Here is a 288,358-nt window from a genome sequence, read left to right as displayed (position 1 = left end):
TTGGCATTCTTGCACGGTGTCCTGCAGAGACAGACACATCAGTGCATTGGGCGAAAAAATAAGTTTGAGGTATGATGGAAACAAACCCCTGTAGAAATAGGGTGACATGGACAGACTGAAGAGAAAAGGCCTATACACACACATCCAAAATTCATACCCCTTTCATAAACTCAATTATGCGGATAATATCCGCAATATTTGGTCATAAAATCGGAGTGGGGCAAGAATTAACCGCTTTTTTTCGACGCTTCTATTATCCACATAATAGCAGCATCGGGACCAGATTTGGAGTTTGTGAACGCAAATCCAAAGTTATGCGGATAATTGCCGGGGTGCGGTCACAGGGGGGACGTGTGCAGTCACCATGACGATTATCCGCCTTTTTCAGGACGGGCGCTCGTAAAAAAAGGTGCGGATAATTTTCAGAGTTTGTGAACGCATTTTTTATTGAAATGTCCGCATAATTCTTAGGCGGATAATTGGAGGATGAGTTTATGAAAAGGGTATAATAGTCTTTAAATATTGATTTTTGTTAAGCGATGCAAATACAGTTGATTCTCATGTGTGGATGGCAAACAAGAATTGTTAACTCTCATGATCTGTACCCCTCTTGAATTTTTTTTTTTTTTTTTTGGGGGGGGGGGGAAATCTCCACTATAGTTTGCCTCGTGCAGTTTGTGTGCTACACACAGAAATAAAGCTAGACTTTTTTTTCAATTGCTTAATGTAACACATTACAAGGTGCATTTACACTGACGGTGAAATATTGTGGTAGTTTGCAATGTGAATGTAAATATACCAGTAGGTACACCACAAAACACATCACAAAATACCATGGTATTTAGGGTGGTAATTCAAACTTCACACAAACTGTGCGTGTGAAATTTGAGTATGAATTGTACAGCAAAATACCATCCATTTTACAGTGGTGTATTTTTGCAAGTGACCTGGCACTCTTCCCATCTTCTCCCTGTTGTTGAACATTTTGGATCTTTGTATGTCATATTAAATTTTTATACCAGTGATGTGATTCCACAGAATTGAAAATCCTGCAAAATTCATCTTACCAGACCTAGGGGGCAAAAAGTAACTCATGCAAATATTTCCGCTTTTACAGCATGGGTCAACAGGGAAAGAATGGGTAACACAAGTTTAATATCACAGATATATTGTAAAACACAATATTTTCGTGGCATGAAATTTTCGCGAATTGGAGCCGACAGTCTTTTCCGCAGCATGAAATTTTTGTGCATTGCCTCTAACATTCAATGTGTATAGTATAGACAAGAACTTTCATGTGTATTTTACTTTTGTGAATCTTGGCTCTTGCAAAATTCGGGAAAAATAACATGCACGCGAACAGTTATATGCCAGACAGGATTTGAATCTAGGAGCCACTGTCTAAGAGCCCATAGTTTTAACCCACAGTATTACAAGTGCAAGAGCTGTAGTCATCACCTTAGTATCACACGTACCCATTTTCTTATATCGTAATAACATAAATGACAGACTAGCAGTTGGATCTCACATCTCACATGCCTAATGAGAGGACAGCCTTGAGTGTGTTCCAGATGTTTTTTTTTTCTCCTCCCAGTTTCAAAGTGAAAATGTGGCATTGTACTATTTCGCCAATTTATAACATCGTTGCCGACAAGACGCATTCTTCCGCATCATGGCACAGAGATTCATATATGTGTGTTTTGCACACCCATGTTAAGACCATTCCAACTAGAAAGAGAGAGAGAGAAAAAAAAAAAAACCAACAACCCTAAATACACAAAAATGTACCATCCCACTGGTGCCTTGTTGTCATGTCACCAATACCGTTCCTCATTTTTTTATTTGCATACCAGGGGGATTGGCAGGGAATAAACAAATACTGTACATTCCATGTTTAAACCACCATGTAATCAACAACCAATCTGAATCAAGCCATTTTATTCTGATGTCAGTTAAAAGATAGGCTCAGAAATGTTGCTCAAATCTTGAATGACAGAAGGGATAGTAGTCCCATTCAAACGCAGGAGTACGAGTTATCGGTTTTTGCATACTGCGAGAGTTATTATTTCCTATTTTGTCCACACACATGAATTAATGGTTTTCGCATTGCAATGTAGAAACTGATTTTCAAAAACCGTAATTTCAGGTGTGTATGGATGTGGTTACCAAAGCTGAATTGACAACAAAAAAAAACAAAAACAAAAAACAACAAAAAACCCTGAGCAAACATGGCCTAATTTGGCTGAGTGCATCGCATAAATCTTGCCAACAAAACAAACACAGGGACACACGCACACACAAAACCCCACAAATAAAACTGTACCTTCTATTCCCTCTTGTGATCTAAGGTTAGGCAGAGTAGAAGAAAAAAGCTGTGAACATTCATGGTCAAACATTGTGTCCATGTCACCTGACACAAGATACAATGCAAAATCAGAATATTACAAAGTACATCTAGCACTTCAAACAATCAACTTTTCGTTTGAAAACAGTGACAGGACATACAGTACGCCAACATAAAAAAAAAAAAAATAGAAAACTGTGTTGTCATCATACATACCAAAGCTATGTCAACCAAACACAAAATCCTATCACGCAACCAGCGCGAGATCTCTCCCCCCACGCAGGAATGCAAAGCAACACAAGTGGGTGATTTGATCGTTTCAATAAAAATCCAAAGCAGGTCCACGGGAAAGGGAGACGAGCGCAGATTTCTGACAGCTCTGGCGGCTTCGGGAACCGACAATGAAGTGAGCGACAGCAATCAGTCAATGAAACTCCACTGCAGGCCATGGTTCAATCAGCTACAGGCTAGCCTAGCCTCAAGGCTGACAGATTTTTTTTTCTCTCTCCAGTGCCCAAATTTTCAGTGGCAAATGATTGCTGTGTTGCTATTCTGTTCTGCTAGATTTTAATATGGCAAGATGACTCACAGTAAAGATTGTACAGAAACTGAGTAGATAGAAAACTCTCATATGACTGTATTCTATCTATGTACTACACTTGCTTATTTTTGTGTATTGTTAGCTATTCTCCTCTTTCTATGGGGGGGGGGGGGGGGGATGAATGGGATTTGAGCTGACAATAATACTCCAGCAAAGATTATCATATGGGTGCACTCAATCTAGTTCATTAAGCAGAGAGTGTGCATGATTACAATCATGAAAAGTGAGAATTGTGTTCTGGCTTTAAATCTAATACGGGAGGGAACAACAACAATTGCAACAACATCAACAAGAAGCTTATCAGTGGATGGACTATTACATCAAATCTTCAGTCTTGTCTTGTGAACACAAGAAGAGTTGTGATGTTTCATGAGATATAATGGTCTGGGCAAAGCTGGACAAGTTCTATGGTTTCTCATCTTGATAGTAGCTCAAAATGAAAGAAAAAGTTGCGGAGAGCGGTATGGATTTGGACAGGAAAATACACGACCATTACAGGAAAACGCAATGTGACAGAACGCACGTCAGACTGGGGTAAGAGGCAGAACTGTTTTCTTCACCTCATGAATTAATCCTGGAACATTAACCACCAGGAAATTGTTGGGATGATCAGCATCATTTCGAATTGTAATGGAAGACGGTCGAGGGGTGGAGTTGCAATAATTCTAAGCCCATGCCATGTTGGTTAGAAACCGCCCCAAAAACGAGCACAGTCACATTTTTCCTATCAATTTCCACATCAAATTACATTCAACATCACATGAAACACCAACAGTTAAAGGGCCATGTGACAACTTGATTACAGAAACTATAATATTTGAAGGTATTAAAAAAATCAAGGTACCTGGTACTGCAAAATCATTGACACTTTTATTTTTTGGTTTTATGAGCAACAATGCATCATTAATTGTGGTCTTGTTTTCATGTGGCTGATTCTGCAAACACTTAACAATAGCATTTGTCCTCAAGGAAAAAAAAATGAATGATCAAGTTTGTGTTAAAGTTGTCCTCGAGACATATCATCTTTAAATAGCATACTACAGTTTGAAATGAATTTTTAAAAAAGGATCAAGATTATTACATGTACATCTGACAGTCTGAGCCAATTTTCTCTTCTCTTAAAATCATGACATTAAAGAAAGGAAAGAGAAAAAAAAACTGTCCTGCTTGATACACAATGCAAAGCAAAGAGTATTCTAAATAATCATATTTTTTCCTTTTTGATTTTGGGAATTTTCTTAGCATAAGTTTTAAAATCTTTAAAATCTTTAAAATCTTTAAAATCTTTAAAATCTACACTATTCAATGAAACCAAAAGTAAGTAAAGACAGTCTGTCATGTTGCTTTGAAAAGAAGGAAAGGACAATCTGACACTCTCAGGTGCAATTTCTTTCACTCAATGAGGGACTGTAATAAAATGTGCTCTGATAATTATCTGAAAAGCAATAATTTCATGACAACGACTATCAAGGGTATACATGTAGTGCAGCTATGGATAACGGAGCAATATCTCAAGCACAATGTACACGCACCAATATCATCTTTTTTCCTTGGAAAAGTACTTTTAATGTCTTTTTTTTTTTCTTCTAAAAATTACACAGGTCTACAACGTCATTATTTTCTTTTACAATGGTTTGGCAGGCACACCCGTTCTAAATCCACGGGAGGAGGAAAAGTGCATGTATAGAGAAAGTTGTCCTTGATCTATTAAATGTGATTATTTCTAAATTGGAAAGTGGCAGGGATCACAACTGTCCTATATTTCATCAAAGATGCGAGCCGGCAAGAATACCTCGGGGGAAATAAAGAGGGAAATGAAGGGAAGAGATAGGATTGCAGTGGATATACAGATTTCAATACAGAGAGGGGTTCTCATTTAACTAAGGGTGGATTCAGACCACCATGATGTTTAGAAATCAATCTCTAGGGTCATATTGTGCAAATGCTACACATGCATTGTGTACACATATCTACACACACAATCATGTACATATAATATTATGTATCTAAAATGTATGACAACCTAAGTTTTGCTTCATATATGATACAAATTATGCCTATCACCTTGCATATAATTCATATGTAGAGAACAATGCTTTATATTAAGTTCAGAACACATGACACTGAAAAAGACTACCCCTCAAAAAAAAAAAAATAAAATAAACAAATGAATAGAATACATAAAAGGAAAAAAAATATACATTTTCTCATAGCTTCTTTGCATTAACAACAGAGTTTCTCTCTAGAAACAGGCAAAAGTGGCAAAAGCTGATTGGCTACTGTTGCAGCGATTACTGTAATAAACTGCGAATCACAGTTGGACCGCGAATTTAACAACACGCGAGTCCGGTGCCCCTCAAACATGCGAAAGTATTCCAGTATGAATGCAACATGCACAAATACAATGTACTGGTATCTAGTACACAGGATACAAACATTATTAACCCATTGAGGACGGTTTGATTTTGCTACAACACGCATTTCCCAAAGACACTTGCCCGAGTATACTCAGGGACTTACAGTATACTAGTATTCTAGACTCGTCCTCGACGGGGTATAACAAAGTGTGTAGTAATACCATACAAATATTCCATGATATCGAAATTATCTACTCGGGACATTGTTGGAAAGTCCCCATTCACGAAAAATTAGACTAGCTATGGCATCCACAATATGAAGGCAGTGTGCGCGTTTGTATGTTTTGTTTCTGTCTGTTTGTGTGTGTGTATGTGTGCATGCACTATCCAAGTTGCGTCTTAAATCTCTACCTAGCCTTCAGACAACACAAAACACTTCTAGCTGTCAATTCGTCATATCCCACCTGCGACAGGTAATCAACCTTACAAGGGCACTGCTGACAGATTGTTCCCATGACCAGCACAACGCCAAGGAAGGACTGACCGCTGGACATTCATAAGTGGTCAGCTTTATCATCTCTCAACATTCATCAATTTCTATGAGCTATAATTTCTATTGCTAAGCAATTGTGTTGTCTTCCTTTTTCATTCAGTGGCATCAGTATACCATATTACTTCACGTTGATTTTAACTTTTGATTGACTTAAAATCTTTGTGAACCTCATCCCCCACTTGTTTTTAATCAGGGGTGAATCTAGGAATTCCATAAAGGGGAGGCACCTTTACAAAATTAAAGGAGAGTGCACGTGTCCCCCCCCCCTCCATTTTTTCTTGTTTATTTTGTTTTAACAAAAAAATAAAGAGGGGGCGTGCGCCCAGTGTCCCCCCTCTGGATCCGCTACTGTTAATGTAGTGAAACTTTTTAATATATACTGTAATTGTTGGATTTACCTTTTCCTAATTTGATATAAAAAATGTATATATATATATTTTTTTTTTTAATTATGATGATAAAGTAGCTAGCACATTTGATATTTGGAATCTAATTTGCATTCCAAATTTATTGTTTCTTTGTTGTCCAAGCCTTTGGAAAACTCTTTAGATGGAATGCTAAACCTGCTTTTTTTGTTTAAACAAGAAATGATCAGTAAAGAAAAACCAGTCCTCGTCTGGTTTAACTACCTCCTTTAAACTGGAAGATTCCGGCAGTGTCCCAGGCTAGAGATGAGCCACCTTCGCCACTCATCCTTGTTATATGGAGTAGATTTATTCTTGGCAGTGGTTGCATGTAGGATACGCATTATCAGTAGAGCCAGACAAACAGGAAAAATGTGAAATAAATAAATGTAAACATTGAAGCTCGTGAGAGGCAGGTCCTCTAAAAACAAATTCATCCAAGTCTTCATTTGATTTATTTGTTTGCGACATCCTGATCTTCTTTCTTAAAAAGTGCAGATACACATTTTTTGTTTATTCCAAACATTTTCTCTCTCATTTTTTTTATTTTTTTTTATTTTTATTTTTTTTTTTTGCGTCATAGACAAAGCAATTACCAATGTGTATTAAAAATACAATTTTGCTGTCGGCAAGAGAAGATGCTGTGCCATATGATGACTTCAAAGAAGACTATATCCCACATACATGTATTCAGTCATTTGTAACTCTCCATATTATCTGTACACTAGTTACTAGTAATAAACGTCCATGGCCACACAGCTGCTATGCACAATATTTGGAAGTACTGAATCATCTGTACTTGCCACCGAAAACAGCAATCTGGCCACCAACACTGTAGTTTTTATTACATAAAATGAACCATACTCCTTTGTTGTTGCTGTTGTAAGTTACTTCTAGGACTTTGCATCACAACATGAGCGGTATCACATCACAAACCATTTGCAGTTGTACTACTGCACAAACCTACACGTATTGACCACTCTACCTTGCAGCTGGAAAGCCCTACAGTACAGTATGGAAAGTTGTGACCATGGACTGCTTAAACATGAATGTTTACTCTTTAAATTATGTGCCCACAGTCCCATTGCCCCAAGAGCAAACAATTTTATTCAAGGTTTCAAGATCTATGGTGAATGCTTTAGCAAGCAATCCCTAACAAGTCACCCTGTCAGCAAACAAATGCTTTTTTTTTTTCTTTAAAGTGAGGAGGAAATTAACCCGTTGAGGACTAGTCCCGAGTATACTTGGGCAGGTGTCTATGGGAAATGCGTGTTGTAGCAAAATCAGTCCATCCTTAATGGGTCAAGCCTGTCTCACACATACTCAAAATTAAATAAATGTTTCTTTTTTAATTGATATTTGTACTAAAATATTGGATTAGAACCAATTATTCTCATGTGCGAATACACACACAAAAATCATTTAACTGTCCCAATTTGCACTCCAATGAAAAAATGGGCCTATCTGATTGTTTTTAGAAACTCTTGTGAAAACTTGCCTTGCACAGTGTGTCTAATAGGCATCAATTTCTTGTTTTAAAATTCCATAATGCAACTTGCCATGCTAAGTCCAAGGTGAAGGTGTCCAGTGTCACGCTCCAGTAATAGTCATGCGCAGTTTGGAAATTTTAAGTGCTTCTCTCGCAGCCAGCCAATTAATATTTTCTGGGCATGTGTTTAAAATGTAGGAAATAAACTTGATAAATGCAATCCAAAAACTGATCTCTCTTTGGAAATTCTAAGTGCTTCTCTCACAGCCAGCCGATTGATATTTTCTGGGCATGTGTTTAAAATGTAGGAAATAAACTTGATAAATGCAATCCAAAAACTGATCTCTCTTGTCTGTGAATGAGCCTTATGACACAAATTTACTTTCATTTATACGACAGCATTAATTCTCTAGTTTAACAAGACTGCGACTAGTTTCTCTTTACTGTATCAACAGAGAGATTAAAATCTATTCTCCACAGACTTTCAGAATTGTGAATACAATGTTCTCTTTTAGTTTTCAATCACACACATAAATTGGAAATATCCAAACTTTTTATTCACGGAACAATCACTTACAATAAAAGTCCTCACTACAGTCTAACCCTCTTCAAACCCCAATCTCAAACTGCACTTTATCTCGTGAACACACAGGTTGCCAATGGCAGTCACAGAGTTAAGGTAAATATTGAGAATCCTGAGAAAAGTCTTGTCTGGAGCACACCTTTTTCTGTCAGGAAGACACTCCTGGTCTATCACGTGACCAAAGGAAATGGTACAGAAGGATGTGTTTTTTTTTTTTGGTGGGTTTTTTTTTTAAGGTAAAATCATAGTTCTCAGAAAGGCTCAAAATTCACCTTTAACAATATCAAATTTGCTTGCAAAATATTGAAAGAGTCTCCCAAGAAACTTATCTGGCTGCATGATTTGCCAGGATATAATGAGTCGTTTTGGAGTATTCTGAGATCACATGTGTAAAAAAACAAAACAAAACTAGAAATGTCGCTATGGCCACTGATGCCTCCGCCATAATGCATGATTCTCCCAATAGGCGTATAGTACAATGTCTTCACAATGTGTGATCCATGATAGTTTCACATAACTGGCAAAATATTGAAATGACAGGTTTGTCAGAAATGTGTTGAGCTGAGTTTGCTATAATTTTCTAAGAGTGCAGGTACACATATTTGGGGAATTTTGGGGAAGTTTATGCATTGAGTAATTTCCAAGGTACGAAGAAAGAGTGTGATGACGGTACAAAATAGATTTTTTTTTTTTTTTTTTTTGGGGGGGGGCATTGAAACCTGGCCTTTGACCCTTAACCTTTGACTTTCTGGCTGGAAATTTCCTGGAGAATCTCCATTAGGTAATGCATGTATTAAGTTTTGAAACTAATAATGCAAGCATTGCATATACTAGTATATGAGGGAAATAGTAAAATTTTGAGGAGTTGACCTTGACCTTTGACCCATGACTATTGACCCATGACCCCTAAATTCCCTAGATAATCCCTGCCAGACAGTACATGCATATGTACCAAGTTCCACGAAGATACATCGAACCATTTGCGAGAAAAGTAATATTGCAACATTTTCACCTAACCTTTGACCTTTTGACCTTTGACCTTATGACATGAAACTCTCTCTGGAGAATCTTTACGCAGTAGTACATGTCCAAACCAAGTTTCAAGAAAATACCTTCGGGCATTGCATAGATATGGGGGAAATTGCAACATTTGTAGCATTTGACCTTGACCTTTTGACCTTTGACCTCTTGCCAATGTCACTAAAATCTACTCAACTAATTGTCCCATCATACATCATCCTTGGACCAAGATTGGTGAAAGCTGCTTCATCCAGTTTTGAGTTTAATATCACGTAAACAGATAAATTTTAGGATTTGACCTTGATCTTTGACCTTTGACCTCTGTCCGATTTCACTGAAAAACTAATCAAGTAATTGTCCCATCATACATCATCCTCCAACAAAGTTTGGTGAAATTTGCTCCACCCAGTCTTGAGTTATCGCGTAAACGGATACAATTTCATGATTTGACCTTGACCTTTGACCTTTGACCTTTAGCCGATTTCACCCAAAATCTAATCAAATAATTGCCCCATCATACTTCATACTTGGACCAAGTTTGGTAAAATTCCAGTAAATATTACTCAAGTTATCGCGTAAACGAAAGCGGACGTACGGACGGACGGACGGACGGACAACCCAAAAACATAATGCCTCCGGCACCACTTCGTGGCGGAGACATAAAAAAGTTGACTTTAATAGTAGACAACTTTCTATTTTAGAGCCCTTCCCATTTAGTGGTAGGTACAAACAACTGTAGAATGGTAATACCGTATGTGATGATTGGTCAAGCCCAAGCAATCATAATACCCAACAAGCTGCATGCGATTCACTCCAGCATGGAAGATCATGGATATTGCTATGGCCCAATTTGTTGATTATCAATAGTCATTTATACCTTCCATAGCAACCCCGAACAGATATTGTTCCCAGGTTACAATACAATCGGCATACCTTTTTGACTAATATTTCATATTCTCAGCATTACCCAACTGAAATCATGTTATCACAGCAGTATTTCACATATTTTTAATGCATATATGTGTATATTTCGAGCAAAAATTGACAGTTTCTGCAGCCATATTGAATCTACATTATACTTTTAAGGGATCCTTGGATATAGTATGTGAGCTCTCAGCTTTGAGTTCAATCAGGAGTGGCTGCCACAGGTCAGGCGAAATTGCTGCCACGGTAGAAACAGCTAAAATACATTGCATAATGCTTGCTTTCTAGTGAACATGACTAACTTGTACGTTCTCTGCTGTAGTGGTAGCCTCCCCCCCCCCCCCCCCTCCTGATTTGTGATTCGTTCCTGGAGTCTCATATACGGGAATGGATTCGGGATAGCTATAAAGACAGTGTGTTACTGCATCACTCGGCTATTTCATTCGATGTTGGCTGCTCTGTCATCTTTCGTGGATAAAATCATACCTTGAGCACTCAGAGAAAACAAAGCAGGTATACATGGAAAAATTACTTCATGCATTGTAATTTTATTTCTCACAGTAGAAACCTAACACAAGTACCATTACTAGCCATATCAGTGGAAACACACTAAATCTTTAAAAAATGAGTTAACTACTGCTTTAGAAGGGTTCTTGCTTCATGCAAAATATGCTGATACATGAGAAAGCAAAAAAAATAAAAAAATAAAAAAAAATCACAAAACGGAAACAGTTCAAAATACGGTCTACCCAGCTTTTCTATGCATCATTCAGTACTTGGTACACGGATGTAAAAGTATCATACAAAGTAAATGTAGCAATCCGAATTTTCCCCATAATCCTCAGCATCCTGTTGTGTGAGTGCCGGGTTCGGATGCGGGCACACTGTGCATTTGGCATCTATTGAGAGGAACAAAAAAATCTCTTTGATTCTTCCACAGATAAAAGCTGTGAAACACATCACTGGAGGAACTTAACACACAGACACTGATTAATTAAATGGTAGAATGAGCACATCACTCTTGAGAATACCACAGTGAAAAACACCCTGAGGTTTTCTCATTGCAGTTTTTTTTTTTCCTTCCCACATACGTAAGCTCCGAAAGGGATTACACAGACCACTAGGATTCCTTGCAAAAAATAATCCCCTTTTTTCTTCTCTACCTTTTATTTTGGGTCATCACTCAGTTTGTAGACTAGACAGAATAAAGTACTGTGAATGAGCAATTGCCTTCAATTCCACCACAGAGGATAAAAATACCAAAACTATCACAGCAAAATGGTGTCGTATGGAAAGGTATTGGAGCGTTGCTAGCGGCTTTTGAGAAAAAAGTGACAATCATTGATTCATTCTATTCAGAAAGAAGTAGGTTTACTAGTATATGAAGAAACTTCTATAGGAAAATAGGACCCAATTATTATTACATATACAGGTACGAACAACACAAAGAATGTAATTTTGTGTACATAACATGTATAAAATGTCGGGAACCACACCAACTATGAAAACACTATGGTGCAGTAATCGTGGACTGGTTCTGAGACAATATTTTAGATCTGCCTTTGATGGACATTTTGTATCTGATAAACTCAAAGACAGCAAAGTGAAGCTAAAAGCTGTCATAATCTGAATCTGTAACAGTACAACATTTCATCCTATATATAGCTGATGTTATCAATAATTTCCTGATATTACTTTTTGTTGAAAGAGCAATCAGCGTGCAAAAGTGACTGGACCTTTAGAACAGGTGGTCTATCATTGTTTAAAGTTTGATTTATGGATTATATTTCTAGGATCCTGATGACTGGAATTCAGTTTTTGTAGGTCCATGGTTTGGTGTAGCTCCCTCTTTCGTTCCAATTGCTAAAATCTAATTTAGATTTTCTGTTTTTGGTAGCAGTGGATTTCCCTCAGTACTAGATTGAAATTTGGGCTAGGTTATCAATTTCAAGACATCTGAAATTTATCTCAACATGCCACTTCTCTTGATCTTCTGATGCCTTTCTAAAACCTCACAAAATGGCATTGACAAACAACCAGTCTTACAATTTCTCCAAGTGAAAACACTAAACCAGTGTATATCTCTAATATACAGCAATATACTGAGCTACACTGTAACAGTCTGGTCAACAATGTGAACTTTGCAAACAATGACTCACTGTATATATGCAAGTACATTTCACAAAGTTTGTGAGTTGACCAATGTTCATGAAATTAACAACTTGGAAAAACATTGCCCCCTGTAACACAAAATATGTGTTGTATATCATTTCCAAGGTCAGAAATCACTAACTTTTCATCTGAAAAGATGTTGTATAATGCATTCATTTCTCACTCCCCGACTGTGGTTCTCAATCATGAATTAAACTACGTGCAACATTGGCTTACAAGTCCTGCTGTGCGAAATATATGGCACATCATAATTGGAGACAGTTTTTCAGTACCGATGCATAAACCATATATCACACTGTGCAGGGCAGATACTGTCTTATACCCCTTTCATAAACTCAATAATGCGGATAATATCCGCAACATTTGGTCGTAAAATCGGAGAGGGGAAAGAATAATGCGCATTATTTCGACCCTTCTATTATCCGCATAATAGCAGCGTCGGGACGAGATTTTGAGTTTATGAACGCAAACCCAAATAATGCGGATAATTGCCGGGGTGCGGTCAAACGTCACCTGTCTTTCCCGCAGAAGGGGGGTGTGCAGTCACCATGACGATTATCCGCCTTTTTCAGAACGGGCGCTCGTAAAAATAATGCGGATTATTCTCAGAGTTTGTGAACGCATTTTTTATTGAATTGTCCGCATTACTCTTATGCGGATAATAGGAGGATGAGTTTATGAAAGGGGTTTAAGTTGCATAATATGACAGACACAAAGAGATACCTGTCTAGGACCTGCTCCGACACTGTCAGGTGGAAGGAAATAACTGGTTTATTAACACCTTTCTGTCACACACAACTCTTACTAGCTTGGGCTCAAGGCCGACACATTTTGTGTCCAGTACCTCTACATGTACATTCAACAGAAATTGTCAAACTATCGACAATTTTCCTTGAATGGAGCCCTATTTTCCATCAGGGAATGTAGAGCATGAAAAGATATGAGAAAAAAAGGTGTACAAGGTATGTACACACATTTACTGTTATTCAATTTCACAGAAAATGAATCCAATGTGTGTTGAGAAGACATGAAAAATACTATGTACATAAGCCTGAAACCTAGACTAGTCCAGTAAATGCTGAGAAGTTAAATCATTACAGAAAACAGGACATGAAACATTATGTCTAAAGAATTTCAGATCACGTACAGGGGGTACAAATTTGTAGCCTCATTTGAAAGGCCTACTTGCTGTTTTTGGATGGTCAAAAAAATAATAACTTAACCACATATTTTGTCATCTTTGTGAATTTTTTCTAGGAATATTTCTACTCTCCTGCATTATTAATATTTCTTCAAAAAATAAAAAATAAAAACAGGTGACACTATATTATGCTATACATGCAATGGAAATAAATTTGGTGCATGGTAGGCTCTCATTCTGGTCTTTAACAGCTCTGTAAGGAAGTCTTACAAAAGCACCCTCTCTTGCTCTCTCTCTCTTCTTTCATATTCCTAAAACTGCTAGTATCACACACACACATACACACAAAAAAAAACTTCTTCCCTAATTTACCTTTCTACTGCTTCCTTCTGCTTCCTTTAGAACTGTCTCCCCCCACCCCTCCCATGACGATACTTGAAACAGTTATCACTGCAGCATTATCCCAAACTCACCATTTATTGAAAAATAATTTATCTCTCAAGAAAGAATTAATCTCTAGAGAAGTATATCTTTGCGACAGAAGTGAAGAGACCAACGATTAGACTGTGATCAAATCTATTTTCTGAGCACGTAGAGTGCTATAGTATCAGTGAGATCATTAGTGGAAAGACACGTAGGCTAATAAACACTGCATAACATCAATAACTTTCACGGCAGTCCTTGAGATTATCTTATAGTATACATACACATCACATTGGGAAGGGTGAACTGAAGATGTGAGCAACACATACCAACACGGAAGCACCATCAAATGGATATGAGTTAAGATCAGGCATGTTCATACTGGAGATTACCTCAAGTGATCTTTATTGCAAACTTCAATATTCCTCACACACACACACACACACACACACACAAAAAAAAACTTTCAATATCACATCAGTATACTGTAAAAGTACTTTTTCGCACAAGTAATTGTTCGCGCTGGATTGGGTAAGATGAATTTTTAAATTCAAGTTCCAATCCAAGTCTGCCAATGTCATTATACATCCTGAAAACAAGTGCAAAGCTTTATTGATTCTGCACAAAATGGCAGTCTAAACACACATCCAACAGTGTGAATTGTTTGGATGATAACTCCTCATAAACACTAGAAGAATTCACACACTCATGATTCCTTTATTTGTTCTGCAATATACATCAAAACACTCTTCAATAGAGAGGACCAAGCCTCTGTTTTAACACAGATAAGGCAGAATTGGGATGGCTGTTGTTCTGTTTTTTTCCCTGGATGACACATGTGATGATGAGCTATATGTCTGGAATCTTTCATCAGCCGCTGTGAGGAAGTTACAAGTCAAAAGGTCAGTCACCTTTGCATCTTCAGATGATTAGGGGTGAACTGAGGTCGCACATCCACATTTATCCAGGAAGTATTACAGGAAATTATTTTTTGCAATTCTATGCAATTTTCTTCTTTTTTTTGTAATCCATCTTCAGATGGGATCAGTGTTTTTGAGTAGCCAACTACACTCACAGCTTACGGGCTAATCTACAGCTATGCGATCATTTACTTTGAGACTATATTTTCTCAGGTTTATCAAGTAATCAGTGTATCATAAAATCAGTATTTACTGAAAGTTCAAATAGTGGCCAAGTTTTCATTTTATATCTGGTGAAAAAAAGAAGAAAACAGCAACCAACCCAAAGCAGCATTGCCTAGACAGTATTAAAAGCAACGAATAACATCAAATGGGTGATTTAAGCCATAATACTATTAAATGTCTTTGATATGTCGTTCAATAGTGTATCCATATACACTGAATTGATGTTCAAAAGTGCAGGTAAGACCCCCAAAAGTCTTTCTGTAGCCTAATATCTCAAAACATCTCATACCACATCTACAGTACTGTAGGATGGATGGGGGATGATTGTCAGTCAGTGAGAGGTTTCCAAAAACATAGTTTGTTCATATTGTTCTACGTCTACTACCAAGTCGGTACTACTACTACTACTACTACTACTACTACTACTACTACTACTACTACTACTACTACTACTACTACTACTACTACTACTACTACTACTACTACTACTACTACTACTAACTACTACTACAACATCAGGTCCACATTTATGTTTGGGATAACTTCTCTTTAGAGACCCCTAACCAAGGAACCTAAAAAATGCCTCAAATGAGGATGGGATAGCAGCCATAATGGCTTCCACTAACTCCCCTCCCCCCCTCCCCCCCCCCCCAAAAAAAAAAAAAATGTTGGATTGTTTGTTTGTTTGTTTGTTTGTTGTTTGTTCGGGGGGGGGGGGGGCATCTTTGAAGGCATGCTGACGTAGACATCTCGATTTGCTGAGGGTTGCATATTTTGAACCATCACTGCACAAACACTCCATAGACCCAGCAGTTCATTTGGCACGAAAATAATTTGATGCCCAAACTGCCGGTACCCCTGTTGCTAGGATGAGTACATCACTACTATCTCTCTCCTCTCTTGCCTAATCTCATCTCGCTTGCTAAGTACTCCATCCTAACTTGTAACAGTAAAACAAAAACAACATGAGTTATGCTTTTCGTCTCTCTCCCAATCCTTAAAGGCATTATTTACTATTGGGAGCAGCAATTGAAAAAATGTTTGAATTATCAAATTTGATGCATCAGATGTGCAGGTCAGTTGTATCACAAAACATCCTACCATATAAAAGTTTTTGCAATAGAACCTGAAATATAAGGAGATATCACTATTTTTCTCAATAAACCATACCTGCAGACTGTTTATTCCAGAAACAATTTTATTATAACTACTGTTCACATTTTGTATATATCCAACAATACTTAACATTGATTATACTGATTATAATTTTTACATTGGTTGTTTCTATAACCATAACTAACATTTTAGAACTATTTTGAAGCACTAAAGATAGGTTTTGCTCTATCTGCAAATGGTAAATGATACCTTTAACTTATGAACCCAAGATGACTCTACAGCCAATGATCCCATTAATCTACTTTAGAAGGGGAAAAAAAAAGAAAGAATTCTCTTCCATGCGCACCCAATGCTTCGGTGGCTGCGGAGCTCTGTCTGAAAGGTCTCTGACTTTGTGTACAGTCTCATTAGACGCCACACAGACGTGAAAGGAAGAGAAAGCGACAAAGAAATCACTAGACCACCTACAACAAAAAAAGAGCCAATTTACTTTGCAGACAGTTATTGACACTTGGCAGTTTGCTGCTTTAGATTTCCTTAGTAATGGGAGTCACTAGTAGCTTTATGAGGTAATTCAAACACCAATTCAAATGCAGTGACAAACATCTATTCTAAGAGAAACTGACTCCATTTTGTATTGAGTTGTCAACTAGGCAAAGTCCCAGGTGCTTCTTACGGAGTTTGGGAGTGCAAGTGAAACAGTACCATTGTAACTCGCTCAAAACCTTTTGCACTAAAATGTGATGTGATTTTCCCTTTCACACAATCATAATACTACTCAAAGCAAAATGTGACTTCATGTTATTCTTGTAATTTCCCGTACTGTAGTCCCATTTAACTCCTGAGTGGGAAAGGCATTACTATGCACAAGGAATAACTTGCTGTTGTTATTGTTCTCTCTTCAAAAACAAACAAACAAACATATAAACAAAAACAACAACAGAATTACTTTCTTTACGTGATTAAGTATCTGAAGGAATCAAACATACCTCCTTGGATACCTTTTGGTATCAATCCACTTTTGACAAGTGACTTTTTCTTTTTAAATGAAAGAAAAGCTGAATATTTTCCTTCAGGGAAACATTTTGCAATATAGTCAGAAACTCTGAACAAAAAATATTAATATACGCAGCATGAAATGACATTATTATCATGATTATTAATGTGTGCTCAACGACAAATGAAACTTGGCTGAGGAACTTCTATTGTGTCCTCATCATATAGCATAATTCCTTTTTTCCTTTTTTTTTTCTGGTGCATCCACACAAGACTATAAATACAGCAATCAGATTGGAAAGAACTTCTAACTCGCCCTTTACTCGTGACAAGTGTGATAAGTTGTTCAGAACTACCTCTCTGTTTTCCAAGATGCGTATCAATCTCTTATTTTTAGACCGACCTTTCCAACAAACGTGCATAGAAGTGCTCAAAGAGATATGACGCTGTAGCCAAATGCAATTCCCCAGCTAACGAGTTGGGGAACAACAACACAGCAAACTTTGCTCTGTTAGAGTTACAAGCAAACACACACATGGAGCTCTGGAGAAGAGAAAAGTTTCACCGAGGGTGACTCAGGGCTTCCCATGAACTTGGCTCTGATTTATTGCCGCTCTGCTGACAAGTACCCTGACATGGCGTGACAGCCTCTCCAGGAAAGAGCCAGGGCTTCCAGACAGCTAACTGGCTGCCCTCCCGAGCCGAAATGTCACCTGCGTGAGTATGTGCACGTTCAGCGTGCAGATACGTGATCCAGTCTTGAGTGAAGACTACAACAATCATACTCCTGCGCATACAGTTGTACATCGACGTAAACTTTCCGCCACACAGCGTGGGCAGGGACAGATCGCAGCAAAGCGGATGGTCTCTTTCCGTCTGTGTGTATTGTTGGTCTACTTGTGCTTGGTCCAATTTGTTTCATTCATCATGTGTGCAACACGCTTTGTCTGTTGTTTCCCAAACTTCACCCAAATCCAAATCTGAAACTTCAACCCTATTTTATAGTTGTAGACCCACAGTAGACTCTTTTAATACCCTGACTGCACTTTTCAGAGGAATGCAATGTAGACTGGCAGCAGTGGCTGGCAGTAGACAAACTGGTTGTTTGTGTTTGTCAATAACACTAAACTAGTTAACTGGATTGGAGAAGCCGTGGGTGAAAAAAAAAAAAACAGCCAGGAGCCTGAAAGATAGGCTTCAACAGTTCACTACCTGAGAAACAGTCACTCTGAATGGAAAATGCCATAAAATTAAAATATATGTAAACAATAACAACAACTGATAAATCCTGAGGATGATAAAACCACCATCTCAACCATAACCTTTTCAAGATCCTCTTCTCTGCTGTTCATCTATTTATCAATATTTTCTGAAATCATTCATGTGGAAATATCTGTGGAAAAAAGATTTCAGTGGATTATTTCACATTACTCAAGCAAAATTTAGCAGCAGGAATCATCTTGTCATTAAACAATTTTGCATGTACATGTATAACTAATTTCACTGTGTATCTTATATTCAACAAAGATGAGGTGAAACTGGTCAATCACTGAATCTGCACAAAACTAAAAGGAAATTTCCACACACACACACACACAAAAAAAAAAATTGCAAATTTGGGAGACAAAGGAACTCTAATCTTCTAAAATGTATTGACAATTCAGGCTTTCCAAATTCTGCTACCAAAACAAAAAACTTAAGGACTGCAGTGAAAGAGAATTTTTCAATCTTCCTTATGAAAAAGTAACAATGAATCTAGTACAGGTGAATATCTGTATTAGAAAATATATAAAAACAGATCACAGAAATGTGGGAATCTGGGGCGTAATGTATCATATGATTTTAATACCGTAGGTAATGGTATATGGGCATATTAAACCTATCAATGTATTGACTGCATCCCCTTTTTTCAAGCTGTCAATGCACCTTGTTGTTGTCTACAATGCATCATGACTGTGAGGAGGGTGTGTTTGGGATAAGTCTACACATTCTACACCTGGGAAACATTCTCGTCAATTCTTGCAGAAAGTTTGAAGAGCAGCACATAGGAATTTTTTCTCCTTTTTTTACAAAGTGTACTGACAAAGAATTTATGGTCATCTTCAAATTTCTGAGGTCTGCCAAGATGACAGAATCTGTTAAGTTTTTCTTTCTTAGTATTAGTGTTTTAGATTTTTTTTTTTTGGGGGGGGGGGAGGGGGGGGGGACTGGGGTAGCAGGGGTGGGGGACAGCAGCGAGGTTGTGGGATTTTAGAAGTTAAGAAATCTGTCTCAAATGTGTGAAATGCAACATGGTTAGGAAGAGCACAAAAACAGCAATAACATCCTAAAACCTGAAAGGGTGTCTAGATGATGTATCATTTCACAAATGCTTTGATCTTTGACTGACCATTCTTTTGTTCTCATAATGTTCCATTTCCACTCATGCTACTTGCTTTCATGTTACTGCACGTAATTGATGTCAGATGATTTAGTTTCCACATAGCAAAAAGGTTTCTTTTTATATAACCTTTAGTTGCAAGGAATCTACTTATGGCCTCACAATGAACAAACGAACAAACAAACAAATTAACGATTAACTAGCAAAGGCTTATGTACAGTAGGCACCACTGACATATTCATCCCTAAATTCTTGCAGCATTGTTGATACTCCCTTCTTTAACAACAGCACTTCAGTTAATTTCAAGCCTGGTTGACGCTTTCACATAGATTCAAAGCTGTTCTCGTGAGATTTAAGCCGCAGGCAGTCTACCTTATACCTTTCATCTCTAATCCTTCTATTCATTCTTTAACAGTGAAACATGGACAAATAGCAATATTTGGGTTTTTTATATATATCTCTCTCCCACTCCACAGGATCAAGAGGAATCAACGTGTCAACAGTTTAAAAAACTGTCTTCCTTCCTTGAGCATTACATCCACAATCCACTGCACATTCTACACGTCTTCTAGTCCATGGATTTAACGCCTGACATTAAATCCATATTGATTAGAGCCAAAAGTTAACCCGATAGAGCACATAGGTATGTAAATCTGATTCTCTGTGTGAGCAGACAGACTGTAATCCTCTGACTAGACAGAGCTGCAACATCTACAAGGCATTGGAGGCGTTGTCTGCGTAAAGGTCTCTTTTGTTAGAGAAGCTCTTGATGATTGAAGAAAAAATTAACCTTCTTTACATAAAGTAGACTATAATTCTTGGTGCAGTTACAGCTTGAATTTGATGTACGACTCATAGAAAATGATCACCTTAAAGCAACACACGGTCTTTGTGAGTAAGAGACGTTACCAAAAAACAAGATAATGCTTAAATGTGATACCAACATGGCTTCTGAGATTCCATTTTTTTTTTCAAGAAGTGCATTAATACATGTTGATGAATTTTGAACTTTTTATCTCTAATCTGTATCATTCTCATCCCCTAAACCAGTAATTCTCAACCAGTGGGCTGTGGCCCACTGGAGGGCTGTGATGTTGGCAATAAGAATAAAAGTCTAACTGTGCCTTTAAAAAAATACAATATTGTTGGATCCAAAGTGGACCTTGTGTTAAAAAAAGGTTGAGAAGCATGGCCCTATCCAATCCCACACTTCAAATATCATACATTGGAATGATTTCTAATGGTTTCTTTCTTTTGTAACATCATAAAAGTACTTCTTGCCAAACGGTCATTCTTGTCAACAATTTCGAGGTCTGCTTTTGTATGATAGCAACAAGAAGTACTATTATGGGTCACAAAAACTGTCATCTTTTGAACTTTATTACAAACAACTCCACAAATATTCACCTGTTAAACCTTCTCAACATCATCTTTCCCTTTTATCTCTAACACACACACACACACACAGACACACACACACACACACACCTGGTGACCACTAATGCTACAAAGTCCTGGAGGTGGCATCACTCATAAGGCAGCATGTTATAACAGTTATGCTGCAAAGCCGACTCCATGAGAGACGAGACAGGTCAATGACCAAGAGACAAGAATCCGCAGACCTCAACAATGGTGTCCGGTGTTACCACCCTCCGGACTCAAAGGAACACATGGGAGCGCAACTAATCTCTCTTTCTGGTATTGACTTTCTGGCTGCCTGCCTGCAATATACAATGTAACATGCAGTAACACACACTAACACCACGCAGCAGAGTTAGTTCCGAGAAGGAACTGCCACAAATAAAATGTACTTTGAATAAAACAAAACAAAAACCCCCATTTCTTTCAGTGTTTGAAACAGCAGAATACACTCAATCATCTTTGGCATATCCATACTTCAAAGTACAAGTTGTGTATACTTTGCATGCATAAAAGTCATTGTAGACATAGTAGTGATCGTTGTCAATATTGAATCGGAATAGAGTGCAAACTGATTAAAACTGTGTGACACATTCAATGGCGCTCCCATGCAAACTGCTGTTGTAGGTCTACGTCAAATTCTTCCCCAGCACTCATATTGCTCCCACAATTATTTTGGGAATAATTACAAGCCCCCTTTTCTTGACCGCAGACTGAATGCCTAGAAAAGCTGGTTTACTACTGCATTCATCTGCATGGATATCTGTACATGGATTCCCCTGGGGACCTGGTAAACAAGTTTTCAGTTTCCTTGTTCCTGTCAAAAACGGGCCTGTTTCCATCAAGATAAATACATTGTAGACTACAAGACCTGAAATGGCAGTACAGTTTTCAAATCCAGTTTGAATGCATCAATTATCAAATGTTTTTATCATAGGCAAACCTCAGGCAGATTTCTGGTTTATCAGGGACCCTTTTTGTTTTTGATAAAAAAAAAGAATATGCTAAAGGTATAAGTTCTGAATGCGTTTATGAGTAAATTCAACTTTTAGGCCTAAAATGTTACCAATTGCTGTTATTCTGTCCTCAAAATACAGAGTTGTACATGGTGAACTTGACTTCTTCTGTATGTTTTGTAGAACTTCTTTAATAAAGACATAATTCCTCAATTTTAAGAAATGGAATTAGGAGAGTTTGTGCTGCAGAGTGTATTTTGATAGGAGCTAAAAATACATAAAGTGTCTTCTTGAAGTGATTTTTAATGACATTTTCAAATTCATTTTCAGTATTGAATCAATGTCTCTCATATTTCTTTTTAAAAAATACAAAAATATTTTCATCAATTTGATCAATGTACAACTATAAGATTATACTCAAAGGAAATGAAAGCTTTAATTATATAATCTTAACAATCAACATACCTAGATATCAAAATCATGTGGTAACAAATCAGGCAGAAGCAAGAGAAATAGACAAATTTTCCACCTGGGAATGAAGCTTGGATGACAGAGTACAGTATTCAACCAATAACTGATTTCTTTGCTATAGGCCTATTGATTTCTCTGTGACATTATTTGGACAAAACTTTTTTCTTCCTTCCTCCCCTTAGGGTGGGATTTCACAGAGCACGCGAACGATTTGCGAAGGACGCGATTGACAAAATCCAACATTCGGAAAAGTTTTTCTCCGAATGTTTTCCGACAATGAAGCCGAAAACTATTCTTGCGCAATTTGTGCGAAGTTTCCACGACGTATGTGCGAATGTCGTGTGTATCATTGCTAAAGTACAGCATGTTACATACACGAAGAACACGCGACGGAAATGCGAACAACGAAAAATTTTCAATAATCATGGGAGAAAATGTACCCAAGGAGAGGTGGAAGCTGTCTTGAGTTGAATTTTTTTTTCTTTCCTCTATTTCTCCTTTCTTTTTCTCTCATTTCTCTATCGTGTGCTTGCCTACATTTTTTTTTTCCTAGGACATATCTCCACTAGTAAAGCCTTTGATCTTTTTTTTTTTGCAGTTCCTCCAATACATAATCTCTATAGTTCAAATGAAATTTTACATACTTCAGATTAATTTTAAGTGTATTTTACAATTTTTTTTTTAATATCAAACATTTATCTCTCCTTGCTAGTCTTTAATTTCTTTTGTTACTATAGTTGTTAATAATTGTTTGATGTTTAGATGTATGATACGATTTTTATTTGTAGAAAACGTATAGGTCATACATCCCCCAAACGTGCGCTAAACGTTCGCAAGAATATCTCAAAAGGTACGCCAACAGTTAGCGATTACGTCGTAAAATGATCAGAAAAACTTCGCAGATTTTGCGTAACATACGCGAGACATTCTCCAAAGTTTCGGAGTCTGTTTGGAGTTTCACAAACATTTTGCGAACATCGCGCGTGTCTTGCGAAGGTCTTGCGCATATGACGAGGCTTTAAAGACACTTTCGAGAACAATTCACGAGCAAATCACGACCAAGTGTGTGGAAAAGGTTTGCAAAAAATTTCAAACTTTTTTGAAATTCTCGCTGAAGTAAAAACGACATTCGCGAATAATTGACGATGCTTCCGAACCCTCACGTTCGTTTGGCGATCTTTTGCAGACCAAAATACAAATGCTGGATTTTGCTATTCACGTCCTTCGAAAATCGTTCGCGTGCTCCGTGAAATCCCACCCTTACACTTTACAATCTCTTGGAGTCTGCCTTTTACTTCAAATACAAGCTTTTGCCACTGCAATGCACATGTGACATTGGCTCAGCAGTCTCATAAATAAAAATATCGCCCAAGTTATAAACAAAAGCCTGATCACAAAGCTGCAACTTGCATTTAATACAACAGGGTGTTATCCAAATACAAAATTTGTGCATTTGACAAAGAATGTCCATTTTTTGCATTGAGGAATTTTACTGCAAATTGTGACGGCAAACTTCAAGCAAAGTTGGAAAAACTGCACTCCACTGTGCAATTTTCCCCCGGCAATATGGATTACTTTTGGCATGGTTGCCTAGCTACCGTCACCGCAGCACTGCAAGTTTTCTAATGACACCAGTTTTTATTATCAGTGTGAATGGTGAGAGTGGCAACTGTAGAAAGGGGTCTTGGGTTTCTGCCACCTCATCATACACCCACTCTTGCCCACGACATGCCTCGGTATATTTATGCAGCAGTCTTTAACTCAAATGTCAATCGCCCTTCTCTCTACTCTCTCCGGCATTGAATTACGAGTGGAAGAGAAGCGTTGTATTTCAACGCCTTAATTTTGAATGTTCACACTAAGAATTGTGAAAAGTCATGCACTCCTTTGACCATTTGGAAATCCAGCCATGAAGTAACTGCGTTTTCTGATAAGGAATTGATAGTCTAATCTAAATGCACTGCCTGTCATGCTATGCCATGGGGCTTGTCCATAATTCCACAGGAAATGAAATAAAATGCTGATCAAGACTGATTTGTTCATAACTCAATCAAGATATCTAGGCCAAATACATAACATGACATCGGTGTAATTTGACTAGGTTGGCTTAAGGGCGCATGACATAACACACCACATCTATCATGTTGTCATGGTTTATGAGAAGAGGTAGTATTTGATAACTTTTTATCAAGACCCTGTCAGTAATCTTTTTTTTTTTTTTTATTGATTTTCAAAAACAAATCATACATAACATTAAAACAATCAAAGCAAAAAATAAAAATAAAAATAAAAATAAAACAAAACAAAACAAAACAAAACAAAAAAAGCAGCCATACCAAGTATTTCACAAATAGCAGTTGTCACCCATTTTCACAAATCATCTTAAACCAAAATAATGTAGGATTACGAGAGATGTCCCAAGCAAACCGCCGACAAGCCCGCGAACATGCCAGGCGGACCGCCGCTCAATCCACCAGCACCAATTCAGGCCCCTGGCAGACTCCATTCTTTATTCGAGTGTTACATTTTTAGTTAAACATGACAAATCATCCACCCACAGTTACGATACTCTTTACTCGACCTTTCTTTCTTCATACACTTACCCAAACATGCATACCCACACACAATAATCAATATACAAAATGGAATCTGCCCACAGAGCCGATCGGGTTAGGCCGGAATAGAGAGAGCAGCAAACCCACCCAGCAGGCACACAAGGCCACCAACGGAAAGCCGGAGTCATTCCCGAAACCTGCTGGCAGTATAAACTGTATGTGACTCGCTGGAATGGAAGACAACCTAAAACAGCATAAACCATGTAAACAAATTTTGCATAATACTAATACAAAACCAAAATAAGTACATGTATGTACTATTGTACATAACATTCTTTCAGGTTTAACAAATGATAAAATATCTCAACATCCATGTACCTACAATCCTAGTACAGTATACTAGTAGTAATCTAACTTACTAGTAAGGGAACATTAAGGCAGTCCTTCTGTCTCATGAAAATTTGTACCCCATCCACATTAAGTGTCACTAACATGACACATACAGAACATGTACAATTTGTACTAAGACTATGAAAAATTGTGTTACATTAAAAAAAATATATATAACTTATTGAAGATGAGGGGTTTCAATTTATAGATAAAGATACGAATACATGGCTACATGTATTTGACAATAACAATTAAGCTTTCCTCTTTAACTAATTAATACAATGTCCCATAAAACATCATCCACAGACCTGTATGGGCAATGTAGCCTTAAAAAACAAAAAAGCTTTTGAATCACCCAATTCCACAGAACAGATAAAATAACCAACTTCTTGAATTATACATAATACAAAATTATGGCTGATTCTGCAGAAACATGTAAAATACATACACATTGTATACCATCAAAACATGCCAAGGTTAAAACTACTCATACAGACCCGTGTGAGATGTCGTCTGCAAAACTAAAAATACTATTTACAGATCAAATCTCCATTTCCTGAAATGAATCGAAAGTTTGTTATTTCTTTTAGCAATATTATACTCAAGCTCCTTGTTGGCTGTGATATACGATTTATAACCTTTAAAGCTTGGTGGTTTATTTTGAAATTTACAAATATAAATATAATATTTAAGTAAAAGAAAAAGATATGTCAAAAATTTATCAGAATCAAAACCAAACATTTGTTCAAATAATGAAACATTTAGTGGCTTATTGATTTTCTGAGAGATAGCTTTAAGAGTATCCTCCCAAATGGGTTGAACTGAAGGACATTGAACAAAAATATGAATATAGGTTTCAGGGGCATTCTTACAAAATGAGCAATTGGGAGAATCTTTTCTTTTAATTTTATATAGAAAGTTATTCAAAGCTATAGCTCTGTGAAATAGCTTAAAATAAAAAGATCGAATACGTGTATTTATGGTACATAAAAAGTTGTTCACATGAACCTTTTCCCAATTGATTTCTTCGGACTCTTGGAGGTCACTCCAAAATACAGTCTGTCTTTCTGGATAACATGTTTCTTGTATTATACTGTAAGCGAACTTTGGATTTTTTTGAGTCTTTAAAAGTTTTGCTTTAATTTCCTCAAATATTTTGTCTGGAGTTAAATCAGAGGAAACAAACCAATCTTTTGGAATATTTTTCAATAAAAAATTGTATTTCCGCCTGTCCTTTTTGCTAATATCGTAATCCAAAATCAGTTCTTCAAATAATTTATAACCTGGATGGGGAGGGCTGAGTAGATCACTTATAAAGACAATACCTTTGTCTAGCCAATCTTCATACAAGAAGTATTGTTTGGATTTTGAACGAATACTTCTGTTAAACCAAATGCATTGACAAGAACCAATTGCAGAAAAAGCTGTATTAAATTCATCTTTAACAATTTTTTCTCTAAAAATGTACCATGTTTGAAGAGATTCGGCTAATTGACTTGAGCCTAATTTGTTCAAAATACATGCAGGGGGATGTGCTTTCCACAATATATCTTTTCTACCACTAAAATCATCTAAAATACATAATTCAATAAATTTCCATATACTTTGATAGTTATCATCAAGAAGCATTTTGACCCATGTCATTTTTTGTGCAATAGAAAACATGTATGGATCAATCATTTTTAAACCACCCAAAGAGTAATCATTACACAAGAGGTGTCTTTTGACCCTATCACTTCCACCACTCCATATAAATTTATATAGTATTGTGTTTATTTGTCTAAAAAATTTCTTTGGTATTTTTATACATAATACCGAAAAATAATACAGAAGTTGAGGCAGCAATAGGGTCTTTATAACACAGATCTTCCCGACCAGAGATAAATTTCTTACACGCCAACAATTCAAAATATTTTCAATGGATTTAAGCTTTGTCTTGTGGTTAAGATCATACAGATTACTTATGTTCAAAGAAAAATGAATACCCAGAGTTTTAAAAGTAGACTTATTCCATTTAAGACCTTTCTCCGAAAATGGAAATTTTTGAGAACCCTTTAAAGAACCAATCCAAATTGTTTCTGATTTAGAGATGTTAAGCTTACAGCCAGAACTCTCAGAAAATGAACCAATAGTATCAAAAAGTGATTTAAACGAGTTTTGTGAACCGTCAATGAAACAAGTAGAGTCATCTGCTAGCAAAGAAATTTTCAAATCATTTTCACCCACTGGGATACCTTTAATATTTAGGTTTTGTCTAATAGCAAGAGCCATAGACTCGATAACCAACAAAAACAGGTATGGGGATATAGGACACCCTTGGAAAATACCTCGTTCCATATTTATTGGTGTAGTCAAATGTCCATAATTTGAAACATAGCTTTTCCTACCTGAGTAAAATACCTTTATCCAATCAATAAATTTATCACTAAAATTAAACTTTCTCATTACCCGATACAAGTAATCATGCGAAACACTGTCAAAAGCTTTCTGAATATCAAGGAGAAGAATTGCTCCAGGAATTTGCTTTAAATCTGTATATTCTATTATATCAATAATTAAGCGAATGTTATTTCCAATATTCCTTCCTTTTAAAAAACCAGATTGATCTGGATGGATCAAATCCGAGAGACATTTTTTTAAACGATTTGCTAAAGTTTTGGCTAAAATTTTATAGTCTACTGTTAAAAGAGAAATTGGTCTGAAGTTTTTCAAAAAGGAATGATCTTTATCTTTTTTGGGAATCAAAGTAATGACTCCATTTCTTTGTGAACTAGACATTAGTCCATTCTGCAGGGAAAAATTAAACGAATCTAAAAGTAAATCAGAAATGTCTTTCCAAAACACGATATAAAATTCTATGGGTAGCCCATCCAAACCTGGTGACCTGTTATGTTTCATTGAGGTAATTGTATCATACAATTCCTTCTTTGAAAGTGGTTTATCAAGAAAATCCTTATCAACTTCATTTAATTGGGGAATTTCAATAGAATTTAAAAAAACATCTTTTTCATCACCTAAATTGTTATCACATTGTTTTGAGTATAAGAGCTGATAAAATGAATAAATTTCTTCCAATATAGTGTCCTGCTTAACAATAATCTCATCATCATCATTCTTTAATTTAAAAATACTTTTCTTCTCTCCAGACCTCTTTTCTAAATTACAAAAATATTTTGAACTTTTTTCCCCTTCTTCAATCCAACGAATGCGCGAGCGAATAATTAAACCTTTGGTTTCTTCATCCAAAATATCATTTAAGGCCTGGGTTAAAAAATCCTTTTCATTAAGAAGCTCATCATCATTTAAGTCAACACTCAATTTTTTTTCTATCTCCTCTATTTCCCGCAGAAGTTCTCTTTTTACGAAATTCTTTTCTTTCTTTTTACGTGCACAGTATTCTATACAAATACCGGTAATGGTACATTTAAGCGCATCCCATAAAATATTTGGATTGCAATTACTTTTAAAATTAATAAGTTTAAATTCTTCAATGTTGTCCCTAATGATTGTACAAAAATCTGAATCTTTGTGTAAATACTGACAGTTCAATTTCCAAAATCCTGGACCCCTTAGTGGTTGGGCACCTTTAAAATTTAATGTAACGAGGGAATGGTCAGATTGAATACCTGGACTTATTTTTGATTGCGAACAATTAGTAACAAAGTTATCAGAAACAAGAATATAATCAATCCTGGATAACACTTTAGGATTTTTTTGATGTCTGGTGTATTGTTTAAGGTTTGGATTAAAAGTACGCCAAATATCACAAAGGTTAAATTCTTCCATAAGTGTTGTTAACATTTCACTTGATTTGACATTAGAGTGGGTGTCCCTACCCCCTTGATAGTCCAGATGGCCCAAAACAGCATTAAAATCCCCAGCACATATAATAGAAGCGTGTTTAAATTGGTCTACTTTGTTAAAAACTTCAAGAAAAAAATTGGGGTCATCATTATTTGGACCGTACAAATTTACTAAAACTAAAGGAACTTCATTAATAATAGCAGATATAATCAGGTATCTTCCATTAGGGTCAATGTAAGAAGAGTCAAGGACCAATGAAACCCTATTTCGAATTAGAATGGCTACACCTCTACTGTTTGAAGAATGGCTGGAAAACCATGATTTTTCACCCCATTGTTGCATCCAAAATTGTTCATCCGATTTTGAAGAGTGGGTTTCCTGAAGAAAAATTATATCGCTCTCAATGGATCTTAAATAATGAAAAATTTTGCGTCTTTTTACATGATCTTGAATTCCCCTGCAATTAAATGTTGCAAGTTTTAAATCCATATTTGTAATGTGGGGAAAACAGTCCATTTCTTATTACCTTTATACAGGACTTTCAATAAGTTTGAGAGCAAGAGCACCTGAGACAAAATAACTGCCAACAAAATAAAATTATGAAATACAAAAACATACTGAATAATAGTACTTGCGGCTGCTGTGAGATTAGAAAAAAGTGGTATGATTAAAAAAAGAAAAACAATTGGGAAAAAAACAAACAAAAGGATGGGTGCACAAGATAGGGTGGCACCGGGCCTCAAATTGTGAAACGGCCCAGGCCAAAAGTGCAACTTTTGGAGTGGCCTCAATGGCCACCGGCGCATGGGGGCGTAAACACATATCATAATCGTGCCCTTCATATTACATATAATTGGTACAAAATAAAAATGAAATACAAAATATATCATATGAACAGTCAATACTACAACCATTCAGGTCCCCCCTCAAAAAAAAAAAAAAAAAAAATCTTTCCTTTTTTTTTCTGCTAACAATATAATGGAATCCACATAAGTTATATTAATTAAATGTAATTACTATTCCAAATAAAATAAAAATAAGTTTACCTTATTTAGTTTTCCACAGTAAAGATATCAACGGAAGAAAAAAAGGGGTATTTTACTTTAAAATACACCAATAAAATCTTTTACAACAAACTTGCATTATGAAGATCTTATTCTTAAAGATCAAAAATTTGAAAAAAAATATTAAAATGATAATAACATTTGAAAAAATAATAGGAATCTATTATGAGTGTAATGTATAATCAATTGTATTGACTTCTTCTCTTTAACCACTACTAAACTAAAATAACAACAAAACACACCCATTATACAAGTTACTGACTACTGTACCACTAATTCTACTTTGTATACAGTGAAACAAACGATATCAATTAGAACTCGATCAGAATGAAATAAAAAGCTTGCAAACAATAATACAGCCAAGTGCAGACAACATTACCAGAAAATGGAATAAAGTCTTGGAGTTGTCAAATCGGCTTCCTCCTTTTTTTCTCTCAAGAAGTAACATTGGTTCAGTATATTCTGCAACAGTATATCAGTTATCAGTAGTTAATGTTGATATTCTTCTTGTGTACCAGATCTTCCACATGTCTCTAACTGGACTTCCATCCTGAGATGCCTTTATAATCACGAAAAACAGTTTAAAAAGCATACAACAGCGAATATGAAAAAAAAAAAATCCGATCTGGTGCTCCTGAAGCATGAAACAAGACACCTTGTTTAACTTCCTCTGGGAACGTCGGTATTTGCCGTTGGTGTTACGATCCTGCCCGAAGAATCTCTCGCCTTCAGAATGGCTGGGTAGATAAAAAAAGGCTTGAAACCTTTTTCCTTGAGAGCCTTGAATTTGGTCAGCTGAGCCTTTCTTTGGTCCAACACCCGCTTAGACATATCATCGTTGACAAAAATCTTTCTGCATCTCTGGTCTGGGCCTGAAACAAACTTTATCAGCTCCTTCTTGACTCGTTCTTTTACACGATAACTGTTGAACCCGATATGAATAGGGCGAGGGCGAGAGTTCTTCTGGTTGCTACGGTATGTAGGTGTGCGATGGATTCTGGAGGTCTCATCTTCAATGTTTATGTTGATCTTGGCCTCAGCAAGTAGGAGCTTCACTGATTTCAAACTCGCGCTAGCCTCATGGGCATCATCTCCTTCCGTTTCTGGCAGGTTGAAAATAACAATGTTAGATCTCCGCGAGCGGTTTTCTAGGTCGTCGATTTTTTCTTCTGCCTTAGCTAATGCAATTTCCAGCTTGCTTACTTTGTCAGATACCTCGCCAATCTCATGCTCGAGAAGGCCGTGGCTGTTTCGGCAATCCGCAGCCAGCTGCTCAAATCTAGCGTGCATACGGGCTTCAAACGCCCGGGCCCATGCCGGGGCTTGTTCTTCATCGTCCGGCATCGCTGTAGGTACACTCAAGTTTTCGTTTGGAATCACCGAAACATCAGAAAGTGTGCCTGTTTTTACCTTTTTCTTCGCCGGGCTGGAGGTTGGGTCCATTCTTGCGTTCACAACTGTCCATACGATGTAAAATAGCAGTATTAAGACTAAAATTGAAATAAATTCAGGGCACGAAAATCCACACGTGTTCATGCAGTAGTGTGCGCCGCCATCTTTTTCCCCTGTCAGTAATCTTAACAGACTTCTATACCTTTTCATCAAAACCCTGTTGTAATCATAACAGGCTTTTAGAGCATTCGTAAGATGTAATACAATATACAATGTACATCCCTGAAATAGAACATACAGTATGTATAAAATCATGAGAGAATTATATCAGGGAGATGGCCACCTCCCTGATTATATGTTACATTACATAAGAGTGATGAATATTGGTGGTGCTCTTTGAGGCTTATTAGGACTTTCCAGTCCAAGACAATCAAATTTTAAAAGTATAACGGTGAAGTTGTGAGCCACTAAATATACTTTAGCTTTGTTTTGCTGAGCAAGGGTTACAGGTCTGTCTGCCTGCATGACAACCAAGTACAAATTGTAGCTCAAGAATTAGATCATGACCAATTTACACTGGTGGGGGCAAACGGGAGAGACTAAATATAGTCCCCCCTCCACTTACTTAGTCTGATCCACTCTTGTTGCGGTGCTGGATACAGCGTACATACTCAAGAAGGAAGTGATCAATAATGTTTGGTATTGCCTCAACCTACGATGTACACACAGGGTAGAAGGAATGTGCAACATACATTTAAACCACAAAATGTAGCCAAACCAGCCATGTATCCACTACACTGTAGACTGTAAAGACCTGTTGTAATATATTACATGTAAAACATGCACTACAGTTCATGTTGGCATTTTCAGGAATTCAATCTCTTGCCAAGCACCTTGGAAGTAAGCCTGACTTGCATCACAAATGCAGAAATCATTCAAATACACGGAAACAAAACAAACCTGCATTTACCACCATGACTGCTCAATACATAAAGAATGATTTAACAACAACCTGGTAGATCAATAAAGGGGAAATATCAATGTTTACAAAGAGTTATGTTCAACAGAAACATCTTTTATGAATAGGCCTACATTTTTGATATTGTAAGATGGATTATCAAACTTCCTATAATTCTTTCTGAACCTTGACATTTACACAGCTCACTTTCACAAAGGAAAATGTGAATCTACAAATCTCAGGGAATAATTTTACTTCTAAAATTTGATTAGCAGTTTTGATCAATGGGAAAATACTTTGAACAAAGTTCTGCACAATCCTACATGTACAAATGTATGTAAAAAAAAAAACCTGCTACGCACAAGAAATTTTGTATAGTAGTCATACAAAAAGAAAAAAAAAAATGCATAGCAAATTGTGATGTGACACCAGGAAAATTACTCCCTGTATCCAGAAAGAATGTGAGTACAGTGTAGTTCACTTTTTCCTCTCTCTCCATGAAGTAATTTCGTGACACAGCAAACATTCAGTTTGTCATCTCAAGCTATGGCCACTAAAAAAAAAAAATTGAAACAGCATAAGAGACAACTGGCATTTACAAAATACTATGAAAGAATGTCATTAGAGTTCAGACATCATTGACAAAGTCACTCAGCCTCAAATCGTCTACAACAATGTGAGCTGCCAAATGGCTTCCACTGCTAAAATCCATCAACGTCATTGTGAATAAACATCAGTTCCACTGAAACAAACACTCCGACGGCAGATCTGTGATCGCGAGAAGGAAAAAAAAATACTCAGATGGTGCCATTTCCATCAGAACAGTTACAGGTCAGACCTTAGCATGTTCCAAACCCTGAATGTTTACAGGCATATTTCACTGTACCTCAACAGAAAAACAACTGCCAATGTGTCAACACTCTACTTCTTCTTACTCCATCCCCCTCTCTCCATTCTTCAATACCTCCCACTCTCTCCCTACCCCTCTTCTCCTCTTCTTCTTCTTCTTCTTCTTCTTCTTCTTCTTCTTCTTCTTCTTCTTCTTCTTCTTCTGTCCCACTTTCCTTAGTTACCCCTCTTTAATTCAGTTTCACAAGAACTCCCAGAGACCAGCTTCATACACAGTGTACATTGTACAATACAACAGTCCCAAGGTACGAGATGTATTTCAAGAACTGACTTTCACACACACACACAAACACACACACAAAGAAAAAAGAAAAGAGGAATTACTGCAAAAGTTACTTTGGTAAATCTCGCGAGAGCTGGTGCGATTTTTGAAAACAAAATCCAAGCAAAATTTCTTGTCTACACTATATGCATTGAATGTCCATGACAATTCATGAAAATTTCATGCTGCGAAAAAGGTCATCGGCTCCAATTCCCTAAAATTTCAGGCCACATCTTGCTTTACAGTTCATTATTGGGGTGTGTGTTTTTTGTTTTTTAAACTAACAGTTGGTTGAATCATTTTGGTTCTTGCAGGGACCCTTTAAAGAATACCAAATCAGTAATCCAACTGATGCATTAACAAACTGATACATAACAGCACCAAAATGAAATTACCTCTACGCGTAGTACATGTATATCAGGGTCAGTCAAATACAAGTCAAAATATTACAGTAAATACTGCCTTCAACCATCTTGCCTGTGGAAATTTAGCTCTACAGCACATTTCAAGTTATACATTGTATCTCTCCTTCGTTTCTGTGTGAACTCATCGAGTACAGTAACATATTTGGATACAATTACAATCAGCATGAACTGAATTAGTGAAGCATCATATCTATTTGATCTAGTCAAACTTCACATCATAATGGGAACATTTCTGACCACATTACAAGCTACAAAGAACATGTAATTCAAACTCAAGCACCCTATCCACTTCACCCCACAGAGTTAACAGTGCATGACAGTGAGACAGACATCGACAAATGTTTGTTGGATGTAATTGTCACACAGGCAGGCAGGCACGGAGAGGTGAGGAGACTATTAACCCATTGAGGATGGACTGATTTTGCTACAACATGCATTTCCATAGACACCTGCCCGAGTAGTTTGGAACTCGTCCTCAACAGGTTAAGGTACCAGTCAGGCGCACCACTGAAAGGATACAGTACAAACTATGTCTTGCTTCTTTTTTTTTTTTCTTTTTTTTTAAATGTTCCTGAGTCACTGTGTATTCAAGACTCATGGTATAAGTACATACGTACAGCTGCACATGTAGAAAGATACTGTATATTGTTCATCTTGTTTCACAAGTATTATGCAATCATACATCCATCATCTCGAAAGGCAGATTTTGAAGTACAATTTAGATCATCACACTGTTTAACAGGTTTGTGCTTGACTTGCAACACAGGAAGCAACATTTTAGGTTATCAACTGGTCAGGTTTCAGAGATAATTGCCCTTAGCACACCGTATAATTCCTTCGAAAGAAAGTAAGAAATTGGCTTTCTGTCCAGTCCGACACATCATGTGAGAGCTGTGCTTCTCAATCTTTTTTAACTGGTGGCACATTTTGGTTCCTACAATGTACAATATTTTTCCAAGCCCATTTAGGTCAGATATGAATTTTATTTTATTTCATTTTTAGCCGACGTCGCGACCCATCCATTCAAGAGTACGGCCCAAGAGCCTTTATGCCATACCATGAAGTGGCCCTTTAACTTGCCCTGGAATTGAATACTGTATGCACACTTGACTGTCAGTGATTCAATGTAAAAACATTATATATGAAGCACTTTGAAAAGCCATATAAGCATTAAAGGGATGGTATAGTATCGGATGAGGTAAGGATTCAGCTTTTAACTTTTTGTGAGATACTTAAAAAACACTTTTAATATGAAATGTTAAAGAGCAAGGAAGTCACAATACACAACAGCAGCTGTCTTTATGTGGTACCAATATCCCTATAAGCATATGACAATGTTGGTGCTAGTAAAAATTTTATTCGCATGTAAAAAACATGCACCATGGTTCGACCTCCCAATCCATAATTTGACTGTGCACAAAAGCACAGGTTTCTACGTGTAGTGGGTGGTGTTAAGGTCAAATTATGGGCAGCTTGCTCTTGTCTATATCATATGCCATAGAACCCAAGTTTTAACACAATTTTCCATCAAACACAAGCAAATACCGACAAATAACCTGCACTTGTAAATAAAATGAAAACAGGTTTTTACACTATCCATTTCTACATGATCTCGTCATTCACTGACAAGCTCAAAGAGTAAACTGTTTGCCAACCATCAGGAAGAGCTCATTGATCAGAGTGCAGAGCAGAAGGCACATGGTGAGTTTAAACTTTTTGTACAATGTAAGCAGACCATAAATACAATTGTAGGCCCTAAGTTGTGTTATCAAATTATCTGACATTTGATATTTTTGCCCTTTTGTTGAAAACAATTTTGAATGGCACTAGTAGAATGTCTAGTGTACTTTCATACCTGTTTTTCAATCAATTGACCTCCAAACATGCACAAACTCACTCTAAATATCCAACGGCCTCGAAAAGGGAAAAACACATTTTAGCTTTTCAACGACACCATAGAAAAAGCCGCTGTGTCGCTACATTCAGCCCAAAATCGACCCTTAGTGCATGCTGAACGTATCACGTATTCATTCTGAATTCTGCTTGTGTACAGAGCAGCAATTCCAGCAATCAAGATTTTCCAATGATTTTCCGACACTTGTAAACACAAAAAGTGTGAAAACTTAACTTCTATTTGACTTTCAAGACTCAGATGTATTTTCGGCTACTGAATAACTAGGGTGAGTTTGTGCATGTTTGGAGATCATCAATTTACAAACAGGTGTGAAAGTACACTGTCACTAAGTAGGGTTGGGGGTACCACGTATCGTCACCCTAAGGATCTGTAGCTTGTTTATTCTAAAAATATAATACAAATCCGCCTAATTCTTACCTCAAATATGCCATAAATACTGCAGTTTTGAATGTCGTGACCGTCTCGTTGATTATGAATCTCCGTTTTAAAATAGCGCAATTTTAGTGCGTGCGTTCCGTTTTCTTCGCGCAGCTAAAAAGGGAACCTTGCGATCGGCACCCCCTCTCCTCCATAGGTATACACGTGAATTTCACAGCATAGGTAATACACGTGAATTTCACAGGCCATAGGTAATACACGTGAATTTCACAGCCATGCGTCGTTACTGATCGGATGTGTAATTTTTAGCTTGGTTTGTTTGAGTTTGATTTTCGTTTCTTCATTTTTATTGTTATTATAGCTAATGACACTTAATCCCGCGCGTACTTTTTCGTTCTATACGCAAACAGCCATGATACGCAGGGTGTCGATGGGAAGGTGCCCTGTCGATAGGTGGTGCCCCAACCATACTCGTGAATTTAAATTTACTAGTGTCTAGCGCCTTTTGAACACCATAACCATGATAACTGCAACTTGCAAGATATCTGACGATTACATTGAAAGGATAAATGCTCGAGATCTCATCAAAATGTAATGGAATGAAACAAATTAAATGAAAGATACTATGAAACGGTTGTATTTGTAGTAAACAGACTAAACTACATGTAGTCGTACAGATTCACGCACACACACAGATGGAAATGAATATGTTACTGCTGCGTCTGTAATACCGGTACATTTCAGTTCGGGAAACCCACTCACAAGGGGGGCCCCTCCTTATAAGTAACCCGTCCCCCTTATAAGTAACCCCGTCCCCCTTATAAGTAACCCCCGGGGCACCCCTCATAAGGAGTCTCCACGCTTTTTTGCAATGCAACGCGAAAATGAAAGGACTGCGGCAATTCGCTTGATTATGTCCATAAAGCTTCACAAGTTTCCTAGTTACTCACGAAATTTGAGCAAAATCGGTTTGAGGCATCATATCTAAAATCATGGATTTAAATGCGATGTCAAACCACCCATGCGAATGCTGAAATGCGAGCGATTACTGGCGTGAGTGTCGCCAGGCGCGGGGGCGCGGCAATGTTTGAGTGCAGACGTGGCGACTGACCTCCGTACTCAGTCGCCACGTCTGCACTCAAGCATTGCCGCGCCGCCGTGCCTGGCGACACTCACGCCAGTAATCGCTCGCATTTCAGCATTCGCATGGGTCGTTTGACATCGCATTTAAATCCATGATTTTAGATATCGTCGCTGAATCCACGAACCGGCACAACCGGCCAAAATCGCGTAAATTTTCGATTTTGAGATTTTTGCATATTATGATAGTTTATACCGAGTTCTACAACCTGACAAATTTTTGAACCTCAATCTCAAGTAATTACGTAATAATAACGACTATGCCACTTCGTGAAAATTCCGACCAGTCGGTCTGGATTTTCACGAAGTGGCACTATCGCGTGCGTACACGCCGGATGTCATCAAAAATCACTGATCTGTCAAACGTCCTCGTACGCGCTCGTCCAAAATGGCTGCGCCCAGAGCAGCGGAAACCAGACAGATGAAATCGGTAAAGTTACATATCACTCTGTACTGACAGTTAAATTATTCGAATTTTTCACCATATTGAATGTAGATTTGTGAATAAGGAATTAGAATATCCAAAGAGTGTAAATATGTACTCTAACAGGTCACAATGACTTAGTTTGGCTCTGTCCTAGCTTCGTGCTCTACGTTTGCAGTCCCACAGCTATTATTCGGTGTAAGTGAAGAATAGGGAAAGCGGTTCGAACTAGAGTCAAATGAACTCGTCTCACATTTGTATCGAATTTGTAACGCACTAAATGGTGATATATTGTACAATTTTATTGTTGCCTGTAATACGAGCTCAAGTATGTAATGCTACGGCCTACTTCTTCCCAGGTAAATTAGCTCTCTTACTCACTCTGAATCTTCCAGGAATTATCTATCCCGCACAGTTCTTCTAGATCTAATGTAGATAGTTAACTGTGTTACAGTGTTAAATTATTGATAGTGATCTTGAATGCCTTTACCTGTCCAGGTTACTGTGATGTTATTTCGCTGATTACCCTTGAAGTCTCAATGGAAAAAAAAAATGATTTAAATCTACTCATGCTAAAATCTAAATGAGGAAGGTCTTCCTCTAAATTGAGGGCGAGGCGTTACGAACAACAATAAGGTTTGATAATGTTGTCGTGAATATCATACCAGCAAATTTGATTTGGATAGACAACAAGCAAAAACAGATTTGTTATGCAACGTTAATGCTCAGCACCTGAATTCATAGATTGTTATATCATGCTATAGGCCTAAATGTAAACATTATAAACATGTACCTGGCAAGTAATTTTGCCTTAGTTTGTGACATATGCTTCTTTTGATCTTCTACAATCTATGGTTCTTTGAAACACAGTGTGTTTTTTTTTGGGGGGGGGGCATGAGGATTCAGAGTTGTGCAAATTGTAAAAATCGACCATAGTGATGTTCTCAAACTTCAGATTCTAATAAGCCATATAATGTAGACCTGAAAAGGAGGTGGGGAAGGGGGCAGTGTGATGTTTTGGATATTTGTGGCTCATATTGATGATCTTACAGAATTGTAAGTAGTGATGGATTTTCATGTAACTGACATCTTGCATTCATCTTCCATTCCAAACAGATATTGAGGCATTTGTGTGGACAACGCAACAACTTGCAGACTGGACTTAAATGAGTGATGTTCTTCGATGATGGGCTACTTTACAAAATTGTACTCCAAACCGCATTCCTGTAGATTTCTACCGTCATCACAAGCTTGAACAAGACCCGTAAGTTACATTACTATCTGACAAGGATTTAGACAGACCAGTGTGTAATACTAGTACACAGTGCAGGCATACGACTAATAATTTGACTTTTCACATACCGTACTGAAATGATTATGTATCTTACTCTTTTTTTTAAAATTACAACTGTATTTGTAGTTTTGATGGACGTGAAGCACTGACATAACATGGAATCCGACATTTTGACATCTAATTACCTGCAGTCATGCTGCAGTTTGGTATAAAGGCAATGCTGTCTCTCAATCTGATCTTGATATGGTAATGGTATGCATTTCTTCAGTGTCATGTATCTTTCACTACTGTTATAATTGTAGTTGTGTGTGTTTTTTATGTTTGCTGTGTTTTTGTTTTTGTTTTTGTTTTTTTTTTTTTGGGGGGGAGGAGGGACAATGGAGATGGGGAATGAGCAGCTCTCTGTACTGATATGAGATACCATCAGCTCTGCAAAAGTCAATGGCACATACAGTATGACAAATACTTGGCAAAGACAATGAAAATGAAAGGTCTCAATATGAATTTAAAGCTTCATTGATATTAATGTTGTTGGTTTTTTTTAGCTTTGTACACTCAGAAGTCAAATGTTGTAATAGTCTGAGACTTTACTTACATGGTGTTGACTATGTCACTGATTTTCACTTGTGATGTTCTGCTTTCTTTATTCTTTGTCTTATTCTTTACTTCAGTTCTGCTCCTGATTCTAGTCAACAATGTGTTCATTCACCATTTCGTCTGGCTTAGCATCCTCTTCCTACTGCACTCAAAGGTTACATTGTGCACTGAGCTAAAGGTGAGCAAGATATAAACAGCAATCAGTGCAGCACCTACTCATGTAGTATTGGGTTTTATTTTGTCATAGATATTGCTCAGAAAATCCAGTGTCAATGAACAATTAGGAGTTATCCTAGTATAGTCTTGTTATGTACATTATCACATTGATTAAAACTTATAATTCAACAGAATTGCATTAGCACTTTTGAGCAAAACATTACCAAAGTGTTGATATGAAAGGAACATTATATAATTATTTTCTCAGGCAAATCAATATAGTTTTACAGATGTGGAATATTGATTAAGTAGTATGTTATGACTGTTGTCTCAAATGTCATCATTTCCCTCTGCAATATAGAAGTAACATTGTCGTGAAAAACAATTGTTCATCTTTGCATGTAGGGAGAGAAGCTGATGACAACTGTCTACTGGATATGTCTAAGGAGAATGCAAAGAGAAACCGGGAACAGCTTCAAATGACTAGGGTGGCTGAGCTGAACATCTGCACCAAAGTCCAAGCCATGGATCATTACGGAAGGAGAGCATAGCAATATTTCACTACAATCACAGAGTTGCTCCAGACAGCACTCAGCGAACTTTTCACAAACGTGTGTGCGTGATGAATGGGCAGTCAGGTTCTGGCAGAACATTACCTCGATGTTCTGCTTAATGTCCTATTTAATGACTTTGGGTTGTGTGTGTGCAGAAATTGGGGGGGGGGGGGGGTAGTGGGATTATAAAACCATTTTGACAATAATAATTATAATGATAATAATAGCAGTAATAATGATACTACTACTACTACTGATAGTAATAATGATAATAATAATAGTGATGGTAATAATGATGATATTAATAATAATAATATAAATGATAATAAAAGTAATAATAACAATAATCAACAGTGCTTATATATAGCACGTAGAACATTCTGTATTATGTCCCTATGTGCTCAAGGATAAAAATGATTACACAAAAACATACAATTGCAATGACAATAATACCTTGTTTCATGTTAAGGCTGTAATGAAGACATTCCCAAGGCAGACTTAGATTAAGATTTGTAAATTATTGTAAATTCTGGGGTAGAATATTCCATATGGTAGAGACATGACAAGCAAATATGTATGTTGTTGCTTTTTTATTCAGCATAACAAATAAGTCCCTGCCTTTTGAACAACGGTTTCTCTCTGGTATGTCTGCTATTCAAAGTAGTTCTCTCAAATAGTGTGTATTCAAAAGTTAATATCAACATTTTGTACTGAATATGAATTTTGACTTGAAGCCAGTGCAAGCTTCTTAGACCCGTTGAAGTTTGTGTTAATGTATATATATATTTCGTTTTAAATTTGAACACTACTTTTGCAGCAGAGTTTGGGATAGCTTGTTATCTCTGTATCTGTTTGACTGACAATCCACAAACTAACTAATGATGAAATCAACATGTCAAATGAAAAAACCATGAACTGAACGTACTGCTATGTGTTTATCAATGGAGTCTCAAATTTTCCAAATGTTGTATGTGAAAGAATCAAGGGGACATTAAGGGACATTAATCCTATGTACTGTATCTTACACTGTCACTTTTTTCACTGACATTACTCGTGATAACCATCAATCCATGGGTCTCTCCATGCAGCTTTGTCACAATGATGTCATACTCAATTTCCACTGTAATATGCTTCCATTCTCTTTGGCTTAACAGTGCTTTTCACAGCAAAAACTATATAAGTATCAAAATCCATATAAAATGTGTTTTCTTTTACTTTTTTATGAAGCAGCTCACCTATCATACTATTCATTTTGTCTCCTTTAGCCAGGCCGCCATTAGGCCAACCCCGTTAACGATTCTCAGTATTTTTTAATCATGCCTACCCCCAGCACCTGGGACACCCACAGCAGACATTAACCAAAGTCAGGACCAAGCTTCAAGTCAAGTTGTGCGAGTTAGAAAGGTATTAGGAGACTGCAAGAGGGTTATAAGCAATTGGATGCTTACATTTCCTCTGCTTGCTCTGCAACTCGAGAATGAATAATAAACTCTGACAGAAAATGTTTTATTGGATGATACGTGTACTGCAGTACACATCCATATTCTTGCAGTCTGTGTCCACATGAGGACTTACAGCATGGCCGTCATTATCTATATCTTTTTATATTGAATATTGTTGTGGATTTCATTTTTCAAAGAAAAAATGAAGAATTGCAGGTCTGATATGTTAACAGTCTACTTGTAAACAGGTACAGTGCCAGAAAAAAAAAAAAAAAAAAAAACAGTCACCTTGTTTCATGGTGTCAATATTATTTACAGATATATGTGCAGAAAATTATATACAGAAATATTTGTGAAGTAAAGAACCACAGAAATATAAAAACATGAAAAATTTGATTGCGTTAACGAATCTGAATGTGGAAAGTGTGATACTCGAAGAGATATCAAAACTGATAATTTCCACGTAAATTTATAGTAAAAATTTCAGGTAGAAATTCATCTCTATGAAATCTTTTTAAAAGAACATTACTTGTGTAGATAACTCTGTAAAGTGTTTAACAATACAGTGCATATTTGTACTGTTTGGAGAAATGTTTGCTTTGAAGAGGTTGGACTTTATTTCTCCCATTAAAATAAATCATACTTAAACAACAGTAAAGTTTAAGAGGCAAAACTTGTCATTAATTCGTGTATAGGGAATATCCAGTAACTGATTTTGGAGTAAGAAACGAGATTGATATTATGACGATTTAGAATGAACATGAAATTTCTTTCTGCCAGAGAGCTGAAAGCTGCGAGAACAATACATTTTTATAATCGGTTCCGAAAAAGTAGAGATGACTAGTATTTAATTTGATGATAAGAAAAAAAAAGATTCCTTCTTTTTTGGGGGGTCAGAACTGGATATAAAAAATACTGAGCAATATCTTATTCTCTGAAGGTAAAGGAATATTGTGTAAAGGTACAATGTAATGTATTTCTATTTCATTGTGATATGGGTTCCTGGAAATTGTCTTGTTCATTGGAACATGTATGTCAATAACGTTAAGATTTCTTTCATTACGGGAAATATAGTTACTTTAAATTATGATTGAATGAACTACTGTCTCATTTCAACAGCTTCTGATTTAACAGCAGTTTTGCTTATTATATTTTTCGTTACGGAATACCTGGTGCCATAGCAATGCACTTTGAATTTGGCTGAAAATGAAATGTGGAAATCCGTTTAATGAAATGTACAACCTATGATACTTGGAAACAATACAACATAATTATAGTAATGAATATATGTTCAAACAAATATTTTTTCCTAGATTTCTTTTTTCAGTTCTGCACGAATTAAATGTTGAATATAATCTAATAAAAATAAATGTCATTTGTTAAAAAGGAATGTGTATTTCTTCCTTTAATAAATGATTGAATATAATACAGGACTTGAGAGTGTTTGAAAATGTCATTATTTCTCGAAGAAGACAAGTGTAGAGGATGATGATGATGATGATGATGATGATGATGAAAGAAACAAAAAAGAAGTAAAGATCTAAACATGAAGCTCCATGATCGAAATAAAAACTACTAATCTACAATACTTTTATCCACGGATATTCGATTTACAATGCCAAGAGCACAGTGCTCGGATTACTAGAAGAGCTAATTGTACTTTAAACTTTTCTTAGTCAAATAACCTTAACCAGAAATAAATTTGAAAGCCATGTGCCGTTTCGTGAATTTATTGGGTGCTGTTCGTTATTCCGAAGGTTCGCTATTCCCAAGGTTCGTTATTCCGAAGGTTCGTTAATCGTGAAGCACACAAATTCCCTATACCTAGACGTTTGTTAATCCGAAAATGAAATAGGGTTCGATAATCCGAAAATTTGGGGCGTTATTCCGAAGGTTCGTTAACCCGAAAATGAAATAGGGTTCGCTATTCCGAAGGCTCGTTTATCTGAAAATGAAATAGGGTTCGTTATTCCGAAGGTTTTAATCCGAAATGATAGGGTATAGGGTCCGTAACGAACCTTCGGAATAACGAGTTTTGTTTCATTTTCGAAATAACGAACCTTCGGAATAACGAACCTTATTTCATTTTCGAATTAATGAACCTTCGGACCAAAGAACCTTCGGAATAACGAACCTTCGGAATAACGAGCTGTAACCAATTTATTTTGCGGAGAATCCTTAACGCTATGTGCGGCACAAGAGCAGTGTGCCGGTTCGTGGATTTATTTTGCGGTAAATCCTGAACGCCATGTGCGACACTAAGCGCTGTGTGCCGGTTCGTGGATTTATTTTGCGGAGAATCCTGAACGCTATGTGCGACACTAAGCGCTGCGTGCCGGTTCGTGGATTTATTTTGCGGAGAATCCTGAACGCGATGTGCGACACTAAGCGCTGTGTGCCGGTTCGTGGATTTTTTCGGACCTAGTCTGGAGCTTTCACAAAACGACACACAACTTTATAGCCTTACTGTGTGCATATTTTACATCACTGGGAAGATTGTTATGTATAGCAAGAAAGAGCAAATTCTTCTCATACGTCACATTGAAATTTATTGAAAATCAATTTCATTAACATATCTTACTAATAGTTTGAAAAAACAGAAATCTTTAAATGCGATTTACTCGAAATGTACTTCGCGCACCGGCGGTGCGCGTGTGCCGGTTCGTGGATTCAGCGACGATATGATGCCTCAAACCGATTTTGCTCAAATTTCGTGAGTAACTAGGAAACTTGTGAAGCTTTATGGACATAATCAAGCGAATTGCCGCAGTCCTTTCATTTTCGCGTTGCATTGCAAAAAAGCGTGGAGACTCCTTATAAGGGGTGCCCCGGGGGTTACTTATAAGGGGGACGGGGTTACTTATAAGGGGGACGGGTTACTTATAAGGAGGGGCCCCCCTTGTGAGTGGGTTTCCCGAACTGATTTATATGAATACATGGGACTAGGCTGAAATGAACGACAATCGTAAACATCGACAGAGAGAAGATCCATCAAGTCCAAAACACTTTTTTTGGGTCACAAATTCCCAGTATTCTTGTATAAAGCATACTAATCTACAATTCTGAATTTATGATGGAGTGCTTCCTGATATGTAACTTACCGTTTAGCTCAAATATACTTCAGAGAACGTCTATCTGCTATCGTCAGTAGTCAGGGCTGAGAACGTGTGGCAATGCACTACTATGGGATCGATTGCTCGTACGGTGTTGTTACGTTGCAGCTACTAGTACTGGGGCGATGAAGATTCTAGGATGAATGGGACTACCGACCGTCATCATCAGCTGCCACAACGTGCCGTAGTCTGTGAGGGTCAAAGAGAACCTCTTTGGTGATGGTAGAGTGCCACACACACGCACACGGCGAGGCACGAGTACTTCGAGGAAGAGGAGAAAAATGGATCTTCCGGGTATCTCTGAAGAGAGCCAATGTTATAATACATGTATCCGTAATGGGGATGTTTAGTACGACTTGTAAAAACAAGCATCAAGTCATTTCATCAATCTCCGTAATCTAAAAATATAATGTAGACACTATAAACAATATTATTGGGACGGTATCAGGCTAACCACCTTTTGAGACTTTTTATTATTTCTTTTGTTTGTTTGTTTTCCCAAGGGTGATCCGTGATGAAGCCACAAATTAAACGTTTTCATAATGCAGCATGCTTATAATGGTTGACTCTTCCTGCTCTACAAACCTTCTTTAACTGTTTGTAGAGGAGGCTACGTCTTGGTCATCAATTGCCGACAAATTAACTCGGTATGTAACTGGACTGCAAGATGTATGCTTATGGTTGCCATCTATTTTCTATGAACCATTGTTTCTATGCAAGACGATCTCAGCTACTGTCAAGTCTTGTAACAGACTTGTGCGCTCAAAGTTGATGTGATGAATGTCTGTGACAATAAGTGTAAGGTGAAGCAAAGAGGTATGTGTGATACGTGTACATACTACCTCGTTGGGCGACACCATCCAGAAGCTATAGAACTCATGAAACTTTCTTTGTCAGTGTAGCGCAGAAGTCTTGTCGGATTTGGCACGAGTTTTGTTTAAAATGCAAGTGTAACCTGAGCTAGATCTCTGTGTCAGTGTTTGAAATGTGTGTAAAGGAAGAAAGGGCTGCAAATCAATTTCAGTTCAAAAGAAAATGATTCAAAATTATTCCTAAACATGTTTATTCCTTGAATCCCGTGCTACATGACCAAATGAAGTGAAAAGGGACAAAGGCAAATAATCAGCCAGTGGTAATATAAAAATGAGTCACCAAAAGTAGCTGATATCATAGGAGGAGGATGTCTAAATGGGTATGTCAGCAAATCCTCATTTAATCTTGTGTAGGAGCATTTATAACTACACGTAATAGCAATGTTTGAGTTGTATTCTTTTCTATTTTTTTTTGCCTAAAGCATCATGTGGTTTGCTAGAAGTTCATAAAAACCAACTGTTGAAAACTTCTGCATTTCCTCCATAATCAAGCGAACATGACATCAATTAATGCATACACATAAAGTTTGGACAGCATAAAGTAGACATTACAAAGGCTCTGAGATCGAATTTGAACAACAAACATGCTGCACTTTTATTTGAATAGTTCTTGGTTTTCAAATAAAGCTAATGGTGGTGTAATTTTCACTCTTACAATGTCACGGTTAACCACTCGACTGAACTACACGAGTATGAAACTACATGTACTAAGTATTCAGTGGAGTAGACTAGCAGTAGCAGACGACAGAGCAAACTCATACGCATTATGAACTGTTAAGGACAAAAGATGGCGCTGTTCATTTTGCTGCAATGTGATGTGTGTTTGGTGGCTTCGTCGGTATTAACGCAGTCGGGACTAAAAGCTAGGACGTTTGTAGATCGTCTATTGAAATCAGACAGTTCATGACGAGATCTGAGTTCTTGAAGATAGCGACAGTTTATATTTACTTTACTTAAACTAAAATGTAGTCACGGCTACATCACCGATATGCTCTCAAGTGACTTGTAATGTGCAACTGTTGTAATGTGAGCTGCATCTAAATGCAGGCTGCAGATGCTGCTCTATGAAAAGGAGCTATCCAAATAGATCTCCTAGACACACTTTGCGTGCCTTGAACTGTCATTTTTAGGAACTGCCTTTCTATCTGGTGTAAGTTTCAATAAGGTGGACACTGTTCCCTTCACTTCATGATGAGACTCCATGTTAAGACCACGAAAAAGTGCTCTTAATCGGTGAGCAATAAAATTTTTCATCCTGGCGACTGTCGACTAATCGACTATACATGTGCAGAGTTTATATCAAACTCTCTTTTCGAGTCGTTACTGTAATTGCTTTCGTTATGATATCCATGCAGCTATCTAATGGATGCCTCTTTCTCTCTTAGACATGAGTGTAAAGCAAGGAGACGTGCAAGTATGTCTCAACTGTGTTTTCCTAGCCTGAGTATGGGTAGATTTTGCAAGTGCGAAACCAAATCTCGAGCCTTCAGTTCTCCTCCCTGCCGAGGTTGCTCCAGCAGGTGGTGATCTTTCGGAGATTTCCCATTTCCGGCGGGACTGATGGACGATACAGTTATGCACTCTCGCTTCGACAACATCTTCGCTTTCTTGTTGGTGTCCAACTGGAGATCACGCCCAGTGGGGCCAGGCGAGGTGGACGACGACAACGAGAAGTCGTTGTTTGGGTTGGCAGGGTCGTTGGACACCGTCGGTAATCTCGTCGTGTGCTTGATGACGTTGCTCTTGCGCTGTCGATTTCGCTCTTCGACTGATTTACTGCGGAGTCCGTTGGCCATGGCCACGGCCGTGATCGGTAGCACGGTGTTGTCGGTCGGCGTCGTCGGCGAAGCTTCGGCACCAGTGGGGATGATGCTGTCGAACTCGATGTCATCGCAGTACTCATGACATTGTGGTGACGCAATCTTTCTCATTATTTAGAAAGAAAATGACGAAGAGACAACATAAAAAATCAACATCAACATTCTTACCTTCTGAGTACCATCAGACAAATTAAACTGTCTTTATTTTCGTATACGAGATTTACGGAGAGCTGGGAAGAATTAATTTCAAGTGGAAATTTTGCAAGCATATTTTTAGATCAGCTGATCAAAACAAATTTCCAAAATCCTGTGTAATCTCTCTTAGAGCAGGTCTATTGCAAGCGTACGGGTTTACGACACAAATCTGAGTTGCATCTCCCACATGTAGCAGAGGGAGTGAAAGGTTTTGCTAATTTTTTTTTTTTTTGAACACTGAATCCGTTCTAAATAAGATAGTTAGCTTCTGTACTTTAAATATTTTTGTAAAAATCAACTGAAGTATGTAAACTCTGATGTTGTACTATGCGCATTGTTTTTCCTCTGGCTGTAATCCAATATTAAAGAGTCTTTTCAAAGGCATTAGATCATTGTATTGACTCTTACGTTGTCGAAAGTCGTTCCAGACGGCGTTTCATCGTGACGACGCCGCCTTATCGTGACATCTTTTATAGCGTTGGCATTGGCGTTGATATTGACGTTAGCACTGACTCTCCTTCCGACGTTGGAAATGACAACACCACCACCACCACCACCACTACCACCGTCGCCGTCGACGGGTTCGAGTGCTGCTGAGCGGGACGTGATGGGTTCGTACTTCTTCGACACGAGACAGTTTCCTCGCTCCTTCTCCACGCTAAACAAGCGCTCACCCTCCGGATTGGTCGCCAGAATGCGTCGGTAGAGATTGCGCATGCGCGTGCGCACGTTGTGCGCGTAGTTTGGGGATGTTGAGACGCACTCACGTGCCGCTAGTTTCTTCTTGAAAGAGGCGAGCTTCGCGCCATAGTACTTGTTGTGGTCGGGACCGTAGTTGTATCCCTTGACCATCGAACTCTCATTTCTATTTCCATCTATACGAGTGAGGAGAGTAAGGTGAAAAATACGGTGTAAATTCGTCTCCATGAAGTTCCTTGACCTTTTTCCTATCAATGTGTGTACTTGTAGAAAATGTCTTTTTCGATCTAGGCCTACCTAACTAAATCACAGCAACAGAATGAGTATGATGAAAATGCAAAAAAAGATAAAAATAATAATAACTAGAGATTGTAATTTGTCATCACTGACAAATTAAGGTGATCCGATTACTTTTTTAATCAATGATTCGAGTCGTGATAGTGCAAAGTCTCAGCTACAACATACTAAAATCTGAGAGAAATTCACCGAAGCATAAGTAAGATAGTGCTCGATAAAGAGAGTCATGTCAATTTTCACATCTAAACAATTCCCTCCCATAGAGATAACACGTCATAGCGAAAATAGAAAATATGACCTTTGACCCCACTTTGCACAGACAAGATGGCATCTGAGCAAAAAGTGGTTATTTTATGAAATGATCCCTGTAACATGGTCTTTACGTGTGCAAAATATGGGAAAGATAGGACATGTATTCACCAAGATACAGGATGAAACATCTATGACCTTTGACCCTAATTTACATACCCAAGATGGCGTCTGATCAAGTCGTTGTTATTTTATGAAATAATGTTCGTGACATGAACTAAACATGTGCAAAATATGGTGGTGATAGGGTATGTTTTTCTTGAGTTATTGCACATAACGTTGCAAAAAGAAAGAAATATTTCAATACATCGAAGATAAACTTTAAATTCAAGTAACTTTTTTGACGTGATCCCGACATCGTATGAAAAAACGAAGGGCACACTTACGACAGCCCAAAGTCTCAGCTACAGCATATTAAAATCTGGGAAAAATTCACCGAAGCATAAGTGAGCTAGTGCTCGATAAAGATAGTCATGTCAATTTTCACTTCCAGAAAAACTGCTCTCCCATAGAGATAACACGTAAACTGGTCAAATTTTACAAGGATACTTTCAATCCATTTTTACGAGGTGATGACGTCATCCAATCAAAATCTTGTAATTATAAATATGAAAGAACATTAAATAAGCTACAACATACTGAAAGTTAGGTGAAACTCGGCAAAGGATAAGTGAGCTACGCTCGAGTGAACTTAAATTTTGATGACGTCATTTTGAAAATTTACTTTTTTTACTTTTTTAAGAAATTTGATATCTTTTAATCATTTTTTCAGTATCGCCAACCCATGAAATGATATGTACAACTCATCAGCTTTCAAAATATGTAAAGAAAAGGGGGGGTCACCGTCCATCCTGACGAGTAAAATCGGATTTAAATTTGGCGCTTTTTTGGCATTGTTGCACTGTATATCGCCATTGACGCGCGCGCGGAATTTCAACTTTGACGGGCCCGTGTGACGTCATATTGAGTCGGATTGACTTGAAACTTGGTAGAAACATTCTTTGACATTTCAGACATCCGATACGTGTGAAAAGACGGGAAATTTCTATTGCATATGAGCTGTGCGTGCGTATATGCGCGCGCGCGTACGCGTCCGTCGATTTTTTCTGAAATACTCCAAATGACCTGAAACGTGTGCAAAACAATTTTGAGCTCGATTGGAGCATGTTAAAATTTCAACGCGCGCGTACGCGCTCGTTTACTATGAACGTGACTAAATTTTATGAAATATATCAATAGAGCTTGACTTGAACTATATGATATGTAAATTTCATTGAGAAAATCCATTCCATTAATGAGATACGAATGTGAACGTGTTTTCAGATAATGACGTCATAGTGACGTCATGGTTGACTGATCACAGTGATACATTAGATCTGTCGTCCTTATGACGTGATACATATATGGTATCAGTTTAGAAGTGATAGGTGAATGACTTTTAGAGTTAACCGCTGCACAACATTTGAGGAGAAAGAAATAAAGAAGAAGAAGAAGAAGAAAGAATCCGTACAGATACAATAGGTGATCCGAGAGGATACTCGGATCACCTAATTAATGTTGAACCCTCTCAGGACCACGAGTTCAGAATACCAACGGCAACTAACAAAGTAGAGTTTTAATTGATAATGATAGAATTGCAGTTGTTCAATTCAATGATGTAATCTTCTCCAGTTAGGCTTAGACTGATTGTTTGTGTGCATTTAACATGCCATAATTATTATGTAGGCATTTTTGTTTATAGTTTTACAATTATTGGCTTTGTTGTTGTTGCTGTTGTTTTTCACATGAGGTGTTACCTTTATGAATATTCAGCTCCCTCTTGATGATTCGTCCGTCTGCGAGTAGTATTGGCGTTTTAGTCGGTGATCTCGATTGATCCTTATCTTCATCTCGATTCCGTTCCCGCTCCCGATCTCGATCCTGATTTTGATCCCGATCCCGATCCCGATCCCGATCCAGCGAGTCGGGATCCTCCGTTCCCGGCAGTCCGGCACTCCGCGCTTCGGCTGTCTTGATGATGGCGCGCCGATCCTGACGCTGCCTGCCGTACGCACTCTCCGTGACGGTCATGAAGCGGACAAACGACTGAATGGCAACAGAAAAAGGAGATGATAAGACGTCACCTCAGAAAAGAGGTTACTCTCGTCATAGGTATACCTACAATGTTAGTCGTCTACTTCTTTTACTGAACTCATTTGCATATTTGCATAAATTTTTCACCATGTACAGTTACTAGGATAGCCGTTAGAGGAGAATTCCGGACAAGTCAAAGTGAGTCTAAAAAGACAGAGTACTATCTTACAAACACAACGGAGGAAATTCAAACAAATTCGGATCAAAACTTTGATAGTAGTAAAGTTATGAAATTGTGGTGTTTCGCTCGTCTTCTTGAAAACAATTCTTGAACATTCAATATGAAGTTGCAATGAGTTGCTGATGTCTCACAACTTACCCCATAGTTTGTATATGAAATTCGTCATGATACATTATAATGTGTGCGTCCGGGGTGTGTGTGTGTGTGGGTGGGGGGGGGGGGGGGGATAATGCTGCTAGTTTGGAAACTAGGAGGATGAGAATTCCTGAATCCAAAAAGAAGAGGAGAAGAATGAAACCGTGCTCAAAGAAAGACTTACCTTCTTCTTAGCAAAGGTAGGGTCTTTTTCGAACATGGACACCGCACTATCATGCCACGCATTACATAATGGCTCCTGCCGCATCCACGGGTGTTGGATGATCTCGTTCACACGCATGCGTAAGAGCGGTCGGTGACGTAACAGTCTCTTGATGAGGTGAACGCACTCTGGAAAATCAATACATATTAATCATTATTATTATCATCATCAGTGACACCACAATATTATGTTTGTAGTTGATAGTTTGTGGCACTTTGACACGGATATTAATACACGCTGTAATTTAATGTCATATTATAGTAACACTATACAAAATGATGGGCCTGCTCTTATTGTCAGTATCTTCCGAGAACACAATATCCATGCTCTCATTATTTCATATTAAAAGTAGTAATATCAATTTTTTCCGATCATCGTAGCACACAATCATATCAATGTTGTTTCGTGATAAATAATGTCAGATCTACTAGTATACCACATACGTTTATCAAAGGATAGGAGCTTTCATTTGACCTTCATTTTAGTCATTGCATCTCTTGAGAATTTTAGACTGTGTAAGGACAGATTGTTTTTTCAAATCACTTCGAACAGTAGCTTTGTAGCAAACTGAGGCACTCCTGACCAGGGTACGGTCTTTATGATGATTTTTTGTTTTTTGTTTTGTTTTGTTTGTTTGTTTGTTTGTTTGTTTGTGTGTTTTTTTTTTGTAACAAACAGTATACCTAACAATGGTCAGAACGTTTAATTCAGCGATCGACATCATTGATTGGCTTATTGAAACAAAGGGACTGCATTAGATTCTCTCGTCAAACTTCTCGTTTTGCGTGAGTAGTATACAGAAAATCAGTTTGTGATGTGATTTTATCTCAAATTAGGTCATAAACTTTTGATGTACGCAGAGTTCAAGACGGGTTATGTATTGGAATGATCACAGAGGCATATACAACCGTTGACACAGTTTATATCCTACGGCTGAATCCATAACTTTAACAGTATGAGGATAGGGACTTTGGACTGTGCGTGTGTAAAATGCTTTGTGGTTTTTGTGCCAATCAGCATTCAGTGGAAACACAGGGTTAACAGTTTCTGGACCATGCAGGGACTATGGATAGCGTGTGTGCAACACTATAGGATTTTCTCTCGCAATTGGCACACAAAATAATTAAGCACAAAAAGGGTTAAGCATCCCTCTTTCTACATAATATTCGCAGTGATCAAATTGAAACTCCCGGGCCCCGTTTTATCAAAGGAATCGATTGTAAATTCCCTTACCACATAAGCTGCCATTGTCTTATGATAAACATCAAATACAATCACTTACCCCTTCATAAAACGAGTCCCTAGGACTCGTTGTGCTCGATGGCAATCATAACATTACTAATTATTGGCATGCGTCGTTTGAACGGGCATATTCTTTTGACACTAATTTCATATCCCTCGATTTAAGGAGGGTCATCTGTTTTTATACCTTTTGAGACCCACGTCTGGAATTTGAGTTTCTTTTTTGTCTGATCCAAGAGTGTGTGAAGACTCTGGTCGTTGTATGGCAGCCGTCCATTCACCATGGCGTATAGGATGATGCCACTGACGTGGTAGAAAGTAAACGTGAAGAGAGATAGAGAGAGAAAGAAAAAAAAATGTTGGAGCTTCACAATTTCCTGGATCGATGTATACAGCACTGTTAATAGGAGAAGGGAAAACTATTGGTTCGTCCTTTATGTTTCTAGTTCTCAACCTTCTCTTTCTCCTTACATCTCATCCTCCCCTCTTTTTCTCATTCTTATTTCCGTTCATCATCTTCTTTATCACCACCATCGCAATCATCATCATCACCACTATCATTATTCTTGTTGACATTTCTTCCCCTCCCTATCCTACTACTACTTCTACTATTACTACTACTACTACTCCTACTACTACTGCTTATACTCTACTACTACTACTACTACTACTACTACTGTTACTACTACTACTACTACTACTACTACTACCACCACCACCACTACTACTACATGTACTACTACTACTACTACTACTACTACTACTACTACTACTACCACTACCACCACTACTACTACTACTACTACTACTACTACTACTACTACTACTACCACCACTACCACTACTACTACAGTGATACCTCTTCATCATCACCATCAACATCATTATCTTCTTCTCCTCCTCCTCCCCTCCCCTACCCCTCCTCCTCCTCCTTCTTCTTCTTCCCCTGTGTCCTCTCCCACTTTTTGTATTCTGATCTACAATTTTGTGTCGGAACAGTATTTTATAGGACTGCGAAAGACTTACAGACTCCAGATATCAGCGAGCTTGCCGTCGTAGTTCCTGCCTGCCAGGATCTCGGGGGCCGCGTAGGCGTACGAGCCGCAGAACGTCGACAACATGTTGCAGCGGTTCGACGGGAAGCGACAGGCGAATCCGAAATCTGCTCGCGATGATGAGCAACAGTGATGGGTAAGACAGACAGTGCAGACAGACAGACAGACATATAGAAAGATAAAGAGATAGATAGATAGATAGATAGATAGATAGATAGATAGATAAGAGAGGGACAGGAGTGAAGTGGTTATCGGATGTAGGCTATACGTCATTATCTCGAGGGTTACAGGCAGAATTTGTTTGATCAAAACCGATAATTGGGATAATAATGATAAAATTGAAGACAATAAAAAAATGAACCAATATTTAGGAAATGTATTCTTTCCCTCCAAACTCACTTATACAATTATGGAATAAGTTTGAGACGAGTTTACAGAGTATCGCTATTCTCTTAATACACATGCTGAAAGTTATATTTAGATGAAAAAGCAGGGGGTCCTCTGAAATGAGGGAATTTACCCTTAAAAGACAATTATTATACGACAAGTTTTGCTCACCTGATATCTTGACATTCCACGACTCGTCGAGAAGTATGTTTTCGCATTTCAGATCTCTGAAAAAAGACCCAAACAAACCAAGAATATCTGCAGTGTAAAGTAGCTAAGAGCTGCATCAAAAAGTGAGAAAGCGTTCGACGTTCACATTACGAACACCGTAACTATGAATAGCCTACAAATTGACAGTGATGCCATTCAAATGCTGAGTCTCTCTACAGCTACATGTAGCTTTTTAATAGATTGTGGTCCATTCTTTCGATTAAGGGCTGACAGATGATATGCACATCATTTAATACTCCCTAAACAGGACTAGAGTGGACTGGGACCCAGTTATATGTACCATATTCGTCAGGCGTCTCCCATCACTGTAAACATTGCAACTAGTCCATGATATTAAGGTATTGGCACTGGTCACACAAACAGACAAACAAAACAACAACAAATCAAGAAAACACACAGACATAACAATAAAACTGCGATTGGATGCGACAGCAGTAGGAACAACAACAGCAACAAATTGAAGATGATTCAATATTGTCCTTGAGCTGAAGTTAGGGCGACAACAGTGTATCTTGGCAATGTGCTATCTACCGTAGACGAGAAATGACTATAGCGTACAACGTACAATGTACATCACTGTCTATTGGTCATAACGCAGAAAAAAAAATGTGCACACAGCCTAAAACAGCACTTATCTGTGCGAGACAACCAGCAAATCGTTAAAGAGTCATCGTCAATTCCCTACGAAGCACTTCTTTATCTTCAGTTGCTATCTTCAGCTGATGCACACTCTAATATGTATATAATCTTTATTTTTAAAAATACAATTATGCTTTCTTCATTTTTTACTCGTTATCACATGTATTTTGTTAATTTACGTTTTTGGAATTATAGGGTATTCATCCCGTAAAAATTGACCCTCCTTTGTAAGTCATAATCCAAGCCCCAATGTTTCATCTCTTGGTACTAGCAGACAATGAGGTGACAGCTTCTATCGCAATGGTATCATCCCTCTTCCTTCCTTTTAAAGGAGCACGTACAGTTATAGGATTGAGAAAGCGGAGACGCCCCAGTACCTGTGAACGACATTCAGACCGTGGCAATACGTCACACCAGCCATGATTTGCCGAAAGAGCTGCCTCGCTTTCTCTTCGTCCACGGCTAGCCCCGTCTCCAGGACGCTGTCGTTGATGTAGGACAGGATGTCACCGTTGGCGGCGTACTCCAACACCAGATAGATGCCGAATTCACTCCGGAAGAACTCGTATAGCTGGATCTGTCAATTATCGTGTCATATCATATCAATGTCGTGGTACATTGTATTATTATTTCCTTGTTTCGTTCTTCCTCCATCTCTCTCCTTTTACACACAACTGCAATATTATACTTTTGATTGTTTCTTTGATGTTCGAGGAAGAAGAAAAGCAAATCAGGTAGCAATCAGACACTTCATTATTAATTTGTCTATCAAAACCGATTCCAACGATAGAATGCTTAATATAAATGAACACACACACACACACACACACACACACATACACACACACACACACATATATATATATATATATATATATATATATGTATGTATGTATTTTATAGTAGAGTTTTCGCAAAGGTTATACAGAAGTTTTTTAATGTTATCATATTTTTATTTCTAGTGTAAGAAAGAGTTCGTGTGTGGCCGACATGAGAGAGAGAGAGTTCTGAATAACAAAAAAATTACCCCCTACCCCCCCCCCCCCCCCAAAAAAAAAAATCAAATCAAACAAATGCGTTGTAGTCCTTATTCATACTGCTCTTAGACAGCTTCAATACTCGATATTAATTTCAAAAGGGGAAACCTAACTTTATTTGTATAGCTCGAAAATACATCATAAGTAAATTTTATCAACGCATGTGTCGGTCTCAAGGGATCTGTGGGTGTTGTTTTTTTTCCTCGAGTGTGTATGTTTTATCTTCTTTTAACTTTCTCTATGTTCGGTGCTTCCACTAACCAAGTTGGCGTGTCTGTAGGTAAGCTTCATGGCGTCAATTTCACGTGGCAAAAACTTTTTCAGGTATTCTGACGGCGCGTCACGTTTTGAGATGATCTTAATGGCTACCTGCATTGTTGCAGACACACAGAAGAAGAAAAGAAACAAACCAAATACATTGACATCCATACGAAGATATAAGGAAGCTTTAGATTTTCGCGACGCGGACGTTCAAAGGAAAAAAAAAAAAACCCTGTTCTGATCATGCGCAAAATCGATTATCAAATATTGATCTATTTTGAACATAGCTCGCTTCCTCTGAGTTTTCACTGCGCGTATTGAACTCTTTTTTTTTTTCACTTCCGCTAAATTCACGACGCAGAGAGCTACTTGACGCACCGATCAGATTATGGGGCGCCATTTTATTCATTTATTTGTTTTTTTTTATTACAGGTTGCGTCCTCGCGTAATACACGACGCATGCAGAGAGAGAGAGAGAGAGAGAGAGAGAGAGAGGATAAAGTCCAATACAATCGTCGTCTCAAACGTCCGCGTCGCGAATCTAAAGCTTCCTATAATTATAAAAGACGAGCGTTCCTTCAAATCTCTCTGACGAATCCATCCACATAAGTCAGTATGACGCATTATTTGTGCTTTATACTGGGTCTATGTGCGGGGCTATACTGCCCTACTTTGGCAAAAGGAAGCAAGTGACAAAAGAGACATTTCTCGTAAAAGAGCAAAATGCGTCTGTCATTTACACTGACGTCAATGGACTATCATGATGTCTTATCTAACATAATTATCTCTTAGTAGGATGAGTGTTTCTGCATGAAATTTGGCCTGGAAGAAGAGCTCATTATGTGAATTATGAAAACATCAATAACTCAAATTCGGATGGTATGTCACTTGCTTCCTTTTGCCAAAGTAGGGCAGTATAGGTCCTATACTTTAGTTTTAAGCCAAATGAGATGAGGGTGATGGGGATTTACCATATAACGTAACGGAAAGATGACATCAGCAAGAAATTTTTGTCATTGTTATTACCACATTATTGTTACCATTATCATTGCGATTACTACAATTTGACGAATTAAGTTATTAGGCATATATAACTTTGTATCACCTCTCAAGCATCGCATCATAAAAAGTTCCAAGGAGAATCACCACTGCGTTATCAAAAACAAAGCAAAATGAAATCAACAAAACAAAACCACGAATATCGTTGCCAATGAAATTAGATATCGGTGCGGTCTTTATCGAGCGACAATGACGTAGAACATTCCAGAACATATTATGAATACATAATACTGGCTGTGGCATAGTGGATAAGACTCCCGACTCCTAATCGGAGGACCCGAGTTCGATTCCCGCCCAGTGCTTACGTCCTTGGACAAGATGCTTTTACCCACAATGTCCCTCTTGACCCAGGTGTATAAATGGGTACCTGGCAACGCTGGGGTAATGATAATGGCAGGGCCCTGTGGTAGAGCAGTATCAACACTGAAGAGGCTACCCTGGATAAATAAGACCTTATTATTATTTTTTTTAAGTTTTTTTTTCATGTTTTATTGAAAAATTATACAGAATCACACTATTTACAACAATTAACTTGATAAGAATAACACAATCACTGAACAATGTAGAGGAATTGTAAAAAAGAACAAAAAAAAAAAAGCAGAACATTAGGTTACCATATACAAATCAGATCTTGTTCAAGAGCGATATTCCGAAATGGGGAAGGAGAATAAAACAAACAAACACGCAAACAAACTAATGAGTGACCAATTAACAGTTTCATCCTCCCTTCCAACTGGAAAAAGTGCGTGCAATGCAGAGACTGGAACAAGCCAAAACAGGGGCGAGAAGATCTACATTACCCAAACATAACTTGAACTTCCACAACAACTACACCTCCCCCCCCCCCCACACACACCCCACACATCCTTGTCTCAGCACATATACACTCACGCCCCACACACAAACCCTTAAATGTAGATGTAGATCACCCCACCACCCGACCTGGCCCAATCCAGCCTCAATGTACTCTGTAAGATGTCCTGCAAACCCTACATCCGATGGTAAAGTTTAAAAACAATCATTATCAATTCACGGGAGGTCAGGTTATTCTTTCACCACACACACACACACACACACACACACACACACACACACACACACACACACACACACACACACACACACACACACACACACACACATATATATATATATATATATATACACAAAAACAAACAAATAAAGAAACAATACAATTCTAAACAAAAAGATATTAAGGACCGAACGTGTAAGAATATATAGAATCTAAAGATTACCATGTTGTGTCCTTTGGCGCTGAGGTCGTCCTGCAGTTTTGGGTTTCGGTTCATCTTCCGCTCCATGACGCGGGCTAACTTGACCTTCGCGTAGGTCCCCGAGCCCAACGTCTTGTCGGAAAGGATGTAGCCGTGTCGCCGGCAGTCTGCAGCTTCAATGGTGGTGTGGTCCTTTAACGAAGTCGGGAAAGACGTGTATCTTTCTCATGCATTTCATCCTACGTCATGAGTTTTCTTGAAACCATTCAACTATTCTACAAAAATAAATGTTTTGCAAGTCTATTGTCAAAATAGTTGAATGTTTTCATGAAGCCCGTATACAAAAAGAAATGTTCTGTAAGTCTATATTGTCAAGATAGAGTTGAATGTTTTCATGAAACCATTCAACTATTCTACAAAAAAAAGACATTATTACAAGTCTATTGTCAAGATATAGTTGATAAAATCTATCTCAAATGGATCACGGATCGAATGAATACTCGGTAGATAAGAGAACCAAATGAATGTTAACAAACTTATCATGGTGCTTGATGCACCATTAAGTCTCCTCAATACGTTGCTGAAGAAAGAGCCCGATCTTTGTGGGGGTTAGCCATTTTGATGGCGTCAGTTCTAGTAGATATCATATCAACAACATGATAAAAATCCAAAGAGAAAATCTCTGTCTATAACTGCGCGGTCGCATATTGAAGGTCATTTATTTGTGCCGCAGTCAAGTTTAGTATAGGTCCTTAACCATCTTCAAAACAGGTCATTACCGAGATCAGAACAACCATCATTATGATTGTCAACAGTATTGAACAAAACTCAAGAATGAAAATCTTGACATTTTATGTTTTGTTGATGTTAATGTTAGTATGTGTATATATAAATAAAACATTTCAGTCTGCGGACTAAGGTTTCTTTTATCCTGCGAAATAAGCAGAATTGTATTGAATCTAATTGAAACGCGTTGAAATTTAAATGCACCTGTGCAAAAATCTCATTAATTGAATCATAGTGTAAAAAAAAAATGCGATTGCTAATATTTTCCACAACACAAACACAGTGCCATCATCATAAGTGTGGTCGATAAATTTGAAGAAGAGAAGTTTGGTGAAATTTGGAAACACCCCTTCCATTTGAACTGAAACATTCATCTCTCTGAAATTGTAATGAGTGCATGATATTTTCCCGGTACAACTTACGGTTGCCATGTCGCAGGAGAGAGAGCGTGTTTCCAGTTACGTTCTACCCTTTCCTTCAGGGTTTTTCGTTGAGTCAATGAGCTGTAGACATTTTATGCCAGATTCTCTCCTGATGCATTCTGGGGGGGGGGGGGGGAAGGAGGATGGGGAGGGGATAGGTGCAGGAGGGAGAGAGAGAGAGAGAGAGAGAGAGAGAGGAGAGGAGAGAACTTAAATTAACAAGAATTGTTACGACGTTGCCATCCTCTTTATTTAGAAACCTGTTGTAATAATGATAAAAGTAATGATAGTTATATAGTTTATCGGGCTGCTTACTGAAAGGCAAGTGAAAACACACACTTCTCATGTTTCCATCATTCAAAATGACAACAGTATTTGCTTGTTTTGTTAATCATTATAATCTAGAGAGCATCCATAACGCAGCCTACTCCTACATAACCCCGGACATACTACTTCATTTCGTTTCGATGCAACGGTTCCTTTAAAGTTTGACGATTATTACATTTATCTGAGTAGACATGGTAAACATCAGGGACGTGATAGAAATGACAATCAAATAAAGGAGCGTCTCATATCACGTATCGACCCCGCGCTTGTCCGAAAAAGTGCAATGACTTGAAAGAGATGGGGAAAAAAGGGTCTCATAATCGAGTTTTACCACGGAGCACCGAGACAGATTGGTAACTAACAGGGTGACATTATTAGTCGTGAACTCATGGGTCGAATACTTGAAAGTTGTGATTCGGTCATCCAAATTAATTTATATAATGCAATTTCCATCTACGTTTAATTACATCACTAGTTCTATCGGGCATTCGACGTTTCAAGAAAAGACAGCAAAAAAAAAAAAAAATCATAACGAGCTGTGATTACGACATTCATAATGCCTGTTCGACCTTGCTTCCTATATACTACCTTTATTATCCTATATTCAGTGATCCTAAACAGTTCTGAGACGGCATGCAGTAGAAACTCTGATGTATACATTTATCCATGATTATGACATGAGTCCATAACACGAAGCACTCAACGAACTACATTTATAAATGCATATACACTCATGCTTTTCCCAGCTAGTGACTTGAAACTTTTTGATTCAGCAGTGGGATCTTCAACATTGACACTTGCAGTTGGTAACTAAAGATTTGTCTGTGGACAGTGTCCAAGTGCTGTGTAACATGATTTAAAAAAAAAAAGTCTTTAAAGTGTACTCTGTATGTGCTGAAAACTTGCTGTCAACGCCTTCAAAACTCCATGCCTGAAACAGAAGCATCCTTCAACTAGCGTATAATGGGAGGGGGGGGGGGGGGCAAGTTGAACAAATTTGCAATGACACTCTAAACATACTAAACATTGAATCATCATTACTTGGCACGATGTTAAGCAATGAACTGTACTATTTTATATTTACTTACCAGTATAATCAGCTCCGGGATGCTTAACTTCGTCAATACCACTTATTTTCCCGTGTTATACCAGTCATACGATTAATACGGAATTTATTGTTTGTTACATGCATGTTGTTTACCTTTTATCCTAAATGCCATGAATCAAAACGTAATGTCTGAGTCAAATACACCGCTGATATTGTTTTGTTGTGCCTCATACTCTCGTATATGTTGTTGTGCAGTGACGTCAGAATCCATGGGTATTACGTCATTGAAACACTGGTTAGTTACCACGCGTACGCGCCCAACGCGTATCGGTGAAGCGCGCTCTGAAGTGGGACTTCCCCACTAATATCAACCACGTGATATCAACAATAATTCTGTTTACTAGTATTCTAATGTGCAGTACAGTGTAGTAGGCAGCCGCAGGCCGCTGACTCCGTACAATGTCAGCTGGATCTCCCATCTAACTTTCGAACTTTCACTTATTTAGAGGGCAAGTTCACCATAACATGTTACATGTCCATGGAGTGAATGCAGCGATATCAGTGGAACACATCAGTAAAGTTTGAGGAAAATCGGACAATCCGTTGAAAAGTTATGAATTTTTGCACTTTCTTCGCATTCACTACTGGATGAGAAGACTACTAAAAACAATTTTATGTCACGCGCGTTAAACGATAATATGAAGGGAATTCCACAAAATTTCATTTCTTTTTGAAAAATTACACATTCCCTCGAATTTTACTGACGTATTATGAGGGGAATGTAATTCCCTCTGCCTTCTGAAAGAGGCAACCAAGTGCTCTTTTATCATGTGAAAAAAGTGAAAATATATTGAATTTCTTTAATTTTTTTATATCGTTCTACGCATCACAAGCTGTAGTAGTCTTCTCATCCAGCGATGGTCGCACTGAAACTATATATATATATATATATATATATATATATATATATATATATATATATATACATACATATATATATATATATATATATATATATATATATATATATATATATATATATATATATATATATATATATATACATATATATATATATACACACACACACACATATTTATAAAACATAAGTTATGACTGAATGGATTGTCTGATTTTCCTCAAACTTTCACTTTTGTGTTTCATTAATATTCCTTGCATTCTCTCAGTCCTTTTATATTAAGGTGAACCTTTCCTTTAACAGGAAACTTATAGTCGAAGAGTGTGTTTCTTCTTTTAAATCATCAAAATACTTCAGTGATGAATCTTCAAACTCTGTTTGCATGTCTGGGGTACGAGACAAGATGTTAATTCAGTATAATTACGATCATAATACCATGTGTAATTGAAATCAAGACAACGGCATTGTTTCGTCACATTACATACCATTCCACCAGAGGATGCCAATCAAATAATCAAATAGATTATGAACTACAAACTGCAAGTTTCAAGTTTCAAAACCATGTTATAAAGAACAAGAACATGAGAACAATCTCGAAGTTTATCAACAGCATAACATGTTTCAATAACCAACTACTACAAAGAAACCTTGTTATCAAGTGTCAAGAAACCCCCCCCCCAAAAAAAAAAAAAACAAAAAAAAAAAACAACAACAACAACAACAAAAAAACATGTTGACACCGAGGTGACCCTGCCTATTCAAACACCATATTTTTGCAAGAATTTTCCCCGACAGGAAACAGAAAGACACGTACCTCTGTACTTCAGTATCATAATGATAAGGGATTGCCGCCCTCTTTTGTCCAAATTGATGCAGAAATAAGTGATGAATGAGATTTCTGGGCCAGCACAGAACCGTCGCTTAGCATATTAGTAGGCTCGGCGTACGTGAGAGGCGCGATCATGACTTCGCACTGTTTTCACACGGAGTAGTCATGTGACACGTTCAAGCAATTTCACAATCTGACGAAGAAAACAGACGGAGTTTGAGTGGTTGAGTCATGTAAAAATACGGAGGATCATTAGCGCAGGTGGGTGGCAACAACAAGCTCCGAGAATATCGAGGTGGACAGGTTCCTAAAGAAGAGACGTGTTCGTGCCTAGGGTCAAGAGTTCGGGTCTCAACAACGGGTAAGATGTTTATTCGGGTAGACGTTTTGTTGGGATGTAAACACTGCGGTTTCTCCGCGGTTCAGTATGAAAAATATGGTTGTAGCCCCATGATAGTAGTAGGGAAGGGGAGACACCTTTTCCCGACCAGTTGCCACTTTCTGTTGCAAGTGCGAATGGATGCGGAGCGTGCGAACTTGGGTTCAGTGAAGTGTTAAATACAGCTACAGTAGGCCAACACCCAATGGGCATGATGGGCCAATCATTAGTAGGCCTAGTAATATATCATTATCTTCATTATAAGCACTGTTTGTAGGAATCTACACTAACAAGTACCGTAGTTACAGACCAGCAGAGCAGAGTAAACTACTACCGTAGATATTAATATGTGGGATGGGCCACGTAAAGTCTGTAGTCGATCTAACTACTAAACTAACCAAAGAATGTGAGTAAAGTTTAGAGCTAGAGGTCTACTTTTAATAGAACTGTGTGGTTTATCAAAATGTAAAAGAAAGCGACAGATTTGACTTGTGATGCACTTATACATGTACTAGGCCTACACTAAACGTCGATTACCATTATTAAGTCGCCACTACCTAAACTAAAGTCGCCAGACATTGACATCGCATGTAACCCGCGCCGTGATTGGAGATCAGCTGGGGCGATGGATTTTCATCGCTCTCAGAAGACATTCCTAATTCACCTTTTTCCTCCATAAAAACACAAAAAAATTGTAATCCAAATTTATTTTACCATATGTATTGTAACAAGTGACAAAACCATTTTTAATGCAATGAATGCTTTTGATTTTGAATGGATTTCAGGTGGCAGATTAACAAAGTTTTTCAAACGCAATGATGCACAATGCATCCTACATTTAAGTGTGTGTATAACACACACGCTAATACATGGTGTGCTATATGAGCGGCGAACTAATTCAGTGCCTATCGTTAGTTTGCCAACCCGGCAGTGCATAGGAAACACATGCAAGCGGCGACTTTGCGGTAATTGACGTTAGAGTCTACGAATTGTAGAGTAATTGTGAATTGTGGCAGTTTGCCGCCTTGCCCTTGATGAGCCCGCTCATGGCAGGTACAACATATTCGGTAATATACCGCTAAACACAACGATACACTCTATACACATACCACACATATACTAGGACACCACCAATCTACAATAAACAACAAATAATATACCGGTAGGCACAATCTCTGACCAAAGTGAAATTTTGTCACCCAAATGACAACATATCACATCCAAAATTTTGTTTTAGGTATTTCTTAACATCACAGTTAAGAGACAAGGGTCTAAGAAACTGGATTCTTTGTTGTTTTCCCAATGTTTGTGGATTTTGAACATATGACAGAACTTTAAATTGTGAGCCGAAGTGGGCCGCCATTTTTTTTTCCCCTGAAAGTGAATGTTAATGTACCATTGAAAAAATCAGGAAAACACGAGAAAAACATCAACAACACTGCCAGAATTATGATGGCTGTTTGCAGTCGGTGCATATACTCCAGCTATTTTCATGTGCTTTCGCAGTGGGAATTGGCACTTTATTTTTTATGCAATGTTTGCGAGCCATGTGAAGGCGTTCAGCTGAAGATCGTTTCACACAAAAAAAGAAAAAAAAGAAAAAGAAAAAAGTGATGTAAACAGTAAGTATGGCTATAATACAGCAGGGGGGTAGGGCTCCTTTTAGATAGCACAAATGTACAGTGAAGGTAGTACTCTTAAGGCTCATTTTAAGAGGAATATTCTTCATTATTCTGTGAATGAATAATGGGAAATTACATTTGCACAGAAACATTCTGGAAGTTGTAAATGCCTTTACGAGTGCAAATTTCCAAATGTTTTATATTGTCTACAAAATGTTGATTTTATAGGGACATGAAGAGAAACACTGAGATGTAATTGTATTAAAGAGATGACATACATGTATATGCCGTGGAGTGGAAACTTGTTGCAAAGAGGTTGGATATGACATACCGATATCTTCTTAATATACAGTGATAAGGTGATATTGCAGGTCAAAACCTTTTTTTCCCATGTCTTTGTTTTTGTACCTTTATATACAAGTGTAGGCCTAGTGAGAAACCTGGTATAACAAGGTAATTGTCATGGTTTTCATGGCCTAATTAGGCCTATAACATGGTTCCACTGTACCATAATTTATCAACAGGGCATCTATGAAGGAGCCAGTTGGATATCTTGTTGGATGAAGCAGATGTTTTTTTCTAGTCTGTTTTTCTGGCATTGATAAGCTCTTTCAGGGCTACAGTACTTTCAATGTACAACCACTGTATAGTCATCACTTCAAATTTATAGGGGAAAAATGACTTGCAATAGTTGATGTGTCCATGTCCTCCAGACAGATCCCAATTTAAACACCAAAGTTGACATCAGCCCAGGTATTTTTATCCTTTCTTGTTTTCTCAAACTATGTGTCAGTGTTTGTAGTTGCGGTTTTAAACACATTTCCCTTTCTAGGGCACAGAACGGGCATTTGTGATTCCAAATCCTGTTTTGCTTTTGGACACATAAGCTCTGTCAATGTGCTTGAAGGATCCCTTTTGCAAATGTCACCAAAATTTGCATGATTGAAGAATAGTGTCTTCCAACATTGTTTGTGAAATCATAAGATATTATACATCAGTTTTGAAAAAAAAAGAAGAAAGAAATAAAAACTATCCTTATGTCACTTGAGAATATGCTACCTTTCTGTGCTGAGAATAACGGATGTTGGAATTTTGTGGCTGTCTGAACAAATTCACTGGAAATCTGTAGTGTACAGCTGTAGTTTCATCCTACACTGTAATTATGAAGAAGTTTCCAGTTCTATCTTTCTAATGGAAGGTCTGAATTATCCTACCTGTATATAGTACCAGCTTATGAAAGGAATCTAATTTTCTGGGTCACAAATGGGACAAACAAGTCTCTTTCACATAGGTAATGCTGACACAGAGATACAAGATAGTTTTGATTCCTGTTGATCTCCATGCTGAGTTGTTCCTTTATAATGACGCATCCTGTATCGATTGCAATGGGACAGGTAAGCTGATTCATTCCTGTTCCAGAGCTTGAGGTTGTGATTGCTGTCGGCCACAACACAAGATTACATACATATGTACATGTACGTCGTCAGTGATACAGCATCGATGCCGTCATATTAAGGAAGTGATTACCCCCGTGTTGACACATCCATAGGTTACCACTGGTATACTTGTATCAGATTTGTACGACTGTACCTCACTATCTGTACTTTTCTGTAACATTTGTTATGTACACAAGTTTATATAGGCCTGCTATATTTTGCAAGTTTATGAACAGTGGCATGGCCGTCCTATTGGTTTGTGTGCTATAGTTTGACTTTCCTGTGAAATAAACATTGTGTTATATCATCTATTGATCTGAGCAATCAATTGTTTATCATACATGTATATGATAGAATAGACATAGCAATATACAATCTATGATACATCTATGACTATTTTTGTACACATACCACATTATTAAAGTTTGCTGAGGTGTGATTTGGAATCTGTTATTTGATTTTCTGCTGGACCTTTTTTGTTTTCATGTAACAAAGCCTTTTATTTGCTATAACCAACATTTGATCCATGCAATATTTTTAGACAGGTATTTGGCCTACACGTACATGTACCAGGTACATTGTACATTGTACGTTATGTACATGAGGCATTTTTTTGTGCATGTTTCCATTGTTCATTTTACATTGTCTTCTTTTTGTTTATGAAAATGAAAAAGAGTGAGCTATTTTAAGACAACTGTGAATACTGTGAGAGACATTAATTGTCCATTGTTATATTGCAGGGTTGGAGGAGAGAAGTAGACTGTCGGGATTTTTTTCCCCAGTGATAGCTCGATTTAAAATACCTACCTGGTTTCATTTACGTAGTAAAACATTAACAGCCTTCATGACTCAATTTGTATTATCATGTGATGGCAACAGTGTCATGTTTTCCCCCTTTCTTCTGCATCATGTACAGAATTTTCCATAATATAATATTTACCTGTACATTCATTTTTATGAGGGTCCTTTTTTTTTGGGGGGGGGGAGGGGTGTATTTCCAGAATTTCCTTGTTGAGTTGCATTTAGAGCAAGGTGGATGAATCAACAAAAAACTATAAAAAAAAAAAAAAATCATCTGAAATAGCATGTTAGTGTAAGTATGTGATGTTACCAATGTACAGTAAGAAGCTTAAAGCTGCTGTTGGAAACTAGTGAAAAGAAAGTGAACCCCCCCCCCCCCCCGAAAAGTATGTAATAGATACCATAATTGCTGTACTGTTGATACAACCGTGAGGCAACCTTTCCCCAAACCTTCAAAACATAAAGTGGCACCAGTGATGGTATTCAGATCAGCATGTTACTGATAGGGTAAAAAGAAATAGTTACGATGTTGTACATCTCAATATTTAATGCATTATCTGATGTATAGTCCAGAGTACAGCACATAACTAAGTCTGTGTCAGCAGGGCTGAGCTGACAGGTTTTGTTGACTATTTTCCAACCAGACAATTGCTGAAAACACCAAGTTACATATGTACATGTAGGCCTAGATGAAATTCAGATCTAAATACTGCGTGGAATTAGCAGACGATTAATCTGCCCAATGCAAGACACTTCCTCATGGACTACTGTCTGCAGTCAAATGTACCAAAACCTCTTTTTGAATGGAGTCAAATCTTCGAGTAGCAGTGGCTGTAGTCTTTGGAAGGTGATAAAATTTAGGTCAGAGCCTGTACAGTGAGGTCATGATCCAAGGACAAAAACCTGCCATGGGTCAGCTTCCTCCCTGTTTTTCCTGACTTTGTCATTGACCACTGTCATTGACCCTATTGTTGACCACTATGACTTCTTTCTAAATACCAGATAATTCTCATGCCATTAGGAATTCCCAGTTTTTGTTGTACTGCAATGGTGTGTTGCTCCTTCCACTGTCACATTTTGTAATTGAAGGTCCAGAAATCAATAGGTACACCTGGACAAGGGCATTACATGTATGAATATGTACAATTGTATGCATGTACCGGTACGGACATTGCCTAAGAAATGTGTATTTGGTGATAGACATTCATGGGAATCTTGTCATAGTAATGTTGGTGGTGTTGTTAATTCCACTCAATTGTATTTAAGCAAGCTCTAGTGGAGATTTCACTGAACCATTTTCTTACAGGCTCTGTGGTTCATATTAGTAGTGTACAGTGTACAGCATATTGCATCAGTCTTGGCAGCACATGACCTGTCCATTTTTTCTGTCAATTCTCTTTGGTTAACACAGGTGTTGACATTTTAGAGGATGATGTTCATAGTACTTTACTGAATGAATTTATGACTGAAGCATCCTAAATGCATTTCACTTCGACAGAATATCATGCATAATCTTGAGATGTGAGCTTCTGTATGCCTCAGGACAGCTTTCTTCTGGGTGCATTTAATAGGTATACAACATCCGTGCAGGATGAAGCAGTCAGAGTTTTGATGTGGAGTTCATCGTGAGGACGAACTCCCCCGTGCGCTCGTTGAAAACAGGCATCGGATGCGATGCAAACAATCCTGCAGAATGCTAAGCGTGCGTAATGCCGGTAGTGGCGCAGCGTGTGGAATAAACGGCTCCAAAACATTGTGTGTGTGTGTGTGGGACATGCAGTAATGCTGTGATGTGGTGTCTGTGTATGAATGCATGTGGACTGAAACACATGTTCTGCTGGGAGCAACAAGTTAGATAAGAGGCTGACACAGATTTATTTGGTACCGGTATCAATGATTAAATTTCTTCTGTGTGTGTTTGAACACTTCATGGGACGATAAAGCCTGCTTTACCCAAGTCTGCAAATGAGAGCATTTTGTGTAAACACATAAATTTTACACAGAATAACTGACAATGAGAATTGATATGGAGCCAACACCTCGATGTACCGGTACTGCATTGTTTTAAAGAGGAAGAGAGGTTTGCGGTGACATCATTTGTATGTAGTCCTTGAAAAGACTGATTATTTGGAGCAAGAAGGCCCTAGAAAGAGGAGAGTGAAGAGAGGAGGCAACATGAGGAGAGAGTAAGGAAGGTAAATAGTGATAGTCAAAAGTGCAACAGTGAGAGACAAGTTGAGGTTGTACTGAGGGAGATGAAGGATAGGAAACAGAAACAGCTGTAAAGAACTTTAAGGTAGAATAAGACCCCGTTTACAGTGAGAGAATGGGTCGGGCTTGGCCACAGCCGAGCTCGGCCTTCATTTCACTGTAAACGCGCAAAAGGCCAAATGCGGTACCAAAATCATTTGGCCAAGCTCTGGAGGTAGTCTTAGCCACGGCTCGGCCGCGGCCGAGCTCGGCCTTTTTTCACTGTAAATGCAGTCTGGGCCAAATGCGGTACCAAATTTAGTCTGGCTTCCAGACCCTCTGCCTGTACTATTTTGTTATTCAGGATATCAACGCCCTCTATGTCGAAAACTAATATAGTTTAAGGTGGTTTTCTTTTGCAAAGGACTTTGACTTCGGCAGAGGTGGCGATTTCGTCGCCGGGGAGTCCAGCTGGCAAAGGGTCTGTTACAAGCAGAGCGCCACTACGACAAAATATTGAAAGGTTTGAATTTAAAGCCCGGGCCGAGCCGGGCACTGTAAACGGACAAAATTGCGGGCCAAGTACCACAATTCATTGAGGCCGGGCTCGGCCGCGGCTCGGCCCAGCCGCAGCTCGACCCAGCCCTGCACTGTAAACGGGGTCTAAGAATCAGGTAAAGGGTTTGGAAGATGGTACGGGGAGAAAGATAACCAGAAATGAGGGAAGAGAGGGGGAAGGAGAAGGTTGAAAAATCAGAAAGATAAGAGAGAGAAGTGGTGAAGATGTGAATTTTTGAACCATGCATCATAAGACCATACGCTATTTGATAAAGACATCTTGGATGTCAACGGATGTGGTCTACACCGAATTTTGAATTTAGTACAGAAATGGCAACCATTTGGGTGGGGCAAATGGGTGGCACAGTACAGACATACATACGCGAAAGTGGCGGCTGAAGTTGTTGACAGTGAAATGAGCGACTTAATGCGCCCTTGTAACCAATTGAGTGTGCACGCGACGAAGGCATGTTTATTTGTGACGTGAGAGGCATGCAATGTTGCAAAAACTGTGAGTTGATCATGAATCTTTGAGCACAAGAGTCAATGTAATTTGGTGACGTCAGCTGTGTAATTTCCGTTTTTGCTTGAAGAAAATTGCATCGCCCAAAAGTGACAGCATGCAAAGGTACTTTTACATGTACCTGCCCATCACGTGATGAGCAGCCGACAAATTGAATGGCTAGAATGTTTATACAGTGTACATTGTGTAGGAGTTGTATATGTATAAAAAAAAAATGACAACCAAAAACCTCAAGGCTTTGATATCTTGTTTTGTGTTTGTGGAAAAATTCAAATGTTGCCTCGGAAATGAGAAGGTGTCACGGCACCATTCTTGCTTATTTTGAGACTCTTGGTCTGTGTTCGTTTTGAATGTCAGTCGTGCGCATGAAAGATTGTGACAAGTATTAAATCTGCCTGAAATAGCTGTAAACATGGATGGCATTTATACTTGAATCGACCGTAGTGTTTCCAAGTGAATGTCAAATTCATTGTGTGTGGGGATAGAACTTCACTGTGTAAATTGGAAGAGAAAAGATGAAGAACAAGTGTAAATCTGGAAAAAAAAAAACGGGAATACAGTGTACATGTACAAATCAATGGTAGAAATGTCAATGTAAAATCAAGCAAGTCAAGCATGGTACTGAGCCTTGTGACATTTTCCGCAGCAATCTTCTATTTCTGAAACTTATGGCCTTTAAATAGAAAAGAAGGTATGGCGGGAATCGTACGCTCCTTGAGCATTGATAGAAAAGAGAATCAGATAAAAAAATGAGAATGTAATGCCAAAAATCAACACTGGAAATGTCATGAGACAAAAAGCCCAGTCAAGCATCAATGTGATAATCTTAGACAGTGGCGTATTATTTCTGTTTACACATTTTCTCAGCTTGTATGTACAAATAGAGCATTTAGTGTACATTTTTGGCCATGTTGAAAAATGAAAAAACAAAACAAAACAAAAAGAGATCAAAATCAGCACTTGATATGAAATCATTAAGTAAAGCATTTACTCTTCATTTGAGCAGAAATGCAAAGTTTCCTGAAATCTTGTTTTGCTTTGTTGTTGTATTTTTTTTTTTATTACACCAGTATATGAAAATTGCATCTGAGTAAAACTTTAGTGATAATCTCTTTGTCCCGTTAAAGCTCAATGTGAGGGATGTTCATGTTTGGATGAATATGTGTGGATGTGTTAAAAAAAAAAAAAAATCCTTATTGTAATTCTTTTGTGATGTCACCACCCACCACCAAAACAAAAATTATGGGATCTTGTGATATATCTCCATGAAAGCCAACTGTGGACTTAGGGTTGAATTTGATTTCCATAGTTCGTATCCACACTGACGCAAATAGGTGGGATACTAATCTCAGATTTGCTTCGCAATCCAAATCTGCAAATGTTTGCCTGTGTGGAAATGTCACCAAATAGCACGATCAGGATTGCGATCTTGTATTGTTGTCTGTGAAATTATCATGATGATTTGAGAAGTAGCATGATAATTTGCACCACCATGAGTGTGTGAACACTGGAGCAAAAAAGAAGAAGAAAAAAACTTACGATTTTTTGAACAATCATTTAAAACATTCATGCTTGAACAGTGCCTGAACACAAGAGCAAGGGTCACCATTTTTGGTAGATTTTGGGCATACCCTATTTGGTCAGCAAATTAACACGATTGGGAATTAGCTGGATATTTCTGTCTATCTGAATGGGTGCATAAAAGTCTTGGTACAGATGTATTTGGAGTGTGATCGTTGTCATGCTATTTTGTCTGTGTGTGAATGCGACTTGTGAGTCTCCATGGGATTTGGAGGTTGGAGATGGCTGTGTGAGCTAGAATTAACTCTGCCCTGATGCAGATTCTTATATTGGGTGAAGTAATGACAAAATTTGGACTAAATGCAAGGATGGCTTGCAATTACTGTACATAAAGCATTCATCAGTTACAAGTCCCAAATTGTCAGGAAAGTCAATTTTGAGCAATTTCCAGCATCTACACTCCACAGTAGCAGAACTTTGTGTGTGTGTGTGTGTGTGTGTGTGTGTGTGTGTGTGTGAGTGTGTGTGTTCGTACATTGTACAAAAGGTGTATGTGTGTATATGTCATATACAATGTGTGTATGTATACGTGATACGTTATGTACAGTGTATGTGGTGAAATTTGTATTTGGTGGTTGTCATATACTGGTAGATGAATTAACAATAGGTCATTCACATTCAAATTACCATGGTGGTTTGTTGGCATCATTCTGATTTGCAAAATACCACAGTAATGGATACTATGGTAAATTCACTCATTACCATTCTCATTCACAATATATACCATATGTAGTATTTCAAGTAAGCGCTGTGCATGTGCATATCGGGAGAAGACAGGAAGTGTGTCAGTTCACATGAGAAAAACACCGCTGTGTGGTCAGTGGTATTTTTTTACACAATCGCACTCAAATCTTGTATGCATATTTTGTCTGAAGTTTGAGTGACCATCCTAAATACTACACTATTTCGCGGTATATTTGCACTTTACATTGCAAAATACTGCAGTATTTCAAATACTGTGGCATTTAAAATACAGCGTTATTTCACAATAAATGTGAATACACCTACAGATAATGAAGACATCCCTTCTGTCATTGAATTATACTGCAAAGTGATATCTAGTCATGCTATTATTTCACACCTCCATATTTCGCAGCTGAAATGTCTTAATTGTGATGGTGCTAAGCATTGCCAATATTGCACGCCTCCACATTTTACAGCTCTAATTATGGGTTCCTCCCACCTTCTGTATTTTATGGCCTTTAATATGCATTTTACTGTGAAATCTCATTGCAAATAATTGCATTCTTTATTCCTCCTCCTACTTGATACAGTGTATGACCTTATCTTACCTTGTTAAATCACCTACTCACTTCAATTACTGATGTGATGTATGATATTGTCGATCCTTTGTTTCTAGGTCTTAATTTTGTTCTAGGTCTTAATTTTGTTTGTTGGTGGGAAGAAATATATGGGGAAAGGATTGTGGAAATGATGAGTTTAACACGTCAGTGCCAGAAATGGTATTTATGCAAGTATAGTATTGTATCTTCATATCACAGGTTTCTGCAATACATTTGGTGTTTCAAAAAGTTGATTAAAATTTCTCTTGTATTTGAGCCCTTTGTTTTTCATATAAAAGTGTTTGCCTTGGATATAGAATTTTCAAATGTCCTCAAGTAAAAACTTATTCTTAAATTGGCAATACATTTTCAAAGGTGGAAGCTTGTTTCTCCCTCTCATTAGCATTTTGTTTGGTGTGTTTGAAATCTATATATAGTAAGGATGTACATTGCATGTTTCATGTCTTTAATAAAAGTCAGTCCGGCATACCTGAAGTTCTTAACTGCCAAAGGCCAAGTTGGGAGGAGGGGAGAAGGGACAGGGGAAGAAAAGAAAAAAAAACATATGGAAGAAGTATATATGGATTTCAGATAAGGAGAAAATTGTCTTTATGACTGGCAATGAGATTTTAAAGGGCATAATATTATTGTGTATATTTTTTGTTTCTCTAAAACGCAAGGAAAAGTAATTGGCCTCCTCAGCTGATGAATAAGGTGCCAGCAACAGTGAAAACAAAGATTTCTCAACAAATAATTGGAACTTATGGACTTATTTGTCACTCTCAACTTATTTGTCACTCTCTCCTTGTGTTGTAAAAGTGGTTTTCAACATGATTTATTTATTTTTTTCCACTGGTATTCTTTGAAATGAGGAACTCTACCCTTGACTCTGATTGGCTGTGAGGGAACTTGTTGTTTAGTATTGACATTTTTTTTTTTAGATTGTTTGTCATAACTAAGTAGTAAACATGGTTCTTGGTAAAAACAAATTTAAGTGTGTTTTCTACTCCCGTTATGAGATGAGTGATGCTCAGGAAAATTATAATGAAGTAAAAAAAATATAAAGATTCTTGTGCCTTGAGTGATCCAAGGATATTTTGTATAATCTACATGTACAAAGATTCATGAAAGCCATACTAGTATGGAAAATAATGACTTAATTTCAGAAAACAAGCTTAATTCTTTTTCTTTTTATGCAATGAGAATATCATTTTCATTTGTGTATTATTATCATTTTTTTGAGGGGGGAGGGAGGGATTTGTAGAAGTTTATTTCTTTTGAGTACATGGCCATGTATCATATGTTCATGATTTCTGTATTTGTAGTCTCATGGATTTACATATATTTGTGTTTTTATTTGTGTTTTCAAAAAAATTGCAACTGTAACAGCAAGATGTAATGATCTCATGACTAATATTGTTGTTGTCTTGATGAAGAGGAAGAAGACAAACTTACATCCTCACAAAATAAAAGATTATTTGAGTGCAGCGAGAAACGGCACTATTGTGCACTAGTCCTTGCGCCTGATTTTGTGGCCTTTTTACTAGAAGGATATTTTGCCATAGGTACATTATGATCTCCTTCTTGTTTTGATATGTGATAAAATTGAAGACCGTGCATTGGGAGAGTGTTTCTGTAAAAAGTGTGTTGTGACCACAACCGATACACACATACATGTACATCCTTGACGTGCCCTTGCGGGATACTGAAGGTACATGTATTCTCTTGGGTGACTGCAAATTTTAGATGCTCGGTTTCACCACTTCAATTTTTCAAAGTGCCAAAATCACTGCAGCTGAATGAGTGGTATTAAAAGAGCCTGTACAGGCAGCTCTATTGATGCATGGCAGATTAAAACGTGATGAATTTCACAACTGGTGAGAAGTGCCAAATGGGGCTGGAAAAAAAAAATCTCCGAAGGGTTTCTCAACAGATTATCAAGTATAGTAGGGTGAGAAACATTGATAAAGAAATAGTCTCAAAGGGGTTCGCATCAGCTTAGCTGAGTGAGTGATGTAAGGTATTTATTGGCATCTGAATCTTGTAGATGTCATATTAGACTGGATACTAATACCATGGCGATCATCTCACATTTCATGTATGTTTGTGCAGTGTGTGTGTTTGTGTTTGGTTAGACATGGGGGGGGGGGATTAATGGTCACATGATATCTGCCCTGTCAATCTGCGTATTTGTCTATTGCCACTGATGCATGAAGATGGAGGCTGGAGGTGAGATTGACAGCGGCTGGCATGGCAACCCCATCACCTTGACCCTCCATGTGAGCATTTCTGGTGTCATTGGCCTGTATGTCGCACTCTCAGATTGCACTGTGCAGAAGTCCCAGTTATTATCATTTTTTTTTTTTTTTGGCTGTCTGGAGAAGATCATATTTGGAGAAGAAGAAATTTTGTGACATGAGAGGTGCTTGCCCATTTTTGTTGTGTTTTGTTTTGTTTTGTGTGTGTGTGTGTGTGTGTGTTTTTTTGGGTGGGGGGGGGGGGGTCCTCCCTCAGGTTTTGATTACACTGTTTGTAGTCCATTTAAAGAATTATTAACTTTTCCCTTCTCAATTATTCCCTGCCACATGCCTGCTATTTTCAAGTTTTATATCTTTAATGTCATTCCATGAAATCAGTGTTAGCAAAAAAGTTAAGCATTCCTGATTGTCCTGGGTATCTGTCAGATAGAAGATGCTGAACCATTTCACAGTTAGTGGTGTGTATAAGTTCATGTATAAGTTTTATAATAAAATGTAGTGCCAGCTAAGTGTATCTGAGATAACTAAGGAAATAGTATCCTCTGTATTTTGTGTGACTTTGATGAAATAATTTTAGGAGGTTTTCAGTCCAGGAAGAGATGTTGAAGGAATCTGCATACTGTAAAGCAAAATGTTTTCACAGCATGAAATTTTCACAAATTGGAGCCGACGAACTTTTTTGAGGCATAAAACTGTTGCAAATTGCCACTGGCATTCAATGCATATATACATGTAGTGTAGACAAGAACTTTGGCATGCATTTTAGTTTGTTTGCTCTTGCGAAATTAAAATGCACATGAACACTTCTGGTTTTACAGTACCCCTTCTGAAGGAAACTCAAAAAGAATATGAATTAATCGTTGATATGACCTATTTACATTCCCATTGATATAGGACTGGCAGCTACAAGTTGTCCTTTCCAAGTGTGACTTTGCCTCTTTAGGTACTGTGTCCAATATTATTGTAGAATAGCCTGCTTTTGGAATACAGTGTGATAGAAAGGATAAAGAATTGTGTTAATTAAACTGTCCGAGTAACACCATGGTACCACAGGCATTACCTGCATGCCATACGCGTCTGTCCGTTGCTGCACTCGGTGCCCTTCGTACTGCCTGCCTGATTGGCATTCCCGTCGCCATTTCTCGTCTTCCTGCTGCACCCGCCACCGACGAGGCTCGAAAAAGTGTTCCGTTGCCGTGGCGACGGAAGATCAGAGCCGGTTGTTTGAGCCGAAAGGAGGGGGAAGTGTGATGAAGTCGACAAAATTGAGCAGTTTGTGCTCGGAGGCAGCGTCTGTCTGCATATCCACCTAACCTTTGGTAATCAAAATGCCATGCTGTGCCCCAAATGCAAAACCAACTATTTGTCGTCATCCCCAATGTTTTGTTATTAAATTTATGTTAAAGCTAAGTACAAATTAAAGCAACCTTGAATATTCTGAAAAAATCGCGGTTTTGAAAGCCTCAGTACTGTTTTTTATGGTTTTTTTTATATTAATCTGTTGAGACAATTTGTCTATTTTTAGTTTCAGAATGGGTAAACACACATAATTCTTGCATGTTTTCTCGATTGTTACAGCCTGGCAAAACTCTTCTAGGGCAATTTGGAGTGGTATTACCCAGCAACAAGTGCTAACCCTTTAGCAACTGAAGATGCTGTACATAATGGCCTATGGTTCCCTGAAAGGTACAGCAATATTGCTCTCATTTTGACAACTTTCTAAATGATGTAAAAGAGCACACTGCATGTTTAGTAAAATGTTGTGCTAGATTGCATTGTCAAAGTTTTGGTCTCAAAGGCCCGAATTCACGAAGGTAGTACAAATGAAACCATGGTTTAAACCATGGACAAAAACCATGGAGCGCCAAGTGTCGCATGGAATATTTAGTTACAAAATCAGTCATTTCGTCAAAAAGATTATTTTGTAAAGAAATGACATTTTGTAACTAAATGAACATTTCTTCCATGAAATGATAATTTCATTAACGGTCATTCTGTAGACGAAATGGCTAATTTCTTGACAAAATATTCCGTGTGACACTTGGCGCTCCATGGTTTTTGTTCATGGTTTAAACCATGGTTTCATTCGTACCACCTTCGTGAATTCGGGCCAAAAAGTTTTTTTTTTCCCCTTTCTCTCTTTTGCCAGGTTCATCTTTTACTGCTTCAAGCACTGTGTTCTGTTCCTGTTCTTTTTATTTTGGGAGCGAAGTCTTTCTTATACCTCTTTCTGGATGCTCTTCCACCTGTGTGTACTCTTCTTTAACCCTCTCAAGAACAACACCCTAAAATCCTATTGAGAGTGTATGTAAACATCTTGTCAGTGGCACGTAAAGAGTTAAATAGGGCAAGTGGCAGAAAGATTTCAGAGTGGGTTTTTGTTGTTTTTGTTTTTTGCTGTTACTCTCCATGAATAAGATCATATGTATTAAATATGAATACCAAAATGAAAAAGAAGGAAAACTACGTACCAGTTAACCCTGAGATTTGAACGTGCACCATATACTGCTTACCTACTGCGCAGTAGCATCACCTGTTGAGCAGAAGCCAGTTCTTGGCAGTGACACAAAGATGTTTGAACGAATACCCAATGCCTCACCTCTCTTTCTCGCTAGGTCTTATTCATAATTCATTAACTTGCGGACAGATTTTGTGTTGTGCATGATAAAGAGGGCATTATATGGCAGCAGTGAGCTCTACTGCCTGCCAAGACCGAATTTTTCAGAATGGAAATTGTGGTCAGGTGTGCAAAGTATACTTGCTTTAATAGTGATTCATTTTTTAGTATTTGCTGCATATTCAGAACATTATGTGATGTTGTGAGTGCCATAGTGGATTGGTCGGTCGTTTTGACAAAGGTGTGACAATTCAGTGAACACATCTGTGTCAATGTGACATGGCCGCACACGTCGAGTGTTATGTTACACCTCTGTGAGGGCAGTATCTGTATAATATTTCATGTGTTGGGTCACATGCCTCTTCTGATGTGGGTGCATGCAAGCGTGAGATTCATCTGTCTTGTCACCTTTGTTTTTTCTTTTTTTTTAAAGTGTGTATCTTGCATCCATTTGGGAATTCCATAGGCTACTGTACATCACAAGGACATACAGTACCACGCTTTCATGCCTATAAAACCTCTTCTGTCTCAAGGGGAAAACAAATTCCCACTACCCTGGGTTTTCTGCTCGTGTAAACTGCACAGCAAAAGAAGACAAAATGAAAAAGAATTTTTTTGTTGAAGTTCGGTTTTGCCATTATGTACTTATGGGCCTACTACTGCCATATTTTTGAGTATTGGTAAACATTCTCGAGATTGTATTGAGACCACGAGCCAAGGTCATAATAATCTGCGTTTTTCCCCCATGCTGTATTGTTATAAAATTGCCTTCCCTGCCATGTTTTTTTTTTTTTTGGAAAAATTGTGCATTAATGCAATTATATTCATATGTCTTGGTATGATTTGTCCCTGTGGGAATTTAGGTGGTATTAATGGGTGTGTTTATCGACTCACACTTGGCGTAGGATTAAAGGTTTCTAAACAGCTTTCAGGGAAATTTGGACAGTTGATAAATGCAAAGCTGTTTTGATTATGGGGTTAGAATTTAGAAACATGTTTTTGAAGTGCAGAAAAAGGTGCAGTTACAGATGTGTTTGAGATGATAAATGCAAAGTCGTTTTAAAACCCGTTTACAGCTCGGACCTGCCCACGTCAACCACTGCTGACTATACTCATCTCTGCTCCTCGGGTCAAACTGCGCAATGGAGCTGCGCAATGACAAGACCTCCCAATCAACTCGTGATAGAGATGATAAACGCAACAACTCAAGAAACGCAATCTGAAAGGCCTTTGTAAAGGCATTTTGATAGTGTGTATGGGAAAGATGATAAACACTGCCTTAGTTCATTACATCCCTCCCAAAAAAAGGAATCATGTGAAGTTATTTTAATATTCTCTAAAATACACATTTTGCTGCATGTCTATACATTATGGAACCCCTCCCCCTTTCCCACTTGAAATGTGTATGTTTGTTTTATCATGAAGTTACAAACCATGTAGCTTCATGGTTTTATCAGTCTATTCATGCAAAAGTGTATTCAACAATCACAATGCAGTCTCCGTTCAGTCGCAGTCTTTGAAGCACGTGGAGAGACGTACCATACTTCCCCAACCAGTACCAGCCACGGCATATCAAAAACATGCACCAGCTGTACGGAGTCAATGACATTTTTAAATAGCGATCTATGAAAAGGGTTTTGCCAGAGTCATGAATCTTCGTAGTAATTTACGGTAGTGGAAATGACATTTATGTGGACTGACTGCCCTTCTTCTTTGCTAAGCCATATGCATAAATATAACTCTGGAAGGGAAATATCTATTATTGTGATTATCGATTGTTCATTTTTTATTATTATTATTATTATTTTTTTTGTCCTGAGGAAGCACCTGCAAAATAACATTGAAAATTGAAGTGGCTTTATAACCTCAAAGCAAATGTTTCGTAAGCTCTGAAGTCTTCAGCAAATTTGCTGTGGCTCTACCAATCACAACAACTCCACAAACCATTGTCTGTTTTTACCGGGTAGTTGTATCCATATTTTTCCCCCTGCTCTAAGAAGAGTGTGCTAGTCACAAGTATTTTCGTTCAGGGACATCTTGTTGAGTTTCGACACGACTCTTGCCACCATCGCTTTACATTTTTGCAGCGCCCTGAACGGAGCGCTCATTTCGTATTACATCATATCGTCATAATCAACCATGAGTCTGCTGTGACATGGGCTGCTTTAATCTCTATCTGTGCTCCGTATTCAGGGCATGGGCTGCGCCTGCTAAATTATGAAGCGCCTAGCAACCGTGACTGCAAATTAATGCAATGAAGAGGCTTCTTGCCACAAGGGTTCCTTTTTTTTCTCTCCCTCTCTTCCCCTCCATCCCTCTCTTATCCTTCTCTCGTGTTTTTCTGTCTCTTCTTATCTCTCTCTTCATCTTACTATCATCTTCTCTCTCTTTCTATCTATCTATCTATATATCTCTCCCTCAATTTCCCCCGTCTCTTCTGTCGTGCTGTCTCTATTTCATGTCGTCCTCAGGCGGTCTTCTCCTATTTCTCCGTCTGCCCTCTCCATCTTATTCTCCTCTTCTCTCTTCTTCTGCATCCCTCCACCTGTCTCTCCCTCTCTTTATCTTACTCCCTTCTATCTCTGTCTGCATCTTTTCCTCTATTTACCCTCCCCTCTCTCTCTTTCTGCATCTATCCCATCTCTCCCTCTTTCCATCTTACTCTCCTCTTCTCTCTATCTATCTTTCCATCTCCATCCATCTCTTCTATCACCCTCTCTATCTCTCCCTCCATTTTCCATCTCTTCTTTCTATCTCTCTCCATCTCTCCCACTGTCTCCCCCTCTCTCCATCCTTCCTCTGCTCCCTCCCTCTTTCAGTATATCTTCCTCTGTCCCTTCATCTATTCCCTCTATCCCTCTCGATCATGCTGTCTCTATTCCATCTCTTCCTTAGTTTTGCAGTCTTCTCCCGTTTCTCATCCCTGCATCTCCATCTTATATCCTCTTCCATTTCCTCCTCTCTGCATCTCTCTGTCTATTTACCCTCCATCTATCTTCTCTATCCTATCTATCTTATTCCGTCTCTGTTCCGTCTCATCCTTAACCCATTGAGGATGGTTTGATTTTACTACAACACACATTTTCCATCTAGACGCTTGCCCGGGTATACTTGGGACTTGTCTTCAATCGGTTAAATAGACAATCTCCTCCCATTTCTCTTCCGTCCCATCATCACAACTCTCTCCCTTTCTCTTGCTCACTCTCTTTTTCCCCCATCTCATTCCATCTCGTTCTCACTAGTCCGTAGCGCTGTGTCAATTTCTGTTTTGCCTGACGTTGTCGCTAGCCATTACCCATCTGTGATCTGCTTTGCTATGAATGATTCTTCTATGCTAATTCCTCTTGCCCTCATTTTCCCAGTTTCTTTCCAAGTCTCCTCCACTGTTTTCACTCTTCTGTCTCTCTCTCTACACCATGTCTGGCACAAAACATGGTTTGTCCCGCCAGGATATATTCTTTCCCTTCCCTTCTACACACTATAGTGATATCATTATTGTATTAAATGATGATACACCTGTACGTTGTAATAATGAAGAAACAAGAATTTTCTTGTTTGCATAATATCTAAAGATCATACTTTACCCTGGTTTAGCAGAACTCTTTTGTCGATAAGTTGTGAACTCGCGTTTTCACAGTCAAATTGGCAAATCCTCAGTGTTTTGGTCTAATTTTACTGAAGATTTCCCTCAACTTGTGAGCTTAGTTCCTCTGCTTTCATTCAAAACACAGTGACGTCAGTCTTACCCTGAATTTCCTTTCGAGATGATTTTGGTACATTTTCTTGATAGAATTAATTCAGTACACAGTAAGCGCAAAAGGAGGGCAATGAACGCTACCCTACAGAAAAACAGAAGAAAGCACAGGGAGCAATGAACGGTCCCTCCTACAAAATTTGTCCTTGAGTCCTGGATTGATAATCTGTGACGCGTGTGTGCAATTCCCATCAATCTTTCTCGATTACATTTCAATCTTGTCAGCACCATTCGCTCGCATGATATCATTCCTTCCATTATATTCTTAGTTGCTCTCAAACCGTCTGATTCATCTTTGGAAACATTACGTTTTTTTTTTTTTTTTCATCGATCATGTACATAATACAGAGAAAAATGAGTCATAAATGTGTCTTCTTTAGTTCAGTATCAGGTGTTTACACTGTGTATAGGCAAAATTACTCTTACTTTTGGAATATTTGAAGGCATGTATCACTAAATTGCAATGCTGTCAAAGTATGGTAATCAATGAGTTCACCATTATTATTGTTATTATTATTATTATTATTATTATTATTATTATTATTATTATTATTATTATTATTATTATTGTTACTATTTATTATTATTATTATTATCATTCTTGTTATTATTTATTATTATTGTTATTATTATTATTATTATTATTGTTGTTGTTGTTTTTGTTGTTGTTATTATTATTATTATTATTATCATTATCATTCAGTAATGTAGAGACTCACATATCAAGGTGAATGAACTGAGTGATATTTCTAATTGAGGACATCAATGTCATTCTTTTTTTCTTTACTGAGAAGCAAAACCACTCGATTTCTTATTATCAGTAACCTGTATGTTGGAAACCTTTTCTTCATACACCGATGAAAATTCCACGGGGAACAGGCATTGATTATGGTTGACTTGAAAATTATGATATAATGCTCTTTTTGTTCCCCCGTATTCATATGATGTATCCCCTCCAACCACTTTGCTTGCATGTATATATGGACCTCTCCATGCTTTGTCTTTCTTGGCACATATTTCCCCCCAGTATCTTCTTCCTCTCCCCAAAGCCATCTCAAGCCATCCGGTATGGAGAAAAGATGTTTCCACTTCGAGGTATCCATCTCCCATAATGAGCTTTAAAGTGCGGAGGACTCGCGCGCTCCTGCCGGAGCCCTGCTCAATTATGAATCGCCGAGCAACAGTTCGCCCCGCTAATGGGATGAGGAGAGACACCCGAGAGCTATCGTGTGTGCGCCCACCGCCCGTCGCAACATTCAACCCGCTCAATGTCCCAAACGCGGGGGGTTTGGGTTTCCAAATTTATTCGGCAGACTCACTTCGGCCACTTTTAACCAGTTCATGCAGCACGTAAATCCTTTTAAGACAGTTTGCATGGCTGGGTTAATGTTTATGACAATCTTTCTGCTCCTACCTCTCGCTGTATCACTTGTGTTCTTTATATCTATTTGTTTCTCCTCACTAGTGAATTTAGACTTAGTTTTGTTCTTGTTTCTTCCTCCATTTTCTTTCTTCTCTTTTCTGTTTGTCAGTCTTTTTGTTCTCTTTCTCTCTCCCGCTGTGGTTAAGTGTTGGATGTCACTCACTACAAATTATCAGCATGACTGTTCCAGTGTTTGAAAATGTCACACATCTGTATAACTTTACGATAACGCATACAAGTATCTGCATCGACAACAAGTTGGCAAATTCTCAAATATGAGTTGGCATAGATTTGATTATCGAAATTGATGCAATATTGTGCTGTCTTATGAAAAGGATTTCCATGTTTATGGTATCTTTTGGATTTATGTGACAGAAGGACCAGTGTTAGATAAAAGGTACCAAGACTGATAAATGTATTGATTTGATGACACATTTTTGCTGCGCGATTTATACAGGAGGCTGCCTCCAACACGTACACTATGATTTTAATGACTAGATTTGCTGCCATATATGGTGTATTGATCCTTATTTGTTCAGTGGATTACTTTTTTTCATTCCCTGTGCAATTTAGTGTAGGGATGCAGCAGATCTCAAAGTCGGCAAACATTGACTAAATGAATGAAAAGCCTTGAGTAGTGTTGTGTGCTTTGTGGAGAGTGTGTGGGTCTAATGCATTGGTCAATGACATAGGGACTGTGGGTGTAGTCTCCGTTCCAGATGTTTAGCAGTTTGACTCCTCTTGCACACTGTCGTAAACCAATGTTGCTTTTGGGTAACTCGTACAGCTAGAACTGCATCATAAGGGAAGACTTGTTAACACAGGCCTGTCCTCTCTGAGGATTGTGATGCAAATTAGATTGTAAAATAGTACAGTAATGGGTATATGAAAGTCTTGTCCCTTGTGCCTGATTGGCAAGGTTATGTAAAAATAAAATCCAATCAACCACCTCTGCAGTCACCATAATAAATGTAACAACATTCATTAACATAATCAGTCATGGTCTCTCCCAGCAAGCAATAGTGATTTAATCATGTTTTGTAAATGAGAATAAATTAAGTATTTACATTTTATCAAAGTGTACAAGAATGAGCTAAAAAAATGCAAACCAACCCCCCCCCCCAAAAAAAAAAAAAAAAAAATGCCTTGATATTTTGCAGAATAATCTAAGAATATAGCAGATGTTCACATTTTTTTCTTCAAGATTATGTGCTGCCATGATACCTGTAGGGCCTATAAGGCACAACATTGAAACATCAACAGTTTGTCAGGTTAATTTACTATGTTTATTTGTACATTGGGCTGTGGTCCAGTCATAGAGACTGATTTGGACTTTCTCTTTATTTATACCCTAATTGTTTGGATACTGTATCTGACCAGTTTTAATGCCATTTCTTCCTTTATTGAGAACCAGAAAATATCTGCCTAAATGGCAGAGAAGATAAGGGGAGGGGAAAATGAAGTGTGGGATGTTATGTATAATCAGATGTCCATCAGATAGAGGCATTTACATACAACATACAATGTACATGTAGTTTTAATATGATTCAGATGATTCAAACTTTATTTTCACCTTTTTTTCAACAGAATGTACAAAGAAATACATGAAACTTGACATGTAAATGTAATGTAAATAAATGATACCTGCAATCATCATACCCATGATGTGTGTGTGTGTGTGTGTGGGGGGGGGGGGGAGGGGTTAGGATGTGTTCCACCTCCAAAGTTTTATGATAATCATGATGGTTGATTTTGACATCTGGAAGATGGGGCGTTGTAGTGTGTACACTGTAAAACAGACAAATATAGGAAGATGAATATTAAATACTACATTTGTTTGTTTTTTTTTCTAAGATGAAGAAGACCTTTACAGAATTCTGCCATAATATTTACACATGTAATGATCCACTCTTCATGAATCGATACTGACTTGAGATGTGTCGCTCGCTCAATAGCGATTCCTCTAAATGAAGACCGAATTCAATGGCGCAGGCGAATTAGCCTCTGAAAAAGCTGCTGAAAGACTTGTTGATTGAAGGGTCAACGGTATTGATCCCCTTTCAAACAGGTTACAAATGCTCTGTTATGGCAGGGCCTGCCTCTTATTGATTTAACCTCAGATCCTGTTCGCATTCCGCCTAGTGCAGAAACGGCTTTCGTCAAAATCCCCCGATGGCAGACGGCGAGGTATGTGTAGTTCCGCCGAAGTCATTCCAGCATCTGCATGTGTTTCTGGGTGTGAACTGTGTGGGCTGCGTGTACAGCGTATTCACATGAATGACTTCCTACCAAAGCATTCATATCCTGTGCATGGTGGAGAAATGCAGTGTATTTGATATCGCACCTGTTGCTTACAAAAATGTTGTGTGACCGTGTCTAGATTTCATGGAAACAAACAATTGCTCAGATACACTGAGTCACTGTGTGTGTGTGTGTGTGTGTGTGTGTGTGTGACTGAGATTTTCTGTTGTACCACATGAGGCTTTAGGAATGCATATCAGCATTTTGAGGTGGATATTATGAATAATGAGAGTGAGGGGAGATGAATATTGAGGATTCTTTGATTCAGGTGCTGTTAGCTGGGGTAGGGGAAAGTGGGGGGGGGGGGGGAGGGGGAGGGGAAGGGGAAAGAGTCTCAAGATGGAGGTGTAAATACAACATCCTTCATTATTGTAGTTCAGGTGTGATTGTGCGTGGTTTCATTATCGAAAGAACCTTGAAGAACAATCCTATCATGAAAACACACGCTCCATCTTCTGGTGTTGCAATACCCTGTGTAAGCTATGAGGCAGGTAAATGGACTTTGCCTCGTCTGTTTACTGGATAGACACTGACCTCAATATCTCGCTGGAGGTCAAGATGATAAATGCCAGTAGGGTTGCACTTGAAGGGCACATGATGGATTCTCTTTGAGAGGGGACTATAACCATTGTTGTTTTGCTTCATGGGGGTCAGGTTTGAAGGTTTGCCAAGGGTGGGAGAGAAAATTTTCAAGGTGCATCTCCTTAGATTAATGCATTGCATTGCCACTTCAGTTGAGCAGGAAAATTGTCAAATGTAAGCAAAGATTTTTGATACTATCAGAAAAACCTGTGCATTGTCTTCACCATTGTAGGTAATTATTACATGACACCATGTCCAAGGAAGGTAGATTAAGAATATTGCTTATAGAGCAGAATTTGTTTAAAGGCATTATTTGCCATTTGCTCATGAAACAAAAACCCAGCTTTAGTGCTTCAAAAATGTTGTAGAATGTGACTTAGGGATAGAAACAACCATTGTGAAAATTTGAATCTGTTTGGTCAATGTGAACAAAGGCTTCTCAGGTTTAATTATCTTTGCTTGTCACCAAACTATAAGAAGCTAAAAAATGGGTGCTTTTACTCACATTTCATTTCATTTCTAAATCATGTGAATTATGACACATGCAGATATGTAAATAATTGTGGTAGTAGTAAATTGACAATGGCTTTTGTGTACGGTGTAATCCAACACAACTTGCCAGAGAATATCGAGTTGGAGGACGTACATTTGTATCTCGCCTATTCTTCCATATCACTTTCAAGATAACTGCTTTCAAGGCAGATAACTGAGGCCGGACAATAGTTGCATTTTTCCATCGGGCCCCAAAGTCAGTTTCCACCTCTGCAACCTTCTCCACAGAATAGCATCATGCTTTTTTTTTTTGTGATGCTTGCACGTATGCTTATGATATGGCATATACTGAAGGCTGGCAGCACCGACTATCAGAACAAAATGAAGGGCCCCATAGCAAGCAGTATTCTTTTTTTGTAGCGAATATTTGTAACCGTAGAGACTTTGCAACAGTTCTGGATACTATGTCTGATCTACACAAAACCATGTGTGGCCAACTATTCCCCCAATGGCATGCTGCTTCAAGTTCAGTATATTATGACTTTTATGTATTAAACTCTAATGAAATAATCTATGGCTGTTTAAAAAAAAGAGAGAAAAAAATAGGGTTTGTAATGAGTAGTGTTTCATGAAACATTGTTTTGAGTAGGACCTACAGTGTAATAGCAAAAAAAGAACATCATGCTAAACATTGATACAATATCTTTATAAATGATGTTATTATTCCATTCTTCAAGTGTTTTTTATGTTTGTAATATTCATCTATGACATTCTTTTGTTTTAATTGCAGTGGAACCCCTGGGGCTTGACATGTTTTTAAAAGGTGTATGGTTGTATGGTATAAACTCCAGTGACATTTATGTTGCTCATCAATGATAAATGATTATGTAGAAAACACAACTACCTGAAGAAAAAAGATTAAAGAGGGCGATACTAGGCATTTATCCCTGTCAGTGTTTACCTTTTGATAATTGCCTTCCTAGTAAAGCTGATTTGCAAGAAATTTAGTCTACAAATGTATGACTTTGCGAAAGTAAGAAGAAAAGTCTGGTGGTTGAAGACTAAGGGGAAGAAGGATGTTATGAGAATATTCCAGGAATTTGGGTTTGACAGCCACTATAGCAGAAAGTTAAACATTGTGGCTTGATTATTTGTTGTGTTGTACTTCAAGGAGGTCATTGCCATTGCTTCTCTAGCTTTGGAATTGAGGATTGACCTGTGAGTACAGTTGTACAAACTGTGTGTGCTTGACATGCACAGACACACAGACACACAGACACAGACACACACACACAAACATACGTATGTGGGTATTTGGATGTTTGTGTCTATGAGCGTGTATTTGTGTGTGTTTTGTGTGAACTTATTATTTTTTTATGTATAGGCTGATGTTCGTGTGTGTGTGTGTGTGTTTAAGTTTGTGTTTATGTGTGTAGGGTCTATGGAGAGGGTGGGAAGATTATATAATATACATAATTATATGTGCGAACCAATCACAATCGGCTGTCTATTGCATCACTAGTCGAGTCCAGAGAGCTATGGTGATTTGTAAAATCTTATCAAAGCCATGCCCATGTCAAAGGTCAACTTGTCTCTCTGGAGGAACGATGACCTTGTTGGAAGACGAAGATGCAGTCATTATACATGTAGTTTACAGTGAGACCCTTCACACGTCAGCCCTTTGAATTTGCAAGGTGATCCATGAAGTAAAATATTTTTATCACAACATGCCCAGCTTGATTTTGATAAGCAATGGAGCAAAATCAACCAAAAGGAGAGCTGTTGGAAAAGTATAGAAAACATTAATTATGAAAAAATTGTTTACATTCTACACATTCTAAATGTTGTTTCATCAAACAGTGATGTTTATTACAATAACATATGTTTAGTAGATGAGGTGATGATTCTATCATGCTATATTTTAACTGCATATAGGTCTTTAATATGTGATATATCTTTTTTTTTTGTTCTTACGTTGATATTAGGAGAATGATAAGATCTTTCCCGTCAAATGATTGCAGAAATTGTAATTACTCGGTAACGATGATGTCTTGGGATGGGGATGATATAAACTTGGCTGCCACAGTAGTATTTTGTGTGAATATTAAATGGTATGTACTTTAAACTTCCATGATTTTCTTAATTCAATATCAACTTTCAAGGGAACTTACTGCTCTGATTTTCTTTCTTTTTTTTTCTAATTTTTGGAATGAATGCTCTTTTTATTGAAGTTGACTTAAACATGCTGTGGCATTTTCTCCAAGCATTACCAGTGCACCCATGGCATTTATAGCTTGTGATTGTATACTTTCAAAAAACATCAGCAGTGCTCAGTGAAGTGAATGACATTAAAAAAGCACCGCCACTCTCCCAGAAGGGAGCGCTATATGCATGTGTGGGCAATATTCTCCTTATATTGACTCACTTGATGTGAAGGGCAACTGCATGTGCACGGAGTTAGGGGAATTGATTAGGAATTTTCTGTGGAGGAGGGTGATGAAGTCTCGGCAGTTCTGTCCTGAGTGTGAAAGGCAGCTGCACGGTTAACACCTCCATATTTTTTTTTTTCTTCCTTCCCCCCTCCTACTTTTTTTTTTTTAAAAATCATCTTTGCTCTTGTTGTCTTTTTCCTCATTTCTTTCTGTCTTCTTTCTTTTTCCTGACATATTTGTCTGTTCTCGTTAGTTTTTGTAGTCGAGTGGGGGGGGGGGGGAGGGGAGCTGTTGTGTGTTATTACTTGACACAGAACACATGAATGTAGAACCCACATTTTGATATTTGCCACAATTTAATGTTGCAATTGTCTATGGATGTTGATATGAATGTTGATATTTGTAATTGTTTTTCTGTACTGTGAAGTACCTCAGCTAATTTGTGTCACTAGGTTTTTATATATATATATGCAAATTTAATGCATTATTTGGAGTTAATCAATGTTGTTATGCCTTTACAGCATTTGTTATGTTTAAATTATGTACAGGTATTGAGGAATACTGCATTTAGTGGTCTGTAATTAAATGTTATTTTGTGGTGTTGTTACTTTATAAATGTATACCAATATCATGTTGTATTGTACCTTCGCCCCTCCCCCCCCCCCCCAGCAAAAGGAGATACAATCTTATTGAAGAAAGGTAGCGACTATTCATTTTCTCCCATGGTTTGCTGAAGATGAGCGTAATAATATGCACAAGCTCGGCCCAATGGTTTAACATCTACTACCCATGGCGCACTTTAAATGTTATCACTAATTCATTATTTACACTTTGCCACATGCTGTGTGTCCGCATCGTGGATAATGCATTAGTACATATATGTAGCAACCTGTTAAGTACATTGCCTGAATTCTGTCTATTGTCGAGTCTGGTGTGGCATGTGTTTCCTCACGTATGCACGTTGTCGATCCCCACCCAGCGAATGAATAGCCTCTACTGTGTGACCCAGACTTGTCTGCTCTTGCAGTCTTTATTTTCTAAGCGATATCTAGAGCGACAAAAGAGTGATGGAAGTACCACACCTTTTGCAATTTGTGTCAATTTTGTGGCATGATTTTATATACGTCAGGTATCTTGCACTTTGTACATATTGTATGCAGACACGGTAGTGTAGGATGCCTGTGCATATCATACTGTGTGTGAAACTAGAACTGGTGTCCAGGGAAATTTGTGGGAAATGCTGGAAAACAAGGCTGTTTTTAAACTTCAACAATAGGACCGAATAGGTTGCCACTGTACAGTAAGCAAACCGAAAGTACAAGTACAGTTTGAGTGCAAGGACAGCATTCGTGTGAGTATGTGTGTGTGGAGGGGGGGGGGGGGGGGGGGAAGGGATGATCAGTGGCGTGTTGGTGGTTTGCCTACATTGTAGAAGACCTGGCTAAAGAATTGTGAACTATAAGGATGCCTATTGAATAAAATCTAATGTGGAATCCTGGAAACAGCTATTAAATCTATTCATTTTTTTGGTAATCAATTTGCTTTTGCTTTATTTTGTTTTGTCTTTTTGAAGGGGGAAGTGGGCTGACATGACGTGTTTGTAATTTGATGGACTTCAGATTTTGTATTGTGTTAACCCGTTGAGGATGAGTCCCAGGTACAAAATTTGGATATTCAGGCAGGTGTCTATGGGAAATGTGTGTTGTATCAAAATCAGTCTGTCCTCAGGGATGGATCCAGAAATTCTGTAAAGGGGGGGGGGATGCAACTAATATTTCTGGTGCCACTATCGGGTTTCATTTCATTTTTTTCTTTTTATTTCTTTTGTTTTTAATGAAAAATAAAGGGGGGGGGTATGCGCCGGTTGCACCCCCCTCTGGATCCGCGACTGTCAGTGGGTTAATTAAATGGTTGCTGAGTGGGAAAGAGGGTGTATTCACTGATAGGAATCTTAATTCATCCCGACAGTCTGACTCTAATAGAAATGTATCGAAGCACAATCTCTTTTCCCCTACATACCCTCTTCATACAATGTACAAAATTGCAGTTATTGCTTTTAGTGAAATCTTATCGATACTGTATCTCTGTCATACCTGCACGAGACATTTCTATTCTTCGCCAGTGCTGCCTGTGCTGGAAAGAATTAAGATAAAATATGCAAAACATTCACTGATGCATTTTTCCTAGAATTGGTAGGTTAAGTTGCAAGCTGACATATGGTGGAGTAAAAAAGTTACATTAGCAAAGAATCATTTTGCAGCTACAGAGTGTAATCTTATTTTCAGAGTTCATATATAAAAAAAAAGAAATCTGTATATAAAGCACTTTAAAGCCCAGAGCTTGTGGGGCTTGAGAATTATGTTTGAAGCGAATCAGCTGATTTGTAGTACATGTGTGAAGAGCCGATTGGTACAGATTTTTGTTCATACTAGATCTAATGCATATTCAAATTGGAAAAGAAAAAAATGAAACCTTTTACTTTATTGCACAAAATTGTACCCACAAGGATACAGATATGTGGGACTGGCTGGATTTCTGTTTGTTTGTTTTGTTGTTTGTTTTTAAGACACAGGAAATACCGTGTCATGGATTCAATTGTTTTGCTTTGCTGATAAGATTGATTAATCTAATTCATACTTTTAAGAAACAAAATGAATCTTCTTCATCCTCTTCACTTTTTTTTCCTTTGGCAATGTCATTGGCTGTATTATCTCAACAGATTTGTCTGCAGAAAACAACAACAACATGATATTAAGACTGATTTCTACTGTTGATTTCTTGTATTTATGTAATATGACAAAATGTGCTCTAGGTGATTCCACATGCTGATTAAACAGTCCCACCCGTGTGTGTGTGGCTTTCCAGCCCATGGTAGTTGACATTCTCTACCGCTCGCCAACTCGTAACAGGAGAGGCACCAGTTGATGCGATATGTATGATGGAGCTGAAGCTGTACGTGTTAGGGATGATGCCCACTCGTTTCTCTATCCCTTCTCCCCAAAGCCCCTCAAGTCACCTGTGATGCCAAGCCGACACCCTGGCTCGCCCACACACTCTCTCACCTGTCTCCCTGCCGTTGCCGCGCTTTGCTGGTGCCAGACTCGCTTTCTCGTTCCTAATGATTTTGCGCCGTAATTGCCTTGTTTGTGTTCTTTCCCCTATGCAATTTCAGTCTCATCCCCCCCTCTCCTTTAACGACATCCAGGGACTGCGAGACAAAAAAGTATTCAAGTCGTGTGGGAGTGCCTTTGTTTAAGGAGTGCATATATGCAACGTAATGATAGATTTGTGTAGAGGCGTGGAAGTTTATGCATGGAATATCTCAACAAGTATAGTGGGAGAAAGGTTATGATGTGTGGCATCTTTGCGATTCCTATCGATGCTGAATGGTCATTCTGCATTCTATTATTTTGTTTCTTTCTGCAGTAAAACCTTATATGTACAATGTAGGCCCTACACAATCTACCCCCATAAACTAACTTTGGTTTACTTTTTGCCACTGTGCATGGTGTTTGGCAAAATTATAACTGCAGGCGACACTGCTATTGTGATTAAATTGTGAAAACTTGAGACATCCCCCCAATTTAAAAAAAGAAAAATGTCATTAAGTTTTTGAGACGTCCCAGTGTTTGTGATGAGTTATTTAAAGCTAGACTTGTCACCTTTTTGCCAATATTTGAACTGTGACTGAGGTATCGTCACACCATCGTGGTAACTCAGTACCACATTCTTTTCAGGAAAATCCAGAGTTTTCTTGGATTATGCATTTCACAATATCCTTGAATTATGCATTTTAATAGTATTCTAGGATTATGCATAATTTATAGGAGAATGCTTTCGTTCTCTGGAATGATACCATTAGAAAATATTTTATTCTTGAACTCTTCTCTCTTTTTCTCTTTATAGAACAATAGGCAAGGAAAATATTGGCAAGAAAATTAGGTAGATTGCAAGCAGCATGTCGAATAAAAACGTGAAAACCAAGCGAATTTAAGTGCGTGAATATTCCAAGTGAGTCAAAAAGGCTTGGATCTAGACCAATTAGGGCCACCAATAAAAAAGTGCCTTGACTGTTCTAGCAAGCTGTTGCGGGGTGTCGGGGTGTTACATGTTGCTCTTTGACCTTTGGAGAGGAGCCCATTAGGATGATGTAATTTATTGATTTACAGACTGTAATGCCACTAGATTTTACTCTAATGGGCTCACAACTTAACAGGAAGCCAGACTGCACATGATGCATTGTGATAAGTAAGCATCCATGGCCATCCTTCAAGTCATGCAAACCTACACTGTATAGGGTGCTTTAATATCTCACATACTGTTAAACATATTTTTGCGGCATGAAATTTTTGCAAATGGGAGCCGACGGCCTTATTCACAGCCTGAAATTTTCGCAAGGTGCCTCTAACATTCAATGCATATAGTGTAGACAAGATCTTTAGCGTGCATTTTAATTTCACGAAACTTGGCTCTTGCGAAATTAAAATGCATGTGAACATTCCTCATTGTATAGTACATGCAGTCTTCCATCACAAGAAATCGAGAGCTTCAAAGAAATGCACAATTCAATTCAATTTAATTCACTATTAAATGACATCATATTTCGGTTTATCCTTGTGATTTTATTTATTTATTTTTTTATATGCAGGGCCCCCATTTTCCCCAGCATATTCTCAGAATGGCAGATGTAACTGGTATAGCTTGGTATTAAAGTTGTTGTTTAACATCACCTCTGAAGTTTTTCAATGAAGAACCAAAATGGTCCTTGACCTCTATTTTATGTTTTTGTTGTGTTTTAGCTCTAACGTGATAATCAAGTTTCTTTTATCACTCTCAAAAATTCACACCAAAACTTCGATACAGACTTTGTATTATTATGTGACAGTGTATGTATCGATTTGTGGGAGTGAATTTATGTGATTTGCCTCAATGATATTTTTGAAACAAGGTCTTCTGAGTCTCAACAGGAAATCTTCCCCCACCCCCCCAAAAAAAAAAGAAAAGAAAAGAAAAGAAAAAGAGATTAGCTTAACCAGTCATGGTCCATGTTTGACTTTTAGAGGACACCAATTGTGTTGAAATTGTACTTGATATTGATTTAAAGGTACTTTTTTTTTCTGCTCGGAAATTCAAAGTTAGTGCCAAATAGGATCTCCCAAATAGCTTCATTAGACTCAGATAATATCTATTTTCATCGTTTCCTCTAGTATTCATGATGAAATCAGTTGAGAAAGTTGTGCAAGAATGTGATTGATGCCCCTTTATACAAAAGACAAGAAAATTGAAACAACAACCCAACATTACCCCCCAACGCAACTACCACCCTCGTGATTACCAATGTTATCAGAAAAAGGGTGTGATGCAATAATGCAGAAAGTTGAGGGTAAGCGCATGACTGTGATGGAAACCCCTTTCACACTGAAATGATACACCACCTTCCCATGCTTTCATAGGGTATTTTTATCAATTGGAAATGTCGATGTTAAAAATGTTAGAAAAATGATGGAAACCCCTTTCATACTGAACTGATACACTACCGTTCCTTGCTTTTATAGGGTATTTTCATCAAGGAAATATAAAAGATAAAAATGTAAGAAAAATCGTATCATATGTCGACTTCAGCACCTCGAGGACGAAAATGATGGAAAATTAATTCATGCTCCTTACATTTACTCTTAGTGAGCAAGAAGTCTATAATGCAATAGTTAGTGGTGTAACTCAGTAACACTTGATATTCATAGCAAAGTACAGGAATCTATATGAATAGATAGTCCAGGGAGGTAAGCGCCTCCCTAGATAGTCTTCCAAAGCCATATTGCAGAACGATTGTTCTCGATGATGACATAGATGAAATATCTGTCCATGGCTATGACTAAGCGCAAATATTGGAATGAGTGTACACGGAGCTGTTATCTTGAAGATATCATATGTATGAGCTGTGATACACTATTTGTGATTGTGTGTCTGTATGTATGTACAGTATGTACATATGTTCCAATGTGAGTGTGTTGAATCAATGCCAAAAGGGGCAGATTTTCTAAGTATCTCCCTGATGACATGTTGGTTTCTTGTAAAACTGATATTTCTCTCCAGAACTGTTTATGTAGGGAGTATTGAAATGCCCCAGTTTTGCTGTTTGTTTGTTTGTTTGTTTTTTTTACCACGGTATTAGTGTAGTATACGCTGTGTTAATCTGCTACCTTCTGTGCTTTCTTGAGAATTGCACTTGTAACAACAGCCCTGAGAAAGGCATTGTGTAGTTTCCTGCTAACTGCAATAGGAGTTGCAGGTTGTTACATAATAAAGTGAAGAAGATGTTAGTCTGTAGGGAGAGAGTGAGTGACCATTGCATGTGTGAGTCATAACAACACTGCTTGTTTGTTGCTGTTATCTTTCAGGGAAAGAAGAGGAATGTTTTTCCTGGAAAGATATGGGAAACAATCATTAAGTTGTGGAATAGTAGTAGGATACACAGTGTATACTACACTAATACCATGGCAAAAACAACAACAACAACAACAACAACAACGACAACGACAACGACAACGACAACGACAACGACAACAACAACAACAACAACAACAACAACAACAACAACAACAACAACAACAACAAAAACAAAAACAAAAACAAAAACAAAAACAAAAACAAAAACAAAAACAACAACAACAACAGCAAAACTAGGGCATTTCAATACTCCCTACATAAACAGTTCTGGAGAGAAATATCAGTTTACAAGAAATCAGCATGTCATGCATCCACTGATATCATGTATACATCTACTAAATGAACTATTTGTATCCCTGCAACAGTATTTAGGCTTCTACCAACCTTTAGCAATTTGTGGAGTTTCTCATGCCAAAGAAAGTTTTCTGTCTTTAATTCTATTCCTTTTTTGCACATCCTTGAGTTTCTTTGCCATGACTGTAAGAATGCATGCGTGCAAACTGCAGGTGCATCACTGGTTTCCATCCCATCTGACATACCAAGATTTTATTTTTAGGGTAGAAAAGATTGATGTTCACAATAAATTGCTAACATTCATATTGTTTACATTTTGTATAATGGTATAAACTGAGTCATTGCATTGGTAGAAGGGAGAGAAAAATACAGGATACAGGAAGAAATTCTATCTTGTTTTGGGATGTTTAGTCAGACTGATACTTTTGCCTAAACTTCATGATATATATTAGTCATTTCATATTTGAGCTTTCTCTATAGTAAACCCCAACATATGTTAGAAAAAAGCTGTTCTGGAAATACATCATCAATTTCCAATCATTGCACTGATTTAACATGCTGTCAACCCATCACTGATGATGATCTATTCAATGAAAACTTGAATATGGCATCGGATTTCGATAGCCTTCTTGTGATGTTACCAATGTTCAGACTGTATGAATATTCATACGCCAGTGAGTATCATTAACTTGAATTGATCAATATTCATAAGCTACAACACTGATAAGATTACAGAACATTTTAGGTAAATATATGGATGATTATGTGGCAAAAATTGATGACTTAAAAGCTTGCCTCAGGCTTGCAAACTCAGCAACTGCGGCAAGTAAACTGAACTCAAAATGCTGAAATGTATTCAATTTTTGCATGTGAATTTATATCTACTTTGTATCTGGGTCCCCAGCAAAGTAAATTCATAAGCATGAGTGCATGATAATAAACTAGTTCGAGAATTACATGCTACTCCTTGTCCCACTCGTAACCATCTGTTTGGTTTGGGTTTTTCTTTTTCTTCGTGCATTTCACCAGGTGCGTTTGGCTTTGTATGCTCGAAAGATTGGCCTACTGCAGACTAATGGTGATCTGGATCATGTTGGGCAGCTAAAAGAAGAGACATAAAATTATACAGGTGAGAGCAAGAACAGGTATGCAGTATTTCATTTTCATGTGTGTGTGTGTGTGTGTGTGTAAGTCGATCTTCATTTGTTCTCTGTTGGGTGTATTTGTGTATCCATGCGTGTATATTAAATATGTGTGTATTTGTGTATTGTTGGTTTTGTGTATTTTTACAGGTACAAGTGTGTCTGTGTGTATATTGATAAGTGTATGTGTTTTGTGTGTGTATGTATGCATATGTTACATTATATTGCTTGTGTGGATACAGTGCGTGTACATGCTTATATGTGTGCTGTATTTGTGTGTGTATGTGGATGATTATGAGGTTCATGGTGGGGGCATTCATCTTATGTTTTACTTTATTTAGTCAGCACGGTGGGGGTAAAAATTGACATTGTGGGAGTAAATCTTGAGATTTTTTATCCCGTCATTCTAAACATGCATGATTGAACACTGCACAAGCACAAGGGCAAAGGTCACCATTGGGGCAGGTTTGGGGTATGTGCAGTTTGGTTGCCAAACTATGATTTGCAACTAGAGGGATATTTCTGTCCAATTTAACAGGCTCAAAAAAATATCGGTATTTGGATGGCGTTCCATAATATCTTGCTAATTTGTCTGTGTGAATGTAGCCATTAATTGTCTGGCCGTGAAGGAGTGTATACAAATCTGATATGGCGGGGGGGGGGGGGGGGGGATGAGGAGGGGGAGGGGGGAGATGGCCCTGTTTAATTGTCATCCTGCTCTCCAAGAATTTTGAATGTCAGGTGAGGTACAAACATGTACAAATTTCTGTCAACCCTGCATACCCCCTTGGTATTGCCTGCCCCCTCCCCCAGCGCCTGGTACCCACGTGCTCTTGTGTTCCCACTCACCCACTCAAATGAGGACACAAGAGGCGGGGTGTCACAGCGAGCTGTGTATATAGCTCGAACCTGCCGAAATGCTCTCCATCCGTCGATCGCGGAAAAAACCCTCAACAGTTGGTAAGGCACTTCTCACTGCAGGGTGACAGATCGTCAAGAAACGAGAGGTCATTAATCACACATCTGTTACAGATGTTGGAATTCCCCCCTCGAGCAAGACAGTATCAGCATAGAACTACTGTTTAGTAGCTCCATGGTATCACAGTCCTCTTTACTTTGAAGGGAGATTAAAGAGGAAATACAACCCAAAAATATATGAACTTCAGAAGAAAGAGAAAAATATTCCCTAAAGAGCAATACAAAAATGATAAGAATTGGATTAGAAATATGGAAGCTATGACATCTATACCCCTTTCAGGTAATCGCGGTTCAATTATCCGCATCCAAATAATGCGGATGAAGTAATCAAAATCGCATTCATATATCCCATGAAGTGCGCACTACTTTTACGAGCGCCCGTTCATATAACGGTGCGAAAGACGGGAGTATTTGTCATGGTTACTGCGCACGCCTCTATAATGACGTAATGTTTCCGGTGATTTATACTCACGTGTATGCACAGCTCTCGCTCAAGCTCAGCAATCAACGGTTGTGCGGGAAATCGAGTGACCTTTGACCGAACTGTGGAATGTTAGTGCGCATAAGTCGTAAAACGCGTTCATGTATTCTCGATCAACTCCTCACGCTGCAATAATGCGGATAATAGCAGCATCAAAATAATGCGCACTTTTTTACTCCTCTCCCGTTCATGTAATCAAAATTTTACGACTTAGTGCTCCTATTATCCGCATCCACGATTACCTGAAAGGGGTATTAGAAATTTCACATTTTTTTGGGGGGAAACATTTTGAGCAGTCCTTATGAATATTCAAATAGGCTAGTTGACGATGTCCTGCTCTCACAATTTCTTACCTGGTATTCATTTCATTTACAGAAATTACAAAATCTCATATTTCAGCTGTATAAATGTAAAACTTGAATTTTTGAGTGAGAATACCAAGTGATGATTAAAGGTCCTGTTTACCTTTGGGAGCAGTGATTTAAAAAATGTTCAAGATATCACATTTGATGCATATGCGTAGGTCTGTTGTTACACAAAACATCCTACCATTATTTTGTGTGTGTGTGTGCAATAAAGCCTAAAGTATAAGGAGATATCAGCATTTTTCTCAATAAACTGTAACTGTAGATGGTTTAGTCAGGAAGCATTTTTATTATAACTGTAATGTTCACATTTTGTATATTTATCAATACTTAGCATCGATTTTATTGATCCAAATTTTTACAGAAATTGTTTGTATCTCTAACTCATATTTTAGAACTATTTCAAAGCACTAAGGCTTGGTTTGTGTTTCATCTGCAAATGGTAAATTATGCCTTTAAATCATAGAACCGGAAGAAATGCATGGGACATGCAATGCTAGTGATAAGCCTAATAATGTGCAAGAGTACGGCATACATCTGTAGACGATAACATGCACTGCAGGTTGACCTGGAAGTTGAGGGGTGATAGGGTTCACAGAGAAGTCACTCTAATTCATGATGTAAATTATAAAGAGTGTGGACCCTTTGCAGCTCATGGATAGAGTGTTTGTCCCCAGATGTCCCCAGATGTCTTACGGTTCTTATCGACTAGATCTGCTAACTTTCAAGTGCATCTACATGGAACTAAACTATGAGCTAATCATCAAAGATTAAAACTCCGAGCTAATCATCAAAGATTAAAACTCCGAGCTAATCATCAAAGATTAAACTCTGAGCTAATCTTTAAATATAGGAACGTTGTGTGAATATAACTTTTACCTCCTTCAAAAGATGTTTTACATTTATTCTCTGACAGCAGTAGGAGCGAACAAAAACACATATGACAAGACACACTCTTTGTGTGTCTGTATCTGTGTATGTGAGAGCCTCTGTCGTGACAAGGAGGTTTAAGAGATGGAGTTCCAACTGGCTGTAATGATTCAAACAGTTGTCATTTTTCTGTTGATGTACAAAAGAATTCCACAGGTGCATCTGTGCCTTTGGTGACGGGGTTTGATGCCGCCGTCTTGCTGAGCAATCTGAAGATTCATTTTGAACGTTAACTTAATGTTGGCTATATTTTGCTTGTTTATCTATTAAATGAAACGAAATCTCACTTAATGATAAAGCTCATTAAACAAAGGTCAATCCCTTCAAGAAATATGTGCAAAAGTGTAAATCAGAGCTGTATCATGTGAAAGTGTTTAAAACTGTACCCTCCCGGAAAGCCGGTTTTATCACTTTTCCTCTTAATTCCTCCAAATAAAACCGATATGGAATAATCTTCGAGTATAATTCTATATTAATAGATATATCAGATTAGTGGCCGGGCACGGCCAGTCGAGTAATTTTCATTTTCATTTCATCAATTTTTGCGCAATTTCTATTCGCGCATCCCCGTGTCGTTACCATTATATACCACCTATCTTTTATAAGTAGGGATAGGGATGGCGAAAAGTAATTACCATCACAAAGACATATTTTCGTTACAAAGTGGCCGATGATTATGCAATGAGGCATGAGTCAATTGTCTTCCTATCTGTGCGGCAGGTCCAGTTTGCCACATGCTTCAAATACTTTCGAGTGGCGGCATCAAACGTGACTTCAAAGGAAATACGATAGTTGTGACTCCATTCTCTTGAACCTCCTTGGTCGTGAGCTGTATTACATGACTACCTGTATATATTTGTCCTGAGCATCATATAGATTGATTTGTCATGTGACCCTGTGATGTGTTGGCTTGTTTGGGAGTGCGCAATACGTGTTTGCCTCGGTGTGTTTCTTCTTTATTTTTTGCCGAGTCATGTTGTGTGATAGTGTGTGTGTGTGTTTTATGTAATGGATGCATTGGCTTAATTCCATTGCTGTTGGCTCCATTCAGGAGCATGTTTAATATGGATACTCTGAATCTCAAAGTAGCTACTGCGCCTCGGACACCATACGTTATCACTCGATCTACTGTACATGCTCTGCTACTCAGGTGTTGGCTTGGGCATTGCTTCAGTATGTATCTCACCTCATCTCTTGCAAGCGCCTCTTATTCATACAGACATTAATGCAGAGATGACTGTCTTTCAAATTCCATAGGAACTGTGCATCTTCCTTTCTTAGAAGGCAAGCTTAGACACTGAATACTGTATAAGCTATTATTTTCGCGAGGGTTTAACTTTCACGAATTTCGCGAATCCCAGTTGGATCGCGAATTTAACAACACGCAAAAATGTCTCCATGCGCTAGGGTAATAGCGCATTTACATTAGCGTCGGCATCAGTTTGCGAAAACAACATCTCGTGAAAATGTCTATGACCTCATTCACAAAAATATCTGTACGCGAAAATAATAGTGTATACAGTATATTCTGCTAGTTCGCATGTCATACTTGAACATCTCTGACTCTGTATTTTTAACCTTTTTTTTAAATAATTCATGTGCGATGAGTGGCGAACATTATCACCGTCAGCTACTAAAAATGAAGTTACTCCAGTGACATATTTTGCAATACTTACATGTATACAATATGTAGTATTTCAACTCTGCGATGCAATCTTTTCCAAGGGCCATATTCTGTGTTGTAATTTTTCTGTGTTTTTTTTTCCTAAACTTTCCAATATGTTGGTTTTTACAGGAGAGTGAGGTTTATAATCGCCAGCAAGTTGACGAGAGGACACACCCGTGAATCTTGACCGGTATATTCGTCGCTCCGGAGCTCTGCAGGAGCCTCGCTGCCGGGGGAGCAGCGGACGCATGCATGTGGCCCGCCTGGGTGCCTGTGCTGAAACGTCGCCGGAGAAGCCCTGAGTGTAGCGAGAGTCGTGACTGGGGAACATGCACCAAAATGGGAGCAGGTGAGGGAATGTGCAAACTTCCATCAATCAGGAATGCAAAACGGAACATTATTTGGCATCTGTGATGTTTACTAGTTCACACACACACACACACACACAAAAAAATAAGTATATAAATCAATGTAAACCATAAATATATCTGTTTGAAATATCAGTGTACTATGTGGTTCTTCATTGTTGTGTTAGGTTCGCTGACTGCTGAGTAACATGAAGAAAATATCAGAAAAAGGCAATATAACAGTTCAGCTATTTAGATGACACTATTGAACTTTTTGGAAGTACTTGTAAAAAAAGGAGTATTTAAAGATTTATTTTCCCATCAACACAGTCCACAAAGTGAGTACAGTGTACCTCCAGGAAGCTCATTTTCCTATCCTAATCTTCTGACTGAAAAAATACCAGAAAATGAGCTAAAGACACATGAAAACAACTTGTCTTACTGTCCTAGGTTCATGAATGAATGGCCTTCAAATAATACCTTGAAACTTCCTCATGGACAGGTGCATAACAAATAACAAACATGATGTAACTCTACAGCCATGCACCTGTGTCCGTGGTTGTGTCCGTGGTTTCAACCGTAATAAACATCTGCAAGATGTTGATTGGGGGATGGCAAATGTTTCCTTGAACCATTTTCTTGGAATGCCTGTGTCTCTTCATGAAAGGAATCTCTAAGAAGCATTGACAAGAAAAGGGCAATTTTTATTGGGCTCGAAAATTTGCAAAATTAGCGCAAAGGTTGTGCAGCAACTTTACCAAATTGCTGGTAGGAAACTTTGCACAAAAACTCGTAAGTCAAGGTGTGCAGTAAGGTGTTTGTGATGAGAACACACATAGCAGAAAGATTGTATTTGTAAAGTTACTCACATGATTTCCACCACCTCTCTTCCTTTTGTGTGTGCTGAATGAGTAAACTGGGCACACGCAGTTCTTTTAGAAACTTCACAACTTTTTAGTTGGGGCTAACTTCGCGAGTTTTCATGCCATTATTATCATTATTATTATTATTATTTTTTTTTTTGTAATGAGAATGGCTTTATAGTAATTATCAGACTGTTTTTAATTAAAAATAGTGTATGCATTCTTGTCATTTCTTTTTTGTCATGCACCAATTCTTTTTGAGGAAAACTGTGTACGCTTGCTGCATTAAAGATAAACTGAATGTTAAAAGTTACAAGATGAGGGAGTTCATGATGTTTAGCAAACAAATAGAGTAGGAAAATCACCCACCAGGTGTATGTCTTAGCCAAACATTTTTTTTCTTCAAAGACATTGCAAGCACGCACTTCAGTGATTCATTTCTCTAAAGCTCTGTCATGGCAAATCTGTGTGCTGTGAGCTGACATGCTACTGGCACAAGAGGTGATGAGACAGCTCCAAAGGTTATTGCCCCCATGTATCGAGCCAGTCAAGCACCCTGTGGCAAGCCCCTGGCAGTGGCACCCTCCGTTTTGCCCCACCCCCAACCCCACCCCCGTTAGTTATTCCCCCACCCCCAGCCGAAGAGGCTCCCAGGGTTCGTGGACAGACAGGGCTGCGTTAAAGAGGGCCCAGCGTGGGTGTAAAAATGACTGGGAGAAAATTGATGACATGAATGGTGGCAATCGTGCCGTGTAGACGCGATGCAGAGCGCAGATTCCCCTCGACGCGTGCAGTCATATTCTGCTACTGGTATTATTCAGTGTGTGAGAGGCAATGTTGGTGATCAACATTTTAAGGGGGAAGTGGTAGATTTTGATAAAACATTTACATTTCAGGAACAAAATTGACTTATGATATTGACTCATTGGTTAGTAAGCTCTTCTTCTCAACGGTATGTATGTCATACCAATGTACTCAGGGACACACATTGCAATGCAAATGCAATAAAGTGATTGAAATAAAATGAAAATGGAATTTGTACAGCATAAGCATGAAGGTTTCACTTTTTAACTGAATCAGATTTTTGTTTTTCTGTTACGTGATCATGTTAAATGCATCTACATGCTTTTTGAGGTGATCATTTTGAAGCAGCATATCAATTGTTGCAAAGCTTGGGATTGCCATCAAATGACAGGAGAATGAGTTTATGTTTCTTTGTGATAATGCGTTGCAACTAATGAAGGCCTAAGGTCCTGCAGAAGATTAATACAGACATAATTATGGTCCAAATATCATTACTTTGGAATACCAGCAGATCTCTACAGAGAAAATGATTTAATACGGAGAATAGTATGTAAAATCCCCCTTTTCTGATGTTTTCCCAGCTGCTTAAACACCATAAATGATTTGTGCTTAACATGAAACTTATAATAGCCCTCCCTTCATATGAAGATGATGGTTGATAATTGACTAGCACTAGTTTAGCTCTCATACTTTCTGTTTGTCATCCAGAAGTCTCTTTCTTTACTTGGCAGTAGATGCTGGAAAAATGAGTGCAGTAGCCACTCTATTTAATTTTGCCTGACATTCGTTTCTCGCAAATTTTGGCCAGAGACGTAGTCCTCTAATCAAGAGGCGATGACCCCAATTTGAAACTCATGGAATGGGAAAAGTAACGGGGTTGCTTCTGGTGCAAAATGACAGTTCAAGCTGGGGGCACATCACGGCATTCAGTGCACAACGCTGATGAAACATTCATCTGTTGAATTAGGCTTTTTCGTGGATAAGCATTTGGAAAACTACTCTACCGAGCTCAGAGTAGGCGCAATAGATTTTGAAAAATGCATTTAATTTGTACTGCAAAATGAAATAGATTTTGATATGAATTTGAAATGTAATGATTGCCATTGAATATGTCCATCTGTGAAATTGTTGTCTTTGTGTATCCATGAAATTTATGTACCAGTGATAAACTATACTGTATTTATATTTGAACTGGATTCTGGTTCTGTGTTTGCATAAAATGTACTATTCCTTTTGAATACCATGGTTACATTTGTGTAGACCTACATAATTGAAATGTACATGGACAATAAAAAACAAAATAAGCCTTTTGACCAAATTATGTTAAAATCAGGAAGACTTAATAGTTAAGACAAATACCTCCAGTGTCATTTATCATTTGAAATATCAAGGTCAGGGGATCATTTTTTGTACTCATTTAATATTCCTTATTCTAAAGGTAGGTCAAAGGTCAAGATAAGTATGTTTGTTGAGTTTATATGCCGGTCAAATATTTGTGGACAATTGAAGATGCATGCTTTAATGCAATTTGCAAATCTGTTGCCAGTTTCCCGGGTGAACTTAATATAGGGCAGAGCAAATACTGTGTATGTAGCAGTAAGGTATGAAATGATAATCACAAGAAAACAGCCTGCAAAAATCCCATGAAAATTGAACTACTGACTGTAGAGGTTATGATTGCACTATTGCGATAAGTAGACCAGTCTGCTTTTAAGATTTGGGTCTCCTAACTGATGTGCGTTTAAAAACCATGCAATGTTTGTAGGGAGCAAATATACGTATCGGAGAAAATGGCCTCAATTTACTCTTTAGAGTGTGCCCTACCCCCCCCCCACCCCTTCTGATGTTCGCATTGTGCTACCACAATGTATCGTCCTGACCTTAGGTGTTTACCATTCAGTGATAACGGCCCCTGAACCTACCAGCGTAAACAAGCTCTTGAGTTTATGGGGCAGGCAGTCAGACGAAAGGAACGTGTGCAACGTGTCTCGTGCTACTGTCTGCTTTGCCGCTGAGCTGGCTTACCTTGACACTGCCCTCTCTCTATATATATCTTTTTGTCTCACTCCACTCTCGCAGGAAATAGCGCCACAATTTGCGACAAGTTTCGCGGGAGCAGCTCCTCGGATTTGTCGCCCGGGAGCAGCGTGGACCAGCCCCAAATCACGGAGAAGAGGTGGGTTTTTTGGTTAGACCGTTCACTCGGCCTTATTTACTTCTCTCATCCAGCGAGCAGCCACGAAATGTTATATAAAGTCGTGGCCCTGCAATTGACTATTAACTATCTGGTATCGTAGACCGAAAACACCAGCGAAACATCATGACTCCCTGTTTCATTTTGAAGATTAAAATCGACGACTTTTCATCGGAAGAAAGTGCAAGCTGGTAAGTTCTTCAGAAATACAATACGGGCAAAGTTCTGATCTTACGTATTAACACAGAGCATTGTTGTCTTTGGATATGCTTCTACTTCTACTTTGGATATACTTCTATGCTGTGTTGCCAGTCGTGGTTTGTTAGTAAGAAGTCGTTAAAAAAATTGTAAGGTTTGCCAGCAGGGACCAGCACTGGAAAGATTACTTTTCAAGTCGTGTCAAGGGTTGTAGTACAGCCAGACAGTGTGACGGTCCCATGGCGACAGCCAACAATTGATTTGGTTACCTTTGCACCCGTCCTTTCGAGCGTAAACTGCTGAGGACTTTGAATTCCATGACTTGGCATTGTCTGTGCTAAGCACTTGCAGCCAGCAGCAGTACTTAACTTTACCAACAGGCCAAGGGGAGTTCAGGCACACCAGTTAAGAATCAACACTTCAGAACTTTTCTTGTTTCACGTCATAATGCAGCATTTGTATTTGTAAGGCATAGACGCAAATGCTGGAGTGGACCAAAATTTTGACCATTTAATAACAGGTATTGGATATGCTGTAAATGAATGAAATATTTGTAGTAGCCCCACATATCCATTTTTGTGATTTTGTTGTTGTTGTTGTTGTTGCCAGTTGTAGTTTTTAGCTTTTTATGAGTTCTGTTTTGTATTTGTGTAATCCTCACAAGCATTTATGATCAGATAATGTGAAATCAGCTACTTTGAATGAGATTTCGCCAGCATAAGCAGTATATGTGGCTACCAAAGAGTAAATTTATTTGTAGGGGAAAAAAATAAAAATGAATCAAACTGGTACTGGCAAGTTATCTAACATTTACCAGTTTGTTCTTCATAGCTGGTAAAAAGTAGAGCGCTTAATTTGATGGTATACAAGTCACTAAAGTAGTGACTCACTAGTACTTGCAAATCCATGAACCACTGTGTATCAGCTTACAGGGCAAACACTCGGTTTTTGGCACTCCTGATATGCAAAATGCCATGGTAAACAAGGACCAAGGGTAAACAGACTCCTTGGGAATACACCTTTGAAAAGGGTTTAACAGTGTGTCATGTCGGATTAACCTCTTTTGTACGAATCAAGGGTTTGCATAGGTAATGGCGCAAATCAGATATTGTAAAACTAGAAAATTTTTGTGTGTATTTTATTTTCACAAATTTTGTGAGAGCCAAGATTTGCAAAATTAAAATGCATGCAAAAGTCTGTGTTTATACAGTTGTACTGTAATGCATTGGATGCCATTGGCAATTCGCAAAAATTTCATGCCGCGGAAAAAGGCTGCCGACTCCAATTTATGAAAATTTCATGCTGCAAATGTTTCTTACTTTACAGTAGTCAGTATTTGTCACCTTTATTTGGCTTTTTGATGATTATGATGATTATCATGATAATCATAATAGTTGTGATCATTACAACATGCTCCAAATGCTTTAAAAAGATTAAACAATGTTTTCTTCTTTGTGTAAGTACACTTTTCTTGAAAAGGACATAAAAAGAAGATGAGCTTTGTGATACAGATATCAGGGTACAGTAAAACCCCAACAAACACTCAGAAAACAAACAGAAGATGCATAATATTATCACTGTTCCTGTGTAGTTCATTGATTTAGGATGCAGGCTGACTCGTTAAGGAGATGAATATTCATATGTGGGTGTGGAGTATTGATTTTTCTCATGATGGTTAAACAAAAAAGGATGCTGTAGTTCTGAAACACACATCTATAAGCTATGTCTGGTTGAATTTCACTGCTCAGAATGATGCTGACAACAAAACTATAAATACACTATATGCAGTATCCATACATTCTGTTTGCTCAGAATTTTGATAAATGAGGACCCGTTGCAGTAATGTATTTTATGAATTTGATGTTTTTATATGGGCCAGTTTATGAATGTATTCAAATTTACAAGGGATGATTTTTCCCTTGGGATTTGTTGATGAGCCGTTGACTTCACTGGTTCCTCTTGAATAAAATTCAATACGCAGAATCCAGTTTGTGCCGTTGGGTGTTACTGTGTTGAGAAGGCTACAGGCAATCTGTCTTACTGTCAGGAACAACTTTCACAGATTAGATGCTCATTCCTTTTTATCTCATTTTGTTGGTTGGTTGTTTTATATAAATCTCTTCATCTTGTCCTATCCTTGAGCTCTTTTGAATTTGCTGTATGTAATGGTACCTTTCTCCCTTTCAGAGAAACATAGGGCTGGTGCACTTCCTGATGGAATAGCCTTGAAGGCCACGGTATCTAATGCCACGGTATCTAATGATTTATTCTCTGTTAAGTGCACGATCACCACATAGAGAACGCCCGTGAAATTTAATGCATTTTCTCTGTAGATCGCAAAAGTCACTGCCCGCTTCAATGCATCGTGGCGTTATAACATACATATGTAGTGGTGTTGTTTGACACAATTCCACTGAAATCAGATAACATCACCAACTAGAAACATCATGCCACAAGAAACGTGATAAATAGACAATGGCTTTTAATCTCCTTTATAGTATGTTCCAATCAGCTTGCACTTGAGGTTTATCTATCCCGTTTTACCTACCACCCTACTGATGCAAAGAAACTGAATATAGCGGTCTCTGATGTCAGAAAAGTTATTTAAAGAAATGAAAGGATGTCCTACACTGTGGCTTCCTTCAGTGGCTAAATTTGTTGACTGTAATAGGATGCAGAGAGCAAACATGATTGCAGCACATTATGATTTTGAAGGTCATGCGTCCCTTTTGAGTTTCTCAATGGACTTGATAATTATAGGAATCTTGTGGAATTACTGTAGATTTCCTATTCTTTTTTTTTTCACGAATATCATTCGTGAACCAACAGTCACAAAATGAACAACTCACAAAGATATTACCTTCTGTAACATAAATACATAGTTTATCATCTCCAGGTGAAGAAATTGCCATTTTTCTCTTGAAAGGGGATGATTTTTATTTGACATTCCTTCAAAGTGGTTCTTGATTGCAAGTTTAACCAATTGCAAAGTTGTCTGAGAAGTCCTAATTCATATGATGTATACAATGGCACATTTCTGTATATTGCCCAGTTGTTGAGACCACAACTCTATCCCCCTCCAAAAAACAGAAATGATAAGATACTGCCTGACATTTTATTTTTAGCTGCACAATGATTTTGCATTTCCCGCATTTATTCTTTGTATCTACTATTGAATCTGATTTATAAATATTCTTAAGCACTGCAAATGCTCCTTTAATAACGATTTACATTCATCAGAGCAAAAGATAGTAATGTACAAAAAATTTGTACTTTGTATTAAAAAAGCACAATGGAAGGCGTGTGCAAATGAAGTGTGATACAATGTGGATGGGTGAGTGACTTTTTATATTTGCCAGCATCTTTTCAGTCTTGAAATATGTGTTGGAATATAAGTTTTAATCTCAGGCCTTGGCACATTCTTTTTACATCGGTGCGGGGGGGGGGGGGGGGGGGGGCACAAAGCCCGTTTACATGCTTTGCTTGATTATTATTGCTGGTGTCTGAAATGGGTGGATTTAAAATTTGTTACGCTGCACTGCGAAATAACTTGCACCTTGCCAGCAACACTCTTATTGGCCCCTCTGTATTCATGATTTTATTGATACCAGTATGATTCCGCATCGCTGCTTTGTTTCCCTCAACACACCTGGCAAACTCATTTTAAATGAGAACCGCCACCGCCGTGCCTCTCGTTTGAATTTCACTACACCCTGGAATGATGTGCCAGTGCAAGCTATTCCTTCCCTCAGAAAAATTGTCAAGGATGGGGGAATGCGTCCCATCTCCTGGCCCCTTGGAAGTTTGTAAAATGACACCTTCCATGATGATTTGACCAATGTAGTTACTGGTGGTCTTCCCAACTTGAGTGAGATGTGGAAAAAAATTGTAATGAAAGATGGGATTGTCCAAGCCATAATGCAGGGTGTTTGGTTTCAGTTAATATATAATTATAGCTATTTTGCAAGTTTACAATATAGTTATCATGGAAATTACCTTGAATGAATGTTACTGTAGAAGCTGAAATTTTTGTTGCATTGAAATTGAAATTGAAATTGAAATAGTGCAAAAATAAAAGCATGCAACTATTTTTGCTTGCTGTTGTTCCAGTAGTTGATTTCTTGATTCTACAGAATTAAAGACACACCAAACTCATCTTACCCGGCCGAGCATGAAAAAATTATTTGCACAAAAATATCCGCTTTTACTGTATACGCTTGTGTGGCACAGGAGTGTACGAGCTGAAATTTTTGCGGTGGTTTTATTTTCGCGAATTTTGCGAATCGCCTTTGAACCGCAAAAATAACAACATGCGAAAATAACAATGCACGACTAACTAAGTTCAGTTAGACCCTCGAAACTGCGAAATTAACAACACGTGAAAATGTCCTCCAAGTAGCAATTCGCGAAAATATCTGTACGCGAAAATTTCAGCTCGTACAGTATTCTGGTTGCCCAAGATACACACCTGAGTTTGCAGTGCTGCAAGTAGTAGAAACTGGAAAATTAGTCAAGGTTTTGGGTTAGATTCAGATCGATACATCGATATTGTGTCAGACAATCACGTAACTATGATTAACATAACCTTTGACAATGCTGACTTGAGCTGGTAGTCTTGTCTTTTTATAAATTTTCTTTGTTTGTGGTGTGTGTGTTTGTGTTTGTGTATGTATGTGTGAGCGCAAATGTAGAATGATAGGTAAATCAAAGGGATGGTATAGTTTTTGTTGAAAAGGTGGGCCTACCTTTTATTAGGACCAGTTTGTTTTGTTGTTTGGATATCTCAGCTATTTCAAAAAACTGATTTCCATCAAATAAACTTTTAATTCCTCGTAGAATTGTATGCTGTTTAATATTTCATATGAGTGGTTTATAATTGTCCTGCATGAAGTTAAATCCTGAATCCCCATCCAACCAAAACTATACCATCCCTTTAAAGATGTGTGTGTGTGCTGTGGGGTAGGGATAGGGGTCAGTGAAAGTGTGCTAAATGCTTAGAGTGCATACTGGAAGAGAGATACATTTCATGGGACAACAACAACAACAACAACAACAACAACAACAACAGCAGCAGCAGCAGCAGCAGCAGCAGCAACAGCAACAACAACAACAACAACAACAACAACAACAACAACAACAACAACAACAACAACAACAACAACAACAACAACAACAACAACAACAACAACAACAACAACAACAACAACAACAACAACAACAACAACAACAACAACAACAACAACAACAACAACAACAACAACAACAACTCTTGACCTCTGGTGCCCTGCAATATCAAATATAATGGCTACTGTATTGAGCAGAGGTCGTTGACTTCAGCCATGAAACAGGTCCCTCCCCCCCCCAAAAAAAAAAAAAAAAAAAATCCAAATGATTAGGGTTACAACACAGTCTGTCATTGTTTGTTGTCCATTTGGAATAAGGACAAGAAACTGTTTAACCTGTTGAGGTGGAGTCCCCTATACTCGGGCAGATGTCTATAGGGCTTTTTACACTTGTAAATTTTTGCTTAGTCCCGTACCAACGGTGGGGCTAAGGGGGGCCTTAGCCCCACCGTTGGTACGGGACTATCCTTAGCCCACTTTGTGTTTACACTCGTTTTTGCCAAAGTGGGCTAGCCCCACCGATAATCCCGTACTATCTGGCCCTGCAAAATAACAGGGTTAGCACCGCAATTGCAGTGCCAAGCAAGTGAGTGTAAACAGAACGAAAAAATAATCCGGGGCTAAGCAACGGAGACGAAGTCCGACCCCCACTGACCAATCAGAAACGAGGTAATCAAGTGCTGCCGGTGCGTGCGTGTACGTGTACAGTGCACAGCGTAATCATGAATATTCATGTGGTTTGGAAAGTCCGGGGCTAAGAAATACGAGTGTAAAAAGGTCAGTTTTCTCCTTAGCCCCGGACAAGAGATAGTACGGGACTAATTGGCCAGTGTAAAAAGCTGAAAAGATTGGTACGGGACTAACGATAGTCCTGGGTCAGAGAAAGTCCGGGGTTAAGAAACACAAGTGTAAAAAGGGCTTATGGGAAATGCATGTTGTTGCAAAATCAGCCCATCCTTAATGGGTTAAGAAAGATCATAGAAGAGAGAAAGAGAGAGAGCAAAGAGACAAGTGAGATAATGGCTTTGTGAGAGTGCCTATAGCAATGGTATTAGGAATATAGTTTATAGTTTATGTCTTACATAAACATTAATGTTGATTTGACATAATTACTGTGTACATTATATGTTGATTTGATTTTGAATTGATTTGTTTTATATGACTGCTGAGGAAGCAGCGAATACATATAAGCTAACAAACATGGGACCCAACAGTTTTCAATTCCATTAGGAGAACCAGGCATGGAGAGTAAAGTGCCTTTGCCAAGTGGCAAAAAATGTGGCTGTCAAAAGACTTGATCCAGGGACCTCATAGTTGATAGTCTGTAGTCTTATCCTCCAAACCTTACTATCTAGAGCATTCATTCCTGTCTGTGGCTGTGATGTTTTAATTCAGGGATAAACAGAGGTAAGCTGCAGTGCCGTTGCGCACGGCAGGAATGTCCCGTTTTAGGCAAAAACCGTAATCCCTCATGCGGTCGTAATTGAGGCCTGTTGATCTATAATATCTCCCATATCCGCAAGTGGTGGTTCCGTCGCTCTTTTTTACACAGCACATTGACACAGAGCCACAAGGAATACATACCATATGGCATGGTGATCTCGGCATGTCAATGGGGGAAGTCTGACAGCGTTCTTGACTTTCACTCCTGATATTGTCAGTTTAGAATCAGAGGGATGTTAATGCTGTTCAAGTATCTCTCAATAATGCCCTTCTGCTACTGAAATGACAATATTATATGTTGTTTGCGATTATGAGGTCACTTCTGTGATCATATTTCACGGATGCATTTTTTTCTCTCTGAAATGGTTCCCTGAAGGGAATTCCTTCAGAAGCATATTAAATTTCAAATTATACTGTTATGCGTTCCTTCCCTGCATTCTAAAATCATCAACTTGAAGTTCATCTCAAATTTCAAACCCTAGCCTAGGGAAATAGGTACAACTCAGTATATGATATCCATGCTTCCCTAATTCTTATAAGCCACTATCTTTTGTAATGACTGAGTCCCGTACTGTTTTAAGAAGTGATTCCTTTTAGGCCAGCTTTCTTTATATCTGACTGTTAATCTATTCAAAAGAAAAGAAAAGAAAAAACCCATTACTGTATGCGCCATATATTTCGCGCGTCTAAATTTCCGTGAATCGAGATTTCCCGACGATTTCGCGAGTGGTGAGATTCGCGATTGTGGAGTCCCGTACTGAATAGAGAAATGTGTATGCGTACATCACATTCATATCAGGATCGGAGTCGATATTTTCGCAAGTTTTTAATTTCGCGAATAGCAGCTGACTTGCGAAATTCGCGAAAATAAAAACCTCGCGAAATATTCGGCGTATAAAGTATCTACGTACATGCACATAGTATCTCTCTTTCCCTGTATGTGTGTGTGTGTATGTGTGTGTGTGTGTGTGTACTGTTTATCAGTTTATCTGTTCCTCTGCCTATTGGCCTATATGTTCTTTCTCAGTAGCTACCTAGCCCCCCCCCCCCCCACACACACACACACATACACACAAGTATACTGGGGTATATGATATTAAAATATATTTATGTGTATCAGTCCTCACCCCTTCACCCTCCTTGCACATAGCCCAAGGGAACCTACCCACAGAAATGCCACCTGCTATAGAAAAGAAAAGAAAAATCCAAACTGACCCCTGGATAGAATCTGCGGACGTGTTAATGGGATTTTAGTGTAGGGACTGAAGATGGTCATTTCTCAGTTTTACAGCTCTTTGGCCACAAAGGGCCAACTGCGATGACGTGTGAGTTGACCCCAAGACAAAACAAAACAAAAGAAGACAAGACAAAACAAAACAAATGGCGGGTATAGCTAGGGGAAGTAGGTACGTGGGTAAATGTTAATTAACTGTCCACACAAATAGACAAAGAAATAGATAACATAGAGAGATATAGGCAAGGTAGATAGGAATATATATAGATAGATATATAGATAGATAGATAGATAGATAGATAGAGAGGATAAATAGATGGAAAGAGGGTAGGGAGATGGAAAGTTTAGATATCCTCTATAGAGATGCTTGCAATTGAGTGAGATACGCAAATAAGCATGTTTGCATATGATGAGCTGAAAATGGTATAGAAAACTGGTAAATTCATGTTACGTAGTTGAACCTAAAACTTACAGTGATGTTACTCATAGTTTTGTTTCCTGATTCAATGGATAGATTTAGCCAGTGCCTGGCCATGTGTATGTTCATGTATATTCTTTAAAATTACAGTGTCAAGATTGCATGTGAAAGTAGATGTCACTTAGCCCAGTATCAGTTCTGTGTGACTCATTCCTTACTTAAATTTGTCACTGCTCATCTTACGTTTATCGATATACTTCTATTTGATTCCATTTTCCGTAGGGGCTAAGTATGATCATTCATGGAAGTCAGGAGTTTCCATCCAATATACTGTAAAAGTGGATATTTTGGCTTGCGTAATTTTTCATGCTTGGCTCGGTAAGATGAGTTTCGCTTGTTTTCAATTCGACGAAATAGACACATCAACTGCTGGAACATATGGCAAGCAAAAATATTTGTGTGTTTTTCTTTTTGCACTAGTTGTGCGAAATGTATGGAAAATTCAGCACCGCGAGAATTTCCACTTTTACAGTATTCTGAGCAATGGCAAAAGATTGACTGCATCAAGGAGTAGTAACAGCATGCATTTTAAATGTATGTATTTGAAATTTTGGCTAACATATATATATCTTTTTGTGCAGCATTATGAACTGATCCACAGGGCTGCATGTTCGCAGATTGGCCAAATGCAAAATATACATTTTGTTGTGCTTTTCGTTTTTCTCAATGATAATATCATATTTGCTTATAGTAACAAAGGAAAGAGTAGCAAGCTAGAGATTATTTTGTAAAAACTATTGTGTATTTCAAATTCATGATTTTCTTCCGTTGAGATGTTTTTCATTGCAACTGATTGACAAATTGCCCTACATCGACGTAAATAAGCACTGAATTGATCAGTGTTTTAGTAGTAGCCATGATAAAAAATAATGGGCGTACATACTCGAGCAGGATTTGAACCTACGACCTCCTGATCACCGGACAGGCGTTTTTTATATTTTTTATCATGGCTACTACTAAAACACTGATCAATTCAGTGCTTATTTATGTCGATGTAGGGCAATTTGTCAATCAGTTGCAATATTGTGCATTTCTTTTATATTTGGAGTGCTGCTGTTGTATATAGATGCCATTTGTTCTTGTGCCACTTCATCATATCAGTGTCTGGTGGGAAAGGCTAAGTACTTCAGAAGATTTTATTAGTTTTGTTTTCATGAAATATTAAAGAAGACCCACTAAACCCTCAGAATATGTACAGAGAAGGAAGAGTGAAGGGAAAGAGTAGTGAAAGTAGGCTCACAGTTTGCACAGTTAAAATATGAAGCTGGAAATGCTACAATCAGCCTGGAAATAATCCCAAGAGCTGTACTTCCAGTAGGTCACATGACTTCTCACCACCAATCCCGATCAAGTTTGAGAGAGACGGCGGGGGGGGGGGGGGGGGGGGGGGGGGGAGGGGGAGCGGGGAATAAAGTCCCACAAAACTCAAAAGGGATTATGATCTGTCTTTCTACTCAATGACGACATACATTCAAAGCAGTGTGGTTTTGCTTGATTTTTGGGTTGATCATATCGAGAGTAAAGAAATTCAGGGAAACGTTCAGCAGTATTTCCTGACTCATATCCTGCACGGTGCTCGTTTGGCACGTCGGCATCGCTATAAACTGCAGGTGAATGCCAACTTCCAGTCAGTCTCTCTCTCTTGGTTGATTTTGAACTCTTCCTGATTAAATAGGTCGATGACTCAACTCATGTTCCACATGTATAAACAGAACGAACAAAAGATCCAGGCTCTCACATTACCTGCCTCAGATCAGACAGGAATACCAGTTGGCACAGCACAACTCGCTCTGCTCTGCACGGAGCTAACTTCTTCTGTTCTTGTTCTCTCTTTTTGATTGTGACAGCAATGGGAAACAAGTGATATCGCAGGGACAAGTAGCGTGCGGAATGGATTCCAAGACCACGGTGGCAAGTAAAGAGACGGGAGGAAAGAGAGAGAACGGAGAGGGGATGGAGCGGGAGGACCCGGCCCGAGTGGCTCTCCTCTGTGCCAAGGATGGTCAGGAGGACGAGGAAAAAATGGACACGATGGAGTCGGACACAAAAGTGGTGTTCACGGCCGGCGTGGATGAGGACGACGACGAGTCCTCGTCGAACTTTCAGTCGTGGCAGCAGCGCCACGAGCTGGTGCACGGGCGACCGTACCTCGCGCTCGACACCAGGATACGATCGCACAGCCAGTCGGAGGTGGAGACGCACTCCAGCCACGGCGTGCACATGGTGAGCGGGGCGATGCCCGTGGTGGACGTGTCGGGGCGGCCGGTCAGCTGCGGCCTGCGGGACCTGCCACCACTCAGCCCGAGGGGGCGCACCGTCGTCAAGAGCATCAGCGCAGACAATCCGAAGCAGATCCTGACCTCTAACATGCTGTCTGTGCCCAATGGCCAGAGTGCCCCCAAACAAGTGCCTGCATCGCGGCGGATCTACCCGTCGCTGCCCTACTCGCCCTACGGGTCGCCGTCTGGCTCCCCCTGTGCCTCGCCCCGCACCAGACGACCCCCTACCAAGGAATCCCGCACCATTTCAATCTTAGATAAACTGGTAAGAATGCTTTCTTCTTGCTCTATCTCTTTCCCTTTCTCTCTGTTACTCTCTCCACTCTCTTTTCAACAAAAAAAAGTTCTGCGGTGAAGAACACTTAAACTGTAAAACCAGAAATTTTCGTGTGCATGAGACTTAAAAGTTTTGCAAGGAGCCAAGATTCACAATGGTGAAATGCATGCGAAAGATTTTGTCTACACAATACGTTGAATGCCACTGGCAATCTGCAAAAATTTCATGCAGCAAAAAAAAAAGGCTGTCGGCTGTGATTTGTGAGAATGTTTCTAGTTTTACAGTACATACCAGTCTCACCCTGGTAATCATTAATTGTTTGTTTGTTTGTTTGTTTGTTTGTTTGTTTGTTTGTTTGTTTGTTTGGATTTCTCTTCTGGAAGCTGAGCATAAGGCTGTTTTAAGTTAATTGAGTGCTATGATATGTGATTTTTCACATATGTTCTCAGTGTGTTACAGACTTCCAACATTGGCTTGAGAAAAATTTTATTGCGCAAGTTGTACTTTGCACCTGACATTGGAAAAGGAAGTTTCCTGTATGTAGGACACTGTACATTTGGAATCAGAACTGACAATACCCTGAAGTTTCCCTTCCTCCATTTACCACGTAATACCTCTCTCTCTTCCTGTGGAGAGCCAAGATTTGCTAAATTAAAATGCATGTAAAAGTTCTTGTCTACACAATGCATTGGATGCCAATGGCAATTCTAAAAAATTTCATGCCATGAAAAAGGCAGTTGGTTCCAATTCACGAAAATGTGTGTGTTGTTGTTTTTTTTTTCCACACGCGAGTCCCTGATCCACATATTGGGTGATATTACCAGTGATGGTGTTATACGACTTGTGTGTTGCACAATGAGTTTTGAACAGAAAAATGCTCAGCTATATCAATCTACAGGTAATATTATAGCAGGCTCAGCTTATATCGAACATCACTTGCTGTGAAATCTAATCTACTTGGCTTGGGACCATGCTCCAAATGTTTTTTTCTCCTGCCTAGCTTCAGAAGCAATAATGTCAATTTCCTTCCCCCCCCCCACCCAAAAAAAAAAAAAAAAAAAAATTACCCATGCAAACTATTCAGTTCCTAGGGTGCAAAAGTCCCCTTTGCGGCGTCGTTCCAAGCATGTACAGTAGTTTGAATTAGTTTTTGATGGCGTTATGAAAAGCACTTCACGTGAAGAAGTAATTACTGAGTTGCCTGGCTGGACTAGTGCTCTTCCATTTTCTCTTGTAGCCACTGGGTGTGTACACTGTAATACCTGTGTCAGAATGGCTGGCAGACACTCCAAAACTTTCATGATCACTGCATAGAAATATGATGCATTTTTCTCTATGTCCGACCATATGCCCCCAAGCCAGCCTGCACCACTGCACGGAAGACACTTATTGTCTCAAAACTTATTTTCCCGACCCCTTTACAGAATTATGTGCAGCTGAACCAGTACCACCTGAAAGACGAGATCGGGAAGGGATCGTACGGCGTCGTCAAGCTGGCGTACAATGAGGAGGATGATACAAACTATGTAAGTAGACGACGTCTGAGATTTGCCAGTCTGCACAGATACAGGCAAACCTGTGTGTAGCAACCACTGTCTACATTGTATAGTGACCACCTGCCGTCGCCTGTTTATAGTGACCACTGTCTATAGCGACCACCTGCTGTATGCGACCACTAAGCACAATTACCCCCAAGAGAAGAGCCATGTTAATGACCCTGTCTATAGGGGCCACCTGTCTGCAACGGCCACTTTTTCATCTCCCTTGGGTGGCCGCTATAGACAGGTTTGACTGTACATTCAAAACACAAAGAAAAAGAGAACAAAAGAAACAAGTGTAATGGCATTGGACTACCAAGGGGAGCATGTTTGTACCCCTACCTCTTCCAGTACCTAAATTTTTTTTTAATTTTTTTTTTTAATGTCAACATCTACTTGCTACAAAGACGGTGAAATTTTGCACATTTTTGCATGGATTGAAGTATAAACAAGTCAATCATGTGTTGATGAAGATTAAATGGCAGCATAGAGTAGAATTGGAATGATAGGAACCAGAATGAAAAAAAAAAACCCACACACATATTCACACACTGCACCCAACAGATATGTATGTGCAACAGACACATGTTAAGGGTATCAGCATACGGTCCAGTGACTTTTGAAAAGGGCAGCTCCGCAGGTGCCTCCATGAGCTGCAAAGGTTAATTCCTCGCTCATTTCGGAAAATGGCAACGGTAACTCTTCTGCAGCTGTCCGACGACATGATTGATGGTTATGAAGAGAATGCAGCTATGAGAGCAATTACCGTAAGATTTTGATAGGAGTTTGGGAGCAGAGGCAGAATGTGAGCTGTCAACATTATCTCAGTTCCATATGAGAGCGTGTTCTCAATGCACGCTCGAAAGAATGCAAGTTTTGGCAGCCCTGGGAATGTTAGACTGCAGCCCAATATGTGCTTTTTGCTGTACAGTGCAAAAAAGGACATCTTAAGATTCTGCTGTATGTGACCCAAGATACTAATCGCTCAGCCATGATCCCTCCTTAAAGAAGATGATATCAAAAGGGCGAGCGCCCGTTGTTTCCGTGGACGTCACGTTTCTGGCGTTCTCTCGGCATTGAGGTGAAAGAGTGACCTCCACTGGAGCATCCTCAGGAGAAGGGAGTAGCTCCACTAGCACCCTTCAGTGATGTTGCTGCCATGGTGACTGAAATCTTCCGCATGGTCAGTGGCATCATCCTACCAACTGAGAATCATAAGTCAACACATCCAGCGAGCTAGATGACTGTGACACACACACACACACACACACACACACAGACTCACACACGCACTCAAAGCCATGTATAACAGTTTGTTTGTTTGTTTGTTTTTTCTGCACATTTCTTCCTATGCTTGGGCACATGTTCTCATAGTGTGATGGTTCTGGTTCATAAAGAATACAAGAAGTATTTGTCTGCCTTGCAATCTATCTATCTTCTCTATTCATCTATCTGTCTATCTATTTATCTATCTGTCTATCTATCTATCTATCTGTCTTCTCTATCTGATTATCCATCTGTCGCTTTCTACTTATCTGTCTGTCCATCTATTGTATTTGTATATCTTCTCTTTTATCCATCTATCGCTCCATCTATCCAGCTATCTATTTATCCATCCATCTATCCATCTTTCTATCCGTCTATCCATCTATCTCTATCTATCTATCTATCTATCTATCTATCTATCTATCTCTATCTATCTATCTCTATCTATCTTTATCTATATATCTATGTATTTATATTCTCTTCCTATCTGTCTATATATCTATCTATCTGTCTGTCTATATGTCTGTCTGTCTGTCCTTAGAGCTGCCAGGTCTCCATGATTCTGCAGGAGGTTCCCTGCTGAAACTAACCATCTCTTCACTTCCTGATGAGGGACTTGGAATCCTCCCTGATTTCGGAATTGTTGTTGTCTAATGAGATGTATGTAATGGCACAAGTATCTTCTTGATAGCTCTTTATCCCTTTCTTTGCCGGGGACTTTGGACAATGTCTGCAACACTACAGAGTTTTCTGTGCCATTTGACACTCTAAGCATGCACAGGGTCAAAGTGATTCCCAGATTTGGGCAGTCCTATACTATGTGTTCATTCATCTTTCAATCCAGCTATCTTTTGTATCAGTTTATCTATCTATCTATCTATCTATCTATCTATCTATCTATCTATCTATATATCTTTCTATAATTTAAATTTGTCAATCCATCTGCACTGTTCATATCACATCTGTGCAAGGGTGTCTACCATCTCTAGTGCTTTGAGATATTTCCCTCTCATTTGCAAAACTGGAATGTTTCCCAAGTCTCACAGGTACTCACAGGGAACAGGGGACAGAAACAAAAGCAGACAAATAGCCTGCTTATTATAAGTTGCTTGTGTAATTATTTGTGGGTTGACAATGGTAAAAACCAGGTTCATTACCAGCTGTGACATCACATGCTTGACCAGGGCAGTTCTACTCCCAAGCTGTGGTAGCATTTGTGTGTCCATGCAACAATTAAAGTGGAGTCAGGTCATAGATTTTGGCTGTCGTCAATTAGTGAAGCGGCGTTACTACTGTGTTATGTAACAATTGCTTTTCGAATGCCCCCATGTGGTTAAATTAGTGCTAGCAGATGGTGGTGTAAAAATCAAGAGCACCGAAATTAGAATATTCTCCTGTTTATGACATGGTTATAGAAGACAGTATCAACAGAAAATTTGAGGTTTCTGTTAATGCATCACAAGAGATAGTAGAGTGTTGTCTGTAGTTGTATTACATTTAGTGTGGTTTGGTTCATATTTTGCTTGAATGAAATATCCAAGACTGGTAATGTAACTGTTTGCTTCCATATATGGTGTTACCTATATGGACAGACTTGTGTTTTTGCAGACAAATATATTAATCACTGACTTTGTAATAAAAAGAAGTGCTTCCTTGTTCCACTTGTTCCCCTTGACATAGCTAGAGTGACAAAAATAATTGTGACTGTAACCATACTGTGCAGTCCATGTTAAGTGTTGGTTATGTTAAATTCCCAAGATGTACAAAAGGTTATTAATTTTAGGTAATAACCTGTATGAGTTGAATCTAATATCGTGTCTGAACACAACAGAAATTGCTTAATTTTATATCATTGAGAGGCACAGAACACACCTAGAAAGATGAAGAAGAGAAACTCCAGCAGCCTAATGATGGCTTTTTGACATTTTAAACTTTTTGCACCGGTTGGCCAAGCCTTCTAGAGCTTATTCATTATCAGCATTGTGTCTGGTGTCATTAATCAACCCCCCCCCCCCTCCCGTTATGATGCGTTGTTAATCATTGTTGGTGTGTTAACATTTACTTTTATGAATATTCCACCACTGAAAAAGGAATCACAGGGTTTTGTGCTGCTTGGAGGGGGGGGGGGGGGGTGTAGGGTGAGCTATTGGATGAGTGATTGTCATCAAAAGATGAATAATTCTTCCCCCAAAAAAGTTGGATCCAAGTTTTTGTCATCTTGCATCATGCTGTCGCCTGAGGTAAGGTACACCATCATGCACAGATCTCATGGACATTCTCAACATCTGTTGTGCAAGGGAATACCCTTCCAGGTGCCCCGCCCAGGGGCCGCCATGCCAGGGTATTATGGGTGTAGATTCCGAAGACCAGGGTACACTTAAGTTCCACCCCAGATGAGGCAGTGTGCCAGTAACATTGAGTGTGAGTACGAAGGACATCATGCAGAAACACTAAATGGGAAGTGGAAGTTTTTGCAAAGATGTCATGATTGATTCCAGTACGTGAGCACACACCGCCCTTCGGTGCAGATGCGGATGACACCCGAAGAAAGTCGATGCTCGTTAAAGGAGCGCGCTGCCATCCCCCCCAAGGTGAATTGGGGCCGATCAAGAATAACCACCCCACGATCGAGTGAGAATGATTGGCCATTACCTGCACACAATGTCCAGTTATCAAGTCATAGCAAATTGCCTCCCAATGCCAACATGAGCTGGTTTTGAAGTATGGCTGTAAAGCGTAATGGCTATCAAAAGGGAGTTTACTAGTCTGCAGCTTCAGACTCAGGTTTGCTTCTTTTTTTTTCCTGAAACTTCAGAGCAAGTTCTGCATTTATCATCAAACTTTGATGTATCCAGGGTAATCTCCTTGCCCCCAGATGCATTTGTAGGAGTTAAAAGATACCCTGTGATATGTATTTGATTGGAATTAAATTGAATTAAATTAAATGGAATGGAATGGAATTGAATGGAATTAATATGAATTGAATTTATTGAATTTGATTGGATTTGATTGAATTAACATGTTTGAATTGAATTGAATCAAATAGATTTGATTTGATTTACATGGTTGCTGATGAAGCAATCTGTTTTTTTTTTTTTTTCTTTTAACCCTTTGTAGTCTTATGCTTGGTTCTCACATTCTTGTGATCCCCTATGCAGGCCACGAGTGGCCATTATGTGTAGCTGATCGTGGAATTTTTGTTTAAGAGGTATGTCTTCCACATTTTGCACCACGATTGAAATCATGGTCTGAATCATGGTCTGAATTGTGGAGTAGTTGTGGTAATCTTATGGGATCCTCTTCAGATCTTGTCAGATCTGGAAGTCAGTTGTGGTTGTGGACAATTTCGAGCCATCCAAAACTTTTCTACGATCATTGTGATTGCCATGACTGACCCTCAAGATCTGACATGATCGCCACGATTACTCCGTCATGCAGACCACAAGTTCGAGAGTGGCGCAGATTGTGATAGACATACACAAAAATTCCACAGTCAACTACTAATGGCCAGTCGTGGTGTGCTAAGTGAATCTGATCCCATGACAGTGGAAACCTGGCATTCGAGAAGATAGAGAAAAGAGAACCACATGTTGATAGATTTTATTATCACCGACTACTTTACTCGGTGCAGTCATGTGGTTGGAGATGGGGGCAGAAAACCCTTATGGTGATTAATGTGAAGTTAAGATATTTATTGCAGCCAAAGACCTTCAGAAATATATGCATTTTGAATCCACTATACATGTATATATAAATATATATATATTTCTTTTAAATATATATTTTTTTACCCATTATTCGTGAGTGTCTACAACTTCTATTGTTTCTACCAAGTTCTAATGTGGCACTGAGAGTAGCTTTGGCTTTATGATATTCCGAGGAAATGGATGCAGTTTTCTGATTTTTTTTTCTCCAGAATTTGTTTGCAATGATTATGTTGCAATATCAGTATTTTCGTATGTTTGCAGGAGATGAGAATGGTTTATGCATGCTGTGTGCTTGACTTGATATATTATTTATGGCTGGTTGTCCAGGGCAGTCTTGGCTAGCTCCTTTCAGATAATACAGACTGCTTTTTGTGAAATCCATTTGCTGTGCACAGGGGAAATTTTCTCTCCCCCCCCCCCTCCAACCACCACCACCATCATGAGAAATTCCTGTCATGATTGCTTTGCGCAGTGGGCCGCTGAAATTTGCGATGGCAACCATGCACTCGCGAGCACATCTGAAGTGCGATCACGTGGGCGCTGATGTATACTGATGCAGTTTCCCAGTACCCCGGGAAGGGCGACATCTTGCAGCCTGCGCATACCAATGACGACACTTAACCCTTGCGCTGCCGTCCTCGGCCTGCTGGCGTGCGGTGTGAATGGCACTCTGGAGGTGGCGGTGCTGAGTGGCTTAAGGGGCTGGGTGGAGACTTGTCTATGGGGCGAGCAACCTTTTCTCATGATGGGGAAAAAGTTGTCAGCGGCATTGTACCCCCTTTGATCTCAACGTGAGTGACAGTCTCGGGGGGAACGAGATGCGTGACAAGGAAACATTACTTCGTCGTCTTGTAACATCAGGAACTAGCTCATGTAAAAACCTGTGTCTTGTGACTTCCAATTTCTCTCAGTATTCCGTATATGCACCCCCCCCCCCCCACCGATTGATACGGGGATGTGTGTATGCCAAATGTTGAAGATCTGCACAAGCCAGAGGGCATCCATACACCGAAAAGAGCAGTTATTCGTTCCTTCAATATTCACGAACGGAAATGGATTCAGACATTTTATCCATGTTTTTGTGGTTACATGTGCATTATTTGGTGGGACGAGAGAGTATAACCATAGAAGCATTGTAGCGTAGAGCACAGATATCTATGCCAAAACATTCCTGTGCTCTAGGGAAGATTTGGGGGAAGGGTCGGATTTTGACTAGTGTTCCGTGGCTTTTTGAGTAACAATGGTGAACTGTGTCCCACCACTGTTGATTATGATGGATCTTGCATTGTGTCAGTTCTATGCTCATTGTTCCATGACATGGTTCACTTTTCTCTTAAAAAAAAAAAGAGAGTAATCGTGTACTTGTTCACGGTGGTCCACAACTTGAAATTTGAGCATGCTGTAAGCTCTTAATGCGAGAATATTGCAGGAATTTTATGTGTACAGAGCACACATTATGAGCCAGTAGAGAGCGCAATATTTCGTGACTTACCTCTCGTGCTGGTTATGTTCAATGTTCTGTTTCATGTCTTGCACACAATTTTCTAAGTAGTTTGATGGTTCTCTAATTTTGCACAGATTTACATACATTTTATTTTGAACATGTTGCCAATTCTCGAGGATGTTGTGTAGCATGTTGCTGGCTTTTGAGGTTGTTGCACAACAATTTGAGCATGTTGCAGCAACATGCTCGAACCCCTTATGGACCACCATGCTTGTTACTGCTTTTAAAATTTGACAGTCATTTTCAAAAATTACATTAGAAGTTTTAAAGCAATGTCAAAACAGACTGGGCTCTGAAATTTGTAACCTGAGATTTGAATCATGTTTTGATAATTCAAGCATGAATGATTAATTCATTTCACAACCTTTGCAGATGTCCAGTTGTATGTTTAATATACTTTTCTATGATGAGAACTTCAGTAGGGCAAACTGTCTTGCAAAGGTGCGTTATTACATTATACAATGTAATTGCCATTTTTAGATTTGATGTAATTCTGCGCATTGTGTTTGGAAGTGTCTGAGTATAGCATTTGCTCAGATTTTCTGACCAACTTGCTTGGTGTTATTGTTGCTTCATATAGTTTTCTGAATTGTAATTTCATATGTTTCCTCGTCATTTCAGGCAATGAAAATCCTCTCCAAGAAGAAGCTGATCAAGAAAGGAGGATTTGCCAGTAAGTACAGAAAGGTTTTCTTTTTTCCTTTATTTTCTCAAAGTTTGTCAACATTGCCCAGAAGCTTAAAATTGTAGTTTTTGAAAACAAGCCTCACATGTACAGTATATGGATGGTGCAAGCATTTTCTTAGAAAATACTGTAACAACCGCAAATATGAAAGACTTTGCAGAGTGGAAACTTGAATGCATTTTACAGGTTGTAATACTGGCTTGAAAATGAAAATTTATGAATGCTTTATAGTCTGTATTTTGTGTGTATAGATTTATTCTCTTTGATACTTGCAGCATGTGAACAATAAGTCATCAAGACTAAAAGCATGCAAAGTGTGTTTTATATACTAAATGGTGCAAATTTATCACTAAAAAAATGTCCATTTCATAAGTATATCTGTACACAAGCTGTACCATCGATGGGCCTTGTCCAGGGTACTTTTTTATGGTGTAAATTTTGTGTTAATTTCAAGTGCAATTGCCCATTATGATCAGGCATATGTTCACATTTTCATAAAAAGCTGTCGAGAACAACAGCGAGCAAGTTCTTTAGAATGTATTGTGGCTGTAACGATCTAAAAGTGACATGTGGCATAGAAACTGATATTGACAACACATTATGCCGCGGTGAATCGTCACGTAGACGGAGAAAGTCGCGATGATGATAAATTGTCAGTGTTAGTACAGGCGTGTGCTACCAGCTGTCTTCTCCAAGCTCAGTGCCTCATACTATCGGCAGAGGAGAAGTGTTAGGTGGAGAATCACCTCTTTTGCAGAGAGTAGCATAGATTAAAAAAAAAAAAGGGGGGGGGGATTTCCCCAGATCCTTAGCTGTGGCGGCGCCCTCTTATGGCGAAGCAAGAAATGGATCCCAGCTTGGGGCAAACCTTGGTGTCCATTCAGAGTGCAGCAAGATCAAAGGAATTTGAGGCTTCCAAAGTTTCGAGACGCGGCCGGCGAACAGTTGGCAAACCCTGCCGACAGCACGTGTGAGGGTGAGATTTACGAGGAGAGAGTTATTACCGTGTTGGGTGGACAGGAGCATACAAAGATTTAGGGCCATGAGACCTGAGAAATCATTTTGCAGCGATGAACCTCTCTCCAAGGAGAGTGCATAAAAAGAAACAAATTTGATGCCAAGTCTGCATTGCGACTGAGGCTGTGCCGATGCAGGGAAGGCATTCACACATGATATTAATGCACTCAGCTGAAGCTCTTGGTAAAAGTCGGTCAGTGCCACTGGCAGATGCGAGACATGTGATGTCTGTGGTATTTGAAAGCGGTGGGCCTTAGAGGGGTTAGAATGTTATCTTGTGACACACACAAATGCACACAACATGTACATGCATGCACACATAGATGTGTGAAAATATTAATATCCTTGTAATGAAAAGCACTGATGCCTGTAAGTAAGTGCTACTGTTTCCGTGGCAACAGATGATGGGGAAATCACGACATCCGATTCTTCTTTCCGAGAACACAAGTACCCCAGATGAAATCTTGCTGAGCCATACTGCAATCTGAAAGTGATTTTTTTTGTTGTTGATTTGTACCTCTTCAAAATGAAAAGAAATCACTCTAGTTTTTACACACCCAGTATACATATATTTCCATCTTCTAGCTGGTCTCTTGCTTCATCTAGTTTTTAAATCCAGCACGCTGTCAGGTTCTGCTGGCAGTTATGAGAAATCTTGATTAAAATTCATGAGAGCGACATAAAACTATCCCCAGTCAGATTGGGACTAAGGCACAAAATCCCTTTAAGGTCAAATCATTTTTCCACATATTTGATCTTGCACTAAAAAAGAAAAAAAAAAAGAAGCAAAAAGAAAAAAAAAAGAGGAGGATTCTAAAATCTCTACAGCATATGCAGACTTCTTATAAAGGAGAGAAGGAATGTACATGTATGTAGCGTATTGAAGAGAAAGCATATGAAACAGCGTGGCATGGTGTTGCTTACAAGTGCATGCAGCAGTTCGTCTTGGATCTTTCCCGGACGCAAGAACGAGAGAGATTTCTTTTTTTAACAAAATTTTGTTCTACTTATTATGCTGAGAGCCATCCTTGAGCCTTTAGAAGGATTTTGTGCGTTCATGTATTACAGTATAAAAGTGTGATATGTTTGCATGTGTTTGTGTTTGTGTGTATGTGTATGTGTAATTTGATACATGTCTCCATAATGAAGTATTCTTCGTCCGTAATGCTGTCTCCTTGTGCAACCCAAGATTCTTGCCCTTCAGTGAACTCTGCCATTCTTTGAGATGTATCAATGCTTTTTTTTTTATCTTTCTTTGTGGTGGTTCTTGTCGTTTTTTTTTTTTTTTTTTTTTTTAAGAGGGATGTAGAAGAATAGAGATAGGGATAGATAAATAGATAGGTAGATAGATAGATAGATGGACAGATAGAGAGAGAGAGAGAGGGAGAGGGAGAAAGACAGGAAGGATTGATACATCCGTCATGATTATTCGTTGTGGTGGCTTAAGAATTGATCAATCAGGATACTGGAAGTCTGCATGCAGAATTTGTTACCATTACTTCTCTCAGATCTACCGTATTGTGTAGACTGTAGCTTTGTGTTGGAAGTGAGTCTGCAGGTAGTTTTAAAGGGAAAACGTAGTTCTCGTATGCTAGCAAAAACTCAAGGTTTTTGCTGCGATTTAATGCAATTTCATTTGGGTAACAAAAAAAAAAGTGAACTATTAGCCAAAAAGGTATGGTGAATGCATTGTAATCTGAGAACATGTTCAGGCCTACTTGAAAGGAAAGAATGGGGTGGGATGTTTAATGGATTTCTGTGTGTGTGTGTGTATGTGTGTGTGTGTGTGTGCTTGTGTGTGTTTGTGTGTGTATGTCTGCATAAACGTGTGTGATTATTTGGATTCATGTAAGATGAATGTTTGTTAAATGTGAAATTATAGAAATAAAAAAAGATTATTGAAAAAAAAAATGTGTGTATGTGTGTGTGTCAAAATTAGTACAAGGTAAAGTCAACCACAGCTGCATACTTGCAAAATATAAAAGGAAGAAAAAGAAAAACCAAAGATGCCTAAGCACTAAATTGATGAGTTTCGTGGTGATATTATTATATCATTATTATTATTTTTTTTGAAATTTTGTAGGTAATGACAGGTGTAATATCTTGGGTACACTGTCTGTTACACAGGGTGAAATTTGCTCTGCTGTTAAAGAGAATTGATTACTGATTGAAGATATACTAAAATGCATATAACTATGAATTCTTTTCAGGGATAAGCAATGTCCAAAACCCACCTAACGAATTAAAATGCTTGAATTCTTACCTCATTTACAATAATCGGCTTGTGGGAAGACTATTGCATAAACCGGTGGCTGTGTGATATGATACTAGGTAATTATTTCAGATTGCATTGCTCACTTGCTGTCTAAAGAGAGAAAGAGGGAGAAACAACAGCAACAACAGCAAAGGTCTTCTCTGGACTTTTCAGGTGTCAAATCAATCTGTGCAGGTAATGTGGTATTGCAGTGGTGATGGGGCTTGGAAGAAACAAATCTGTACTCTTCTCATATCTGCCAGAAATTGCTCTTGATGCCTTTCATTTCCCCCCAGATATTGACACATTAATGTTTCATGAAATGAGTGAAGTGTCCACCGGTTTGCGTAAACTCATGACATATGGGTGGGACTCTTAACACGGACACGCTTTGATGGGGTAAGAGTGTGATTCCGGGAGGGGGCAGAAGCGCGCCTCCCGCATCTCCCAAAAGTAGCAAGGAGGAGAGCGGAGATGGGCGCTGGGAGAGCGGGAGCTGGCAGAGGCGCCGGGCGACGGTGTGAAAAGTCCTTCATGTTTCAGTGCGCTGACATTTTGCCTGATGGATGCATACTGTCGGGCCCGGGGGTGAAGGAGGCCTGCATGATTCATGTCGCCACGCATCCATGAACGCCTCCCAAACGCACATCCGTTGTCTTCTTACCACCACCACCACCACTGCTGCCATCACCACCCCACCCTCACAAACATATTTTTTTATTCCCCTCTCACTTTCCATCTCTTGGGAGCTCAGGATAGCTCTAAATATGAGATTTAAGTGTTTGTGTGTCTGTGTGTGTGTGTGTGTGGGCGTACTGACTGTATGTGTGTTGTGCGTGAATGTCACCTTTCATCTAGTGAGAGTGCACGTGATGCAGGCGCCCAGATATCGGAGGCGGACCTTTGTCCGTTCGTTCGGCTGATTTTTATCTCCGAATGCGTACATGCTCATTTCACCGTGAAAGTGATGGGGACTTTGATTTGTGTTTGCAGATCCAGCAAGGTCTCGCTGTCCAGAAAATGCGTGTACATGCATAACAGGAGATGTACTGTATATTCCTCATAATCATATGAAATAGGTACAGTTTAGTATTACTGCTCCTGCAAAGCCCACACTTTTTGTATTTCTGTAAGTGTGACAGTAGTAGAACAATCTAGTTGCTTTCACCTTTATGCACATCGAAGAAAGAGTGAAGCACTGTCATTATCATCACACAGTTTCAAAACGGCTTAAACACGGAAGAATGTCAAACACTTTGAAGCAAACATCTCAAGTTAAGCACATCATTTTTTGTTAGTGTCTTTTTAGAATTTTGAGTAAATTGACTTTCCAGACTATGACTATTGTGCATATATGGTCAGCATTCAGAAAGTTTTAAACATCTCAAGTTAAGCACGTCTTTTTCGTTAGTATCTTTAAAGAATTCTGAGTAAATTTACTCTCTAGACTGTGATGATTGTACATATAGACAGCATTCAGAAAGTTTGAAGGCATTTGAAAAGTTAGTGATGGACAAAAAAAGTCGGCACAGCCCTGCCGACAAGAGGCTTGCCATGCACTCTCCCCGCATGTTTTCTTCCCTTCCTCCGACCCTGTTTTTGAAGTACCTCTGTCAGAAGAAGCTGCAGATGCAATAAATCACCCCCACGTCACAGTCACAAATGAGGAGGGTGGTAAAGAGAGTAACAAGAGTTACATGTGTGGATGATAGATTTCATTTTTCCCCTTTTCTTCCTTTTTTGTTGTATGGGGGGTGAGGGGGAGATGGGGTAAGTGCGCAGCCCCACATAGCTGCGTAAGCTGTCTACCGGGTCGAGGGCAAATTGACTGATGCGGTGTTAACCAGCGGGACCCGGTTAAGAGGCAGATGGCAAACACAGCGCCCCGCGATGATGGTCATCTCACGTGGGCCTTATTGATGCCTGCCCAAACGATGACGTCCCGTCTCATTACATCCTAGGTGATCCTCCAGCTTGTTAGGACTGATGGAGGGTGATGATGTTAGGGTGGGGAGTGGGGGGTGGAATCATGCTGAACTTCTCTAATAACATCAACAAAATACATCCACATCCCTTTCCTCCGCTCTGAGACCTTGGAAAGTTTGTTCGAAAGTAGGAACGTCTTCAGCTCCTTACGATACGCAGGAAATGAGCGTCAAGATGGCAGTCTTAATGTTAGAGATACGTAACATTAATCACGTAAGTACTCCCCCCCCCTTGCTCCCTGCCAAGCGCCTCGTTAGGTATGTACTTTTGATGTCTTTCTCATCTCCGCGGCGAGGCAGTGATGTAGTGGCCAGCCAGTTGATGGGAATGTTATCAGACGTGTCTTACCAGGGGTAGAGCCTTGAGGCTTGCCGAGTGAGCGAGCGAGAAAAAAGATAGATGAAGAGATAGAGTGAGATAGAGAGAGAGAGAAAGAGAGGCAAAGTGCATATTTCAGAGGTTATTTGGTCTGAGAGACGTTGACCAGGATTTGGGCCCGCTCCCCGCTCTCGCTTGTGCACCATCACCACGGATGACACTCTGTTGTTTGTGTCATAGGTCAAACTGTGGTGGAATTGTTCCATTTTACTCTCCTCTTGACTGTTTGATGCAACTCACATGTACTAGTGCAGTTGAAGTTTTAAGTATTAGAGGTACCACAGGGAGCATTTTCTAATTTCTGTATGTCAGTGGCTACTATCTTACATAATAGTTCAACCAAAACCTCCTCATCCATGCAATTGCAAATTCTGTCCACGTTGATGCAAGAAAGTCATTTTGTGTCAACGGAAAAAGGCATTATTTTTAGAATTCTGTGTGTAGTTATGACAGCTGTCTTTCCTAATGCTAATTGCGTTTGTTTTTTGTTTTTAACAGAATTATTGTGACAGGGGAAGCGTAAAGTCATACAGCAAAACAGAAAGTAGTCTATTACTCCCAGCTGGTGCTGACTGTAAAAGATTTGTAGGAGTCATTATTCTTGCAATTTCTAGCATTCGCAAGAAAAGAGATCCGTAGTGGCTCATTAATTGCCGATATAGCTATCATGGGAGGCAGAAGTAAGTTTATAGTGCCTAAACCCCTCCCCCCGGTCTCTTGCCCTCTCTTGCCTGTAGTGTCCCATGACTAGCTACTTCGTGGATGCTTCACTATCTGTGCTTCGTGTGCGAACACAAGTACGAAAACTTTCCGCCAGTCTGCTGCCCCCGTTGTTGTCTAGTGTCCCCCCCCCCCCCATCCATCCATCTTCTGCCGGCTGTGTCTCAACGTTGAGAGCGTGCAGGAAGCGTGTTTCGAGGGGCCATCTTTCTCCCGCTCACCATCGCTCTCGACCTCCTGGCCCCTCCCCTTCTGCATCCCCCCTTCCACTCCCACCCTACCCCTCCCCCACCGCTTTCTCGTGTCCCGTCTCTTGTGGAGTAACGACACGAGAGCTAATCATTCCACTTTTGCTGCCCGGCTCATTAGGTGTGCTCGAATCTGTGACGAGACGAGCTTGCACGGTCTCCAGGAAAAGAGTGGGCATGCGAGGATGGAGGCAAAGAAAAAGGGGAGAGAGAAAGAGAGAGAGAAAGATATTTGGGAGCTGCAAGAACAACAACAACAACTAGAGGAATACAGCCAAACAACAACAACAAAGAGCTAACAAAACTTGAGTGTAAACTTCATGTTGAGAGGGAGAGAGAGAAAGAGAGAGAGGGAAGACTTTTAAAGAGAATGATTAATGTGACAGCTTTGATAATTTTTTTTTCCTTTGCTCTTAAAGGGATATCTCCAGCCCAACGTCTTCTGAGGGAGTGTTCGTTAATCGGGGGGGGGGGGGGGGGGGGGGGGGGAGCAGTGAAAACAGAAGCAGTAAACTTTACTGTGTGAATAAAGCACCACATGAGAAAAAACAAATTTAACTGTTTCATTGTTGTTTGAAATCAACTGATGTAATGTATGGACAGCTCAAAATACCTGCTCCTGTCATGCAGTGTACTATTTCCCACGAAGTACTGTGTATGTCATATATTTTGTTAGGTTTTTATTTGTGTGAATTTTGCGAGTTGATTGCTATTCACAAATTTTAACACCCACAAACATATTATTTCTGATCCCAACATGAATGCAACATGCATGTGTACATTTCTCTCTCCATTGCCATACTCCCATGATCACAAATTTAACCACTCCCAAAATTGTCAGGTAGTCCGGATTCACGAAAAATTACACACACTTAGTACTAATAGTATATGCCATTTACAGTACTTCTTCATTTGTTGTGTGGACAAGGACCACACTGTTTCTGCTCCTTCTCTTGTCTTATGTGAAAGTGACTTGTTGATTGTGTGACGCCACAATTTCCAAGAATGAATCACGCGTCCCTGATACTTTTTTTTTAAAAGCAGAATTGTGGAAAAACTGTTTCCTGCTAATGGCTTCAAAAGGGGATGTGACGTTGGTGACATTCTATTCCCATAACGTCTTAAAGGATTCCCACGCTGTTAATATCAACATTCACAACTGAGAGTTAGGGGTACAATGCCATATCAGGTTCACTTAACACCGTAGGTCGCTGGTGTAATTGCCAAGATTCACCGAAACATTTACAGAGACCATATTTAGCTTGGTAATTTCCAGATTTGCGAAACATTTCTGGGGCAATCATTCATGCTTTTTGTATCATACTGACTTTCAAACAAGCATCCCTTTTGGGCTCCTGAGACAGTAGAAGTGTGACAGCTGTCAGCAGTAGATATGAAAACACTGGAGTCCAACTATAGTGTACACACCCACATCTCCACCATTTTTTTTTTCCTGCTTGAAATGTCCAGCCGTGTCATTTTATAAACCTTTCTCGGATATCAGCTGTTGTTTCATGCATCAGTTTCCCACATTGGAGGTTGATATCATGGCCCACACTTTAACCTCATCACAAGGGTTGCAGACATTGTGCTCGCCGGAACATTGCAATTACGTATTCAGTGCCGTGTTCAACCCTATTGGCTATGGGAACCGAATGCTCTTGTGTGTCAAAGATTTATGGGGGATTTATCATATCTCGGCGGCAACAGGCCAAATATGCCATGACGCTGTAATCAAGGTCCTAATGCGACAATTCACTTATGCACTTCATGCAGTTATCTCGAACTGAGCGTCGAGAGAAGCGAAGGAGCGCATGATACGGTTTCCAGCAAAAACCTGCCAGTCCCTTGAATCTATGGGAGAGCTAATTTTCCATGCCTTGGGGGTAGGGAGGGGGTGGGGTGGGGGCTATGCAGCAGCACTGTGTGACCCTGATTACAAAACAGCACTTTGTGAGATGTTAGCTAAACCTTGAATATAAAAGACTGGTGTGCTAATAGCTGCTCTATAGTACACTGACATGTCTTAGTGTATTCATCTTCAATATTCTCTCTTGGCTTACAGTAGCATGGATCATAATATGTGCAATTACCATATTGTCCCAATAAAGTCTCACTGTAGCTGAGGAAATTGCAAAATGTGGGAAATTTGGCTCACATCTATCAAAGTAGTCCATGTAGAAAAAATCCACGGTTTGATGTCTTAAGCTTATCTCCTGTCCAAGCGTCAATGTCTTTATGCAATGTTTTTAAATTAGAAAATTATAAGATCTAATGAAGAATATGACTGTGGTATTTAGAATTGACCTAATTGGCTCAAGTACCTTCAAAGCTGATGCTGTCACAATTATTTATCTGAAGATGGGTTTCCTTAAACATTTTTTTTGGCGATCAGTTTTCAGACATGAATTGGGACAAATTAAACTCAGAAAAAGTTAAGAAATCTGAGTTTGATCAACTATTGCTCTCCTATTATAGTAATGATTGATGCATGTGTGGTTACCACAGAAAGATCATAAAATGATACACTACTTGTTATTACTATGCATTATGTGGAGGTATATTGCTTTGAAATTTGGGGTAAAGTCAAACTTGAAAAGTTTCAAAATGACCCAAGTTTGGCAAGTCACTCATTTCCTCTTTCCTTTGTGGTGAGTGAGTTTCCAAATGTCTCTTTGGTTGTTACTCATTCTGACATCAGCATTAACATGGATTCCAACAAAACCCATGCATGAGCAAACAACAAACAAATATGGTGCAAGCAAACAAGCAAGCAAACAAACAAACAAACAAACAAACATGTGGTCTTTTAAATGCCGGACTCAAACTATTTAATCTCACAGAACCTTCACCACATAACACAGTGAAGTAATAAAGAGTTGAAGTGGAATGGGCTTGATTTGGCTAGGTGTTCATCTATATTGTCACAGGTATTTTTGACTTCATCAATATTCATTGATTTCTGTGGTTTGATCAGGGCTTAGTATTGAGTGGATGACCCAAGTGCCAAGTGCCTATTGAAATTGGCATTCATGGCCAACCAGATGAGTACAAAAGACATAATTCCGTACAAAGAAACATGTCTTTGTGACCACTGATGTTCATTTTGCAACTTTTCAAATACAGACTTTGTCCTACCGTATATCTTAATATACTGCCCTTTAACCGATGACATAGTAATAACAATTACTGGTATGGTATCATTTCGACGAAAATTGAATAATCTCTCTGATGGTATCAAACATGCAATGATTTTTATTGAGAAAAGGGAGAAGTAATCTATGAAATTCAGATTTCCAAACTTTTTTTTTTTTTGAGGAGGAGGAGTGTATAAGTGATTGAAAAGCAACAGAGTCTAGATAAACTAAAAATACCCAAATCAGGGCATTGTATAGTTGGACATCTGTATCAGGTTTCAGTGAAGATGGATCATATAATATCGTATGTCTTGTTCTCTCATCCCCTGTGTTCTCTTGTTCTCCCCCACCCCACCCCCTTCCTCCCCCCAGAGCGACCCCCGCCCAGAGGGGGCAAAGGAAGCAAACAGCCCAAGACTCCGCTGGACAGAGTATACCAGGAAATTGCCATCCTCAAAAAACTCGACCACCCCAACATCGTCAAGCTTGTCGAGGTAAGTCTGGGAATCTGTCTGTGGCTGCTACATCATGTGCTGGAGAGTGCCCCAAAATGTGGCACCAGTTGATGACCAGTATTTTTTTCTTGCAATTTGCTCGTATATGTACAGTCGATGTTTATTTTCATAAATGTTTGGTATTGTCCAGACATATACTACTGTTAGACTCTAGTTTTGGTTGAATATATGCATTTGCACAGTCAATGTTTATTGCATTAAGTACATCTCCCTTTCTAGATGTGGAAAGGTTAAATCAATGACACATTTTATACTCAAAATTCAACTAAAAATCTAAATGCTGAGGTTTTACACTTTATAAACTTCTGCTATTTACTAGACAAATGAACTTTATCTTTGCAATGAAAATCTTCATAAACCTTTTAATTGTCACAACATCAGTCTTTCAGTGAGATTTTTGGCATAAAAATGCACCTATGAGCTTTTGTTGCTTTATATTAATTTCTTGGACTTGATTATGAAGGAAAGCTAAACTTTGCCACTTTTTTTTTATTATTTATGGTTTGTCAACACTGAGTACAGTCTCTCATTTTGAAAGCCACCATGCTTCATTGCCATCTTGTTTTGCAAACCTGAACATTATAAAGCAGAAAAAAAAAATGAGAGAAAAATGACTATCACATTGATGTCATTAGGATGTTAATCATGCAGCACTAATTTTCACTGCAGAGCAGGTGCTCATTAGTTACACTCTTTGCATTTTACAGGTCCATTATTGGAAGTGTTTTTATGGCAGGATGCAAGCACTATTTGGAGTAAATATTTAATTCAATTCAAATGTGAAGTTGCAGTTTTTAAACCAAGCCTGCACACAGTTACACACAAAAATGAAAAACATAAAACAAGAGAGATATTTGTCGGGGACTGCTTTGAAAGAAGTATACAGTGAAGGAAATACCAGTACGCCTTTTATAAAGATCCCATTTATGAAGTATTTTTTTTCCTTTGGTTAAAATTGTTATTATTATGGATGGACTAATAGCATTAGTAATAGTAATAACTAGAAAAGCGCTCAGAGAGTACAGACATTTGCCAAGCAGCTCATTTCCACCCATTATACATGCATGCTGAAATACGTCCTATTCCCAAAAGAAAAAAAAAAATAATGCAAAGAAGCAATTACCTCTTTAGCTTCCTGCTGTGGGTTCCTCCAGCAAAACATGCACTAAATTATGCATATGCAAACCTCAAATACTCACAACCTGAACCCCCAAGTTCAATGACCCTGTTTGCCAAAATATAAAAAAATCTTTAAAAAATTCATAAAAATTCCCAGATCACTACCAAACTTAAATCATCTGTTACTCGTGTCATTATCAACCTTTCCTGTAAGTTTCATCCAGATCCCTTCACAACTATTTGAGTTGTTTTGCAAACAGACAAACCAATAAGCCAGTTCGGGGTTAGCTCATGGGCACATGGGTACAAATGACCTTTCTTCTTTCTCAGTTGATTAGGCACTCTACTAATTTTCAAGCGACAGAAGGCAAAAGCTTGCCTGATGAAACAATTTATGGAATTCATCAGTCATGTTCAAACAAAAGATGAACTTGCATAGACCATGTGACCAGAATGATCCACAATTAGCACTTTGGAAAGCATCCATTTCATTATTTTGCATTTGATGTATTAATATTTTTTTATTGATATTGTCAAATACCACTTTGCTGTCAGGCGGATATGCTGGGAAGCACCACTTATTTATATGGATCATTTGAATAATCATTACATCACAGATGCTTATCTCAGTGAATTTAAAAGCCAACATGCTCTGCTGGTACAGATGACCTTTTTCTGCTCATGCTCAAAGTGGAACCCTGAACTGGCTTATTCCAGCAAAGATATTACCTCCTCCCTTGGTAGAGGTAGTGATAAATATCACACCTTTGTCAATGTCAGTCACAGCTGAGAACCAGAAGGACGCTATTGAGCAGAAATAAAAATGAAGTGATCAATTTTCATGATATGTGTATGTGTTTATTTAATCAAAAGTAGGTAGATTTATACAAGTATTGTTCCAAATATCGGGTAAAATAGTGCCCTTTTAGTTTTAATTTTTGACATTTTACTGAGAATGATTTCAAATTGACACCATAATGTAGAGGAGAATGAGTTCAAAACGTGATATCAATAACTCAAGACCACCCAAAATTGTGATAGCGCCCTTCTGGTTCTCAGCAATATGCCGGTGTGTGGTTTTATGAGTGTTCATGGTATATTGTGGGTACAAATTATGTTACAGCTGAACCTACATAAAAAGTGTAACAAGAAACTTGCTATGGCATGCTGCCATGTTCAGATCAGATTTTGTTTTTCTTTCTTCTTTTTTTTTTTTTACAGCTTTTCATTTCCCCTCTCTCCCTCCCATCAGATATGAGAGACCATAGATGTGAAATTAATTGATCAATTAATAGTCCTGAGTGTAATTTGTAATACCTGTAGTGAATCTGTGAATCTGAGACTTTTATGATGCTACAAAGACCATTATGATGTATATTGGTATGCCACTTTCACTTATGCATTGCTCTAAAAGTGTATGTGGCTGAAGTATTTCAAACTTAAAGATTTACTTGTATATACAGTTGTGCATGTATACAGATATGAATATGTGTATACTTTGTGAATGCAGTTCCCACAAGTAGAGATGTTTGATCTGTATAAACTCTCAGTAACCTTGCCTGGAGTCTTTTTATAGCCAGATTATTCTTCCAAGTTTAGATTGCGCTTGGATGAAAAGGATGTGCAGATATAGCTTCTCGCAAACACAGCTTTCGGCGATCATTTGCAATTTGCAATTGGCGGATTTTCGGAGATACTGAAAAGTTCCGTTTTGCTCTGCTGCAAATCTGATGTTTATCATTGAAAGAAAGAAATTGTAGAAGTGAAGAAATCTTGATGAATGATCACTTCATTAGCATTATAAGTGAGCTTGCAATATAGCAAAGAATTACTGCGGTTGAAGAGATCCATGGAATGGTGTCTTCTTTAAAAACTTATTTACATTTCATTGTTTAATAAAGAGTAATTGGTTTTCAGGAAGGAGTAACTTTAAGTTTAAACATTTTTCTTTCCTTCCTTGAATGACTGGCAGGTTCTGGATGATCCCTCAACTGACTATCTCTACATGGTGTTTGAACTGGTAGAAAAAGGGTGAGTGGTGTCCTCAGTTAGTAACTTTGACCTTCAGTGCAAGTGCCGAAATGAGTAGGAATGAACAAAAATCAGAGTAGTCAACTTCAGAAAGAAAGTTGCACTACAAGAAATTTGATGAAATCTTCTTCTTCCGTGCGTACACAACCAAGGCCAAGATAACACCTCTTTGGAATATATGTAATAGAAACTACTCATAATATTTTGAAAGATATTTAATTGTACAGCATACCTTACTCCTTAGAAATAGACTACAGCATGTCTTCAGAAAGAGAGATGTACAAGGCACTTCAAGTTACTCAAGAAGTCGTACAAGTAATACCAAAATTGAGTGAGCATAATTGGGATACCCTATGAATGCTGTGACGTACATAAAAAATAAAAAAAGATGGCTATATCTTTTGCAATATATGTCGGATTTTGCTCAGAATGTTTCTGATCTTGCGCTCCTGTGTCATTGTCTTCTTGATGCATTATTAGTCTCTCCATACAGCTCATTGTCTTCATTTCCACATTTCCCGACACTACCCCATACACAGAAATACATTAACCCCCCGTTGGCTGTTACAAGATTGTGTATCAATTTTGGTTCATCTATCTTCTTTTTAATGCCTCAGCCTCCTAAAAGTAATGCTCTTAAGATATCCATCTATCTGTCCATTTTTTGTCATATCTTATTATTGCAATGTAAAGGAAAAAAAAAAAGCATAATGGATTATTTGGGGTACTGTACCTGGCCCAGGTATACAATGTACTGATGATATTTTTGGAAAATCTCAGAAGGTGAAAGGTGAAAGGTCATTTAACTTGGGTTAAAGATGGCACTACTGTTATGCGTTTTCCCTCATTTTGCATGGTTCTTGAATGATATGGCATGTATATATTATTCAGACTTCTAAGTGAATATTGTTCAGGAATTACATATGCCAGGAAATGAGATATCAGTGTGTGTGTGTTGGGGGGGGGGTGTGGGGGAAGGGATAATCTAAATACTGATTAACAGCATGTATGAAAGGCATGTATGAAAGACATGCAAGAAAGACATTGCATTAAGTGCATATGGTAAATACATTTCATTTTGCCAGAGGGGGGAAATATGTAGTGGGAAGGGGGTGGGGAAAAGGGGTGGAGAAAGGGGGAGGGGGTTTAGATAGCGACATGTGTATGTTCAGAGCAAAATGGAAGATGTGATTTGAAGAAAAAAATCTCGCTGATTTGATTTTCTTCTTGAGTAATGGCGCTGTGACTTTTGAGACGAAAATTCTCATAAATAGGCATCGCATTGGCGGGCAATTCTGGGTCAATCCATCCTGGGAGGAAATCAATTAGAGAATAGACGGGATTTCCTCTCTATTTCCGATTTCCCTGTCTCTGTTTGGTGTTTCATCCTCATCAACCACTGCTTGCTTGCTGAGGGTACCCTTTTCTTCTTCCTTTTTTTTTTTTCTGGTTACAGATGAGCTTTTAAAATCGTCAAATTATCATGTGTGTCTGTGTTCTGTGTGCATTTGAGTAATGTGTGCGTATGCATGCATTGTATGTACGTGTTTGTGTGTTTGCATGTATGTGTGTAAATGTGTGTGTGCATGCGTTTGTATGTATGTTTGTACATGTGTGCATGTGTATGTATGTGTGTGCACATGTGTATTGGTATGTATGTGTGTGCATGTGTATGTATGTGTGTATGTATGTGTGAGCATATGTGTATTGGTATATATGTGTGTGCATGTGTATGTATGTGTGTGTGTATGTGTGTGCACATGTGTATTGGTATGTATGTGTGTGCATGTGTATGTATGTGTGTATGTATGTGTGAGCATATGTGTATTGGTATGTATGTGTGTGCATGTGTATGTATGTGTGTATGTATGTGTGTGCATATGTGTATTGGTATGTATGTGTGTGCATGTGTATGTATGTGTGTATGTATGTGTGTGCACATGTGTATTGGTATGTATGTGTGTGCATGTGTATGTATGTGTGTATGTATGTGTGAGCATATGTGTATTGGTATGTATGTGTGTGCATGTGTATGTATGTGTGTATGTATGTGTGTGCACATGTGTATTGGTATGTATGTGTGTGCATGTGTATGTATGTGTGTATGTATGTGTGAGCATATGTGTATTGGTATGTATGTGTGTGCATGTGTATGTATGTGTGTATGTATGTGTGAGCATATGTGTATTGGTATGTATGTGTGTGCATGTGTATGTATGTGTGTATGTATGTGTGAGCATATGTGTATTGGTATGTATGTGTGTATGTATGTGTGAGCATATGTGTATTGGTATGTATGTGTGTGCATGTGTATGTATGTGTGTATGTATGTGTGTGCACATGTGTATTGGTATGTATGTGTGTGCATGTGTATGTATGTGTGTATGTATGTGTGAGCATATGTGTATTGGTATGTATGTGTGTGCATGTGTATGTATGTGTGTATGTATGTGTGTGCATATGTGTATTGGTATGTATGTGTGTGCATGTGTATGTATGTGTGTATGTATGTGTGTACACATGTGTATTGGTATGTATGTGTGTGCATGTGTATGTATGTGTGTATGTATGTGTGAGCATATGTGTATTGATATGTATGTGTGTGCATGTGTATGTATGTGTGTATGTATGTGTGTGCACATGTGTATTGGTATGTATGTGTGTGCATGTGTATGTATGTGTGTATGTATGTGTGAGCATATGTGTATTGGTATGTATGTGTGTGCATGTGTATGTATGTGTGTATGTATGTGTGAGCATATGTGTATTGGTATGTATGTGTGTGCATGTGTATGTATGTGTGTATGTATGTGTGTGCATATGTGTATTGGTATGTATTGTGTAGGTCTGAGTGTGTACATGTCTGAGTGTGTGAGTGATGCATTTGCAGAGATGAGAGTAATAGTAAGATTTGGTTGATAACCCAGTGAAATGTTGGGTTCACTTGCAGTCCCTGTTTAAAAGTTTGTAAAGTCAGCAAAATGAAATTGTCTGCTACTCCTCAAACGACTGTTCAAGATCACAGATGTGCATACTGCAAGAAATCTGTGTTAAGTATGGTTAGTCAATTTACCTCCTTTACATTTCAATACTCATGACACACTTTACATTCATGCTGAGTGGGATTATGGTCAGCTTCTTTTTTTTTGTAGCTATGAACAACCTTTGTTATAAAAGAAGGTATACAATTTGCATATGTGACCTTCCAGCTCAAAACCACAGAACATAGGCCGAAATGAATTTTCTCTTTTCTACATAATTTAAAAGAATATGGTTTAAGTTTTAAAATGATGTAGAAGTTGAAATTGGACCGTCCAAACCCATTCAAAAAGTGATTGAAATTTTAAAGAGAGTTAGGAGATGCAGTTTTATAGAAAACAGAGAAAAGCCTGGTCACTCAGGCATGCTGTGCAGAAACATCAATGAGAATATACTCCATTTGGCAATGAAAGGAGCTCACGTCGGAAAAGATATGTTCCAGAAAAACTGAATATCTCAATTTCCAAATTTTGACAGTGGATAGAGAGAAGATTTTTCTCCCTAGTAACGTGACAAACTTTAAAAAATCTGAGTCGGTCAACCCACATGACGTATTTTGATCCATTTGCAGAGAATCCAAATCTGCGACTTTTTGTGGGTTTTGAGCTAGGTGGCCACATATCCAAATAAACTGGTCTAATTACTCGAACACAGCTCAAGGTTTTTTTTTTTTTTTCCCCACCCATAATCCCCTCTAAGAGTGTCCTGTCTTCATTAAGTATGATGGGTGCGGCCTTCTGATTCTCTGGGCACCTCTTCATAAGTGTCCTGTTCGAGTGACCTTCCCATCAATTAGTTGAGAGGCTCTAGATCTTCCCTGTCACACTCATTCTCCTAACCGTCTCTGTTTCTTTCGCTCATTTTCTCTTGTAGACATATAACTACATTGCCACGCTTGTGTATCACTTTTACTTTTTACACAGTCTTTGAGGCCACTTTCCATATGCATTGTAATTGTAACATGACTTACTTTGCAAACGTCAAGTACTCCCCATTATATTCTTGCAGTGTCAACATTAACATCTTTAAAAAGCCAAAACATAGTTTTCAGAAGTGCGCATATTTATTTTTCACCATTTGGATCTTGTTTGCGATACATCAAAAGGGTCTACCAAGAAACTCTTATACCTGGCTGATGCCATATGCCAGGATGCTGTATATTGTTTTGGAGTATTTTGAGATCAAAAAGTGTAGAATAATTTTGATCATAGTAGACAACTCGTATTCCAGAAGGGCCATCCCTGTTCAGCATTGTGGGGAGGTAGAATGTTACGTGATGATCGAGCGTGCCCTTGTAATCGTAATCGGCATGCTATTCTCTGTAGCATGGAAGATTGATGGAAAATGCTGTAGCCCAGTTTCTCGATTATCTATAATCGATTATGAAAAATTATGTAGCAACCATGATTGGGTATAAGCTCTGAGATTGTGGTCTTCCGGCAAAACTTTTTGGCTAATATTTCACATTTTCGCCAATACACATCAGAAATTGTGTTATTACAGCGTTATTTCACTCATTTCTAATGCATACATACATTTTGGAGCAATAATCAACAGTTCTGTAAGCATACAAGAACAATATTTTGGCTTCTCCATTGTAAATTTGTAGCTTCCCTAATACTCTCTCTCTCTCTCCATACATATGCAATGTACTATGATACACCAGTGGCATCTTTGCTCTTTGATGCCTTCTTTCTGCTTGTAGGTGTCACTTTACATTTTGTTCCAACATTGTTTTACAATCACTTCCCCTCACGTCATCCTTCCCCCTAATCTAAACAGTGATATCTTCTGACATTTTTTGTTTTCTTCATATTGCTGTCTCTTGGCTTGCTGTCCCACTACCCATCATAAATCACTTCAATGTGTTTCTCCCTTTGCTATTTTTTTTTTTTTTGCCTTTGTTGCTATGTCTATACATCTATGTCGCCATCTTCCAAGGATTTCACTGTCCCCTTTTGTAACTAGGTTAATACCTTACACGCCATCATCCCTCACACACACACACACACACAAACACACAAACAGACAGACAGACAGACAGACACACGCTTTCAAAGGGCACCAAAAAGTACTGACACAAAGTGTGACTTTTCATGATGACGAGAAGGATCTCCCTGTAAGCAGGGCCTCACAGCCGTAGATGCCTGCTTTGGTTGGAAGCAAAATAGAAAAAGAGAAATCTAACATCACTGAGGCCAACTATCACATCTCTTCCTACATCTCTCTCTTTTTCCTCTTTCTCTATTTTTTCTTCTTCCTGGTCTCTTTCCTTTTCTACCTGTCTTGCATTTTCTATTAGATCTTTCTTTTGTAATAGTCTGGGAAGCTGCTCTGCAATTCTTGTTGTTGTTTTTTTTTTTCATTTTAGACAGATATTTCATTGAGGAATAGATAAAATGAGTCTGAGGTTAGTCTGCCAGGGGGGCTAGAAGTGACTCAGTTGTGATAGCATGAACCGATAGGGAGTTGTTGTAGCTTTGGAGAGGCAGAAACAAGTGCAGAATCAATGGAGGTATGTGATCTGGAGTTTAAAAAAAAAAAAAAAAAAAAAAAAGATGGAGAAAAGATGAAAGATTTTGAGGAAGGGGGAGAGGGATGTTAAAATTCAGAATATAGATTCAGGCTTTACAGATTTGGAAGGGAGGAAGTGAGAGAGAAAGGCACAGAATGTCTACAACTTTTGTGAACAGCAATATACAATTTAGACAGTTTTGTGTATTATATTTGTACATTTTGTATATTATATGAAAGTAAAGTCTGTGAGCAGAGAAGGCTGAGAGATTGAGATTGACTGAGATTGAGAAGACCAGTGATTCAAAGCATGAAAGAGAACTGGAAACTGCAGGTGCAAATAAGGGTGTGTTCGAGCACTCTCCTAGAACTGTACTGTACCCGTGGCAGTGGAGCAACGGAACGCTCCTAAAGTGTACTGTGCCGAACTGTACCAAGTGAAAAGTTGCCCGCTTCAAGATGTGCTCCAAAAGCATACCAAAATGCACTTTCTTTGGGATAATGTTAAAGTAGTTTAAGTGCACCAGGTGAATGACCCCATTGCTACGAAATATGTGACACCCTCTAGAAATAACTCACGAGGCACGCTTTCTCCTCAGAACGCTCGAACGCTCCAAATCTGGTGGAGGTACAGTTCGTTTCGCTTTTGTTCAGTTCACTTTGGTTCGCTTTTGAGAGCTCAAATGCACCCCAAGATGAACACATTGACAACAGTATTGTTGATAAGGATAATGATCATCATACTAATAATGATATCAAAAATGACTGTGGTGGTGATTGTGATGGTGGTGATAGTGGTAATGATGATACCAAGAGTCTGCTCTCGGGTGAATGGATAGCTTATTTCATTGGGGAGGAAAAATATTTCTACCAGTCAGCTAGGTGATTCACAGAAGTTGAGCAGTGCACCAAAATCAGTGCCTAAAATGTCTGTTATATTCAAATATAGCAAAGATTTGAGTGGAGGCTATACATTTGTTCATTCATGTGGAACCTATGCATGTAAGCCAATAAATATTGTACGTGTGGTGATTTGCTAGACTATCCAGTATCGGCCAATGCAAATTACCTTGGAGCTACATGTATGTAGAGTGAGCATTTGGTCAATTAAACTTATCGCTCTTAATGTCGTAGCCAATCTGGGCCCCCATGCCAGGAAAAGGGGAAAAATGATTGTGTGTACTCTTTGGCTACCTTTGGCATTAGACCGATGCTATTCTCCTGGATTAATTCAATGGTCTCCTATGAAATGGTCCTGATAAATTTCCCAACCCTGCATCCTTGCGTAATAAACATTCAATTCATTTGACGCTTATTTCTATTGCTCCTGTTATTGTTCTTGTTTTGTTTAATTAATCACCCCTTTCTCCTAACATGCCTTCAAACATGTTTTCTAGTGGCACTATCCATGCTTTGTGTCACCATGCTGGTTTACAATGGTGTTAATCAGTGGCAGATCCAGGGGAGTGCGCACTGGGCGCGCACCCCCCATTAATTTTTGTCAAAACAAAAGAAATGAAAAGAAAAAATGTAAAGGCCTCCCCCCCCCCTTAATGAAGTTCATGGTTCCACCCCTGTTATTTCTTACAGTTTTTTTTTTTTATGTAAGAATGCAAAAGTTTGCTATTTCTAGTTCTAATTTTGAATGCCTAGAATTCATGTTTGTACATGACCAATAATGTTGTATGTGATTATTCCAAGTTGTTTCCTGGCAGTATTACTAAACTCTAATGTTCTCCTGTTAAATCTTGAATCATGCTTTGACCTGTGACCTCTTATCTGATTGGTTTGGCAGGCCAGTGATGGAGGTGCCTTCAGACAACCCACTCAGTGAGATGCTGGCCTGGACGTACTTCAGGGATATCATTCTAGGAATCGAATTCTGTGAGTGCTAAATTGGCGACAGGGCGGTTCTATCTGCTGTGTCGTCTATCTTCTTTTCTGTCTTCGCATTCAGATCCAGGGGCCTATTGCATGAAGCCATTAACCTGAGAAAACTCAGCTTAGGCCCCCCCCCAAAAAAAAATTGTTGCATTGGCGTAACATGAGATTTTCAAATAGGGTCGGTCGGGCGGATTTTTATTTTTTTTTTATTTTTTTTTTTTTTTGCTACCTGCATTTTACGTGTAAAACTCGTGCTCAGCTCAGTAAACAGTTACAACTGCTGCACCGAATGTGCTGTGTTCATCTATTCTACAAATCATTTATGAGGCCGATATTACTGGAATTATACCCCTTCACAGAATTTAAAGATGTTGAAATCCCTATCCTGAATGTTTTCACTTCATATTTCACTATTTTGACTTAGATAAGATAGATGCAAATTGACCCATATGTACGATCTTTTCATCGCACACGGCGATCTCTATTACAGTCCCACATATACAGATTCGTGTAAGTTCTCCACACAAGAAACCTACGGCAAAACTGTGCACAATACATCGCAGTCTGAATGCTACGTATACACTGAATAAATCTTGTTTGAGTACGTGTCCGTGTTGGAAACAGATGACGTACTGATCAAGGAAGGCTTATGCGAGGCGCTAGATCTCTCCCTCGTACATCCGATATCCCCAGAGCCGTTTCCACTTCCGGGTTTGTGCGATCGCGATCGCAATCAACAAGATATTTGATATCGATAGCAAAAAAAAATAATAAAAAAACATGGGGTCGGCGGAATTTTTAGGGTCGGGCGGGTTACGCCAATGCAACAATTTTTTTTTTTGGCCTTACTTTTAACAGGGCTTTTTCTACTGTTATATTAAAGTTTGTTTGCAGAATCGTGCTAACCTGAGTTTTCACTTCTTACCAGAGTATTTCTCAAGTAGAAAGTTTTATGCAACAGGGCGCAGTAAGAGGCTGAGACTTTCTTTTATACCTTTTAAACTACTTTCCTTAGATGCTGCAGGAATGCTTTATACAGTTGCTTTATTCAGTATCAAAGGCATAATGGTTGCAAAAATAAAGTATTAAAAAAGAGACAAGATCTCTTCTGTCTTTTATTTAGCACCAAAAAAAAAAAGGGCTCTGACATATTTTTCTCAAAAGGTTGAATTTTGCGCGTCAAGTCGAGTAGAATGGAGAGCTCTTGTTATGAAAACATCGGCTGCATTGGGCATGACAAAGACTTGGAAGGCCACTTAATAATGCAGTGATGTAAGATCTCATGTTTTGTTTTTTTTTTTTTTTGGCAAATCTGTCAAGAATGGATGAATCATTTCCAGTGGGTGGCAGTTTTGCTCTAGCCTTCTTTTTTTTTCTTCCTCCTCCGGGAATGAGAATTGGAGGAAGAGAGGGGAATTTCCCTATTTTTTTCATACCTTAACCCATGAGAACGGGCTGATTTTGCTACAATACATATTTTCCATAGACACTTGCCCGAGTATACTCGGGACTCATCCTCAATGAGATAACTTCCATATTGCATGCAGGGTATGAAATGTTTTCCCTTTGTAGGTGTTGCAGTGCAGCGATTCAATGGACATAACAAACAAAGAAAAGAAAGGAAGTCAAGTCGTTTCTATAATTGACCTGTACATGTACGTAATTTGCAAGAAATCCTCCCATGCTAAAGCGTGATAATGTATTCTTGGAACAACACAGTACAGCAAGAAGACTTAAAGAACAGCAATCCTGATAAGTAATAACCATTAAAGGTATTCAGCCTGTATGGTGATGTATTTGATTAGCTCTTTTCACCTTTCAATATTACTCTGAAGTGATGTAGGCCCTACAGGAAATTTTATTGGTAAAGTGTTGAAACTGTCACAGAATTCTAAATTTTGTGCTTGAGGTTGAAAAGTCTTGGTGTGTTGTTCTCTGCATGTGGGAGTAAAGAAAAGATCTATTTGTGGCCAGTCTCCAAAAGTGCAGATTTTCCTTCCTTGCACAGTATGACTGGGGTAGAGATCGCTTGGTACAATACTTCAGTACTAGGGATAAGGCAAGACCTGATATGAATCAATATACTGGTTCTGCATCATCACAAAGACTAATATTTCAGTGGGATGTACTGTGATCTTTCAAGTGATGTCCAGAAATTGTTATTTTGCTGGATGGATGTGTGGATATCACATATATTTTTATTTTTATTTATTTACTTTTTTGTTTGTTGCTGATGTTAAAATGTGCTTAGAGTTTAATCTGTGCTCTTTGTAGATAGACTTCTGGTAAATGTAACCATGTTGTCATGTAGACTAATGCCGAGGGATATTACGTCTAAACTTAATGGTGAAAGCAAGAAGGCCCAGGGTTGTCTGTGCGTGTGTCACTGGTTGAGGGGGTGCATACATAATTCATGGACTTGCTAGTCACAGGGAACGTGCGGGGGAAAAATCCTGCTAGGCAGAAATGATTCAGTCCTTGAATCAATGGCTCCAATTAGCCATTCGCCGTCGCCACACTGGCTGTTGATCATGTTAAGACAATATATAGCCTCTTCTGGTGGGGATCCGATATATATATATATATATATATGCACATGGGGCAATAGATATAGTGTTGTTGTTGTTGTTGTTTCTTCTGTAATTACTGCCGAGATAATGTCAAGGATTACTCTTGCATGAGAGAAGGGAAAGGAGGTCGGGCCAGGACAAGTCAGTGACATTTAACGTTTAATGACACGTGACTTTTAGATAGTAAATGGTATATTTAATCTGGGCAATCATGTTACTGAATTGCTTGACTTTTTTTTTTTGGGGGGGGGGTGGTTAGAGTTATGATTTGTTTGTTTGTTTGTGTATTGTTGTTTTTATTAGCCATGTGTAGCTGTCATTGCACTGGGTACATTCTGGTACATAAGTCCTTGTTACAGGTCCGTAACAAGAAAATGAAAACAGTCTTGCACACGGCTGCCTGCTATGAAGGGTACCAAATTTCTGCATAATCTATTCAAAGCAAATAATCTGTCATGTAGCTTTGCAAGAAAACCCCTAGTTGAGCAACTTGAAATTTATTATAGTTTATTATCTGGTAGGATGAAATTTCAGTAATTTTTTTTTTGAATAAATACTTGCATATATATGTGTTTTTATATATTTTTGTATTACAATGATTTTTTTTTCTGTAATTGTATCTGGAAAAAATGTGATATTGGAAATAGAATTTGATTTCAATTTATTTGAAAAAAAATCATCTTGATTGAATTGGTTATGGACATTTTATGATTGACCCTTGTTTTGTTTTTGTATCCTATTTCTTCTTCAGTGCACTATCAGAAAGTGATCCATAGAGACATTAAGCCTTCCAATCTCCTCCTAGATGAGGACTCACACGTCAAGGTGAGGATTAGTTCGTTGCCGTGGTAATAGTTGTAACAAATCCAGTCCCCGAGGGGATTTTTTTTTTTGCAGCAGAAATTTTCATCTTGTCATCCTCAAATTGGCCACTCTGAATTGCACTGCATATCTCATAACACATAATTTTAATATGTCATGTTATGATATTTGAAAAGATGAAATGAAACTGAATAATGTCATTGAAAATGCACTGAATCTTAAAGAGATACAACTGGCTCCTGTTATAACAAAGTCCTCAGGACAGGCATTTTTCTTTTGTCATGTCAATATCTTGTTACAGCAGAATACTGTAAAAGTGGAAATTTTCGCTCATTTCGCGCAACCAGAAACTAGCGCGAAAATAAAAGCACGCAAATATTTTTGCTTGCCATATGTTCCAGTAGTTGATGTCTTGATCCTGCCGAATGAAAAACACCCAAAACTCAGCTTACCCAGCCGAGCGTGAAAAATAAGTCGCACGAAATATCCACTTTTACAATAGTGAAATATATAAAGGGTATATAGATGATCAATTTGGGACTTGAATTTTTCCTTCATCAGAATCTATATATATTGATGTTGCCCCATGCTGAAACAAAATTATCATGTAATGTAGAATGTGGGTAGGACCGTTCCTTAAACTTGATGCTTTTCCAGTAGACATGTCACAAATTCTCTGATCTCTTCAACTGCCTTAAAATAAATTGATGAAATTTGTGAAAACATTTTTGAAAAATTGATAACAGAAATAGGAATTTATATACAAAGAACAACATAACTTTATAAAAGAATTATTGAGTTATTAATCATGAAAAATTATAAGAAAAAAAATCCCCTAAACTCTTGTATTTTTTGCTGTCTTTCAGATTGCTGACTTTGGTGTGAGCGACAAGTTTGAAGGGATTGACGCCCTGCTGTCTGACACCGTGGGTACCCCAGCCTTCATGGCCCCAGAGTCCCTCCTGGAGGACTCCATCAAGTATGGGGGCCGGGCCCTGGACGTCTGGGCCATGGGCTGCACTCTCTACTGCTTTCTCTTTGGACAGGTTGGTGCCCCTTGTTGTGGTCAATTTGAGGATCGTATCACCAGAAAAATTTTGTATCCATGTAGGAGTATTCTGGATACTACTTTAGCATAGAAAGTTCAACCATTTGAAAGATTTTATGTCAGAGAGGGGGAGAGAGAAAAGAAAAGAGGAAAACTTGTAACTTCTGTTCAAAATATAGGCATGCAGCAGCTATACAAAGTTGATGCTGTAGTCATTTTATCTGTGTAAAGATATGAATACAGGTTTCGATGAAATAAGGCTTTGAACTGCAGGCTACTGAAATTTTTGTTGAAGTGACAATGCTACGAGGGAAATAAAGTCTGATTTTTGTATCAAATAGAAGGGATCAATTTGAAGAAAATAAATATGTGAAAAGCAATCCGCAAATATTCCTTTGAAACATGGTGAGATGGGTTTCTGCCCATGTTTGCTTATTTGTTTATATCAAAATTATTATCAAACTGTCTAATCCCTTTAATACATGGTTGTGAGAAGTAAAGGTACAATATATTTGATCATCCCCGTGTTGTTCCAAATCATTCCATGGTGCACTGAATGCTTCTACACTCCGGCAGCTGAGATTGATGTAGAAAGCTTCAGTTTGTAGGAAGGGAAAAACACCTGTATGTACCAAGCCTGTGATGTTGCAGTTATCTCTCATTTAACCCTGACGTCACCAATGTGTATTAAACACATCAGCAACGTAGTATGCAAAGGAATTGTCAGTGGTGCTGGCAGTGTTAACACGAGCTGATTCACAGTCACGGTTACGTGGTGTTGTGCATTGACTTTTACAGGTGCCATTTCAAGACAACTTCATCCTTGGTCTCCACAACAAGATCAGGACACAGCCGGTCACATTCCCAGAAGAGTAAGTTGCCATGACAACGGGACACTGATGTTTTCCCTGACTCCTGGGCATTCTCCTTTCTTTTGCTCCTCAAAATTCCCGAAATGGCTGCGAGGAAAAAATTGTTAGTGTTGTTGTTGTAGGATGTAATTCAATCTGAAATGTGGCAGATTAGGTTGTTTGTTGTCATGTAAAATGGATGCCCCTTCTTTATTACTGTAAAAGTGGTTTCTTTCGCGTACAGATACTTTCGCGGTGTCCATCGGTGCCGACTTTTTCGCGTGTGTTTAAATTCGCGGTCGGCAAAATCTGTGAATTCACAGTCGGCAAAAACTGTTTTGATTTGCACATGAAAACCCAAACTACATGTATAATCCAATAATTTTTTCATTTATTGAACAGAAATTAAAATTAAATGCAGGCTTACCTGAAATCCTGTCTTTTAAGTACTTTATAACGTGCTTGTACCTACATTGCGTGGTATCGCTGTGTGTGTGTGTTGACCATCAATACACTCAATGCGCGGAATCTTCGCGTGTGCATGTGCGCAAATAGCGTTGTAACAAGCGGCGAGTTCAAAACATTTCCTTGCGTGGTTAATTTCGCGCAACTTTTCAAAACATTTTCGTGTGATGTTAACTTCGCGATTCAACCTCAAAGCGCGAAAAGCACGAAAATGAAACCACTGCGAAAGAAACCACTTTTATAGTAACCCTTTGTGTATTTTAAAGTGCTGCTTGGCACAGAAAACCCCATAGCATAATACACACTGTCCCAAGTCCCTGGCATGGAAAGGGTTGATGTGCTGCAAGGAGTGATTACAGAGTTATTTTTCTTTCCCTCTCTCTCTCTCTCTCTCTCTTTCTTTCTCCATCTCCTTCCCTCTTTCTCCCTATCTCCCTCTTTATTCCATCCTCTCTCTTTCTCTCTCTTTGTCCGTCTGTCTGTCTGTCTGTCTGTCTGTCTGTAGCATCGAGGTATCAGACGAGGTGAAAGAGCTCATTACGAGGGCGCTGGAGAAGGATCCGCAGAAGAGAATAACACTTCCCGACATGAAGGTGAGAGCATATCCTCAGTGTTATTTTTCCTTTACGTCAAACGGATAAACAAACAAACAAACAAACAAACAAACAAATGAGTAAATAGATAAAATAGATGAATAGACGTATAAATAAAGAAATGAATGAATGGATGAATGAATGAATGAATGAATGAATGAATGAACAAATATACAAATAATCAGATTGTTCTCCAGGTCTGTTCTCTCAAGAAAAGTATAACGTTTATATCTCTATCATCTCTATCTACACCCTTATCAACATCTATATCTAAACTTGTCATGAAAACAGTACTCATTCTATCTCAGTACCCATTGCATTTACTAATATCTCATAGTGCAGCATCTTTTGAAGTGTTTGATGGTTGGCATTTTGTTCGGTTTATAATGAAAGAATTTGTTGCTTGGAGTGTGTGACTGTTTTGAGGTGCAACAGTCACAGATGTCCATCATAATATGCCCTGGTGATCTATCTCATCAGGATTTGAGTATTTTATGCAAAAATACCTCAACACCCAGACAGCACAAATAGGTGATGGAATGTCATCATCGGAAACACAAAAATTTCAAGTAAATCACACCCCCCTCTCCCTCCATGAGTAGCTACCGGAGGCGAGCCCAGTATGGCTTGCTGCATCTTGCATCGCTGTGGTGGTAGCTCCTTCCCCGCCTTCTCACTGTCCTCTCTTTCTTTTCTCCCATCTCGTTTCCATAGCAACATCCGTGGGTGACCCAGCATGGGGAGGAGCCCATGCCATCCCAAGAGGAGAATTGTGTGCTGGTGGAGGTTTCGCAGGACGAGGTGGACTGCTGCGTCAAGCAGCTGCCAAAGATAGAAACGCTGGTGAGTATAGCTGATAATCAAACAGCCGTGCTGTTATAGTAAATATTCAACTGGTACAGGGAAAAAAAAAAGAGAGAAGAAAACTATGTGTAATTTTCGGTATCGCCAATACCCAGGTGCCATGCACAGAGCAGCATTTTAGATGCCTTATGGGATAGCTCATGGGACAAACTTGCCCCGGTTTTGGCTGCACATGCACTCAGATCACACTCTGTCTTCATCCAGAGGTATTTTTTGTTGAAGATTTCTTCGCTTTCTATCATGTGACCAGCACATTGAAGCCTTGCAGTAGTGAACCATGACTCTAGTGACCACAAATCAGTAAAACTTAAAAACTTTCAACTCATTTAAGCTGAATTATAGCCAAGAAAAAAAAAGGGCTAACAACGGAAAGGCAGACAAATAACTCCATTGAATCGTATGGGAACTGCGACTCGCGTTAGACAATCGGAAGCAAATAAGGGCACTGAGGAATCCCACAGTGCATCTGTGACAGAGCTCTTCAGCGTATGCAGAAATTTTCTGCGCATTGGCTATACCAAGAATTGCTTGAATCTGATTGGCCAAAAGTCATATGGCACTTTCCTCCTTCAGTTACAGGCCCATTCTTTTTTTTTTTCTTTTTTAAATAACGAAAGATGTTACTAGGTTCTTAATTGCTGCAGAGCACCAGATCTGGCGAGCCAAGCAATTTGATGTGGCCCTCAGATGTGGCATGTATAGTTTAAAATAGGCACTGCTTGTCAGGTTTGATTGGTGTTCCGTGGTTGACTGTCCTTCAAATGAATCCAGAGGAGCGGCCATTCTCTCGAGGATGCGACACCGATTAGTCTGCTCGATATGCAACCCTTAATCAGCCGACCAATGGCGATGTGATTGCAGCCGTTTGTTCGGGGGAGTGGCCCCCAGTTTTGGGAAAATTTTGGGGATTTGGGGAGTGGGAGGCCCCCAACAAACTGGGAAGGTATGCTGCAGTGCAAGTGTTATCAAACGATGGAGCAATGTGGCACGTAGTAACAAATGATGGAATATGCCTCATGATGACGCACATATGTATTATGCATGTTCCTCTCTGGCCCAAAGCAGATGCTTTTAATAACTTATCTGCTGGCTCAATTTTTATCTCATGCTCTCAGATTCTTGGACAAAGACCTTCATTGCTGATGTTAGGAGAAGGTGCCTCAAATTGAAGACAATCTAGATAATTCATACCTTCTACTATGTATTTAGTGAAAAGCAACAAGATTGTGAAATTTTGAATAAAATGGGACTGTTGATAAGAAAGATAAGACAAAAAGATTATCAACTATTCAAGCAAGAGTTTGTCCTGTTCTCACTTGGGATTTAATAGTGAGTGCTTCCATGTACCTGTAGAAGTATTGCATTTGGTACTCTATGTCTGATGTACGTTTCAAAATCTGCGTGGTATAATTTCATATCTTAAAGATGACATTTTGTTCACTTGTGTCCTCATCAGCATGCATCTTTGACAGATATCATTCACTTCTAGATTTTTGAAGAAGCAAGAAAATTGCTAGGTTTTTTTTTGCAAGTGTGAGAAAATTCACTTCAGGTTTTAGTTAAAGGGAATACAAGAGGACTATGCAAAGGACACTTTGGATGTCACAAAGACAGCTACAAAGTTTGTTTTGAAAGTGATCAGTAGGGTGCTGCTGGTATTCCAGGAAACGCAACTTCTCGCGCTCTTGCACCAGACTGGCACTCATAATCTGCCGCTTTGATGCGGCTGCTCTCATTTGAAGCAACAGTCTCTTTGAGGCGAATTTTCCACACAATGTTAGTGCAACGTGAGTGGCGCCAAGACTGCCAAGCACATCCCAAGCAAAGCTGTAGGCCTGAACGTCAGCCAAGTAGATTGAACATTGCAAGACCACCATTGCTGCCACCACCACCACCACCAAAAATAAAGTTTTGTTATCCAGTACTGGAATGTCCTGTACAGTATCATCATATTGGAGTCTCTTCCATCTTTTAATTGACTTCAATTGATGCAGCAATTTTAATGTGGTACTGAAGAGTTAAAGGTGCACCATTGGCAGATCACAGAGCCGTAAAATTTTGTTTTCATGTTTCTAAAAACAGTGACTGTTGGTTGTGATGCATATGAGATGAGGTTTGAATGTCTTTGACGCACACGTCTTCAACAACCTTGTGCGCAAGATATTTTTTGCTGAATTTGTATGACCCTGCCACAAAGTGTCGCTGGAGGTATTATTTAGAAATGTATCTTAAAAGAAGAAGGAATGTCCATCTGCATCAAGACATTCTTTATTTAAATTGATGACGATTTTCCTATGGAAATGCAGTTGCCATTTTATAAGGAATTATTTTAAAAAGTATACCATGGTATGAGTTGCGGGAGATGTGAGAGGCAACATCTAACCTTAGAAAGTGATGTGCATCTTCTTGTCACCCCTATTACTGTATGAAAAATCCCTCAATTCCACAGCTTTCTTATGTTTTTCCTGTAATTTATTTTTCATTGTGCAGTGTGTTTTATTCATCTCCCCTTCTATCACAATCAAAATCAAAATGGAATGAAATTGTCCTTCAAACATATGTCTTTACTAGGGGTTTGATTTCACATTTCAACTTTTACTCTTTGGCGTTTTTTGTTTTTCCCTCTTTAATTTTTTTTTTCTTTTTAACACGGTAAATTGCTACTCAGGATTTTTTTTTTTTTTTTTTTTTTTTTTTTTTAACAGGGTAAATTGCTACTCAGGAATTTTGTACACTCTTGATGAATATTCATCTAAAGATATGTGTGCACATTGAGACGAATCAAGTACATAATCAACCAGCTTGTTGCAACTGATTGACAAATTGCCTTTTACATTGACATAAATAAACACTGATTGTTCAGTGTTTGAGTAGTAACCACGAAACAAAAATCATGGGCTTACATACTCAGGTGGGACTTGAACCCATGATCTTCTGATTGCAAGACAGGCTTCATATCCACTAGACTACCAAGCTTCTGCCTGATAGGCAGTGGTTGGTTCTAATGACTATCACTGAGTTTGTGTATGTGTCCCTTGCTCACACAATGTAGGATGCATAATAAAAGTGTAATACAGTTTGTGTCCATCATGTCACTCCATTATATATCCTCTGTGTGTTTAGATTTCACGTCCGAGTGCACCAAAGATTGGACATAAAATGTAGCCATTTGCAAACCAGGGAAGGGTCTAATTTGTCCGCTTGTTTGTTTCTTTTTTTTTAAATGAGTCATGCAGTAAAACACATTATTGAAGTGATGATCTTGATTATTTGTGAATTAAGAGATACTGTATAAGCTGTTATTTTCACAAGGGTTTGATATTCGCGAATTTTGCGAATCACAGTTGGACTGCGAATTTAACAGCATGCAAAAATGTCATCAGCCGCTAATTTAATAGTGCGCTTATGATGGACTCTGTGTCAGTTCACGAAAATAACATCTCGCTAAAATGTTTGTGCCCTCCTCATTCGCGAAAATATCTGTACGCAAAAATAACAGCATATATGGTAAAGTGATAATGAAAGAAATATGAGATATTGATTCCTGACTGGACTGTATGGGTATATTCTACTGTTCTATTTGACAGATTTTGGTGAAGAACATGCTGAAGACGAGGTCGTTTCACAATCCCTACCGATCATCACGGAAAGGGAGGTTTGCGCTGGCGTCATTAGGGTGAGTGGGACTCGTTATTGTTGTCATTATCATCAAAGTGGAAATGGTGCTTGTAAAAGAGCTTGATCACTCCTGTAGTATGAAGTCAGGCCATCGAGCTCCGGAAGAGATGAGCAGAAATTGTTTTGATCACGCCGCTGTGGATCGTGTTGCGCACTGTAGGTGCCTCCCCCGTGCAAAACAAGTAGGCACCATTTGAGTTAATTATGCTGTCTGTTCTGTTCATATTTGGAGAGAAGGTAATCTGTGTCTTGCAGCCTGAAAACTGTTGTAATAATGATTCATTTCTATACAAGCTAAATCATTGCCAATTGGCAAGGAGCATTTGATTGAAGAAGATTCATACGTCTGACATCAATATCGTGACAGAGTGTAATAACTCAAGATGAACAAAATAATTATATATATTTCAGTATATATTTGATGCTGAGGAAGTATATTTATGTTTCTAGGTCATATTCTCAGTACTGTTCTGTAATTTGTAGGGTGGTGAGTGCTGAAATTTTGTCTTTCTTGCTATTTTCGTGTTCTCTCCAGGTCAAGTAGTGACAGTAAACCCGAGGCAACGGTGAAATAATATCGGGACATTCCGTGCTGGTCGCTTGGCAGGCCGTCAAGACTCTAGTGAAAGTACTGGCGTTTAGGTGCAATCAGAAGAAGACTGTTCCGTTGATATTCTTTTGCCCTGCCAATCGTGCTCCATCCACAGATGGGCAAGCAAAGTTCTGTGACAAAAGTTGTGCTCCCTACCCCTCACCTTGCGGGGAACCTATACCTACCACCCCAGCCCCTGTCCTCCCACTTGCTCTTGAGAAGAGCACATCCACTCGAGGGAAAACATCTGCTGCATTGATTTGTGCATCCGCTACGAGATAGGAGTTCTGGTGGGCTGAAAGGTGTGCCGCCATCTTTGGTCACTTCCCTCCTCTGGATCTTGTGACGATGCTCTGCGAAGAGAGACAACTCTGTAGAGACGAACGATACTGCCTCTGCGATTGTGCTCAAATTGGCGATATGTGACGGCGGGGTGAATTTGCAACTCATCGTGATGCTCGCAACGAGCTGGAACATGCCAAATTACGACTTGGGGGGGGGGTTCATTCTGCACTCATTGTCCAACAGACCAATTAATAGATGAATATCTTCATGTCATTCGAAGCCTCAAAGAACACAAACATCGTCTATTTGGAGGTCTCTAATCTGTGATCACTGTGTAGCTGCCCAATCATGTGATATAACAGTTAACCTTTAGCAAAAACATTCATCAGTTTCCACAAACTCTCCAAGTTTTCAGTAAAATGCACATCAAAAAATAATGAATAAGTGAGAGTGTGTTTGAAATGATTACAAGAGTCACTGTATTATCTGTCTGATTTTTTTTTTTTTTTTTTTCGCGGGGGGTTTGTGTTATTTCTGCAGCCAGCCATTCTCAAGATACCTTCTCCCATCTTATTGTATGTGCTGCCATAGAGGTCATCAGTCTTTCCAGGGTCCTTCCTCCTCTGTTTTGCAGCTTGCTTACAGTTGCTATGGTAACAGAGTCATTGCAGAGCAAATATTTATGATGTTGATTTCTTCTTCTTTTTTCTTTCGGTTGTTAAACGCATTTGAAGTAATTTCCTTTCTACTCAGCGTGATAGGAGAAGGTCAGTCAGTGACTGGAGATTATTGTTTGCAATTGGATTTCGATGTATTCATCGAATTGTAATCACGTTTCTGATCATGCAGTACCCAGTTAATCTGATAAATTAACGAGGCCACCATATCAAGGGTGGAACGCTGTGATTGTAACCACTGCTTGTTGGGTCTCCTGGATTTTGTATCTGTTAAAACAAACATTTTTTTTTTTCTGCAAGTTAATCATGATAACGCTGATAATGATGATAATTATGATGAGATAGATTACTCAGAGATTTTTTCTCCTGATGAAATTGCGACAAGATGGCAGTAATATCAGAAGCAGATGCCTTATTCCAGAGAGTCATCTTCAAAAGAGATCCAGATTTTTATCAGAGTATGTCGAGCAATTTCCAGGTAATAATTGCATTGTAGCCTGGGAACCTCTCTAATTGCTATCCAGTCACAAGAAGCCAGTGTGCAATTATTATTTCATAATGGTTACATTTACCAATATATGGACATCTTCTTGCTTTCTTGTCAACTGCATGGTTTGAGTTTTATGCATTGCACAGAGTTTTGAGCAGGTATCAAGAAAAGGAGACATTCTTTTTAGCTGCTGGGAAGAAGTGTTTGTTAGTCAGATAGCTGTCTTTCCCAGAAAACAGTAAAAACTAGAAGAGACATTTGAATTCTGAGAGAATATTTCTTTGAAAGCTCTTGATGTTTTTCTGAAGGATTTATATACTCCTATCACAGAAAACAAGAATAGTATGTTCAACAAGTGCAAGAGAGAGGTCAAATTGGTTGTCCTTCACTAATGTGTGTGTTTTCAACATTGACAAAAGTGCGTATTCAATGGTTTAGTCCCAAACATTCCTTTTCATGTTGCCGCCCGGGCATTACATACCAGAGTGTATATAGTCACCGGACTTGGATTAGCGTGTTTGTCATGGGGAAGAAAAAAAAGAGACATTGTCAGAAAAATAAAGCCATAAAGAGCAAGTATACACTTAGCTTTTGAAACAGAGCCACATGTACAAGTCTTCAGAGGAACCAAAGAGTAAAAATGCTTTTGTTGTTGCAGTTGATTAATTGATTGATGAACTTACTGCTTTGACAGCAAAAAAGAAAAAAAGAAAAAAAAAGAGCCAAGTAAAAAAAAAAAACAAAAGGATCAAAATGCTGCATAATATGTCAGTAGAGGAGGTTTCTGTGATGTTATGAACACCTAGTAGCACAGTACGTTCCTGTGCAAGTTTCCTAGATGCATTGCGTTGCAATCTTGTATGGGCCTGGGTGCAGAGAATTTCCCTGCAGCTCTTGGTGGGGCAGAGGGAGGGGGTATATGGGGACTACCGCCCCGACAAAGATCAAAGAGTCTGTGAGCGTTTCTGGTAGAATTATGCCATGTCGATTCGAGGAGATGTTGTGATCAAGAGCCAGTGGGACACAAAAATTGGGAGAAATTGCACCTACACTGTAAAACAAAAGATGAAAAAGCCTGAAGCTAGACAATAAACTCTCAAAGTCGGTTATGTGTAAAGATGTTTTTTTTTTTTGTTTTTTTATTAAACAGAGAAAGCTGAGTCAGCTGTGAACTTTGTGATCGTTCTATAGTGTAATAGGTTGTTTTTTTTTTCTCGATGGTTTCTATACGGAGACTGCAGGGCAAGACTCCTTTCATCATATATATCCGTGAAATTGCCTTTTTTGCAATGGTGTGACAGTGGAGTATCAGTTTATATGAATGACATGTGAAACAGATCTGCTACATTAATGTCTTTCCTTTGTTTACATATCATGAGTATGTGAATATATGTATGATATATTATGTATATATATATATATATTGATATAAGTGTAAAGATATATGCTTTTGAATTTGATATCAATGTATCCATGCCAAAGTTTTATTGTTTTTGAAGAGAAGCACAGAAATACAGAAACTAGGACTTGTGCAGAGATGCATCGAAAAACTTCAGAAATGCTCGATTTCTTTTACGAAGATTGAATTCTGTTTATGCCTCCTTGTATGATTAGGAAATGAAAACCATAATCAAAGGGAACAAATATGATCAGAGTTAAGATAAAAAAGAAAGGGTGTCAAAGAAAAACAGTAAAATAGTAGACTTTAGGGCATGTTTGTGTGTGAGCTTTTGAGAACTATTTAAAGCAAGAATACCTGTCCTTGGATTAAATTAAAAGTATATAGTTATTAGCTACGTCCAAATGTAGACTGCCTCTTGGAGTTGAAAAGGTGTAGTGAGGTCTATCGGTATACTTCATACTGTTCTCTTTCTCCTTTTTTCGGGGGGGGGGGGGGGGGCAGGGAAAATACTTGAAAAAAGTTTCCATTTTTGGCCCATTTTTGTCATTTGTGCTAGACATTTGTTTCCCTCCAAATCCTCAGTGTATTCTCATTGTCTAAGAAATCGCTGTGTGGTCTTAAGTAACATTATTTAGGAAATAGCTGCATAGATTCCATATGCTAGGCCCTGTCAACAGTCAATATGTTCCATTCCATTTTGATGTGTTGTGACGTCGGTAAAACGTATCGCTGCAGTATAGACTATTGGAGATTTCCTGGAGAAAGAGCCATATTTGAAGACTTGTTCTGATTTTACAACCACCAGTAATTTGTCACTTTTTAGTGTGGTTTTCCATGTACATGATTCTACCAAGGAGGTACTAGGCCTAGTACCTCCTAGATTCTACAAGAAATTGGATTGTTTAGAATAAAATGTATAAAGAGGGAGTGTTGTAAATTTGTTTTTTTTTTTTTAATGATTTTTCAAAAGATTACAAATCTATGTCGAACGTCATTCAAAGCAAATGTTTTCATACATCAGACTGGTGCGCACTAAAGTGTGTTGGTGTTCAGAAAAAAGAAAAAGGGAACGATTGTTACAAAAATCCCCAAGGGAGATGGCCTTAACTGTGGAATCTCATAATCTTTGATGAAGTCAGTTTGTCACGAAAGCAACATACTAAGTGTAAATTGAGTGTTATGAAAAGGTTTTGTGTTATTATCTCCAACTCACTGGGTTCCTGTATAAACCTGTCATCCGTAGGGTAGAAAGAAGCCAACACTTGTAGCTTGTATATGAAGAACTAACACCCCCTCCAAAAAAAAAAAGAACAAATATATAAAGCGTACAAATGTACAATACAAAGGGGAAGGGGCCATTGGGGTCATTTCAAGCTATAAAAATTATACAACATCTACAGATGTAGATGTTGGTCATTTGAGTGAGAAATTATATATTATTTCATTGTTGCTTGTGCACTTCTGACACACACTCTTTTCTGTGTTGCAGAGCAACTTACAGATCATGTCATGTGTAAGGGCACACATAACCCTCAGTATTATTCAATGTGCTGAAAACTCAGTGACGAGGATGGTCTAACCACTTTCAACATGGCTTCAAATTAGCAAAAATTACGTTTAAGGCAAAACTAATAATTTGCTGCAACAATGTCAATCTGCTGCATAAACAAATACAATCATCTCTGTGCCATTGTTTGGGTTAGTTTGCTTTTTGGAGTAATATTTGCCGAAAATATGATTACCTCTGTGCTGTTTTTATGTTTGTTTTATTAAAGAGCAATACTGGTATTTGCTGTAAGCCTCCAAGAAGTCATGTTGTCGTCACGTCACGTCATTTTGTGCTTGATTGGCACAGCATTTGGTTTTGTATTTTCACTCTGAATAAATAGTTTGCTGGGCAAAAATTTTCCAAAACTGAGCCAGGCTTGTGTAGCATGCAGCTCATTTTCTGCTGGATATTCCTTGCATTGTATATACAATACTCCTTGGAAGGATTCTAGTAAGGATTTCGTTTGTGATGATCCGAGACAGACTTTGGCACCAGGTGCAAAGTGCATCTTAACTTTCTTTCTGTTTTTGTCCAGATGTGCTCCTGTTGAGCGTTTGTAAATACTTTCTTTTTTTAAAAGAAATAGCGTGTATAGATACATGTGTATATGTATATGAAAGTACCATTTCCTACTCACAGATGGAATGTTTTTTTTTTAATGCAGTCACACCATTCTCATAAAGCCTATATGAATCGACTGCCTTTGGTAATTTCTTTTTTTAGTGATTTCTTCTTTTCTTTCCTTTATTTGTTGTTGTGTAATCGGCCTCCAAATTGTGCGTCTCTTTGGGGCTGTGTAGTTACCAAAAAGTCATGAAAAAGACATAAACTAACAATGTCCGACAACCAACAACTAATGTCAGTTTTGCCATCTGCCATGTAAAGGGAGTCAAACTTGAGTGGGGTGCCACCCACCACCACATATTTCCCTAACGTGTGCCAAGAATGGGATGTGCAGTGGCACGAATAGAACGTACCTTACACATCAGACACATCCCAATCACTTTTTCCCTGTAGCTGCTTTAGCCCTAGAGCACCTTTCAGCACAATGGCAATAATGAGGTGGTGGGAAACTGTGAAATGTGTATTCATTTTTAGAAGAATGATTTTAGGGAGCATATAAAGCCACAATGGGTACCCAGATTACTGCAAAGTGGTGCAGTACTATAAAGTAATCATACACATATACACGTAAAAAATGAGACTCATCTATCATACGGTCATTTAAGTATAGCCTTGAAATGAGATCATAGGTCATAGTTTTTTAAGTTACTTGCAGATTTCCCTTTTCCATCCAGTGCAGTTCACATTTCAATACGATCCATCTTGCATTGCACAAATTTTACCCTGGGCAGCCTGCTTTTGGCATTACGAGAAAATGTGACAACAGCATTGTAAATGATCAAAGAACATACCAGGTCCAACAAAATGTTGTGTCTGTACCATTTTTTTTTTTTTTTTTTTTTACAGAAAGCTTTTTCATTTGTATGGATGTTACTAAGGTGAAATGAATGGTTAAGCAGTTCTTTATAGGTCTTTGGGGATGGCAATTGCTGCAGTGCATTCTAAAATAAAGGGTGAAGTTCTTTTTTTAATCTTTAAAAGTATGTGTGTTTTTGTGTAACCTGCATGTCCCCACCAACAAACAAACATGCAAACACACATATTCACATTTAATCAAAACATGGGGGTGGTGAGCAACCATCACTGTCAAGAAATCAATGGAGGTTAGGGTCTCTTGGACAGTGCATGAAATCAAAAGTATATTGGATATGATGTCTCATGTTATATACTTGTAACTACATTCCAAAAGTGGCTGTAATAATATCTGATATGAGTTTAGGATTGCGACATTAATAGCTTTGTTTGAAAGATGCTCTTTACAAAGGAAAATGACGAAAAAAAAAACTTTTACAAAATGCTTTTGATATCTGATTTTTAAAGGTAACTGATAAGTACTGAATTAATGTGTGCTCTTGTAAGACATAATGCCCAACTTGAAAAACGAAAAGGATATTAAAGAGTTCCAAGAGAGGCTCACTATTTTTCTTGTATCAGGATTAGAATATCCTTTGGTAGATATATGTTTTGAAACCCGAGGATGTTAATTGCCTTCTGTTTGTACTAATGCCAGTGTGAAAATGTGAATTCCAGAGAGGAAAAATGTAGTGATTTCTGAAAATCATCCTCTCATTAAGTGAGCAGCATTGTGCACAAAGATAACTTTGCTTGTTTGACAGGAGTTATGTAACATACCTTTTTCTACTTTTTCACACATATAATTACGAATGTGTGTGATATTATTATTGTTGTTTTTTTTTTCCAGATATTGCACTGTTGTTGTATGAAAGCTAGAACAGTACTTTCAGAGGTGCTACCAGTTACAAAATGGGATATGCCACCTGGAACTCGTACCTCAAAAAGAACAAGAAATTCTGTCTTTTGATCCCGTCAATTCGGTTAATTTGTGTCATGCACATTACATGGTCCTGTTAGTCGTTTTGGTTTTTCTTTCCATAACAAGTTTGAACTATGTACATGTACAAATGTATTAGAGATTTACCATTGGTACGTATTGTTTGATGTAGATTACAAACCAGGCTTCAATGAACAAAGCAAAAGATCACATTTCTATTTTTCTTGTTGCTTTCTTCGTCTTCGAGATGCATGTTATTTGAGGGTTTGCATCCATCATTTGATTTTTGTTTCTCAGTTGCCAATTTCAAGCACATGCTGTGGCTGCCCTAAGCTTTTAAGCGTCCCAATACAAATCTTGTTCTGACCTGATGGTTTGCTGAAAATAACTCGCAAGAGAGCGGCGTTGTTCATGTGGAATCAACCATTGTTGCTGCTAGTTATTGTCTGTTGCTTTCCCTGTATGATAGCTGACAATTCACAAGTCCCCATTGTTTCACGTCACATTTTGTGATGGTGCTTCAAGTCAAGAGGAGGTTTTTCAAATTTCTGTATCTTCAAGTAGTTAGAAGTGATTTTTGTAATCTCTGAATGTCCTTTTAATTCACAAACTGTACAGAATTTTGTTAGATCAGGATAACACTGCAGGTAGGGTAAAGGTTTTTTTGAGCCCGAAAAGGAGGAGAATATTGTGTTTGGCCTCCGAAAGGTGCTGGGTTGGCCAAGACTTTTGTGCATTTTCACCATTTGCCAACATGAGTGAACTTGGAAGCATTACTTGTACTGATTTTGTAAAATAAACTCGTTTGGACTGTGGACAGGTGGTCCGTCATATTTCTTGTTTCTCTCTTGCTCTTTCTTTCTTTCTCAATTTGAGAAGAATAAACTGGATCCATTCAGTTCAAGAAAACATTGTTTAATTTGTCTATGTCTGTTATGCAAATGTGTGTGTGTGTGTGTGTGTGTGTGTGTGTGTAGATCTGTGCTGGAAGTTTCCATTGTCATGCTGGTGGATGGTGAGAAAGAATTCGCGTAGACTTCACGTAGAATTAATTGTACAGTGCACTCCCGTTATAACGAACACAGTAATAACGAAATTCCGGTTATAACGAAGTAAAAATGAAGGCCGCAAACTTATCCACTCTTTGTTTTTATCGTTTATTTGTTTGGTTATAAGGAAATTCCAATACAACAAAAGAAAACTGCCAGTCCCGAGGACTTTTGTTATAATGGGAGTCCACTGTACAAAACTCACTACACTGTATTGATGTCAAAAGTTGGCAATATCAAGCCCCAGTATGATTTTGGGTAAAAAGAAATGAAAGAGAAAAAAAAAATGACACAAAAAATGCTGATGATTGTACCACATTGTGTCACTAACATTAAACTGTTAAAATACATGCATACAGACTGTGCAGTACAACTGTATTGTATCCACAAAGCCATGCAAGATATTTCAGTCTCAACTCTCATCAATGTCTCTTATGTTTGATTTCACTCACACATTCACACAATTTCCTGCCTTCAAATGTGTCTTCAACTACACACCTATTGGAAGGACTTCAATAGACTGAAGTCATAAATATCTATTCTTAAGCATACATAAGACTGCTCCTCGATATTTTTTTTCTTCTTCAGAATGTTAGAATAAGGCTGCACCTAATGTGCATATGTAAATACTACAAACACAAGAACAAACACTTGCTGGTCACATTGTTCAGTTTGAAAAGTTACATATGTATATACAAATATTTATTACTTGACACACAAGTAACATTAACTTTGTACTTTAAGTCTGGACTAGTCAATGACAAAAGCACCATACAAGATTTGACACATTCACTCCGCCATTGGCACTGGCACTGGTCAGTGAATATGTGCATCGAAGCTTACACTCACTGGCAACTGTCAACTCACGTTGAGATGCTCGGCTGTGTGTGTTAGGCATGGAGATCAGTGATAAATTTGTACACAATCTTTTACAGGGATTCTTGATATCCGAGCTGGGCCACCCTTCCCACTCCGTGGTATCCCTGCCACTACTGGGTCTTTAATGTATATGCTCACATGTATAGAACCCACTACAAATCTGCGAGTGCTTGTGAAGTCTGGTATTGCAAATTTGTCGCATGTACAGGAGAGAAATCAAATACTTCGCAGTTCTGAAATGGCACTCGTGGCAAATTTTACACCATTCCTCCTACAAGGAAACAGTTTGTCTTGACAGAAATTAGAGAAAGAGGAAGGTAATTTTTCACTGCTTGGATTACAGGAACTGTAGCTCCATCTTACTAAAACAAAATGACTTTGACTGCTATATTGTATTTCCTTGACCTGCCTGTACATAGCTTTATTTGTAAAGTATTATTCGCCCTGGAGAAGAAAAAACAAACTAGCACCAAATCAAGACATGAGATGGTTGTTTCAGGAGCACATACAGTACGAGAAAAACTGCATAAAACAAAACGAAAATGACTCAACATTATAAAAGCAACAAATGACATGATTTGAGTAAGTCCATTTCCCCTACCAGTCCCAATTATTTACAATGGCACTAGGCAGACTGCATGTGGATGTGAAACATTAGCCCAGACCCAGGCACAGAGCAGGGTCCAGTCCATGGCACCTGACCTTTGACCTCTACATACGTAAGGACAAATCTTGGAATGTCTTTTTCCCTTTTGACTGGTTGAGGCAGAGCCATCTTTTCTGACAACATCTTTTTTTAATGCAGCACTGCCGAGATTTGTACACGTGGCACGATCACACCAAATGCCTAGCATAAAAACCTTGAATATGGCATGGCACTTTGACAGAATATTCAAGTGACATTCACTGACACAAACTGGTCTCACTATGGCAAGCTCCATGGGTCTGGTGGAATCACTTTTGTTTTATATGTCAAACTTATGCTACATCAGGGTATGCAAAGCAATCAAGTAGAAAGAAACTTTGCACTTTGGGGATAAGACAAAAAATTTTTGTAATACAGAGATTTTGTTACAGAGTTATCTACGACCAAAAGTCCGCAAACACTCATTTGTACGAAACTCTGCCAGTTCTGGACATCAGAACTCTGAAGGGGGAACGGTCCTCGCTTTCACCAACTCTCCATGGCAGGACATCCAAAGGGAGAAACTGGAAACTCCACTGTCCGGAGAATCCACAGGTGGTTACACAATAACCCCAATCCTGTGTCAGGATTTTTAAATAGCGGTCTCAGCATGTTACAAACCACCAAGCAAGTTCATTTGAGCACTTTAGTACTGTCCAGCAGTTCACTGCTCCATGAGAGTGACTAAAATCCCATATGGATCAGTCCTGGCCTTCTTTCTTGTCCCTTACAGCAGCCTGTTTTTTTTTTTTTTTTTTTGGGGGGGGGGGGTGGGGAGGAAAGAAGAATAACAATACACATAGTGATGATGATAAAAACATGAACAGTGTAAAGGTAACAACAACGATGACAATGATAATCATGATGATGATAATGATGATGATGAAGTAGTAGTAGTAGTAGTAGTAGCAGTAAAATGATAGTGATAATAGCAGTAGAAACAATAATAATGATGACAATTCCAGTGATTATCGTCACCATCATCACTCCAAAAAAGGATAATATTCACATCACAAATGGTAATAATATCACAAATGCCCTCTCATTCATCCTGATCATGTAATCACGTCTTGGCGCTGTTCCACCAGAGGACCCTGCTATCATCACTTACAGAACACCACCTAGTAAGCAGACATTTATATTCTTGATCGAGGTCAAAACATATAAAACATGAAGAACATCAGCTTATTGCATGCAGTCATCATTGAATGAGGGATGTATTGTGCATGGCTGCTTTCATCCAGTCCAAATTTATTTTCCGGTGAATTCTCAAGTCAATCAGTGATGAGGTAAGATCGTGGATTACAAACACTTCACTTTGACTGGAGGGCAAAGCGTTAGTAAATAAGCAGTTAAATTTCCCCCTCCCCTGCTTACTACCTGCCCCCCATACTCCCCTATGACTTGAGGACAAAGATAAATGTGACCCGCTACAACAAAAAGGTCCTAAAGTCGCGCATGGTCGAAGCTGTGAAAATCGAGTTTGAAGTCAGAGCATCATAATTGGTCAAAACTTACGATTTTCTGATTTTGACATATTATTGGAGTCTGACATGTCTTCTATCATCTGTCGAAATTTTGAAGCAAAATGATGAAAGGAAAGACCAAAAAATAGCGTTTTTCTGGGCCATGTTTTTTGGCATTTCAATGAAGCAGAAACTGGTTCGAAAATTGGATTGAGCGCCACAGATAGGCTCCGCCCCTAACAGCGACCGGAGTGATCTCATTGGTCAGTTTGCTGCTTACCGCTAACCGAAGCGTGAAGCTCGCACACTGCCAAGTCGACTGGAGCGTGCGGGCGGGGTGCGCTATGCCCAGCCGCTTCTCCTGGCATCCTGGTCATTGATTGGTCGGTGAGGAGACGGCCGACGCTGTGCTTGAATGAGCATTTCGGGGGTTGCTAGGGTTTACCTTCTATTGTCCGTAGGTAAAAACTAACTTGCGTGTCCCTTGATCGCGATTGCGTCGCCAGGAAAACTTTCAGGGCGCTTTTTTCGAAACAGTGATTTCCCAGACGTCACGACATGCTCTCTTTTAAACATTGATATCTCCGCAGCCGATTATTTTCATAACATGAGTTATATATCAATTTAAAGCAGAAAGATTAGGGAATTTTGTCATGCAATTTTGTAGCGGGTCACAAATAATCAGGTCCAAATCTCCTCCTCCACCCCCAACAGAGATGCCAAACTCGTTAACAGCATTGCAGTGTTCTGAGGGCTGAAAAGGCGAATTTTGGGTGGAAAAACAGTATTTTTACCTTTCCTGCAATAGACATGTGCAGTAATGATATTGGGGGGAAAACAGCATGTTCCATAAAATCTGCCATATTTTTGGCAAAAAAAAAAAAGGTACAATATACTGCAATAAAGGAACAGTTGGCTTCTCTAACCCAACCCTCATCACTTCCAGTGTACATCTCTTACATTGAATCTCTCCTCGAGGAGCGATATCTCTGAGATGAGGTCAGTGATGGCATTGGTGAAGGCCTCCTGGGGGCTGTAGTCGGGCGTGGTCTGCACCCTCAAGATGAACTTGTGCTCCAGCGGGTGGGGCACCTTGTAGCCGGCAAACAGCACCTGGGGGTCCTTCAGCAGCTGACTGGTGGAGAATCCATTTCACAACACAAACACAATGGAGAAAGGAAAATTTCAGTCTCTGTTTTGGGGCCTGCTAGTGGGGGATTGAAAATGGGTTTAGAATATTGGATATACGATTGTACCTTTAACACGGCCCTTATCTCCTGATGAAGAGCTAGAAGAAACAAAACTAAACAAGCCCATTTACCCACTCCACGACCTCCCCCTTTTTTTTTCAAAATGAAAAGTACACATTCCCTCAACTTGTTACTAACATGATATTCTTCCCTTGCTTTCTGACAGAGGTTAAGTCAAGTGCTCCTTCATTTTGCTAGAAATATGAAAATATGTAGAATTTTCTTTGTATTTCCTTCACATGGTCGTCCTCCAGTTACATCACAAACTGTTCTGGACATCTCATCCAACTATGGCAGCACTGAAACTGTAAAAATTCAGAACTTTTGAACAGATGGTCCGATTTTCATCAAACTTTCACTGATGTATTCGACTAATATTACTGCATTCACTCATTCCGCACATATATTTGGGTGAACTTGTCCTTGAATACATCATATGAGAACACATTGCACTAAATATGAGGAAAACCCTAATTCATCTTGATCACAGCATATTTGAGTCCCCCCCCCCCCCCCCCCCCTCCTTGAATGTTGTTACAATACTCATTCACTTTGTGAGTAAAGTAGAATAGTCTTACTGGCATTTACTGATAAGCCCATGTACTACAGTAGCTGACCTGAACTGACCTTGACTTTTACACAATACTGGAAGATTCTCTCCTCCCTACTACTGTACAATGTATGTACAGCATAACACTCCCTGTTGGTGTTTTGAACTTACGCTCTTAGAATATTGCCAAGTGTGTGGTCTTCTTTGTTCACGGTGAAAATGGCTGCATTGGGTACCTTGGTGTCCTTTTCCATGGTGATTCTGTTTAAGGAATTGTATGTGGTACATGAAGAGGAAAATGGATGAAAACAATAAAATAAAAACAAAAACAATATACAGTATTCATCGCATAATCGGGCATCTGATAATCGGGAACCTCGCTTAAATGACATACGCTTCCCAGAAACATTTCCAATGCATGCTATTTTCACTGGATAATCGGGCGGGGACTTCTGATAAACGGGACAATTTTTCTTCAAGCGATCTTTGATTTTGTTGATATTTTACACAAAAAATCTACCAAAATACCACAACAATATTTCAAAGAATCCCTATCAGTTGTCGTTTACATCGAACTTACAAAGTAAGCTTCGGACTGGTGTGTTTTGACCTCCGTCTAAACGTACATGCATAGCCACGTAAGCGCCGTGTATAAGTTTCCATGCCATTGCGAAACACATGCTTTCACGAACATTCTTCTCCCCTACATAAGCAAAGCCATGTGCTCGCTTGCAATTCCTACTCACATCCAATAAAAAACATGCCTCGCTCACACAGCTCAGGCTGCGTACGTTGTTTAATCTGTCATACACTTTGAGTTCTGGGTAATCATTTCCCATGGTTGTGGATATGTATTTATACGGAACGCCCTACGTGTCCAAGAATTCTACGAATGTTTAAGAAAGTGCTAGCTTTTAATCCACATATTTTGTGTTCGAAGAGAGGTGTCAGAAGAAGAACCCGGTTGTGATTACTCTACATCATTGCGAGAATGCAAGGAGAGCTAGAGGGTCGCGCCGAGGGGTAGCGTGGTTGTGTATTCATGTACATGTACAGTACGTCAGTATGCATGTGTGTGTGTGCACTACATGTACATGTCGTATGCCGTTAGTGTATGGTGAGTGCTCATCGCAAAATCGGGTACCCCGCTTAAAGGGGCCGTGTTTGCTACTCCCAACGTGTCCCGATTATGCGATGAATACTGTATTTGGTTTCTTAAACACAGAGATATTTGTGCAGGTGTGCAACAAGAAATGAGATCATTTACGAGAAACCTAGACCAGTATGATGTAAGAAACTATGCCTCTGTACTAGAAGCTGCTGAAAATTTTTAGTCATACACATAGGATAATTCTTGGCTTTTAGTGCCGTAGATCTAGTACAATTCAATGGAGTCATGGACTTCTACAAATCTGTGTCTGGGTGTAAATGATAGATTGGCCTTGATCACTGTTCAGATTATACAGTCATCATCTCTGTGCAATATCCTCTAGAGATCTAGAACACTCTAGTGTCTCAACTCTAGATCTGTGTTCTTGTCTGTAGATAAACACCTACCTCAGTTATAGGTAAACTCGGCCTAGCGGGTAAACTTGGCCCCCAGCGCGGTGCACGCATTAGCTATAAAGTAAATGTCCCAGTTCGTGGCCAGGCGCCGGTTCGCGGTCACTACAGCATATTTGGTAATATAACGCTGAACACAGCGACACACTTTATTCATGTATACCACACATTCACTAACACACTGCTAATCTACAAAAATCAACCGATGACATGGGAAAAATCTCCGACCAAAGTGAAATATTCTCACCTAAATGATGACATCTCGCATCAAAAATTTCATTTTGGGTACTTCTTAACATCACAATTAAGGATCAAGGGTCTAAAAGACTGGATATCTCGTCATTTTCCTTATGTTTGTGGATTTTGAATACATGTCCTCACACAGAACTTTTGCGAGCCCATGTGGACAGCCATTTTTTCCCAGAAGTAGATGCTACGATCGAAAAAATATGAAAAACATGAGAAAGACAACAGTAATACTGCCATGCCTGTTTGCGGTCGGTGCAAGCGCGCAAGCCCTTTTCATGTGCTTTCGCAATGGGATTTGGCGCTTACGCAACGTTTGCGAGTCAAATGAAGGCGTTCAGCAGAAGATTGCGGAGCACGCGCGTATCGCATAGGAATTGTACATCTGGCCGCGAACCAGACTACCACGGTCGCGAACGGGCGGACACTGTACCGGATCGCGGCCGTGGTCTTTTTTCACTATCGCGATGGACATTGGTCTTGCGATGGTGACAATAACGTGAACTGGTAAGTAGTCAACCTCTATGATATAATACTAGGTTAACGCAATTTGCAAGTTTGCATTTCAGAGTGGAAAAACCCTTATTCGGCCGTAAACCAGGACACTTAGATCTACTCGAGTTGTAATGCTCGCGCTGGGGGCCGAGTTTACCTGTTTGGCTGAGTTTACCCATAACTTTCTACAGTACATGTACTTCAACTTTGAACAGTATGAAGACCTACTTGTAGGAAAAGTGGTAGAATATACTTTCATATTCATGTATATAACTTGAATTCTACAAAACTCCACTCGACCATAGCATCAAATCAATGGAAATAGGGTAAGGGCACCAGTATTCGGTCAGCCCCCGGTATTCGGTCACTTATCACTAGTCAACAGTCAGTAAGTTCAACTGTCACAACACACGCAAATCACATCAATTCACATACTTGCACACTCATTCACAACAGGAAACTCCCTTAGCCCCCTCCAAAAATCCATCCAAAATCCCAAATTTTACCGTCAAAAGTGCAGAATCGGCGCTACCTTCCAAAAGCGCGCGCGGATAAGGCCCAGTTTTAAGAATACGGGTCGCCGAAAAAGCGCTAAAAATCGAGAAATACACCGTTCTCTCGCGGGATTTTTTTGCCTATCGCAAGCTTAGAGTGTAATGGTATCCTCAAAAACGCAAAAGAAAAACAAAATTTCCGTACGTGCCGATACAGTGTCCCAACGTACAAGGGTTGAATGTAAGTGCCGAGGCCCCAGTATTCGGTCACCAACGGTCGCCGCAATGTCCCCGTTGCAATTTTGCGCCAACAAGGTAGCGCGCGCGCGCATTTTTCAGCTGCTTTGAACACGCATTGACTTTGAACGTGCACATCGCGTGACCGAATACTGGAGCCGGTGACCGTATACTGGGGAATTTTCAAGGTGAAATATTTCGGGATTTTGCGCAATTCTGTGAGATATTTAACAAAATGAAAGTTGAGATTAAAGAAATTTGATATATTTCACATACATTGCTGTAGATATGATGTATGTATGTATTATTTTAGTTTGAAAAATATTGCAAAAAAGCTTAAGTGACCGAATACTGGGGATGTTACCCTACTTAGCTTATTTCCAATCACTCACAAAATTTTGAACCAAATCAGTGGTTGGGAAACGTTGATACCAACGCCGACGCCGACTTTCATGCCTTCATTCAAACAAAACAACTCACTAATACACTATTCAAGAGTGATCGCGGAGGCTCATGATGCCTGCACAACTGAAACTGAAGTTTACCCATCCAATATAATGTGACATATCTTTCAAGTAAAGTCAACCAATGGCCAAGAGCTAAAGTTAAATGTATTTAAAGTGTCCGAATTCTGGAGGGTGAGCATGGAATGGTGAGTGGCTGAAAAGAAAACCAACTGGCGAGATGGTTGTTTTTACTCTAGCTCCGATGTAGTTACAGTTATTAATGAGGAAGAGACAAAGAGAAGTTAAGTACGAGTTAAGATGACAAAAAAAAAAAAAAGCCAAAGAAAAGTCTTGTGAACTACATGAACGCGTTTTGTTTCGAAACCGTCAAACATTCAAGATGTGGGTTGCTGCCAGTCACCAGGCAGTTTGTCACAGTCCCACCTATAGAATGGTATGTTGCTTCGTAAACACGAACATGATTTCGTCAGCAACAGTGACTGCTTCATCATCAAAACAAGCTTGAATCTCCATTAAATAAGTCTGGAGCAACGAAAAAACAACAACATTTACTTACTTCTTTTCCCCATCGAAGAGAATAAATGATTCGAATGTTGGAGGCGCGTTCATCTTGATTTAGATTCTAATTTCTATCCACACACCATGCACTCCGAGCAGTCGCAGAAATGGATTGGGGGTATTTTCCACATTGATTCCATGCGTGCGCGGCACACCACATTATGCATGCGCGCGTGTGTGTGTGATCGTCGTACCGTACGTGATCGGGGGATCGCCGGTGCGGTACGTACGTACGCGGTAATCGTGTGTGTGGAACTTCACAGAAAACGCGATTTGTGAGAAATATTTCAAGTGCAATTTTATTCCAGACCAACATCGCGTTGACTTGAAGAAAGTAAAATCACGCGGACTAGAATTTAGGATTGTAATGGAAGTTCACATAATCAAATAATATGTCATCAAATGTTTTCATGAAGCAGCCATATAATGGCAGATGTATAAGTAAAAGAAAAAGTTCACAGGCCATCTCACGACCTCCCCTGATGAGTACAGTACATAGATGAAGAAGATCTAACAGAAAGAGGAAGAGGGAGAGGAGGAAGAAGAATATACCCTTGAAGAAGAAGAAAAAGAAGAAGAAGAAAAAGAAGGGGGAGGAGGTGGAGGAGGAGGAGAAGAAGAAGAAAGAGAAGAAAAAGAAGAAGATAGAAGAAGAAGAAGGAGAAGAAAAAGAAGAAGATAGAAGAAGAAGAAGAAGAATTAAGAAGAAGAAGAAGAAGAAGAAGAAGAAGAAGAAGAAGAAGAAGAAGAAGAAGAAGAAGAAGAAGAAGAAGAAGAAGAAGAAGAAGAAGAAGAAGAAGAAGAAGAAGAAGAAATAGTCAGCTGAGGTTATGTGTGATGGCATCCACTCACAACTTTTCCATGTTTGTTTCTTTTTTCTTTTTTTTTTTTTCCAGATAGCCTACTGTAAAAGTAAAGGGTGTGTACAGTTCTGGTCGAGGTGACTTCAGGATTTAGCTTTTATAACGTTTTGCGAGATATTCAGAAACCACTCCATGAGATGGCAAAGAGCATGCAATTCTAAGGGGTATCAAAAGTTTATTTGATGAAAATCGGTTTTGAAATGGCCGAGATATCCAAAAACAAGGTGAAACGAAGAGATCCTAATAAAGTTGTGGCCTGTCGCCTTTTATTATAATCACTTTTTTGATATCTCAGCCATTTGAAAACCAATTTTCATCAAATAAAGATTGAATCCTTCTTAAAACTACATGCTCTTTCATATTTCAAAAGAGGTTTCTCATTATCTCACTTAAGAATGTTCAAAACATGAATCCCCACTTCAACCAGTACTGTGCAGTGCCTTTAATGTTTTTAGCTACAAAATGCAACAACTGCCCATAAATCAAACTGAGGGCTCAGATATTGCAATGAAAATGTGGTGTGAAAAACTTATTTTTGTTTTAAACATTTTATTTTAACTGTGCGTCAAACACACACACACACACACACAAAGAATCCAACACCACTGCTCGAATAACTTGTCTGTTGATTCTCAATAAAGAAAAATGCACCAACTGTTGTATCTCTGAGTTTACATCAATAGTTCAATGCACTCTCATTCAAAGGTCAAATATGCTAGTGTTGGCCTACTGTGTACAAATTGGTTGATTAGAATGACATGTACATAATCAGATGGTGTGATTGACACTCGAGGTTGCTTACTTGATGGTACTCTCTGTCTGACTCTCTCCTTTGTGTTTAGAATAACTCTTAAAACAAAATTGAGTGGCCAGGGTTGGTATCCCAAAGGGGAATAAGGTCTACATTTTCATTGGAAAACATTTGCATGATGTATCACACATACATGTATCTTTTAGATATATTATGTTGAAGAGGAAATCCACCCCATAATAAACTTCACAAGAAAGAAAGAAAAATATTCCCAACAGAATTATACAAAAATGACAAAAATCAGATACAAAATAAGGAAGATATGACATTTTAAAATTTCACATTTTTTTTCTTTACCATTCCTTATGAATATTCAAATCAGCAAGTTGTAATGCTCTCACAATTTCTTATTCATTTCATACACAGAAATGACAGAAATCTCATATTGCAGCTGTACTGAATATAAAACTTGTCTTAAACTCACCCGCAAAATTAAAAAAAGAACAAATTTAATTTGGATTTATCATGGTATGGGAACATGTTTTTATTTGTATTAGCTAAAAACATTTTTTTTCCAAATTTCATATATACACAAAAAATTGTGAGGGTATGACATCATCAACTTGCTTGTTTATATATTCATAAGGACTGGTCAAGAAATGTTTTCCGAAAAAATGTGAAATTTCAAAATATCTTCCTTATTTCTTAGCCGACTTTCGTCATTTTTGTGTAATTTTGTAGGGAATATTCTTCCCTTTCTTTTGAAGTTTATTTTGGGGGTTGATTTCTTCTTTAAATAAAATAAATTGTTCCCTTTTCTCTGGTAGTTTTATACATTATTCTGCCAAAAGATATGGACCGGAATCATCTTAGAGTCATTATCTAAGTTCAAATATTGTAAATCCATATCACATGATCAGTTTCCAAATGGCGACAGTATCGATTTGGCCAACTCACACTCTTATCTTGTTGAAAAAATTGAGATAAACACAGAAAAATATCAAAACTCTGCAAGCGAAAATTTGATATAATTTTTTACACACCCATTAACTTTCCATCTCTGTATATGTTTAAAATTAGTTAAATTTATCTCTTCACCTTTGAACTTTGTAAAAAGTGGTGCCCTCTCTACTAGCAAGCAATCTCAGTGTGCAAGGCATAGACAGATTGCTATGATTTTCAAGTCAAAATGCCAATTGGCTTTTCCTTTGTTTTTTCATGAATGAAGTAATATGATTATAGGCCTATAATGTCCAAAAAGTGTGTGATGTAACCTTTTTGTTTGTTTGTATTTTGTGTTGAATGTACAATGCTGTTGGGAATCTTCACAAGACACACATATATGTATATAATTATATTTATACTTATATAGAGACAGAAAGACAGGCAGACAGGGAGAGAGGGTAAATTGTGAGCAACTTATATAACAAATATAAATATAAATAAATAAATAAATAAATAAATATATATATATATATATATACACACACACATATATGACCCCTTATGTAACTATAAGAAAGAGTTATTGTAGAGTAATACATTGTATTTGGTAAATTGCAATTTGTTGTTATATTTTGTATTATAGTATAATTTGTTATGTGCATTGAAATTCTTTTCAATTCTGAAATGTGCTATATATATATATATATATACATATATATACAGGGCTCCACACTAACTTTTATTTTTGGTGGCCCAAAGGCAAACATCCGACATTTTTTGGTGGCCCGACGTGCATTTTTGGTGGCCCTGGGCCACCGGGCCACCGTTAGTGTCGAGCCCTGATATATATATATATATATATATATATATATATATATATATACATATATATATATATATAAAATGCTACACAAACACACACACACACATACACACAGACACACACATACATCCAACTCAATGTAAAAATGAATGACAAGCAATACAGCAATTATGAGGCAAGATTGACTTATAGTATTACTTCAAGCCTTCTCTTGATTTTTTCTTTTTTTAGTTGACTGAAAGTGAAGCATTTTTACATGAATAGAATTTCTCTTAAGTCTCATGATACAATTTTTATGCTTTTTTTGTCATATTTGTAAAAATGGTACCACATTTGGTGTGCTCCTCACAAGCATAATCATTTTAAACACATCTGCACATAGTACAAAGAAGAAGTGGTACAAAATATGCTAACGTACATTTGAATGCAATGCACGTCAACAAACAGTGATATATTGGATATAATTCAGCCACTCAACAGTAATTATGGCTATCGGAACAATATGAAACCGTGCACCGCTAAGATCCATCACCATGTTATTTGAAATCAATCCTGGTGACAGATGAACAATATGCATAACAGCACCAGGGAAATGACAAAAAAAAAGTTAAACAGGTTTTCAATCATTACATATATTCATAATCACTCTCATATAATATGTCATAAAGTGGCTAATTTCAACTATGGCATATCAAATGCAAAATTTTGCTCAGAAATGCTAACAATTACTGGATGTGCACTCATAGGCAAATTATTCATCTCCTTCAATTACAGAAGGAATTACAGTCTTCTTTATATGGCAACACTTACAACAACAACAAAGAATGGCGTGCCTTTACACAGGTGTAAAGTATAGACTTTTTTTTTTTTTTTACATTATGGATGTCTGACTACACTTGATCTTTGGTTGTTATCCAAAGATGATATTGAAAATGGACAACAGGGTGTGAGGGAAAGAAAAAAAGAAGAATTGCATAGACAATCATTTCTCAATAGTGAAACAATGAAATGCCTGCATTTAACCGTTAATCAGTACTTATTATTATTTTCTTTTTTACTGCTCCTCTGCTCCATGTTCTGTCATATTCTCATCTAGCCTGATTTTCTTTATAATGTGACACGATTTAGATGGCCAAATGAGCATAATGTAACCATGCATATTACTACTTTCAAATGACCAAGCCGAGATGTTGCATTGTCATTCACTAAACTAAATTGCTTGAGGCCATTTTTTCCCCCATATTTTATTCATATCCAGCCGTTTACTCATAATACTATCATAATATTCTACCTTCATCATAACCACTAACATTTTTGTGCAAGAGCTTGTCCAGTCATTTTCCATCTTGGTTCAGGCAAAAGTCAATTGCTACGGAGGAAAATCTACGGGAATGAAAAGAAAGCTTGGTCACATGCATTTTGGTCCCAAATTCTAATTATGTTGAGATACATTGGTGACATCTTCAGATCATAACCTTCGGCAGAGAGAAAAGCTGGCCGTAATTTTTACAGCAGGGGGGACTTACGCTAAGGTCAGCGCAAGTATTAGCCTGACCAGATTGCTGTGCAATAAAGCAAGGCATCCTCTGTACAGCGACAGGGTTGTGTATAGTTACCCAAGTATAAGCTTAAGCATACAAGCCCTCTCCAACCAATGGCCAATCCCAAACACTAATAACTCAAAACAAGAAAATAGTGGAAGGAATGCACAAAAACTTCTAAGGGGCAAGACTACACAAAACACTCTCTGTGACATAAAAAGGGCTCCCTCTGTAGTCTTGTCCTTGCACATGCACAACTTTGCTCGAGCATGGAGTGACAACTGCCCCACATTGATGCATCTCATTCTGACGCTCTTGAAAAAAAAAAAAAAAAAACAACAACACCTGACACATAATTTTGACAAGGCTGCCCTATTGCATGTAGACATTGTAAAGTATCTTCATGTCTTGAAGTGAAGGTATGGGGCAGCACACACACACACAAAGAATAATGTCTCCACACTGAAAGCCCACAGTCCTTTGTAACAATCATTCCTAGGGCCACCCATATTGAGTAGCTTGTAATATTCACTTTGACTTTACTTTACACAAAATCACCTACAGGAAAGAGTGTGACAGACACTTGGACTGATCCACAATATCTCAGCTCATTTTTTACTTTCCATAGTACTCTCTCTGTGACAACAACATGCATTGATCGGCTGATGCCCCCTGCATGAATAGATGAAGTGTATTATCAAAGCTGATGCCAGCTTCTAAAAAGATGCTGCACCTGGCAGAAATCATACCATGGAAAAGAAGAGGAGGAGGAGGCGGAGGAGGAGGAGGAGGAGGAGGAGAAGATGAAGACCTAGATGCAGCTTCTCTGCTGGCTTAATCCTTTGAGTGCTTGGAGTGCTGTTTGGAACAGAAAACCCCATAGCATTGTACACACTGCCCAAAATCCCTTGCAGAGAAAGGGTTAAGGTATTGACGATGATATTTCAGGTTAAAGGTCACAGCAAAGGTGGTTGCTGTATGTGTGAAGAGGGATAACAACATACACAAATCAAGGTACTTCCAAATATTACTCAGGGGTTTTCCATTTTTATCATCCATTGAGGTTTGGGTACAAACTCCCCAAATAGTGAAAGTTACTCATGATCAAAAAAAAAAAAAAAAAAAAAAAAAATGCTGATTTCTGAACACTTTCTGTTCAGCCCATAACAATAACTGCTAACATTACAAGTGCACATTTATATGATATTTTCTTTTTAACTACATATCGATTTGAGGTTGGGTAACACAACCGGCTGAGGTAATAACCGTCAAGATCATTGTATATACGTAATAGTGCAAAGTTTAAAAATCAAAGAATATGCAAATCCTTCCACCAAAAGAAAGACAATAACAGTTACATCCGTTAGAAAATATATATATACTGGATATTGATGCAGTTCATAAAAGCTGTCTTGTTACTACTGAAACTGACTAAAAGTTGAACTGAAACTGTTCTTAACAGAAAAGACTTCAAATGGAAATGTACACATCTACAATACACATTGAGAAATGTCACCATGTCTTTAGGATTATTCTTTTTTACTGGTGAAAGTTTGTGGCGTGAAAGCAGCATTTAATGACACACCTATAACCAACCAAAGAATTCATGGAACAACTATCTTTGAAAAACTGGAGTTTCTCTCATTACAAAAAAGAAGGAAAAAAAAAGAGAAAAGAGTACACACAATTTAATGTCACACATTGATGATCTGGAGTTTGCGGTCGACTATTTTTTCCCTCTTCTTCTCGGAATAGTCGCATCTGGTTTCCACCCCGTGTTGTCTCTGTAACACACAACACGCACTGATCAGTACTTTGATCTCGAGCTAGAGCAGAACGTAGACCGACGGGACAGAATGAAAGAAAGGCAAAGTCACATAACCTTAACGTGTGCATTCAGATGATGCACCCCACATAAAGCACTCTATAGATCTCTTGAATACATCGCACTCATAGTCATGATATTCAGATGGCACCATGCCAGAGGTAACATTCATGTATATCTGGGTACCGGTACCGAAAAAAAAAAAATATATTATAGCCTCAAGATATTTGTATTGAGGTATGAGTTTTCTTCAGTTTGTCTGTCCTCTGTACAAATGAAATTTGTAAGACTGCAACTGCTGATCTACATTTTTTAACCAACATGTCGGAAATGGAACCAGCGGGAATCAAACCTGTCATTTACTGCTTTGCAGGCAGCAACATGATGAACTTGGATCAAATACCCAAGCTCGGAAATTCTGACACTGCTATGTTCAGTAGTCCACTGTGGACAAGGCATGAAAGCAAGAAAACTCATACCTCATATCTTCACCCCTCTGCTTAATAATTTCTTGCTTTCATTTGACGTGAGTATTCGTAAAGTGACAGACATTTACTGATTTTTCTTTTTCCTTTTTCTTTTTAGCAGTCAGAATAGAATTCTAACACATCATACTACATGATATGAAATGCTTTCCAACTTATTATGCAGCATGCAGCTTTGGTTGAAGAAAATCTGCCCCCAAAATGTAAGATAGAGACAATTTACGACTGGTGAACACCAGCAACAAACATCACTAAAAGAACAAGACAGAATCTGTCTCAGGAGAGCCACATGCAAAGCAGTATTGACTGTGCTCTCCGTTTGAAAGCTCATAAAACATGAAATACATCCATTACTTTTGAAGGGTACAGTGTAGAAGAAAAATATGTGATCTTAAATAAAGCAACATTGACACACCAGTGACATTGGTTTCTGGAAGTACATACAGGTATGGGTGAACACAGAGTTGTCTGGTTTAATACAACTACACAAGTTTGACAAGCACAGCAAAGCCTTGAGACGCACTGAGGGCAAAACAAATGATATGCTCAGCTCCAGACTGGTTGAAATCATGGCAAGTTACACTTATGGGACAAAAATTCCAATAACAGACATTCTATCATATTGAAATAGCGAATGTTTTCTTTCTTTCTTTTTGTTTTCGCAACATGAGGAATGCCTGTGCATCTCGTGGGAAAAACAAAAACAAAAACAGAGAAATTATTATTCAGATACTGTCATTTCTGTTAACGGTTGATTTGGTCCATTTGAGTTTCTTCAGTAAAAAAAGGACATGCAAATAGATGAGCCAGTCTTCCGACATCCCTTCTTCATGTACATGTATACCTCAAAACTTGCTTATGTGTCTGGACAGTGCATACACAAAAATTTGCACATACATGCATAACATCTCCTCTGAATGTATGAACGGTTGGTCATTGGTCAGATGCAAAACAAAACAAAACAAAACAATCCCCCGACCCAACAACAACAACAATACACCATACTTGCCTATCATGAAGTTGCTAAAGACACATATCTTCCAAGTGCTCTTTGAGATGGGGTAATTTTACAATGCTCTTTATTCAATGCACACTAATCCCCTCCCCTCCCCACCTCTCACACAGAAAGAACAGAAGGCCTTTGAAGTTCTGCTCTACATATTTCAATGTATGTGGAGAATAGCACTTAAAACTGGGGATTCCATTGCAACTACTTACATGAGACACACACGAGAGAGAGAGAGAGAAAAAAAAGTGGCACTCTTGAGGTTTTAATTCAAGAAGGGAAAAAAAATAAGGAAAGGAAAATCCAGTATATATTCAAATGGGGAAATACATTCAAATGAGGAAATACAAATGATACCACTTGAACAAGAAGTGAAACGGAGAGAAAAAATGAAACAAAACAAAGAGGTTGATTGGAAATTGATGGATGGGGTGCAATGGCATCGGCTAGTCTTTGTGACGATTTCTGAGGAGTTATGACCGTGGTTTCCCAGATGACGAGGGTACACTGAAACTCTATAATTGGGACTGAGAAATGAAACTACAGCATCAAAGGGCACTGTAACAAAAAACACTCAGTGTTTCTCTAGAGCATAAGATGAGAGCGTGCCATCCCAAAAGATGAAGTAGAAAGTTCGGACCGACGCTTTTAAAGGGTGTATATTCCCTTTGCAAACATCACACAATTTTGGATGGTTGAAGATGTCTCCAAACATTGTGTATGAAATCATTCAGTAATACACAGCAGTCTTTCAAAAATGAGAGTGAAAAACTAATCCCAAGTCAAGCGAGAATACCCTCCCCCTTTGGTTTCAAGAATGACACTTTAAAAATTTTTTAGGAGGGGGTCTGAATAAATTAATTGGGAATTTGTAATGTCATTTCACCCTCCATCACAAAGAAGTCTCCAGTTTTATTATTCTGAAGAAAGGTCTGAATTACCTACCTCTCCAATATATCAGCTTATGAAAAGAATCTTATTTTTAGGGTTGTCAAAGGGACACACAAACTTCAAATGAACTGTTATCAGCAAAATACCATTTGGGCTAACAAATGCTTTGATCTCAGAATAAACACTTCTAAATGCCCAATGGCCATTTTAAAGCATGCTTCATATCTACAAAAGAGAAAACGGAGACGTAACAGTAACACTCTTTTTTTTTCTTCTTCCCCCCCCCCCCCCCCCCCCCCCCCCCCCCCAGGAAATGAGCTAGGGTGCCAAGCAATCAAATGGTGGGTAGGGGGAGGGAGAGATTGAGGATGTTGCCAAGCAGCAGAGGAAATCTTTCCATTTTCTGACCAAATCTGACCAAATGTGACACATTTTTCAGTCACTTCCTGACAAAAATTAGATGCAGTTGCCAGGAAGCCTTAGGGCTATGGTTAATATAGTACCATGCACAGTGATCCATTATGGTCTAAGAGTTGCACTATTAATGGAATGCTTGCCTTGCAACTTGGGTTCCCATTTTTGTTTTAAATTCAATAATTGCAAATGACCAAAACACAAACAAATAAACAACATTAGAAAAAACAAATCTGGAACTCACACTTACACAGAAGAGCAGATATGATATGTAACAGAACAAGTTCGATAGATAAACAGTGACACTTGATGCACATAGCTATTGTGCACAGACAAATAGGGGCCATAGACAATCCTACGGTGAATTCAAATGGAATTGGAATTATGGACGTATAGTATCATAGCAAGTGTAACTGGGTTTCTGCACTAAAGCTCGAAGGATGCAAATAGATTTACAACCGTACTGTAGCTACTCCTTGGTTATGCCCCATCGCAGCTCAATTCTCGTGTCAAAGTGCTCATACGGCAAATTTTTTGTAAACTTTTTATCCCAAAACAAGGTGGACATACTCTTGAATCCTGTACTGTCCAATGGAAGATTTTGACACACACACGCACAAAAACTCAAATGGTAACTATGGCTATTCAGTATCCTGGCAGACATATTGTGGTTCCAGTACCATCATCTTGAGAGTTCAGATACCATAGTTGTATCAACTTTGCTCTTTCCCATATTATAGCACGAAGGCCTATAACTTGACTTTTGGATCGTCCTGCTGCGAATTCGGCGAGATGTGTAACTGTTGCTATCTGTAACTGTGGCAAACAAATTCTTCAAATTCATGAAATTCTTCTGTCGAGATGTTTTCATGGCTACTACTAAAACACTCATCAATTCAGTGCTTATTTACGTCGACGTAGGAGAAGTTGTCAATCAGTTGCAAACAAATTCTTTTTTCATGGTTTCTTTTCCTGCAATCACGCACAGATCGTAAACATCAAATACCTGTGTCTTATTGGACAAAACATAACTAGCTGTACCTTATTGGAGCAAACACTACTAGCTGTACCTTACTGGAGCAAACATAACTACCTGTACCTTAATGGAGAAAACATAACTAGCTGTATTTGGGACGAAAACATAACTAGCTGTACCTTATTGGAACAAACATAACTACACGGTAGGTGTACCTTATTGGAGCAAGCATAACTTGAGTTCCCAAACCATCCCAAAAAGAACTGATCTAAACCTTTGGATATCCTTCAGTAATTGGACCATCCCACTGAAGAGTTAAATAAATTGAGAAATTATAAACAACACTAAACCTCATCTTCCCATTACAATAGTAAATACAACTTCATTAACAGATCATAAACAGAAATCTAACCATGTCACCCTTATGAATTATTATAGTAAGCTTAGCTCGGCTCTTGGACCATCCACTGAGGAATTAGACAAAACTCTTAACTTGGCCTTTTCCTTGTTGTAGCCAACACAGCTCGGTTTATTGACCACCCCACTGAGGACTTTAAGACATCTTGGACATTGCCATCCCTATTCGTAGTAAACTCAGCTTGGTTCTTGGACCATCACTCTGAGAAAGTGGACAACACTCTAATTTCGCTGTTCCCCTGTATGGCAGACACAGCTCTGTTTTTGGACCACCTTGCTGATGAATTGGACACAACTCTCACTTTGCCTTAACTTTCCTAACATGGTTCTTGGACCAACTCATTAAGGACTTTAGACAGGACTTTTAACTGTGGCTATCCCACATCATAGCAAACACCACTCCCTGCCCTCCTCCTTACAGAGTACCAAAGTGTGATGTCATTCATCGCCACGGAAACTGGTTTGAAACAACCTCACCTGGCCTATATATCTGTGAACGCTATCATTACAAACCATGCTTGCACCTGGTTCCAACCCAAGATGCGACACCATCACTTCGGTACTCTACTGTGTATCTGCTAACACACCATTCTCTACTGTCGCTCCCTCGGGTATACTGTTTGCGGTCCCCAAGCTAGGTACGGCGGCTGCTGGGAGGGCCGCAGCATCTAGGAGACAAACACGAAATGTATACACGTCAGAACACGAAGTGCAAGACTGTGCATATGTGTGTGTGAGTAAATGTGTCTGTGTCATGATCAGTGCGTGTGTGCGTGAATGCGATGGTGTGAGTGTGTTGGCGTGTGCGCTGTTGCCATTCCCATGCAGAGTTCAAGACTGCTTTAAAGATGACAGCCCTCACCCGCAACATGTTTTCTATGCATCGATATGTCCCCTTAAAGGTCACACACACACAAGTTTGACCCCGTAAATTGTGTATTTATCACAAATGGGGATGCTTTCAGCACTCACGAGAGACTGGAGGACAATCAATGTATTCTTGAAAATCTCATCACTAAAACAAGCCCAAAATTTGAGCTAGTAATATGTCAGATGGTATTCTGATACCAGTTTGCAATTCAAATTTAAGATGCCGGGTAAGGGGGAGGGGGGGGGGGGGAATCAGGGCTCCATCTTTAACACAGCTGACTCAATCTATCGCGGTGATGAATTCGTGCATGATGGATATTATATCGCTACTCACATTAGAGACAGAGCATGTATACAAAGTATTACGCATCGGTCTATACATACATATTAAAGTGATGCCATGAGGGTGACAGTATTATGCAGCTCTATGAAGCACTGGCAAGAATTAAGTGGGGAGTGGAGGGAAAAGCAAACAAATAAACATACAAACAAACAAACTTCCTACATATATGACAGTAACCTGAGTACCCATGAAGCAGCAAAAAATATCATTTGAATGCATCTCTCCGTTAATAAAGCAGTCAGTATAAAATGGTAACATACAAATGCCTTTTCAAAAGTTAATAGACGTGATGTGCCATGATTAGTACAATTAACAGTCTGTGCAAGAACAAGTATCTTTGACTTTCTTTTTTTTTTTTTGGGGGGGGGGGAGTATCAGTATCATACCACAACAAAACAAAAATGAACTTAACAGCAAGAAACTGAGTTTTTATCGAGGCATCCCTTCAGGGCTTTTTGCCTTCAGCAGGTGTAAACGAAGAATGGAGAACTGTAAAGTACATCCAAAATTCCCAATCACCACGAAATTCATATGCATAAATAACCACAAAAAAGACAAGAAAGCAACAGACTTGTCATAGGTGTCACTAAGTGGTATTCACTGGAACAGTTCCAAACTCTCGCTCCAAAAGGCAGCAAGAAAAAGAGAACTCCATGCTTTGACTGTATCACTTTACCACCCTATCTTGGTGGCGAACATTCCATTTTCTTACCTGACCAATGTGAATTCTGCCTCACTGCACATCTTTGGGTATAGGGGAAAAATCATCTTGTTCCTTTAAACTCAACAGTCTGAAATGCTCTGGAGACTTTCATTACATCAAGCTAGTTCATTGCCGCTGTCACGTTACAGAAATTGATTCGGCTATTAAAACGCTGACTTTACTTCACAGCCGAGGCCTGACGACCCACTGGGGAGTCATAACTGTGACTAATAATAAGTTCACGACAACATCTTTGACAATGTACAATTTCCAGAACTTCAGGGCAAGATATGCAAAAAATTGTATCAAAAAGGTGATATATGGACTCGGTGAAAAATACAATCATACATCTAACAGTGCTCTATCACAATGTGTGGTCATAGAAATCTACATCATTGACACCTCATTCTTACAGGTACTTGCATTGTTGCATCACACAATAAAACATCACACATACAAATGTGTATATGTGTGCATGGCTAAACATACATACAACATGTACGGTTCTGATACTCCCAACTGCAATGCATGGCTCAATGTGTTGCATTGCACAGATAAATGCATAGCGGTTCTTAGCCTGAAAAAAAAAAAGTAACATCCAAGTCCACATGTGATTTTGTAAAAATATACTCCCTATACCATTCCATGACATCAACTGAGATTCGTGGACTGAATCCACGCCGGAAATCTCGCGAGGAGTTGGAATAGTGCAGAGGCTCCTCCCTTGAATATATACTCTGAGGTAAAAAGCGTATCAACGTAACCAGCAAATCTTAATCTCAAACAGCAGCAATAAATGTCAGTTTTCATCAATCTGAAGTAAACTGAGAATTAGGAGCCATGAGAGAACATGATATAGAGTGTAGATACAAAAATAAATGGTAACAATATCTCCTGCGATATGACATAATATTGACTCTTGAACTGTGTAGTGACTCTGTACGATATTTATATACTGTAATCATTAGAACTGCTAGTGACAGCCATTACAAAAGGAGTATTTGCTAATGGTTTATTGTTAGATATAACACACAAGATATCTCCCTCTTTGCTCTAATACTGTATCAAACAATAGAATGGACCTGCAGTACAGATGAATGAAAATCCCTTCTGTTGACATCAAACTTCAATTTGCATTTTTTGAGCACCGAATTTGATACACTTTGAGATAAGGTACTGAAAAAAAATCTACATCATCAAATGTCCGATATCAAAGTAATAAAGGCATCCTGTTGGCTCCTTTGAATAAAAAAATAAAAGAGATATGATGTTTAATTACTGTCCTGACATGAGCAACACACAGTGATGACGGTGTAGCAACAGACTATAGAAGATTATTGACCACAAAATTGAATACAATGTGACTCTCTGCGTGATGTCTGAGCCTGAAGACAAATGAACAGTGTTTATTCACTGCTTGAACTTCCATCTTTCCTACATTCTATGAACATAATCTCTTTTCCTTTCACCAGGAACAACATATCAGCACCATCCTGAAATGCCTACACAGCATGAAATATTCACGGAGACAAAGCTATACCAACAGACAAGTGAGCACTGTTTCTGTTTTTTTTTCCCACCTCGGCTCGTCAAACTGTACTGAAGGCAGCACATCCACCCACATCAAAAGCCTCACACATAACAGCAAACCTCCACCACTCAGAATTGATTGGGTGGGACCACACACACTTGATTTTAAATCTTTTTTTTTTTTTCCTTCTTCTCAGATTGACATCACACACTGTATAGATATTCCAGGCCAATTAATATTTCTGCTATCCATCCCCCCCCCCCCAACTAATGATGACAAACTAACCATCTGTTTCCACTCTGAAATAATCATAATTATCAATATAAAGCATGAAGGAAAGTACAGTGAACTCTCCCACTCCAACATTGTGAGAGAATGCTCTCATTATCCAAAAACAGAAAAAAAATACATAATCACAATTTTAGAGGAAATTCATTTTGAATGAACCTGCGAAACAGAAACATTGAAAACAAAAATGATGACTACTTAAAACACTGAGGACAGTCATCGATGAAATGTTGGATTTGTGAATGCTGTTGGAATCATTCGAGTGGAAGAATTTCTTGTATCTCTACGTATACTCTGATGTGCAACTGCATCCCCCCCCCCCCCGAGAAAAGAAAGAAACAAGTGAAAAACAGAATTAGTGACGAACCAGTAACTGGAATGAAATAAGTATACGGCTGATTGTTAGAAATTAGATTTCTGCACAATGAAATGAGTGAAATGTAGCAGTGTTTTGTTAGCACGTGAACCACAGTCTACATCAACTTGAGTGCATTAGAAGCTTTTGTCTTTGGTCACAAGGCCTGTGTGTCATAAAATAAAAAAAGGAGTAGCCAGCCTGCACAAGAATAATCATATTGGTAAAAATCACACACATCAGCGAAAATAAACCTTAATCAGTTTATTGAAACGACTTGTGAGCTCTTTCACAACGCTAACCTGAAGCCGTCATTTAACATTCGCAGAGGCTGGGAATTTGATAGGATCTACACAAAATATACTCGCAAAATACGCAATATGACCATAGCGAAGCACAAATCTGTATGCCTCTGTAGCCCCAAGGACATTGGACTATATGTGACGGTGAACGTATGCATTGCTTTGTGTTAGTAATGCGGCAACTGAGAAAATACATTGTACCACGCATGGCGACAAAGCTGGGGTGAATGTAACTGCGCTGTACATACATTCGGCGAAATGTTAAAGTGTGTGTGAACTTTATAGACATTACAAATGTCAATCGTATGACAAAGAACATGATTTTTGCTTATTCCACACCTTCACAGAGCAGACCCTTGTCTTATTTATACTCATTATTACTTTTGTTAGGCTGGTGATTCTACCATGCATAAAACGTGTTCTGCTATCCTACTAAGGCATACAAAATACATGTGAGAATAAAGCTATCGTATCTCTTTATATTTGCGAATATATTACAAATATATAGTTATAGTTACTGACAAAAAAAAAGAAGAAATCTCTGAATGAACTTGCGGCTCTTTCATATGTATGCATATTTTTCTTTTCTTCTGCATCAACAAATGCAAGTTCCACATTAGAAGAGCAGAAATATATATATATATATATATATATATATTTTTAAGGTAAAATATTAATTCAAAATCATTGCTTATATACTTCACTCTCTCTTACTCTCTTTACTCTCTTGATTTTCTTTCTCACTCTCAAACAAATGAATACTGATTTCGCACTGCTTTATGCGAGACGTGCTGACCATTCTGTCTCTCGAGGGAGGAGTTCGTGCTCAGTCCGCCGCCGCCCCCCATGGCCTGCCCCGAGATGCTGAGGTCGAAAGAGTTTGGGAGGTCGATGAACTCCGAGGCGGGCAGCCCGCCGTGTTCGTGGCCCGTGACGAGGCCGTTGAGCGGCATGTCCGGCGTGAGCGGCGTGCTCGGCGTGCTGATCGACTGCGAATTTGGCACGAATTCGGTCAGCGTCACGTCCGGCTGGCTGGAACCATCGCGGCTGTCCAGTGGGATCGGGTGTGACCGAAAGTGATCTAGCATGTCGAAGATGGACTCAAACCACATGTGTGTAACCTTGCAGCGGTTGTCGGGGTCAAGGGTCAATCGTAAATGCTGGCATAAAGAAGAGAAAGAACGAAAGAGAGAGAGAGAGATAGAGAAGGGGACTAAAATCAGCTTTCTAGTAATAACACTGACATCATCCCTGATACTTAAGGATGTTTTCTTTAACCTTTGGCCACGGTCCTAACTCATCTCCATTGCAGAAATAGGAAGCGTTGTGAAATGGGATAGCATGACAACAGGGGATGCCTGATGACAACAGTAAATTCTACATGCTAGGAAGATGATTCCTCATATTTGAAGTTTGTTTCAAAGTGGAAATGGGCTAAAAATTGGAGCACCAGTACAGCCACATTTATTTGAAGACATACTGAACAATTTCAAGGCCAAGGGTAAATTTAGGGGGATACCAAACACCTGTTTGGCTATCATCACGAGTGGTAGTATTTGAATTAATATCTTTATTTTTGTGTGTGAGCCAGAAAATTCTGGCTATTAGTCTCCTATATGACAGGATAGACCCTACCCTGGCAAAGCAAATAGGCAAATAGAAATAAAAACAAGCAAAAACAAACATAAAGTCACATCATGAAAATAATGAGCAGATTTTATGGGAGGAATAAAAATTATATCAACTATGACTAATATTTTGTTTCCATGCCTCTCAAAGAAATACACACTACGAGCACCAGTGTTAGTGTTGAGCCACGTTTTCATATAAATATTAAAATCTATGGCTTTGGCAATGACATTTCTCCCTGACCTTCACAGGCGGCCTCCAAAATCTCATCATAATAATTGCCCTGTCATCGGTTACCCCAACGTAAAGTTTGATGAAAATCCATTGGGGGCTCTCCAAACAATATCACATGAGCATGAACAATTTGCAATGGAAGAATGGACGCCTGGATGGACAGACAGATGATGGGATGGACAGACAATAGGTCATCCATGATGCAGAGTTAATAAATAAAACTGCATGTCTCTCAACATTCATTACCGCCAGAAAAGCATGTGCCAAATTTTACCGCTTAATACTTCCTGGTTTGGCAGGGAGTACCACTCAACATGCAACATGAGTGCCAAACACTTTTGTAATTTCCTATCAGCTCTGGCTGATAAATGAGTAGATAAAAGATAACATTTCACATGATATGCTCATTGCACGGAACATTTACCATAGAAGCCTCTTGCAGTATATGGGGGGGGGGGGGGTGACACAATGATAAAAAATTAAAGTGAGAAACTCTAATGATCTGGAACCCGAGTTGGTAGTGAGACAGCTTGGAAAGGGCTAAAATACCAGAAGTTGACAAAACAATCATAGTACTGGTTACGCATAACAGTGATTTTCTTTTAGTGCACTATTGCACATTTTATCAAATTCCTTTACAGCTAATCCCATCTTAGCATCCCAAATGCCAGCACTGCCCATGGGCAGTACCGCTGGCATCGACGGTACAGTACCTTCGGTCTGCCGTGAAAGTTGAAGGTGAGGACGCACTCCCCTCGCCGCGTCTCGCTCTGCCGGACGAGGAAGACGCCGTGGCGCAGCGGCCCGCCTTGCAGCACCAGCTGTGCGGCGTCGATGCGTGACAGGGTGCCGTGGAACCACGGGTAGTGGGTGAGAGGGTGCTCCTCCTGGCTGGGTTCACTCGGGGCGGTGTGGGCTGGTGGGATTTCTGCTTCCAAACACAGCACAAGAGCAGAAAGAAATGACAGAAATGGCAAGAGAAGGGGTGCAATAGAGACAGAATTGAGAAAGAGAGTGTGTGTGAAAGCAAAAGAATATAGAAATAACAAGAGATGCCATACATAGAAAGAGAGGGAGGAAAGATAAAGAGAAAAGTAAAGAGCAAGAAGCATGAAAGTGAGCTCAAAGAAAAATGGAAGAAAAACATAGATATATATTTATATAAATTTAAGAGAAAAGCAAGAAAATTGGTGAGACAGAAATGCGCAACAGACAGATAGATAGATGGATAGACAGATGGATTGAAGAGAAAGTGAAATAATGGAGGATGTGGCAAGATACAGAAGGGAAGACAACAGACGGCAGAAAAATGGACAAATAAAAAAAAAAGATTAAAAGTTAGAAATATACAATTATGGAGATGATATGGAAGATAAATACAATTAACAGTAACAACAACAAAAGACAAATATTCAAAGGGAGGCATTGAGCACAAAGACAAATTATCCATTAAGACAAGAAGACAAAAATTGGAAGAGACAATATTAGTAAAGTAACTTATGACAGGTAAGGAGAGGGACATCATCAGACAGAAGAAGAGAATATATAGATACAGATTGACAGATAGATAATGAATATATCTAGAGAGGTAGATCATATATATATATATATATATATATATATATATATATATATATATATATATATATATATGTATATATATATAACATATATATATATATATATATATATATATATATATATATATATATATATATATATATATATATATATATATATATATATATATATATATATATAACACATATATATATGTATATATATATATAGAGAGAGAGAGAGGGAGATAGATATATCGAGATATACACACAGATAGATAGATGGCAGATAGATAGAGAGACAGACAGAGAGAGAGAGAGAAAAAGAGGGAGAGAGAGGGAGAGAGAAGAGGGCAAGGGCAGAGGGCAAAAAGTTTCATCAAACCTTTGTATTAAAGTCCTAAGCTACCATATAACATGATCACGATGCATTTTACTACAAGTCCCCGTCACTTATTGATGACTGATACACAACAGACAACCAGAACATTAAAAACATGAAGTATTGACACAAAATTATATCATATTAGACTCATACAGTAATGAATTATGGGGTATTTTTTCCATGATTAGCACTGAAAGTGTATATGTTTACCTAAAGAATAAATTATCATTGTACACACACACAAACACACACACACACACACACACACACACACACACACACAAATGGCTCAAACATGTTCATTGTCTGCTTGAACTGAGTTGAGTTAGATTTTGCATGAACACTACTGAAGCAGTCAATTATTTCAGGAAGCAACCATGACACTGCACTAATTTGTTGTGTCATGCTGAGTATATCTCCTCCTGCCAACAATTTAAAAGATATCTCCCTCCCACGTAAACCTTCACAGATTCTAAATAACACTAACATAAACTAGAAAAGCACTTGGAGAGAGTGCAGACCCTCACCACGCAGCTCACTCCCCACATAATTAATATGGTAAAAATGGCCCTGTTTCCCAGTGATTTCCCAGTTATTTTGCAAACAGATAAACAAACAAACCGATGCTGTCAAAAACATAACTTCCTTGGTGGAGGTAAAAAAAAAAATCCCATATATTGTAAAAGTGGAAATTTTTGCGGTGATGAAATTTTCGCACATTTTGCGAGTGCGAAAATAAAAGCATGCAAATATTTTTGCTTGCCATGCATGTTCCCGAAGTTGATGTCTTGATTCCGCGGAATTAAAAACACGCAAAACTTTTCTTACCCCGCCGAGCGCGAAAAATTAGTTGTTTGAAAATATCCACTTTTTCAGTACACACCAAACACTGCGAAAAACCTCAAATTTCTACATTCCATTTACCTTTTACCAGTGCACTCGATTACCTTGTCATTGCACAGACTGTATTATCATAGCACAATCTAACAACATTGCATTGTCATTATTTTCACCATCCCTAATTGGGCATCCTTCCTGAATAATGGCACACAAAAAAGTGTACAAAAATAACAAAATTTTTATCTGCACACATCATTGATAGACTCGCAATGCGTTGTTGAACATTCTGAAAATCACTTCCACTAGAGTCCTCTTTCTGATGAGCAACAAGTCCATCCAATTAACTTCACCTCAAAATATCATTACTGCAGGCTTTACATATAGATGTGCACGTTGCTTCAAACAGGAAAATTCTATTTGAAGGAAAATGCCATGCCTGCTACAAAAATGACAGATAGAAAAAGGGAGGGTAATGTAATACTAACTGAAAACAAGATAGACTATAAAGCTGTTTGATTCTCCTTCTTTCTCTCATTGTGTGTATGTGTATGAGAAGGACCTCTCTCACTTTCTTTCAAAATGATATGCGATGAGTGTGAAAGACTTTGAATAAGACTGCCCCCCCCCCCCCCCCCATCAAAATCATGAGAATAAACTGGAAATACCTGGGGAAATAAATACCCCGACTACTAGAGTCATATTACTGCTTGCATGTTTGTTTGGGTGTTTTGTTTTTGGCTTGTGCAGAGCACTTTATATGCACAAGTAACTAAATCCCAGCATAGCTCCCCAAAATGGCACTAAGGCAATGTAAGCACGCCATCTTGAAATCCTCCATTCCTTGCAAAATACACAATCATTTTCGCTGATGCTGTTGTTGTTGTCGGTTCATTTCTCCCTTGAGTGTATATGGAGGAGAAACAAAATCTAGATGGATAATTCACTGAAGGATATTGTATCATTTTTTTTTTGCTCTGTGGTGTACTGGAGCTACTATTTCTGCAAGGCATGAGGCCAAAGCAGTCCTGGAACGGATCCCAGTTCCATTTAAGGCAACTGAAACTTTTCGAAGTAAAAGTTGGAACACACAGTGTTGTCAAGTGAGCCTACTCGTGACAGTTGGAAGAGAGTGTATCTCAATGATACATCACCACAAAAAAATACTCACGGACAGACAGACTTGTTCGCATAATTTGATTTTCACAAGCGGATTCTGGTTCATGTTCTTTTAATTGCTTCCTTTTATAATTTGCCTATCTTGTCCAAGGGAAGACATCCATTCTTATTCTTATCAAACCAATAAAACTGAAAGAGGATGTTGCTATCGAGTTGCTATGCGCGGTTTCATTCCAAAAACTATTTTTAGATTTTATGTCATTCTCAACACAATCTTTACAAGTGAAAACATACCATGGAAAAGCACCTTGGAGTAATTATGAACTGCTATGTGAGCTACAATGCATAATCTGACTCTGTGAAATAATGTTGTACTTCACACACTTCACGGGATATGACATTACTTCCGCTGATGCTCAATTTCCAATAATTTTTCTCTATTTCCCACTATTCACTTTCACGGCCAAACTAGCGGCCTGTGAGGCCTTCAGACATGACAGTCTTTGCAACAAGCTTCCTGAATAGGAATAGTCATTTAACTAGATAAAAAAAAGTCAAATTTTCTATATAACACTTGTTGACTGATTTTATCCTGAGCCCCCCCCCCCCCCCACCACACACACACACAAACTTAGCTCAGCGTTGTAACTGATTCAAAGCTGATATCATAGTAGGGACTTTTAGATTTCGCATCCAGGACTTGGACTGCGATGTGATGACGTCATTTCATGATACTGCGCATGCTCCAGATTTTCTGGCACGTCCATCTCAAGAATCGAGAACATGTCCTTGTGGGATTTCACGTCCTCCCAGATTGAGGACGGGCAGCATGCGCAGCTTGTATTTAGCATGATGATTATTACGTCACCACATCTGTCCACTAGTACTCACCGTCGACTGAAATCTAAAATGGTTTTACTCTGGCATCGACAGGAGTCACTGGGAATGGTTGGCTCGCACTTTCGGGCGGCCTGCCCACTGTCGTGTCCACACAATCTAAAAGTCCCTAATATTGACTAGAAGACTTCATAGTGCACTCTTTGCACAAAGTTAAAGGAATTTTACCTCACTTCAGCACATTACAGGACAGTGATGTGATATGGAACTACATACTTGTGAAAATAAGGAACCTTGAGTCAACTTGATGCAGCCAATTTCACAAGAAGAGTACAGTTGAACCTCTCTTATCCGGCCTCCCTTTATCCGGATCTCTCTATTATACGGATGCAATCTCGCCGTGATTTTTTTTTTTTTTTTTTTTTTTTATAATTACGGGAGGAAAGGGGGATTCCCCACTCCTTGAGAACTCCTACACAAACACACATGAATTACATATACTTGATACATTTCTTAATGATTATTTACGTAAATCATCCCAGAATTTATAAAAGAAAATGATTTCGTTCTTGCAAACACGAACCTCTGTTTTGGGGTCTGTTACCGAGTGTAACAATAAAAAGGTTGCAGTATACACATTACTACATGTGGTACTACAATGGGCTACATCAGTACATGTATGCACATGTATAAAGCATTGAGTCTCCCGTATCCGGCCAAATCCCTTATCCGGATGAGCCCCGGTCCCGACTTGTCCGGATACGAGAGGTTCAACTGTACTTTATCTTCGCTGGGCTATTAAGAAAACACTGATGCTTTGACTCAACAATACTATTTATGTGCATTAAAAAAAAAAAACAACTTTGGATAATAATCTAAAAAAGCTTGCTTTACATGAGCCCCTGGGTCCCTCAAGGATTTCATCTCGCTTGGGTTCATCCGTTTCAGAAATATTCAGCATCTACCCAGCATCTGGATACAGTTTGGAATTATTTGACATGGCAACTATGGACAGTGATTAAATGCGAAATGAGCAAGCACCCACGAGGCTCAACAAATTTAAAACCCCTTGAAGGCGTAATTGCCAGATTTGTGAAGCTTTTTTTTACTTTCCTTGAAGAAGAAGAAGAAGAAGATGAAGGAGATGACGATGATGATGGTGACAAAGAGGAAGAAGAAGGGGAAGGAGAAAGGGGGGGGGGGGGGGGAGGAATAAAAGAAGATGAAGAAGAAGAAGGGGACAAGGATAGAATGCCATGCCAAACATCTGGAAGAACTGCAAACAAGTCATCTTCTCCAGTGAGCCCAAACAGCTCCTCCACTACACTGTTATCTCTTGGCCATCCCATCTCATAATATTAAAATTGTGTGTATGTATGAATAAATGAATGAATACATAGATAAATAGATAGATAGATAGATAGATAGACAGATAAATAAATAAATAAATAAGTAAAATAAATAAGTAAAAATATAAGTGAATAAATACATAAATAAATAAATAAATAAATAAATAAATAAATAAATAAATAAATAAATAAATAAATAAATAAATAAATAAATAAATAAATAAATAAATAAATAAATAAATAAATAAATAAATAAATAAATAAATAAATAAATAAATAAATAAATAAATAAATAAATAAATAAATAAATAAATACATACATACATACATACATACATACATACATACATACATACATACATACATAAATAATTGAATGAAATAAGAAAGCTCATATCTGGAATTTATCAAAATAAAGTGTACCAAGATTATTCTCAAGATTATTAGTCATTTTGCCTCTGACAAAGATTCTGCTAGCATTGAAAACTCAGGCCCCTTTTGACTCCATTTTACTAGAACTCCACTGGCGGGCCACTATTGGATTAAGCAGTGTTTGGCACGTCTGCTTGCTAGAAGATTATTTTCCACATGCAGATGGGACTTCCCTGGTCCATGGCTGAGAAGGGGTGGTTTACTTGAGATATTCACAATGAGATATCCAAACACCTCCTTCAGAGATTGGTGGCACAAACTTTGCCGCCAAGGGACTCAAAGCAGGTAAGTCAGGATTGACAGTCCACAGTCTTAATTACTGAGCCATAACATGATGACCCAAATTCATGAAGGTGGTTTAAATCTAGACCATGGTTTGTGCAAATTTCTTCTGCGTAAATACAGTTGTATGATTGACAGATTGCATATATATGCCAACATGCATCCAGTAAAAAACGTGTGTTGATACGCGCATGTCATAGGCACTCCTATTTCACACTTATTTTAGTCCATGGTCTCAATTTAAATCATGGTCCAAATTTAAACCACCTTCGTGAATTCCGGGCTATGAGAAGAGATGCAGTGCCCATCTAACACCCCTCTCACCTATCCTCTGGGCCATTGGCTCCTGGTCATTGTTCAGGGACCTGGTCCTGCTGAGCTCGAGGTGTCGCCTGGGGGGAACCTGCGGGGGCGGGGTGGCCGGAGGCGAGGGGTCCCGACTGGAGGAGTGGCCCCCTGTGGATGTCTCAGGGGTCTGGGGGCTTTTTGAGGCACCATTGGTTGATATAACTGGAAAACAATACAAAACAAAGCAAAGCAAGACCATCTTGAATATACATGTATTTTGGAAATATCAGTATTTCATGAAGGAAATAGTTAAAGAGAGTGGGTAATTTCGTTTGGTAATCAGTCTGCTTGACACAATTTCTATTATTCATCCTGACCAATGGACTGTAATACAGAGGCTGTAAGCCTTTTCATTTGTAATCGCAATTGAATTGAATTTTGGGGGAACATATTACATTTGCAACTTGGCAAATATCCTATATTTACAGAGGATTGAATGCCACCATGCCAACAGCCACTGCTATTGTCTGTGGAAATATTCATTCCCTTTTTATGTGTATGGTACAAAACAATCTTTGCTGCAGCTGTAGCATCTGATAGAGGCTTTCAATTTTTGTGCTCATATATAAGGGGAAAGAAATGGTTCCACAGATATACTTAGCACTGAGTTTGACACCATCACCCATGTTTTAAAATCTCAACCCCCCCCCCAAAAAAAAAAAAAAAACCCAAAAAACAAACTGGCATTACATGCAAAACTTGTTGCATTCACATTTACATTACTGTTGTATTTATGGTAATTTGTTGGCACTATTCTTAATGGCGATTTACATGTACCATAGTAGATACCATGGTAATTCATTCGTTACTGTTCACATTCATGAAATACCATGGCATTCCTGGCCCAAAAGTACACATCTCCAAGGTAAGCATTACACATGCACAAATCTTCTTGGGAAGTCAGGAAGTGTGTCAAATCATGTGAGAAATACACCCCTTTATGATCCTTGGTATTTCCTCACACCCATTTAAACTCACACCACGCATACAGATTTTGTGTGAAATTTGAAGTACGAATCTACTTACATGTACCACAATATATCTAATGCTGTATTTTGTGGTATACTTGTATTCACATTACAAATTGAGACGCGAAATAATGCCGTATTTCAGCGTAATCGTGAATGCATCGAACAAAGGGGGGGGGGGGGGGGGCAAACTTCAGCGTCACTTTCCCAGATCCCACTGCACTGATCTTGTAGTGAAGGAGAGGAAGAGAAGTCATTGCTTTCTCCATGCAATAAACAGCTCTCCCCTACAAACGGACAATTTTGAACTCCTCTGTAACTGCCTTCGTCTCTCTGTAAAGCCCGAATAATCCCAGGCAGGATCAACAAGTAATGAAGTATTCATGGCCACGATGCACCGTAGCTGAGTTCAACTGGGAAAATGGCCATTACTGAGCCTTGTCTTAGTCTCCCAGACTTCCAGTCTTGAGATGGCTTCAAACAAAACAAAGCAAAACTGTTTTGGGTTTTTTTTGGGTTTTTTTTTTTGCGCTCGTGGAAATTAAAACATATTCATCGAGGTATCGGTCTTCTGCGGCTCAAAGTATCTCTGGGAAAGACACATCAAATTTCTTTCTAAGACCCACTTTCTGATGCTACATCATTGAAAAAAAAAAGAAAAGAAAAAAAAAAAAAGGCTTATCAGATAGTACAGTCACAAATATCACCGGGTTAATTAGTCTTAATTTCCACAAAATTTCCCCTGATATGCAAAGGTGAATAGCATCGTCCTTGCCCTTGTGGTAAATTTTCAAGATTTTTTTCCATCGTTTTATTTACTTTTTAATCCGTTGAGGATGGGTTGATTTTGCTACAACATCCATTTCCCATAGACCCTTGCCCGAGTATACTTGGGACTAGTCCTCAATGGGTTAATGCCATTCTTGCAAGTATACACTTGTACATTGCTTCTCTTCTAGTATTCATTTGTACATTTACTTGTACTATACTTTATATCTTGTGTACTTTTTTACTTGTTTATTTTTTATCATGTAGCCACCTTGTGTTGGATGAAATATATTGAATTGACTTGAAATAGATATTTTTCACTCAAGGTTCATCAATTAGAGGCATAAAAACCTGGGCTATTTTCATCCTACTGAAAAGTTGCGCTGGAAGCTGAACAGCAAGCACCCATTTGCTCCTCCAAAATGTAGTTGTTGGACTTTTTGTTGTTGTTTTTTCCAAGTTAAGCACTTGGATGCTCTTGGAACTGCATATTAAAAGGTGAACACAATGGAAAGAACTTGGAGGTATTCCTGACGTGCTCGACAATGATCCTCATTTCTCTTTGACCACTGAAGCAAATTGGATGAGGTTTTCTGCAAGACGTGGGAAATAAGTTATAGTTTCATACTCAGAAATGGTATACTGTGTTTGGGTTCATTCACTATGTTTAAAGTCATTGTTGTGGAGGGTTACATATTTCATTATTATTTTTTTTTTTTTGGGGGGGGGCGGAACATATGGTATAATGCACTGAATGTCAGTGGAAATTCATAAAAATGTCATGCCATGAAAAAGGCCTTGAGCTCCAAATCACGAAAATTTCATGCCGCGGAAATTTCTTGCTTTTTAGTAACCACCATCATTTCATGTAAGTCATGTGACCTCTTGACAGGAATACCGTTCATTACTATTCTGTATTTGAAAAGTTTTCATGTCCATGGCAAAATTGAGAATGCTGTGGCAATATCTTGATTGCTCCAAGATTCCTTTGTCCTCTGGAAAAGAATTCTGTTCATTCCGAGTTTTCTACTCGAGGAAAAGTTTCCATGTAGATGAACACTGAAAAAAGAAACAAAAAAAAAGAAAGAAAGAAGAAAAGCTTTGACAATGTCTTCATCATTCTTGGAAAATGTCAAGCACTTCCGGACAGTCATTCCCGCCTCACGTTGCATTAACTCTCCAGTGCCAGGGAGCAGCATGTTTCTAGGCCTTACAAGTCCTTAGGAGTGCTCCTCTAAATTCATCTATCCGGAGTTAATTTGATCCTCGTCATGACACTTGTCAACCTGCACGTTACCTGTGCCTTTTAGAGAATCATGGAGAAGGATTAAAAAAGAAAAGAATAGGAAAAAAGACCTTTCTAAGAATACCTCTTGACCTTCTAGGAAGGAAATGACTTGTTGTTGTTGTTTTTTGCCTGCCACTTGAGTGATGCGGACAAGTTGATTCTCATCTTAGACAGCAGGATGCCTTTCATGAATACGATTTGAATTCCATCAACTGCACATCCTCTCTCTGCTCAGGTTCTTACTTGTTTGTTTTGTTTGTAGTCGTGAGTTGTTTGTTTTTTTCCGCGACAAGATGCAGCAAATGCTGCATTTTGGGGATCGGGCTCGCAGGGGACTAAAATTGGCAACGCTACTGACAGATCAGCCTTCCGAGAGGTAACGCGTGCCTCTCCTGCACTGATGTTGTACAAGTTGAGGCTTCCTTGGTCACGAAAAGAGTAAAAAAAAGCTGCTTAAAAAGCTGCACCTGCCAGATAGGAGGAAAAGCTCACATAGTCATACTCCTCAAAACATCAGCTACTACTGCCTTCTAAAATTCATCACAATGTTCTTCATTGAGAGTCATATTGGTCAAAACCATTGGAACACCGTTTGTCAGGGCTGACAACTTTCTTATTCATGAAACACTGTCAAAGGGGGCATTTCATGAAGCATTTTGTAGGATATATACTGGTTTGTTTGTTTTTTGACAAATTTGCTCTCAGCCAATCAGATGCAAGGATTTCAGTAGCTTATAACAGTTTGTCAGAATAAGTCACCGGTGGTACTGGCAGAGATAATGAAGAGGTCTCAACACGGCAACACCAAAACACAGACAGGCTTAGAGGGCACGGCCGGGCGGAGTACTCACCTTGCGTTGGTATATTAACGGTAAGAGCTGGCTTGCTCCTGGGCGGAGGTTGAACGCTGCTGGGCAATGCTCCCAATGCACCGTGGGAAGGGGACGAGGGCGCAGGTGGCATGGATGTGGGCAGCATTGGTAGAGGTCTGTGAGAAGAGAGATGAGAGAAAGATAAAGAGAAATGTTATCCCGGATCACTGATGCAAAAGAAACACAATGCGCCAGATGCATATATATGCACAGTTCAGAAATCATATAGCCTTTGACATATTGTAAGCACATAAAGTTGAACACATTCAAGTATCTCACATAGGATGTGAACAGAGACACAACATTCAAGGTTCAAGATAATTCATTGTCATGTCATAAATACATATAAAATCTGTTTTCTGACATTTAACTAGCGCAGAGTGCATAGGGGTTGCAGACAGTGCACTCTGGTTCCTTCACTTTTGTATCACTTACAAACTATTTGTGTCTCACTGAATTAATCAGTTGCGACCATAACATCGCAGTCTTGACAACAGAAGAAAAGGTTGTTTATAATACAGCTGTATAAATTTCACACAAAACATAACTGTGATCCTGCGTCATGAAATACACAAGTTGTTGCAAGTTAAAAACAAAAGTGTGTTTTGGGTATAAAAAAAAGAAGAAATGTATGTTGATGACCAATATATGGAAGTATTCTCTTTCTTTATTAGTAGCTCGGGAAGTTCCCGCTTGTTAGAACATCCATTTGTGATGCATAGTCTACATAAATCAGGACCTTTTGGGCACTACTGCTACCACAGCGTCAGTCTGTGAATACTTTACTAAAATCTTTCGGAGACACTTTTCCAGGAAATGTTGCCTGGCACTCTCTTCCAAATGGGATATGGAATGCTCCAAATCCCTCCCCGTGTGGATGAGAAACAGCCTGCAAAACAGCACGCTGAAGGGATGACTATCCAAGAATGAAATCCACTCATCCTATGCTTGGATCAGGGCATCACATATCCCTGATTTCCCAAAGATGTGTATTGACAGAAATATTACAGTCCAAAAAGGTCAACATCCTCTACCCCATGTTCACATTGGTGCTCGCATGCACTTCCCGCATAGCAGGGATAGTCCCGTGCCATAGGACTTTCCCCTCCAAAACCAGTGTAGGCGCTCATTGGGACTTGCCCCACCCCCTTCCCTTGAAGCAAGTCCGGTCCAGAGACAAAATTTGGGGGAGAGAGTGACCTTGGGCCGTAATTGATAGCGCCCAGCTGCATTTATCAAATGTGCGCATGGCAAAGTCTGGTTTCATGTGGCAAGGCTCGCCCCAAGCCGTGATTGCCCCCACCGCTCGGGGATAGCAGCAGTGTGGATGGTCAGTCGTATAAAAAATAAGATCTCTAGTGACTGTCCCTGCAAAGGGGGTCCTGTGTTAATGTGGGAACAATCAAAATACAGAAATTTTCACGAATTGGAGCCAATGGCCTTTTATGAATTTTTTTTTTTTTTGTAAATTGTCACTGACATTCAATGCATATGGTGCAGACAAGAACTTTCGCATGCATTTCAAGTTTGCAAATTTGGGCTCTCACAAATTTTGCGATATTAAAATGCACATGAATGTTCCTTGTTTTGCAGCATTTCACACAAATCATGTGAATAAATTTGTCTCAGTACATCTCAGGATCTGGCAAACTTGATTGAACTTCATCAAGTACTTCTTGGAGTACAGTGAAATTTGTGAATGCTCACGCTCTTCACTTGACCTCGTAATGATATTTTTAACTGATGATCGCAATCATATTCAAGGAGTTCCTTTAAAATCTGTTGATAGAATTGAAGTCATTGTGATAATCGCGGACACGACAGTTGCTGATACAAATGTACCAAGAAAGCATGGCTGGGTTTGCTTGTGCACAAATTCAATATTGAAATGTCCCCGTGAATGGCCTTGACATTTTTTTTTTCTCTGATATTTGCCGATGTTTTCACTGATCAATTTTTCCTGTCTCACTGCTTTCATTGGAAGCGACATCCCACAAGATTAGATCATCCCTGCAATATTGCCCTCATGGAATGCTTGTAAAGAGGTTGATACAAGACCACAGGGTCTCTTCTATTTGATGCACCAAGGAAACAGTAAGGGGGGGGGGGCAAATAAAAAAAAATCACAACAATTTATTTCCTATCTCAGACAACACCGCAACAGGATAATATACTGACATGCATTTAATATAACTATCTTACTTCCTTGTTGAAGATTAAACATGATGCTCTACATATCTCTTTGACATTATCCAATTTGTTTCCATTTTATCTGTTTAAAAGATTATCATCTATGAATATAAAGGCTGTTGTTTCTGCAAACAATATACACAAGGCTGACAGAGTTGTAGTTCTAAAAAAGAGAAAAACCTCAAAACAAACAAATCTCAAAACAAACTTCAAAGTTCAGTTTCAGAGGAGCCTTTTTTTTCTCCCCCAAGATTATTCTAAGTAAAGAGAGTTTAACACCAGATCCTCATGTGATGAAAGCATTACCGGGCAATGTCAGACATTGAAGGACACAAATTCTATTTTTGTACACATCAAACCATTTCAAACCATTTCAAGAAAGGTTTTATTCCTTCTTCTGAGAAGAGAGAATCAATAAGTACTTTGAATTTTGTAATGACAGTAAAATTTGCCCTTATCTTGATCATTTTGTTTTGCTGAGTATTAGACTGGTTGGGAGGGGATTATGACACTTTTATGTTTAAACTGACTTTCATAAATGATTTTGGTTTGATTATTTGGGAGAGAGTAGAAATGAAACAAAACAAAAAGACATTAGTTTTATGACAGGCAGACATAAAATGAAAGAGTTATTGGATTTCAACAAACTGACATAAATTGATATCTAAATTTGTTTTGAACTGAATTGGAAACAAACAACCATCTGAATAAATGTTTCACTGATAGTAAGGATTATCTCTTTATCTGTCATTATATAATTTCTTTTCCTAAATGTTGCTGAAAACTCTTCTTTTTTTAAAGGAAGAAATACACTTTTCATCCCCCAAGCTGAAAAGGTGTGTGGAACAATGTGATGCCAAATTGAGGGATGTATACATGAAATTCTCCAGGAGTCTTATGATTTGAAGGGGCTGCAAGTGAGATGCATGGTTATCTGCATGCTTGACAATACCAAAGAAATGAAATGTTGTTGAGAAAGGAAAACTTCTCATTCTATCACTATCAAGCTAGTGCCATTCCTTCCCCTTTGAAAAAACAAAACAAAACCCCAAAACAAAGCGAAAACCACTCAAACCCAAGACGTCATGCACTTTAACCCGTGGAGAATGGTTTGATTCTGCTACAACATGCATTTCCCATAGAAGCTTGCCCGAGTATACTCTGGACTCCTCCTCAGTGGGTTAAGATGGGAGGAGCAGTGGCATTATCATCTCTTGGAATAAATACATTTCTTATCTTCTAACTATGTGACAGCATGTGATATCACTGCGTGAGAACATTCTTTTTTTTTAATCCAATAACTCTTTCATTTTATGCCTGTCTTTCATAAAATTGCTGTTTTGATTCTTGTTTATTTCTCTTCCCCAGTTAATCTACTCCAATTCATTTATGAAAATCAATATGAACATGGTGTTTTTTAATAGCATCTTAGTCCCAAAAACAAACCTGTCAAATGTACTCAGGAAAACAGCAGAATCAAATTAAAGGCAATTTCTGCTGTCAATACAAAAATCCAAGCATAGATTCTCTGAGCCCAAAAGAATCAATAAAACTTTGTTGTTGTTGTTGTTGAAATAGTTATTAGTTTCATTGATGTTTGTTTTAATATGAGAGTGTTATTCTTCCTGTGTGACATTGGCTAGTAGTGCTTTCATAATGTATCTGGTATAAAACTCTTTCACTTCCATTTGATCTTTTAATCTTCCATAAAACTCTTTTACTTCCACTTACTTTCCATTCAATCTTACCCCTCTCAAACTTGAACTTATAACTAACGCGAACTGAATGAACAATGTGTTAACCCATCAGGGTAGTTATATTTCAAGGGAAAATGAGGTAATACTGCCATTACATCACAATTTCTCATCAATGACTGATTGTTTACTTTTTGAGGTCTTGGACAATGTTTGAGCATCCCTTATCTTAGAATTAAAGAGGAAGTATTCTTCATGACATTGATTGTTGATCCCCTCTCCAAGAACTCACTCCCCTGGTGCTCATTTTTAGGTCTGACTTCATCCCAGTTTGTGGAGCCAGCTTACATATAGCAGCTCTATGGCTATTTATAGGTCATTACATCATTCTGTCAACACTGGAGAACATTATTTTTATAGGGGGTAAACTTTTCTTCCCTTTGGTCTTTGGACAGCGACCAACTCTTGCCAAGCAAGCCCAGCCAGGGGGAACCCAAACAAATCACAACAGTCACGTGATCAGGCATGATACATAAAGCGTGCACATCCTGGTTTAAAGTTTGCAGGTTTGCCGATTACTAAAAAAAAGGGGGATTTACCGAAGAGATAACAGCTTTTAATGAATATGAATGGAGCGAAAGAAGGAAATTGAGAAAGTGGAAAATTGAAGAAAGTCCCACAAGGATCCACAAAGTAAATAAATATTTGAATTTTATCCACATTTAAGTCAATTAGACATGCCAACAATGACCTCAACATAAAACCTAAAGCAAGATATTTTCACAGCGTGAAATTTTTGTGAATAGGAGCCGACGGCCTTTTTCTCAGCAAGAAATTTGCACAAATTGTTGCTGCCATTTAATGCATACATGTATATCGTAGACAAGAACTTGCGCATGCGTGTCTGAATTTCACGAATCTTGGCTCTTGCGAAATCTGCAAAATTAAAATGCACACAAACATTTCTGGTTTTACAGTTTATCTTAAAATAGTCCTCAAAGAATCATGTCTATGACACTCATTATGGAGACCTCTTTAATCACTTCTATCTATGAAATGTCATTTATGAATCCCATTTTTTTCCTTCTTACAGAGAGCGATTAATTTGATTTGATTTCTACTATTTCTCCACAAAAAAATCCAATAAATGTTTTATGCTATATGATTTGAACAAACATAAGGAAAACGTAAAATCCTTCACAGCTGCATGCAACAGCAAAAAACTGATCATAAAACACACAAGTTTATGATATTACTTAAAAATCTTGGTGAGATATAAAATAAGTTCTGATTCTTAACCCGTTGAGGACGAGTCCCGAGTATACTCGGGCAGGTGTCTATGGGAAATGCGTGTTGTAGCAAAATCAAACCGTCCTCAACGGGTTAAGAGCAAGAAACTGTCATCTCAAATTGTTGGGTAATAATGTTGGTGATGTTTGCAAAAATATGGTTTAAAAATCTTAATGATACATGAACTTTCTACTGCCGTAATCAAAATCTATCCCAAGACGTTCCAATGTAAATGTTCTGACAAATTTTTAATAATGACAACATTTTGGCATCTAAGACAACTGCAATGGAAATAATTTGTGTATGCGTGTCTTGTATGTGTGTGTGTCATGTGTGGCTTCACAGTCACATAAGATGACAGTGCAAGTTTTGTGTGTGTGTGTGTGTGTGTGTGTGTGTGTGTGTGTGTGTGTGTGTGTCAGAGAAATGAAGTGAGAGTTGAATAACTTATAGTTTTCAGGTCATCATTGTTAATATTTTTGGTCTACTTTCTCTGAGAAATTCAGTACTTTAATTTTCATATCTCAATTTTAATTTTGATCAAATTTTTTTGCAGGTTGATCACTTTTTACCCTTTCAGAGTACAGGTCACTGCATTTCGTTGCATCTATGTTTAGACATGTAAAATACCTTATTAACGATATTCCTTTGGCACTTTAATTCCATTTAATGTCTCTTTGGTTTGCTCGTAGAAATAGTGCAGCAGTTGAACAACCTCCAGCAGCTTCTGGCCAAAGTGCAATTTTGTGTGCCTGCAAGCTTTGTTATCTGTGGACCTTCATGGAAAGACATACACGAGTGCACCACATATTCCCTATCTCAAAACACAGAAATGACAGCCATTCCCATCGCAGTAAAAGACGACAAGAGTTGAAAATCGCCCTACTTTGTAGAAAGCTGATGGGCAACTGCAGCAATTGAGCCACTTAAATTGTCGCTTGTTAGAAGGTGCGCTCACGGGAGTGCAATTTTTTACAACTTCACACAATATTCGATGTGATGACGCGTGACGAGAATGCTCACCAAGATTATATATCTCAACATCTGTCATGACTTCCCCTCATACCTCCCACTTCCACAGCAGCTAGCCAGCCAGGCTCTTGTTGGGTCATAATTGTAATTACAATGGAGGAGATGGCCCTGGCCAATCACATCTCATACCTGTATGCAAAAAACTCCAAATTTTTCTCTTGTGCCATAACTTTAAATGTAGTATTTTGTTGCTGAGTGAATGGAAAGCCCAGAAACTGTCCTCTTTAATGTTGTGATATTATCGCCATGACAACAGGCCTGGACATAGAAGTACTAGTATACTGTGATGATACACAGAATTATAATGTAATGGTATATTGAAGTAATATATAATGGTACAAAGGGGGTATAAGGTAATAATACAATTGTATATAAAAGTCTAACATAATGTCAGGGTTTATTTACTGAGAGTGAGTGTTCAGTATAGATCTCCAACCACTGAGAGACTTTTTTAGTATGGTCTCAGAAAAGCCTAAAAAAAGGAAGAGAAAATCTTACTCAAGAAAAAGGTAACAAAAAAAGGTGATTTAATGAAAACACTTGCATATTTTGAGACTTCCATATAACTAGGGTAGAGTTCACAGCACAATGAGCCTGTTGAGGTGAAATTTACCCTAAATAAATCATTTATGTTTCATATGTGTTTGTTTGTTGTTTTTTTTATACACCTGCCCTGCCAGGGTAACTGCACTTTTTTGACCTCGTCCAAATCAATTATGAATACAAAAATGTATGCTTTCTTATCATTCAAGACGTTTAGTAGCCACACAATAAACATTATCCAGTTTGTGCTGGTATCATCAAATTTTCCATCTCCCTTAAAAGATAAGTGAGAGGGATTTTGTTGATGCGAATGCAGATGCTGGAATGAAGACTAGCAGTAATGCTAAAAATGTAGAAGTGCTTTTATCTTTGTTGTTGTTGTTGTTTTTTTCTAATTAAGGCACCTTTCTTATATGTCCTTCATGCTCCTTCATGGCTACCAATGTCTCACACCATAGTGAATGGAACAAATTTAAAGAAAATGACCATGTTTTGCAAAATATATCCTCTCTGGCACAAACAGCATCCCTTATGTGAAATTGTTTTGAAAAGTAAAGAGGAATCACTCTACTTTACATAAACATAGAAACAGAAAGTCAGTATTTAGGCAATTAAACACGCTTCCAATTATCAGATATGAAAGGTTCTTTTTTCTGTCACTTGAGGCAAAACTAAAATTGAGAGCTCCACATAAAGATACTGTTTGACACTATGGGGCTCAATTTCACGTACAAAAACAAAAAGGAGAAATGTTTAAGTTTGCTCTCAAGTGGATCATTGAAGCCTTTAAAAGTTTAGAGAATCATGCTGTTCATATCAGATATCTGTGACCAAAACCGATGTGCCACTAAACCATTCATTAAACAATTCATTATATTGCTACTGTCAGTATATGCAGCAAACACTTTCATTTTATACTGTGAAACTTTTAACAGGGCACAAACCAATGTGTGATAATTAACCGACTGTTATCCTCAACATTAATCATTTTTCAATTCTGTGATGAAATTGAGTCACAATGATAAAAATACTGAAACAGAGTGTATTAAGTGAACAAGCTGCTCGGTAACAAATCATATAAAAAAAAAAAAAAACACCTAGAAATACTTGCAAGCATTTTAATTCTGCAAGAGACTAGATTCACAAAATCAAAATGCACATGAAATTTCTTGTCTACACTAATGTATTGAATGCCAGCAGGCAATTCGAGAAGATTTCGTGATCATTTCATACAGCGAAAATATCTTGCTTTATAGTACAACGCATGAAATCTTTTCATGAATCCTACTTGGCTTACAATGTATTACTGTCATTTGAGGCAGAATAACTAGGGAAAACTAGATAACTCCAATACAGGCACTGCCTTGCTCATTGATGATAGGTCATTTCTAGGAGTACAAAAAAGCTAATTGATGGAAGTGTGGTATAAACGACAGAGTGACATACTTTTTGAGGGTCCCCCCCCCCCATAATGAGGACAGGACTTCAATACGCCCCCAAATTAAAACCAAACATACTGAGTATCATAAAAATATACAAGTTGACAGCTCTCTCAATGAGTTGTTCCAGAGATAATTAATTCATTCAAGACCAGCACAAATAAGAGGACATTAAAAAAAAAAAACAGCAGCTGTCCTCGTCTCCTGCCAGTACTCAATCAAACTCTGGTATGCATAGCCTTCCAAGGATCCTCGTGAAACAGAGGGTTGGAATCTGAGTCGGCAAAGGCAACGAGGTTCAAATCCAAGAGCGGGAGCCCTGGAGGATCGGCCTCATCAGGACGGACAGTCCGTGACCATCTCACACCATCCCCCCACCCCCTCCAACTCTTCTCAAGAGCTGTCCAAACGCCAAACGTTTTGTCAGCTCATTGTCACCATGACACAGGAAGATTCATGTATATACCTTCTGCTGCCGGTCTTCCCCAGACAGTGTAAGGAAGAGGAGGAGAAGGAGGAGAAGAGAATGATAAATTATAACGATAGCCAGTGATAGCATAGAATACATAATGCAATGTTTGGAGATGATAGTCAGTTTCTGTTTTAATATCCCTCTCAAGTCTACTGTCTTAGAACTCCTATCACCACTGTGAATATTAAATGAGAGAAAAACTTGTTTCCCAAACCCTCCCTCATTAATTGGGGTTGGGGGGGGGGGGGGGTGGGGCACTGAATTACACAGCACAAAAAGGTAGAGATGGGAGATGGGGAGTGTTCTAGATTGTTTTTGAATAATGGCAGGTCATTTACCTCAGATGAATCTAGGGTACTGTGTGTTAATCAGTTGGTTTCATACATAGAAGAATTAACATGGATCCCGCATCACTAAAGGATTTAACACTACCGGTGCTTGACGCAGGACCGTTTCACATCTGGAGATTAATTATGACAACTGATGGGGTATGCCTGTGTTCTTGTTTCGAGAGTATGTGTCTCTGGCTGACTGTTGGATCAATTAGAAATGACTACCGAACAATTAGCCATAAAACTGCTGGCCAATCATCTGCACTTTTTCGGTGGAATAAATCTTCAGTCATGTCAGCTCTGAGGACATCACTCCCATCTAGATCCTGGAATACATTTTGAAGTTGACATCATGCTCATTCTTCACGCTTTGTGACACAAAGTGGTGTTCAGACTCTCAGGGTGCATTTATCTAAAAATTTCCTAAGGCAGAATCATGATCCTAAATGTGTTTAAGGCATTTGCTGGCATTAGATAAATGCAACCTTGTTTTCAAATTCGTTTAGAAATGTCGATTTGAACCCCGTTTGAAACCACGATCGCCTTTCTGTGAGTAGATAAACACAATGCCATTTTGAAATGCGTTTATCTGAAGGTCAACTCCCAGCTGCTTCCGGTTGCAAAGAAAAGCGTGTGCCGTTTGTTTTTGTTTTTTTGGTTTTTAACCCATTATTTGTGCGTAGATGATGAAGGCATATTTGGTGGTTGCAGTTGACCTTTACTTCCCGGGTCAAACTGCACAAAGCAGCAGCACAGACTCGAATCGCGATTGTACAATGGCTAGATAAACGTGATACTTGGAGAATCGCATTTCAAAACACATTCTTTAATGCCATTAGAAATGTGATTCTCTCTCTCAAGTTAGATAAACACAGCCTAGGTAACATCTCTAGAGTGTAAAGATGTGAATCAACTTCCTTTTTCAGTTTTTATCTCTGATTGTTTCCTCCAGCTTTTATTATCAAACTTTAATAACATTGAAAGACCTGATGAAATGCTACTGCACAACAAATTATGCAGACGTCCCAACCTTTCTGACTGGAAAAAAAAATAGAGATGATGTGGCTGAAAAATGGGAAAGAACAAGCAGTTTCCATATAGGAGTGTGTCGTAAAATAACCAAGAAAAATAGGAAACTCCTACTGAAACAAAAGCTGGGAGTGGTCAAAATTCAGATTCTTTCCTCCAAATTCAGAATGGTTGGGAGGTCTAAATTATGATCTACAGTTTGGGCAATAGAAAACAAAGGTGACTAGCTGATGAAACAAGTCCTTGAAGATGTGCCCAACATAGTTATATTATGCAGTTAAACAACAAACAAGAATGAGATGTTTTCTCTCCTGGGTGTACATACATGTACTATACAATACAGACACAATCTTTGTAGGCACATGAATACTCTTACTCTTGAATAGAAGAAAAGAACCGATGCCTTCACAAGAGGAGAGAGAAAAAAAAAATATTGGTACATAAAACATAAATGACATAAGTGCCATTGAAACTTCATACAACACCTTCATTGGTGGGTACAATGCCATGCCAAATCATTGTAACAATAGCATTCATGACAACCAGCACTTTGTCTAAGCATGCTATGCTATGTACTCAATAGCTATATCACATAAAATTCTACACTGGTGATTAGACATTGTGAATAATACGGCATCGTACCTACAAAGCCAGCATTAGCCACTTTTGTTTCCCACTACAGGTGTGACCTGCACGTCAAGTCCTCACGATCTAACGAGTACGTTTATGTTTGCAATAAAGGCTATTCATGAGTCTCAAATCTTCAATGCTTGCAATTTGAATACCTGAGTCAGTTTGACTGGATTCATGTTATGCTCAGTTTATTAATTCCTTTGTTTCTGTCCTTGCTGTGTCTTTGATCATTTACTTTTAGACTTTAACACCATTAAATCAGTTCATAAATTGGAATGTTTACTGGAGTATTCCCTCTGGGAGTAAGACAAGTAATGGAAGGTGCCTGTCGGATTCCAGTGAATGGGGTAATGATAAATTTTATTATCGCTTGAAGAACATCATGATGCCATGGAACAGCACTCAACACACACACACACAAAAAAAAAAAAACCAACAACCAACATACCAATATCCCAAATTGAAGGACGTACGTATAGATTCTTTTGATATATACATATGATATAAATAACAATACCTTAAATATTGCATTCATAGATATTTCCTTCAGTGAACAATGTAACGATTGTACCGACTTGTCGCTGAGCACTCACAAAGCATCATATGAAATTTGTGTTTGTTTACCTGATTGGGGATCACAAAGTGCTAACAAGCATGTACAAATTTGTCAAGGCAAAAGCAAGTATGTACAATGTTTTCATGTTTGAGATTCCAACAGTACATGTAGGTATTGCCATATTTAACGTCAAAGTACTCAAAATACCTTTCATAATTGTAACTTGTCACTTTTTCTGTTTGTTGTTCTCTTGCGTAGGATCGCCAGATCGAGTGTTGTCCTTGGCCAGTACATCATTCGAGAGTCGAAACACTGTTTTTTTTCCTCTCTCTTATTAATCATAAGCAGTCAACACATTAACCCTTTAGTTTCTAGAAGGATTCTTACATTGCCAACTTCTATTATCAGAAATAAGCAGTATATCTCACTAATTTTGAATGGGTGAGGAGAGAACTGAACACATAATTATTTATTGTCTGACATGCTGGACAGGTTAAAACAGGGATGTGTGTGTGTGTTTTTTTTTTTTTTTTTTTAAGGATATGTGGTATGGACCTGGCAAAGAAAATCACACAGTTTTACCCAATGAGTGTGCATAAAGGGGCCCCAATTAGCAACTTGGGTACTGCAAGGGTTGCGCGTAAAGAAATATCGTCGCATCAAAATCTGAGCCTTCAGTGAGAGAAATGCATGATCAATAGAGCATAACTCCCAGCATGTGAACTTGAAATCTTATTGACTAGCTTTCGGACAGTTGCATGAAGTGTTATAGTGCAGGAAAGGGGGGGGGGGGGGGCGGCCTTACACAGACCGAGTGCAAAGTATTAAAAAAAAAAAAAGTTTACCTGCATATGAACAAACCTGTAAACAGTGCAATATTCCATAACAAAGTCTCCTTGGTATTTCCATTAAGCAAGTGATGTTTAGCTGAGTACATGCACAGTGCATGGAAATTATTAACAAGTTCTACTAATGTAATATGTATACATCAATTCATACATAGAGATGTAACTGCATGCAAAATCATTTTGAGTACTGAGAATCAGATACAGGTGTATGTTTTATTGTTCTACATGTCCGTAAAGACAAATGCGTGCCAATGTACCAAAGAAGGACTTCAAAATTGCCATGACTCACCCTCATTCTCTGTGTACACAGACACTGACCTAGGCCAAACCCATAGTACTTCATTGTCATGGCTGTTTGCTCTATGATAGATCTACCACCCATCTGTGCCATACAGTGTCCAAGGGCACACTGACAACAGGACTCTAGTGGGGCTTGGGAATGCAAACTTCCTCATTACAGTAGACTCAAATTCCTGTAACTTTCGTCATCCAATGTGGGCCTTTGCTTTCCTTTGTTTTCTTTTTAGAAGATATGAAATAAAGTGTGCCTAAAAATAGACAAGAAAAGAGTATGTAAAATAAAAACAAATATATACCCTGGCGAAAAAGTACATCCCATTCCCATAGCATGACATAGCAGTAACTAACACTAACCACACAACTTCCTAGGGAAGTTATACAAGCAGAGAAAACATGTTATGCAAAACTTTCCTCATTCCCCAAAGAGAATAGACATTGAAAATTTTCTCTTGGACATTATTTTGTGGTGCCTGGATATTTGCTTCTTGCTCTCCTGATCTGGCTAGAGTGGTAGTGGCCTTCACCTTCTATGACTAGCATCAAACGATGGAGAACACAACTCTTCAAGAATAAACTAAGCATTGGATACTGATAAAAATTGATTAAGGGTGACCGGCAGGGTAGATTTAATATTCTGAATTCCCACTGGTTGATTTTAACTCTATGCTCAATTTACAGTCACATGAGGACACTGCAATAAGATGCAAAAATGATTGGAGACTGCATTTCACAGGTGTACGGGTATACCATGACCACATGTCAGCTCTTGATTTTACTGAAGATGACCCCTAGCATGTCGCCTGATGGTGTGTCCCTGTCCATTTGCCATCTCTACTCAGTTTTGAGAAAAACCTCCAAAACATTTCAGGAGTAACTAATGCTGGGTTCCCACTGCTGCACAATCCACTCCCCATGCCACAATTGGGCCATTACTAACTAATTGTAGAATTTTTGTTTTTTGTGCCACTGTTGAAATCATGGCCCAAATCATGGAGTAATCTTGGTAATCGTATCAGATCTAGTCAAATCTCAAGGTCAAGATCTGATCTTTGGCTCACAAGACAACACAGGCGTGAGATAGAAAAGGTTGTTTATCTCATGTGCTACACTTGGTCAGACACAAATACATCCCTACTCAACGGGGAACAAAGCAAAAATAACTAAACTTTTCTTGAGTGATCCTGAACTGTTGTGTAAGGTTGCAGTTGACCGCTGGCAATTTGGGTGACACTGAGCACATTATGAACATGTCAAGCATATCTTTGGTTGAAAACTTGGATTTGAGAGAGTGACAAATATACCTTCACTAATTCACACTTTCTGAGAATGTTCGCAATTCAGTAAATATACATGTAGATTCCAAGCAGTCATCAAAGAAACGCTCGATGGATTTATAAAGCTCCCCACTTCGTGCGGGCGTGTTCACCAGTGTTTAAAGAACCACAACGATAATTTCAAATTGGTGTGCATACTTTGGAAAAATATCAGTGTGCTAAGCCTCACCTGCCCAAGGTCAACCAAATATGCTGGTTTTGAGTATCAATCGGCATACTGTGGCACAACTGTCATTGCAATTACTCATATATTAACAATGATTATTAATTTTCCTTATCATAGCATTTTTTTCCCAATGGCCACTCTGGTACCAGGTAAACGTTTACAGCCTTAATTATATGTACCAGGTGTACAAAACCTATAAAATACAGAATATACCCCTTCACGTAAAAGCATACACCTATTATTCCTTACATTCTTTTGATATGCGATATGCCATGGATGTGACATGCACCCTCATACTGGAAACTCTGTAAGTTGTTTTTGTTTTCTATACTTCATCACGCTATTAAGTCAGATGAGACCAACTGTAACCAGTCAGCCTGCAGCAAGAAGCCTTTGATGCCATAATGTCTGTAGGAGCAGCGAAGGGCAAGGACAGTGTCTTTGATATGCATCCTCAAAATTGCCATAGAATTTCATTACCCGATATCAATTTGCAACGATGAATTCTCTTAAAACCCTTTCCCATATAACAGGCTTTCCATGAGGGAATACGAGGGAAAATGCCAAACGAGGACTTTACTTCCCTTTATTTGTAATGTTCTACATTTCTCCACGTTTTCCTGGCATCTATTCTAACAATCACACATTTTATTGTTCAAAGTCAAGGTGAAATAAAGATTTATGTTCCGTTGTGCATCATAAATTCAGATCATCCATGTAAGTCTTTCCATGATTCAGGCTGCATTTATCAACCTTCCCATATTTGAAACCATTTCAATACCCACTGTCAAAACGTGTTTGCAAACGCCTTTTGGATCATGTTTTTTTTTTTTTTTTTTTTTTTTTTTTCCAAGTTGTTGCATTCATCAACTCTGCTATGAGTTGATTGGGAGGCCTTGTCATTGTTCAGCTCCATTGCGTAGTTAGACCCAGGGCCTGTGGCACATTTTCAAAAGTGAGGGGGGCCAGTTATATTTCTGGGCCCTGTTTCATAAAGCTGTTTGTAAAGTTACGAACAACTTATGAGCGACTGGTGATCAGTTCTGATGTGCTATACTTATCAGAATTTCCATGATTCAGCACAAGAACTGATCACCAGTCTCTCGTAAGTTGTTCGTAACTTTACGAACAGCTTTATGAAACACCCCCCTGGTGCCACTTCCAGGATTAATCAGCAGAAAAGCAAAAAAAAAAAAAAAAAAAAAATTTCTTTTATCACTGAGATAATTCTGTTCCAACTTTCAAGATTCAATGCCTCAAACAAACATGGAAATGACAACAGGTGTCAACACGTAAGACTGCCTTCATATCTTATCAAGGAGCAATGGCCATTATTTATGACTCCTCACCAGAATTTGTAGGTATGGGACGCCGTAGCAAAAGGATTGGTACCTACTGCTAAATGTCATGGCAACATTACAACGCCTTAATCAACAAGAGACCCGCGGGTCTAGCGCTCACCTGAGTATCGCAAGTTCACCTTTCACGCAGTCACTAATCTAAATCATTCACAGCTCTACTAAAATTTGACCAGGCATTCTCAAGTAAAAGATGAAAATGTACAATAAGGGCCCAAATTTTTTAAGATTCCTTAATTTGTGGGGATTGGGGCCCCCTGGGGCCCTCTGGGTGGGGCATGGTGCTCATTTTGATAAACTGAGATCCTGACCCCCTAGGGATGCTACCTGCCAAGTTTGACGAAAATCCATCATGAGGTTTTCAGGAAGAAAATAAAAATGTACAATTCAGGCCCCCATTTGGACCTTCCCACCCCCCCCCCCCTGCCCCCAAGAGGGGCACCCCTGGATCTGCTATGAACAAACTTGAAACTACAGTCATTAATGTACTCACTCATAGTATTATCTTAGCTCTATAACTTCTGATTCTAGAGAAGATTTTTAAAGATTCCTTAATTTTGGGGGTTTGGGCCCCCTGGGGGCCCCCTGGGTGGGGCATGGTGCCCATTTTAACAAAGCGAGATCTTAACCCCCTAGTGATGCTACCTGCCAAGTTTGGTGAAAATGGGTCATGGGGTTCTCAAGAAGAAGATGAAAATGTACAATTTAGGCCCCATTAGGACCCCTCCCCACCCCCCTCCCCTGGGTCCCAAGGGGGGCACCCCTGATTCTGCCATGAACAAACTTGAAACTACAGTCATCAATGTACTACCTCATAATATTAACTTAGCTCTATCACTTCTGGTTCTAGAGAAGAAGATTTTTACAGATTCCTTAATTTTGGGGGGTTTGGGCCCCCCTGGGGGCCCCCTGGGAGGGGCATGGTGCACATTTTAACAAATTGAGTTCCTAACCCCCTAGGGATACTACCTGCCAAGTTTGATGAAAATCAGTCTTGGGGTTTTCAAGAAGAAGATGAAAATGTAAAAAGTTTACGCACGACGCACGACGCACGCCGGACACCGGACAAAGGGTGATCGCAATAGCTCACTTGAGCCTTTGGCTCAGGTGAGCTAAAAATGCAAATTTAAGATCTCGATCTATCTTTCAGGAAGCATGAGTTAAGGTGAAACCAAACAAACAAACAAACAAACAAAAACACAGGGGTTCTGTGTTATCAATTAAGCAGAGTGTCCACCTCTTGTTTATAAATAATTAACCCTTCTCTTACACCATTAACTACCTCAAGTTAACTCTAGTTTTGACCTACCTACACCAAAACCAGAAACACTCGCAGCATGAAACTTTTGCAAATGGGGGCCCACAACCCTTTTCACAGCATGAAACTTTTGTAATGGCATTCAATGAATTGCGTAGAAAAAAAAAAAGAAAAAAAAACTTTTTGCCTGCATCTTACTTTTGCTGGTCCTGGCTCCTCCCGGAATTTGTGAAAGTTTCATGCACACGAAAATTTCTGGTTTTACAGCACTGTATTCTTAGGATGGTGCTGCGATACACATAGCCATCATGGACAGCACCTCACCTAATATACATTAAATTCAACGAGCTCACCAAAATATTCAATAGGTACCCTCAACCATGAAGGGAGATGGAAAAACCCTGTACAAGATGCCATAAAGCTTCTCATAGCACAACGCTCAAAATATTTTGCTATGCCCTGCTGTTGATTAAAAAAAAAAAAAAAAAGTTTCCAAATTGACAGTCAAACATGGCAAGCTTCCAGAGGAGCAGTTGATAGGGATGACTTTCAAGGTCTCGAGACTTGGCTGGGAATCGGATGCAATTTTAGGGACATTTGTGGTAAAAATGGGGCCAATGAACTGTATTCCCATTTGAGCTCAACCCCCCCCCCCAAAAAAAAAAACCAAACAAACAAACAAACAAAAAACAAAACAAACAAACAAAAAACAAAACAAAACAAAACAAAAATGAAACACGGATCCCCAGATCCACATGCACTATTGTTCACATTCCTTGCTCTCTCTCTACATATCGAAGGCTATACAACACTTCTTTACTTAAAACTAAATCTTTGCTCTCTTCTCACCTCCCTGTTTCAACCCACATCCGTGCTGTAAATGGTTTATGTGAATATTGGTGCATCATTAGAGATTCGTTTTCTTTCCTAAATGTGTGACAGAGTGCCAGACATGTGGATTTTGCTCACAAAACTGTAATGGAGCTTTTAAGACAATCCTCTTTGATTAATGAATTGCTTCCTTAGGAGCTTCACATAGCCACATACACAAAAACCACAGCCGACACTGGATCAGCCATATCTCTCTTCTAATTGGGATAACACGACAAGATATTTTAGCCATTCACAATCTTGAATCTATCTGGAGCATCGTGATCTAGGAGATTCACACAGGCAGTGCTTGTAAGTACAATGTTTAAAGGTGTGGTATAGCATTGGCAGAAGTGAGGAATCACCCTTTAACTTTATGAAAGATACTTCTTCTTTAGAAACCGCTTTCTGAAATGTGAAAATACATACAATTCTTAGGGGAATTTGAAATCTATTTGATGAAAACCAGTTATTAAATAGGTAAGATATCCAAAACAAAGTAAAATGAAGCTATCCTAATAAAAGGTAGGTCACTCCTTTTATTAGGATCAATCTGTTTTCGATATCACAGCCATTTCAAAATCAATTTGCATCAAATTAACTTGGAATTCCTCTTAGAATTTATTAGGATTACTTTGTTTTGGATATCTAAGTCATTTCAAAACAAAATTTACATCAAATTGACTTTGAATTCCTCTTAGACTTATATGCTCTTTTGTATGTCAAAAGAGGTTTCTTATTATCTAAAAAAAATAATAATAATTGTCAAAAAACATTGGAAATCTGAAGTCCCATCTCAATTGAAACTATACCCATCCCTTTAACACGGTAGTGGGTCACTTCCAAAAAATGTCAAACTTTGCTGATTGAATGGTATACTGATGTTTAAATGGATGAAAAAACAACAACACCAAAATATGTATACAAAGTTTTAAAACTCATGCTGCTACTAATGAGCTGCTATGAACAAAAATCCCCATATTAATAGACCATCTACTAAACTATTAAATGCCTGTAAGAATATTGTTGGGTATGCTAAATCCTCTAACTCACAAGTTTTTATGGTTCAACCTATCTAATGATCACTACAAACAGCATTTTTTCCCCCCACAGTGTCCTTGTAACAGGCTTTTCAAACTAGACCCATTGTGAAACAGTGCCTTTATTACGGTACTTCCCAACCTCTCTCTTTCCAAGCACTGTGGGATTAATGCCAAAGAATATGTCGATTAAAGCAACACATGTCGTACACACAGCACAAGACCAAAATAAAAAGTACACTGTGGTGATGATTTAGAGTTTGTGTGTATGTTCTATCTCTAACACACCCGTTTCATGTTAATGGCTGCTTTGACAGACGGAATAAAACTGAACAAACATGTAAAATATTACTCGATTTGGCTGAAAATAGGATTGCAACCAAAAATGACTATTCGGGGGAAACAAGTTCGATGCCCAAATTCCATAATTACAATAACTTTATCATACGTAAGGCAAGTTTTACTTGGAGTGGAGTTCACTGAACTCCGTGAGATATCGTACGTGCGACTTTGTTCACTATGATGAAACATTTTCGAAAATATGATTGGTTATAAATGAAAGAGTATGGTGGTTTGAGCTAACAAAAGACAGAGATGTCAAAAGCTGCTGCACCACTGCATGGATTCTACACGTATCACTGCTCACAACTATATTCACCAGTGTGCGTGACTGATAAGATACAGAATGAAAGGCCGAGTGCGTTCAAAAATAAGTGAGAACAAACTGCGTGTTTCTGCCTATAGGATTTCAATGGAGTGAAAGTAGAGCACAATGACAGTTTAGAAAGGCTCAATGTTTTATAAGTGGACATTGTCCTATGGGAAGGGGATGTCTGGCTCCCGGCACACACACTCTTAAAGGGAACCCAATCCAAAGGCGCAATGTGGATTGAGCGAAAGCAGCAACATTAGTAGAACGCATCAGTGAAAGTTTGAGGAAAATCAGACAATCGATGCCAAAGTTATGAATTTTTAAAGTTTTGGTGTTGGAACCGCTGGATGAGGAGACTACTAGAGGTTATGACGTATGTGTGGACAACAATATAAAGAAAATCCCACAAAAATTAATTTTTCATGAAAATTACACATTCCATCAACTTGATACTGACATATGTTAAGGGTACAATTATTTCCCCTGCTTTCTGAAAGTGGTTAGTAAGGTGCTCTTTCCTTACGCTAGAAATGTGAATTTTTGTGGAATTTTCTCTATATTTTTTGTTTTTATCATAGTTATGATATTGATGTGGAGAGACAAGTCTCAGAGACAATAGTTGGTGTGTATGTTTTGTATGAACTTTCACCTTCATACACCTTGAAAGCAAATGAAATGACTAGTTTTGGATCTAATGGGATTCATGTCTCGACTATATAGTGTGTCACTCATTTAAAACACCATCACCTACCCTAGTGTGTTGCCATTAAAGTAACATGGATTATGCAATATTCCAATCTCTACAGTGAAAATGATGTTTGTTTGTTTTATTCAAGAAGTTCTCTCGAACACAGACAGACAGACAGACAGAAAGACACAGATACACAGACACACACAAACAATAGAAATGGCAAGGGAGAAATATAAAGAGATGGACTATCTCAAAACTTTGTTGGGATTCAAAAGTTCCATTCCTCTATGGAGACTATCATAATCGACCTCGCAAATTGAACTTCAGTCCATGTAGTCTAAAACTGCAGACACCATTGTGGTCTTCCTGTAACAATGGGTCCCTGGTGGATAGTCTATTACCCCTTTCATAAACTCATCCTCCTATTATCCGCATAAGAGTAATGCGGACAATTCAATAAAAAATGCGTTCACAAACTCTGAGAATAATCCGCATTATTTTTACGAGCGCCCGTTCTGAAAAAGGCGGATAATCGTCATGGTGACTGCACACCCCCCTTCTGCGGGAAAGACAGGTGACGTTTGACCGCACCCCAGCAATTATCCGCATTATTTGGGTTTGCGTTCATAAACTCAAAATCTCGTCCCGACGCTGCTATTATGCGGATAATAGAAGGGTCGAAATAATGCGCATTATTCTTTCCCCTCTCCGATTTTACGACCAAATGTTGCGGATATTATCCGCATTATTGAGTTTATGAAAGGGGTATTAGCCTGAAAGATAGAACCAGCAAATGCACTCAAAGAATGTCATTACCACTTCCTTTGTTACCTTGACCTCAAACAATTCACAGTTTTGGCCATTTCCTCCTTCCAATAGACCCTACCATGGAGTTTCCATGGAGGGCGCACGAGAGAGTTTATGTGCACAGACTAGGCTGCCCTGGCAAGAATTTCTGGCTGCACGGAATTCAGGAAGTTGACTCATGGGATACGGCGTGCAAAATCAGCAAGGCAAAGGGAAATTTTCTTGTTGGTTCTCTTTTGTAAACTCATTCGCTTGTCATATCAGAATACATCATATCTTTTTCTCCCTTCTGGGCTTTTTTTTTTCCCCTTCTTTTTTTTTGCACTTTCACTTTTCCCATGGAAAACGATGATTGTCTGACTTCCAAATCACATGGCAAGCAAATGTGGTAATCAACAACGACGCAGTTGGTACTTCTGCCAGACGTGAAAGATTTATTGAGACAATATCCCATGGCATATGTGCCCCAATAAATGATGTCCTTAAAATGGTTGACTAGAGCTCAGGGCACAAATGAAACTGACATTGATAAAATGCATTCCTTTCTTGCTATTGTTCTCAGATAGAGAGGTTACAAATAAATCACAGACAATTTCAAATTTGAGGACTCCTCTCCGGTATTTACCTTCTTCTTGGCGTAATATTGTACTTGTATTATCGTACCTTAGCAACAGTGATGAGAAATCCATGAGGGAGGCTGTTAGAACAACACTTTGCTTGAAGGAAAATGGCTATAAAAAGTCAACTACAAAAGATACAGAAAATGAATTCGGGATGCAAGTCACACATTTTCAGTTTTCCCCATCAGATTACGCAAGGAGATGCCGCAAACATGGAAATTTTCTCGGTACACTAATTTTTCATGTACAGTATTCCGCGCCACTTTTGGCTGGCGTGATATCTAAAACCCGCGAAAAATATCTTCACGATTTTCTGCGCACATTTTGAATGGGTGCACAATTGCACAGCATGAATTTGAAAACCCGCGGACATGTTTTGGAGCCTATCAGTGAAAAAAAAAAAGAAAGAAAAAAGGCATCCTACAAAAATATTGATGTTTACAGTGAAGCATTTTATGTCCTACAATGTACCTATGTGAAATGGCTGGTGATCAATGAAACATTTTGTGTGACGATTTGACCCACTCATATTTGGTGTTACTGTTAACGTGGAGACTTCCATAATGAACTTCACTTTTGCAGATATTTATATTTACTTACAATTTTGCAGCTATGAAAAAGTATTGCTGTTCATATTTTGATATCCCCCAAAATATTTCTTTCTTCTTATCATCTGTGCTCATGCAGGTCAGCGCAACATTCACCAAAATTTTCACATTTTCACATCACAAAGTATTCCACATTTACGGTTGTACAGTGAGACACTTTTCTTAAATTTCCATAGCAGGGAAAATGGTCCTTCAGCTCTGTGATAGTTGCAGCTGATTATTGCCACATGATTTTAGTTTCTGCAACAAATGGGCAAGTGAGTCGATTTCTAGTGGGCATATACTGTAGTTCATGATTAGTCAGGTGAGTTCATTACTATCATCCTTTTTCCACATGACAAGGTCAAAAAGTTGATGTCTCACCAGAAAGCATCCCAAATCCCACATCTGTAAACTTTTAGGGTGTGGTTATCAACTCACTCCTGGCATAGAATTAAGGTTTGAAAACAACTTTCTGGGAGATTGGGGTGGGGGGTGGGGTGATAAATACAAAACTGTTTTGATGATGGGGTTAAAAACACATTTCTGAAATGCTGAAAAAAGTGTGTGATCACATATGAGTTTGAGCCAGGAACATGTTTTTGTGGAGATGATAAATGCAGAGTTGTTTTAGAATGCATTGATAGCTCTGACTGACCCATGCCAACCACTGCCAACTACACGATCTCCGCCCCTTGGGTCAAACTGCGTAATGGAGCTGGGCAGTAACAAGGCCTCCCTCTCGACTCACGACAGAGAAAAGTTACATTCAGACGACAAGCACTAACCTCGAGGTTAGGAAACCTCGAGGTTTAGCTCTTGCCCCCTAACTTTGATGTGCATCCACACAACGAATCTTAACCTCGAGGTTACGAAACCTCAAGGTTAAATTCCTGCCCCTTTGAGTGCGTTGATTTTTGTGTCCACACGGTGCTTAACTACGAGTGGGGACCCCCCACGGCTCATGGTTAGAGCGCTAACCATAAGATTTCTCGTGGCTCTTATAATAACATCGAGCTAACCTCGAGGTTAGCTAACTACGAGTGCGTCTTCACGGTCCCTAACTACAAGCTTAACCTCGAGGTTTCCTAACCTCGAGGTTAAGGCTTGTCGTCTGAACCTAACTAAAATAAACGCAACAACTCCAGAAACGTGATCCAAAATGCCTTTGCAAACGCTTTTTGACAGTGAGTATTGAAACATGTTTCAAACATGGGAAAGATGATAAACGCAGCCTTTGATGCCCTACGGCCATTTGTCAGAAATCCTCTCCGATCCCCGAGCAGCAGCTATCTGGATTTGAGGTTACAGATGTACGCAAACATGTGCTGAAGAGAATATCACATGTGACAAAAATTTTTACCACACTGGGTAATCTAATTGCGATGATGGCTCCACCCACAACTGTGTCCCAGTTTGTGACTTGTATGTGGCTGCCAGACGCATTTGGGTGCACAGGTGTCGCTAATTCTGTCTGGCAGATACATATAATACTTGTACTACCCACTTTGCCACAGCAGTTACCAAGGAGACATGTAACAGCGATATTTATCAAAAATTAACCCTTCTAGCAAGCACTAGAGCTGTGTTCCCACGTGCATCTTATCATCAGTGATTGATAGCTACTCTCCACTAGAGTTCAAAATGTGAGCCCATTACCACAGTGCTATCATTGATGACACTACAATGTAAATTATAATATGAATTCAAATTCAACTTATCACCTTGGGCAATTATCCCTGACCCTCCCCTGACCATAACCCTAATCCTAATCCCAAACCTAATCCTAACCCTAACCCAAACTCTGAACCCTAAACCTAACCCTGACCCTAATCTTTACTCTCACCTTATCACTAACCAAATAATTAGCTGGATGGTAATTGCCCTCAGGAGGTAATTGCCCTGATACGGAGTTGTACATCGTACACGATGACCCTCCCCCCTTCCTTTTCAAAGTGAAGTGGGTGATTGCGCAATATCTTCAGGGCAGCTGATGTCAACAGAAGTAGTAAACTATATTCTATGGTGCACCAAGACCAGGGAACCACAGACAATATACAGATATGACTCTTAGGTAAAGCTTAACTGAGAGGGCACTGATAATACCATCTGCAGCTATCCCCATTATCTACCATGATCTACGTGGATGTGCTGTTATCACCAAGCTATCCACGTCTCACCCACAAAAATTTTGTGGTTGAAAGCGTTGATATTACATAAGCTAGTATACAGGAGCGTTCACACAGGTCCCTAACTTCAAGTTTATCTCCCTCGGAGTTCCACTACCATCACAGGTAGCTAACCTCCAAGTTAACTGAACAGTAAAGCCAGGTCTGTGTGAACCTGACTGATGAATCAACTTCGGAGTTTCCATCCAAAAGCGAGTAGGGTATGCTGCCGATTCAGGCAGTGACCTGTTCAAAATTTTTGTTAATTTAGGGTAGTGATAGATGCAAATTGCATGATGCTTTTATCTTCTTCTTTTTTTTTTTAATATTGGCTTTAATGAGGAAGTCTAACTAAAAAGTCATCACATGTACGGGAGTAGGGGCTTGATGAATTGGGCAAACTGAAAAGCGAGTATAGCTATTTCTGATACTATAATGTTTGTATTAGCTCTCTGCACTGGTGTTATGAGCAATCATAATCCCTGAATTGCACCTTTGTGAATCCATACTGTTTAAGAGTTCCACAGAAAGAAAAAGTTTTCCCTCCATTTCTGAAACCCATCATATCAGTAGGATAATTTGCAGGGAAAATTATCATCTTGTCATTTTTAATTTATGATATATGAATTTCACTGAATATTGTATGTTGGAGAAAAGTTAAATGGAACTTGTTAAATTCATTCATCTGCACAAAATCAGAAACAAATTTACAACAAAAAAAAAGAATTGTGAAAGAGAAACTGGATCTAATAGCCTAATTCTGTTACCAATTCTTGCCAAAAATGCAATCATCACATGCAGCCTTGAGCCAAGGCTACCTGCTTTCCTCATAAGTGCTTGCATCAAAACCCAGCAGTTGAGAATGTCATTATTATCGCTGAGCTCGAATTGATGTGCCAAGAAGTTTTTTGGCCTTTTCACCCCTGCGCTGGAATCTGGATTAATCGCTTTTGATTTCCTGGTACAGAGGGTGACAAACTTTAATTTCTCTTTTCGCCAGAACCTCTGGCGATTCTTCCCGTTTGTGTTTGCGTCGTCACAGCAGAGATTGTCAGACATACTCCTGTGAAGACCTCAGAGAGCCCTCTCAGTATTCTCAAGGGTTCTGCACAAGTTTGGGGGCACAGTTATGTTAAAGGGTGTGTACAGTAATCTGGTTGAGGTGAGGATTTAGTTTTTAATGTTTTGCGAGATATTCAGAAACCACTCTATGAGATGTCAAAGAGCATGCAATAAGGGAGTTCATGGTCAGCGCATGTCTCATTTGACCCCTACACCACAGACTTTCAAATGACATGGAAGGACCTGTGACAGAGCATTTTTTGTTGAAGCATGCCACCTTTGTAATCAATGTCAATGAAATGCGTGTGCAGCTTTTGTTAAACATTATTGATGAATCACTTTCACCTGTGCATTCTAACAAGGTGAAACACACAACTTAACATTCCAAATCCTCATTTGCCTAAGGATTCTTTTCGTTTGAAAGTCAATGGCAAATACACAAACATTCTCATTTGACCTTTATTTTGCACATGCGCAAATTGCAACCGTGAACTCCCTTACTCTAAGGGGTATCAAAAGTTTATTTGACGAAAATCGGTTTTGAAATGGCTGAGATATCCAAAAACAGGGTAAAACAAAGAGATCCCAATAAAAGGCGTGGCCTGTCGCCTTTTATTATCATCACTTTTTTTGATATCTCAGCCATTTGAAAACCAATTTTCATCAAATAAAGTTGAATCCTTCTTAAAATGACATGCTCTTTCATATTTCATTAGAGGTTTCTCATTATCTCACTTAGGAATGTTCAAAACATGAAACCCCATCTCAACCAGTACTGTACAGTCCCTTTAACTGCTTACTCCATGCACTGCTCTGAATGGTGATTTCTGCAGAAAGTTTGTCACCCTCTGATTTTTGCAGAAATCAGGGACAATATGATGTGGGATTGAAACCTTACCACCCTGAAATCATTTCAAAGTTGTTATTTTTTGTAGCAAACCCGTACAAAGCAGATTTTTTTTTGTTGATTAATTCACCCTTACTATCTGAGTTATAAGTACCTGAGATATCTACCATATGTTATGGGTTTACCTACCTGTTAAAATAACTTACTATAAAAGGTTGTATTTGACTAACTATTTGTGAAGACTATGATTCAAGAGGAAGCTGTCAAAAATTAATCATATCTGCACAAGAATTATTTGTGATTTATTTTTATTTCTCTCTTTTTTTTTAAGGATGTTTGAACATTACAGAGAAATTGAAAAACAGAGGTTTGAAAACAAAAATATATGTATGTTAATTGCTACAATGAGGAAAAGATGGAGGCATCTGATCACGAGAAAGGTCCCAAGTAGGCACTAACAACTCACGCCCTGTAGTATTTATTGTGTCACAGTATCTTTGATGATAAACATTGTTCCCATACCTATCTAGTATCCTGTGCATGGAATACTATACATGCAGTGTATTACCATGTGTATACATTACACTTCCTCCTGACCTGTACAGAGATCAAGTTTGGGCCACTTACAGGAACTATACAATGCAAATGCATGTTGACTTGTATTGATTTATAATACCCTGATCATCACTTATGTAGGCAGTAAAAGAACATGTAACTACATGTATGTGCCATATGTTTTATAATTTTTCAACAATTTTTCTTGAGATTACTTGGATACGCACACACACACACAAAAAAAAAACAACTTCCAATCCACGATTCTGCCAGTGACATCATCTGTCAATCATTGCTAAAGTCCTAATTTGATTAACTAAAGAAATTGGAATGCGCCTTTGTCTGGACTGAGCATAACTTGCATGTTTCCATGTTACTTGGAAATACGATTAACAAAAAAGTTGAAAAGGGAAACATGCGTGTGTGTGTTAATCATGTTATGACTTTAGCAATGACTGACTGACAATGTCAGTGGCAGAATATTGGTTTGAAAGGTTTATTTGTGGGTGCATCTATTACAAGTGATATGAAGAAAAGTAGTAGAAATATATTATAAAATATATAGCACACAATTATACATTTTGTCCACATGAGTGATGATCAGGGCATGAAGAATCAATACAAGTCAACATGCATTTGTATTGCATAGGTCCCAATACAGTATCAGGGAGGTAGAGAGAGAGAGAGAGAGAGAGAGAGAGTGTGTGTGTGTGTGTGTGTGTGTGTGTGTGTGTGTGTGTGTGTGTGTGTGTGTGTGTGTGTGTGAGGAAGAGAATATGGGGGGGGGGGCAGGGGGTGGTGATGGTGGTGGTATCAGGAGGAAAGTCAGTGGACAGGCCAGTTTGTTCCTCACAATGAATACTTGGAACACACTTGAAACTCTTACTTGCGCAAGTCGCAGTGTCCAATGACCACATACATGCATGTGGGGGTGTGCAATGACAAGATCTCATGTTTGTAGAGTCTGATTTCTTTTACCTGACATTGTATACTGGTACTTTCTCATGTTTTTTTCCTCCATTGTGATATATTCATCAAAAGGAATTGGCACTGGTAGATGTTTCAGACCTGGATTTTCTATTTATTTGTTGTTGGTTTTTTTTTTAATAAGTGGGTTTTTAGCATTTGTTTTACTAACACTAACAATGTAATGACACACCATCTCCAAAACAACAATACAATGTTAAAAGAAGAAGAAGAAGAAGAGAGTGTACAGAGAGGTGGAGTGAAGTTAAGCATGAATGTTCTACATTTTTTGTTTGTTTCTGTTTTATATCAGGCTAAAGAGTCTTCTCTGTATAGCAAGAGCATATTCGGTCAAGCTCGCTGTTCCAAAAGCAACACAGAATACTGAAGTTATATATGAATTAATAGAATATAAGGGAAAGCATGCAAAATCAAGCAAGGAAAAGTATTAAGAAAGACAGATATCAATGTGGATAAATTAATGGGCATGCACAAAAGCAAATCATATAACATACATTGTATGTAGTGGAGGTACATGTAGATGACCTCGCAAGTATAAGAAAAAAGAGATACTCGGGAAGATGCATTGAGAATAAATGGCCGCAGACAGAAACTGATGGATTGAATGAAATTTTAGAACAGCGTGGACGAGAGAAAGAATTAAAGAGTAGATTATGAAAAGTACATATAGGACTAGCACCACACTTGGGACCCAGCTTTCCACAGCTTTTAACAGAATGGGGGCGGAAGCGGGGAATGGTCACTGCCCCTACACTCAGCATCCCATATATAAACCACACTCAACACTGCGATTCCTCCCTGACCACAACAAAAACAAAAAAAAAAAAAAGAAAAAAAAAGAAGAAAAACAAAAAAGATCCCTCCCATTGGTCTGGATGACAGGAAGTCTGACATGAAGAGCATGTGGAGAGGGCTCATGGGATAGCGGGATGGTGCTGATGGCTCTGGAGTGAGAGAAAGTGCACCTTCAAAGGGCAAGATGATTGAAGAGTGAGAGGGGGAGGGGAAGGGGAGGAGGGAGAGAGAAGATGGGAGGGGAATGGAAGATAGTGAGGGATGATGGGGGGGGGGTGGAGAGGGGGAAAAGACTGAAAGACGGACAGAAGTTGACACTCAGCTCTATTTATATCTTTGGGAGAAGGAGGAATCCACAAAGCCAGGAGAAAATGACATCTCCACAATGCCGACCACTAGAATTCCTATTGGGTGAAAACCACATTCTTGTTTCTTGAATCAAACAGAAACAAACAAACAAACAAACAAACAAACAAACAAACAAACAAACAAACAAACAAACAAACAAACAAATAAACAAACAAACATTCTACCATCTTCATGTGTAAAATCATTTGTTGTTCTACATGAAGAGATGAAAACTCACACACAATGCAAGTTGTTGTAATTGGTTGGCACTGAAAATACGCATATGTTATTCACAACACCGACGATAAAAAAGTTCAAAATCTAATAAAATATTCTCTTGAAAAAGAAATGCTGAAGATTTGGTACTCTTAATTCTAAAAATTTCACTATGAAATTTTCATTCTGACAATGTTTAAATCGATTTCAAACTTTTGAATTTGACTTAAACTTTGACTTGAACCAATGAACAACATTATTGAATAATCCTTTGAAATGCACAAAATCAGGTGCATGAGAGGAGCGTTTCATCGTTCTGTAACAATGAAATGGACAGATTCATGGACAAAACATAGGAATAAAGGGAGCAATAAGAGTGAAATCTCTCATTGACTTCAATTACACAACAGATGTTGATATAAATGGTTTTTAATGGCAGGCAGGTGGCCAGACGAAGGGCGGTCGTATTTCATATCAATGTGGGTAAGGCATTTATATGTACCGCTCGAGCTGAACTCATTCAAAAAATTTCGAAACACAATGTAGACACATGTAAGAGATAAAGAGAAAGAGACAAGGGAATAGAGAGATTTATATATATATATATATATATATATATATATATTATAAATTCATACTGTGCAAAAGCATGAATATTCTTTTATTTGTCATTGATTAGTCACTGTTGATAATAGATTGGCAAATTTTGTTTACATTATGTTATTCTGGTGTCAGTAATGTTGATAAATGATTATTACTGACGTAATTTTGTATTGAAATAATGAAAAATGCAGAAATAAACCAAACAGAAGAAAAGTGAATATCAAGGCTGCAACAAGTGTGCTTAACTCATGATCCAAATATCTTTTGAGTCGAATAGTCTTAGATTCACACACTTGATGTAGTATTATATTGATAATGTCTCAATTAAAAAAATCTGTGTTAATGACACTGACCACATCACTACTACCACAGAATGATCTGCTTCATTACAATCTAATCGAGCAGCAACCAAAATGGCATCAATTCCCCTGGACCTGAAAATGGCCACCTTTCTTCCCGAGTAAATATGGCCATAGCGTCACATCAACAATCATCACTGATCGGAGTGTCCTGTCACTGGTTTCCTTGGAAAATATGCCTAACCTAGCATTAATTGTGGGTCATAAACAGTCATCATATCAGTTCCATATGCATTTTTTTATGCATATTTTTCTACCGGTCCTATCTGTCTGTCGAACCAGTAATTACCCAGTTTCTCCATTTTTTACTGGTCCATTCCTAAAAAAGTCACTGGTCCGACAGTGATTTTTACTGGTCAAGGACCGTTGGACCAGTGTCAGTGTGCAGCCTTGCTATATGATTCCTTGGTACTTCAACCAAATCATATATATGACATAAACAGTCATCAGAAATTACACATCCTGTCTCACAAGTTCTAGTATACAGTGCACTCCCATTATAACAGACACGGTTATAACCAAATTCTTATTGCAACAAAGCAAAAATTCAGGTCCAAAAATTATCATCTATTTACCTTCATACATTCTACTGTTTGGCTGCAACAAAATTTCAATATAATAAAACAGTGGTTTTCTTTGTTCTAATGGGAGTGCACTGTAGTAAGATTTACCACTATCAGTGAGATGAAGCCACAAGCACACCCTTCATCTCTTTTTTCTTTTTTAAAGTTCTCACTGCTTTCTCCACCTCCACTGTACTGTTGCCATAACAACATGCATAATTAAGCCAAACTTGACTTACTTATGCTGCATTATTCATGGCAAGAGCTTTGGTGTTTAATATCTAATCTACTCACTTCTGTCATTTAAAATCAGATCCACACCCACCCACTCAGATATATTTTTTGTTGTTGCCATAACAACATGAACAAATACGTCAAACTTGATTTACCTATGCTGCATTATGCATGGCAAGAGCTTTGGTGCTTAATATCTAATCTACTCATTTCTGTCTGTTAAAATCAGATCCACACCCACCCACTTAGATACATTTTTCTTGTTGCCATGACAACATGCATAATTAAGCCAAACTTGACTTTAGTACTTGTGCTGCATTATGCATGGCAAGAGCTTTGGTGCTTAATATCTACTCATTTCTGTCAGCTGAAATCAGATCCACACCCACTCGCTCAGATATTTTGTTTCGCATAAACATCATTACAAGCTTGCTCTTCATTGAAAATTGTAACTAATGGCAATGGCACACTCCAGCTTAGTACTACTTAATTGTGCTGTTTGTTTTGTTTTGTTTTGTTTTGTTTTTTTTGCATGGCAAGGTCTTTGAAAAAAAAAACAACAACAAAGAAAGAAGCATGAATATTAGCTTGATTTATCATCATTACCTTGGCTGGGATCTTTCTGAGGAGGCCACGACACCGTTGGCACTTCTGCTGGTGTCTTCACTGTTGACGCCGTTGCTCCGCCCGTTAAGAGCGCCCCCGTTGAGGTTGAGGTTGGTCTTCATGCAGTTGGTGATGTTGGCTAGCCAGGATTGCATATCCTGCGAACTCTGGGCCTGGATCACATACTCCAAGTTGCCGACAGACTAAAAAGACAAACAAACAAACAGGGGAACAAAACAAACAATTATAAAGACAGGTTACAAAACATTTTTTTTTTTTTTTTGTATGCTTGCTTGCTTCAACAACATTTCTTCTTTCACTTCTGAAGGATAACTCATGCAAGGTACAAATGTACCAAAAGACTAAAACAACCACAGGACTAATCAGCAATACATTTGACAGAATCATATGCGTATATGCTCATACAACACACACACCACACAACTCGGCCCAGTGTGTTACCATCTACTGAAGATAGGGCAACTTGTTGCACCAAACAAAGCTCTTTTAGGTGCCTTGATACTACTGAATTTCAAGTGGGAAAGAAATCAAAACCAAAGTGAGATTATCCAATACACTCCCATAATATATCCACTTACAACAAACTTTATCAAAGCTTAAATCTGTGACATTTATACTAAGTAGATGGGAAGATGATGAATGTGATATGCAATTTGATTATATCTTGACATGGAAACCTTAAAGGCATTATTTACCATTTGCAGATGAAACAAAAACCCTTCATTAGTGCTTCAAAATAGTTCTAAAATGTGAGTTAGGGATAGAAACAACCAATGTAAAAAATTAAACCAGTATAATCTATGTTAAGTATTGTTTAATATACAAATTGTGAACAATAGTTAAAATAAAAAAAAAATTCAAGACTAAACCGTCTACAGATATGGTTTAATGAGAAAATAGTGATAGCTCCTTATACGATAGGTTTTATTGCAATTTTTTTATATGGTAGGATGTTTTGTGATACAACTGACCTACATATATGCATCAAATGTGATAACATTTTTAAATCACTACTCCCAAAGGTAAACAGGATCTTTAACAGAAAAGAAAAATAAAACCCACACATTTTTAGAGACGGCATAACAAACAATGACTCTTGCACTACCGCAGTAGGTGAGACTGCCACTCCTAGGGTGTATCTTTCAGTGTCACTTCAATTCTTTCTATCCATCCTCAAATTACAGTCAAGTACAATCTTGAAATTCAAGCCAGCACTCTTAAACACAACAGTAGATGTAGAAACATCAGGTATCTGTGTTGCAGTTTCTGAGGTAGTGCATGCCGCTGCAGCAACCCCCCCCCCCCCCCACCAGCTCAATCTATCCAGTTTAGCGCAGTTTCTTGCCCACACTTGATATTGCTTGAGAAGTTGATTATGCAAATTTGACAACACAACAAGCTTGGAATATGATTGCGCTGCAGAAATTATGCCGGTGCTCGGAGATTGGCAAAATCCCTTGTGAGTGTGTGTGTGTGTAATTATAGCATCTGCAAGGTTTGCTGCAGCCATTGTGAGGATCTCGTCAAAATTTGATGCAAACTTGCTGCAAAAAAAAAAAAAAAAAAAATCTGCTGTTAGATGATTTTTGTCATATCACACTCTTTTATTTGGTCCCAACAGAACAATTTTTTAGATCATGCTTACTGAAAAAGAACTCCAACCAAAAATAGATTGATAGCTGATTCTACTTTAGGTTATCCATCTCAAAATGTGAGAGAAAAACAGCTCTGTTGTACACTGAGTGGAAATCAACATATAAAGCAAAGCTTGGGGGAAAAAAAAGAATAATAACAAAAGGAAAAAAGGAAAAGAAAAACTTGATTCTGTAAAAACAGGCAATGATAATCACTGGAGAAATTAAAAAATGGAATTTGTGATTGCCTTGTACATTAAAAGGCATGAGCTGATGTGATCTTGACATGTTGCAGAGTGAACTGTGTATTATTGCTGAGAAAACTGTAAGTCTGACAGTTTGCAGCTTGTCCTTCAGTCTCTGTTTAAAGGTCCTGTTTACCTTTGGGAGCAGTGATTAAAAAAAATGTTCCCGATATCACATTTGATGCATATGTGTAGGTCTGTTGTATCACAAAACATCCTACCATATAATTTTTTTTTTTTTTAATAAAGCCTAAAATATAAGTAGATATCAGTATTTTTCTCATTAAACTGTAATTGTAGACGGTTTAGTCTGGAAACATTTCTACTATATTTTGTGTATTTAACAATACTTAACATCAATTATATGAATTTAAATTTTTCATTGGTTGTTTCTATCCCTACCTCACATTCTAGAACTATTTTAAAGCACTAATGCTGGGTTTTTGTTTCTTCTGCAAATGGTAAATCATGCCTTTAACAGACTGTACACTGATGATGTTTTCAGAATAAAGTTAGCCCTTTTATGACTACATTCCCCAAAATCTTACGCAACATTTTGTTTGTTTGCATGATGTGGGGATGTGTGCGTGTGCGTGTGTGTGTGTGTGTGTGTGTGTGTGTGTGTGTGTGTGTGTGTGTGTGTGGGAAGGAGAAGGGACATGAAAAGGGCCTTTCCCGCTCACACTAAATGTTCACAATTCCAGGAGTTTGTGATATCGGATACTCCCTCTTCAAATCACATAATCTGCACCATGGGGCATGCATAAGCCCGCTATTAGCATGTATACACGCCCTGCTTGCGACCGACTTCCGCGAGCTGCAAATCTGAAATGGCAATCTGGGGTTAGGTACACTGACCCATTTGCCCATTAATGCTATTGACACCCAAGAAAGTAAGCGACATTTTGAGGCAAGCTTGATTATTCAATGAGTGTGCATAGAAGATTAAACTTGCAAGCGTTTGATTCTCTTGCAGTAATGAAGAGTGAGAATGCAAAAGGCTACGAGCATACGTCATTTGAAAATCCATCTACCACCGACCCTGCAGTGTTCAAAACGCAAGAGCGTAATTTAGATGGATTCATTCTGCAGAATGTTGGATTCGCAGAGCTACACGGGAAATCTAGTCGGCACAATGCGACGTTGTCTCAAAAGTGACTCCATTCTCCGAGGGGGGCTTAGAATCTCCCAAATGTCACCAAACAAGAAAAAACAATCACCGCAAACTCCTGGAGCCAGCAAAAACACACAAAAAAACAAAACAAAACAAACAAAATTCAATTCATATTCGCAGGTGGGCAATAAAGAGGTCACTGCATCCACTGCTTCTATCAATATTTCGCAGAAATCTGCATGCTTGTACCGTCTGGACGTTTTATCACTTTGTGAATGAGGAGCAATTCTGCCCGTCTCATCTCTTGCTTTCGGTTCTTTTCCATCTCTCCCTTCTCTCTTGTTCTTTCTCTTGTTTTGTCACTCTCCTTCTTTCTCCCTCATTCCTTCCCCATTCTCATTCTCTCTCCCTTTCTTCAGTCTCTCTTTCTGTCATTTTCTATCCTTCTATCTCTCTCTTTGTCTCTATCCTCTCTCTCCTTAAAGGTCCTGTCTACCATGGGGAGTAGAGACTTAAAAAAATGTTCCGAGATATCACATTTGAAACATACATTGTATGCGTAGGTCATCCTGTCACATAAAAATTTCATAATAAAGCCTAAAATATAAAGAGATATCACTATTTTTTCACTAAACACTAACTGTAGATGGTTTAGTCTGGGAACATTTTTATTATAACTATTGTTCACACTTTGTATATTTAACAATACTTAAAGGGGATGGCAAGTGACTGATCAGTGGGAATCAGTGGGAATGCTGGGGGATGATTGTTCCAATCCTTGTGGGATTCATTTAAGAGTACAAGTACATTATATATCTATTGTTGTGTGAACATTATTTGCTTCAGAATGGTCTCATATTCAAGTAATGTGCAGTTTAAGGCCCCGTCACTGTACAGGCATGCTAACCTGGAAACACTAAACTGCACATTACTTGAATATGAGACCATTCTGAAGCATACAATTTTCACACAACATTATATAATGTACTCTTAAGTTAAATGAATCCCACAAGGACTGGAACAATCATCCCTCAGCATTCCCACTGATTCCCACTGATCAGTTACTAGCCATCCCCTTTAACAATGACTATATATGGATTCAAATTTAGCCTAACTCACATTTCAGACCTATTTTGAAGCACTAAAGCTAGGTTTTTGTTTCATCTGCAAATGGTAAATAATTTAACTCATGTCCTCTGTTTCAGTCTCTGTCACTCTTCCTCCTTCTATCTCTCATTCTCTCTCTCTCCTTCTATCTCTCATTCTTTCTCTCTCTCTACTCATTTTCCATCACAAAAAAACAACAACTATAATTTGAAACCTAACATAATGTCTCCAGGAAACAGAGTGCCATAAAAGTGTTTGTAAATTGCTCTTAGTTTACAATTAAAAAATTTCTCACATGTCCAATATTGCAGAACGGATATTATATATATATATATATATATTTATACTGCTTTGGACCATTATAATATGGTTTTAATTCTATTCTTACTTCCTCTACATAATCAGATTCCCAAGCAATCATGATAGTGAGGACTGGAAAGTGTGAAATGATATAAAACAAAATTTGCTGAAGGCATTTTGAGTGCTACTGAGAGTCAGCAATTAAGTAAGTAAGTGGGAAAGATGAAATTACTTCGCTGTTCATGACAAATTTGTGTGAGTTTTCCACTGTCTACTGTTATACCTTTATAAAGGTTTTTCATATTTTAATCTTGCTGTATGTGTTTGTGCTTTTTTTTTTCATAAATCCTAATCACAGACATGTTGATATCTGCAGATGAAAGACAAGGAAAGATTGGTGCAGAAATGTGTTTTTCTGGCGATTTTTTTGCAAATCCACACCCAGGCGGCCAACCAGGGGGCTTATTCGCTGGAAAGTTGAATTTCATTTCCTCTTCTCAAGGGTGCTGCATCTTCTTCCCCAACCCCCATTTAACCCTTTCCATACTGAATTTTTAAATCCACATTGACATATTACAGAGGCCACCAGGTTAGAGTAAGGAATGGGTTAAGTGCATTGTACCTCCTACTAGCATCATTTCACACCTGCCCTCTCCTCCTATAGCTGTTTTCCGGCTTTCCTTTCATTTCGTTCTGAAGCTGGACCAGAACAAAATAAAAGGCAAGTAAAAACCAAAAAATGAAGCTGGCTGCACATGTCTCCTTGCTGTCTGAAAGGTGAAAGGGACTGTACAGTTCTGGTTGAGGATTTAGCTTCTAACGTTTTGCAAGATATTCAGAAACCACTCTATGAGATGTCAAAGAGCATGCAATTCTAAGGGGTATCAAAAGTTTATTTGATGAAAACTGGTTTTGAAGTGGCTGAGATATCCAAAAACAAGGTGAAACAAAGAGATCCTAATAAAAGGTGTGGCCTGTCTCCTTTAATTATATCACTTTTTTAGATATTCTCAGCCATTTGAAAACCAATTTTCATCAAATAAACATTGAATTGTTCTTAAAATTACATGCTCTTTCATATTTCATATGAGGTTTCTCATTATCTCATTTAGGAATGTTATAAACCTGAATCCCCACCTCAACCAGTACTGTACAGTCCCTTTAAGTTTGAAACAAATTTTGTGTGAGGGGAAGTCTTGTGTTGAATATACACCTGTGCCTTAATGCTTCAATGAACCTTTTCAAAATGTGATTAGATGCTACTAATGTGCAATGTAATAGTCAATATTTTTTTGTTGTTGTTGTTGTCGTTGGGGGGGGGGGGCACTCCACAGGCTTTTATGCTCTTGTGTTTATTTTAAATTTGTTTATGGCATTCAAATTACTTATTCCTACAAAGGACTTACATTGTATTTCATTCTGGTTTCTCCAGGACAGTAGGAAAAAACAAAACAAAACAAAACAAAGCAAAGTAAAATACATCACTCACTTTAGCATGCATAGAATGGGTAGGTCTTTGCTGGATGACTGGGTCAGCTTTGCAGAAATGTTTTGCACTCCAGAAGGATATATTTCCTCCTTTTAGTTTTTTTCAGGGACATCTGAAACAGGTGTTTAGCAGTTTGAATGTCCGTATACAGTCACGTATAATATAGTGTGACACCTTATATATGATCCCTGACCCAATGTAGCTTGCATTTAAGACACCACATTTGTGTTGTACATAGCAAGCCTATAAAAAATGACTTTTTGTTTTATTTCTCAAATTTATAGAATAGGCCACAGTCCCATATTCAACATCTAAATTTAAATCTGCTCTCCCTCAAAAAAAGAAAAAAAGAAAAGAGGTCCAATTACTCATAATTAATTGTGACTCATAAATCATAGAACATTGAGTCATACAACAATGAATATGTATGTCTCCTCCATATGTAAAATCATAGTTCTTATTTTAAATATGATTGACTGATTTCCTTTCTTGTCTACAATGGAGATACCTAGTATATTGGATAGTACAACAAATGTGCATAAGATACATCACAAGAACACAAACATATGCATATTATGACTGCATCGAAAAATATCATTCTAATTACATGTAGTACCGTTAAATCGTCCGTGGATATAGCCACGCAGGCATACTGTAATGAATACACCACAGCATGAATGAGTTTCCATGAAAGAGGCAGACTCTTGACGTAGAGAATACCATACAGAAGCGGCCTTTTCATCGCACCAAAACTGAGCATCTGTGACCGGAAAGTTGCTCAAGATCCCTCCATTGAGCTCCGGCCATTCATCGCCGTGGGATACTTTCATGACGCCACCATCTAGCTGCCTTTGATATGTTTGTCTCGGTTTTTTTTATTAATATCAGCATCATCAGCCAAACAAATGCATTGCAGTTGAAATAATTTCATTTGCCTCACTCTTTCCCTTTCTCCCATCTCTCACGCTGGATAATATGAATAGTTTGGATGTTTCTGTCTTTGTTTTGCTCTTCCCATCTTTTTTTTTTTCTATCTTCTCCATCTCTCTCGATTCCATCTCATCAACCACGCCCGTTCTCTCTTCAGCAGCGTCTGCTGGACGAATGAACACTCCCCATCTCCTGTGATGTGATACATCATTGTCCAATCGGTGGATGGCTGAGTGGACATGGTATTATTCAATTTCTTTCACAATGTATGGACACTGAGAGTTCTTCTTATTAGTTTTGAGTGGGGGGGGGGGGCGATGGGTGGCAAGGCAGGGATGGGGGGGGGGGGGGGCAGGGGGAAACATAACAGCAAGGGCTGTGGGCACATTCCAAAGGAAATCCCAGCATGGTGCAAATGTGAGAAATACTGTATAAGCGCAAATTGGTGTGGTGTTGAAATTTTTTTTACACATTTCACACAACCAGAGACTAGTGCAAAAATAACAGCACATGAATATCTTTGCTTGCTGTATGTTCCAGTAGTTCATGTCTTGATGCCACAGAATTAAAAAAAAAAAAATGTGATTCTCATCTTACCCGGCTGAGCATGATGAATTACTAGCGCAAAAAATATCTACTTTTACAGAATGTGAAATGAAACACAATGAATATCAAATGGGCAAAAACAATGAATCAATGTTTGGTTTCTTTGCGACAGAGGAGGGCAAAATGAAATTCTGCACAGGTTTGCTTTAAGAATAAAACATTGTATTTGATATCGTTAAGAAGAACTAAATCTCATACTAGACTGTCTATGATGCATTTACACACATACACATTGACACCCGTCTCTCACTCTCTCATTCCCTCCTTATCCAGAGCTTAAATAGATTTTCTCCTTTTTATGAAGGAAAAACAAACTACAACATCTTTTCAAGAACATACTAGTGGGCAGCTGTGCACTGGCGGCTTGTTTTTCACATGAACATCATCAACTGTATTCTAAGACTGCATCCGACAGGGGGTGACAGACAGGTATATTGATATGCTGATGTTGATATCTTTGATGATCGAGGCTGACTTTTAATCTTTTCTTTACCATACAACATAATGAATAGAAATTGCTTCTGCCACATCTATTCATTTTCTTTTAACCTTGAAGAAAAAACAAGAAACTGCATTGGAATGGCATAATATAGCAAAGATGATTAATCAGGGGATGTACATGTATGGCACAGTGCTGTATAACTTATGACATTCCTTAACTCTGATGAATAGTTCTGATGGCATGTGAGCGACATGACAAGCAAGGTATAAGATGTAATGCATTCCACTATGCAGAATGCGAGCAACATGTGCATTGTACCCACTTTTAAAAGGGGGGGGGGAGGGGACATTTTAGCAGCCATATCTTCTTGAATACTTTTATCCATTTTATGGAAAATACATGAACATTAAGAGGCATACTATGTACATTTTCAATTAACTTGTTACTTGCATGTAGTCTATACAAGCCTATTGTTATCTACAAAGACAACATATTCATTACACTTTACCTTATTCTTTTTTGTTTTGCTTTGTTTGTTTGTTTTTGTGGGTTTTTTTTTTCACAGAATCTGGAATCTTTGTATAAGTGAGCCAGAGATGTTTTTGTATCCTTTTGTCAGAACATGAAGCGATATTTCATTTTGAAGAAGCCTCCTGAAGAATGAGACTTGGCAGCTCTGATATTTACAGTAAAGGGTAAATAGTATCTGGCTATAGAGGCAGGACCATTCATCTCAGATGCAGAAAACAGATATCTCTATATTAGATATTGATGTAGTGTAATGACTGGCAAAAATCACCTTTTCTCCAGTACACAAATCAGGTTACAGTATAAAGCCATAGAAGAATACTCTGACACACATGCTTAGAAAGAAAGAGAGGGGAAATATCTGTCATGAATTAAAAGCCAGTGAATATTTCAGGATTGTATATAGTTTTTCTTTATTATTTATCAATTATTTATCTATTTATTCATTCATTTTAATAAGTAGTTAGTCAGTTAATAGTTAATTAGTTATCATTACACTTGTTTGTGTTTTTGTTTATGCAGAGAACCAGCAGGACACCATCTCATCATACTCTGACCCATTTTGAGAAGTCCTGGCTGGAATCATTCTCTGCTCATCAAATTGGCAACCCTGAATATCAATGTTTATCTTTTAGTGATCGTGAATTCTGTAATCTCATTGGTCATTCAACCACTGAATATATCCCGTATTCCGTGATAAGGTCATATTGTGCACATGCGCTAAATCCACCACTGGATATATTCCGTATTCTGTGATATGACGTCATGATATTACACAGCTAGCTGCGCGTGTACCAAAGGAAAGTGCGCGCTAATCCTGTACAAAACAAATGGACAGCGCGCGGTCCTCAAGTGTATTACGCACATAACCTGAGACCACTAGACGCTTGATAAACGACAACGGCAACTTACGTATATCTGGCTACTGCAGTATCTTATGGCGTGTACGTATTTGTATGCGCGCATACAGTAATCAGCTCGCGAGACGTAGGCCTAAGTCAACATGGTCATGGCTGACAGCCGGCGATTTCAACATCATTCACGAGGGGAAATCAGCGAGAAGAAGGTTAGCACTTACACTAAAAGATAAAATCGTTACCCCCTGCTTGGTCTGGTGCCATATTCCATTTGGCCTCCGGCCTCATGGAATATGGCACCAGACCGTAGATATTTGCCCGTATTTCATGAACAAGCAGGGGGTAACTAATAGTATCCTGCATGAATATCACAGAAAGGATAAATAAAAAAAAAAAATTGCCAGTTTAAGCACAAATTTTCACTGTACAATAATTTTCGCACATTTCACGCTACTTTTGGCTGACACGAATTCTAAAACCCACTAAAATATCTCTACAATTTTCTCAGCACATTTTGAATGTGTTGACAATTGTGCGGCGCGAATTCAACAGCCCACGAATACGTTTTTGAGCTGCTCAGCGCGAAAAAATAATGACGTGAAAAATATGGACATTTACAGTAAGCTTCAACATTGCGATTCAGCGGCTTTTGATAATTCTGTAGCCAGAATAAAAAATGATGTTCTATATGACCAGAAAAGTGCTCAAATTAAAGAAAAGCCTTTATTTTACCTTATGAAATATAGGTAAAGGATACAGCACCATATCACAGAAATGTGATTTTATGGATTTAGTGAGTTAAAGAAGAGTTAAATTCTGTTTTGGGGCTCCAGACTAACATTATCATGTATCAAGGAGTCCTGAATTACAAGCAACCAATGATTTCAAAACAGGCAGCATACTCATATATTCTACCCCATAAATTTGACACCAACTACTGTAATGGGAGACTTGATTTGAGGATGGGGGGGGGGGGGGGGTGGGGAACCACAGGAGAGGGGTTGCCATGGCAACACAAACTTGATTGAAGAAAGTCATGCACAGTGTCCCCCCTTAAAAAACAACAACAACAAACATATTTACATATTTCCCACCAGATATGGCATATATCCATTTCAGGTACTGCAAATTCATTAAATTCATACGACTTCAGTGACATATCAAAACAAGCTCAAAAAGGTACGTCCCCCCCCCTTTTTTTTTTGACAAGAAAATCTGATGGAAGGAGAAAACTTATCTCTTTTCTGGTATATATTCTGAAGATGCGACAGAGAGCTGCAGCCTATTTTCCCCAATCAAATTACCTATAATGACTCTCATTCCAATGCTTCAATTCCCCCATCTCTCGCTCTCATCATGAGGGGAATACGAGTGGAGATAAACGAAGTCTGTTTGCCACCAAACTTGATAAGACAGGGGAAAAAAATACAGACTTGAAGTCAAAAGCATAAAGGAAGCAATGTCAGCCGATTCCAGGCATCATGGGTATTGTGGGAGAAGCGTGGCGTGCAAGGAGGAATTACTGAGTTTTGAATTCACACTTTAATCATGAGCACGTCGCGAAAAACATGTACTTCTGATGAAAAACAAGATTCTGATGATCCCTTGTAATATCACTGCCAATTCAGAAAACTCAGCCAAAGGTACAACCAAATTTGCTGTTCTCAAAATTGGCCATGTGCTCATGGTACATGATTTTTCTTATACTATTTCATTAATCATATGATTGTATATTTGCAGTAGGTCTCCAGAGGTATGTCATACAAAATGTATATATTCCTCATCACAGATCGACACTGAATTCCTGTAAAGAGGTAGGTATTTAAAAGCAGAAGAAAAGAGAAAAACCTGTGGACTAATGGTTAAACATTTGTCCATCAAATCAGGGGGGGGGGGGATTCAAATAAGTAATCAGGAAAGACACTCATTTGTCGTATCGATACTACAAAACTTCCCAAGTCAGGAAGGATTTCACTTCGTGATCACATGTTTGTAACTTTAGCTTTGGTATACCTTTCACCTCTTGTCATGCAGAGACATGATATTCTACAAAGCATAGGATACTCACCAATATTGCATGAATAGGATCAGACTTGGTTAGGTACCTTTTTTGTGGGTTGGGGAGGCATTGCAAAACGTTATGATGTTGAGCACTACACAAACAGCACCGCTTTCAGCATTCACAGACAGTGTATCAAACGTTATGGCTGCTATAACTTCTCAGTAAACATTATTGAATTTGAACAGTTTTCTCATAAATCTGTTGCTGATACATTATTCCTTTCAACCACATGAGCATATTTTTAAAAAATGAAAACTCTCCTTGGGAATGACAGCAAACCTGTTTCCTTTTTTTTTTTCCTTCTAGTCTGTGTACAGTTGTATGTGTGTTTGTGTGTATGCATGAGTCTGACTGCAAATCACAGTTCTACAAAGTGTGGCACATATTACGAATAAATCACAACGTCACACAACCTGTAAACAGACCCTTTATTAACGAGGGAGTGCATTTACGTCTTGTTCTCACAAATCACTGCCAGTTTTACCTTCAGTACGATGGTGTGCTCTCGCTCCGGCAGCTCGAGGGCAGTAGTCTCCCGCACGTCTTCGATCAAGAAGCAGAAGATGCCTGTCTTGGGTTTCGAGGCCTGTTTGCAAAAGGAGAGAGAGAAACAAATACAGTATTAAAAGAGAACTTTTATCTTCGTAGTATAAAAGACTATTGATTCTATCCAGTTTAGTTACATTTGCCAGTTATTGTGTCTCCAAATTTTGGTCAATTATTTCAAGAAGCATTCACTACTTTTGGCCCATGCCACTTTGGCTACTGCAACACTGGAAAAATGAAATTGTGTTTAATTCAGCTCAACAGTAATCATATCAGTGAAATTGTGATCATATCAATGAAACTGTTATCATATCAATAGAACTGTAATGATATCAATGAAATTGTGATCATATCAGTGAAACTGTGGTCATATCAATGAAATCGTATTCATATCAATGAATTTGTGATCATATCAAAGAAATTGTAATCACACCAATGAAATTGTCATCATACCAGTGAAATTGTCATCATATCAATGAAATTGTCATCACATCAATGAAATTGTCATCATATCAATGAAACTGTAATCACATCAATGAAATTGTCATCACATCAATGAAATTGTAATCACACTGGCTAAAACTGATGACATAAACAGTCATCTCTACACTCAAGACCAAGTCAGGAAGTCAAGTTGGTTCATGCAAGAGACTGACATTTGGGCTACGTGAGGATACACCACACGCTCTTATGAAAGGAAATGTCAGCATCCAGAAACACAGAATGTTCAAGAGATATAATCATGTGATCAAAGTAAGCAGCATCACCTGAGATCTGAACTGGCTCTGAGGTTTCATAGATACATGAAGTTAACAGCCGAAGCATCATCAAAGTGATAATCAGCACATATAACTCGTGCACCTTGATTAGTACACTAGAATGTCAGAATATATCCTACCATTCTACACACTGTGAATTGGGTTTATGAGGGGCAATAATTTGGTATACTGTACTGTCAATATTACAGAGTTTGCAAATACTAAAAACCATTATGAACAATACAGCATAATATTTTGGTCAATAAGATGCATTTTCACTCGTCAATAACACATTTGATGTATAGAACAGCTGGCAGTCGATCAGAACAAATGATGGTGTATTATGAAAATAAGATGGCAAAAAGCCACAGAAATCCCACTCACACATGTACACACATACACACACACACACACACACACAAAGACAAAACAACAACAACACATAGTTGAAATTTGTATAGCTTCCTTTGCTGAAAGAAACCAGGGGTGGCATCTGTCCTGATTTGCCCTGGGAACAGGCATTAGATCTGATTTCCAAATTGCAAAGATATCAGTCCCGCCTTTCTCAGAATTATCATCCCTCGAGATACCTGTGTTCCGCATCAGACTTATGAAATCTCTCTTATGCGCACAGATCACAATTTGTGCTGGAGTAAACACCTGCTGAATAAATATGACATTGATTGCAATCCATCATGTGAAGTGGAAAAACAAAGAAAATGATCCTGCTAGTAACCGCAACATATATTACGAAGTCTGGAAAAAGTATTTAAACAAAGGATTTCACAGAGACCTGGGCAGATTACTGGGTACCTGACATTGTAAGCTGAGTGTTTTCTTGTTTGTGTCCTGGCATATTCATTGTAACGGAATAATATTTACAGACTGGGTTGTTACAGCTATTTTTTTGGGGGGAAAAAAAAAGAGTAGTTCACAAACTATAAGCTGCATTCTCACAAATGAGTTATAATTTTTTTTTTCCATCACGATGCAAAAAATCACTTTTATTTGCCACTGTTTAAACACACTGTGTAGAATAAATTATTGCGATGTTAAAAAAAAAAAAAAACAGTGACTGAAATGTGACCCTTGTCATGAATATTGATTGTATGAAGTGGGTGTGGCCTGTTGGATTACGGTTGGAAAATATGGATCAAGACGAGACTGGGACGATGCCGTGTGAGGCGAGGAATGAATAAAGTTTTTGTTATTTTAAGTTTGATATCATTGGTGGTGGTGATTTGTTTCCGTGTCAGAATGTGTGGCATGTCATGGTGCCACCAGGATTTCCCTCTCTTCCGTAATACCCTGGACATCCGAGTATGCGGACCAATATGTACTAAGGTAAATTATATATATTGTGGGATCAACAACAAAATAAAGTCTCCGCGTGCTGGTCACACAAACTACGCAGGGCATATTATGCATTAACATATATATATTTTTTTTAATTACATCAAGTGCGCACAAATCGACTGTTTCCGTGTTGGGTTGCAACGTTTGTATTTCAAAAACCATTAATTCTTGGTGTGTGTTAATGTGGCTACCAAAGCTTGACAACTCACGTTCTAACTATGTCAAACAGCCGGATGGAATCACACAGTCTTCATAATATATCAATTAATGTTTCAGATTTAAAAAAAATGTTGCCATTACAAAAAAAAATGTTGCCATTACAATAAAAAAGGGCACGTTTCACTGTCTTTGAACACCTACATTTTATAGGTGGCATTATCACTTCTAACGATCTGAACATCGCGACCAGGCTATTGATGTTATTCATATCCCATGCACATTATCTTCGTAATAATCACTGTTTCTGACCGTAAGACAGCTTTTATGGGAACTTCACTGACATACCCAATAAATAAGACATGCAAACCAAATTCCAAGAAAGTAAATTTTCTGTGTAGGAACAGGTAGATTAGATCAAACAATAAGATCAGAATTTGCATTCACAAGTAACCAATCCTACTTGGTTTTCAATATATTTTGATGGACCCAAAGTCTTCTTACAGACGAATTCATTTTGGGTGCTTTTGTTTGTTTGTTTTGTTTTTTTTTTGTGGTAATTTCTAACTGGGGGCTTCAAGCATGCTGAACAAAAAATTATTTATGCACTGACACTGCATAGCAATGCACCTGGCTCATTGCATAACCCATTGAAAGTGCTTTTGTTCTTCTTTGGAAGCCCCCAGTTTTGGCCGCCAAAAGTTACAGTGCTCTGAAGTCGGATTCAATACCATCTATACAGTTGTAGGTCAGCAGATGATCGCCAAAAAGTGAATTTTAAAAAGATAACGAGTTGCCACTAACTATAAACTAAGGAATAGATTTTGAGCTTCTTCTTTCTTTCTTTGTTCTTCAGAGCATGGGTCCTAACACTATCCCACATAGAATTTACCCAAAATTCCTCCCTGAGAACCTGCTCAAATGATGAATTCAAATCAGCCTCCTCAAATGGCTGCCTATACAGAAGTGGCTGTATCACCTGAACTCTGATCATGTATGCAATTCTAAACTTGGAAATTGTATATTTCAGAAAAGCAATTAATAGTACTGTATCGCACATAATACAGTTCTTCACAGATGCCCTTAGTCTTCAGCGACTAAAATAATGTTCATTTCCCCCTGAAAAAGGCGTGTGAAAGCTAGGGCACTAGCCCTGTTACTATGGCAACATAACACTGGAGCAGCAAGAAATATGAAAAAAAAAAATCAATAAGAATACAAGATTTTGTAATTAAATGAGCTAGGGATGTGTTTAAAATGTCTAGTTGCATGTATTGCGTGGTGTTCTGTCGCTTGCAGCCATGTCCCAATCCATTTAGAGCCATAATCATATCATGGATATCACAGGAGCATGGTTGTTGCTATGGTGACAAAGTAATAGAAAAAAAAAAGTTCTGGAGAAAAGTGATCATTTTTTTTTCTACAAGGACAGCTGAACAATTTACACTGCTCAGCTCTATAACAGGAGAGTCAACTTAACATCTGAAGTACTCTGAGGTCACATTCAAGCAAAATTTGTATTGTATCCATGACAACAGCTGCGTACAACTTCAGCAAGCCCTCTTTCCCATCCCCCCCCCCCCCATAATAAAGGGCAGTTGCAACCAGATTAAGTTTGTTTTTTCTTATTTTCATACCAAAGTTATGAGTCTCAAGATCAAATGATTTTCTTTTTTACTTCATTTCTATTCTAAGTATGAATCTTGAAAATTGATTAAATTTGATTATTTAAAGTGCAAGTCTCCACAATAATTTGCTCTAAATTCATTTTCTACCGTTTGAATTTTGTTAACACTGAAAGGCTCCATCAAGAAACGTGTCTGTCTACTGCGATTCACCAGCATAATGAGTTGTTTAGGAGTATTTTGAGATCCAAAGTGTCAAATAATATTGATCGCATGCGCGCGGCTTTCATTCCGGAAGCGCCCTCTCCACTACGTACGTAGTGGGTAGGTAGAACATTATCTGATGATCGATCGTGCCCTGTCTGGCATATTTTCCAAGAAGTTGCATGTGATTCACTCTAGCATGAAAGATGGTTGGATAAGTACTGCAGTGGCCTGATTTATAGATTATCGATAATAGATTGTCAAAGAAAAATATTACATAGCAACCGTGATTGGGTATGCTCTGAGATTGACATACATGTACTACCGGCAATTCTTTTTGACAAATATTTCACGTTTTCATTGTTACTCAACTGATATCACATTACATGTATCTCAACATTATTTCACATATTTCTTACGCATGCATACATTTTAGAGCAAAAGAAAAAAAAAATCAATAGTTCTGCAGGTATATAACAACGAAGTTTTCCCTTTTAAAATATAAGCACAATATTGTTGTTCTGAATGATAAATGGTTAGGGCTGGAACTGTTTACACATCTCATTCTGTTATTCTCCTTATTATTTCACCTTGACTGTTTCCTTCTGCTTTATTCAACTACACTGAATGTTGTTCTTTTTCTTCTGAAATGTATGTTTGATTTTTAACTGAATGTAACTGGCAATTTTGCATTAAAAAATACAATATCCTTTCTACATGTTTTTGGGATAAAAATCTTTGCTGATTGGATGCTATTGAGGAAGTGACATTTTTCATACAATTTTGTTTTTATTTGTTTCAAGTCTAAAGTAGTTTCTTGATTGAGAAAGCACTTTGTACCACTATGGAAGCAGTTCTCGATGACTAACCCGTTTTAGCAAACACGTAACAAATAAAAATATGTTTTCATACCCATCAGCAAATGGTTGTAACTTTCGCAGAAAGCACATCAATAATAGTTGATTTTTTTTTCTAAAGTGAGTACAATGATTTATAAATTATGGAAACACTAATACTTAAGGATATGGGTTGTGATGCATTTATATTCATAGTTACGGATGTATCTGTATTTCACTGGACGAGGAAATGAAAGGCATAATTTTCATTCTAAATAGACTGATAATATTTGAATCATAATTGTTTGAGTGCTCAGGGCAAACAGTACTAGACAAATGCTTAACAATGTTTCCTGCTGGATATTCCAGTATCATACATTAAAATGTAGTGCCCTCATCATGGAGATAAGTTGTTAAACAATAATGTTTACTACTTTTTGGCCCCTTACTTCTACTTTTCTCAATTCCCCCCCCCCCACTTTAGATATTTTTGCAAATTATGTGAAAATATTTGGGCTGTGCTAAAGCAGCTCTTGAATTCAAAATGGGGACTGCCTAAATGTTTGTTATACAGTCCCACATTTACATATTATCAGATTGAATAAGGGACTGAACTGACCACCTATTTTCTTGCAAAACGAAGATTCATAGAGCTTACACACCATACACAGTTTGCTTATTTTGTCTTTTACTACATATTACCAGTGTACACAAGAAATATCCATACCTTCAATAAACTCACTCATAAAAAAGTTATTTTGCAATGTGGCCACATTTTGACATTGTTGAATGTCAATAAATGATGTACATACATGTGTAAGTCTAATGCAAAGCAAAAATGCATGACTACAGAGCTTTCCTTTAGTCCACTCATTCCAATTGACAAGCATAGTAACTATTTCCATTAACCTAAAATCCTGAGAACATTATGTAAATAGGTGTACAAAGGTGTTTGCAAACATATTTACTTACGACTGTACATGTACGTGTAAATGTTACATGATTTTCATATGTATGTTCATGTAATTTTTTAAGTGCTTTAAAAATTGTCAATCAGCATTGGTAGGAAAACCTGTATCACAATGTCAATGCCCTTGCTCCAAACCCTAGTTCGAAAGATCTAACTACATTTGGACATTGGCCTAACTAGCGTCAAGGCATAATTGGCTGTCATTTTTGCCAGTTTGTAAGTTTTTGCCACAGGCATTATTTAACCCGTTGAAGATGAGTCCTGAGTATACTCGGGCAGGTGTCTATGGGAAATGTGTGTTATTGCAAAATCAGCCCATCCTCAACAGGTTAAACATTGCATAACTTTAATTGTTAATCAATGATCAGATAATCCCAAAGTCTATCCATCATTTACAGGCCTCTTCGGCTGTAGTCTCAGCTACAGCTGTATTGGGTAATAAATCATAAATTGCCACATATCACAGGCATTCTTCCTATGTTTGGGTTTGCTTCCTCTGCAACAGAAACTCCCAGATGTATGTAGTTTCACTACGACCGCAGGAATACAGGCAAGATCCCATGTCCCAATAAACCTCACGTAATCCGTGTCGAAGTTATACTGAACCAGCAGCGATGCTGGTTGCCACGATCGAGAGATATGCACCAAGATATGATGATATGTATGGTGAAATAATCCCATGGAAAGGTCATTTCTCTGCCACAGAGTATAATTGTTACAAAAACTGGCTCCATAGCCCATGGGAGCATCTGGAAGGGTTTGTTTTTATACAGGACTTGTTTGTAAATATGTCTAGAACATGCTTCCTGCTCATTTAGTTATTCTTGTAAGTCTGAAAACAAATTTAAAGCTGTTTCTTTCTCCAAAACACATCTCAGATCACATTTATGCAATTATAATGTTATCACAAACACTGACTCATTAACTTTTTTGTTCGATTCTGCAGACCAATCCACATACAAGAGTTATACCCATTTTTAGATAGTGATGCAGGAATCAACTGGAGGAAAAGAACAGCACCTCAAAATTTTTGCATATCAAATCTTGACACCTGATCAACACTGTCATTGACCTTTATCGTTCCCCCATGTGAACTGCATGATGCTAGCAAATATCTAATTACATTACATAATTCAATGATCCTTTGAATACAACTTTCCCCTACAAGAAAGTAAAATTTAATACCACACACACAAAAATTGCGGTACCAAGATTTTGTGTAAATGCATGTGAGCCAAGTTGCAGTACCAAATCTGGGCCAGCACCAAGTCCAACTTTTCTTGATTTTAATGCAAGTGGACCTAAATTCATGGCCAAAACCATTCAGCTGTACAAAGCAATCATGTAGAAAAAAAAAATGTTTAACAACAACTACAACAACAAAAGAACATGCAAAAGGAAACTTCACTCTCCGGCACAACTCAATCATAAGAAGGCAACGTAAACGTGTGAAAATGTGGGGCCAAGTACTGCAATGTAGGCAGGCCGAGTATCACAATTTAGACGGGCCTCGGGCCAGCCTGCCATTGTAAACGGGGTCTAGGAGCACAATCAGATGAAATTATAAGAAGGAAAAGATTTGTTTTATTTTTTTTTTTCCTTTTTTTTGGGGGGGAGGGGGGAGTTTACTTTAACTCGAAGATGTTTAAATGCAGGGATCTTCTTGATTGGGAGAAGAAAAGACATACAACATGCATCTTGCCCAGCTGATCAGAGCCCCACACTTCTTCAGTGGAGACTGGTGAGCACCAAAAGCTGGTCTATCACGGACGACGGTCAGGTCATCTTTTTTTTTTTTTCGCTCATTGTGGTAGTGATCAATTGCAAACCGATACAGGTGCGATGACAAGATGAGTGATTCCATTTCGAGCTCATTTACGGTCCGGTGCTACATTAGCCCGGAGCAAGACGAAATTTCAATCCAAGAGAGGATATTTGGGGGTAAACTGGGAGCTTGAGTAACCAATGCACCACAACACTTCCTTCATACAAAGTATCTTGAGCTAACTCATTCCTCCTTAGATTGATGACTAAACTTTTCATTGTTACAGTGTAGCCAGGGATGAAATAATATGTTTCTGGAGCTGGTGTAAAAGTGAAAAGAGAGCAAGGGGGCAAACCAAGTCAGTATCTAAAACTTGTGCTTTCTGTCATGATACAGTTACTTAATTTAAAGGGAAATTCCACTCTCTGTTACAGTTGACACTTTATTGAAGAAATGAGGCAAATAACAGTTAAAACATCACTAGAATTTATACCGAAAGAATAACAAACAAAATTAAAAGTTATACAACCTATATGAATTAAGTTTGATGCATTTCACTGACTGCACTTGGTTGTAATGTTACCAGCAAATTCTACATTAGACATGAATAATACCAATAAACCATTTTCAACAGTAATTTACCACTTACATTGTACAACCCAAACACTGGTAAACAGCTGATCATTGTCAAGTCACAACAGCTTTCGATTGATTTGATGCAAATTAATGATAGCAGGTCTTTTTTTTCTCTCTCTCTCCTTTTTGGAGTCTTTGTTAATCAAGGAACTCCAGTGAAGATGTGTGTGCAAGTAAATGACATCATTGTCATTTTTTTTTTTTGAAGGCGAGTGTAAATTTTGCTATACTATAGATTTATATATATTCATATCAAACATTTCTTACTTCTCTTTTCTTATCTTTTAATGCTTTAATCTTCCTAGTGCACCTTGAGCATTTTTAATGGAATTGACACAAAATAAATTGTAAAAGAGTTCTATTATTATCATTATTATACATTCCCAAATTGGGAGTTGTAGGGCAGTTTTGCAAGTGGTTGAATGAGCAATAGAGACCCAGTAATGGAATGAGAAATATGTTTGCTTGTTAGTTGCTTCTCTCCTTGGTAATGATATGCAATATGATATATTCCAGTACATGTATTGGCAATATTTACAAACTTTAAATTTTTTGAGTATTATTGATTTGTGAAATTCTCAGAAATAAAAACACCACACATGCAGCAACTGCACATGTAAGGTATATTTACTTCATTGATTTGACGGCGAATCATTAGTTATCGGTGATTAAAATGGTATGACAACACAAAATAATTCCCCCCCCCCCCAAAAAAAAGGCATCTCATCTGGCCACATATAATACAAATATTTTGTTTTAAAAATGCATCAGCACTGTTTGGATTTAAAAAAAAAAAAAAAAACGGTCACATTCTCAGCACCAACCATCAACACTTTCTAATTTCACCATCAATTTCAGCCAGAGCAGTCTCCAAACACAAATATGTACTACAGTAGATCCCCTGCTTTAAAAAAGTTACTATGTCATTATGCTATGAATTTTTATAACATATTTTCATACTTTGAAAAATGAAACTATTACACTGACATGAAGTGACATGACAACTATAATGTGGACTTAACTTTCTTAAGCATATCCCTCTAAAAATAGACAAAAAGTGTATAATGACATGAAGATCCCTGCATGCTCTCCCTGTTACTGGAGGCTGGAGACTGCAAAATGCTTGAAGAGAGCAAAAAATTGTGGGATGGTCCATTCATGCATTTCTTTTGTGGGGTACAAGGCTTCTCTGCCTTCCTCATGTACAATGTACTCTCCTTAATTTTTCTTTTTCGTTCTCCCTTCATGGTGTAATTAAATGAAAGCTCAGATCACTCAAATGATCTACATACTGTACTAACATTTGCTTCCATGTATTTATGGATATCCCATGTGAATACAGGCGCAGAAACGTGACCAAATTTGGGTCCCATAACTGACATTTGAAATTTATGATGCTTGAACATGGGGAGCATACGCGTAACATCTCAGCGGGCAGCTATAGGGGGTCTACAGTGTACGTGCCAAACAGTAACTGATGTGCCGATTTGCACAATTCTGTGACGACATACAAATCAGGAAGTAATGCGCAGGCGAGAAACGGCAATTTGTGGCTTCTTTAATGGTTTTATTTTTCATGATTGGATCCTGCGGTCAATACAACCAAAATCTTTAAAAATTACCCCCGTACATTCTGGGCGTGGAAAATTCTGTTTCACCCAACAAAAATAGTGAGGTTACACATACAATGTACATGTACATAGTGTACCTACAATCTGTCACTCAGAAGAATCTTTTAAATAGTAAAGAATCTTTCTCAGTTGTTCTCTAGTGTTATAGTCATGAGAATCTCCCCATTCAGGTTACCTATAACTTAATAGCATTATTTTCTCTTGATCACAGATACATAGCAATGTAATCATATCATTACTATAATAGTATACATTGCATGCCCATGTACACATACCTAAAATCCTTGTATGTTGCTACTTTATCCTTATAAGTCTCTGGGAAAAAAAATCTAGATCCAAAGAAAAAGAGACTGCTATTTATTAATGGAAAAGATCTGACATCTAAGCTTAATTACATGCTATTTATTAAAGGAAAAAATCTGACACCTAAGCTTAATTACATGATAATTTCTGCTGCTAACGTATTTACCCTACCCATGTCTCATGAATCCAAATAGCTGTGTTTCTAAAAAGGGCTGAATTGCATGCCATAAAGTGTGTATAGATCTCTCTAATTTTCCCAAAGTGCTCCTTTCATCATTTCTTCAACAAAGCATGCTTTCTACATTGTAGCTTACAAAGCCAACATACAATTGTAAGGTATTTGTCAACAGGTGCACACACAGGTGTGCACTCCATGCCTTCACTAACACACACACACACACACACACACACACACACACACACACACACAGATACATATAAAAGTAAACATAATCATGCACACACACAACATATAATGTAACTGTACACATACACAGACAGTCTACAATACTTGTATTTGGCATGACTTTTCTCATTGTCCCCTTTGATTACACACAGCATACTGTATGACACAATCATCAGGGCCCCGTTGCTAGAAACTTTGCGTTTAAACGCAACTTGCAACTGATTGTCACTGACCATTCTGATTGGCTCAGGGTCTGCCCTATTAAGAAGACATGCATGCAACAATGATTTTGATTGGCCAGTGACAATCAGTTGCAAGTTGCGTTTAAACGCAAAGTTTCTAGCAACGGGGCCCTGATGATGGCCATATGGGTGATATAGACACCACTCCTTTATTTTAGGCTTTATTGCAAAAATTGTATATATGGCAGGATGTTTTGTGATACAACTGACCTACACAAATAGGCATCAAATGTGATATCTTGAACATTTTTGAAATTACTGTTCCCAATAGATAAACAGGACCTTTAACAGCGTCATGAGCTGGCTGTTTCCAGGAAAGATGGCACTGATTGCCTAGTTGACGTCCCTGATAAAGTTCCTTTACTGTCCTCAGCACCCCCTCCCCCCCCCCCCCACAACAACCACAAAAAATGAAAATATTGTAGACACATCACACAATGAGAATACAAATCATTGCTGATCCTACAGTGTGCAAAATATGCATACATTGTACACTGTATAACTGTATGTACACTGTCACATTTCATACACTTCTCTCTGCCAGCTGATGGTTTTCATTTCGACGAAATCATCATTTGTGTCATCACAAAAGCCATATAATGTTTGGGTTTGGGCTGACCTGAATTCATTAGATGCTAAGCTTTAGGTTGATTATGTTGAAATATGTTCCCTCTCCCCCCCCCCCCAAAAAAAAGAAAAAAGAAAAGAAAAGAACTGAGAGTTACAAAAATTGTGAAGGTTATATTGCCACAGTAGGCTTTGTGCGCTTTTTTTTTTCTTCTTCTTCTCTGACTTTTTTATGTGGGTAACGTGGTGGCGCTTAAACATTTGAGTTCAGTAACATGGCATGGGAAACTGATATCATGTAAAAATTGATACGTGGTAGTCATTCATGTGAAATCACACCGAAATAAAAATGTCCAGTCGACAATAGAGAGGATGCAGTTGGATTCAGATTATTTATATCTTGAGTGACCAAAGAGTACATGTTACCTCATGGAGGTAACCATTTTAAATGCAGATGTAAAGACTTTGAGGCATCATCGTCAGACAATTAAATGCAAGAGGGAAGACACAGGAAGTGGCCTTCTCAGGCCAGCCCACCTTCCAACCATAAATGGTTGCAAAGATGAATTTTCCACTGAAGCAGACTGGCTGTCAGCTAAACTACGAATTCTCATCAGCTCCCCTGATTTATTGCCGAGACGTGACAATTCCACAGAAATGATTCCCCACTCCCCCAACCCCCAACCCCCCCCCCCACCCCCACACACACACACTTCTTTTTCTTTGTCTCTGCTTTTCTCAGAGTTACTGGTAGATCACCAAATAGGACTGCTGCAGGTTGGTATAAAATGAGAATTACATTACTATGTAGACTTGTTGGTCCATTAGACCGACCAAAGTGCAAGTTTAGTAGGAGAATCCTGAAATTGGGGCATGACGTCACTTTAATGATTTCCTGTCATTCCAATACATATATTGTCAGGCAGGCATAGCATGGACGGGATTGGGAAGGCACATCAAATCTGTACGTCGTACATGAGCTATGTCTTTGAATAGAGTTCATGTTCAAAATGACATTTTACTAATTGATAGTTTAGTCCCACACATTTATATTCTTGTCAGCAGCTGGCACCTTGTATGGTTTTCCACAATTTAGCATTTGCTACTTACTCCAACAAAAACTTGATATTCAGAACAAAATATAACCATTTGCCTCACAGAATTCAGTTTTCTTTTAAGTATTATATCATTTTTTTGTATATCATTTATTTATTTTTTTTTTTTAGCAGACAAACTCCAATGATGTGTTTGCTACATGTGTCCCCTTCACATAATCAGCTGTTATACAAATGCCATTTCTTATATGACATTTACAAGAAATGTGGACCCCGAGTGTTGTCAGCCCCACTCGATCCAAGCATGACATTTTTCCATGGGCGAATCTACAGGGCTGCATGAGTACACCGTTTATTTTCTCAGAAATGTACGTACGTGCGTATGTACAGTGTCTGTACGTATGCACGTCCAGATGTCTGTTATAATGTTCATGATATGTCATGAAAGCTCCTTGTCTATGTCATCGTGTTTAATTCCTCATTTACCACGTCAATGAGAGGTTGTAATAACTTCAATGTGATAACTGCATTCTACAAAGAACCCAACATGTAGGAGAGACAACACACACACACACACACACACACACACACACACTTTCTCTCTTCTCCCTACTTTCCTATATGTAAATTGTATCTCTCTCTCCCCCTCTCTCTCCATCTCTCCCCCCCCCCCCCATTTCCTTCCGACTCTAGGTGCACTCACATTGATGGTGAAATAAAGTGATATTTTGTATAATATGAACATATACACAGCCAAATACACGGCCAAATACATCACAAAATACCATGGGATTTAGGGTGGTAAATCAAACTGCGCGTGAAGTATGCATGCACGATTTGAGTGTGAATCGTGTCACGAAATATTGTACAGCTGCATATGTCTCATGTATTAACAAGACACGCTGCGTGTCTTTTCCCGTTGGAGATATGCGCAATTATATGCAACGCTTACTAGTAAAATACCACAGTATTCTGTGAACGAGAATGGTACCAAGTGAATTTTATACAGCAGTATCTATGACCATGATATTTCACCAATGAGAACGGTGCAAACAAATGTGACCCGCTACAACAAAAGGACCCTAAAGTTGCCGACGGCTGAGCCGAGAAAATCGAGTTTGAAGTCACATCATCAAAATTAGTCAAAACAATCGGATTTCTGTTTTCGGCATAATTCTGTACTCTAATGTTTTGTCTATCATCTGTCGAAATTTCAAAGCTAAATGATCAAAGGAAAGGCAAGAAATCAGCATTTTTCTGGGCCATGATTTTCGGACTTTCAGCGTAACAGAAACGAGTCCGAAGATTTGGATTTAGCGCTACAGGTAGACTCCACCCCTAGCAATGAGGGAGTGATCTTATTGGTCAGTGCGTGGTATCCTTATTACTGATTGGTCGTGCGTAGACCGCTGCTGCTAAGCTTGAATGAACATCGCGGAGGTTGATAGGAGCATACCGTCTATTGTCAAGCGTTGAAAACAGTCTCGCCTCCCCTTAGTCATGATATCGTCGGAAGGAAAACTGGTGTTTTTCTCGAAACTCTGATTTCCTCAACCACTTGACATGCACTAATAAAATCATCGATATCTCCGCAACCGAGTACTTTTATGAGTTGTGCTATATATGAAATTGAAGTAGAAGAGTAAGGGAATGATGTCATACAATTTTCAGAAAATTGTCCTCCCCCGACTTCCGGATCCTTTTGTTGTAGCGGGTCACAAATTACCCCGATATTAAATACCACGAATCAATGTGGTAACATACAGTGTAACATTATACAGATGATGACTGGCGGGGGAGGGAACATACTGAATGTTCCACCCGAAAGGTTTGAAATGCTATTGAGGGAGGTTATACGTCCTGAGACGGAGTCAAGGGATTTATAGCCTCCCGAAATAGCATTTCAAACCCTGAGGGTGGAACGTTAGGTATATGTTCCTGACAACAGTCATCATCTGTTATATCATATGGGTTAGTCAAATCTACTTTTTCACATTGTATGGAATAGGCAAATTTATCCTATCGATTGCGTGAAAAATATGATCGTCCAATCGTTTAGTATCGTTTGTCATTTGTTACGTGAAAATGTTTTACCATGGGAGAACATTACAAAAATGTTCTGCCCATGGGCGAACATAACCAATGTGCCTCCAGCATGTGACTGTGTTTAGCCAATCACTAACCGGTATTTGACTAACCTGTTTAATATAATATAATATGAAAAGCATGTTTACCAACATTTGTTACAGTCCTACATGCTCATGACCTATATTGTGAAAATGAAGCACACATTTTACTTCTGCACTTTGTCATGTAGAGATCTCATCTAGTGTAATCAAGATTTCTGTTAACTTCGAAACCACTCCCCCCCCCCCTCCCCATTTGCACTTCTGCACTTTTAAAATCCCTCACCTTCCTCTCATTTTTAATCTGATATCATTTTCCATTTTCCACACATTATGCCAATGATGGGCATTTCCTGTGGTGAAGTAATAATATGCTTGGTTTCCAAGCATGTGAGAATCAAACATGACCTCCAAAATGTCCTTGCAGTCATCTTGGCGTGTGAAACTGAGAGTTCAAAGTGAAGATGCTTGGCCCAAAAGGATGTGCAAGCCAGCGGCAATGTGCTGCGAGATGTTAATCCTTGCTGCAACTCTCAAACTCTTGAAGTGTCACACAAATAAAACAATCTTTTCTTGCCAACTTCCTCCTATCACCCTGTACATGAAGGTCCACCAAATCATTCACCGAGTGTATTCGGCATACAGTTGTACATCCGGGATGGATGCTCCTCTGTATTCTGAGATGAACAGGGTGTTCAGACGCAAAACAGTATGGCTATACCAAAGCAGTTTAGCTATAAGATGAATTCATACGTCTGAACGCTGACTAATGAAACGTGTAACATAATGACGTACAGTGTATAACAAAGCGACGGTCAGAGCATTATTTCGAACTACAGCTGTAGATTAGAACTTGACAAGTAATCAGCATTCCATCATGTCCATTATGCGTCTGAACGTATGCCGACCACAGAACGGAACAACTGGATGGGACTTTAAATGTGAGTGCACACGAAAGGTGACTCTATTCCTCTCACTAGCAGTGACATCATGACCATAACAACATGCGCAGTTTCCCACTGCGCATGTTGTTATGGTCATGACGACGCTTTCCAGAATTGTCGAGATTAGCATCTCAATGGTCTGTCGGCTGTACGATGATTCTTTATACGTCGTTTCTTTATCAAGTTTTGGAATAAACTGGTTTGCTTCTGAACAGGGGGATACAATGTAGGTGCCTTGAACTGCTTCACAGTAATAAATTATGACATTCTTCATGTATGTCTTTTTGCTATCATCACCATCTTCCAGATGCATAGAAACATCTAATCTTAAAATTTATTACATAAAGGCAATGTTCAGTGTTACCTCACTGAACAGAATATCTGTGGTGTGTGCATACAAACACATAGGTACAGTTGTATGATGATGACCACCCAAGAGTAATTTCATACTGCATGCATACATTGATGAGCCTGCATTTAAAGCATTATGCATGAAGCTATGGAAGTTCACAAAGTTCTGCATGAATAGACGTCTTTCTGTGAGTTTCTCTGGAAACTATTTCATTTACGTGAACAAGCCGCATGGAATTTCTCAGCTTAATCAAATCATAAGAGGACAAACGAAAAGTGAAAGTAGCACAAATGATTTGCGGCAGAAAATTTCTGAGGAAAATCACCGGTTTCATATTTTTGTCATGATATCAGTATGATATCTGCACACATAGTGCATTTCGTGGCTGAAAGGTTTCCCAGGAAATGCACAGCTGTTCTCATATATTTATCCTGATATCAACACAAACACAGTCAAGAGACAGAAGCTGTATCGGGGAAAAGAAAACCCTGCTGGGTGGGTCACGACCTTTCCTGGAAGGAATGCTGATTACAGATTTCGGCAGGTGCAGGGGACTACCCACACATAATATTCTTACCGATGAGTGCGTGTGAGGGCAGAGATGTTGTGGTTTGGTGGATTGTGTACTGCACATCACATGAAAGGTTTGCGGTTCAAAACCTTGCCCACGGGCAAAATGTTTCCTTGGGCAAAATGGCTCATATCAACCACGCCTTATCTCATACCCATTCTCGAGATGGGTGCCCAGCAAGACACTGTAATGATGATGATGATGATGATGATGATGATGATGATGATGATGATGATGATGATGTTGATGATGATGATGATTGATTCACAGCATTTGAATGGCACCACACATGTATGAGCAGTTTAAAAACATTCAAAGGTGAAATACTGCAGTATTGTATGTACCCAAATTTGGTATGGAAGCATCGGCATGAGAGCACTGAAATGTGAAAGCTCCACAAGGTACAGAGTGAGTGCAATGCACATTGTATACAAATGTAGGTTTTAATTCCAATGTAAAACTTCAAAGTGCTTTGAGTGCGGAATGACTGAGGTACACCACTAGAAGGATACTGTATTGAATGAAAACAAAAATCATTATCGCTATAAACATTGCAATTACTTCTATCAACATCATCATTCATCATTGCTACTGCTACAATTGTAATCATCAGTCTCACTATTATCATTACTATTTTTTTTTTCACCTTATCGTGGAATAATCGTTGGGCGATCAGTGTATGATATAGTTATATGCCCTGGGAGAACGACGTGAATGCTGGCGAGGTCCACAAGTATAACATGCGCCTCACGTGTGTTAGCGTTGTTCTCACGGGCACACCTTCCTTGAATCCCATGCATTTGCATAATTCTCTTTGGCACACAATGATATGTAAAATTTTTTCTCTTTTTTTAAGCCCAAGTAGATGAATACTTCCATTATTTTAAACTACACATAGCAGGAACCTCTTTAAAAGAAAAAACAAACAAACAAACATCAAAACAATTTTTACCAGCAGCAATATTTTAATAGCTAAGACTGAAAGTGAAAGTTTAAGCCATTTCTGTGTGCATTTGTGTGTGTGTGTGTGGGGGGGGGGGGGGGAGGAATCACACAAGAACATGAGGGCATGTCATTCAATCAAAGTCAGCAAACATGGAGGTACAATGTATTGTAGCTCCAAGAGGCAAATAATGGAACAGTTTGTGCACTGAGTGTGATACCCAGTTTTTCCTTCCACTTTCATTTTTGTCTTCAAAGAAAACCTGCAGGTGGAAAATCCCCCATGTAATACATCAGGAAGGAATGTGGTGTCGTCAATCTCATAATTCATGAAAAACCCAAGACACTCTGGCCCCCCCCAAAAAAAAACAAAACAAAAACAAAAACAAAACAAACAAAACAAAAACAAAACAAAACTCAATGACAACAAAATACCATTATTAACATCTTTCTTAGATAAAGTACAGTAGATGGGTACTTCTTGTGTATTAAACTGTCCTTCATCTAGCCACCATCATACATATATATGATACATAATGCCTCCATCATATTTATAAGTCACTTGCACCTCATCTTTCCAAACAGTGATTGTGAAGCCTTGACTTTAGGGAATGAAGTGTCGAAAGTACAGTGTACAAAAATGTAATATACAAAGTACATGTACATGTACCGCAGAAAAAAAAAAAAGATATTTGAATATGAGAAGAAAAAGACACACAAACTGTACACACATACACTGTACACAAAAACAGCCTGCCACAATTTCGAGAGGTTTAGGAAGCAGACACAGTAGTGACATCTCGTGTACACACATCAATCAATACTGATTTCATTAAAGACAAATCGCCCCTCGCTCCGCTAAGCACCCTCCTTCTACTACGAACCGGCGAACCAAGGGGACAGTGCAGCGCGACAAAAAACACACACACTCTCTCTCTTTCTCTCGAGGATAGATTCAAGCACCCCAAGAATAAACATCCCCCGCAACCAATATTCCTAGATGGGATCACATACTTCTGGTTACCACGCCAACGTAATGAGGAAGGGGTCAGGCGAGTTTACTGAATAAATCCTCTTGAAGTTTTTCCTACATACCAATGCATAAAACAAATAAACATTGTAGAAGTGTACACAATACACAGGTAGTTCATGCACTCAAAAAAGTGTCATATAGCTTCACAATAATAACATCACAACTAATCGCATAAAACAGCATAAAAGAGTTTCGGTATGCATTGTATACCGGATGGGTGGAAGAAACAATCCAAAGGGAGGAAGGAAAGAGAATCGAGAGAGCAAGACAGGGGCGAAGGGGGAGAGATGAGGATTTTTTTCTTTCTCCTCATTATTTTCTTGCAAGGATGAATGCTGCTTGGAGACAAACAGTTTGTGGTAATAGATGCAGTCGAGGAGAATAAACAAATCAAGGCACGATTCCTCTCAGCATAACAGGAGAATACTTCAGGGAATCGCGGAACTCCTAAGCTGTTGTTTTGGCGGAATGGTACGTGAAAGTCATACATTTTTTTTTTTTTTTTTGAAGCTTTATGCTCCTCCCTTTCCTTCGCATATACTTTATCTACATTTCCCAGAGACATCAATCCAAATGCAGCGCGAGAGGAAAAAATGCTTTTTGCTGAAAAAAACAAACAAATCCCGATTGAACATTATGGATATGCCATGATAATTGCAACAGTTTTGAAATGGCAATCATGATGAATATATTAAACAATCAGTTATGATAGCACCACAGGGTTAAAGCATGTTTATTCCAAGGTTTATGAAACGAATGAAAGCTTAAAGGGACTGTACAGTACTGGTTGAGGTGGGGATTCATGTTTTGAACATTCCTACCTGAGATAATGAGAAACCTTTTATGAAATATGAAAGAGCATGTAATTTTAAGAAGGATTCAACGTTTATTTGATGAAAATTGGTTTTCAAATGGCTGAGATATCCCAAAAAGTGATAATAATAAAAGGCGACAGGCCACGCCTTTTATTAGGATCTCTTTGTTTCACCTTGTTTTTGGATATCTCAGCCATTTCAAAACCTATTTTCATCACATAAACTTTTGATACCCCTTAGAATTGCATGCTCTTTGACATCTCACAGAGTGGTTTCTGAATATCTCGCAAAACATTTAAAGCTAAATCCTCACCTCAACCAGAACTGTACCCACCCTTTAAATGCTAGTAACAATGATGTGATGGTTTATTCTTAGAATCATCCACAGCAGTAGAGGCTCATCACAGATCAATTTAAATTCATGGTGCAGCACATGGTAAAAGTAATGATGAATTCCATTTTTAACAAACTTTCTTCTCCATGGGCCCATTCCAGCCTCTAAACTCGTTGAATCTCAAATCCTTGTAGCTGGAAAAATAAGTGTAGTGGCCAAAAATGACAGAAAATATAAAAATTAATTCTGAATTTTAGCTGTCTGATAGGGTCATCAAAAGATAGCCTGTTTGAAAATTTGCCCGCCTGACATAAATTTTTAGTGGCCCTGGGCTACTGATTATGTCGAGTCCGGCATTGTCCTGTAGGCTCTGACACTTTGGTCATTAGACTGGCCGATTACCACATTCAATCCTATCAGACTGATATAGGTTAACTCCATAATCAGTTTTTCAGAATAATTCCTTGATTCCTTTGAAGACAAGTTCAAAAGTACATACCTGTACATTGTAAATAGGGCAGCACTGCAGCATAAAGCTCAGGTCTGAGTACTATACAGCTGTACAAAGAATGGAATCTCTCAAAAATGCACAGTTTCTTTTCCTCCTCCCCTACCCCCATCTCGACCCATGTGCTGATGGAAGAAAGCATGAACACGCTGTGCTATGCCATCCCACAGGGTAAGACTGTTACAGAAGTAAAGCCCCACTTTGCGGCTTGTTGACACCTGGTTGTTTATTGTTTATGATTAATGGAGGTGCCACCCGAAGGGCCAGGAAGATACCATTAGCGCCAGGTGACTGACAGAGCTCAGGTGGACTTAGGTGTAGGAGTGGGGGGTAGGGGCTAGGCTACGAAGATCAAGGCAAGTTTACTTTTGACACTTCACCATGCCATTACACATTGTATAACTGCATGCAAATACATGTAGATTACTCATGGTAATAACAGACTTCAAGACTGCACACAGTTCATACAATGGAGGTATTCCATGTCTTCAAAACAGGATAGCTACACTGGGGAAACCTATGTAGAGTATTTTCCAGAGGGATAAGGACTAAAAAGCAGTCTGCCAAGATGTATGAATCATATATCTATTGGATGATGGAGGTCTATAGTACATAAAACAAGTAAAACATTTTCTATATTTTGGTTTTCAGTTTGGAATTCCTATTGTGTACAATTTTCTGTAGATTAGCACACAATTTGTAAACTACAAAATGAAAAACAAACATGAGACAGGGGGGGGGGGGGGTGTCACGCGCTCACCTAAGTATCGCAAGTTCACCTTCCATGCATTCTTGCAGACTCTTACCTGAGAACATTGGAAACTTATGGTGGGGGTAGCTTTGAGAATGGGGGCATGTTGTCCATTTACATATTCCATCACACTGATAAAAATGCCTGCCAAGTACACTGTACTTTATAGAACGTTGGATTATGCAGCTTGGGAAAAAAGACTTAAAGCCCTATTACTTTTGATTAGAACTAAAGAAAAATATTATTGAATATTCATTAATTTAGGAGGTTTGGACCCCCTGGGGCCCCCAAGGAAAGCATGGTGCCCATTCAAACACTGAGATCTTATCCCTATGGGAATGCTACTGTACTTGACAAGTTTGGTGAAAATCCATTATGTAGTTTTCAGCAAGAAGATGAAAATTTAGGCCCGCATTTGGACCCCCCCCCCCCCCCATCCCATCCCGCTTCCTTGGGTCCCAAGGGCGTGGGGGGGGGGGGGGGAGGGCACCCCTGATTCTCCCATGAACAAACTTGAAACAACGGTCATCAATATACTGACTCATTGTATTAACTTAGCTCAATCACTTCCAGTTCTAGAGAAAATCTATAAAGATTCCTTACAGGAGGGGGAGGGCCCTGGGGCCCCCCAGGTGGGGCATGGTGCCCATTTGATGGAATTGAGATTCTAACCCCCTAGGGATGCTACCTGCCAAGTTTGGTGAAAATTAGTGATAGGGTTTTCAAGGAAAAGATAAAAATTAATAATTTCGGTCAAAATTTAGGCCCCCTGGGGCCCCCCAAGTGGGTCATGGTGTCCATTTGATGGGAATGAGATTCTTTCCCCCTAGGGATGCTACCTGCTAACTTTGGTGTAAATTCATGATGGCATTTTCAAGAAAAAGATGAAAATGTACAATTTGGGCCCCACTAGGACCCCTCCCTCCCCCCCCCCCCCCCCCCCGGGTCCCAAGGGGGGCATCCCTGATTTCGCCATGAACAAACTTGAAACTACAGTCATCAATGTACTAATTCATAGTATTAACTTAGCTCTATCACTTCTGGTTCTAGAAAAGAAGATTTTTTAAGATTCCTTAATTTTGGGGGGTTTGGGCCCCTCTGGGGGCCCCCCAGGTGGGTTATGGTGCCCACTTGAATAAATTGAGATCCTATCCCCCTAAGGATGCTACCTGCCAAGTTTAGTGAAAATCGCTCAAGGGGTTCTCAAGAAGAAGATGAAAATGTAAAAGTTTATGCATGACGGACGATGGACGCACGCCGGATGCCGGACGAAGAGCGATCACAATAGCTCACTCGAGCCTTCGGCTCGGGTGAGCTAAAAATGCTCAGTCGGCAGGAAAATAATGCTACTAGATACGACTGCTGTAAAAACATGACTATTATGCAAACATTTCATTACTTTGATTTAAACATGTTCAATTTTTTTGTGCACATCTCGCGTACCTATTTTGCGTCCCTCGGCATACTGTTATGTGGAGCTGCGTACTCAGCGCATGGTTGTGTAGTGTTGCGTGGTCACTGCACACAACACTATGCAACATGATGCAACACTATGCAACTCTACACAAAGCCTGGTGTGAAACCCCCTTTACATGCTTGGCCTCATGTCAAATTGTGAAAACAACATCTCATGAAAATGCCTGTGACCCCCTCATTTGCAAAACATCTGTATGAAATGCAAAAAATACAGCTTTTACAGAATAAGAAATTAATATCCTAGATTTCATGAAGGATACAGAGCATCCTTTAATAGCAAAAATGAAAGTTGAGTTTCTGAGAATCTTATGAAGATTTATTCCAAAGAATATTTTGAGTCTTCGATTTTAACTTAAAATCGATACTGTAAATCATGAAATTTTAGTGGCATGAAATTTTCGCGAATTAGAGCCAACGGCCTTTTATCACGGCATGAAATTTTCACGAAGTGCCTCTGACTTTCAATGCACATAGTGTAGAATAGAGCTGTCGCATGCACTTTAATTTCGCGAATCTTGACTCTCGCGAAATTCTCGAAATTAAAATGCACGCAAAAATTCCTCGTTTTACAGGAATTAACATGCTTCCTGCTGGCGATGTAAAAGGGAAAACAAGAAAGTATGAAAAATTGTGGTCCACCTTTAAAACAGCCTTCGGTGATGACCACTCATTTGACAACTGACTTGACAGCCCAGACGGCCAAACAGGAACTGGGGCAAGCAGTTTGAATTGATGATTACATAATCCAATTTCATCCAGGAACAGGTTTGCCACTCTGACAATGGACTGGAAAAACTTTGTCACCTTCGCCACCTGGTGAACATCCATTAATCAAATTCTCTTGTCTCCTCAAGGAGGAGGCGGGGCGGAAATAGAAACGGTCACGGCAAGAAACTGGGAGACACACTCCTAGTTGAGTGCACAGACAGTCTGTTACATGACAAATCAAATTATGTGTAATTTATTAATTATGAGCACTGGCAAAGCATACATAGACCAGATACAATCAATTATGTGTTGCTTGCGTCCACTTGCAAGATAATGATTGTCATGTGATATACAGTGTACATGGCATGCAATATGTAAAGTAGAATTTGTGAAGAAATATGTGTGATACAATGTATTCTCTGTAATTTCATCAAATGAGCTGTTTTGAAAAGAACAATCACCTTGTACATTTAAAAGTTCAATTATATCATGGTTTAATAGAAAATAGAGAAGAGAGCTTGCTTGTTTGAAATACAAAATTTTGCAATTCACCTGCAAAAAGGACAGCATGAGTTTATCCTTTTTACGAAGACGCATACTGTGTATTCCTCTATTAAACATTTTTTCCTCCTCCACAACACTTAAAAAACAAAAAAAAACAAAAAAAAAAATACAGTGTTGTGGAACCTTGGGACAAATCATGGGCATGCATCATCTTGCTTCATTTTGGCTTTTTTTTTTTAAACTTGATCTTTCCTTGCCTGTTTTGCCATCTCTTCCTGTGTTCATAAAACAAAACCTCCATAACATTTTGCTGATCCCACTCACTCAAATCTGTGTTACTTACAGTTAGCAGCATCTCAACCACACTTGTCGGCAAAAGTTTGTCCATACTTTAGGTTTGTTGACCCATATGTTTTTGGTTACCTGATTCCTTTTTACCAAGGATGTCATTAATTAACTACAATTTGTATATTACACTCAGTAATTAATTACATGTACAGCTATCTGCAGATGGCTTCCTAAGAAGTATGAATATTCATACCACTCCACACTGTGAATGGGACTTTAATGATTACACTGTGGTTATGAGACCTTTCGCACTGGCCTCAAAGACCACCATACCCAAAAGTTGCAGATACAGTACATATAATCCTGATGACTATCACATCACAAATCCTCATTTCCCAACAAGTTGAGCTTTTAAAGGGAATGAGGGGAAATTTAAAGCATTGAAAATCTTTTCATAGTCACTTGCTCTTCAAGGGGGGATTACTGGTCTTCCAAAAAAAGAGGCCTCGCAAAGCGGATTCTCCGCGGCCCATCTATTGGTTCTCGGAGGATTTGTGGAGATACTGGATGCCAGTTTTGGTTACGCAGGCTGAGGGACGTATTTGGGACAGGCGAGTGAACGGCAGAGCTTGAAAGCGGACGCCGGAACTCGCGGGAGGGAAAGACGGAGGGTGCCAAATCCAGAGGATCTGTTGAGATGGCAAAGTTTGGGAGCATGAGTGTGTGTGTGTGTGTGTTTGTGTGTGTGTGTGTGTGTGTGTGTGTGTGTATGTGTGTGTGTGTGTATCGCATGTTTCCGTGCATTGAAGGGATTTGATGCCAAAATACACATAACATACTCACAAGCATCTTCTGTGTAAGATGCATGATTAGCCTCAAATGTCAACAGTATGCAGGTTTTACACCAAAGCTTCACAAACATGTATAGCTCTATGTTGGGTTGTTGTTGTTGTTGGTTTTTTTTTTCGAATACTACCATATACTGTACATGTAAATGAACATCAAAGCGTCAAAGCAGTGAAAACTCACTGAGTGTAACGCTCTTTACTCCATCATTATTTGACTCTCTCTTTTTCTGACATCGATACCATACAGTAGCTACTATGATGAAACTCTGATTTGAAAAAAAAAAAAAATATTCAAAAAGAATGAATTTGACAGTAACAGGTAAGCCATACTTCACTTTTGACTTTACTAGTAGAGTCCTCTTAGTGTCTGGCAGAGTATTTCTTGTCTGATTAAAGCGAAGCACCCGATTAACCAGAGAGCATGTTTCTTTCACATCAAAGACACCACACACTGATAATGCCAACGTTGTATCAGCACCATGTACATGTACACAATATGCACGGAGTGTCACTACAGCCACAACTCATTTTAAAAGTCGCGTAGCCTTTGAAGAAACACCAATTTCTGTCGTAACGGTTTAAAGGACAATGACATACAAACCCGACAGAATTATAATGTTTTACTGTGCCTTGCTGATGACCAACTGCAGCAAAGGATACCAAGAATCGGTAATCTATGCCGAGACACTGCTGGCATGCGTGCAGACTCGTTATTCATGAAAGTATAATGTACAACGTCGGACAAGTCATATCAACATGACATTGTACAATTTATTATGCAACTTGACATTGTAAAGTTTGCATGCAGCCACAAATTCTGTTGTCCCCATTAATGGCATTAATCACTTTTTCATGAGCATCTTGAAGACGGGCTAGAGTTTCAGAGGATCCTGTAGCTTACCCCTCCTTTTTATCGAGAGCTGGCCAGACTTTACGACAAGTATGTCGTGATTAGTGTGTCACTGTGTGTATACATTGTACAATCATGGTAGAGTGTATGGTGCTGGTGTAATGGCTTGCACAATACACGGCATGTATAATAATACGTCTACATTGTACGTATGTGTAGTGAACTGGTGAATTTATTGTTCACTACAGTAATAACATATCAAAATGCAAGCTACCATGTAGCACTCTATCACCTTTCAGGACCTCACAGTTCTTTCCGAATTTATAATTATACACATTTCAAAGACTTTCTGTGGGCAAACAATAGGAATAGATAGAGGCTTGTAATGTCTGGAAAAGTTCTATCCCTTTAACCGAAATACCTACCCGATTATCTGGTATATAAATTTGTAGTAAAAATGAATAGGAGTACAGAGTAGTATTGATAGTACAGTACACACACATCAAAACTGTTCACTTTGTGCATCCATTTTGTGGAGTACCTGATACATGTATAGTACTCGACTATGCGGAGACTACTGTACTATCACTACTACTACTCCTATTCATTTAATGGCATTAATCACTTTTTCATGAGCATCTTGAAGACGGGCTAGAGTTTCAGTGGATCCTGTAACTTACCCCTCCTTTTAATTGAGAGCTGGCTAGACTTTACGACAAGTATGTCGTGATTACTGTAGTGTGTCACAGTGTGTTACAATGTACATTGTATGAGAGTACCTACCTACAGTACCGTAACAGATTAATAGTGATAAGAGCAATGAATCCCATTATCAATACTGTAATCATCACTACAGTACTGGAAATGATAATAAAACTAGACAAAGTAATCAATGATTTAAAAAAAAAAATCATTATTACTGTGTAGGCCTATGAATATCATAATTATTATCATCATTATTAGTTCAATGACTTTTGCACTGATATCATTCAGTTTTAAATTATCATCATATTGCTAGTACTGTACAGTGTACAATGTAGCTAATACAGTGCAAATACAGATGTACAGTGTACAAGCACATGTATACGTAGTAACAGAAAATCTTATACCCATAATATTTCAGTAACTCTCTTGGCTTGAGCCAGGCATGAGCTTAGTCTTAAAATTTTGAGTTTCTGAACGGGTAGGGCCAAAGTGGCCTGCACCAGGCACGGGCCTGGCACTGATGAATGATAGCAGCACCAGGCTTGGGCCAAAATTCCTCGCACGGTTAAAGGTCCATCGGAGTGCGCGTTCAGCTACCATGGTAGTAATCCCTTACATGGCCGAGTTCATGAATGGGTCATCGTAAAAGTAGCACGGCTCTGCTATAGTTACTGAACGTAATTTTTACTGCTTGGTGCGGACAATTTAACTCGAGCCAGGAGCTGGCCAAAAATGCATAATGAGCAACTGAAAGGAGTAATAATCTGATACACTATGACTTATGAGTACTAAGTTTTAATATTCAAACCTTTTGTGACTGTAAATCTCATTCGCCACAAGCAGACTGTAAACTATCTACAAATATGTACAATGTAGCATCTCCCAATATGCGAGAGGTGTCCATATTGTTGAGGTACAACAGTACATAGTAGGAGTGTCTGTGGGAGGGTCTGTAGGTGTGTCTGAATACTGGTAATCAATGGGACAAAGAAGGGTGTTTTAAATATGTTACTGTTGTTGCTATTTTCTTCTGCTGAGGTTGGCAATTGGGTCTGAAAATATGACTGCTCTTCTGAACTGAAAGATCACAGCTGTAATAAAGACTTAAAGAAATCAGAAGGGTCACCCTGTATATATTGGTACATGAATACTGCATGTACTATCGCTTAATAATTAACTGGTACTTACAGTAATTGCATGGTGGCTTATGTACTGATCACAACAAGAAGTGTCATTTGGCTTTGAGTTGTACATTGTACGGATAATTCTTTCATTGTACAAACTTGTAGCTCAGCTGTGTTTGTTGTACATGTACAGTAAGTACATAATGTATACAGTGTGTCACAAATGTACACACAAGTAGTTATGTACATGTATCAAGGCTGTATGCATGGTTGTTTTAATGTGTATGTACACAGGTAGACCAGAATAATGGAGAACATTGGAGTTCAGGTATGTGGCCCCAGGTTGGAGAAAATTACAGAATGTACTAGAAAGGGGTGAATGGATAATATATAAGCTGGAGAAATTCTGAGGTAGGCAGAGTACCCAAGACCTCTGCTCTGAGAGTTACGTCACCTCTGGCTCTGAAGCGACTTGTTATAGTCAGTCCTGTGTTACCTGCTGACCTGCTATACAAACTGTGTTTGTGGAGATAAGGCCTGGGAGACATTTTGCCTGCAGAGAATTAATTTGCCTACATTGGAGAGAGACTCCATATTTTAGTGTCAACGGACATTATTACGGCAAAGCTGTGACAGGCTGGATTCCTTGCTGGACATTATAAAGTGAATCATCATTCAATGCAACAACTGGACGTGGTCGTCATAACATTTGGATTCTGCCCGTTTCCTGTGGATTCTGCACGTTTTGCTGTGGACGTATATCCTGGATTTTTACCCCGGATTAATACCGAGGATTATCACAACCTGCGCCTTTGGATTTACGTCTGAGGTATCATTCATCGGTGCATCACGGATCATTCATCTGTGCATCGAACATCGTATCTGGACACTGTCAAAGGATTACTTGCTTTCAAATTTGGCTGTACTACGTGTAAGTGATTCCACTACCGATTTATAATTGTTTCTATTGATCATTATTGTACTGATGTGAAAACCTATTACGAGTCTGTACCCACAATATCACTGTTAATAAACCGCCTGAACATTAGTTGATTGTTTCTTTTGTGCGATCATTCTCAGAGTGATTGTGGTCGTAACAAGTGTGTATGTACAGTCATTTCGTCTATATGGCTATAGTGGTCATTCTGCACAGGTATGCAGTCATGATTTGTGATGTGTACAGTCATTAGCATCACACCATGCTTGCATTCGCTGTAAAAAATTTAGTGGATGTCTGGAATGGACAGGTTAATACCACACTCTTCAAATTTGCTTGTCTCTACCATGCGATTCAGCTGGATTTTAGTCCATTGTTTCTAAAAGTATTTAAAGGTTTTGATACAAAGCAAGTGTGAAATCATCACAAGGAATGTATACCAAACACACAATGTTGGTTGTTCAAAATGGATAATCAAATTAATTATTCAGATGTATTGTTAAGGACATATCCTATCATACTGTATGACCTGCACTATTACAAATTGTAATTGAATGCAGGGAAATACCATGCACACAATTACTGCACTATAAGCAGGCTGTGTAGCGCAAACCACAGAGCAAAAAGCAAGCTAAAATCCCATAGACGTTCCACACAAAAATTTTGCCACGCGACTTTAAAGGGTGTGTACAGTTCTGGTCGAGGTGAGGATTTAGCTTTTAACGTTTTGCGAGATATTCAGAAACCACTCTATGAGATGTCAAAGAGCATGCAATTCTAAGGGGTATCAAAAGTTTATTTGATGAAAATTGGTTTTGAAATGGCTGAGATATCCAAAAACAAGATGAAACAAAGAGATCCTAATAAAAGGTGTGGCCTGTCGCCTTTTATTATTATCACTTTTTTGGATATCTCAGCCATTCAAAAACAAATTATCAGCAAATAAACGTTGAACCCTTCTTAAAGGTAGGGGATACCTTTTACAGACCTCCCAAAATGCAGCAAAACATTAAATATGAACCTCAGGGGACTTGTTTAGGCCACTGCTGAGAAATTTGGAAGTCAACAGTTATCTACAATTTGAATAATGCACAAAACTCAACTACTCAATAGTTCTGTGTGTCAGCCGCACTTAAGCCTTTTTGTTGCAGTCTTCTGTATTTTTTTAATCTATAACACAAATCTAAAAGTATAAGAGCTGATGTAATAACATATAGAATGTGTGGCAAGAATGTGAATAGAAATTTTTGTAAGTTTTGATGAACTTTCTTCACAAAATATACATGATGGACACACATGCAGTGCATGGGTCTGCAAAGGTAGCCTAGTAATGTACTGGAATTTACGGTGAGCCCCGAAAAAAATTCAATTCAAAATCTAACGGTCAATAAAAATGTACTAAATGTTACATTCCACTTTCAATACTTTATGGGAGTTTCTAAAATGATACTCTCTTCAACATACCGCTGTATTTATACAACTCTTCATTTGAGGCATGCAAATGGGATTCCCTACCTTTAAAATTACATGCTCTTTCATATATAACAGGTTTCTCATCATCTCACTTAGGAATGTTCAAAACATGAATCCCCACCTCAACCAGTACTGTACAGTCCCTTTAAAAGTTAATGCTGCATTGTGCAATGTGCAATGTGGATGCATGGCCCACTATTTTGAAAAACTACTGTAGCCAGTCCCCCGTCACAGAGCTGTACATCTACCATAGCGCTGCAGTACTCGAGTTATTGTATTTGTTCAGTCACAAGTCTTCAGCGTGGGTTAGATTCCCACACTGTCACTATGCCTCATCTGAATCCTTCTACTTGCATTCTAAAGGGGTGGAGGGCAAAACCCTTGATTTCATCTGGCAAACCAATTACACTCACATTTGGGAAACACTTGTGTGGCTATCGCTTATTGCATTACATCACTAATTATGTGCAGCAGGCATACCGGTATAGTGCATTGCACACATACTGTGGGTACATGTACTGGACACACGTACAATGTAGAAGGGACTGTGGGCACAAAAAACACACCTGCTCTGAGACTGAAGCAACAACTTTCTCGATAAAGGGAGTCCTGTCTACATTATATGACACAGTACATTGTGTGCAGATGTTCATGGTACTAGTATTGTATGGTATGTACATATTATTTAAATGACACTCAAAACAGTTGGCTAAACATCTTGTCACATTCACTCATTCAGCATCTATACTATAGATGTACACATGTATACACGTGTATTAATAGATCCTATACAATTTTAGTTCCTCGTCTACTGCATAGTGCATTTCATAAAATAAGTAGTATGACGTTATTAAACTACCAGTATTATGGCCACATTGATCTCAAACAAGTACAGACTGTACAGTATACAGTGTATCACCTCCTTGTTTCACGATACAGTACAGTAAGTTTGTTGAAACTATGCAGTAAAGCTGTGATAGCAAATTATTAACTTCATGAACAATTTGCAAAATTTTGCAGTTTCGCAAGAGCAAGTACCTGGGTAATATGAACTGCCATTCCCAACTGGGAATAAAATCAAAGTACTGTACACGTACAAATATGTACAGGCTGTATGTCAGTAGTTGAAAAATGTTCACTCCAGCGGTACATGTGTATGTATAACATCTAGGTTTATAGGATTAATTATGAATGTACAGATTGTACATGTATACAATATAAAATTGCAAAGAATAATCCATCAGATATATTCAGTTGCCAAAACGTATTTGTACAACAGAAGATATAAAATCAGCTTTTCTTTTTGTGTGCAGTTTGTACACGTTTGTTGTACGTTGTACATGTACATGAAAAGATACCCTTACACCTCTTCCTGTACCTGACTATACGTTGTAAAAACGATGGCAGTTACAGTACGCATTTTTTTTTCTTATAACAGAATCTCAGAACTGTTAGGCCTACTTCCATCTCAAAACACATCATTTTCTTGAACTACTTGTTTCTTTTGTTGTTTTTTTACAGTGACATATCCCCTCAAAAAAAAAAGGAAAAGAGAGAGAGAGAGAGAGACAAGTATAGTGGAAGTCGAGCAGCAAATTGAATTCAAATCTCACATTAAAAGGAAGACAAGCTACTCCATGACATTTACTGTGAATGGAATCAACTCAAACAAAACAACATTGTACCAAAAAAAAAAAAAAAACACACAAGAAAATTTAGGAACTTTATAGCTTTATATATGATATTGTATGTTGAATAAACAGTCATTTAAAAAACAAACACTAAATTCATGTACTTGTACATCCTGTAATGCAGATTCAAGGAGGTGATGAAGTCATTACCTGAAAACTTTCCTAAAATTGGTTTCTAAAAATATTATGACAGAGTATAAGAATAACATCTCGGAGGTCAATAATTCAGTACGTACACTTCTACAGCTGTACAACCCCTCCCCCTATACAGTCACAACTGTTCAACAATTGCACTACAGGTCTAGCGAGCATTTGATACAAAGGATGTAATCAATTTATCCATTGATTTCCTAATCAAGAAGAAATTTGTGTAAAGATTTGTGTGCAGGTCATGGGTAACTTGCAAGGCGATGACATCATTAACTTGCCTTCAACCTGCATGAATATTGGTACAGTGGTACTACAATTACGGTGTACATGTACAAATATCACTGTCTTTGTATTAATAAAGGTTGTACCACTGCATTGTACTTGTATGTTGAACTCTAAAACTTCATACTATTTTACGAAAAATGTTGATATTTTTTGCACAATTGCTTTTTTTTTTCTTTCTTTCTTTTTTTGCGCTGAGTGGCTCAAAAACATATAATTCAAGGGTTCTTGAATTCCCACTGTGCAATTGTCAACCCATTTAAAATATGCAGATAAATTGTGAACTATCTTTTTTTCAGGTTATAGACTTCGTGCTAGCCAAAAATACTGCGAAATACAAAACAAAACAAAAATAATAATAATAATCCACATTTACTGTATTGTAAAGATTTGATTTTGACAAATATTATTTCTACCAAGAGTTTGTTTGTTTGCATTTAATTTATCTATCACAGTCAACTTGAACACAGAGCCTTTTTTTGACATTTGTCCTAGGTCTGTTTAATGAGCATACAGTGTACATTTCCTCCTACAGGTTTGTACATGTATGCAATAATTGTCTCGGAATGACTCACGTATCACAGAGAAATCAACATCTTAAAGTGCATCTGGACTTGGACTCCCAATTTTCCAAAATTTTCATTGCATTAAAGATTCTAGATATTGCTTACGACAGCCATCAGTTTTAGTGGCACTGAAGCTGAGACAGTCAGACTATGAGTGGGCTGAAAGCCACACTGTGACCTCCGATTCAGTGTTATGATATCTTGCACACATGACTTGTCTCGTCTGGCTACAGTGAGTCTGTTTCTACCCAAAATCACTGGCCAATACAAATTGCACAATGGGTGCTTCAACCCTTTGACTGGTGTGCATTATAAGTCTATGATAAAAAGCAGACCATTATTGATTCATAAAACCTTTGTGAATTGTAGTTCAACAGTATGCTTTTATATGTGAGTAACAAAGTGAACTCATAACAGTGTGCATTATATGATAGATATTTGTATACTTGACTAGTACTGTGTAGCTTAAACCTGAAGAATTTTTCTAAGACTTGAAATCAAAGGAATAATCCATACTTGATAAACATAATGTAAAATTATAAAAATACAATGTGTAAAACTGTACACGCACGGTGTATATTGTACATGTATGGCATACAACGTATTGTACAATGTACATACAATTGTACATTATTGTACTGTACAAAGTGTACACAATCTCAGTGTACACACACCCACAATTGAGGTTGAGTGCCTATTTACTCTCCAACTCCAAAAAGAAGCAGAGGAAAAAAGAAACAAACAAACAAACTGAAATTAATGTAAGTGAGTGGCAACATGTTGATGACTACGCAAACAAGCTGGAACCTTATTTTGTAATTCATTCGAACTACAGTTTGTACAAACAATATGAATACAGTTGTACAGAGAATTTGTACGTAGGCCTACATTGTAAATTTAAAGGTACATTGTCGAACATGTTATATTAAGTAGTTTTGAAACATTTGTACGCCTACAGAAACTGTCAATTTTTGCTCTGAAATGGACACATACAGTGTACTGTACAAGGTATATGCATTTATAAGAAATGTGTGAAATAATGCTGTGGTAACACAACTGGACTTTGGTAATGACGAAAATGTGAAACATTAGCCACTATGCCGAAAGTATTGTAACCTGAGAACATACAGTGTACATGTTATCATAATGTCCATAAGGCTGCGTTCACATAGAAGTATTCGGTATTCGGTATTCGGTATTCGCTATTCGGTATTCGCTATTCGGGCCCCGAATACACCTTCACCCGCACCGTCAACTCACCATCCCATGCAGTGAGGATTTCTTCCTCCCACATCCTAGCAAATCTTATTAACAATTTCTAAACTGCATCAGAATGTCAGTCTACATGCTTATTTTTGCTAAAGGGCAAATCCAGACCAAAATTGTCATTATTTCATAAACGAGAGACGGTATACGCTGCAAGAAAATCGAACATGTTCAATTCCCACTTTGCTATACTTTTCGCAGCTATTCGGTACTTTCGAATAGTGCCCTCCTATGTGAACCGGTGTGAGGAAATCCTATCGTTCGATTCAAGCTATTCGCGTGCCCTCGAAAAACGAGCCCGAATACCCGAATAGTATACTTCTATGTGAAAGCAACCTAAACGACAAATCAAACCAAAGCATTTATTCATCAATCTTTTATGCAAGAGTGCATTGCATGCAGCTTATTGGGAAATATGACTGCTAGGGCAGAACCTGCCCACTACTGAACAGGGAGGGCTCTTCAGGAATATAACGTTGTATGCATATCAACAGGGAGGTGCTCTCTTTCCACCTCTCTGATATCAACGTACACTTTTGACCTCAAAATACTCCAAGACAACTCATTATCCTGGGAAATCGCAACAGCCACACAAGTTTCCTGGTAGACCCATTTGATGTATTGCCAGGAAAAATTCCAAAGGTGGAGGATGAATTTTAAGCCCTTCTGAGAATTATGTTTGGCTTTTTAATCTGATTATGCCATGATAATGATGTCACACACACACACAAAAAAAAAAAATGAAAGAATAGAAAACATTCCGGCAACTCCACCTGTCCAGACGACTGCAAGCAAACATGTAGACTGATATCATGTGTAGAGATGTGTCAATTGTTCAATTCTAAAAATCACAAGGAACTGATAAATTTAGCAAAATTCTCGAGAGAAATAATGAGGCTCCACTTTGTAGAAATACTTCCAAATCTTTATTTGAATTATAGAGTCATAAGCTAAATGTAAAGTCAATGAATTATTTATGGTACATGACATTTACAAAGACTGCCTACATGAGACTCGTGAATGTCTAGTTCTCATAACCACCCCATGTATACGTTGTCCGCTTATTTTATTACCATTGTTAATCAATACCAATCAATTCCATAACTGTACATACGGTGTATCGTACATACTGTACAGTATATATCGCAAAATTAAAGCACGTGTTCGTTCTGTGTCAGTATCAATACTTGATATTGTTCACAATGTCAGTCTGCATTAATGTTTTCTTCAATGTCCTTGCTCAAGTGACATGAGAAAATAAAACTTCAAACTTCAAAGTACTTACAATGTAGCTAGGAGTAGGAGCTGGGAGAAAATGCAACAAGCACAATACACTTTCTCTACAAATTGTATATAAGGTTGGATTGTTCCCCTTTTGCACAACCATATGCGGAACATGAGACCACACGCAGTACTTACGAAAACCAATTCCTTTACGGTTTAACTGTGTATGTCAAACTTTGAGTCGTCTTGATGAGTAGCCTGGAAGTGATACTGAAAGTACCACAGCGTGTGCAGGCAATGAGGTGAACACATGAGAGAGTTTTGAATCAAAGCTTGTCGTCTGCCAATGCCGCCTTGGATCGAAGGCCAAGGCAGGCGTGCCATGAGTATACAACAAAAAAGTATGAGAATGGGCATTACATGTCACACCTTTTTCATAATCTACCACTATCCTTAGAGTTCATTTGTGATTTTAAAAGCAAGAGTCAACTTGGTCTCCTAACGAATGAATGTATCCTGATCATTGCCACTGAACAATCTTGGATTTTGTGTTCCAGTACGAAATCATCAAGTGAACGTACATTGTTTAATAGCACGTTACATATCAAGCGATCATACAATGTACACTCTGCAACAATATCCTCCAGGACAAGGAAAAGAATCATCCATAGAGCAATAAAAATATTTTTGTTTGGTTTGGGGTTGCTTTCTGTACCTTGACCGATGTCCATAAGTGTCGTAATTCATGACATATAAAGTGGTGCAGTAACTGCCCAATGCAACATTCAACAAAACAGTGATTGTCTGCTATGGATCCAGTATGCAGCATACAAGTGTACCTGGTACCATTTAAATTCATAATGTACAGTGGATTTTCCTTATAATGAAGTCCTCAGGATTGGCAGTATTCTTTTGTTTTAGTATAAATGTATATAAAAATTTTGTTATAGCCAAACAAATAAACAGGAAAAGACATAGAGCGGATAATGTTGTGGCCTGAAATTTTACTTCGACGTAACCAGAATTTTGTTATATCCGTGTTCGTTAAATGGGAGTGCACTGTACCACATTATTACACAGCCAGCTGATCAATGATTCTGTCGCCTTCTACATAAGTTGGTACACACAGTATAATTGGAGCCAGATGGCTACATGACCAGGAAGTCTTGTGAAATTGTCAAATGAAGTGTACCCTTTTGGAAAAGAAGAGAACATTCCAAACATGTATCTCAATGGTAACGAGAATATTATGATCCTGTAGTCATTATTTATCAGTTCACTGTTAGTCGATCTTTGATTGTTTCCTTTAATATCCACAAGTGCTGCTGAGGCTGTCTGATTGGCAATACATGAGCCATGAGAACAAAGAGCTGACAGACATCCATCTACATACATCAGCAGCATGGGATGGAAAAAACAATCAGTCATAAACTGACAATAGACAGACAATAACCTCACTAAATCATTAAGCTCCAGTGAAGGTATTGTTTTCATACTTGTTTTGGTATTCCTGGGTATCATTCTCAAAAAATTCACTACTCAGATTGGGAATACACTGTACTCCCTTTTACTCCAGCATGGTCTTGTCTTTTGTTACAATGAACATTCAAGTTGTAAATGTATTCAATTTCTTTTTGCACTGATCACATTTTATGAAGATCTGTAGAATCAGTCTTGATCAATCCGTCAGTCTCCAAAAAGTTTCTAAAATTTTCTTTTGGTTATTAAAGCAATCTCCGAAAATGAGCAAGCAGCTATTCAACTGACTTGTAATGGAGTCCATGTAGTCACACGTCTCCAATGTAGAGACTTGTAGAGTCTTATATAGAACAGTACCTTCAAGATTTGCAATGTGATTAGAATACAAAGTCTCATCTTGCACTCATACAAAGAGCGATGGTACAGATGATATCGAGTTCGTAGCTTGTTGCACTTGGCACTCGTATGACAACAAATGAGGAAGTAGAACTCACACTTGAGACGACCATTTACAAACAGAGTTGTCCTTGCTGTGGATCATTTAGTGTCTGCCTACACGTATAATGCATGACACATTGTAGGTGTCAATTGGGGATTCTCCCCTGCTGGGGTTCATATCCATTTTGCTTTTTTGGGTGGTTATAGTCAAACATCTCTATCTATTTATAGCTGCAATTTATTCAGTAAAGAATGCACTGATTTCGAAAAAAATCTTCCCCAAATCATAAGATCTCATGAAATCTCCTCCATGTTTATAACAAAGTGATTGAGCATGTACTGTATGTAACAGTTGTCTGAAGAAAAATTTCATATTGTATTGATGTTATTGTTACACAGAAAACTTACTGTCGAGCATATTGCAGAGAATATATTTTGTTCTTGGTTGACACATTTTGAGCTTCATGTTACATGTTTGTGGCATTGATTATTCTTGTAATTATGTCAAATTTATGATAGCTTCACTTTTATTCAAGAGATGGATACAATTAGTAGAAGAAATGGGTGTCAAGTGTGTGACTAGTAAAAATTGTTTCAATGGTAACATAAACACTACATATACAGTCAATTTCCATTCTTTGTGCTACTGAAACGTGTACCTTCCAGAGTGATGGATTCTGTTCATCTTCCATTTTCCCCCCTCTCTTCTCCTAATCTGTAACTTCATCTTGGCTACTCCACCATCCTTTACTTCTTACCTTTCAGCACTCGGGGAAATGGTTGCGCAACGTTTGGCAAATATAACAAATCCACTCATTAAAGACACACAATGTACCATAAACTTTTGATTACATCACCATACCACAACAACTGTGACTACAATATTCAAAGATGGGTACTCACCTTGGGAGGTGTATAAAAGTCCAGGACATATCCTTCGCTTCCTTTCATCAACACAAGCTTAGTCCGTTCCCACTTCTGTCTTCCCTGGTTATCCTCCCCACTCAAGTAATTCACGATCCCCTCCCTCACGATGTCCCTCGGATTGTACCGGTCCCGCTCGCGCTCCTTTTCCTGCTGCGGCCAGAAGCGCCGCCGGATGTTGTTGCGGACGTTGCGGAAGGAGAGCTTGCGGCCCATCTCACGCCCGACCAGCGAGAAGGGGCGGTCTCCGCCGGCGGACACTTGGCTGTCGCGATGGTTGTGGTGGTGGATATCCTCGCTGCTATTCGTTCCGACGCTGGGTGCCCGCTCCAAGGACGTGTTGGCAGATTCCTGGCTTTCGGATTGCAGTCCGTTCAATTGCGCGTTCGCAGCATTGTCATTTTCCGCGCTGATAATACTTTCGGGGAGATTCCCCGAATGAAAGCCCCTCCTCACTTCCGCTTCAAAGTGTTCCATGAAATGCTCCGTGAAGCGCTGGGCAAACCTGGTTGGATTGTCCATGGGTGCTGGCTCAGAGACCTGAGATCGGGTGGCTGCTGAGTTTGCCACCGCAGCAGCATACTGTCGGTAGTTCCGAGAAAAGATGACAGCAGCCCGGTGCGCTTCCGTTTCGCAGAACTCAGTCCAGCTCTGTGATTCCATGCTGGGAGTGGTCTTAGTGAGCATTTGGGAAAGAAGCTTGGAACATCACCTGTACAGAAAAAAGATGAGGATGACTTGGACAAGAAAAATTTGTGTGACATATCACCAAGTAATTGTCATTTTGGTACAACCTGTCTTTCCAACAAGGAATGCAACTTTCTGTGTGGTTATACAGTGAATGCCTCGTAAGATCACTTCATTGATTTCTCCCTGTCCATGTACAGCTCTTGGTCATGGCATCTTCTTGTCACACTTCATTTTTTACCTGAATTCTCTGGAGTGATACCAATGACATACATGTATCCCCCATCAATGCATGTTTGTAAGTTTGATGTTATTGTGAACACTATCATCTTGATTTTTATCATGTTCTAATGTAAAACCAGAAATAGCAAAAAAAAAAAAAAGACACAAAACAAAACAAAAACACTTCACAGTGGCATACAGTGTACATTTTGTGTATGATGTTCTGTCTGATGAACATAATTTTGAGGCACAGGCAGTTACTGTACTGACATCATCTACATATTTTGCCTAATTTCTCTGGTAGTGTCCTGTCAATGTCATTTAATGCACCAAGTCCTTTACCTATGTTGCACAATGTACAGTACAACGTAGCTGCCATAATGTCTCACTCACAGTTCATTATACAGACTACATTGTAGCTGGATGACTTTACTGATGCCCTGATCATTCTGGGCTTTTTTTTTTCCACCTTATCTCTGATCATGCATGTTAAAACACCAGCAACAATGATTTTGTTTGACTAATTCAAAATCTGAACTCAATTTTAACTTTGCTACAACCTTCGTAGCTGGTTCAGTCCTTAACCTATCTAACAACGAAAGAAGATATTATGGTGTAGACAAAAGACAATTTGTGACCCTGCATCACAACACCAACAAAAAGTCAACCAGACATGGATTTTAAATCAAGGGCATATTCGGAAAGAGCAGACTCTTTAAAAGATTTAAAATGATGTATAACTCAATTCAAATGGACTCCCCTAACCTATCCGGTACTGGAAAGAAAGCACACACTCTGGAAAAGTGTGAACTGAGAAAAGAAGCTCTGAGGTAAAGAGTCTATTCAAGCACAAATCTTTACCAAGCCATGCTACCTGTGTGATGAAAGGGACAAAACACAGGATGTAAACCACTGGAGCATAACAATGAAGGGATAATCAGATTAAGCTGAAATTGATAGCGCATTCTGTCCATGATTAATACAAGTGTACCAACTTTCAAAGCAGTAGCATTATCCTTTCAAAAGTCATTAGACTTGAAAGTGAAGAGTGTGCAAAGGATTTCGAGAAATGAAAAGGGGCCTCTAAGACATACCTGATCATTATACTTTCCCCCAAAAGAGGGTTGTAGAAAAACTGCTGAAAACACACTTTCCCATTCATGTTATGAACCCAAACTAAAGAATATCTAAAAATGTAGGATAGCTCTTTTCAGAAAATATGAAAAACTCATGATTGACTTGGTTGACCCATTTCACCTTTTTTTTGAGTCCATATTTAAGTAAAATCAAGGGGTGCGACTCTTTGTTGTTTTTATGATGCACAGTCATTTATTCAGTTTGTATTGAATTGCAATGAAGCCAAGCCTTAACTAGAGATCTCCTAGTTGACTAGATCATGATAACAGACTAATTATGGGCTATACAACACTGCAAAGGCAAAGCATATAGGCAAAGGGAAGTAATCAAACCTTCCTTCTAGAAAGATCCCCATCACAGTTATTCATATAACTTCTACAGCTGTAAATATGCTGTCCCGTATGTGCATAGACAATGGTGATGTTACCGGTATGTATTTGAAATACTGTATTTGGCATTGCATTGTGCATGCATGCACATTTCTCTATAGATAATACGGACAATGCATACAAATGGCTAGACAGAAAGATCCGTCTGTCCGGAGGAGTCTTTTATTTTTTTGACGTTATCGCTCTCCTCCGTAGACATGCGAGGTAGTTTCTTCGTGTTTTTTAATTAAAACACGTACGGTACCTAGCTCGCATGTGATTGGCTAACAGATTCAAAATGGCGACTTACAGCTTGCGAACGGCGATGTTGCGATATTGATAAAATTTCTGCGTTATAACCTAGTTACTGTATTTCGATTGCACAATGTGAGAAATTTACCCCAAATATTGCTGCATAATGTGTCATGTCATGTCGAACTTGTTCGAATGTAATAAAGCTGTCTGAAATTTGGTTTATCGTAACGTTTGATCTGTGCGCGACCGCTCCACATAGGAGCCGGCATCATTGACTTCGGTCTGTATAAGGAGGGAAGCCAGACGTAGTCTCCGCGGAACATTTCCCCGACGACCAGATACAGACCGATCTTTCGGTCAAACAAATGGCATACTATAACATACCATATCGATACCAATTCATGGACCAAAGGTAAGCATTATCACATAGACTAGAGGTGGTCTACATTATTGCATTAGACCCTACAGTAGTTTACAAATGACAGACTAGATGGTGCTATAAAACTAGGACTGTGATTCAGTGTGAAACATTTTTTTTAAGACTCTGCTTCATCAACACTTGTCCTGACCTTAATTTAGTCAAAACAAATCAATCAAGCAGATGTGTACTGAACTGAATAGCCTAGACTACTTTTATACACAGCATGTCCAGCAGTGAATTAGCGTCGACCCACCTGATATATGGCTGCACAGCCAAAATATTCGCTGGTGGGTGAGTTTTAATGCTGAAAGTATAGAGTGTGTCTTTGCTGGCTTGTGCTAAATCGTGCCCTGTCCAAAGGAGCTCGGAGGAACAGGCAGTGTGTCAGAGTGGAGCAACGGGGAAGGTGCGGGGCAGCCGGTTCCCCTCTATCGTACGGCTGGCGATCGCCGATGAAAAACCAACTCTGCTGACGACATGGCGGTACACAAACGCCTGGCTGGGTATCACAGCGAAATACTCACTAAATAGTTCATCACCTACCACTACCAGTACATCTAGTTTGATTTACAAGGATCGATCACTTGTTGTACCGGTACACCATACTTTCATGAAGGACTGGGCTGATTTTACCACAGATTATAATCTCACAGTCTGGATATAAACGATGCCTGTATACGATGCCGTGGTAGGCTAGGCTATGGCAAATCCGTGCATCCATTCACTGAAAAACCAAGTGAAACTGAAACGCATTGCACAATGCTTCGATTGATGACGGGCTAGGTTTGGCATAAAATGATACGCAGATGGACAAATCAGAATCAGCTCTTTGCTGTGAGAAAATCCAGGGATGTTCACATCCTCTCAGTCATCCCGTGCCCTCAGACGAACAAATAGCACCCTATTCACGCACTAAAAATGAGCAGTTGTGGCGATGTCCAAGCGTTTTTGTAGTTTCGGGATTTCTGTTTCCGCGACGCACGCCTCGTACAACAGGTACGGCATACACTACGGGACTTCACTGCACAGCTGCTGCTAGCAGTGCATGCTAGTACCATACAGTTTAGCTAGCTAGCTAGCTGC

General features: G+C 38.5%; 5 protein-coding genes across 6 annotated transcripts; 1 reads left to right on the top strand and 4 right to left on the bottom strand.

Annotated features, from left to right (window-relative positions):
- Positions 1-25,973: 25,973 nt before the first annotated feature.
- On the bottom strand, positions 25,974-27,776 carry LOC140227208 (uncharacterized). Its single transcript, XM_072307636.1, has one exon. It carries the CDS (start codon positions 27,774-27,776, stop codon positions 25,974-25,976), a length of 1,803 nt encoding a protein of 600 aa, XP_072163737.1.
- An 18,954-nt stretch (positions 27,777-46,730) lies between these two features.
- LOC140226880 (uncharacterized) lies at positions 46,731-61,989 on the bottom strand. The gene is made up of 12 exons (XM_072307309.1): positions 61,900-61,989; positions 60,485-60,593; positions 59,298-59,468; positions 56,983-57,090; positions 56,062-56,261; positions 54,986-55,041; positions 54,399-54,534; positions 53,560-53,675; positions 52,092-52,258; positions 51,255-51,543; positions 48,562-49,028; positions 46,731-48,060 (listed from the first exon to the last, which is right to left on the bottom strand). The coding sequence occupies exons 2-12, from the start codon at positions 60,491-60,493 to the stop codon at positions 47,560-47,562; spliced, it is 2,220 nt and encodes a 739-aa protein (XP_072163410.1). The 5' UTR covers positions 60,494-60,593; positions 61,900-61,989; the 3' UTR covers positions 46,731-47,559.
- Positions 61,990-63,813: 1,824 nt separating this feature from the next.
- On the top strand, positions 63,814-158,390 carry LOC140227624 (calcium/calmodulin-dependent protein kinase kinase 1-like). The gene is made up of 17 exons (XM_072308042.1): positions 63,814-63,968; positions 97,610-97,709; positions 102,272-102,491; positions 106,236-106,332; positions 116,674-117,370; positions 118,807-118,908; positions 126,019-126,070; positions 136,195-136,316; positions 139,429-139,487; positions 146,836-146,924; positions 150,246-150,319; positions 151,183-151,362; positions 152,163-152,236; positions 153,186-153,273; positions 153,988-154,116; positions 157,725-157,813; positions 158,351-158,390. Exons 3-17 carry the CDS (start codon positions 102,395-102,397, stop codon positions 158,388-158,390), a joined length of 1,989 nt encoding a protein of 662 aa, XP_072164143.1. The 5' UTR covers positions 63,814-63,968; positions 97,610-97,709; positions 102,272-102,394.
- Positions 158,391-166,938: 8,548 nt separating this feature from the next.
- Positions 166,939-175,283, bottom strand: LOC140226879 (DNA-directed RNA polymerase II subunit RPB11-a). The gene is made up of 4 exons (XM_072307308.1): positions 175,164-175,283; positions 171,277-171,366; positions 170,266-170,440; positions 166,939-168,576 (listed from the first exon to the last, which is right to left on the bottom strand). Exons 1-4 carry the CDS (start codon positions 175,214-175,216, stop codon positions 168,541-168,543), a joined length of 354 nt encoding a protein of 117 aa, XP_072163409.1. The 5' UTR covers positions 175,217-175,283; the 3' UTR covers positions 166,939-168,540.
- Positions 175,284-186,606: 11,323 nt separating this feature from the next.
- Positions 186,607-287,863, bottom strand: LOC140226878 (SH2B adapter protein 2-like). Of its 2 annotated transcripts, XM_072307306.1 has the most exons (9): positions 287,529-287,863; positions 284,165-284,897; positions 246,305-246,406; positions 234,486-234,688; positions 203,381-203,517; positions 199,482-199,667; positions 193,071-193,285; positions 191,291-191,654; positions 186,607-186,770 (listed from the first exon to the last, which is right to left on the bottom strand). In XM_072307306.1, the coding sequence occupies exons 2-9, from the start codon at positions 284,870-284,872 to the stop codon at positions 186,667-186,669; spliced, it is 2,019 nt and encodes a 672-aa protein (XP_072163407.1). In that variant the 5' UTR covers positions 284,873-284,897; positions 287,529-287,863; the 3' UTR covers positions 186,607-186,666. The 2 variants fall into 2 exon arrangements, with proteins under 2 accessions (XP_072163407.1, XP_072163408.1); XM_072307307.1 differs by lacking the exon at positions 186,607-186,770 and having other exon boundaries at positions 191,241-191,654.
- Positions 287,864-288,358: the final 495 nt, after the last annotated feature.

The sequence above is a fragment of the Diadema setosum genome, chromosome 4 (assembly GCF_964275005.1).
Source record: "Diadema setosum chromosome 4, eeDiaSeto1, whole genome shotgun sequence".
In the NCBI taxonomy this organism is placed as follows: domain Eukaryota; kingdom Metazoa; phylum Echinodermata; class Echinoidea; order Diadematoida; family Diadematidae; genus Diadema; species Diadema setosum.
The sequence above is the reverse complement of the archived record's forward strand: the minus strand, read 5'-3'. Positions and strand labels throughout refer to the sequence as shown.

Bases quoted from the DNA above. Each gene is read 5' to 3' on its own strand.
- LOC140227624 (XM_072308042.1), top strand. From the start codon at position 102,395: ATGTGGCCCGCCTGGGTGCCTGTGCTGAAACGTCGCCGGAGAAGCCCT. The intron at 136,317-139,428 runs GTAAGTCTGGGA...AATGACTGGCAG, and splicing joins ACATCGTCAAGCTTGTCGAG to GTTCTGGATGATCCCTCAAC. The intron at 150,320-151,182 runs GTGAGGATTAGT...GCTGTCTTTCAG, and splicing joins ATGAGGACTCACACGTCAAG to ATTGCTGACTTTGGTGTGAG.
- LOC140226878 (XM_072307306.1), bottom strand. From the start codon at position 284,872: ATGCTCACTAAGACCACTCCCAGCATGGAATCACAGAGCTGGACTGAG. The intron at 234,689-246,304 runs GTAAAACTGGCA...TTGTCTTTTTAG, and splicing joins AGCACACCATCGTACTGAAG to TCTGTCGGCAACTTGGAGTA. The intron at 203,518-234,485 runs GTAATGATGATA...CTCTTCTCACAG, and splicing joins TCAGAAAGATCCCAGCCAAG to ACCTCTACCAATGCTGCCCA.
- LOC140226879 (XM_072307308.1), bottom strand. From the start codon at position 175,216: ATGAACGCGCCTCCAACATTCGAATCATTTATTCTCTTCGATGGGGAA. The intron at 170,441-171,276 runs GTAAGTTCAAAA...ATTCTCCACCAG, and splicing joins CTTGGCAATATTCTAAGAGC to TCAGCTGCTGAAGGACCCCC. The intron at 168,577-170,265 runs GTAAGAGATGTA...AAAAAAAAACAG, and splicing joins TCCTCGAGGAGAGATTCAAT to GCTGCTGTAAGGGACAAGAA.
- LOC140226880 (XM_072307309.1), bottom strand. The intron at 55,042-56,061 runs GTACTGGGGCGT...GTCTTTTTTCAG, and splicing joins GGTCTGAATGTCGTTCACAG to AGATCTGAAATGCGAAAACA. The intron at 51,544-52,091 runs GTAAGTCTTTCT...GTTGCCATTCAG, and splicing joins CTACCTTTGCTAAGAAGAAG to TCGTTTGTCCGCTTCATGAC.
- LOC140227208 (XM_072307636.1), bottom strand. From the start codon at position 27,776: ATGGAACGAGGTATTTTCCAAGGGTGTCCTATATCCCCATACCTGTTT.